Genomic DNA, 224794 nt, shown 5'->3' with positions numbered 1-224794 from the left:
TTTTCCACACTCGACATCTCGAGACCACTCGCACATGTCTTAGAGTCGTGGTTTAGAAGCAGAGCAGTCATCCAGGTAATACTGACTTCACAGAGGAATGACATTGGATTCTAGCTTCAAAAAGTTCAGTTCAGTACACAGCACAGGTCTCAGCAGTGCTTTTACATGTGATGTATAAATGCAACTGAAGGAAAAAGAGGGAGAGACCTGTTTCATGTTGGGTGCATGTATAGTGCAGCTTTCATGGCCTTTAAACAGAGCTGCTGGTCTGACCTTTCATGAGAAGTGACTACTCTTGCTGTAATATACTGTGCTCTTCCTCCTTCAACAGTTCTCTTTTTTCATTCTATTCTATTCTATTTCCCCCTCCGCCCCTCCAGTTCTGGATCAGTTACCCTTCATGATGATGTCACATCCTCTGATTCCTGCCAGCCTGGCGCCGGCCTCCGTTTCCATGGCAATGGGCCAGATGAACCGACTGAGCACGCTGGCCCACATGGCCAACGTGGCGCAGCTCCACGCCAAGCCCCCCGCCAGGACTCCCACCTCCGTCATTAAGGTGAACTCTGAGGGCCATCAGGGCGGTGGATCCGACCACCCGCCAGAGCCCATGTGACACTCCGGATCGGATGACACGAGTCGCTTCTAGATTACACCACAAAGCACGAAACTAAATTATTGCTTTCAACAAACACAGACATATTTTATGTCCCCGAGAAGTCAAGATATTTTTGATTACATGCAGAACTTAGAATCAATTCTATGGTTGTGTCTTATTCTGGATCACCACCATTATGTAATCCGCTGTTCTTTTGATTAAAGCCAATCCCATATCTGTTTCCATATTTGAGATGACAAACAGAGAGTCAGTCAGGAAGTACCGGTTGTAATTTTAACGGTGCATTGTTCAACCACTGGGCTAAGTCCCGCAAATGGTTTAAGAGGCTTATTGAAATGAGCACCAAATACTAACCCTAAAGAATACCAATGTATGTTACCAAGCTTTTACAAGAATATAGTTTTGTTTTGACTATTGGTGATTTGTGGATAACGTAATTCTGCCCAAACACAGCAGCTACATTTAGTTGTAATTAGCACCAGACATGTTTTAAGACTGTTTTAACATCTGTGGGCTTTAGAACCCGGCGTCGCACAACAAGTCAGCAGAAGCAAGAGTACTGTATCAAGTTAAAGCTAGCGTTAGCTCAAACTAAATGGACTTAGTGTCATTGGAAAATACCCGTTTCGGTGGTGAAGTCAGTCGCTCAGTTTGTTAACCATAAGACAGCAGCTATATTTAGTCATGTAGAAGAAGAAAAACAGAGCAGAGTAGCACTAACGTCAGTGTTTGCTTTTGACTTTTTTTCATTTTTTGGCAAATTAGTTATCTTCAAACAACATTAAATGGAAGCATAAAAGCAATTCATTCCTTTTTGTATGATTACTTTACAAGCCGATACTTCTTGTTGTTTGGTAGGAGCGTGTGTTCGACAGCCCGTCCCCGTCTCCCTCATTGGAGGAAGCGCAGATGTCATCCAATCACAGCAGCAGTGTGTCCAGTTCACCGTCCCACACAGAGCGCTCCGCGGAAACCACACGTACGTGCTTACCTGTGGTAAAGCGAAAAATGCAATAGCTTTGATAACACCGGAGAAGTATTTCTGAGTTGTGACCTTTTTTGACTTTTTATGTTTTCGTTTTCAGACCCACATGATGACGGCCTGTCATCAAGTCACAATGTGTTGGGGCATGTGCCCAGAGAGACAGATAGGACCTCAATGGAGTACAGCAAAGAGAACAAGAGGAGCCACACTGACAGAGGTAAGATTCGCTGTTGTGTTTGTATAGCTTGGGTGCGCATTGGATCTGGTTTAGCAGAACTTTGCTTTTTTTAAAAACACATTTACCGTATGTATATGTCTGTAGTCTCATTTTAAAACTTACACGAATTGTTTCTTTTACATCTAAAAAAATGAAAAGAGTCTCTATTTGTATGTCTGGCATCCAATTTTCTTGTCAACCTTTTATACAATCGACTTCACGCTTGATGTTTGTATCGCTGAGGAATCAAGGAAGTGCAGTGTTAATCATGAGCTCTTGTGATCTTCAGGACATATTTATTAGTATTGCATTATTAAACACTGTTCAGTGTATTGAGAGGGAACCCCTATTAACTGTTACGCCACCAAAGGGCATGCTGGGTACAACTTGCACTGCGTAAATGCCACGGCTGTATGATAAGGACTCGATATGGAGCCCCACCTCGGCCTCGCGTTCCCATTTTGGCCAGTGGTCACTGACAGTATTGCAGCAATCTATCCCTAAAGCGTTTTCCTCGTAAACTCTGCGTGTTGCTCGGGGTTGCAACTACGTCATGGCAGGTGTATTGCTCGCGGCCCAAGGAAGCGCATTGTCGAGTGTGAAGTTGTCTGCATGGGCACTGCACGAGTTACTCAAATATGTTGAAAAACAATGTCAGCTTCCACTTCAAAGGTCAAGTTCTTGCTGTTTACTGAGAATTTTGGGTTACATTCATACATCATTTAGTGATTATTAACGAGCAATGATTATTTCTCTGCCAAATCAATTGCTGTTAAACAAAGTCTGTCAATACGGTCTCCATCCTATCCATTGTTCAGGCTTGTTTAAACACTTGCGGCACAATGGGGATAGTTTATTTAACACTATTTATTTTAAAAGAGAAAGGGTTGTCCAACAGTTCAACAAGAAAGGAATATCTCAGTAACAGGTCAACAAGGATTCACTGTCTCCCATCTTCTTTCCTCCTCCCCTCCTCGTCTCCTCCTCCTCTCCTCGCTGTCGGTGGGCCCCCTGGCTTCCCGCGGAGAGCAAAGACAAATAATTCTGCAAAACAGGGCTCCATTAGACCGGGAAGCAGAGTTACATTAGCCAGCCATTTGCCGGGCCGCGGCCTAACGAGCCAGGCGGCCTCCCGTGCTCTCAGCTGGACCTCATCTGCATAACGACCGCCTCCCTGTCGTTAGGGCCCGCGTTGCCACGGCGCTGCAACGTCAGTTGTTTGGTTCTCTCTGTCAGGGAGGTTTGCATTAGCTTAATGAGGACTGCTCAAGGACAAACAGTCAGCAGAAATCTACAGCGAGAGAGGGAGAGGGAGAGAAACTGAGAGTTTGTATGTGTGTGCACGCGCCTGTGTAAATGTATTCTAATACTGAATCACATTATTCAGTAATCGAATCTAAAAATCACAAAGGCCTCCCAGGTAAGGTTTCAGATGCTGTCAGGTATCCGTGAACATATTGACAAAGCAGTGATGGCACCAGCAACGTGAATGCCATGCGTCACACGTTGCATTTATGCAATTGGTTTTTAATTGATTTTGCTTCATGCAAATGAAACACATGTACATTTGCCGGATTGCAGGCTTTTGTGTTCGACCTACAACATCACAAGATAGGTTTATCGTGGATTGAACAGAGTTTCAAAGAGCACTTCAGCGCTGTCATTCTGTCAATCCATTGTATGATAATCTCTGAGTGTGTGTGTATGGGAGTCAGTTTTGGCTGTGTGTGCTGTTTCAGTAGTCTTTGAACAACGTATCCATGCAGCAAAGATCAGAGGCCATCCCTGACACCTCACTCCCATTAACCAAACATCAGCAGAATTTTATTCTCTGTCTGTCTCTCTCCTTCTCTCCCTCCCTCCCTCCCTCCCGTTCTCTTCCGCTGACTGGCAGTCTTCACGTGGTGAAGTTCATTAGCCCAGGGGACGGGTGGGAGAGGAATAAGAGAGGGGGGGAAAAGAGAGATGAAGTTGGGAGAAAAGAGAAAAACAGACAGTGACCTTGGTTAGGGAGATGGGTAAATGATCAAACGAGCTGGCAGCCGTGTGTATGTGTGTGTGTATTTATGCCAAACGTGTGTGTGTGTGTGTGTGTGAGTGTGAGTGCGAGGTAAAGTAGGCGTAAAACAGTAACTCAATAAAGGATCAGTCACATCCAAGGAGCCTGGGGAGCCCACGCTGCTGACTGCGCACTTCAGCGGCCACGAATGTGTGTGTGTGTGTGTGTGTCTGTATGTGAGCCACGGGAGTGTAGTTGGATGCCCTCCGCTGAGCTCGCCAGCACCTGCTAATTACCTTTCTCTACAGAGCAATGCTTTTAGCAAGAAAGAGGGAGAAAGAGGAGGAAGGGGAGGGTGGGGGGGTATTGCTTCTCATCTGTGAAACACCTTGAATGTGACAGTTGCCAAGACGTGAGGCCGAGGCGGCGGAGGGGAGGTGGGTGGATTTGGAGCAGAAGATGCTGTGGTCAGCTAAGTGGAGAAAACACTGTCATTTGTCACAGACAGAGAAAAGTGCCAGATATCACATTGCACGTTCACACTCGTCTCTGCTCCAGTAAGCGCCGGACTCCCAGGACGTCTTCGTCCTCAGTGGCTCGGATGACAGTGAATGCAGAAAGTGAGCAACTGCCTGATGTGGGGGAGAAAGAAAAAAAAAAAATGCAAAAAATGGCTAATCTTCATCTCCCCTACCGTCAGGAATCAGGAACACGCAGTTCTCAGGTTTACAAACAGATGGTCATCCATAATGCAGCTTCTTAGCTGTTTTTATGGGAGATGTCAAGCTGTGATGCATTATCAATAGGCAGAGTGCCATCTAATAAAGGATAGCCACATTTTGAAAAACTCCAAAGCAGGACTTCTGTGTATGTGTACATGCTCACAGTAATTAGTGTAAACACCTATTTACTGTGGGACTTGACGGGTTTACAAGACACTCTATGTATGTATTTATAGAAATTGGCATTCACCCTTGATTGCATATTGTTGCTGGAATGATGATCCTTTTGTAGGTTTGAGACAAACAGTAAAATAGTACTTTACAGGAGTAAAGAAAAAGATCAATCTTGCTGAAGTTGACTGCATTGATCGTATGTCGCTTTGGACAAAAGCAACTGTCAGATGAATGTTATGTAATAGAAAGTTTGGACAGTGAAAATGTGAAAACCTCAAAATATTAAGCTGTAAGTGCAATACAACGACAAATAAAACAGGTGACTTTTTTGTTTGTACTAATGTTATATTTGTACTTCTGCGTTCCATTCAAAATGTACAGTTTGACATCATTTTACTTTCCATGATTGTTTTTACAGAATTCCCAGCTGCCTCGACATTAATCCAGTTTTAGTACTTAAACAATAAAATGTACTGGTCCAATACATGTTTAAATACAATAAGGTGTAAAAACAGGTGATTTAAAAAAATATATATTTTCATATATATAAAAGAAAATGTTCATTTCAAAAGTTATTTCAGAAAAGAAAGTAAAGTGATGTGAGTCACTGCTTAACAGATAAGACAGGTGGTATTCTATATATTTATTATTGTCAGAAAAACCCAAGAAAGCCCAAACTAAAAAATCTGCTAGTCCACCTCCCAATACTTTCTGACTTCCTGACCGTCGTGCTCATCCCATCTGCTCTTCTTCAAGTCATACATCTTCAAAAACAGCTCACAAAAATATACTTTCATTTTTTTTTAAACTGGCACGTTTATTCAAACAGCTGGGCACTGTTGTTTTTAGCAGACCTCAAAGAGAAGTAAACATTTGTGAGGAACTATTTTCAGTCGCAGATTTGGTGAAGTGTTTACAGCAGCAGAAACGTGTACGTAGGAACGACTCGTAACAAAATGGACGCCCATGTTGGATGTAATGAAGGAACATGTTACACGGTGCAACAGTTTTGGACAGCTACATACAAATAAATGTTAATGGGATCAATTCATTGTTGGTTTTGCTCTTTTCATGCCAAGAAACATGTAGAATGTGACTGCAAAAATCAACTGTAACCCTTTTTCGTGTAACGCTAACGCGACATCAAAATGTCTCTCTGCCCTCCAGATAACAGCTCCATGGCCACTCAGACAACCAGGGAGAGCTGTGATAGACAAGTCTACCAGAAACCCCCATCAGGCTGCGAGAGGGTATCTTACCCCGCAGGACAGAAGCGCCCAGCAGGTTTCCACCACACTCCCTTCATCTTCCCGGAAGGCTTGTCCTCCATAGAGACCCTGCTCACGAACATCCAGGTGAGGCTCTGCTGGGGCTTTATTATTATTATACTCTGAGATGAATAGGAAGGGAGATGAGCCACTCTTTGGGATTTCCTGAAATGGTAAATAGCAGATGAGGCAGACATTTAAGATGTGCAATAATTGGGATGGGCGTGTGCTGACCTGCTTCTCATATTTTACATGTCTTTGTTATGGAAGAGTCACAATGAAAGCTCTCCCTGGCTGGGTTTTCACAGGAAGAAGGGGGGGTGGACATGTTTTTACCTCATCTGACCTGATAGGATGTGGTTAAAAGATCACTGTTAACTGTCATGCAGTTAAAATCAAATGTTTTTTATTTTTCTCTTTTCCTGCCTGAGTAAATCCAGGAATTTTTCACCAGCGCAAATCATTAAGCCGCAACATTGCCCGAGGTAGAGGCAAATTATTTGTGATGTTCTTTCTTTTACAGTGAGGTGGTTCAAATGATCTTGTCTATATTTACTGCAGCTCAGTTTCAATTATTTTCATGTTGAAAGTTTAAAAAACACACTTTGCCTTTGTCGAAGTGGTACAAAAACCAAAGTATTTACTGAGGATTAGGTGAAGTAAGACGTTGTCTCTGTGAAGTGTTTCAAGAAGACAGACGCCTCTCCGGGCTCCTGATCAGTGTGTAACCTGTTGATGTGTGGCTGTGTGTCTCCAAGCAGGGTCTGCTGAGGGTTGCCATAGAAAACGCCCGGGCGCAGGAGAAGCAGGACCAGATGGAGAGGACCGAGCTGAAGATGGAGCTGGTCCGGGAGAGGGAGCTGAGAGAGACCCTGGAGAGACAGCTTAGCATGGAGCAGAAAAACAGAGGTAGGCCGCACCACATCAAGCACCACATGCAGTATCTTAGGGAGACTTTGCAGAAACAGTGAATTCTGCTGTCACAGAGCCGCCAAACGTCCTCTGTGAACGCATCCATTTTGATTTCATGCACAGTATTCTGTACTTGAAGCATTAAACCATGAGCCAGGAGCATATTGGGACTGTTGCTCTAATGTTTTAATATTCCTGAAACCACAATGAGCTCACAATACCTTCAAAGTCCCTCACATCTCTAGATGTAAAGGTTTAAGGATGTTCAGGAAGCCGAAATATAATAAACACATTCCTGCATGAAAGTGACAAATAAAGTCAAGTTAAAAGATATTTGAAGCATCTGAATAACTTCATATGAAAAACACATTTACTTGAGATCCTCTGTCATTTCTTCTTCTCCCTTTTCCTTTTTCCTCTTCCTTTTCCTCCTCCCCTTCTTCTTTATTCAGTTCTGATCCAGAAGCGCCTGAAGAAGGAAAAGAGGAGTAAGAGGAGACTACAGGAGGCCTTGGAGGAGGAAGTCAAACTGCGTGATCAGGCAGAGCACACCCTGCTGCACACTGCCAGCACACACACAGGTACGGGCACACACACTGTTTCGGAAGATATCATGAATTCCTTATGGGATTATTTTTTTTATTTTTTTTTCATGAGCCTTTAATGTTCTCGCAACCAACGTGAGTCTCATTTTCATATTAAATGTCACCAAGCCTTCTATGCAACATAGCCTCGACTGCCTCCAATTAAGTGTCTTTATTAATGAATGACCAAATTACAGGCCATCAATCATCAGCAGCCCCTCCTCACACGGAGTCTGTGACCCAGGACGTGGACGGGAGCAATCACGATGACAACAGGCTGGACACCAAGACAACAGTACAAGGTACAGGTGTCCAGAAAACAAACACTGCTTCCCCGCTGTGTCAAATTCCCATCAGTAAAAAAATGTTGGAGTCGTGCAATTATTAGAAGAATAAAAGCTGCTGTCACTGCTAAAACGTGCTGTCACCAAATGAAAACCTGAAGGAAATAACGTAATTATAGAGTTTTTAAATTGCTGTACATGAAGTGTGTCATACTGGCTTGTGTGATCTTTTAAGTGCGAGTCTAGTTCCTTAAAAAAAAAGTATAAATTAATTTACTTGAAAGCGAAGGTGAGTGTATCAACACGGAGGCACCGCACCAAGATTGTGGCGCCTGAATGATAAATAAAACTGACTTTTCAATGTCAGAATTGTGAAAAAAAACTGCGATATACCTGCTGCTGGGGATTTATTTAGCTCCTGTCAACTGAGCTGGGACGGCAGATTTCATTATTACTCACTGATGCTTAACTGGCCAGTCTACTGGAAGGGTTTTGAAAGATTTCACAGGGAGAGACCGCTCCTGAGAAGTTGAACAAAATTAAATGAAGCGTGAGGCAGTTCACTGGGGCTACCATTTTAATGGAGATGGGCGTTTAATATATTTATTTTGCCAACATTATTGTCTTCCCAGGGATACATTAATGAAACAATCTCACTTGTACCGTCTTAAATAGACAGAAAAAGAAATGGCCGTGATCTCTCATCAAAGGGGTGCATGGTTGCAGCCCACCTCTGCTCCGTGCCGTGCCAGGACCGCCGTACGAGACGGCGTGCTTGTTCAAAGCCAATTTTTAATTGAATGTCAGTGAAGCAAGAAGAGAACTGGCCACTAATTAACGGCTGTCTTAATTGTCCTCGTGACGAGTTTGTTTGGACATCATTTGCATAATTAACACCCAGTAATAAATCATTTAAAGGGGAATTGTCTGTCAGACAGCAGGGCAGGATGTGGTTCCTTTGTGCCAGGAAGTTTTATCGCCAAAAACGGGGATCAGGGGCCGAAAAAAGACTTTCAACTGAGCCTTCCTTAATAATTATCTTTCATTAATGATCTTAGGGCAAGGTTATAGGGGACAATGTTTTTTTTTTCTTCCTGTTTCACTGTGATTTAACCTCAAGAATCTGTCTGCGTTCATTTTAACTGAAAGAATTGTGATTGTGTTTTATTAGACTGGATTTCTTTCTGGATTTCAGAGGGCAGAGTGTTCCTGCAGACCACCGGGCTGTACTGAAGACGAGGCGGAAGCATGGATGGATACATGAATGGAAGAAAAGAGTGATTAAGATTCCTCATTTATGAGAGATACAATCGACAGGCATGCTCGGCCGCGCAGTGGCATCCGAGATGCACATCTCCGCCTCCCCGAGAGGACTCCCCTACATTTCAAGGGTGACATTTGAACTTTTCCATTGTTCTCTTGTTTAATTTATTGCATTTATCACCGAATCTCGGCCGTAGTGGGAACAGTACTTTATTCTGATGATGTGTGTTTGACTGGTTTCTTTCAATCGAGGTTTTTAGATCTTAGATGAAGATGACCATATTTGTTTTTTTTGTCCGTGCTGTTTATCTGGACACAAGTGGCAAATATAACTTGTAACAGAGTTGTGTACATATACAATATATAGTCATCATTTTTGTTATTATTATTATTATTATCACAAAAACATATTGGCATGTTGTACAGTCAGTAAATGACTTGTATTGTGTATGTTATGCAGTAGTGCAGTTTGACAATACAAACAATACAAATCCTTTTTATTAAATTGTGTCAGTGTTTCTTTCTTTATTTCACAAGGACAGTTTCTGAATGCATATTTCGTTTAGCTGTATTTAATATTGTAGTTTCGTTGTTTTTGTGAAATAACAAACTCTGTTTTCTGTTTGTGGAGGAGGGGGAGGTCCATGTGCTCGCATGTCTGTACATATGTGAGGGAGTGTGGTGTGATGTGACATTGACTATTGCACCATCTTTAAAATTATACACGTAAATATCGACAGACAGACAGGAAGGTGGTGAGCAGGGTCGCATGTGAGCTGCCCTTTAGTGAAGCGTGATGACGATGCAGACTCTCTCGCTGTCTCTCTCTAACTCTCTCAGTCTCTCTCTCTCAGTCTCTGTTTCTCTCTCTCACTCTCTCTCTCTCTCTCTCTCACTCTCTGTCTGTGGCTGCATTCTTTTTTTTTTTATCGTGTTTCTTTCTCAGGATCAAGAAGGGTGAGGAACTTTAAAAGCTATTTTTGAGCCAACACATTTTTAAATAAATTCATAGAAAGAGAAGACGAGAAATAGATTTAAAAAAAGAGAAGAACATGCTTTTTTCCTGTAGATTTTTTTTGGAGCTATTTCATCATCTTTACAGGCCAAATATTTGCATTGCAGGAAATGGAGCCATATCTGATTAAACTTATGAATAATATTAGAGTTATTTTGGATTGCAGCACTAAAAAGGTCTGGCAACATATATAAAATGTAGCTCAAATATGTATGTGTGTGTATATATATATATATATATATATATATAGAGAGAGAGAGAGAGAGAGAGAGAGAGAGAGAGAGAGAGAGAGAGAGAGAGAGAGAGAGAGAGAGAGAGAGAGAGAGAGAGAGAGAGAGAGAGAGAGTATAGTAAAGTGTTTCTGCATCCATATTAGAGATATTTCAAAGCAAAGTGTGTACGGCCTGAGACACGCAAAACTACACCAAGTGTTCCTCCACTGATTCAGACAGCGGATGAGTGAATATGTGATAAATTATGTAAAGGGTCGAGGATCACAAATGCTGTTGAACATTGATTGTTTTTTTAAATGTTTGAAGCAGACAAATTCCTCTTCGCACACACACACACACAGTACACACTCAGGATTTCCTCAAGCTTACTAAAGTAATATTTCACTTTACTCTGAAGCCATTTGTTGTGTCAAAAAACTCCGTGAAGTAGACCAGATTTTGCTCGTGCAACCTTGTGTAAGTGTGCAGCGTGCCGTTTCCTGGGCACCGGCAGATAAGCTGGTATCCAGGACTAAAACAATACCTCAGTTACAAGCAATTCTTCATGAATACAGAGTGGCTGACAAGTGAATAGCAATGATTCACATAAATGAATGTATGAATGAGTCATCAGCATTTCAGATGACCACCTTACAGGCTGTCTTCACTAAAAAAAGGTCTGTGACTTCATTCAGCCCCGCTCGACTCATTCAGGCTCCCTTGTATCTCTCACACGCACACACACGCACACAGACACACACCTCCACGCACACACCTCCATGCACACACATGCACACCGCCACACGCACACACATCCACACACGCATCCCTCACAATTCAACAATTCACCGAGTAGCATTGTCCTGCCGAGAGATGTGTAATGGAAAAGATAAATGGAGGATAAAGCTAAGGTGACAGGGCCAAGCATGCATGTGTGTATGTGTATTTGCACGGGCGCGTGCTTCTGCGTGTGTGTGCTCGCATGTGTGTACTGCACAACAGACCAGCAAACCATCTGCTCATCTCCTCTTAATGAACAAAGCAAACAGCAGGAGTCAAGGCTGTCTCCAAATCTGGACTCTCTTTATTGGTAAGCACACACACACACACACACTCACATACACACATTCGCACATCTCTGCGCTGTTTAATCTGATTATCTTTGATTGAGAACAGGGGCAAAGCAACCTTTTTAGACCTCACTCCTACATCAGTGACAGAGAAGGTCTGAAACACAATTAGCAAGCTGTTCCTGAGCTCTGCTTTGCAGTCACATCTGACCACAAGCAGCCAAATAGACCTAATGGGTGGGAACTAACCAATGGGAGCTAACATGCATACTGCATCTGTGGATGATGGGGAAAGGCAACACTATTAGACAGCTGTTCGCCGTATCTTTTCAAATGCACTTGGATGTAACATAAGCATTCAATCAATTGGCTCAGGAGCAATCACAGCTCACCATGAAGGTATACACACGGTTTGACGTGAAGAAAAACTGGCAGGCTGTAGTGTAAGACAAAGCAATAAAAGGAAGTCTGGACCTTGACGAGATATGACACTGTGCATAAGGCCAAGAGGACCATAAGAAGAATCCATTAATACACATCCTGCTCAAGGCCCCAAGGATAATTAACACTGTTACCTCTCTGTCAGAAAGCTGACCACATGGCTTCAAGACATGAAACACTCCCTGTCTGCTGCTTCTCTGCATACCCAACCCATAAACACATATTACACACTGAGCAAATGGTCATCGATGGCAAATATGAGACCAGTGCTTCAGGGTGTTGGAATACCCTGTCTGAGATGGGTCAGATAACAGCAGGGTGGCATTGTGGGTAAGGTGACTGCCCTTCACAAGAGGATCATCTGGCTACAGCATCCCTGCTGAAATGCCTGTGAGCGAGACACAGGGTGCTGCAGTTGTCAGATCTCGTTGTGGTCACAAAGTCTACAGATGGAGATAGCCCTGCATTCAGTGCTCTGGGTGCACCGGGGCCGTGATATGTCATTAAAAAAAGACAGTTTACATTTAGTTTGCTTCAAATAATTAAATCTGCTTGTTTGTTTTGTTCTCTGCTTTGCTTTGAAAAGATCTTTAGAATTATTACTGACATCGTAGTAATAGTAGTAGAAGTACACTTATTTAGAAAACACTTTTATCCAAAGTGACTTCATTGATATTACATTATCATCATTATTATCATAAACATTAGCAATATAGTACTGAAGGCCATGTTAATGTTAATTTACTCTATTTTTATAATTTATTTCTAACAATTAATTAGAAAAATTAAGTGGACATAGTTGTAATATTTAGTTGCCTTGCTTCAGCAAGGAATTGCTCCTTCCTTGAAATGTGTTGTTTAGATTAGAATATATATATATATATATATATATATATATATATATATATATATATATATATATATATATATATATATATATATATATTATGGGGAGCTTCGTCTTATCTTCAATACGGAGCAACAGCGCCCTCAATGGGACAGTTTTAGTTACACATCAGCGGACTGCTGCGAAGTAACACTTTTTGGGCTTCTCGAGCTTCTGTAGCAGATTCCCCCCGTCTCTTTCTCCTCAGTCACAGCATGGATCCGTTCTCCAACTTTATGTCGGTGTTTTAGTGTTCGTTTTTTTTGTGGCCTTGTTATATAAACGGTCATCGTCTGGATTCTGTTGACTCGTCTGGACACCATGTTCACTACCACCGGGTCTCGGGGCCTGTGTAAGTATCCCGGAACCAGCTACTACGGTTACACAGCGAACATTAGCTAGCCAACCGACGTCAGCATTGCGCTGTCATTCATTTACCCGAGGCGGTATCTATCGGCTAAACATACGCTGCGTTTAAGTAATTAACAGCCAAATGTTTGGGTTTTTATATTTCACGTAAACTGGTTGCTTCAGTTAAAGTGTCATTGTTAAAAAATCATCGACATTTGTGGAAAAGGGGCACCTTCTGAATCGCTAAATAGCCAGATACCTTCATAGTAACGTCACTGTGTCTGCCCTGCCCACCCCGTATAATACATATTAGCAATAACGTTAGCTACTTCTCTCTTCCATGAACACAACGTTTGCCTAATAAACCGTAATACATGCAAAGCTGCTCCCTGAAGAAGGCTACTGTGTGTGTGTGTGTGTGTGTGTGTGTGTGTGTGTGTGTGTGTGTGTGTGTGTGTTGCACAGACAAGGCTCCCCTGTCCAAAGGCCTCCTGCTGGTTCTCAGCGGGCTGACCGTGATGCTCACCCTGCTGCCACAGTACCAAGAGCTGTTTGTGTACAACCTGCAGGCTGTCGCACAGCAGCACCAGGTATGTGTCTCCAGTGTCTGTCTGTCTGTCAGTGAGTGAGACACAGTGGGGAGGGAGTAAAGACCATCACCCAGTGTCTCCAGATTACTCTTGTTTTAGACACACATTGTTTTTCCCAAGAGAGAATAGCACACAACCAGCCAAGACACCATCAAGACTCACTTTGGTGCAGACTTGGTTCAATAAGAAGCATAATATTTCAGAAAATAAAAATGGTTTTAAAACAGAGATACTCACAGAACTTAGATCCCAGGGTTCCTGGAAAACAAAATCTGTGAATTATTGTTGTTGGAGTTCACACAAAAGCAACAACATCAGTGAGACTGCAATGACCCAAGACAGGAGACGGAGGCAACACAAGAAATCAGACAACATCAGCTGTTTGTGATTGCCTCACTCACTGGTCACAGCATCGATGAGGAAGGGGTTAGAAGTCATGGATCGGAAGAGAGTGTATGGCTGGAGAATAAGCCCATTCCCATCTGCTGCCGAAACGCATCTTTGAACAGGAATAGGGATTGCACTCTCACCCTCCAGATACAACCAACTTCTCTCACATGGTTGAAGTTACATTTTTTGGTCACATGATGCAGTTGAATGCTCTGAAAAAAAAGCTACCAAGTCTACATTAACTTAGATTCAACATAATTTTCTTGGTGGGTCTGATATTGTGAGATTAATTCACTGTGGTTTTTTGAAAAGGCATCATTACACCAAGTCATAATGTATATGTATGTGTGTATAACTTTGCTCTACCTTGTTCTGTAGGTGTGGAGTTTGCTGTGTGGCAGGCTGATCTGTCTCGACGTGAAGGACGCCTTCTGTAGCAGCCTGCTCATTTACAACTTCCGAATCTTTGAACGGAGGTTTGGCACCAGGAAGTTTGCCGTAAGTACCAAAAACCATTGCAAGATGAATACCTATATTGATACAAATATAATACACTTGCAGATGTTTTTAGTTTAACTTGATTCTTACCAAATCTAAAATGGATGAGTTTAATCTAAAGAATTGCCATTTAACACTCCAGTTTCTTTAATGAACAAAATCAAACTGTAAGATCTTTTGTAACAGGATTATACACATCATCATCATCATCATCATCATCAATCAGAATCAATATGAGCTTTTTCTGTGTAGCAACTTCATATTCTCATCTGGCACAGAACAATTCTCATTTGACAGTGATTTTGTTTTTGTTGTGTGTTGTTCTAATCACCATATTTGGTGCTCATCTTAATTCTAGTCGTTCTTGTTGGGCACTTGGTGTCTCTCTGCGCTGATGGACTTCCTGCTGGCTCAGGCTTTCCAGTTCCTGTTTGACTATGAGGTGGAGGAACTGCCTGCAGGACTGTGAGTAGCTTGGTCACTTCGGTACCCACAGTTCATGCTAAATTTCAGCAATGCAGGTGCTGAATTTGTGAAAAGAGATCAGCTTTTTGTCACTTTCATGGGTGCAGAGGATCCTCCAATTAAAATATGAATAGCCTAGCAATTAGTTCATGATGTTGAAACCATATATCACTTTAGTAGAACATGTTTCACTGCCATATAACTAATGTAAGCATTGGGTAGTATCCATTTTTTATTTCTTAATCCCCTGCCTGCATTATATTGCAGTGTACAGTGTTTAAATTGTAGTGGACTGTGACAGCAGCATTTAAACCAACTCAAAACAAGCACATACTTGACAAACAAAAAGATAGTAAAGTAAATTGTTCCAAAGTCTAACATTGTCTTTCCCAGATTGCCTAAAATAATGTATCTTTTCCTGCCATCCTTATCCTTTTAACTTTCCCGTTCTCCTCTGACAGGCTCGCTCCAGTCTTCTCTCTGTTTGTGCCTTTCTACCGGTTGATCCCCAGCGTGCCAGTTACCCAGGTCATGGGCCAAATCAACATCACCAACAAGTCTCTGGTCTACGTAGTAGGCCTGCAGGTAAGCCCTTGTGGGAATGTTTATCTATTTTGCTTTCTCTTTTATTCACTTTCCAACTAGTCTGATCCGGATTGTTTCTGTGTCCCTCTCTCCTTCTGTGGTGCAGCTATTGACTTCCAGTCCTTTCATGTGGCTCCTCGCACTTAGTGGGCTGGTGAGTGAGCAAATTATTCTTGTTAGTTACTGTGTATTTAGGAAGTGTTGTGGTATTTAGAACTGCAATGTGTGATTTATGGCCAGTATGTACATGAGTTGTGTGTTGAAGTTGCACTCAGCTCAGATGTGGGCCAGAAAATCAAAACAATGATCTTGATGGGGTTAAAGGTGCTGCAAAGATGCAAAGATTGGTGTTAATTTTCTGTCCGTTGTAAAGTATCTGTTCACATAAGTAATTTAATGAATTGTAATATTTCTTAACACAGGTTTGGCGAGTGACTTTCATACTTTTTTCTTTTCTTTCAGATCTCAGGTGGACTGTACCACTCCAATGTTCTCTGGTTACAGAAGCTCCTCTTTGTACCTGCCTGGGTGTCTTTTATCGGACGCTATATTCTAGAGCCAATCTTCAAAAGTGAGTCCATCCGTTCGTAATCACGTGCAAATTTTGTGCAAAGCCTTTGCACAGTGACCAGTGTTGCAGAGCCTGACATGGAGTTGTGGTCCATCTCTGTCGAATTGAGGAATAATGGTATTTGTACAGTTTCGAATTTTGAAAAGTTCTTTGAAAAATACATTAACACATGCTAAATTGTTAAATTGATGCTATTCATTATTCTTCATTTGAAGAAAGGTAAAAACCGGTTTACTATAGTTTACCATTAGGCAAAAGTAAGACTCATGTTCCTAATTTTGATAGATGCCATTTATTAGCAAAAAGGATATTACTTGACAATTGCAAGAATTAACAACCCTGCTTGTCATTGCTGTGTCCAAAATATTTGACATCCTTGTGAAGTAAAACATCATTGATGCTATTCAAGAGCTTATTATCATGTTGTTAACATCTGTGATCCTGTAGGCTCCCAACCGAGCAGTGAGACGCCGCTGGGTATGGGTGCCACTCTGGACATCCAGAGGCAACAAAGGATGGACATACTCGACCAGCAGCTTCTGCTGGCCCAATACAACGAGTCCACGAGGATCAACCGACAACAACCACAGGTAGCTGGATACATGTTGCACAGATATGTATGCATGCATGTATGTATGTATGTATGTATGTATGTATGTATGCATGTATGCATGTATGCATGTATGCATGCCACGTTCAAAGTCTCTTAAATCTCTTTTATTCTGATGCTTTGAACTTCAGCAAGTCGTCTTCACCACGTCTGGATGTCTAAATGCATCGTGTTGCTGTCATGTGCTATCAGTGGCGGGCTGTGGGTTATGTCACTAAGCCTGCTGTGCTGTTTAACAGCTGATTGAGTCTCACTAATATTTCTTGTGAATTTATGTTATGCAGCTTTTTAATTAGTGAGCCGTACTTTGATGAAAGTATTTCTCTGAATGCTTCTTAATATCTCCGCCACACGGCACCACCAGGAGCATGGAGGGAGGAGTGGTGGTGGCGGCTAACAGCAAGAGTCTCTCAAGCAGGTGCAAGTGTCTCTCAAGCAGTCCACAGGGAAAAGCACCAGAGTGTGTGTGCAGGGTTTATTGCGCTCTTTGTGAGGACAGTGCCAGCCCGCTGGCCTTCACTGTGGAACCGGTGGAGAGATATAAGAGAGAGATAAGAGAGAGAGACATACAGAGAGAAAGAGGTGAGATCTGATTGGATAAAGAGCGTTAAAGCAGCTGCTGAACAGCCAGCAGACAGCGAGCCATGAGGAACAGACAGGAGACAAGAGCTGCTCAATATTAAAAAAAACAACTAATAGGGAAAAATTATTATAATACATCTAGTGTATTTGTGAAAAACAATTATATTATAAAGTAGATATAACTTGTATTTTATTACTAGTACTTTTATTACTTTGTTATGTATATGTAGTACTTATTTCTGCCTTTCTGTGTGTGTCTGTGTAGTCTGGGTTGTTACAGTGGGCCAGGTTTTTCCCCTCCTTGAGACAAAGGGGACCGAACCGCCCCCCAGTGCAGCCCCGTCCCCAGGCTGCAACGCAGCCGTCCACAGACTCCCCTCTATTGGACAACTCTCCTGTCGTAGAGGAGCAAGTGAGTGTTCGCTTGTGTGTTTTTGGCTACATTTATTTTATTATTATTTACTGTTGCAAAAAATCTATATATATTGGTATTATTTCTGGATATTCTTTTACATATTTTGTGACCTGCATTAAAAATCTTCTCAGATAGACAGACTGCTATTCCCTTCTTCTATTCCATGCTGTGTGCACTAATAATGCTGCTGTCTTAGCTGATGCTTTTTTCCTCCCCCTCAGGTTGCTCTGTTAGTGGAAATGGGCTTTTCCAGGACTGATGCCCTTGAGGCCCTTAGAGCTTCAAACAATGACATCAACATGGCAACCAACTTCCTCTTGCAGCACTGATGAAGACAGAGAGAGAGAAAGAGCTCAGAAAAAAAACAGAAACGAATGTGGACCGAGAGAGAAAACAGGAAGAGATGCCACCAAAGCAGAGGAGCACAAAACAAAACGGAAGAGAATGAAAGACCGTGAATGATGGACAATTTTGTACAGATAATCTGAAGTCTGTGTCCCTGCTCGCTGAAGCAGTTGTCAGGCTGACTCAACCTGAACCGAGCTCGGTAGCGGGCTGATTATTGAGGAGGTGTGAAGCACAAAGTAGAAGACATTTGCGTCATAGCTTTCTAATGGCCGTCGTGGTGTGAAACATGCGCCATTGCTCAAGGCAGATGAGTTAGACCTCTAACTCTGGGGTGGGGCGGACGGGCTTCCCGATGAAAAATATGCAGAAAGCAAACAGGAGTCTTTAGTGCAGTGGAGGGAATATAAAGAGGGTTATTTATTTCAGTCAGCTGAGATCCAACCCACCCTCTCCACAGAGAAACCGACTTCCAGTCCTCGCTCTTCATAAGCCACTGTCGCGTACTGCCGCTCTGCTTCCTGCGTCCACCGTGTGACCAGCATCTTATACCGTGATGACTGGTAAGAGGTGATGGGTACGACATGGGAAAACACATACAGAGCAAAGTGCACAAGGTTTTTGTGACGATGGATCAGAGAACATTTGTTTTCATCCTATTCGGATGAAGTAAACAACGTTTCATTTAGGATTTCAGGCCATCCGCTCTTAATGCAGCACCTGTTTGAAGTTTTGTTTTAACCCCACGAGGAGGATTACAGCTTCAGAATTCATGAATAAAGAACCCATGAACAATATCACCTACTTTACCATGATTTGATCACACGCTCATTTCTCTTTGTTGGCAGTGCTGTGTGGCAGTTTGCCTGCTTGTAAGCAGTACGAGTACATCGTTGGTGACAGACGGCTATCTCAGGATCTATGAGGCGACGTCTTCTGTAAATGACATAATCACATTTACAGACGTGAGTGCCCGCACACACATGCACAGTATCCCTTCGAGGAGGAGGTCGTGTTTCACAGCCCCGACTGTCATCTTTTCGTGCACTCGCTCCTCGAGGGTTTTATTTATTCTGTCTGAACCGAGTGCGAGTCTTTCTCTCTGCCAACACACGTCCGATTCATAGCAAGTCTTAAAAGACAAATGATATTTAATATGCAATATCATGACAAAGAGAAAATGTATGGAGACTATGCACATGCATAGGATCTACTTTGTGTATATAAACATCCAAAAATGTTGCGCAAGAGAAGTAACATTGCAGCCACTATGTATTGATGTCAAAGACAGATGCTAGTTTTATATTTTGTGCATAATTATATTGATAATATATGACCACTCAGATGAGTCAGTCATGCGTGTGTATTTTTTTTTTTCCGAGTGGTTTAACAGTAGATGGGTGTGATGATGAGGGAGTTGTTGCATGGACGACTTTCTGATGAACTGTAATGAATCATATTTTATCTGTGGAATATATTACCTCGCAGACTGAATTTTCTTTGGCGCATAAAAGGTTTGCATCATGACGATGACATGTTCGTAAATAACAAGCAGTCTACCGTGTTTTCTGCATTGCCAATAGCACGCAAATGCTGAGTATTACTTTCATCTAGGACCACCATTTGCCATTTTTTTTTAGCCAAGTGGAGAATGTAGAGAATCTGGTGGGTTTGAAGAGTTTTCGCTTCACCTTTCCCATGCAGCCAAAGCCAAATATAATAATCCACAGATTGACTTTTGGACATTACAAATATACAGTAACATTCTCTTATAGTTTCAATATGATTACCTATCATACCTTTCTGTTGTGGTTCTAGTTTTCAACACACGATGGCACTCTTGTGGTAAGAGACGGATTAATTTGTATCGAGAGAAAATGTTTCATCACAGCACATGTGAGCAATGTGTTGGGGAAAAAAAAGCGAGACAATCATTCAGACTGGCTTTTTAAAATGTAAAATGAATGTAATGGCTTGTTAAAATGCCCTGTGTCAACTAAGAAACAAAAGAGACACTTTATTGTTTGTACATCCTCAGGATCAGATACATTTTGACAATAAATCACATTCATTAATAACATACACATTTAATAGCAGTTGAAACTGCTCACATAGAGACATACAGTGTGTCCCCTCCGACGAGCGGTCACAAATAGACTCTGCTTCATTTTAAATGATCTCAATCCTAAAAAAGTCTTCAAGCAACTCTAACTACAAAGCAGCTGCCACTCTTTTCAGAAGGTAATATTTCACTTTCTTCTTTCTGAGTGTTCTTTTGTCTTCAAGTCCGCCTGAGATCCGTCAGATTTTGCTTCTGCTTTAATTGTTATTCAGATTTTTCTGATGAATTCTTGTTGCTTTTTTAATATTTACAGGTTGTTGTTTTTTTTTTTACAAGAAAACCTTTCTGTATACATATCTTTATATAATCTCCAGAAAGATGCTCATTATTTAAGTAAAAACTAAAATAAATAAAACATATTTGTGACATAAGCCCTCCAAAACCTATGCATACATTGTGATATTTAGTAGTACTGTGGATATTTCAAGTCAAATGTAGTAGATATTATAGATAAAATACTATTAGGTATTTAAAGGGTTGCGAAGTCCAATTTTTTTTTCTCGAAAGTCCAACATGTTATACAACATTTAAGAAATATTTCTTGAATCTAAATGACCATGAATTTGCCCTGTTATTGCAGAAAATAGTATTCCCCATGTTGGCCACTAGATGGAGACATTGAGTGGGGTAAGTCTTGGCGTTGTTGTTGCCACACCCACCCGCTGCCATTATTCCAGTGAGCAGACAGCTCCAGCAGACAGTCTCGCTCCAGGGTGGCTGAATATCAATGTAGAGAAATTATGCACATCTTCAAGTCAAAGACTTCCAAACGCATATGGTTTCCCAAATATTCCCCGAAACACTGAGCACAAAATTATACTTTGAGCAACCCTTGAAATCTCATCTGACCTCACACAGACACTCAGGAAACATGTTTTTTTTTAAAAAATTTTTACAAAAGGGTCTCCTGAGTTCACAGTGACACAGTTCCATTCAGCCTCAGTTGATGTTGAACCCAGTCAAGCGGTGCAACTTTTAATGGCTGGTGAAATGGAAAGCAGCTTAAACCAGAGTGATTAATATCTGTGTGTCTCTTTGTGGTTCGGTGTTTAATTAAAGGCACTGATGAAAGAAAAAATACTTCACTGACAACCAACCTCATTAGGGAGATTCTATTGTGAAATGCCAACTTAATGTGCGGCTTTAATTATGTCTCGTTGAGGGGTAATGAATTTGATTTTCTTTTGAGCTTTGGGAGGTCGCCTTAATATTTGTTTTACTTTAAAATGGTGTTAATTTATGTATCTTGATGGGTGTCCATAAGTGAGTTCATTTTGTGAGCAAACCCATCTTCATACTCAAACCGCCGAGTGAAAATCTTGTTGCATATTATCTCTGTGTTAAACCAGGAGCTCCAGCAACAGTACCAGCGTGATGATGATGATGATGATGATGATGTATGTTCTGGGGGTTTCTCCTTGTCTAGCTGGGAAACCATTATCGTTTACAGTACAGCCGGCTGTGGCCTTGAAGCATCAGCAGTTGTGTTGAGCTATTTGTCATCTCAGGTAAGCCGTCTGTGACTCTATTAACCAAGAGGCCTGCTGTACGGGTGGTGGCGCACCATAGGGACGCTTGTGTGTGCTTCTGCTCCTGCTCTTTTATCACGGAGAGACACGTTTAAGTTTTTATTCACGTATAACAGCTTCTGGGCAAAGGTTGAATATTTTGCTAAATACGCTTGATGCCTTTTTGGCGAGATAGTTCAGCACATGACTCTCTGTGATTTTGAACACACAAGATATGATGCTGCAGGCTGAGAATGTTATCGATCTTCTCGTCTAACTCTCAGCCAGAAAGTGATTCGTCCTGTCACAGAATATAAAACTAGTGCTCGATTCATTAGCTTGACGTGGGCTTAATAAGACCTTCAAGCGACACTGACATCCTTTCACGAGCACAGTTGTAACGTGTTACCTGACAGTAGTTTTTATCACACATACATGTGTCATGGAGACGCATTATTTTCCATTGGAGCTTTGGACACACAAATGCAAGTCCAATATTTCAATATTCACTCGCCCTTTAGCTCTGACCCACCTAAAATGGCCGCGTTTCCCAGATTCAATCATTCTTAAGGACTTAAGGCTGGAAGGGTTTGACTAAGATAGGGGTGTTTCCCAGATGCGTCCTTAACTGTCTTCTGCTGTTAAGTGTGGGTCAGGCTGATCTTACATTTCCTTCTTAGTGAAAGATCTTCTTAAGCTGAGAACGACTCTGGGAAACACGTCCTTCTTTCACAGCGCTCTTAAGAGCGCTCCTAAGAAGCTCTCAGCGCTTAAGAGCTTCTTAACAAATCTGGGAAATGCAGCCAACATCTGTCTCTTTAGCTGCTAAATGCTCCACCGTGTTTGCAAGCTAGTTGCTATTTTTGTCCATCAATCTTTTTTCTTTTTTTTTTTTAAAGAATCCCAGTTCATGAGCGCCGCGAGAGTGGACAAAAACAATAAATAAAAACCCAAATAATGAGCTAAAAGATCCGTCGTGAACATACAAACGATTAACCTTTTGCTTTAAAGGTCGAGTCTAAAACACTTGTGTGACGTCGGCGCCGCTAACTATCCACAGAAGTAACGTGTTAGCGTTTAGGTTTCAGTGTGAGTGAGCTACTTGCTGATGCTGTGCTGCTGGCATGCGTGTATCACTTCAAACAGCCAGAGGCCCGAACCGGCTCCGACCCCATCTCCGCTATATTCCCTCGCCGGCCCTGTTGCCATGGTGAGTGCATGCCGTTTTGTGTTGTTGCCATGGGGACCTGCGTATTACAGCCTTCATCCGGCTCCCATCATGTATCATGATCATTTGTATGCCTCCTGTATGCTAATACGAAAAGAAGAGGAAAAAAAAACCCAGCAGCAGCAGCGACAGGGGGAGTGCCCTCTGGGATTGCCTTCTGAGAGATGACAGAAATACCAAACCAGCTGAATGACTTTCTCACCGTGACATAGCGTGTTTGACATGTGGAAATGTCGCACGTATGCGTAGAATTCAGAACAACACCGTCTCTATTTTCTTGTGAGTCCAAAACTATGAAAAGAGAGAATGCCTAAAGCCTCCCACTGGTATGCTAATTCTATTCAAGCCAGTGTGCGTTGAGATAATGACATCATTTGTTTGCTTGATTCCTTCCTAACAATTACAGCCTGTCCATGCATCTTTGTGTCAGACCGTATGTGTGTGTGTTTGTGTGCATGCATGTCTGCCCACATGTGTCCACTTGTGTGAATGTTTGCATTCCGCTCTCAGGGCAGAGAGCGGAGCGGCAAAAGGCCACTGATGTTTTTCCCTGAGTCATTTTCAAAGGAACTTCATCGTTAATGGGGCACAACAATGTACCTGCCCCGAGGCCGTTCAGGAGTTTGGCATTTCACTGCCATTGTGCGCCGGCTCCTGTGCGCCACTTGCGGTCTGTTTAGTCTGTGCTTGCTTCGGTTACGTCAAAAGGAGCCGTAATCTTCTGTAATCATTAGGGCTTGGCTGGGTTTACTTTCGTGATTTGTGGGTTTGTTCAACCTGTTTTATAGCCTTCAACAATGATGACAGCTCGTGGATGGAGAACTCGTTTTTCTTTTTCTTTTTTTTCCTTCCCCTTTCCTTTTGTTTGTCGACATCTCTCGTTAGATCTGTGCCTGGACCTGCCCGAGCCCAATTATACGAAACCCACAAACCCACGAGATGCTTATTTGGAAAGCAATTATTTGCAAACCTCTCATTACTGTGAGAGAAGCAGCCATCACTCTTGACCATCACCTTGCACTGACCGCGAGCAGATGCCCATCTTTGTGTCCACAAATTAAGCTCCTTTGGAAACAGTTGTCCTTCATCGGGATCACTTAATGGCTATTGTTGCAAAGATGGGATTAGCACCTTTTGGTTGTGCTTTTGAGGTGGCGCCAATAAGCAACTGCAGGTAGGGATCATCATTATGTGAGATTAAAAGACTACAGCAGAACAAAATTATTGGTTTTGGAGGAGGGTTCATCTGAAAAAAACTCACCAGTCTAGCAAAGTGTCATCTTAAAAACGATGAGCTAATGTGGCCTTTACGCTCTCTTGACATCCCTCCTTTTCACTCCATTTCCTCCTCCGATCCTCTGAAACAGCACAGACACTCACAGTACGAATGTACAGAATGTATCCAGGAGTGGAAGCAGCCTTATTTGCTCTCTCCCTCCTCAATAAACTATACGTTGCTCTTTCTGTGCCCCCGTAGAGCCCTCTGTACACGCCCAAGAATCTGTGTCCTCTGACCTTTAATAAGGGCCAACTTCCGCTGTAACTGTACACACACGGTATGGCATGAACGCATGCTTTGCGCGCAGCCTTTTTTTTATTTTTATTTTTATGCACGCTCCCGTGCGTGTGTCTAGAAAGGCGATGAACACAGAGGGCCCATTCAGGCTCGTGGTGAAGGTGAAGGCGTTAAGCCGATGGAAGCTTTCTCTTCCGTTGTGAACTTTACTCACGCTCCAGCAGATCCATTACATCCGGTCTAAAACCGACTTCACTAAACACTTCCGACGTTGTCCTGACTGTGGACGCGTCCAGCTGTTAGTGCATTTCTCATCGAGGCACGGGGCTGACTCTGGTCGCCTGTCTACTCCGCTGACACACAGCAGAAGGACGTTTCCTTGACTGGGAGAGAGGCTTTTTTTCTTCTTTTCTCCTTTTCTACAGTCTCGACCTTAACCCCACACCTGTTTTTGTGGTTTCATCAGTCTTTCTAAGTGGTGCTAATTGGGCATCCTGTTTCTAAAATTCACAGACTCACCATCCTCTTCCAGTCATTGCAGCCTCTGAGCACATCAGATACTTCAGCAGTCAGCAAGTCTACACGTGTTTTATTATTTTTAATGCAGTGGATGTAGTAAAAATGATGATTCTACTACATTCACTGCTGCTATTATTACTGGTAGTCGTAACCTTTTCAATCATGCCTACTACTCTCATTATATGAATCATTTATGTCATATGCACTGAATGTGTGGTAACTGTTATGTTGATAATTATGTACACATCTATCACACTGCTTTCCGTCCACCGGGGAGAGGGATCCTCCTCTTTTGTTGCTCTCCTGAAGGTTTCTTCTTCTTTTTTTCTTTTTTTTCCTCTGAAAGGTTTTTCCTGTTCCGATGTGAGGTCGAGGACAGAGGACGCACAGGTTGTAAAGCCCTCTGAGGCAAATTTGTGATTTTCGTGCTACAAAAAATAAATTGATTCATTCATTCATTTTTTTTTCTTCTTCTTGGAATACTATTGAAATGTTTGTTTTAATATGTTATGGGGAGTAAAGGGAGTAAGAGCTGAATGCTACAGGTAAAAGACAGCCATAAGGTCTAAAGTCAGCTCAAGCTCGTGGAATAGATTAGTATTTGAATGTTTGCGGCGTTGATATTTCTTGTCTATTCTCAGACCTCGTCGCTCCCCACATGAGCTAAACTCACCATGAACTGGGATGCGGGAGTGATGATGATAATATATTACCACCAATAACGATAATAATGGTGAACATAGACTCAGACCCTACAGGTGGATGCCAGGTGGAGGTGAGTATTATGAAATGTTTCAGTCAGTCAGACAGCATTCCTGGAGCCATGTTATGTTGCGTGGCTAAAAAAAAGGCAATGATATTATACTTCACGCTCTGCTGTCTTTAACGGGATGTCCAAAGTCTTCCCAGCCCTTTCTCCCGTGGTGAAGGCAAGTCATACATGCAAGCAAGTGATTAACTCTAAACGCAGGTAAAATAGGTCAAATGCAAATATGCTGCACCAAAGGTCAACTACGCCAATAACACAACTCCCTTTGCTTTCCCACTCCCCTCTCTGCATTTCTGACGCTTTCTCGTCTGTTTAAGTGAATGAGACGAAGGAGAAATTATATTTAATGTGCCTGAAATGAACAACCGATGACGTCCGGTAAAACTGAGTGAATGAAGGGTGCCGTGTCAACTGAAGAAGAGGTTGAATTATTCAATGCGCTACATGTGAAACACACGGATGACAACACAAAACCCCAAATGACGACGTCTCTCTCAGAATATTCACGCTTTCTTTTTCGCACGAATGAACGGACAGCTTGATCACCTCGGCATTGGGACGACGATGACGCCGAAGCTCACAGTGTTCTTTTAGTCATGTTGAAACACAAAGAGACCCCTCCTCCCCGTCCCCCCTTTTTTTTTTTAGTCTGTGCTGATTCACAACGGTCTGGAAGCAGCCAGCTCTGGAAGCTTGTCTCCATGGAGACAAGGGTGGGAAGGAGAGCGACGATGTTGCCGGCAGAACAGCAGTCCTGAATCAACCATGTTGTCTGTGTGAATGTGTGTCTGTGTGGGTATACAGAAGACAAACGGAGTGAGAGAAAGAGAGAGGGGGAGAGGAAGAGAGAGAGAGGAAGATGATATTCTCCATCTCCAAAAGAGGGGTAATTTGGTTGTCTTGCATTGCAGGCGACACGGCTTTTATCCAGTCAGCGGGCGACTACGTGACCCGTCCGATCCGAGGAGAAAAGCGAGCAGCTTGTATTGATAAGTTACGCCAATGCTCAGCATCCATTGATTGATGGTGCGGGTCGTGTCAAAGCAGAGAGTGTGAGCCATTTCTCACATATTTAGATTGCAGATAGCGGCGCGGGGAAAAAAACAAGCAAACATTTGGCAGCTCGAGCTGAAATGTCAATACGGAGGCTTGGCCCCATTTTTCACCTCCTTTTGGATGCTCAGTTTTAATGGGGTGCATCGGTAGAAGTGGGCAAGCTGAGGCGTTCCACAGGGCTTCAGAGGAACTTAACAACTAAACCCTTTGGCAACATTGTCAAATATATTGTTTGAGGTTTAATAGTAGTGTTGGTATGAGCGACTTAAATACTACATCCAGGCAGATTACATGGCTACAGAACTGGAATATCAGGAAGCAGTTATGAGGAAGATGCACTGGATCAGATTCGCACCTGGCACCTGGTCCCAGTCATTTTCTAAACACAATTTGAAACCACTAATTACGGTAAATGCCACAAATTTGCAGTTGAAGTACCGAGTCAACAGCGGTGATGACGACGACGACGATGATGATGATGATGATGATGATGGTGGTTCAATGCGTGTGTTGAGTCAAAAAAAGGACAACTTTTGTATTCTGCCTCTTTGTTTTGTTGACCGTCTGTGACCCACCTCACTAAAATGAAACTGAAAGCGGTGGATGCCATGGTGATGGAGAGGTGTTAATAACAGTTTCAGAGGCGGTGGAGGTGGAAATGGGAGCGAGGATCGGTTGCTTAGTCAGCGTTGAGCATGAGGTGTGTGTGTGTGTGTGTGTGTTTATGAGACATGAATGATGGGTTGTTGGCACGATGTTGTGGCAAAATACTGGTTTCCTATGCAGAATCCGTTGTTTAAATCTTTCGCATCACGTCTGCTTTAGCTTGAAGGCGATGCTATTTCCTACGGAGACGAACACATGGTACGAGACGCTGAGGTTGGTCTGTGTAACGTAAGGCTAAGGGAATTATCATTAGTCATTAGTCATTATCTTTTATTCTATTTATGGGTATTTCCCAATGTGGCCACACGGTCAAAATTCAAGAAAGACTCAACTAGATTAACACATATTAGCACTGTTTAAAACAGTTTTTAAGTTTCAGGTTAAAGGGCAGAATGCTTGGGCTCGCTATACCTCATCAATATTAATGGTTCCTTCCTAATGTGTATATATTTAATTTTTAGTTTTGACAAGTGTCCTTATCGGTCTCCAATGGAGGTATCTCAACCTAAATTGGAGCGGGTAAGTCGGAGTGACTGTTTCTAAAGGAGTTGGTCGAGGCCATCGGGGTAAACAGTTATGTCCCAATCTGCTGTCAACAAGGTCGACAGCAACGAAAAGAGGACAACAGACTGACCAATGTGTGCAATTTACGAGCTGACAGTGTTAGCCTGTCAACGGGCAACTTTGGACCGCAGTTTGATGTTTGCTGCCAGCAAAGGGAAACATGTTGTTGACGGACAACAACCAGACAACAAAAGCAGCGTACCAGTTTTATTCAGCCTGAGGTCTCTCCTCCACTTTGTTTTGGCTCCTGCGAATCTGCCGTCGAGCCAAAGGCCCGTTGCGCGCCGTTTTTTCGGCTGTCAGGTAGCGCTAATTCCGAACAAGTTTGCGGAAAGTGTGTCAAAGGTTGTCAGAGATACTAAGAAATGCCGCATGTACAGTGTGAGAAGTAGCAGATATTTGGACGTGTCGCAGCTTGAAAGCCCGGGTGTGATGACGCGTCTCATTAATGCCACGTCTCATGCACATGCGTGCCAGGCTTTGACAGGTCAAAATGTGAAGTATTTCAAAGTATGTGCATAGCCATTAGAGGAGCGATTGAAAGCTGTGAAACATTAAAAGAATTAGCTAAAGGATGATGGTGAGGCAGCTCTAGGAAACATGAATCTGTCTCTCGCCTTTGCAGTTCAGGGTGCATCCGAAGACTTTGAACTTTGCATTGATCATCACGCTCTCATGGAGAGGGCTTTTTTCAAAACTTCCTTTTAAAAAGGAAAATCATGTTTAACACAATTTAAAAAGAAATGTAGGCTACAGCGGATACCGCAAGTGATTTGTTCCTACAGAAGCGATGGCTTTGATTGTGTCGTGCCAGAGTGAGCACGTGCACAGGGCTTCGCACAGCAAAACACTCCTTTGCCAAAGGGCTGCGAGGGAGATAAGATAGCAGAATACATTATGATGATATTAGCCAAGACAAGTAGGACTGAGGTTTGCTGCTGCAGGGGAAACAGACTACAAGCATAATCATATTTTTCAACATGAGGACATAGTGTTGAAGTTGCAGTGCCTCCGGGGGAAAACAGATGACACTCAAATGAATGTAATAAGACATGTCTAATATTTACAATATCAAAACAGAGGAATATAGGTTCATAATTGTATTTCCATGAAAAGCAACATGCTGGTTATCCTTTGCAATCAAAACAAAGTGAACATATTGAATCTTTTATTTGTCCTTATATTTAATCACTCTGTCTTCTGCCAATGACGGGCCCACCTCGCCGGTGTCCTCTCAACACCTTACCCACGAGTGCTGCCTTTGGTTTCACTCTCTCTGCCCTCTTTAGAAAAAGGAAGAGCTCCCTCGTGCCAGTCCTCCATCTTCTGGGAATCCCATCTTGACATTAATGGCCCATTTAAGCAGGTAAATGTAATTTAATGCTGTTTCAAACAAAGTTATGTCACGCTGTAATGGTGGGTAATGGTGCTGTGTGCTGACTCACTGGAATTAAGTTATCATCAAATTCCCAGGATGGAGCGAGATCCAGATGCCGTCGCGTTCATCATGCCATGACTCGACAGGAACAAACAAAAATCACAAAACAGCATTGTTTACAACCAGCGTGTTGAGTATTCTGTGATTTTTAATGTTCCCTTTCTGCTACAACATGACACTCGAGCTGTTACACACCACAGAGCACTTTAGGTTAACAATAATACACCTAATACATGTAATTGTGTTAGAGAAAACTTGCAGTGTTCTATTATGTGTTTAAGTATCACACTTGTCGATGTTGTATATTGTGACACCTCTCGTGTCTGCTGAATCTTAATATGATTTGTAATGGGTCATGTGCAATATTTAATCTGATCAAAGTTCTTCAAATGAACAAATTAGCTTTTTTCTGTGAATAATTGTGTTATGAGATGTGTTATATTATGAGTTTCGCATTACATGGAATCCTTTGATGTTTAAATTAGGGATTACCAGCCTCTCATACCATTAATAGCATGCAGTCTGCACCTAAACCTATTATTTTTGACAATTTTGTGTGTATTTCTGGCTTACCTGCTGGAGCTGTAAAGCTAGACGAGATGACATCCAGTTTGAGTTCGAGCTCGATTTTAAAAAACCTGCTCCTGTACCAACCTTGGTTATCACCTAAAGTGAGCAATTACATGAACACGCAGCCGTGTAAATCTACACTGTAAGATCAAAATGAAGCTGAAGCCTCAGTACATTTTTGACTGAAGCCGTCAATCATTAAGGATCACAGGCCGATCATAACTTGTTTCTTGTTAAAGCCCTCCAGTAGAATAATCTTTGGCGGGTTTTGAGGTGAATCCTGATGTGGTGTGAAAGCTGGTAAAAACCTGAGCGAGCAAGCTGAAATCACAGGAGTGTGTTTATGTCAAAATATATATATTTCTGGTAGATTCTATCGTTCTTTTTTCACACCTTCTCTCCATTTGAAATGAAAGGCACGGACCCTCACCTGCGTACACTCTCTGTTTACTCTAAATTTGAGGATAAATATAGGTTTCTATGTCCCATCTCATCATCATCATCATCATCACCACCTCATTACCTCGCTTTGGGAGTGGCCACTTCATGGTAAAAGCAGTTATTTCGTGGAACAAAGGTAATTAGAAAGGACAGTTTTCTGGTGCCCCGTCCTCATGTACGTCCTCATCTACGTTCTCGTCTACGTCCTCGTCTACGTCCTCGTCCTCGTCCACGTCCACATCCTCGTCTACGTTCTCGTCTACGTCCTCGTCTACGTTCTCGTCCACGTCCTCGTCCTCGTGTACGTTCTCGTCCTCGTCTACGTCCTCCTGTACGTCCTCATCTACGTCCTCGTCCACATCCTCGTCCACGTTCTCGTCCTCGTCTACGTCCTCGTCCACGTCCTCGTCTACGTTCTCGTCCTCGTCTACGTCCTCATGTAAGTCCTCGTCCACGTCCTCGTCTACGTTCTCGTCCTCGTCTACGTCCTCATGTATGTCCTCGTCTACGTTCTCGTCCTCGTCCACATCCTCGTCCTCGTCTCCTCCTCGTCCTCGTCCTCGTCTCCTCCTCGTCTATGTCCTCATCCACGTCCTCTTCCACATCCTCGTCCACGTCCTCGTCCACGTTCTCGTCCTCGTCTACGTCCTCGTCTACGTCCTCATCCACGTCCTCGTCTATGTCCTCGTCCACGTCCTCGTCCACGTTCTCGTCCTCGTCTACGTCCTCGTCTACGTCCTCATCCTCGTCTACGTCCTCGTCCACGTCCTCGTCCACGTTCTCGTCCTCGTCTACGTCCTCGTCCACGTCCACGTCCTCGTCCTCGTCCACGTCCACGTCCTCGTCCACGTTCTCATCCTCGTCTACGTCCTCGTCCACGTCCTCGTCTACGTCCTCGTCCACGTCCTCGTCCACGCCCTCGTCTACGTCCTTGTCTACGTTCTCGTCTACGTCCTCGTCTACGTCCTCGTCTACTTTCTCGTCTACGTCCTCGTCTACGTCCTCGTCCACGTCCTCGTCTACGTTCTCGTCTACGTTCTCGTCCTCGTCTACGTCCTTGTCTACGTCCTCGTCTACGTTCTCGTCTACGTCCTCGTCTACGTCCTCGTCTACGTCCTCGTCTACGTCCTCGTCCACGTCCTCGTCCACGTCCTCGTCCACGTTCTCGTCCTCGTCTACGTCCTCGTCTACGTCCTCGTCCACGTCCACGTCCTCGTCCACGTCCACGTCCTCGTCCACGTTCTCATCCTCGTCTACGTCCTCGTCCACGTCCTCGTCTACGTCCTCGTCCACGTCCTCGTCCACGCCCTCGTCTACGTCCTTGTCTACGTTCTCGTCTACGTCCTCGTCTACGTTCTTGTCCTCGTCCACGTCCTCGTCTACGTCCTCGTCCACGTCCTTGTCTACGTCCTCGTCCTCGTCCACGTCCTCGTCCTCGTCTACGTCCTCGTCCTCGTCCACGTCCTCGTCCTCGTCTACGTCCTCGTGTACGTTCTCGTCTACGTCCTCGTCTACGTTCTTGTCCTCGTCCACGTCCTCGTCTACGTTCTTGTCCTCGTCCACGTCCTCGTCTACGTCCTCGTCCACGTCCTTGTCTACGTCCTCGTCCTCGTCCTCGTCTACGTCCTCGTCCACGTCCACGTCTACGTCCTCGTGTACATCCTCGTCCACGTCTGCTGTCTGCCTGGTCTTGAGCTTAAAGTGAACTCTCTTCCCTGTGCTTCCCCTGTCAGCTCCAGCACGGTGGGACTGGATTGTCTGGAGAGATCAGGCAGCCTCTGGACATTGCAGTGTCAGCAGCGGCAAGGCAAGCGCAAGACTTTCAGCACAATTCACACTGAGCTCACTAGATACCGGCATATATTAAGAACAACACACATCTGTCTCGCACTGACACACACACACACACAAACTGTACATGTATGCAGAAGACGTGTGTAAAGGCTCTGCATCAGCGCCTCAGTCATAGAACTGCAAGACGCCTCAGGAGGGAAATCAAAATACAAAAAATCAATAGTCTGCTCTTTGTCGTGTTTGCGTAGAACGCTGCATTCATTCTCACAATAAGCAGTAGCGATGGGAGTGCCTGGTACCAGGAACAGAACACTGAATAATACAATGCAACACTATCGATTTTTCAAAGCACTGCACGCTCAAAAGCAGATTGCGCCTCTGCCAATTAAAAGACGCCGGGTTCATTTGCTCTCGGACGATATGTTTGGACGGGCTTTGCAATATTTGCGCAGTGGATTAACCTCCCGCGAGGGAGCCATTCAATGCTATGCATTTACTTCGATGAGGAAACCAGCAAACGTTTTAGAAGCTAAATATTAATGTTGACGAATAAAAATGGGTGGTTATTGTTATAACCATGACAATAAAGGTCCCCTAACCCGAATGAAGAGGTCCCTTTTTAACCAAAATCCTTTTGGAAGTAAAAAGACAAATGATGCCGTACGCTTGTTGGTTTTCAGTGCCAGGATGTAAATACAGAAGATTCATTGTGCAGCATAAAGTATTATATTCTTCATATTTGTACAAGGTTTGCAGGTCGAAGGAAGACAAAAAAGAGGTTTCCCGCATTCTGGTTTGATTTGTCTTTTAGAAAGTGTAGTTTCGATTTATATCATGTCTTTTAAAAAGAAACCTGACTAGCATTTGGGTTTCCTCTCCTCTCCTTTCCTTTCCTCTCCTCTCCTTTCCTCTCCTCTCCTCTCCGTAATACAAATGACTCCCCAAACGTTAGAATAAAACCGTTAGAATAAAAATTGGTGCCCTCCATCCTCACAACTCTTTATCAGTCAGAGAGCACCTGTCCGGACCTGACCTGATTACGGAGGAAAGTAGGTCTGAATTTTAACCCTCATTGTTGTCACACATGAAAGGAGACAGCTGAAAATGAGCCACTCACTCTTTAGACCTGGAGCAGTCAAAAAGGACGGCCATGTGTATGTATGTGGTCCTGTACGTTCTCTCTTTTAGAGATTTGGCATGTGTGCAATTGAGGATTTTATTGGCCATTTTGATCCGTGCTCAGTTCTCTGCTGGGCCCTTTCTGGCTCAGGACCTGGCTGGAGCTAGAGTCGGGTCCTCATGAGGATTGAAGTACAAGGAGCATGTGCCTTTTGAGTGAATAAGCTTTTCCCAAGTACTGTAGTCGATCCTTCTTGAATCATCTATGCATCCATTCCCATATGACCAACATATTGATCTTTAATCGACCCTTTTACAGTTTTACACATTTGCTTGGTGCTGTGTTAAAAATTTCCTGGCAGAGCTTGGACTTGCGAGCGAGGAATCCATCGATGATTGCAATAAAACAAGAGCTGCTGCCGTACACAGACTGAATGGGGTAATAACGACCTCGCTCGCGATCATTGATTACAGTCAAGTTGACGTTTGAGTCGATTTCAAAATGTGAATTGAAATGAGGCAGAAGTTGCATCCACTGTTACCCTGTGCACTAAGGCCGCCATCGAATTGATACTTTGCTTCGCGTGATTCACTGGAGGGTTGTTTTCACGACGGCGGCAGCATTCATCTTATGTGATGATGGATTTCTAGTGAAAGGAGGCGCTTGATTTGTATGGAGCGCCTCTCATCGTGAGCCTGGGGTGGGAACCCCCTGCAGAGCTCGTCTGTCAGGCCCGATCTGGCCTCTGCATACAGTACATTGATCAGAGACGTTCGATCCCAAACGTGATGGATGTGAGAAGACATTTCTCGGCTGAGGGTTGCAGGGTGGCTTTACTCGCAGTCTGGGGAGCTGACATGTCTGAGTAACAGTTGTGACAGGAAATCTTTCCCACGTTTGAACATGAGCACATGACACGAGAAGCCAATTCAGTGGAGGTTTTCCATTCGCGTGTCTTCTTGGATTAATGTAGACCAGTGAAATCTGCACAATTAATGTATCATGCCAGTGGCCTGCATCTATGAATTCACAAACTTGAAATATCTCAACAACTTTTGGAAAGATCTCTGTGAACGTTTCAACAGACATCCATGATTCCTGGATGATGGGCTGCGTCCTTGTGATGTTGGTGATCTCCTGACTTTACCTCTGCAGGGATTGAAATTAGCACCTGTCAAAATGCAAGGACCCATGATGGCTGTCATTTCGTGGCAGATAGGTTTGTTCTTCTACTCAGAAATATTACTTTAAAAAACAATTGCTGAACTAAAAATAGTGCATGATCTATTCCATATTTATGTCTGGTACCACTGACTGAATTCTAAATTGTTGAAGAAAGAAATTAAGTGGGCAGTAGAAATGTGACCTGCCACAGTGGCGGTGGAGGAAAATACTTTATTTCAGATCATCCTTTAGTGCCAAAAGCCGGCTGATATTTTGTGATTTAGATTTGAAGTCATGAATGGAGGCCACATTTACATGCAGTTACAACGATCAGACGTTATTAAATTGATTTTTCGTATGGCCGCCACATTATTTCCCCAAGTCTATCCTCAACTCTGACAACTTCCATCTCCGGTCTTGGAGATCTGAAGGCAGTGTGATGAGCTCGGATGGTTAACTAATGGAAAATGCAAACTGCAGCCAACAGATCACAGCCTGATCCCATGATATTGACTGGTCCTGACCACAAGGACAATATATATATATATATCACATATTAATGAGCTGCAGGCTGTAAAGTTGCTTCATGTCTACCTCCGTCCTTATTGTCAGAACCATAGTCATTGAATGGCCACATCCTGTATGAATATCTCATAAGTTATACCACATTTTTTAAATGATTATTATGATAATCAGTCCGTATATTCTGCACTATCCTAAATAATATTGGTATGATTAGCCGTACTATTATATATATATATAGTATATGTTGAGTTTACAACGGCACCTCTGAGTAATTAAACATGTCATGGTAATTGTAACCCTTTTAATATGGATTGGTAATCATGGATGCCCACAGTGACTGATAGCCTTACAAATAACAGATAACTACACTTAAGATCCCTCTGAGTGTCTCCTTACAGTGATAAACTACCCCAGGACACACAGTACACACTGAACTACTCAGCATCTGCATTGGGTATATACTCCTATGAATCGGTGGATATGGAGCTTGTTTTATAGCGAGACAGTTTCCATTGAGTTTGTTTAAAAATGCAATAACACTGTGGGCTAAATTAAAAAATGGTTCAGTGGAGTGTTTGGTGAGTATCTCAACAAGAGCAGAAATCGTGCAGAGGGAGGAAAAGATGACATCATTTGACTCGCCCTCTCCATCTCTTTCATTCTGTTCTGGCAGTCAGATTACTATCCATATCTCTGCCTCTCTTTCCTCATGCTCTATTATCCGGGATGTAACGGATGATTTGGGGAAGCTACGCCCTGCTTCTTTAGCGGATTACTGCAACTAGAGAAATACCTTTTGATATGGAAATGCAACATCCCCACCAAAAAAAGACTCTCCCTCAAAAGAATGTAGCAGGAATAGTGTGTGCACATGTTTAGAAGTGAGGTCAGCAGCTGTAGTCGCCATGTAAGCCAGGCCAAGTGTAAATGTAGTGGTGCTATTTAGTGGCTGAAGCAGCTTTCAGACTCTTAAGAATAAGTAATAACTGACATTTTGCAAAGATTAAAGCAACGGATTGAATAAGCAAAGAAATGAAACTACTCCAACAGGCGATGTACTTCAGTCTCCTGAACATGCCCACTCTACATTGTTATCATACGTCCATTGCAACAGATTTAGATATTTAGATGGAAATGTTTCCATTTGGATACAGCCTCTGAAGCTGGTGCAGCCATTGTTTGTATTCTGAGCACATTTTTCTCGAAATAGTGAATTTTTTCTTCGTACAGCCTAACAAGGTGCTGTCTGGTCATGACATATTTGGTTTCACCATCTTTTTCTGTTATAATGACAAACACACACTCTTTACGGACAATATCTCCAAAATTAAGTAACTCTCACAAAATCAATCCAGATTGATAAATAGCTCCACAGGTGAGAGGGGAAAAAAGTATTTTGGGATTTTGGAGTAAACTATCCTTTTAAATTGAGTTTGACTTTGCGGTGTTTCCTAATATTAGGTGTGAGGTTTATAAATCAAAATAAGCGACTGGCTGATGACTGTCTCCTGGCACAAACAATGATAACTGCTGCTGGCACCAAGCCAGATAAACCACACCCTGAAACACACACACACACACACACACACACACACAAAGTATACATCAGCTGCAAGCGCCCACGAAATCAAACGTACACACATCCTCATCAGCTGTAAATGCACATTAACTGTCACAAAATGGAGTGAAGCTGCAGATTAACGTGTGAAGCCGCGTGTAATCCTTCTCTCCTCTCACTCTCGGTGTTGCAGATGGGGGAAGGTGGAGTCAGGAGAAGATGACAGAGTGGAGCATGATGGTCCCGACTGGAGGACATCATGTCACCGGTGTTCCAGCTGGCAATCTGTCGCGAGCGTTCACTTATGTGGAGCACAGCATGGGGGTGAGGAAAACCTTCATTGAAGGTAAATCCTGGAGTCAAGTAGATTGAACGCTTTGGCAATTTTGGTAGAATATTTTTCTGCGTATGTGAAAAACATAAAGGAGTTTGTGAATCAACTAAATCTAAGTTTCTTTTCAATCCAGAGACTGTATATACGATTTGGACGTAGTCACCATGACGTCACCCATCGGTTTGTGGACAGCCTTGAGTTTGACATTTGGTCCGTCACCATTTAGTTTTTTGTCCGTTGCTATGTTGTTGTTGTTGTTGTGGTTGTTGTTGGAGCCACAAATAAGGTAAGAGGGTGGAGCTAAGTCCAACCGAATGCTAAAGAAGACGGCTTTAAGCGACACTTCCCTTAAACAAACTGTAAGTAATTTGTGTCTGGGTTTAAGTAGTAAGACGAAAACAGGGATAACTCCCAGATCGCACAACGCCGTGGCAGAATGTGGGTGTTTGGTTTATGGCGACCTTGTAATTGACAGGTCACAACCACAGTTTCCCCAAATTGTATGACATACAACTTACGTCGGTCATCTGGTATTTCCTTTTCTGTACAGTAATGAACTTAATGAACATACTATATATGATTTCTGAAAGTTAACCGCACTTATGAATTCATCGAGGAGCCGTATGACGGATAGACTGAAGTGGATCCAACTCTAAACGCGCTTCAGGAATATGGCGGATGTTCAGTAGTGATTTTCACTTCTTCATTGGGGGTTTCATTCAGGTGTGCTCCTGTTGCAAAAACCTGGCGCACAACTGAATGGTTGAAAACATTATGAAACCAATCTCATTTGAATTGTTTGTTGTAATGTAATTCATTTTGCGTAACAAAAACTTACATCACTTATGTTCATTTGTAATGAATAAAAATATAGTTCGCTGGATAAAATCAAGTGACAGTCACAGGAGGTGTTTTTCATGATGTCAGCAGGTGATACAGTCATTTATATCCACATTCTGTGATTCAAATGAAGATTAAAATGAGTTTTGAAAAGCCCTTTAACCATCTCAAGCTCCTAAACTAGTTGGACTGGTGACATGTTGTAATATCTGAGCCTTTGGTTCATTTAGTGAAGTCTGGTTCATCCACACTGATGCTTCCACTTGTTGCTTCCTCCGGCCTCTCATCGGGACTGTGGAGATGTAGCTCTGTCCAAACCCTCTGACTCTCCTGTGTTGTAAAGGTATAATAAACATATTTATCATTCATAATATTTCTATTATTTATACGTTGTTCTCTTTTCTAAATAAGCTGCTTCCAGTCTTTCCTGTAGCATCGATGTCTCCTCACTGAGAGAGGTCCGAGTGCATCTCGCGGCATCTTTATTAAATAGAGTCATTTACAGACCATCGTCTTATCCCATATCTTTGTTTAAAGAACATTTAGGGAAATTTAATTGGCTCGATCGGTTAAGTGACACACTTGCTGTCATGGGAGATTTCAGCGATGTCATTATTAAATGTGCCTTTCTCTGCTGTGGGTTTGTTCAACTTTGGACACGCTTGGCCTGGCTTGCATGGCAAGAAAATACACTATTTGGTCATGTGTGTATGAAAACAACACGGTATGAAGTAGAAGCAATAGTATTTAGTAGTATACAAATGTGTAGCATTAAATAAAGGCCAATAATGCATCAATATAAATGCTCATGTTTTTGCTAATGCAGAGTTTGCTTTACCTTCATGTCGCCTAAAAAGAGCAAAAGACACTGGTGATGGTACTGCTGGTTTCCTGGGATGGGGTTCGATTCCCTGCAGTGTCCTGCACATTTTTTGCATTGACATGAAACTATTTCTAACTATCTATCAATTCTCTGTAGCGGTTAATCAGAAACTTAACATGTTTGCATTCAGGACTATATATAAATATGTAACTGTCTTTACACTGTAATTCATTTAGAAATCTTTCCGTCCTTCAGTCTCTGCAGCTTGTCTGCTATCAATTGACTTTGACATAAAGCATACCCTCTTGTATCATCTATTTTACTCTAAATGGGAACATAACTAACACAATTAACATAATTCTGTATTGAGGAAGACTTGAAACTAGCGATTGAGATCATAAACACGTGTTTGCAATGTTTACTGAGGGCATAAATCAAGTGAGAATAAACTTCTCATAGACTTCCATACAATCGTCCCTCTGTGCTAGAAAGAATTCAAGTTTAAGGACTTCCACACTATGGCTTCACTTTTCAGACCCGCTGGTTGATGCCTGGTACAATCACATATACTCTCATAATTCTATTATAATCAAATTTAGCCAGCACCCCTATATGGTGACTGTCATATAAATGCCTGATTGTCTTAATTAACTGCATTAAGCTTATAATAATCATACACAAAACCTCAATAGCACCAGTTTAACAACGTTGATTCATGCGTTAGTTTGATTGATTTATGATGTAATCGTTCTGTCGGTTTTCATTCAGTTATTTATGTGCCAGAAAGATTGCCGACTTACTGAAGCAGAACAGTGTTTCTGCACACAAGCAGCAGAAAAGCCAGTGGTGATGTGAAAGTAAACTAAATTGAAGTGAATTCACCCCCCCGTCCCTCCATCTTCCTTCTCCAATGAGATGTTTCCTGTTTGCTACAAGCTGACAAACATTTACCCGCCATCGCATGGAAATAGTCCCATTATCACAGCTGTTGTTTCTAGTTGTGTCTCTCGGCCAGGGGTTTTTGTTGAAAAATCAATAAATATCTCAGTGGACATAACTTATTTACGAAGGAATGGATTGATACATATTTCATCAAGTAAATAGTTTTGCTGTGTCATGATGAAGAGGTGTGGCACCGTACACATACTGCATCTAATTTGATTTCATCCTGTAGTATTTATGGAGTCTGGAGGCGATATGTCACTGAAAGTCCCCGTTAGTGAATAATATGTTTAATACCTTTGCAAACGAGGCTTTAATGTGACCCTCTGCCTCCTGCACGATGTCATCACACACAAGGGCTCGCTGCTGGAAAACATTTAACAGGGACTCTGTCTCTAAATCAAACATATTCTTGGCAATTTTAGACGGAAGTTTCTTGCTATTTGTATACAATACGCTGATATCGGCAGTAAATCGTTCTAGCTCTTGTTATCATTGTTCAAGTCAGGAAGTGAAGCAAATACTCTTTTGGTGTTATTGGATGGGATGCAGACGCTTTCTGTAGCTATCAATAGTTACCAACTGTGTGTGTGCGTGTGCATATGTGTATGTGTGTGTGTGTGTGTGTGTGTGTGTGTGTGTGTGTGTGTGTGTGTGTGTGTGTGTGATACAGCTCAGCACTTATCTGGAGTTTTTGTTCTGTTGTTTTGTTTGTTTAAGGCACTGATTTTGCTAAAAGGTTCTCTATATGACATGCAGAGCATTCATAGTAAATTAAAAGCAAACAATGTGTTCCCATATTAACATATAGTGGAGTAAAGTCTTCCTGAGCAGAGAATAAAGTTGCTCTCATAGTGTCTCTGTTTCTTCCTCATCCGTCGCAGCATTGACATCAACGTGGACGCCTTACATACGCTCTGAATGTTGGATTTTTAGTTCGAACATTTTCAAGTTGACGCATCTTTGCATCTGTTTGTGTCCACAATATACTGTCCTTTGTCTTTCTGTTTCGAGGCCGAGGCCTAATTGACACCAAACCGCATTGGGGGGGGGATGGCACACAGCCGGTCAGGAGCTGGAGGGAGGGAGGGATGGTTAACCCCCCAGAATAAAGAACCTGTTGTTTAGAGGGAGATCACAACCAGCTCTACCACTCTCTGCCTCTGTCTGCTCCTCACTTGTTATTTCATCCTCTCCATGCCTCCCTGGTTTGTCTATTTCACTGATATCACATTGTCGACTTCACTCCTCCCCATCTCCTGCTGTCATTTTCTCTCTCCTGTCTTGTTTTTCAACCCCTCCTCTCCGATCTCTCCCCCTGTGTCACCCGGGGCTTTTTGTTCCCATTTTCTCCCCTTTTCGCCCTCATCCACTCGCTCTCCTCATGGCTCATTAGCGAGACGCTTCATTGGTGGAGAGCTACAGCTGGTTGAATCGGGGAATCTGTCTTTTTTTGGAGTCTCTCTCTCTGTCTGTTGATTGGATATTGTTTGGATATTACCAAGCTGTGTGTGCGCGTCTCCTTTTCTTCTACACCCATCCGTCTGCCGGTCACGCAGACACATTTTTACACACACACACACACACTTAAACAGACACACAGACACCTCAATCCACCAGCCAGTCAGTGCCGGGTGCAGTTCTGTTCCAGTTTCCAGTAAGCTGATCTTGCTGGCAGAGACTAGTGGGGAGACTTCCTTTTCTGGAAGGACCTGATGCATCGTGTTCATGATCCTCTCTCTCTCTCTCTCTCTCTCTCTCTCTCTCTCTCTCTCTCTCTCTCTCTCTCTCTCTCTCTCTCTCTCTGCTCTACTGGAAAGTCTCATTTCATATCACAACGTCTGAGCAGGGAGCAACAGCAGAAATGGTCCAGCCAGTGAAGAGACCGTGTCGATCACGCCCCCCCTCGTCTGTCTCAGCCTAACGCTGTTCTCTCTCTCACTAACACCAGTCACACCATTTCACACTCTTTCCCCTCATTTTTTTTCTTTCTTTCCGTCCTTTCTCACTCTGCCTCTTTTTGTGTGTCTCTCCTCCCATTTTTGTGTCTTTCATCTTCTTCTGGAAGAGTGTCTCCAGTCTTCACGCTCAGGTAGGCAGCACAACATCCAGGAAGACGTTCTCTCTCTTCCTTCCTCTCTTCATCGCACACATCAACACCCTCCACCTCTCCATCCTCTGTCTCCCCACTCGCTCCCTGCCTCCACACCCTGCCCCTGAGTGCGCTGGAGAGAGTCGCCAATTGTGCACGGCAAAGGCAGCAAGTGGGAGTGGACCTCGACGGGCGTGCTTGCAAGTGTGTTTGCGAGTGTGTTTGCGAGTGTGTGTGTGTGTGTCTGTGAACGTGGAGAGGAAGAGGAGAGGAGGAAGAGGAGGAGGCAGAGAGCATCAGCACAGTCCTCCCAGTCTCTCCTCTCTTCACGCACACTCCCACTCTGCATGGAACAATCCTTCCTTCACTGCTTCTAGATGGACATTTCTGTGGCAACGTTTCACCAGTGAAGACAGCAGCCGCTCGCCGCTCCACTCCTCGAGCTCCTAAATGCTGGATTAAAAAAAAAACTAAACAAAAAAAAAAGTGAGGAGAGGAGAGGAACGGGGGGGGAAATCTCTGAACATGAGTGAGGAAGCTAAGGAGAAAGCAGGCGGTGGGAAAGCAACACATCGCAAGAAGAAAGGCAAAAAGGTATGAGAGAGGACGAGCTCTCTTTGTCTCGTGTGCTTCCTTTCGCTCCATGTGTGTTGTGTTTGTGTGGAAAGTACGAGCTTGATGGGTGAGGTGAGAGTAATGGGTGAGGTTGCTGAACCCATTGTAAAGTGACTGAAGGCGTGTTGGACCATGTTGCTACTGGTTTTTAACATTTTTTTTTCTTTTTGTGGCTTGAGCATTCGACATAATCAAGTCTTGGTTCATCAGCACGTTTCAGATGTGTGAGATCGAGGCTTCTTCGTATTATTCAAGAGACGATTCATTCAAAGTACAGCCTGTACACCCCCTGTGAATTTTACCGACAAGTGTGTGTGTGTGTGTGTGTGTGTGTTTTTTAAACATTTTTCTGTGCATGTGGCTTAAACACCAGAAGGAAATGTTTGTCAAGCCTCACCTGGAATTCCACCGACGAGTCTGTCAGCCGACTGTTATTATAATAATTCTGACACAGCGACCGGTCGGTCTGGTTGTTGGTTTGCTGTGTGTGTGTGTGTGTAAAGTGGAAAGAGAACATAATGGAAGGCAAGGGGATGTCCTCGGGGTTAAGGTGGGGGGAATGCACGCGTCACACAGGTATCCGTGTGTGTGTGTGTGTGTATCGGAGACACACCCACTGTATGCATAGCTGTCTTGTTTTCCCGAGCAGTTGTTATTATGGCTTCTGGAGGTGTTTTGAAGCCACAGAAACATGTTTTGACTTCTGGACTGGAATGTGTGTGCGTGTGCTTGTGCTCACACGTGTGTCCTTATAGGTTGCGGTTCACCGTTCGAAAAGCTTTCAGCTTTGGAAGCACAACGAAAGCACGTCTGCTCCTGCGCCTCTCGTGATGCCGTGTCAGCGTGACTACGGCTTTTGATGAATTTGTTCATACTGATCGTACACGGTGTCACAGTGTCACACGCGTTTACACGCACGCTGCGAATTTTCCAGAACGTTTGAGGGCGGAGAGGGTTAAAGCTGCATGTGAGGTGGCCCTTGAGAAGAGGGGTTTGCTGGACAGGGAAAGACCAAAGCAGAGCGGAGAAGCCCAGTGCCAGCAGATCGCCACTGTACGTTTAACAACGCTAAGTGCATCTGTTACTGAGGAGTAGAAATATTCAGTGTTTCCCATTAAATAATTTACTGCTGCTGTGGTATGTGCCACCGTGACGCTGTCGGCCTGGTTCATGCTGACGGCAAGAGACGTGATTACATGTTGACTTCAGTGCTGAAAGGTTGACTTAGAGGACTGTCACACAGTTGGTGCAAAGACTCTATTGGAATGTGTCATTTTATTGAGTTTTGTTCTTGCTCTCCATGTGCATACACAGAAATAAACAAACTGCTAAAACGAGAACGACAAAGCTGGGAAATGTTAAATATTAACATTGAACTACAATGCACAGATATGAATATACATTAAAAGAAAGTACAATATCAATTGTAGACAGTCTGTCAATAGTGCGATGGTGCAAAGAGTGTTTGTATGAATATGATATGATTTATGTAACGGACTGCTTTATATACACAAAGTAGGTGGATATAAAGTATAAACAGTACCGTGCTTATGTTTGTATTTGCCACTGATTTACATGTAGATGTTAAACCGTGTATTTAAACAATGATATAGAATCCCACACGTATAAACTCTTTCGTGTGGATATCTGCATCAGCCTCAGGAAGCTGGTATTGATCACGCTGCTCTTCATTAAAACGGGGACGAAGGAGGATAAATTAGGTTTTGAGGCAGAACGATAAATATCAGATTGGAGCGTCGTAAAATTATGAATACTAAATTCTTCTCAACACCAACTCCATTTCAAATAATGGAGGTTGGGTTGATTTCACTAATGGGATTATCACACGGACCAAAAGTTCCTCTATTTTCTCCAACACGTCTCTCTCTCTCTCTCTCTCTCTCTCTCTCTCTCTCTCTCTCTCTCTCTCTCTCTCTCTCTCTCTCTCTCTCTCTCTCTCTCTGACACGGAGAACAATGCAGCCAAACGATGCGTATTGATGCCTCTTTACATATGTGTGTTGTTTGTTTGTGTGTACATGCGCAAACGTGCGTCCATGTGTGTCTGCGCGTCACTCAGAGCGCATGTGCGCGCCACATAACTATGCCAGATGTGTTAATGATTGTAGCCATGGCAACTAGTTTCTGCTCTGAGCGAAAGATGTCGAGAGAGAGAGAGAGAGACAGAGAGAGAGAGAGAGAGAGAGAGAGAGAGAGAGAGAGAGAGAGAGAGAGAGAGAAGAGGGGGTGGACTGGTGAACTTGGTGGCCAGAACAGAAATATATTTTTCATGAGGCAGCTGCTGTGATGGAGGAAGCTCAAGGATACAATCCAACATCTTTTGACTGGAGGTCCCAGACTTATCGTGATTATGACGCGGGTCGTAAATCATCCCCAAACACCAAACTTTGTCTGCCTTTTAGTGGGTGTTTGTGCTCATCAGTGTGTGTGTGTGTGTGTGTGTGTGTTTAAGTTTAGCGCGTGTGCATTTGTGAGTGGTTGATAGTGAGTTGGTGGAGCACTTTGATGTTTCTCTAAATGCTCTATGATCTCAAAGAGGCTTAATGATAAGAATTTGATGTAATGATAGAGATAATGAGGATTGCATAACACACACACACACACACACACACACACACACACACACACACACAGTATTCATAGGAATTTGGTTGCATATATTCCCACCACACACAAGCTTCTGTTGGGTCAAGCACAACCCTTTTATCGAGTATTTGTATGTGTGTGTTTGTTTGTTGGTGCATGAAGTACACACTATTGTCTCTGGACATCTGTTAGTTGTGCTCTGTTGGGTTTTAGTGGAGTTAATGTGGACATGGAACCGTTTTCTCTGCACAAAAGAAGAAAGAAATAAGGGAAAGAGAAATGTGGCAGCAAGACAAATGAGCCCTGGGGACTTTATATAGAAGTAACTGACTTCCAGAATCCTAATAACGATAACTAAGCTCAATGAAAGTCAACTGCATGACTCACAGAAGAGACAACATGCTTGTATTATCAGAAACTTGCACATTTGCCCCATATGGTTATATACATGATATCCAATGAAGAGCAGGCAAACTAAGGAAGATATGGTTGTTTGTTATTGTGCATCTGGTGTGAGTTTGTGAATTAAATTGAAATGAAAACTTCGATGACGGACAGAGGAAGTAGAGCTCAGAATAACTGTACAGTTTGCCCACATCAATGCCTTCTCCGAATAAATCTCCTCAGCAAAGTAAACACATTGTTATATAAGAGTTGCTTCCACACCAACCAGTGCTTTAAAAACAGCATCGTTTTACCAGGTTTCTATCTCCCAAAAATAAGCTTCCCTCAACTGCAAAATGTGCTGTACGTTTGACTGTTTTTGTGTTTTTGTCAAACGTACGGAGGGAGACAGTCGAGACATGTGGTATCACTGAAACATTGACATTCTGTCACAAACAAGCCACTGCTGTGAATATGTTGCTGCCACTCTTCACCGTATACTTACAGCTCAAAGTGACACGGAGAGGTCATTGACTTGTTGCTCTCTATTGGCTGCAAGTGACATAGGAGCGCTTTTCACCAACTGACCGTGTATTGGTGAATGTTTCGTGGCACTACAGATAGAGCAGCAAAAACACAAACACAACAGGACGGATGATTCAGCTCATTTCCCTCATCCTCGCACTTTTCATTGGACTGAATACATGAGTCTCTTGTGTTGCCTCTGTTGTCTTGTTCCTAATGAGACAGCCAGGCAGCCAGACTCGGCAGCTCTGCTCTTTGTCTTGGATGGAAAAACCCTGCCAGAGACAGAGAGTCCCGCGTCTGGAGGACTGGTGAAATAAGCCGTTCTGTGACAGTGCCTTCAAAGAGAAATGGCCCATCACATCCCCCAGATAACAGCAGGGCACTGGTGAACGTGCTGATGGAAGACGTGTGTGTGCATGTGTGTGTGTGTGTGTGTGTGGAGAGAGAGAGAGAGAGACAGAGCAAACTAAGTGCTGCTTTTGTTTTTCCAGATTAGGCTAATGGACTTGGCACAGATCAAATCCTTAAGAGGGGTAAAAAGGTAATACTTCACGGGCCGTTTGGGCAGAGAGTACGTGGAGAAGATGTGTGTGCTTTAGGGGGAAATACAGTAAACACAGTGTTCTGCTAACGGGAGCTGAAACAATGAATCGATTAGCTGATCAACCGAAAAAAGAACCCACAAATATTTTTGATGTTCATTTGTCATCTTCAAGCAAAAATCCCAAACATTCCCCAGCTTCAGCTTCAACATTGTGATGTTCGGCTGCTTTCCTCCGTTTCATATAACTGAAGTATCTTTTTTTGTACTTTTGCTGGGACCAAATAAGATCTTTTAAGATGTCTCGTTGGACTCGGGGAAGCATTATATTCCTCTACTGATTAGGCAAGAGAATATTTGGCAGATTAATGAGGAAATAAGGATTAGCTGCAGAACTAGCGCTTCACGTAGACGCAATGTGTTTGTTAATACCGGCCACGAAAGTGTCGAATTTTGTCAAAAGCGTGATGGTCAAATTTTTAAATTACCCCTGAAAAATGCTTTTCGAATGTGAAATGATATTTAACTTGTTTGGGTGTATCATGCCAAGCTCATTCCATAACTTTTTTTTTTTTTTTTACAGTAGCCCACACACACAAAACCCCAGAACATTCTATTAAACTTGAATATTGATGACAGTATCACGCCAAAAAAAAAACCACCCTGCACCTTGTGATTCCTCCTCACATCACCTCCTTGACATTCTTCGTTTCTGCAGCGTCTCCTGGTCGCAGCATAGAAATGTGATGCCTTATATAAAGTTGCACGCACACATGCACACGTGCTGCATCAGAGTGTGGAGGTGTGAGGAAGTGCACATGTGTGCTCCCTCGGAACCTCTATAAATGTATGCATGCGTGTGTGTAGGTGGCTGTATTCCTGCCGTTTCTGTGTGGACGCGTGTTCGGGTGGGGGTGGGGGGTGGGTAGGCGTCGCGGAGCCCGGGCACAGCTGCACGCCCTGGGGAGAGGGCAGAGGGATCAGCCTGTCAGAGCTCCATCGCGCTCAGATTAACTGTCTCCGCTCCTCCCTTTCCACCGAGGGAGGGAGAAAGGGATGAGGTGGAAAAAAGAAGACGCGGCGCCAAGGGAGAGGAATATGGACGGCAGGGGGAAGGAGGTGAAATGGAGACGGCTGAGAGGGCCGAAGTGCGAGCGAGGTGTGAGCTCGAGAGCGACAGAGGAGGAGATTGAAAGGAGGAGGAGGAGGAGGAGGAGGAGAGGGAAGTGGGAAGGAGGGGTGTTTCTTTCACCCTCATTCTTGAAACTCTCCCCGCCCCACGCGGCTGTAGGGGAGGAGCGTGGGGGCCAGTGTGCTTCATCGGGGGGGGGCTGCTCCGATTGGTCAGATAACTCCGGAAACCCCCCCAATACTTCTAATTTCCTGAAATCAAAATCTGAAATGAATTGATGCATCGGTTGGTCAGGTGTGTGGAGGTGAGAACGGTAAAAAAAAAAAGGGCTGAGAAACGTCTCACACCAATGTCCTGACACTTTTTGTGTGTACCAACACAATTCAGTCATATCTTTGAGGAGAGACTGGGAACGTGCATCGTTATCTTCATATTCAAATTCATGGCGTTTCCGCCCTCTCTCTCTCTCTCCGACCGCCAGCTTTTTACTCCACCTTGGAGCGTGGCCGCATCGCCTTCTGATGCGGTCGGACGACACGTTGGACAAACTTTTCAAGCATAATCCGCCCTTCATAAATCCCGCATGGACGGCTGGTCACCTTGTTTACTGACCAGTGAATTGAGTGATTTAACTAATTGCCCGATGGCTTAAATACAAGTCAGCTTCCTGGAAACAAACCCTAAGCAGCTTTTGTTGAGGGACAAAGACATGCGTTTCTCTACTCGAGCTGGCGTCAGCATGAATACAATCACACAGTACACACAAACAGAAAAATAGAAATAGAGAAGCCGTGGCCTACTAACGCGGCTGTCGAACAAGACCTAATCGACAAAAAGACAGAAGAAGGGCTCGCCACTCGTGGCTCCATCTCTCCACACTCAACCCCTTGCGTCAACAAAAGCGAGCAATTGGAAGAAATGCCTCAGTGAGGATTTTTTTTTTATGTTCTGTCGCCGAGGATGAATCAATACCAGTGAGAGTTCAACGCAATTTAAATTGAGTTTCTCTTCCTGGAAGATACAGCCAGAGCCAGTGTTGGGCGGTTATCTGGTACACAAATACTTCTGTCTGTTAAACAAATGTCAAAACCTCTTTTATAATGAAGACACGGTCAGGCCTCAGTCTGAGAAATAGTGATGTCGTATTCGGGCCATTGTAGACAAAAATACATATATATATATATATATATATATATATATAGACAAACTAATGGAGAGAAGGGTAAAACTCCCTTACGAACAATCCTAATTTATAATTAAGAATAAATGTATGACTTTAATCTTGGAAAATTCAACGTTTTTTTCTCGGAATTGAATACTTTATTGTCATTGTTGTCAAGAAACACAACGAAAAACTGTTTTAGCAGCTCCCGTGGCAAAGACAAACATGATATTTGTTACATTATGTAACCCCACTCCTTCAGCTCCAAACTTTATTCTTTTTTATCTCTCCTTTTTTCAACTCCTACATCAGTGGTTCACAACCTTCAGTCAGTGATGTACCCCCAATGAAATATTGAAATACGCCCTCACCAGTGCAAATCAGTGTCTGATTTAATAGAGAATACATAAAATGATGTTCATGGGTTATTTTTGAAATGCCTTTTCTCCATTTCCGTTTTGCTGAATAATATTTTGTCTGTTCTTCTAATCAAAATACAGAACAAAAAAAAAGAAAGGAAGAAAATCGTTGATTCACCCCAGAATGTAATGCAAAAAAAGGCCCAAGATTTGAAACCCGGGCTGCTTTGTGACATCTGCAGAGTAATAATGTTTGCCTTCATCCACACTTGTGGTGTTTTTCTCTGCTGCCTGAGCCTCCTCCGTTTCCCCAGCGCTGCGTCCGGGAGGCTCTTTACATCTCGCTCTGTTGTGCTCTTTCCATTCCTCTTCCTCTCTTGTTTTCCAGCTCTTCTTCAAAAGACTCCGTAGAGCGAGTCAGTGATGGAAAAACAAGCGAGGGAAAAAAAAAGAAGAAAAGAAATAGAGAGTCCCACTGTCGGATGAAGAAACCTCTTTTATCGAGTTCGGGATCCTCCTTAAGCCTCTCCTGGCTCCGTGTCGCCATGGCAACTGTTAAACGCAACAGAGCAGGATATCAAAAGCTTTTGTTCTGGACCAAAAGCAATAACGCTGGTTTGTGCGCTCTCTCGTGTTGTCTGCCGACCTTGTTGTGACCGCAGCGTCGTCTCACCTGATTCTCTAATCAGTGGTTTTACTACGGCTTAAATTCAAGGATGAAAACGGACAAAAACGCCGCACGCAAACAGTTAAAGATCGCCGGTTTATTTTTAGTCCGTACTAAATTAACATGAGTCACAGATGCACTGGCTGTTAATTGTTCTCCCTGCAAAATTAGTACCGCATAAAATGGATGTACGAGGCGCTAATAAGGCTCAGGTCATAACCATAACACTATAGCTATTGTGTGAGGAATGACAAAGATCACAGTATTCCCACACTAATTCCCACAGTGAAGCATCAGGCAAAAAACATCTTGTCACGTGGTGTAAATTCCTGTTTGTTGTGTGTGTGTGTGTGTGTGCGTGTATTCACAATACTTGCATGCAGCAAGCTGTATCGTGGGTGAAACAGTCTAGATTTCAGTTTCAGATTTCAAAGCAGCGGCTCCATCAGGGCCCGGATGGTGCCAGGAAACCCAACGTCGTTTGTAATTAAAAGAACTTAAATTACAGTTGAATTAATTGAAAAGGACGGAAAGGGTGGGGGAGGGTGTCTGCATCCGTCACGGCCCCTTTTGTTCTACGGTGCTGTTTATATGATTCAGGTGATGTATCGTGAGATCGGGGACACGTCCACAGTGGAGCCAAGCCAGATGGCTGACCCCTGCTTCCTCCACGGAAGGAAGAATGAAAGCTTGCTGGTGAAGAAAATAGGTAAACTAAATGAAAGATGAACTGTGTAATCACAGGCAGAGGAGGGAGCTGCAGTCTCTCCCCAAAAAGGCCATATGTTGTTAGACCCTTCTGCTGGCTCTCAGCTTGACGATGTGCACTTAACAGCAGGATCTGGCTTCCTCTGAAATTCAAATTGTCTGATAGATCGCCACAGAGCTGCGGCTGTGTTTAGAGAAGATTGCCAATTCAGCACTATTTCTGCTAAACTGTTGCCGGAAAAACCAGGTGAGGGAGACATCCTGAAGACGTGCTCCACGAGGAAATATTTTATCATTTGTTATCACCATATTATGTAATGCGTTGATGATTTACAGGATCTAGATTCAGTGTCTGGGGCTTAAGTTTACGTTACATTTCATTTAGCTGATGCTTTTATGAAAAGCAACTTCAAATAAGTGCATTCAAACATTCAAACTCAGAAGAACAAGAATCAAGAAAGTGCAATTCCTTCAAGAAAGCCAAAGAGTGCTTTAAGTAAGTGCTATTTAAGTGCTACTAAAGTCTAACTTTCTTTACACACCACAAATTTGTTTTACCGCTTACATTTTGATAAACATTTTCACACGTGCTACATCTCTTAACTTCATATAAGCCAAACGCTAGTGGTCCGGATGGATAGTGGGTTAAATAAACCAGGGGAGACGGGGTTCACATCCCGGGTCCTGCGTTTGAGTTTAGGTCAAACAAAGGACAGGTCTTGATTCTGTCTGATCAATCATGTGTCCCGTGTTATAAGTCACTGCCTTTTTCAATATTAATTAAAGCAACAACATGGTCCTTACCTAAGCTGAAGTGCTGTGAATACCTGAATATATCAACAATATATTAATACAATATACGAGCCAATATGGCAAAAGTGGAAATCTGATTAAGCTGATAATTGTACTTCAGAATTCAAAATCAACTTTATGCATTTCGTCATTAAGTGGACAAGATTGAACTTTCAGCTGGGGTTCCACAACATTTCACTACCCTTATTCATGGTTTTTATGCTTTTTCCCAGGCGGTCTGGAGGCTTTCTACAAGGCCCAACCCCATCAGCGGGGCTCTTTAAACAGCACAGAGGAGTAGTGCGGGGGTGGAGGGCGCTTTGCCGACTGGGAGGACCATGTTAAAAGCTCCCCTTTTTAGACTTCAGTTCAGGTTTGACAGCAGCGTAATGCGAGCCCCGAGGCAACATCACCTGAGCCAGATGGTACAGTAGCGTTGGGGAAGGGGGTTGAAAGGAATGAGGAGGCAAGGCAGAGACGATGATGATGTATGAGAGATAGACTGGAAGAATCACATTTTTACAAGAGAGCAACGTGAAGAAATTCAAGACAGGTGAAACCACAGGGGGTTTTGAGATGTTAAGCATTGCAAAAAAAAAAGTGGGTGGAGACGACTCGAAAGAGAGGTGGATGAGTGTAAGAACAGATGCAAGTGAATGCTCACATGTGTACAAACCTAAAATAAACCCATGAGATCCACATTCCCAGGGGCTTCAGTGACAGCGATGGAACTAGTACAGTTTCCACTATCACATATTACATAACTCAAGAAATCATCTCCTCGCTGCTGTCGTGAAACTGTGACATTTGTCAGGTTTCTGTGGAAGAACAAAAATGTTCACCTTATCTCTTCTGTAACACTCTCTGCCTTTATTCCTCCTTCTACTCTCCCAGCTCCAGAGCAGAGGAGCCAGACTGATGGGATTTGCTTGATATTGATAACTCAATTTCTGTTGCAGACAGACCAATGTGGGTTTGATTTAATGATATGTCATGCTCCCTCCGTCTGCTTGCTATTTATCTGGCCGGAGACAGTTTGGACTTTTTCTGTGCTAGTTATACAAGCAAGCTTGAAATATTCTTGATCAGAACATTTCCTTCTTTGTTACCATGTTGAAAACCTTCAGAGCAGCTCTTACCTCATCCTCTCCTCTCTCCAACACACCATCCATTCCCCACACCATTGACTTTAATGGGCATTGGTTAGGTGTGCTCCATCAGCTGCTTCGCTCAGCAACACCCATCGCAAGATGTTATTGCTGGACGTCCAAGGTCCACTGTCCAAACAACACTCATGTAATGGCCCATTTAATGAAAACGCTGCACGCCTTTGGGCCAGCTTTCACTCGTGTGTTTCAGGTTCCCGAGGACAGTTGGGGATGCTATTATGTTGCCCCCAGCCATCAATTATGCGTGTCTCAATAAGGCCGGACATGGAATAAAGATGTTGTCTTTGTTATATTTGTGTTGTTTTGGTCGGGCGACTGCATGAGCATTAGATAGTTATTAGATTGAAGGTGATAAATGCTTCCTGCTGACCAACAAGCAGCAATTCCTGAGTAGCTGTGTTGAGAACCGTGACAGGAAGTTGGCTTCACATCACAGCTGCTGCGTGGGAGTGCTCAACTTTGTCTGTGAAGGTTGACAATCATATCAGCATTTCAGCTTCTCCATTAAAACTACATGACTGGGACTTGTTTTTATTTAAAAACGTTGTTTTCTGCATTGAAAGTACCTCTTCAGTACTGGGTTGGTTACCTGAAATAGGAATTATGGATTTTTTTATTTTATCATTGATTATGGCCCCTGTGCAGAATGCCTTCTGGCCACAGTTGCCACCATTGTACACACACACACACACACACACACACACACACACACACACACACACACACACACACACACACACACACACACACACACACACACACACACCTACACACCTACACACTCACACACTCACACTGTGTCTGAACAGTGTTTACTGAGCTTGCAATAAGCTGAAGTGTGAAAGTAGCAATGCCCGAGGCTTGGCTAAGGCATGTGGGAGTTGTGTAGGGACAGCATGGTGATTTTCACATGGTGATTTTCACAATAATATATATTTAATCTGATCACTGTAGATGACAGAGGGCCCAAAGAAAAGCAGTAACCAAACATATTTAGAGCCCAAATGCAAAGCACTGCTATGGTTCAATAATGATCTGCTTTTGTGTACTGAAAAACAAATTCAGTATTCAATGGTATTTGGTAGGAAATTCAGGGATAACAGTACTACCCTGCTATGTAACATTTTGACAAAATGTAAGTTTTAATAATTTAATTCTTCTTTTGGGGCCAAAAGTAGTGCAAAACTAAATAATACATTTGGTGTCTGAATGTTGCTGAAAATTTCACGATTAAAGTAAATAAGATAAAAAGATATGAATACAACAACTTTTGAACAGCAGTGTGTAACATTTACTATGTGTGAAGTTTTGCATGTGTTCTTGTTGTGTATCTGCAGAAGGCTGGTGTGTCTTTACAGTCACAGGGTTTCTCCTGCCATGTGGTCGCTGACAGTACACACACGATGTGACAACCTCCAGCTGTGAGGGTGTGAGTCTGCTAATAAGATACCCTCTGGTGTGTGTGTGTTAATTTTATTAGAAAAACCTGGACACTTCACAAGAGGTGATACAGAGGCCATTCTGTCATCAGCTGCCATACCAAACATCATGCTAGTAATTCGATTGAACAGGGCTTTGCTACATATTTTATTGCATAAGTTGAAGAAATAGTTTAATCTTTTGGGAAATAGACTTGTTCTTTTTTGCTGGGAATTCAATGAGAAGATTGAGACCACTATAATGTACCTTAGATATTTTGCTAGCTGATCTTAAATACTGTAAATAGGAGCAAAGTGGCTTGATTGCTCAAAGGTAAAACTAAATTGAACAACAGCGAGGACTGCAGGAAGTTATTGTTCCCGCTTGTTGGCATATTGTATCACCCGTGTGCAGAGCCAGGCGAGCTGTTTTCCCCGGTTTCTAGTGTTAACGCTAAGCTAAGTTAGCCGACTGCGGGCGGTAGCGTCATACGTACAGCGTAGAGAGACGTGTTCCTGTTATCTGCTCGTCTAACTCGCAAGCATGAACTCTTTCACGGTTGGAGCATTGAGCATGACATTGCGCCTTAGAAATCCAGTTTTCAATTCATGAATTGAAATACATCTACTTTAAAAAAAATCCAACATTACCTCATCATGCAGTTAAAATGTCTATTCATACACCTTCAGTACATGCAGGGGGAGTGAAAATGAATTACTCTGGGTGATCTGATGTGATTAATATGAGTAGGTAGAAAATGAAGACAAGGGAGGGGGCATGTGGGCAGTGTGGTGGGATGGAGCAGCGAGGAGGAGAGGATAATGTGATGGTGTCTGGGAGGTAGCTGGGGAAAAGGGGGCGCTGAGGGAGGAGAGAGAAAGGCTGAATCTTCACCCACATGTGTCATGAATAAATCACGGCCGAGATCTCCTTGCTGTCAAGCCCAGCATGGACCAGTATGCTTTCATAGTTAGAGCTCATCCCAGATGGCCTAGTTTACCCTCAGAGAATAAGCAAAGTCGAAATTTACCAGCTGGGGACTCTTTATGATTGCTTCATCCATCATCAATTACCCAGCACAGCTGAAGTTAACCACTTATAAACTACATGGGGGGTGATTTAACAATGTGGACATCCCCGGTGCTGAATATAACCTGTATGAAGTACAGAAAAGAAGGAATACCCAATGTACTGCGTGTATGCAGAGCTCCTGGGGACTGTATTACAGAACATGCACCTGAATCCTCTAATATTCAACATAAAATGCCTGTCTAAAAATGTTGCCCGCTGCCCTCTTCGATACAGTCGCAGAGGAGGGTGTTATATAAAAGCGAGTGGGAAGATGAACTCGGTGCCAAAAAACAAAAATTGAGTCAAAATTACTAAATGATATAGTCTTTTCAGCTCAGTACAGTACTGCACACCCGTAGAGACAGTAATGGAGTTGTAAGGGAACAAAGAGAAATCTTTTCCTTCCTCAGTGTCATTAAACAATGGAGACATCCTCCTCGCTGGCCAAGACAGAGAGGGATTGAGTGAGTCTCTGGAAAGACCTATGTTTCACTGTGACTGTGATTGATAATGTTGTTCGTCATGGTTTGCCTGTAACTCTCTGCAAGCTACTCTGAGGCATGTAAAACAACAGCAGGGACAGAAAGTACAATAGGACAAAGAACTATTGAAGACCGGAGATGGATATGTTTTCCTCTGCATCGGTCACTAATAGACTGACAGCATCCCGGAGTCAGAATATAATGGAAACATGTAACCCACGATGCCTCACTAAAGCCTCAAACCTCTTGAGTCCTTTTGAACATATTATAGTCTATTGATCAGGGTTCAGTGATTAAAGCTCAACAATCTAATTGTGTCTTCTGTAAAGTTAACACAAGTAGAGTTTTTCAAGCCCAAAACAGTGTATTAGCAAAGACACACATCTCTCTAACATCTCTCATACTACTACTGCTCAGATGTAAATGTCTATGGTGTGTCTTTCCCAGCCGTCTTAGTCCCAATATCCTAGTTAGGGTCACTACAATTTCCACATAATGTGCAGTAGATATTGTTATTTGGTACTTGATACAAGTCAGACACATTAAGCAGGCCTTCTGTATCCTTCCAACATATTATATTCAATGAATATATGTTGCAGTTTTGTGCTTGCAGATTATTGTTTGCAGGCAGGCTTCATAGAATAGACGCATAGAATATTTAATGTGCCATTTGGGCTGATAAATAAAGGTTTTGGTGGGATTTCCTGTGATTTAGTCAGCCAGATGGCAGGCATGTGCAGCAAGCTCACATAGATTTAGAAGATCACCTTTTGTTTGCAAGTAAATCTCCACCAACACTGTCTCTAAAATAACTGAATTAAATAGAACTGTGCACTTTCGAGAGGACTCTTGGTCTTAACATGAATGACACAAATTGATTACATGTCTCTGCTTGTTTCTGCATTCCATTTTCCACATAGGGAAATAATTCAATTGGCATTAATTGCACCAGCTGACGTGTCTCAAATTCAGTATCGTACAGTCTGACATAGATTGCACCCAACACTTTGAGAGCCATCTCACAGAGAACCTGTGGGATTGTTGTCATAACGGCCGTCATTTCTGAATGTAAGACATGAAGTTTGAAGCATCTCGTTGAGCAACTGGCTACTGAAGCGTCTCCAGAGTTCCCCTTGTGCCCTACTTCAGTTGCCCAGATGGTAGAAAAATTTAAAAATGTATTGCATACCCGAAAAAGCATGGCCAGAAAGACATTTCAAGCGGCATGTTTTAATTACACACATCATCCAATCAGGTGATCCTTGAGAAATGTCATCCTCCACATTACCATCTGCTAAGGCTGCACTGCTGGAATGTAACTCAATGTTGGTCTTTGATTATTTAATTTAATAACACCAACACCCAGATAGTTTTCTAAATTCGGGTAATTGTAAGAACAGCCCTCTGTGTGTGCTTAAACTTCTGATACATTTTCAGAGAAAATATTATTTCCTAACCGAAACTGTCAGCTAATTGTCTGCTTTACCAGCACAGTCACAGTTTGAATTGGATAACGACAGCATTAGTATTGACCCTACATAGGCCTGAGACGGAGTAATGCTCTGAGAGCTGGAGGGATGTGGCTGGCGGTGTGGTAGACAGAGGCAAATTAAGTTAACGTGACTTCTGCTCCACTTTAGAAATCAGCACCTAAACGGGTTTATACTGAGTTTAACGGTTTGACAAATCATCGCGAACAAGGGAGCAAAACAAAGGCGGAGGCATTTGAGGCAGAAGCAAGGACTTGCTCTCTTGCAATGAAAAACTCAACTTTGTAGTTGTAGCCTACTGGGGAGAGGGTCGGCAAGGGATGCATGTGAAGGGATGTTCCATCTATGGTGTCAACGGAGGTGAGCTTGGAGGGGAGGATACATCTACGTTCCACAGTGGGGCTTTACCTTATTATTCTTTCTATAATACCACCTAATTGGAGCTGTCAGGCGGCTGATAATCTGCATTGGAGTGCGCCATTCAAAAAGGCACCGCACAACCTCAACGTTTCTAAGAGAGATGATTAGAGAGTGAGTGTGTGTGTGTGAGCGCTAGAGGAAGAAAGAATGAAAATAAATCATGCAGCCAGTGAGTGAAAAGGCCGAACCAGACACGGGTTTGTCTGACAGAAAATGTAATGAAATAGATTGGTAATTCAAGAATTCTCGTCTGCTTTTTTCTTCTGTCTTTGAACACTTTTGAGAGCTACAGTTTCTCTGCGCAAGGAGCAGACTCAGGATGACAGTCTGTTGCACCAAGGCCCCAACAGCAGCATACCCTTGTGATGATGTTGATGTGTCTTTGAGTAGGAGACGCTTAAAAGGATCTATTTTAGACAACAAAAACCTTCAATTCAACTGTACGTCATGATACAGCACAGCATTTTTTCAACTGGTTTATCCATTCATCCATCCGTCCATCCATCCATCCATGTTCCTCTGCCGTCTCAAACCATAGTGAAACCTTCCACCTACAGGGATTCACACTTTCTCAATACAATAAAGTATTATCCCCTATCTGACCTCCTTTTCTCCTTGCTGCCTCCCTCTGCACGACTCTACTTCTTTTTCTCTCGCTGTCTTCATTTCTTCTTTCTTCCCCCTTCAGTTTCCTCCTTCAGTGTCAGCGTCCTCGCTTTCTTGCAGCTGCCTCCGAGTGACGGAAAGGAACTGTGAAAACCTGAAGGAGGGTAGAGCTTCTTTTTTTTTACTAAGAAGCCTAGTAACACAGACGCGCTTTCTCGACATCAAAGCTCCCGTCACTCTCTGGCTGCAGACAAAAAAGATCACTGGGCAGCCTGAGAGAGAGAGAGAGAGAGAGAGAGGAGAGAGAGAGAGAGAGAGAGAGGAGAGAGAGAGAGAGGAGAGAGGAGAGAGAGAGAGAGAGAGAGAGAGAGAGAGAGAGAGAAGAGAGAGAGAGGAGAGAGAGAGAGAGAGAGAGGAGAGAGAGAGAGAGAGAGAGAGAGAGAGAGAGAGAGAGAGAGAGAGAGAGAGAGAGAGAGAGAGAGAGAGAGAGAGTAAGAGGTTGGAGAAGGAATGTAAAACAGACCGATCACCATTGACATGCTCTTTGTTTGTCTGGGCATCACTATGTGCTTCACGGTTCAGTCCTGGAAGTATGTGTAAGTCTTATGTCTATTTCCTCTTTTGGCTCAGCCAGCAGCCACTCAGCCCAGCATGTGGCATCTGGAACCTGCCTGCGAGCACACTCTAACGAGGCCCCCAGAGTGTGTGTGTGTGTGTGTGTGTGTGTGTGTGTGTGTGTGTGTGTGTTTGTGTGGTGAAGAAAATGTCTGTCCATTTGCAAATGTGCATTTCTACCATTTTTACTGTTGCATTGCATTTCGTTGGTTCAGTGCAGCAGATGGCATGAGAAGTGATACAGGTCAGGCTGAGGCGCTGGTGTTTCCTGATGTTGACGAGGATAGACTTCCCTCTCTCTGTTCGTCCCCGTCTCAGATGCTCACCTCCTCTGTCTGTGTCAGCCAGTGGCACTTTATCATCTGCTCCCTTCCAAAACATTCATCCGCGTATTTGTCTGCATCTGCATCAACAAACGTCTGCATGAAACAGAGTGAACTGAACAAACGAGCTGTGTTTGCACAAGATACTTTGTCAGTAAGGTCAATTATTGACTTACAGATCAAAAACTGAATTTCAAACATTGAATTCTAATGTGTTGTCATTTAAACCAGGGTTGGAGCACTTGGTTGTTGCAGAGCAGCCACTGTTTGCATGAGCTTGACAGCAAAAGCCCTTTCCCACTTTTGTGCCTGCTAAGTTTAACAAATAATGTCTTAGTGTGTTTATACCAGTTTACAGATGTTCTCTGCAGAAGCATAACAGTTTATTTATGGGGACTTTAATAGTTATAAGGACAGCCCTCACCAGACTGTGTTTGTATCCTGTTTTGGAACTGAAGATAAAAAAAAAAAAATGTATTTAATTTCCTCAGCCATGTCAAAATGTGCTTAGACAGGCAGTAATATGAACCCTTTGAAAAGGGATCTGAGTTGGTTTACAGTGGATTAAAATGATTGGCAGCACAGCTCGAAAGTAGTTAAATATGCCAGACACAGTTGTGTCTGACATATTTTTTATCCGGCTGTATGGTCGTATAGAAAACAAAGTGGAAGCCAGGCGGGCACTGAGATGGCCTTCGCTGAATAAGAAACATATAAACAACTCTTTGATTCTGGAGTCTGTGAAGTGCCAGTAGCAGCACGCATGTTTTTCTCTTCCCCTGTGATGATCTATTTGTGGTTCCCGTGTGCGTGAATGTACGTGTCTTTGTTTCCATGGAGACCAAAAGAGGTGTGGCAATTGGTGAAACCTCACTGAGGTCACTGGCTTCATCCGACATGCTGCCAGTCACCACTCATTTACCTTTTGATAGCCCTTCAGAGCTGGGCGCTTTGCAAAGGTACAATTTCTTGACATTGACAATTAGAAAGAACAGGTCCTCGTCGTCGATCCAGATCACATCCTGTGCCATGACTCACACTTTTTCATCCAAAATGTCAAATATCCTGCTTTATAACTCACAGGAATAAACACAGCCACAATTTGTCACTTTCAGACGAACGTGTCGCTGTGAGACATGAAGTCACCACAGCAATTAGTCCAACAAAATTTATTCCAGTAGAAAGTCCCACCAGCAGGCTCAGCTTAGTGCTGTTGCTGCACAATCGACCCTCATTTTTATCTGAATTATTCCAATAGCACTCCTTTTCCATCCCTACCGTTGTTCTCGTACACAATGGCACTGACCTGCTCTATTGTTTGTGTAGTTGTGTCCTCCTTTTCAGCTCGGGGAGGCACATTTGTTGATCTCCTAATTAGATTACCGCTTGTCTGATTAACTGCCTGTAACTCCTGCTGCCACTTGGAGCGGACTGGGTTGGGCTGGGCTTCATGCACACCCTCACTGTTCCAGCTTTAGTCGGTTCATGGCCTTCGATCCCCTTTCCCTTTTTGCACTTGGTGAACTTGCAGACAATGTCAGAAACAGTAAGGATTAGCTGAAGATGCAAGGAGTTGACAGGGTGAGTTTAAAAGCACACTCACGTGGACTTGAATGTTTTGTTTTTTTCTTCTTGTTACATGTCAGTGATTCTGTTTGAAGACCTACTTACAGTCCAACTGCCCACACAGTTGCTAACGCTAGGCTAACAGGGCTGTGGTACAACCACACTGGTAACCTATTTATCTGTTAGTTGGATCAGCAGATAAAGGAGGTGAGGTCATGTTAGGAACCATGTGGCACTTCTGTCAATACCTTACAGAATGATGAGGGCAAACACTATTACATTCTCTGATTGTTTCACTTACAATTTTAACCATTCTTGCAACATAGCTATACAGATTGCACCGTCTATCCACCAGTTCAGACAACACTGAAATATATCAACAGTGGATTGCCATGACATTTTCTACAGCCATTTATGCTCGCCTGAAAATGAATCCCGCTGACTTTGGTGAATTGTCACAACACCTATTGAATGGAGTGACAGAAATCTTGGTCTAAGTTTGACAGAATGACTTGTAATCATTTTGGTGATCATCTGATTTTTCAGCCAGCACCGTCATCAGGTCCAAATTTTCGTTTGTTTATAAATAAATATTTATAAAACTGATGACATTACCATCAGCCTCAGATGTAATTTGTATTTAGTGTGAATTGGCAAACATTAGCATGCTCATACGCTGAAGTATGATGATGGGCACGGTGTCCGCTAAACACCAACATCTTAGCATTCCCTTTGTGAGCATGCCAGCATGCTGAAGTTAGCTTAAACTCAAAGCACACAGAGCCACTATCACTGCAAATAATTACTTAACCATACTTCATCATGAGCATTTATAAGTGGTTATTCTTATTGAATTCCATTTTTACCAATGTTATATCACATTAACCATTGAAGCATAGACTTCCTGTTTCTCCTCTGACCCCTCACCTTTTCATTCCGGCCCCTGGCTAAGTTACCACGACAGGTTGAACTCTAAGGACGAGAAGGTGAGGACATAATATGAAGGGGTTGAGGAAGGCGAGGCACAGTGGGGTTTTGAGACAGAAAGATGCGCATGGCCGGACTAATTTGGCCTCTAAGAGCTGAAGTTAGGGTGACAGCCATCGTGTGGGGACTGGGGACAATGGGCTGAGGGAGAATTGTCTGCATGTCTGTATGGCCTTTGCAGCAATACTCCCCACGCTATACAATCACTCAGGCCGTCTACTGGAGTGACATTTCAGGAAATTTCCACTGATGTGGGACCAGGGCCCCAGCTGTCACGACGGAGCAGCAGGGACGGGTTGGGCGGGGTGAAATGAGTAGCAGGGAAAGAAAGAGAGGAGCGTTAGATGTTGCTTATCAGACTTGGCAAGATCTGGCAGCTTTATGGCTTATAGTGGAGAACATTGATAAGTTCTCTCTCTTCCTTTCTTTGTCCGTCTTTGTGCGTTATTGCTTTCAGTGATAGAGCGAATGATAGCCTCTGTGTGATGTTGGCAGACTTATAAGGCTTATCTCGCACAATGACATTGGTTTTGTTTTCTGAGCTACCTAAGATGAGATAAACGATGCTCTCAGTTCCACATTTATGAAAACGCATCAGTGCATTGAATATAGATGGGTTTCAGGTCAGAAGAGTCTTTGTGTTTTTTTCCCCCAGCATTTCAATGATTGTTTATTGTTTAACCCTTCCTGAACTGATTCACTGACGTACTTCAAGCGATTTCAAGCGATTGTATGTATTATTTTATTGATGTATAAACACTAAATTTGCCTTTTTTATCATACATTTTGGGGAAAAACAATTGCTTATTTTTTACATGTATAGAACTGTAGAGGGCATGGGATGGAAATGTTGGGCGACAGTCTTCAACTTTGTGATGTGGTGAGTGAGAGGACTTGACATTTACACCACCTCTATCTTTCCCAACCCCGTGCCTTGGATCCAAACCACCCAATTTGTGTGTGTATGTGTGTGTGTGTGCATGGTTATCATTGCCAAGGTGTGAGTAAGATGAGGTTATTGGATGCACATGACCCAGACTTTGTTAGTATGTGCAGTATGTCTGCTTGCACATGTAGTTTGCAGAGTTTTCAGCTCAGCTCTTGCTGTGCAAACACAATTAGCTGATTTGCATCCAATTAAAACTTAAATAAACTCCATCTGTAACCTTTCCATGCACTCTAATGTCCAGATAGCGTATCAGACGGCATCTCGACCTTGTGGCAACACTAATACGAGAAATGGGATGGGCTAAGGGTAGTAGTGCTACATTTCCAACACCACAAGTTGGTCGCACACACCGGCTGTCTAGATGACTAGCACTTCTGGCCGACATTCGGCCTCTTCTTTCCAGCGATTGAAAATGAAGCCTGCATGTGAGGAAACATGCTTGCTGTAACTGTTACTAGGCGAGAGGTTACTACTAGAAAACTCCTGTTGGTTGGCTTTTTTTTTCCATTCTGCAACATACATGTGTATATTTTGACAGGAAACGTGTCCCGGAAGTATCTCTGGTCGCAGACAGCCTTTGGAAATGGAAATGTTTGAAAACACAATTTTGGCGAAATGGAATTTGTCTACATTGAACTTGGTGGCAGACGTGTCGCATTAAATTCTGTCTGCTGGACTATTCCCAAAGAGCACCAGAGCAACGTAATTAATAGCACTGAGAAGCTGATAGTACTGAGTATTTATAAGTCACCTTGCTTTGAGGATACTGCTAAAAATAGATTAAGTTGCATTCATATTATAATTGCTTATTTGGAGTATTTCTTTTACATGCATGCATGAAACCTTATATTTATTGCAACTTGATGACTATATAACATGTTCACATCACAGTGTCTTGTTCAAATCAATTGCACAGTACATTGGCCAATAAGCCTTAGGTCTGTTGGCACAACATGTAGCAGCATAGATATAATTGCATATACAACTCATAATATTGAGTGATAGGTATGGAAATTCTTGTTGTGCACACTGTGATATGAAACTCGGAGGAGGGGAAATATCTCCAGGCTTAAAAAGAAAAAAAAATGACAGACTGTATATTTCCAGGTGGCAGTTGACCTTTCTTCTGTGAAGAAAAGCAATAGCTTGTGTGAGTGTGCACAAATGTATTTGTCTTTGTGTGCACTCACACAGTAACACAATAATTTGTGGTTCTCTGGGTTCGGCAGTACTTTCCAGGTGGTTGCTTTGTGTGTTTGTGCATGTGTGACGATACTTTGATATGGGGCTGGCGTACCGTGTGAGAATGAGCGAGGCTCCCTGGGCGAAGCGCTTTCTTGGCACATCTCTATGATCCCATCATGACGGGGGAAACACGACACTGGGGAGGATATTCCACTGCCCAGCAGCTAAGGGAGAGAAACAGAGCTGCACAAACACACTGCTCCTGCAACTCCAGTCACAAGGTCTAGTGAGGTTACGTCCGCACAAACACATGGAGCTTCTCTATACACACTGCTGCCGTTTGTCACTTAAACCCAAACTGCTGCACAGTACAGACTTGTAAAGTATGCGTAACTACAGACAATAACTTCAACAAACAAACATACGTGACTATATATACATGTATACTTACCCCTCACCCCAGGACTACACTAATGATCACTGTTGCTGTGAGTTGATTGGCATAGGGAAAGCATGACACCAGCACATTCAGGCATATGGCATGTGGACCCACTGATGGGCGCACACATATGGTGCTGGTGGCTTTTGCTGCTTTGCATGGGAGGACGGCACTGTGCGTGCCTTTGATCAGACTCCAAATCACTGAGCACAGCACACAAAGTACAGCCTTAAAATCTCTAACTGTTTGGGTTGCATCATTTTGTCTCATTATTCCACAAACACATTTAAATGCAGTGCCTTTTGCATCTCTGTTCAGTTTTTGCGATGACAGGGTTTATTTAAAGTACTGCAGGTTTAGTCACAATTCAGTACAATACACAATTTGATTAAATATTTAAGAGGTTCTTTATTTGTAGCTGTTTTGTACAAATGCAGTTTTTTAATGGAAAAGGGAGTCAGTTTGTTGCAAACTATTTTAATTTGTGTTTCAAGGTTGTCCACACACAAACAAACAGTTTTCTGTAGGTTGTTCCTTCATTTTTCATGAACATGGAACAATGCAACATGGACATTAAATGAGACTATTTGATACTCATTGTTGACTGTAACAACAATAGCCTCACTTAATTCACATACATGTATTTGCTACCAAAATCAAACACACTTTTTTTTAGCCATTATTTGCATGCATTGATGAAAACATTGTGTGTTTTAGTTTCATGATTGTCGAGAGAGCTGTCGCAGCGCTCCGCCTTTCAACACCCTTTTCCAATTCCCACGTCAGCAAAATCAACCTCCGGGTAACCATGGAAACTTTTGTTTTCTTGATGTGTCCTGTGACTATCCCGCCAACTCGCCCACCAGAGAGTTGCCGAGGACTCGTTACTGTTCAGGGACAGCATTGTGATGGAAACCAGTCACCGTGGTGACAAGGTATATCCCAGAAGACCACAGGCTCGACCTGTGATTGGCTGGAGCGACAAGGTCACGACCTGTGAGGCCTCCGTCCGTGACGTCTTTATTCAGCCATTAGCAAGTTGCAATATCACCTGTCTCTCTTTCTCTGTGTTGTTTCTCGTCATCAGTGCAAATACATTTTGTCACACTTCCATTTTCCCTGTTGTGTTTTGTTCCCTTCATCTTCTATGGCCCTACCATTAGATTCTCCCATTGTTTTCAATTAAAAACCACTTAGGCCTGCTCATAATGGTTACCATCAGGAAATTGTGTTTTATTAATGCCCAAATGGAAGTTTCTATAACCACAAATATAAAAATTCTGACCATTTCCTGGACAACATTACATAATTGGACTTACTGTATCACCAGCAATGTACTGAGAGTTAAGATACTTCAAATAGAGAAGTGCATAGTATACCCAAAGCACATTTTTGCGAGAAAAATAATGTAAACTTTGCATCACTTTTAAATAATTGCCTCGCCGATAGAGATTACAATTACGTTTCTCGCTCTTTAGAACATATTGCCTACTTTTTTAAAGCCGCTCCACTGAATTGTGCCTGGTGAAATGACTTATTGCAGTACGGTATGCTGATACAAAGCAGCGTGTGAATAATAGGAGGAAACTGGGTGTGATTGTGCAACGCCGTGTATAACTGTTCCCAACAGACCGTGAAATTGTTTATTCTTCTGCTGCCATTTCTGTGTAAAACAGAAAAGGAATCGCTTCCCCCTCTGCACAGTCGCCGCCGTCAGACCGCCACTGGTTTCCGCCAAAAAATTAACTCCCCATTGATTAACGGAAATTCTTAATCAACAGGCAACTGTGTTGGTTCTTGTTGTTATTTGGATCGCTCAATGAAGTCATTGAAATAGCCTGGAGATATTGCCGTAGGAAATTAAAATCCTTGATTATATTTTTTTGCTTCTCTTCAGAGTGACTTTGTTCCACAACACTGGCTTCGTGGAGAATTGGCCAGTGACGCAACATGAATGTGACCAGTTTTCTAGCCTTTTCACATTATTGTCAGGACAAATTAACCTTTTCTTGGGTAGTTAAAAAGGAAATGTGTTGCAGTTTTTGCTTGTGAGTGCTTTATTGTAAAAAAAACCAAAAAAAAACACTTGTACCAAACCACATAGTAGTTTTAAATTGCTTTAAACGTGGCTATTGTTTGTCAATTAAAAACCTGGACACCTCTTTCCCTGATGTCATAGAACATAAATCTAATGTATTTTTGTTTCATGTGCACATTGCACCAGTGGTTTATCCTGGGGTAACCTGTAACGTATAGCAGGGGATAGCAGTCTGCTCCACTGTCAACGCTGCATGCCTCATCGTTTTTTAAAAGCATGCTTTGATGTGTAAATTGACATCAATTCGAGCTGAGTTCATTATGCACAGTTACAAGAGGGCTTGCTTTTAGTCTCATAGATCATCCTACACTCAGTGGCATCCCTCTTTGAATTGTCACCACATTATCGGAAACAGAAAGTAATTTTCTCTTGATCAATTCATACATTTAATAACGACCAATATTATATCTTTTTGGGATGGTAAAAAAAACATGCTACACTGTTATCTCTCTCTTTCATTTAATTTGCAGTGACAGACAATGCTAACAATTCTCCTCACCAAATTCATTGAAGAAAAAGTGTTAAAGACCCCACCTTAAAGTGTCCAGACTGTGTGTGTCTGTTGTGTTAGTGTGCTTATTCCCTCCACTGTGAATGTCTGTCTGCCCCTCAGTGGGGAAGACATGGAAGGACATTTTGGTCTGGTTTGAAGCGGGCCGCTTGGTCGTGACACACATTTAGGTAGGTTACTTGTAGCTATTAGCTAACTGGGTTAAAGCGCGCATCTCATGGCGCGTTTTGTTTATCCGGAGGGGAGACGAGAGTAATTTAGATTATTTAGGAGCGAGGGGGGATACGGAAGAATAGGTGTGGGAGAACGAGTGTGTGTGTGTGTTTGAATGAGTGTGTGTGTTTGGCCGAGAGACAAGAACCTCACCAAAACAACTGCCGTAATTTGTCTTCTTCTGTGACCTTAATGTCCAGGCTGCAGACATCACTCACACACTGTCTGATTGTGCTCTCACCCCTCTTCTCTGTTTTCTTTTCTTTGCAAAAACTGATTTGGTATATCCAACCCCCACCCCTCACCACATTCCCCCGTGTTGATGTATTTGCCTTCAGGCCAAGTGTAGGTGCTGTAGAAGGGACGTGGGGTGGGATGGACTCTGTGTGGGTGCGTCTATTTCCCATCAGTCTAAAACCTCTTGCCATTTGACCTGGCACCTTTTGTACTCTCCATTCTCTGCTTGTTTTTATTCTTCCTGGAGGCGTTCCTAGTCGAGTATGAGCAGACAAATACGTCTCCACAGTTTAGACCCGCCAGAGGGAGGAAAGGAGGAGATATATAGATTGTATAGTAAGATCTGAATCTGGGTAGAGATGTTTCATTTTTTTCCAGGTTTGAGAGGCTTTTGCAGAGGAGAAACTAAACAATTTAAATCTTGAAAATAGATTCTTTCTTGCGTGAAGACATGGACATGATGGACAGATGACGTGTGTTGATATATTAAAACTTTTAGGATATGTTACTTGAATGCAACCCTTATAGTGCACAGTTTAGGTTGACATCTTTTGTGTTGATTGTAATTCTAACAGCTGTTGTATGAATGTATGCAGTGTGTCAGACCAAACGTGCTCTCTCGGGACAATGTTTGGTCTGTTGATGCTGTTGAGCACTAGAGGGCAGCAAACTACAAATAATAAGTGTAGCCCACCTGGACCACAGAGGACGCCCTGCTCATTATTTTTCCTACATTACAACCTCAAAACAGATATTATAAATAACAACACATACATGGTTCTTGCAGCATGAAGACTGTCTAAATGGCTACTCTGTAAATTAATACGATACAATGAACACAGGGAAGACATATTAATTTCATCCCATACAACCGCTCAATTAAAGGAGTCAGTGTAACTTCTTGTGTGATGGTTATTCTGTAACCTCACAGTGACCTGTCCTGCTCAAACCCACCAGATGTTGTATTTGCTTTGCCTGTTTTTGTGAGTGCGTTATGGGACAGGCTGTTGCGGCTGCGGAGGTCAAAGAGGCCAATGAGATTGATGCTGTGATTGGTCTTGTAGCACCCGTGGGAGATGCACCAGTGAGATACACAAACTCACCACAGATGAGAGGCTGACCCAGGCAACATGACCTCAGAGGCGTCTGAAGACATATGAGGAAGTAGAAAGTTGGCTTTGTTTGTATATTCAATGTTCATAATCTCCTAATTAGTTGGATACCTTAATTTAAACAATTTTTTAATTTCTGATCAGATTCCTGAATGAGTGATGATGAATTTCATATCCGCAACAATATTACATAATGATTGTCATATTCATCAACAACTCACTATTATTTCTCATCCGTGATAATCTATAAAATGTCAGAAAAATCTCATTGTCAAAATTGTTGCCAATTGATTTTTCAGTCGATCATCTTGAGTGATCATTATAGCTCAAATTATTAGCCAGTCCTGATACTAAATGAAAATTGCCATCACCAAAACTAAATATTCAGAATTTTGTGTGTGATTCATCATCCTGGTTGTGGTAGTATTATTCTGGCTGTATGTGTATGGCTTAGTGCCTGGAAAACGGTGGAAAATATCCAATAAACGTCCACTTCTAGAGTTCACCGGCCACCAGCCAACTGTGCTCTATTGTACTACACATGCTTTTTCTTTTCCTGCTAAATGCTGGGGTTTGAAATATAGGACACCTTGGCAGTGGCTTTTACTACAAGTAAGGCTATTGGCTATGGGTGGCTGGGGAAGGGGGTTATTATCTTCTTTTGAGTGGAGTTTTTATCCATTGTGTGAGGATTGTGATTTAGGTTTCACTCATCGTGATTCCTCTTTGCATGTCTCTCTTCGGACAAAGGCTCGGGTTTTATTTTAAAAATAGTGGCTTGTTTATAATGTGCACACACATGCCCTGTTGTCTCCTCCATGCATCTCCATACACTTGCACACATGCACCCAGCCCCCTACTGCCTCCCTTCCCCAATCCCTCCTCTTACCTCTTCACGCTCCTTATCCATCCATCCTGTCCTCCCTGAAGCCACCCTATTGGCCCTCGCCTAGCAACCGCATGATAATTTGGCATAATGTGACACCCCCTGATGCATGATGGGGGCTGTAAGTCACCCCCCCCCTCCTCCCACACACTGGTGGCTGGTCTTTGGGGCTGAAAAGAAAGAAAAATGACTGGGAGGGTGAATATATTTGAGGAAGAGAAAAGGGAATTTCACACTCACATCATTACATGACTGGTGTCCACCGGCTAAACCTGTCATCTGTCCCCTGGAGGGTTCTTCTCCTCTGTTTCTCGCAGCAGTGACCGATCATCTGCTCTCGTTCGCATCTTTTCTCCGTATGGCTCCCATGCAGTCCATATGTACAGTTTAGAGGCACAGGAGATTGTGTGGAAAGCAGACAGGCATGTGATGAGGCAGCCGTATGTATTGACAGGACCCAGCCAGGCTCATAGATGCCTCTGACACGCAGGCACGCGGGGGAGAGAAACATAAAGATGGCTGCTGCGTGCTCCGTCTGTCTCCGTGCTGCCACGTCTGACGTGAGCACGGCCGCTGTGAAGGACATCCTAAATATGACGTCTCGTCTTTTTTCTTTTCTCCGCTCTTCAGGCACAGAACATCAAACGGGGTCTTTTGTTGTCTCTCCCTCTCTGTGTGTAGATCTTCTCTCCGGTCTCTCTCTGCTCCTTCTCCTCCTCTTCCTCCTGATCCTCCTCTGTCCCTCTGTTTTCAACAAAGGCACGAGTGATTTAGGGTGAAACAAAAGCTCCCCTGGTCCCGTTTGACCTCTCCATCACGAGGTCAATGAACCCAGATGGTGAGATGACCGCACTGACTTTAGAGGAGCGCAGGACGGACGTTCAGTCACTGAGAAATTCCGTCAAATAGGCATTTTTTGTTCTAATTTTAATGTTTGATGTATAATAAATCACTTGATCATTTGTTACCTGGTCGGTTCTTTCACTTGGATGATTTTTTTGGTTTGGTTTGCCATTGAGTTACACATTCATTAAATATCCTCATCTCGTGTCTCCTCCCTGTGTCCCTCTCTCCCTCTTCACCTTCATCCATGTCCTTCGCATGTTCTCCCCATTACCGTGCCGTCATTTGGCCACCTCCAGCTGGTAGTGTGTTTGTGTGTGTGTATGATAGTTGATAGGTGCGGGTTATAGAAACACATACACACAGATGGAAACACACACACACTCATTCTGCTGTTGCTCCTTGCCACCATTTCCTTTTGCTATTCTAACCGATGCCTTTGCTTCATTCATACACTCACACCCTCTCTCTCTCTCTCACACACACGTCTGCATGGTAGAGAACCAGCGAGGTACAGCAGCAGGGACCAGAGCAGAGTGGAAGAGGAAGAGAGAGAGAAACATTTAAGAGGACGGACTGAAACAGAGCGTGGTTGCCGTAGTAACCGTTCCCCTCCCTCCCTTCTTCCCTCCACCTCCATCCTCTCTCTCTCTTTCTCTCTCCTCCCTCCCTCCACCTCTGTGCTGGTGATGCTCGTGTCTCTTTTCTTTCCATCCGGTTTGTCCTCACCTCTCCTGGACGCGCTCCTCTCACACTGCCAGTGGACGAGGAGGAGGAGGAGGAGGAGGAGGAGAAAGAGGAGATGAGGAGAAGCTGCTGTCTCTTCTCTCCCGTCTTTCTATCACTTTTTGAAAAAAAAGAAAAAAAAGAGAGGGAGCAGACCAGAGCAACAACCAAAAGAAAGGACACAGGATATACATACAAAGTGAAAGATACCCTACTCTTCTCCATTCTCCTTTTCAAGGAGGGCATTTTTCTTCCCTTTCCCCCCCTTTCCTTTTCTACCCCAATATTTTTCCTCTGAGATCCCGGTTTTGTCAATTATAGTCCCTGAACTTCTCTGGGATTTCAGGTGAGGCACGCGTGTGTAGTGTGTGGTGCTTCTACATTTTTTTATTGCCTATCATGGCTCACGCGGCCTCTCAATTGAAGAAGAATCGGGGGGAAGTGGATGTGAATGCGATAGAGGACGAGAAGGAGAAGCGGAGGAAGAGCAGGAGAGCAGCGTCCCGGGAACAAAAGAGAAAGGTAACAGACGAGGGCTGGCTGGCTGGCTGGTGGCTTCATCTGCTCCACTCAGCTAGCATCATTGGAGCGTGACTCTGTGTGTATGTGTGTGTGTGTGCGTGTGTGTGTGCGCGCGCTACATCTCCCTCAGCTTGACTACCTAGATCAACTGGGCTTGGAGGTTGCCTCATCATAAAGACATTCATGTACATGTTCAGATCTGCACATAATTCAAGATGCACGTGTCTTCTGACAATAGTCCAATTTAAAGAGCATCTTTGACCTTGTGTACTTAATGTGTGTGTGTGTGTGATGGTGTTCCCCTATTTCTTCATGTGGGAGTCTGTTGGGAAGCATGTGAGGTGTTTGCATAATGTTTGTGCCTGTATCTTTATATACACGATGGCTCAAAGTCAAAAATGATTTCACCTGTTTGTACACGATGATCTGAAAGCTTCGCGTCTCCAGATGAGGCGATCGCTGTTGGGACACATGGAGCGCTTTGTTTTGCTGCCTCGGACTCTGTGAACGCTTTCTAATATTGTCCGACCGTTTAGTAAAACTACGTCACACAAAGGGCTTCTGGAATATTTGCACATCTTTTACTTGTTTTGAAGAGAATGAAGGTGGTCAGTTGTTCTACTCACCCTGCGCAGAGTACGATTTGTTAATCATTGCTTCATCGGCGTAATTAAACCTTGTTGTGGGCTTCATACCAAAAGAGATGAATGCTGGCAGGTGCAAAGAGTGTAAGGTCAAACTCCTCTCCTTTTTTTTTCTTCTCCCCCACTTGATTATGGGTTTTGGAAATGTGTGTGTGCTTTATTACATTTTTTGGGGGGGGTTCTAGCTTGTGTGTGTGTGTGTGTGTCTGTGTTAGTGAGCGTGTGTGCTTGGATGCACAGACGGCCATGTATAATGCATACAGGAGTGATTTATTGATGACAAAGCTTTTCATATGATGGAGGGGGAACTGAAATGCACGTGGGTATCCCTCCTCTTCCTACTCTCTTGCATGTCAGCTCGCGGAGAACCCTGTTTCAGTGTCTGCTCTTTCCTCTGGTCAGACCAGCCGGAGAATTTCATTAGATTATGGCAAACTATCAACTACTACTGATAGAAAAAGGTTAACTTGTCGTCTGCCAACAGTTATGTATCATGATAAACTCCTCGCTATCTGGTCTATTCTGGTGTTTAGAGAAAAGCATGGATTGCATTCAGCGTATTGAATGTGGGAAGATTTGACCGTGAGAGATCTGTTCAATAACAGTGCCATTTACTGAACTTTGCGCCCATGGGTGCCTGGTTTTGAATTATGCTGCTGGCAATGTTATTTGACCTCAGCATGAACAAGAGGCGAGCCATCACGGCCTAATCTTTTCTGAACCCCCCGAAAAAAGATTCATAAGGTCAAGTGACTTCATGGATCTGTACGCTTGCTCATACGTCCACATTACGTTCTCCTCTCGGCGATGTTTGTGTGCATGTATGTGCGAAAATGATACGTGTCTGAAATGCTGATCTGCACAGGAGGTTTGTATTCCTTATGAAGGGTCATGTTTCATAGAAGAGAACTGGAGACAGAGATGATGAGGGGAGAAGAGTTGTATTGATTGGATTGTTCACGGCACCATCCATGAGAATGATGAACTTTCCCTTCTCACCTCAGCCCGCATGCCCTGCATCCTTGCGTCTGCCCTCTCATATATCTACTCTTCTCTGCCTCATTCCCTTCCATGTCTTAGTCCCATCACCTACTGGTCCTCTCTGTGTCTTCTTTCATTATTATTAGCGCATTTGTTTGGCTCATGCTGCTACATTTTTAATGATGTCACAAAACAAAGTCAAACACTAAAGTTAATTTGTTTGTCAGTGGTTTACTTGAGGGATGTGCACGAGGTCATCGCCGTCGGTCACTCTCTCTCTCTCTCTCCAGCACACATACAGATCCGCAGTAGTGGTTTCATTCCTTGGCTGCCCTTGCTCGTGCGCTGTTTACCCAGCTGGTGGCCTTCCAACTCTCACGGTGTCCGCTATACAGTAAGAATAGACTGACTGAGAGGAGTCAGAGTCTATAGAGACACATGACGAAAGAGTCACATGTGCAGAACGACTATACAAGAGATGAAAGGGCATCACAGTCACAGGTTACATTGTCAGTTTCCCTCCATTACTCAGCCTCAAACCTTTTATGTTTGTCTTGTAGCTAAACTGATGTCTTCTTGGTACACATTGCGCAACAAACTGCTTTGACTCACTCCTTTCACAGCTCTACAAACGCTATATTTAGATGGTGGAGCAGGTACAGGGAACACTTGTTAATGCAGAGTGGTGTGTCTTCTCAATCGTAGTCACTAAGGTGAATTCATAGTTTATTTAAGTTGTATACGTATCTAAAATGCCTTTCAGTAATGTGACTTAACTTGAAAAAACACTCATTTTGTATGCTTACGCCATGGCCATTGGTTTCATGTATTACAAAGTCTGTTTGGGAGTGATAGTTATAAGGTGTTTATGTCGCTTGTTTGGGTTAACACTGTTTTTGCTTCATTGTGGTAATATTGTGAGAGAAATATGTGAATAAATTTCAAATTCAGACCATCAAATACAATGGTGGACGGTTACGCAGAGTGCAGGAAGTAAGTTGTGGACAAAGCCTTTGTAACAACTATCAAAATGCAAAAATAGATCAACAAAGTGCATGTGATAGTTAGACATGAGGCCTGCTGCTTTTATCTGACAGCGCTCAGTTTAGTGTAGGCCTAATGGAGTCCAGAGTGTCAGGGGAGAGATTCCTGCGACAGATGGTTAACAACTTGGTGTAGTGTGTCTCCGTATGTACAGTGTGTATTGTTAGGAAAGCAGCACAGAGGGAGATAGTCCCCACCATGAGCACCCTGGGAATAGTGGGGACTTTAACCAGAGATAGAGAGAGAAAGAGAGAGTGCAGACTTCTATGTATCTAGGAGTGTGTGTCTGTATGAATGCTAGAGTTCATTTTCATATGCTGTATGAGCGTTTCTGAGAGAGAGTCAGTGAAAACCCAATAGCAGCAGTGGTCATCCGAACGGGAAACCCCCATTACATTAATTCTCCAAGCTGCTTTACTTCTAATGACATTATCTAGAGCCAGGAGCCCACATTGGATTCAGAGAGAGAGAGAGAGAGAGAGAGAGAGAGAGAGAGAGAGAGAGAGAGAGAGAGAGAGAGAGAGAGAGAGAGAGAGAGAGAGAGAGAGAGAGAGAGAGAGAGATGTAAAGCAAAGGTTTCCTACCGCCAGATCCCAGTTTCACACACTGTTCCGGTACACAGCGCGTGCGTCGGTACTACCTATTGTTTCTCTCATAGGGCTTATTTGGGTCATGTGCTAGCTTTTTCTCCACAGGCTCATTCTGCAGTCAAATCAGCGGTTCATCTTCCAAGGAGATTCTATGATTCTATTAATATTGTGCCTTTTTTTTATTGGATGCTTGAAAAAAAAAGAAAAAAAAGGTCAATCTTTATTGTACATTCCAAAGAGCTCCTCAGTGGTTCCATTTACCGTCATCATCACTGTTCATTAGAGGTCTGAATCCGGATCACAGCACAGTGCCTCTAAAGCAAGACTTTGAAATGACTGCTGGAAGGCGAATGGCAGTGTTGAAATTGGATGTCAGCCCTGTGCTGCCTTCAGAGCCCATGGCAACAGCGGGAAGGCAAAAGTCTGCTTGGCCCTAAGAGGGAAAGTAAACCGTGAGGGAAAAGAGCCATCAAGCTGTAGGCAGGCGGCGAGAGAGGAAACATAATATCAATACATATTTTAATGGATGCCCGTGCTACATTTTGTTTCTTTCCGTCTCATTTCATTCCCGGATTTCTCTCCACTCACTTTCTGGTTTGGCTGAAACAGAGCCGGCACGCGTGTTGCTTCGCTCCTCCATCCCCACACCCACTCCTTCACCTCCTCCCCTCCCCACCAGCCCATAAAAGATGGAGGTTAATGAATTTGGTGCTCATGCATGCCTCAGCTAATTGCATTGGCAACGGGAACGCCTCCCACTATTACAAAATGTTTTCACCATCAAGATGGCCACCGGCTGGACGACGCAAGCGTGACTTTGAGGAGGCAGTTTATGGAAATAATGACAATTAATGGCTATTGTGGTAGATTTACTCAGTTGGAATGTGGTGTATGCCATTTAGTTAGTTAGATGTTTTAACTAGGAAGCTATTGTCTAGTTTGTATTACGGCTTTGACAAAGATAGAGATTTAAAAGTCACAAATGCTTTCTGCTGCCTCTTCTGAATGAGACTTTTATCTGAAGTTACACTAATTTAATGCTTCAGCAGGCTGACTAAGTCAAATCAAGTTTTTATCTCCAATTTTACTACAGAATTTACTTTTTTGTTCCCATTATTCCACTGCAGCTCAGCACGGAAATGCTGTATGTGGAAGCACAATGAGTGCTTTTTTTTTTTTTTTACCAAATAAGCTGTAACTTTGGAAGATGTATCTGATAAGATAATAAAATTTTTGCACTAAATGAAGACTGTGAAATGTGTTACTCATCACTTACATTGGTAGAAAGGGATCTGGGGCTAGGATGGACAGGAGGAATGGCTACTCAAGTCAATTTCATTTACACTTGTTTGCACTTGCTGAAATTTCACACAAAAAAAATCTAAAACATATTGACAGAATGCAAAATACCTTACACCTCTTGCAAAAGCAAACACTTCATTCAAAACGTTTTTGCATCACTCACATAAATAGCTGTGAACATAGACGCAATTAAGAGAAAAAACAAACAAATGTGAATAACAAAATCAGACATTTCACTAAAGATGACACATACAGTATATTTCAATTAGTCATCTAAAGTTTCTCCAACATTAGTTTCCATTGGTCTTCACACCAAAGAGCAAATGTGTTCAAGCTCTGATTTCTAAGTGATATAATCAGTGACAGATGCTTTCACAGGTGCATTCTGGGTGCAGGTGATCGATAATTGAGTGAGGTATTTCAATGATAGTGTTGGTAACGCAAACAGGATTTTAGTTTGAAATAATGTGTCTAATGGAGATAACTGTGTGTAGTTACTTGCAAGAGGTGTGTTTTAGAATAAAAAAGCGTATCGTAAAGCAGACAATGTGCTTTTGGTTTACTGATTCTCAAAGTGGGGTCTGTGGCACTCCGTCAGGAGGATTTGCTACACATTATAATATTGTTCTGCGTCATTAAAAAGTGCATAATACAGGTGGGGAGCAATAAAACAAGCATATGTGTCATTACTCCCATCGGCTGTGGGCCGATTAGAAATTTAAATTTAAATATGACAGCAATATGTTTAATATGTTTAGGATAAAGCACTTACTGAGAGTTGGTTTGAATTTATTGGTTTACATGGTTGTTGTCAAATTACCTCTCCTGTAAAGGCTCCCTGGCAAAATGGCCTCAAAAAAAGATAAATAATCCTAACCTTTTGTGTGAAATTAAACTCCTTTTCTGATAATGTTTGGTTTGCATTGTTTCTTATGTCACCATTCAGTGTTTTTTTCCTACAATAATGACGTCTCTATACACAGTTTATGTTGCTGGTAATGGTGGAGTTCAACACGCTCGCACTGGATGCCTAAGTGAAGGGAATTCACAGGTCCTTTTTTCTTGCACCTTGTCACCAAGCGTTAGTCCTGACTGTGACTGGATGTCGACAATGTATCCACAAACACGACACTGGTACTTATTTTGTGTCACCAAATCCCCTAAGGTCCACCGAACAGATGTTTTCTGATACACTGACAAAGCGTAAACTTGACAATTCATGTTATGTGGCTGTATCATATTACCCATGCATTCACATATAAACACTATATAACAAGTATACTAACAACATCAGTTCATTTCAGTCCCCACGCTCGTATGAAACACGGCCTGAAACGTGCAGGATCCTCCGATGGCGGTGCGTCACGGCGTCCTCACGCTACTTTGCACCGCTGCTATTGTTCTACTTTAGCTTCCGTCTCTAAGGGGAAATGAGAGCGTGTAATAAGGATTGTTCTAATTATTGATCCACCACTTCAAGGGTCCTTAATCAGAGTTACTGCTGGGGGATGTTGTGTGTGTGTGTGTGTGTGTGTGTGTGTGTGTGTGTGTGTGTGTGTGTATATATATGTGTGATGGGATTTCTTAGGGAGCCTTCGTAACTGGAAACCTGTGTATGTGGGGATTTGTTTGTCCTAATGCTCTGGGAGGGGGGGGGGAATCCATGTTGTTTAGTTGTGGTTCCTGGTCTGGTTCATCTGACAGTCCTTCACCTTTTTTTTTGTGCATCAGGTGATTTTACATTTGTTCAGCACGACATACAGAGCACCCTTTATCACTCACGTGAGCGCTGGAAGTCGGCTTTAGAGCGTCGGAGAAAGAAAAGCAGTGAGAGGAAGATGGAGATGTAAGGAAAGAGGGAGCGAGGACTATAAGATGGAGAGAGAGTGAGCATGTGTGTGAAAGAGAGGAATGAGAGAGCGATAAGAAGAAAAGGAGAGAATTACTGTATCGAGGCAGGGAGAGAGAGCCAGAGCATGGTCGTAAGCCTAGAGGTTATTTGAAGGTGAGTGGCGTCTTTCTTGGCGCTCATCAAATCCATGTGCACCCTCCCTCCTCTTCATCCCCCTCGTTCACGCCAATGTGGTGTCCTGTGTGCATGTGATTTCACATTTCACATAATAACATAATAAGGAGAATTATCTTAACCTATAAAGAAGCATTTCATCCTTCAGTATATCTGAGATACACTGAACAGAAACATGTATGTATATAAACATACATATGAGGATTGTTGACAGAATCACTGCTTACATCCAAAACGATTAGTCAATTAGTCGTAATGCAAAAATATGCTCATTAAATTACATATTTGATAAAGAAATTCAATAAAATTTAAAACTTTCCCTTTTTCTGCATCTCAATTTTGAGGATGTGCTGCTCTTCTCCTTATGTGACAGGCAAAAAACATTATACTTTAGCTTGTGACTATTGGAACAGAGAATAGAAAATGCATGTAAATACATAAACCAGTTCTTGCTGTGTAATTCTACTATTCATTCAGTCTTTTGGCATCAGAGGCTCAATTCTCAAATATTTCTGAATGACAGCGGGATACGGGACGGAGTTGTTGCAGTTTGGCTCGCTGGAAAAATGAACTGGTCCTGAAAGGATGCAGGATTACAGAACCACAATGTCACGGCCAAATGAAAGGCCAGTCAGGAGCTGATGTTAGAGAGAAGTATCTCCCAAGCTGCTGCCGTCCAAGTGAAGCAGCGCTAGTTTACACCAAACTGTTGGACCTTCCTCTCTGAACAGGTACACCGTGGACTCATGACTCCATCATTCATCTCATTTAAATAGGCCCAACTCACCTCTGGTGCTCAAGGGTGAGACAGAAAAGGAGTTCAGTAAGTGCAGCTCGCCGTGAGATTATTCACAGATGCAGTAATGTTGCTTAATGATGTGATTACAGAGCTGAATGGTATGTAAGAGGGGGGTGGAGGAGAGGAGGGAGGCCAAAGACGGAGGAGTTGGAAAGAGGAGGCGATAAGAGAGCAGAGGCTTGATGAGGCAAGGACAGAGTGAGTGAAAGAGAGGCCAAGAGGGGAGCAGGTGTGGAGGAGATACAGAAAGGAGAGAGGGGAAAAGGTGACTTTGTGAAAACAAGAAATAAGAGAAAAGAGACAGGAATAGAAAACTGAGCATCAGGCGATGACGGAATTGGTGTTTGCAAGACGTCTACGATTCACTCAAAAATGGGCACATTATCTATTTCACCTGCAGTTGATAAAACGCCTAATTATAATTTAAAAGCATACTGTGACCCACTAAGGCTGCAACTAACGGTTATGTCAATCCATTTTTATCAATTAATCTGCCAATTATTCACTAGGTTAATTGATATATCGTTTTTAATCTCTTAGAATGTCATCAAATAGGGAAAAATTAGCCTATAAATGACTTTTTTTTTATCCGTTCGAAAACCAAAGATATTCAGTTTAATAAGAAAAACTGAAAGTGCGACAACAGCTTTTTTCAGTTAATTTGTATGAAAAATGTATCAAAGGTGATAATTTATTTTACCGTTTATTTCTTTCTTCCTCTCCATTTGGTGCACAAGTCTGTCTCGGGGTCATTCACTATTCACTGTTCACTGAAGCAGCAGCAGCAGCAGTGTGTGTGCGTGCGTGTGTGTGTATGTGTATGCGCGCGCGTGTGTGTGTGAGAGACAACGCCCCCGCCCCTACATCACACTCATTAATCCCCTACTGTGCATCAATGCCAGACCTCTTCCATCAGGCTCTTAAACGCACCAAATGGTGTGACACTTGCGCATGCGTGTGTGTATTTATGCATATATGGCAGGTGCTTCTCATACACTCACAGATAAAGCTTATCCTATTCTCTCTCTCTCTCTCTCACCCACACACACACACACACACACTACTCTGTTGACCCTTGGGACTCACGCCTGTACGGCTTGATAATTACTTTCTTTTGCTCGCCTCCTCTCCCCCCGCCCCCCTCATCTTCACCCCTAGCACAACGCCGTCTCCCTGTTCTCCACTTAACCACCTGCCACTCCACCGTCACAAGCAGCGATAACAAGAATCACGTGGTCATCAAATTTGTTGACCCGCTGGACTTTGTTCAAGACCTCAGCAATAAAAAATAAAAAAAACGCAAAATTCTTCAACAGGATCCCCCTATTATAAGTCAATGTATTTGTGTGATACCACGCCAAGCGATGTATAGTTACTGTTTCCCTAAGCAGCTCTGGATCCTTCACCAAGTCTCCCCAACATTTTCACCCCCCCAAAAAAGCCTCTGTCCCTGGGCAAGGGCAGTGCTGTGTGGTCCTGGTCTTGTGGCTGGAGCTTCGTGGCTCTGAGAAAATGGGCTGCGTTTGGACAGATCGATGGTAATCACACCTCTTCACAGTTAGCTCCCTCGCATGGGGGGAGGGAGAGGAAAGGACGGAGAGGATGAGAGCAAAAGAGGGGGGGGGGGTGTGAGGGAAGGAGAAGGAGGAGGTGGCAGCCTGGAGGGAGGGGGGGGGGGGTATTTGCAGGACTCCCTTGGGAACAGAAAAACGCCTAGATTCATGATTAGAGAAAAAAAATATTACCCCACCCCCGCCCCCTCAAACCATCCACCCAACTCCCTAAACATGGATGCACCCTTCTGTCTGAACAAGCTCCAACCTGATTCTGTTGGGTGTTTCAGCAAAAGTATGTGCAGACTTCATCCACCGATACCCCTGTCATTTTGCTTTTTTTTTCATTATCAAAGATGAACTGCATCTTTTCTGAAATCTGTATTATTACCCTCTGAAGCAGAGTAAACCTCCTGCATTGTCTAGTTAATAGACTGAGCTACAACACTGGCTCTTAGCATCTCTTTGTCACAACACAATCGGTAGTTTTGCTTTTAGCCCCGAGGGAAAGACTCCATTGCACCTTAAAGGAGGTAATTTAGTGTGAAAAGGTCGCAGTCTTTATTGTGATGTAATCTGAGCAAGGAAATTCTGTATTGTCACAGTGTGTGTGTTTGTGTAGCCTTGGGTGTACTGTGCATTACAGTGGGAGGTAAAACACTGAGAGGAATGATCGTTTTTTTAGTCATCTGCTGGCTAGTAGTGTACGTCTTTAAACCTGAACGCAGTAACCCAGCGTACTGCCGGCTGATGGGGAAAGGTTGATTGTAGCTCCAAGGTGGGATTGGTATTCTTTAACTCAGCTTGTTGTGTGTCAGAATACTGGAAAAATAGACCTTTAGACAGTAGAACATTACACACACACACATACGCACACACAAGAGAGATCTTTGGCTGCATTCCTTGTGTTTCTGCTCACAGTCGTGTGGACAGCATTCTGTCTACTTAACGTTTGAGACTGAATTATTCACCAGCAGCTTTGCCCAAACAGGTTTGGATTCTGTTACCAGTGAACACTCACAGATTATTGTGGGATGGAAGTGTATTCCATCGTACCCATGAGGACTGTCCTCACTGAAAGATGACCTTAAGCACAACCTGGTTTATCATAAACTTGCTGTGTGGTGGATTTAGAAAGGCCAGCAAGGATTCCTATCATATTGTGTCTGAAAGTCAAGGATGAGACTGGGAACAGAGCAAAGTGGTGATTTATATCGTTCCAAGTGCCCGTCTCTTGTGACTGTTGATGTGTCATATTGGAGGTTATGGTGCAGCACAACAAATGTACATTTTAAGGGCAGTAAACAGTGTGGTTTTACATTCAAGTCGGACTTGAACATTAGCTACATTACTAGAAGCGACCCACTATTCATGACATATTTTCATCTTTGTTAGATAATTTTCTGCAGATTCTTTGTATTTAATGTGTGATTAAACTGGGTTTAGATATGTGTATGAAGGTCTGAATGTCATTTAATGGCAGTAAAGGATCAGAGCGAGAGGGGCATTGTCTGTACATGTTGGGATTCAAGTTTACCCTCAAGGCAGAACAGGTATCAGGATGATGCTGTGCTCCGGCTCTTGTTGCCCTCGGAGCCTTCTGCTCCTGCAGGAATCCATCACTCACACTGAACAGCAGAAACACACACGGGAGGAGAGGGAAACCGTCAACAACTAGTCAAGTAAAAGTTAAATAGTTAAGTTAAGCTCCAGGCAGGATGTGGTGGGTAAAAAGGGGAAAGCAGGACTTAGAAAGCTCAACAGGGAGGATTAGTTGATGGAATAGTCGATCAGCAGAAAAATGACCAGCAGCTATCTACAATTAGTAATGGTTTCATTTTTCAATTGTGTGGATTTGTGGTTCAATATCTTCATAAACTGAATCACTTTGGCTTTTGGATGTCAGAATGGACATCATAAAACTGTATTGGGCATTTAATAGTTGTTTTAATATAATGCTTGCTTCACAAAAGGTAAATATTTGCTGGTTGTGGTATTCCCCCAAAAACGTGTTTTGGACTATTGGTCGAACAAAACAAGTAATCTCAGTTTGGGCTTTTAGACATTTTCTATACTATTTGATTACAACGTTTTCTATATATAATGATTAGCTGTAACGAATAATCAGATACTTGTCAACTATTAAATTATTCGGCAAATATGTTCATGATCTATTAGTCAGTTTGAGTACATTTTTAAAGAAAAGTAGTCAAATTATCTGATGTAATGTTTTCTGATTTTCTTCATGACAAATTTATCAAGAAAATGATCGACAGGTTATTCCCCAATGAAAATAATCAGTAGTTCCTGGCCTAATAACAATCGATCGATTAGTTTCATGAATGATGCAAATAATGTCTGATAGGGAAATGTGTCTTGTATATTTCCTGTAAGTGTAATAAAGCGTTATCTATCACCACTGAAACGCTGCTATTGTTAAACATAAAACAGCGATGATGACTGTTTACCGATGATGACTGTTTACTGATGATGTCGCTGAAACTTAATCTCTGCTGTGTCAGCTTTAACCTCCCAGTAGTGTCATTACCAACACACCAGCCTGCTCTCCCAGAAATAACTTACAAGTCATGTCTATTTCTCTCATTCCAATACGTGATTTATAATTCTTCTCCGTTTAACAGACAGCTAGCATATTATCTCAAGTATCTCCATCCTCTTGTGGTGGTTCTTTCACCTCTGTTTGGTTACTGCCGCTTTCACGAACACCCATCATGTTGGAAATAGAAAAAGCCCTCCAGCTGCTTCTAGCTGGCTCCCTGTGTATCGCCTTGTTGACAAACCCTGGATATTTTAGTTCAGCTGAACTCAGAGACACCCCTACTTCTATCTGTGATCCGTCTCATCTATGTTTCATGCTGAATCTATAGTAGTAGTATGATCCTACCCGGACGTTTTCCCACCTGGAGGGAAGTGAGCAATAACACCGAGATCTGCAACATAGCTGACAGTCTGTTTGTTGTCACTTTGTCACTCTTTTAGAACAGAAACGGATTTGGAAGTTTTAAGGTTAAACCAAAGGAAACTTTATTCACATACTTTAACTCTCTGTCTCTACTCTACTCATGTATTAATGAGTCCTTTGGTAGAAAGTCATTTATTTATCAGAAATGCCAAACATCTGCTGGTTCCAGCTTCTCAAATGTGAGGAGTTGCTGCTTTATGTAAATGTGTAAATTCTGGTTTTGGACAAGATGCAGATCTTATTCTTCCTGCTCAAAGATCAAAGACATAAATTAGCTTCATAGCAAATGGTTTAACGGTTATGTATGGACCCTGTTTAAAAACCTGAACTTATTAGACAGATCCACATTAAATACAGTTTTTTTTCAATGTCATGATTCTCTGTTTTTGCAATAAGTCCTATTGCCGTTTTTTGGTGCCACAGCTATCCCTGATGAATAATATTGTCTTAGTTAGTTTTACCAATTTTTAATGAGGAGCAAAGAAAGTAATACAATCAGATTGGTATTCAGTTTGCTGTCTTGAAGCTTCTGATTTGATTTTTGGGAGAGAGTCAGGGTATCCCTTAGTTGGGCTCTGAAGACGTCCTTGATGAGCATTTTCACTATTTTCTTTTTTATAAACTAAACAATTACAAAATTAAATGACAGAATAATCTACAATGAAAGTTATCATTAGTTTAGTTTTCCGTAATAAATGGCATAGTGCATTATTAAAAAGTGGACACTACCTTGTCCTCTTTGTCTCTGTGACGTTCTGTCTAATAGCGCTCTTCTTCTATCTGTCAGCATGCGGGCTTGATCTGATGCACCGAGACGCAGCAATATGAGTCAGGTTGTTGTTAGTGTTGCTGCTGACTAAGTTGCTGTCACCGTGTGTGAGGGGCACGTGTGTGTGTGTGTGTGTGTTGCTGACGGGGATTCTGTCAGCTGTCTCAGTATTAGCCATCTTGACACCCTCAGTGCACTTCTAAGTTTTCTGGGACCTTCCCGCCTGACAGCCAAATAGTCGCTCAACCCGTTCATCAGACACACACACACACACACACGCACACACACAAGTTGCTGAAGTGACCAATTAGAGGCGTGTGGAAACAAAGCAGAAACGACACAGTAGACAACAACATTTGTGCTTGGTATTCTCCTCTCAGGGTCAGCATGACTTCTGTATCATTTAGGTTTAAATTATATTCATACCTCTGATGTAATGTATTGATTTACACTTAAATTCCTATCAGATGTTGTTGATTAGTCTGTTTGGTGGCAGTCAACTGAGTAAAATGATAATAATGTGAATTCAATGTCACCATTAATGTTTTTATAGTCACAGGCTGTTTTTCAACTGGTATAGCAAGTGGCTGTAGTTCAATAGCTGATTGAATGTGTGAAGTGTAGCGATGTGTGTGTATTTCTGCTATTTCGTACTTGTATATTTTGTGTGTAAATATACAATACATGGTTGTCAAAATGTCAGAATGCATGTGTCAGGGCTTGAATCGGTGCCGCTATACCGTGCGTTCATGTGTAGCTTACACACACGTTACACGTAGAGACACTTAAAGGTGAGTGTGGGGTGGAGACTGAACCAAAGTGACTTAGTCATTTGAGCCTCACAGTGTCCTCATGGGAACACAAACCATTGTTAACGTGGTAAAGCGTCATTGCTACTAAACCGTATGCATCTCCTTCCTGTGCTGAGGGAACATATATATTTCCATGTCACGAGAAATTTCCCCACAAAGTAACCAACTTGTAAGACACAAACATCACCCAATATTTCAATAACTTTGTTAACAGAACATCCTTTGTATTTTCATTATTATTTGATCAAACAGGTTTTCTGAGGAAGTCTCTGCTGGCCATGAAGAAAAACAGAAACATTAAATACAAAGACAGAGATAGGACGAGAATTCTAAAAAAAGATGAGCTGAAATTTAAAAGTTTGGCGGATCAAAATCCACCTCAGTGAAGATTGCAGACACAGAGCTGAGCTGCAGAGAGCAGAGCAGTGTGTGTGTGTGTGTGTGTGTGTGTGTGTGTGTGTGCTGCTCTTTTGGCTGCTATACACAAGCTATCTGACTGTACCCATCAGTCAAGGTTGGGTCTTATTATAGGTCATTAGTCTCTCTGCTCAGCTGTGACCTTGACACTACCTGCTGAAGCATGTATATGTATCATAGTTGGCAAAATGAGTTTGTGTGTGTGTGTGTGTGTGTGTGTGTGCGTGTGTGTGTGTCTGTGTGTGTGCACTTAGGCTGCATTGTACACTAAGTGTATTACACTGCACACACTATGTGTTTAAGACTGCCTACTGTATGTGTTGTGTTGTTTTGTGTGTGTGTGTGTGTGTGGCCTTGATGAGCAGTCAGCTCTGGCTGTGTGTGATGGATGGACGGACACCGGGGGGTCAGGGAGGGTCAGCCAACACGCTCTCCTACAGAGGGGGCGGGGACGTTTTACTAGGATGTCAGTCACAGATTTGAGTGCTACAGGAATAAGGCTGGTCTGAAGTAAAAGTGCTGCCACCCACAATATAAAATGTCTGCTGTGCAGGACAATAGGCCCACCTGCCACTGGTCGTTTACCGGTGGTTGCCCTTCACCCACTCTGACAGTTACACAGTAATATGCCAACTGCTGTTTATCATCAAATTCTCACCCAGATATTGAACTTATTGTGCATGTGATGCATTAAAGGAATAGTTTGATGACGAGTCTCCACTGGTAACTTGCGCTCAGCCAAAGAATATCATGAGCCCACCTAAGCACACAACCCTCAGTAAAAAAACACATGATGTTAATGTTCATTTGTGAGCCTTCTTGGTGGTGATAGGTGGATATTGTTACCTGTGGACAGATTCCCCCTGCTGCCAGTCTTTGTGGTAGGCGAAGCTAACCAGCTACAGCGGTGTCACTCTTCTAATCTAACTCAAATAAATAAATAAGCATACCTCCTAAAACGTTACAATATTCCTATTATACCTACTTACAGCAATTTGGATTTTCAAGAGTAGAAAAGTGTACTAGATTCTCATTGTATTGGGTCAAAGCAGTTTTTTTAAATTTTTGTCTGATATAATTCACCAATATTACGATAGTTTTTGAAGAGGTGTGCGTGGTAATGATGAGGATACACATAGCTTCAGTGGGGAATTGTTTTTGTCTGATTATTATTAGTGTATGAAGGAAATTCTGCATACTTAATAATTGTGGTTTGAGCTTTGTGAACTGTACAGCATCCAACTGGTAAAAACTGATCGGAGCAACCATGAGCTGCAACTTCAGCCAGTTCTGTTTGACAGCTTGCGTCCGGTAAATAAACTGCTGTGTTTACGCCCACAATAAAAGCTCCTGGAACCACCAAATGTTGACTTGCATGATGCTCAAGCTGTTTTGCTAAATATCCTCCATGTGCTGTGTGATGTAAGTGAGCTGACTCGCATCTTTCACCCCAAGTTTAGGTGACTGTTTTACTGTATACCAGTGGAGCCGATTAACATTGGAGTGTTTTAGACGATAGAAAACAACCACCCAAAAGTAACCCAGAGAGGAGAAGAAGGACATTCTTGATCATCCTGTCTCCCTCAATCGATTTCCTTGTCTCGTGTCCTGCCAATTGGTAGAGAAACACTCCTCATACTGTAAGCATCTGCGTTAAAAAGAGAGACAGCAACAGAATTCTTTTTAATGATTATTTTTGTATAAAGTCACATGATATGATTTTCTGTGTAAGAATGTTGATAACAGTCATAATACATGTTGTACTTTACAACAGAAAAATACAAACAGAATCCAATAAAATGCCAATGCAGAAAATGTGTATTGGAAAAACACAGCAAGAGATGACTTAGGTAAAAGCAGATTGTAAAAGGTGTGTTTTTAAAAGGAGATGTAAAAGAGGACAAATATGTGTCTTGCCTAATCTTGTCCGGCAAATCATTCCAGACGGGCCCCTAGTTTACGCTCTAGTGTTGGGACTAGGATTGTTGCACTGACATCTGCTGGTGTTATTAATCTAAATTAGTCTCCAAGAAGACAGACTGAATGCCCATTCCACTGCTCTGTCCCATTAAATATATTAAAATCCTTCTGCAGGCCAAGCTTAACCCGGTTGACCCCTTGAACTGTTGTGACCTTGTGGATTTATGTTGCTGATGGTTTGCTCATGCCATCATGTATGTGAGTTGTTGCCTTCCAACAGCTGACTGAATGGCTGAATAGGATTTTGCAGTTGTAGTGCTTTCTCTTTTGGAATATTGACCATTTCATCGCGACAAAACCAAGAATCATTTCTTTACTCTCAACACCCACAATTGCCTGTCTTGTTGGCACGTTTGGGGAGTGCTGCTACCACGGATTTGGGCCTCCCCATTCAACAACCTATTACTTTGTGTTGCCTGAGGGGCAGCTGGCTGTTGCAGCATCTAATAGCCTTCTGTTTGCCGAGCAGAAACGCCAGGATCTGAACGGCCATTACTGCCGTATGGGAGGTTGTAATATGTAATAACCTCTGTGTTTGTGGACGAAGGTACACAGATTTAGTATAAATGAACGATCGGCAGTTGTATTGGTGAATGTAAACCTCCTTTGCCACTCTACACTCCTTCTTCCTCCCCTTTTATGTTCCTCTCCTCCTCTCTCTTTGTCAGGGTGGAGCATTTGTTTTGTTTGGCCTCGTGTCAAAGTGTGATCATGGTAGATTAGAATATTGTCCCCCAATTTTGTTTAGTTTAGGTCCTTTTGTGCACATTTGTGTGTGTGTGTGTGTGTGTGCGTGTGTGTGCGGGGAGACTGAGGGGGTTCAGGGGGGACAGATGGCTCGTGGTCTGCTCTCGTCTGGAGCTCGCTGCCTGCCAGAGATCAGGCGAAAACAGTTACAGCACTCTCAGCTTCATTCAGCCCCGTGTGGCAGGCCGAAATAACAGACCTCTTTCGGTTTTACGGATCGCTTTATGAGCTATCAAAATGTTATGGTGAAAGCTACAGAAGATGACATTTACAGCAGATTTTGTTTTGTTTGTCCGACAGACTTTATTTGACAATGAGAGCCTGCTTTTGATTTTTGGCTCTTTGCTGTGGGAAATTTGTAGTTGGAAGATTACAACATAATTGTTGACGGTTGGGGAGGAATGTGTTTAACTTCCAAACTGCATGCCTTTACTTCAGTAATATATCAGGGGCATTTCTGCAACTGCTTTGTCTGGTTTTCTCAGTTTAAAAGGCATCATGGCACTCGCTCGCACGCACGCAGACACACACTGATACAGTAGGTGTTCTGCTGGATGTGAGAGCACTGAGCACAACTACCTTGGTAGTTTTGTGAGAAGTGATAATGTGGACAAGAAGCTTTTAGACTTGGCTTGTTCCTTCTTATAAAAGACTGGAGAAGAGGCTCTCTATCTGCTGTAGGAGAATCAGAAGAGACAAACACACACACACACACACACACACACACACAATGTTCACGGTCACAAACACTCACACACCTACTCTAGATACGGTGCAGTGTGTCTGACATAAGTTGAAAACAATCAGGGCATTGGGAAGGGAAACGAACAAGCAGAGAGCACAAGAAAACTTCTTCATATTTCATTATAGTCTGCTCGTCATCTCGACTTCAATTTAACTAAGCCCTGTTCAATTGTTGAGCCAGATGGATATTCAGTCTCTCACTTGTTCCAAAGTGTTTTCACTTACTGTAGCCGAGCTGTGGCGCTGACCCAGTGGAACAGATAGGACGTGTCCAAGGCTAAAAATAAGCTAAAGTAACTTTATTGATGTCAGGTGGTTTAGAATGACATAGCACAGTCTAATGCAGTCTGTTGGACACTTGTAGACCCACATAAGGCAAGTTTATTTGTAAAGCACATTTTCACAAGAGTTTAAGGGGTCGATGTTTGTAAGGCAAATCAAAATTGCTGCAGATAAATCCATTAAAAGCATCAAAACATAATGCAGAAGAAAACATTCAACGAGCAAAAAATAGAATTAAAAAAGTTGCAGTGCAGTTGAAGAAATAAGATGCAAGAGTGAGATGCAGAAAATGATATTGTGAATAAATTGTTCAACAGCAAACATCAAAAATCTGTTGTGTGAAACCAGTAAGATAAAAAGCAAGCTTATTTTAACTCAAACCACAATCTTTTCCTTCGCCTAACCAAATAGTTTTGTTGCATAAACCTGAGCTAAAAAGCAAGTAAACCTACCTCAGAAGTTTATTTTGAAAAGGTACTATTCGGAAACTGACACTCATGACGTTTAAAACTGAGAGGGCACTAGAGGGGAACCTACCTAGAACCCTACTGACCAAGTGTCGGTATATTTGAAAAGTTGGAAGGGAGAATACTGAAGAATGTCAGAGATATTGAACATTGAAGGCTGTGAATGAGAAAGACAAAAAGAAGGAAATGAGACACACTGACCTGCAGTATGGATGGAAGGACAGTGGAAAGATGGATGAAAGGGAGAAGAGACAGGGAAATTGGTAAAGATTTGAATGCAAGGGAGAGAGAGGGAGATATAAGGAAAAGGGGAGTGAAAGGAGTGAGAGTAGAAGGGAAAGACACGGATGCTGAAAGCTTTTTCACGTCCGTGCTTTCATCGCTTCCATGTCTTTTCCACCAGAAATAATTTGACCAAGTTGATGAAGAGGTTTAATCATGCACCTGTTTTTGAAAGAGACACAGAGAGACATTTTCAAGAAATACAGTACTTTCTGGGAGCAAACTGTGTCTCCTCTTACTGCTTCCTATTGTGGAACAGTGGATCTAAAGTCCTGGTAACAGATACCCTGCGGCTCAATCGGGCTCAGTCCTCTAACAAACTGACTCGGAGGAAAAAAAGTCAATCTTGTGATTAGATTAATCATGTCATATCCGAGGCTGCTCGTTCATACGACACTGGGAGAAACTGAAGGATATAATTGATCCTTGTTCTCTCTGTGGCCTGTGGATTTGTCTGTGTGTGTGTGTGCGTTAAGTGTAAAGTTTGCGTGTCTGTACCCGCCCTTTTATATTGTATCTCCATTACAGCATCAATCCATGCATGCTGTGCAACCAGGGGAGCATGTGGCTGCAATGTTGAGTCAATGAGACTAACACACTAACACACATCCATCAAACGGGAAGAGGAGGGAACTAGTGAGTGAGGTTCGTGATGAGCAAACCTGGAGATTTCAACATTTGCACTGTAACCCGTTGTCTTTCTCATGATGACTTTTTAATTGACTGACCACTCTTTTTGTCCCATTTTCTCACACTCTGGTATTAATGCGTCACATGCTCTTCTCTCTCTCTTCCACACACACTATTTTATAGCCTACAACTCATCTCAATTTCAGCTCCCGCAGTTCGCGCATACTACCCACTGTTCACACAAGATTGACTCTTATTATTGGGTATAGTCATTTCCGTCCATCTACTGGCTGGTCATTTGCATTTTTATGTCCCATTACTGAATCGCAAAGAGAGGAAAGTCACTCATAAGAGAATGTCTGTGTTGAGAACTGCCTTTTTTTGACACAAAATGTGTTTTAAGATGGTTTATGGACTTCTCTTTAGTCATTTCCTCGGGATGGCTTCACTTCTCAGCAATATGAACTATGGATTATTTAAATTAAAGGCTAAGTGTAGGAACTAGAGGTGTGTTTGGTAAAAGACACAATTTGTGTTTGTGAACTTGTACGTTTATTCATTCATTCAAACTGCAGACAGACACAGTTGGGGAATAGCTGGTGAATATAGTGGAGCATTTGGCAGCTAAAGAGATATTTCACAAAACAGATAGAGAATTATTGGATATACATACATTCATCAGGTGAACGGAACGACAACACCAAATGAATGATAGTGTGTTTTGTGTATCTGGTGAGTATGAACATAGGAATATGTTTCCAAAGTTTGTACGTCAACTTAAATTCATCAGTGATAAGATATTAATGGTGTTCACAGCTTGTTTCTCCTGCTTTTTGTACTTCTTTCTTCGCAACAACATACGTTAGCACAATATGTATGTTTGTATGATTTTTCTTTTTTGTATCACATAATGGGAAATGCATCTTCTTTAATTAAGTCATACAACCTTTATTTAGACAGAATCTTCCAAGTAGAGCGGTTTACTCACTTTTGTACACACGACAATACAAGACAAAACATTTAGACACGCATTACAACTTAAAATAAAAGAAGGATAAAGAAGCAGGCATCTATTAAAGACTCAATCATTGTAAAATTGTAAGATCAGCCTAATATTCAAAGTGAGCTAACTACATGTCCTGTTGCGGTTTATTGCATTTGAGTGCAGGAAAACATCTTCAAGGACTATTTACCATATTTCCCGACACCAGCCGTGGACACTTAAAGAGAATCTCACGGCGAGACCTACGATGTTTCAAACTATTGTCATGCAGGAGACCAGCACGTCCACCAGAGTCCAGTGTTTGACTGTTGAACACAGTCTGCTGCAGGTCAAACGGAGGCTATAGGAGGAGGAGCAGAGGAGGAGGGGAGAGGAGGAGGGCAGAAGAGGAGAGGGGAGATGATAGAGGAGTTTGACTTTGTTTGATTTAACTAAACGTTGGTATGTTGTTTACTCTCCTGTAGTCTCACAGTTTGGCCATGAGCCATCCTTCTGTTTTCTAACTCATGTCTCTGTCGCCATATGTGTGTCTTCCTCTCCGACGTCTCTATAACCTTCATATTGCTTTACTCACACTCTCCTTTCTTTCTGACTTTCTCTCCTCTCAACCATGCCTGTCTTAGGGTGACTTTTTTGGCGGGACAGCTATTGATCAAGCGCAATGCTCTAGTGTGTATATTTCACCTAAACAGCTGACGAGTCAGTTGGATGAAATCCAACACGACATTCAAGTTCTCCTCACGTCAGGGTCAGCATCATCGTCCTCAACAGCAGAGAGACATGCGGCTTCATGTGTGCAGCAGTAGTAGAACTGCAGTGCCACATACAGTATGGTGATACGGTGGGAAATAATTACATTTTGACGGGAAGCACAAATCATTTTAAAATATATCTCATTTTCAATGATGTAATCAATAGACATTTTTACTTAGATGCTTTTTCTAATAAAGTAATAAACTTGATAATAAATCTAAACATATATTAGAGCTGCGTGAGGATTAATTTGCTCTAGTTGAATGGTTCACATATTTTTCTTTTCAAGATTGCTCCCTCCTCTTTCTTTCCTTTACCCTCTCTCTCAGCTCCCTCCCTATCTTTCTCCCTCCTCCCTCTCCCGACGGTTTCATGTCCCGGGTGACAGAGGGGAGCTGTGCCCTTGAGTGAGCTCCATGCAGCAGGAGCAGTAAATATCTGCTGTCTATCGATAAATATTGAGGATACTCCCCAGAATGAGCATGGTGTGGTATTTTACGGTTCCTCTGAGATGGCAGAGCGCGTTTGGGAAACCAGGGAAGGCAAGTCAGCCGGGAGACAACTGGATTTGCCCAGAGCCATTTCTATTTCCTTTGAATTCATAAGCATATTTTTAGGGTTGGATGCCATGAGCATAAAACAGTTCTGGAGCAAAGCGCTACTTTCAAGAAATATAAAGATTTATTTATAATGAAATATTTGATTCACATTGAACCTGTTCTGAGGCTTATATTGTTTACTTCTTGGTAATAATAACTCAAATATTCAACTGCGGGGCCGTGTGTTTGTGTGAGCATAACTGTGTCAAAAGAGATGATTTTCCATAAGTATTCTTGACTCCCTCTTCTGTTGTAACCCTCCCCCGGTCACCATGGTAACCCTGACGTTTTTCCAAGGAAGCCTGCTCACTGCGGTGTGAGCGTGTGATCCACCAATCACATGTCCAACATCGCCTCTTCTGGTCCAGAGCATCTGTCACCCACTCGCTCAGCGCTCACGTACAGCGCTCTCTGTCGCTCCCTCCTTCTCCCTTTATCTTTATCGCTCGCCTGAAAGTTGATAGCACTGGAAAATACCCACAATGCAGTGGTGCCAATTCCTCCGGAATAGCGACAGTGTAAAAGCAATGGCCGAAGGAGGAACGGCTGCATGTGTGTCCTCTACGTTTGTGTGTGTGTGTGATGTTATTACAGGCGGAGCTGCCAGACCAACAGCATTATAAATAGCACTTTTGGGTGTGATACTGATGATCAGTTATTATCAAAATACCGGGCAGAAGGACAGAGTGTCCACATAGCCGTGTGTCCCAGGGATTTTCCATGTGCTGGAATCACATCATTGGTTCACACATCCATTGAGAGCAGCTATTCCTCTGACAACAAAAGCATCTCTTTCACCGAGTAGGAATCATGTTGTTATCGAACAATTCATGCCAGCAACCAAAAGTTTGCATCCTCTCACAGATCAGAAATCTGTGTTTTCAAAAAACAAACATTACTATGATCATTTTTTGATATCCCTCTTATGTCTGTGTGGTAAATACATCGCGACATCAGCCAGCAGCCGGTTAGCTTAGCTTAGCATAAAGACTGGAAACAGAGGGAAAATAGCGAGCCTGGTAATGAAATCCCCTTTCATCAATAAAGCTCGCAACCAGATGGCTGATTATGTGCCGGATTGTAAGGTGCAATGATTGCGAGTTGAAAATTCCACAACCTCGTGCTTATATTAATGTTTTTGTATGGCTGTCAGTCAATTATGATATCTTCTAACTCTCAGCAAGAAAGGGATGAAGTTGTTGAACTGACCCCCAATGCTCTTATCAACATTCAGTCTAGTAATAGGGGTTGATCTAAACCGTTTGGCTTCCCTCAAGAAAAAACAGGTTAGAGATACAGCAATGGGTGGTTTCGTAAGATAAGATAATCGGATCACTTACCACCCCCACAGGTGTAATAACCCAATATCAAACATATAACACGGACACGGTAGTTATGCTGCATCTTTCGAACTGTCCTAGATCACAGATAGCAATCAGATTCAAGCTCTTTGTGTACATTTTCCAGGAGAGTGGTGAGTCTACTGCTATCATCCTGTGTTGGAGCAGGATTTGTGAGGAGAAATCAGTGGGGGTGATCTTTTTCATCCCCAGCTCTCACTCAGCTGACTGCAGTGGGGCGTGTCTGCTGAGGGGTGAGAGGACAGAGGGTGTCGCTAATACCAGAGGAAAAGCCCCTAATCCTCTGTTAAAGTGTCCCCATTGACTATTCGGGGGCGCCCCCCACCGGCTCAAAATAGCGTCTGGTGTTGTTGTTATTGTTGAATTCGCAGACACACACATAGAACCACTGAGATCCCTGTGGTGGATGCCATGCAACCAGGTAGAACAAACCCAGCCTGGACACACACATACACACACAAACTCAGTCATGACAGTCTTTGTTAGGGGGGGGAAAAGCTGATAAGCAGGATGACTATAAAGAGCCGTTGGTAGAGAAGGAGGAAGGGAGAGTGAACCAGAGAAAATGAGTGGGAGGGAAAGAGGGAGAGTGGGTGGGATAACAAGGGAGGGAGAGTGTGTGTGTATGTGTGGGGGGGGGGATTGCGTGTTTGACATATCACAGCCGAGTCATTTTCTCTAAAGTATTTGTTTCGCCTCCACAACCTTGAATAGCAAGATCACAGTGACACCCCGTTCAGAGTAGATGAAGGTGAGGAAGAAAAGGAAGGAGGCAGAGAGGGAGGGAGAAGCCTCAGCTACTATGGTAAGTCAGGGTGCTCCTCCTGCACCCTCCCCTCTCAGAGGTGCTTTGTAGGGCAGGGGCCAGCTTCTGCGTCGCTGTGGGGATTTACCCTTGTTGACATATTTAACCAACAAAAAAAAAGAGGATAGAGATAGGGAGGATAGGGAGGACAGGGAGGCAGCAGATGGGATTTGTGGTGTGTCCTTTCTACAGCGTGAAAGACACCGAGACACTCAGCGCTTTGTTTAGTCACCACTGAGGACTTAGATAGACCCCCCTCTCCTCCTTTGCTCTCTGCCCGGCACGCTCTTAGCCCCCCTCCACCTCTACTCACTTATTTCCTCCCACCGCCCCTCTTCATCATGTGCAGGGCATCGATCAGTCAGCGGAAGGAGCCGCTGTGTCCTCTACTTCCAGCGCTCACGTTTGTTGGTGCGCTTTGATTTTCTTTACCTGAGCCAATGGCACCTTGCTCTTTACTCTGAGCGGGATGGATCCCCATGAGGTGAAGATACGGACAGCGCTAACTGACTGACTGAATAGATGACTGGTTGGCTGCTTTGCCACTCTTAGCTCAGGTTTCACTCCTCTTCATACAGAGGAGAGACAGAAAGGTGGGAAAGAAAGGGAACATGGCTGTTGAAGAAGGTGTTGTCTTCCTAACACAAGTGAGTAAAGCTAACATTTGGATTTAAATGTTACATTATATTTTTTTAAACCGATAGCTTAGCGGTTGTGATTTGGTATTGTCTTGAAAACAATGTGACAGAGGTCACTGACGTCTCAGAGGTTGATGTTGTGATTTCAGCGGTGCAGCAAGTCCTGTGTTGTTCATTCTGACCGGTTGGGTTTTGGTGTGTGTATGGTCTCTGAAAAGTAATCTGCTGCTGTCAGATGTCCAGTGTAATAGGTTTGTCTGCAGGGTATTTACATGCAGGAGGTTTTTCTCAGCCCACATCAGGGAGTCTTCAAAGTGAATTGCCTGATGTCATGTGGTTTATAGAGGTCAGTGTAAATTATTTGGATACTTTTTCCTTTTTCAGGACATTTTGAAGAATGCGTTTATGTGCTTTCTCAGACATTGAACAAACAAGATGAGCTTGAATGTGTTGATTTGTGAGTATTTCTTTAAATTACATATGACTTTTAGACAGAGAAAAGTGAACTATTTTCCCCTGTTTACAGTCTTCATGCTAAAATAAGACAACAGTCTCCTGGGTCCAGCTTCATATTCAACCAACAAACACTGGTATCAAGCTTCTCATGCAACTCTCTGCAAGACAGCAAAACAATGTATTTCCCAAATACATTTTTTAGCGATGGAATAAAAGCATACGTGTTGGATGTAAGGTTTGTTTGTGGTGCTTTCAGGAATTACCTCAGCTTACTCTGTTTCTCAAAATCATTTCTCCTAGTGGCCATTAGCGGTTAGGACAAATTAGCCCACGTGTTTCCTCTTTGTGAAGCTCCTGAAATGTGTTGTGCTTTCCATAAGCCGCATCACTACAATAAAGGGATGTCTTAGAGTGACAGCATGTGATATTTACAGTCATAAGAGGTGTGCGGCAGCTGTTAATGCTCTGTACATAGAACATTGTGTACATTTTGAATCAGAGGAGGCTGTAAAATCTTCGCTTATAAATTAGCATTAATTGTGCCTGCTTTGCATTCACACCTCTTAAAGCTTCACTAATGAATTAATCAATAGCGTTACTATATTTTGCCTTGAGAGGAACAGAGAAATCCGGATGAGGTGCTAGGCAGGAAAGGGGACAGTTTAGAGATCAGAGAAATAGATGTGGAGGTTGGTGGGGTGATGTCCCTTGGCACTGTTGGGTGTTGTGGCTTGCCACTGGATGCCCCTGGCTTTGTGCGAGAGCTGTGAAGCTGTGTGTTTTGTGTTGTCAGGAGAGAAGGGGATATGGTGAAACAATGCAGCCGCTGCTCGTCTGTCTCTCCGCCTGTAAGCTCGCTCAGTTCACCCACAGCCTGCAGCGATGACATCAACATTCCCCGTGTTGTCGGTGTTTGTGTGTGTACATATGTTTTCTTGCATGTGTTTTTTCGTGGACACTGTTCTTAAGTGTGTGCAGACTCAAATGTGTCGATGTATTCCTTCTTCGACTTGTGTTCAGTGTGAAATGCAGCACAGGTTTCTGTTTTGTTACACGCTCGAGTGCCAGACAGACATCATTGCAGTCTAGCAACCCGAGCATATCAGCCTTTCAACATCTAAATATCCTCCATTCATCTCGACAATCACTGTTTTGATGTCACGAGGGGAGGAAGTACATAGTACAGATTCAGCAGAAATAAATACAAATGCTGTGCAGCTCCAGAAACTCTACGCCTAAAAAGATGGAACAATGTGAACCACCCAAAAATAGTCCATCTTCTATTCCATCATGACAGATACTGTGATGTAATTCCATACTATATACTACTTCAACGTTGTACATCAAACTGTCACTTTGGAAAGCTACTGCCAATCAACCTTCAAAATAGAGAGAACAAATTAATCAAATTTACTTGTATTTTTGTATCTTTACTCTAATGTTTTCTAGCTGCAAGTAGCTCCTTTTTTATTTGTTTTATTTTTATATTTTTGATACAACTTGAGGATTACCCCAAGCTAGAAAAAAATATTTCTCCTTAATTGACCACCATTGATATGACAGATCTTAACGGCATATTATTTGTACAACATTTGTGTTACAACACTGGAAGACGACTTGCAGCGCTCGGGCCGTTAATAAAGAAAAATGGTTTCATCATTAAAATCGGCTAGGCCAATATTGGCCATTATTATCGGAGATATATCACTATCAGTGTACTATGTCGGACAATAATTAACACGATATTGCAGTCCAGAGGTCCTCATGTGCAGTGTCAAGTTTACCAAAGTGCATGACAATTGTTTCATCCCCAAATGTTCCAAATAGTAAACATCATCGTAACAATTATTTAGAAATAATGTAGGTATCCTTTAGGGGATATTTTCACAATTTTAGTTACAGATGTTGGTCTCTGCCTCACACATATAGGTCGGGCTGTATTACAGGCTTTGCCGATTGAGCTTTAATGGGTTTTTCAGCTTTAAGGATTTTGATGGAAAAGACTGACTTAATAATGAATAGATGTGTAGTAATCTGATCACACTAACATATTATGGCCCTTCAACAGTCAATGCGAAGACGTCACTGTAATGTAGGGTTTCCTCTTCCTGTTAAGGAGAATGTGCAGACACCAGTCAGTGACCAGAGGTCGTTTTTAATTAGAACTGAGTTGGTTAATTGTCATTTTTACAGCAACTCACACAGAAATTAGCTGCATTTTTGACGCTGTAAGACTGTAATTGGGACTGCACAATTCTCGGCTTTTCCAGTCACTTGTGTGTCAGATTCCTCTCTTTCTGTTTCTCTCTCGCTCTCATATCCTCTTCCTTCCATCTAACATTAGATTAATGCTTTCCTTCAGGCTTAACCTAGTCTTTAATAGCCCCATTTTCTTTGAACCTCTGATCTGTGGAGGCTTAATGATATTTCTTTTACTAATCTCTTGCCCCGTCCTGCGTAATGCTTCATTCACAAAGACTTCAAGATCCCTCATTTTGGACCTTTCTGGGATATGCATGGAGGGTTGGACATGTTGGTCGCTGGTTTTCACTGCGGGCATTAAGGGATAAACTGACGAGTGCAATGAATAGTGACTTATGGATGAAGACTACTTAATCTGTTGGCACTTAAGCTTGGGCAGAAGGAGAAGGAGAAGTAGAGAACTGTGCTATTTGAAAGACTAACCTATACAAAAAGAATGTACAATTTAAAACTGCTTTTAGACTTACATACTTTTACAGATGTATTGTATCTATTTCTAAAGTGAGCGTGTTTGTTTTGAGTCTGGTCTCAGTTTATGGCCTTCTATAAGATATCTGCAATGAAATAAGAGTACAATACTTCAGTATTACATGACATGTTTGAGTTACACAATGTTTGATTGTGTAAATCACGGAGTGTTGTCGCGCAACAAAGTCTGAGAGTTGGAGGTCACAGGCGTTCTGTTAACAGAAATATTAGTTCTGCTGAGTCTTGTACATCTTATAAGTACCATGAAAATACATGTGAGATTAAATAAAGCAATTAAATGATTGATCTTGTTTAAAAATATTTCGATTTTATGAAGGAAAAAAAGTAACATCTCAAAAAATATATACAGTACATTCAAAAAGAAAATCTGGTCTGGAAAATAGTGTTTTTTTAAACACTAGGAGGAGGAGAAAAAAGAGAAAGTGGGAGTGAATGAAGTTTCTTTTCAGGAAATGATCACCTTGATCCCACTTTATAAATCCAAGTTTATTTTCCCGTCTTTCTAGCATATGTTCTCATCACAAATACGGTGTTTTCATTCCTGCAGTGCAACACTGGTAACCAATAGTCACTGGGAATCATGTCATTATCATAAATATGTCGACATCAGGTAGAGTTATCGAGTTTAATTCAGTGAGAGTGTTGAGGTGGCCCGCTGGCTGCGTTTGGACTGGAGAGGACCAAACATGTTTTTAACAAGGTCATCATGAAGGTTACTGGTTCTTGGAGTCCATGACTGACTAATCATGTTTAGATGAGTTGCAAACTGGTTTGCTGTTTATCGCTGTGAAAATGTTGGTCTTTTCTTATGGTCGACATCCAGAATAACAGAAACACAATCTAGTGGTCATGATGGTTCAGGCCAGAAGAACAGAACGAAAGAACAGAAAGATCCTAAGTGGTTTAGTGCTGTCAAACAGTTCTCTCGGGGGTTGGGAAAAGGAAGAAGACATTTCTCGATGTGGGCTTTAGCTTAATGGTTTCTTGTAATCAGGAAATGCCTTTCACTTTAACGCTGCTTTATCTGCTATTATTTTGTTTGTGCATGAGCACACATAGACACAAATATTTTCCTCTCGCCGTTTTATATCGCTTATCAGTGGAACAATCTGATGCTGGATGCCTTGTTCACTCACACTTTGGGTCAGATCCCTTTATGTTTGCCAGAGTTATTTCTGGAAAAGCACGGCGGAAGGAGAGGGAGTACAATGTTGGATAACCGCTCATACCGCTTGTCCCGACTGAGTTTATCCTAAGTGTCACCGGACGCAAGGCTAAATTTAGCAGGTCTGGGGCTTTTGATAATTCAGGGGACTTTGGTTTTTGAGCCTCTATCATGAAGCAGCGTGTCACAGCTTCTCTCCCTCGTTCTCCCACAAGCTCGAGTGCTGAGTTTTACAAAATGCTCTTTGCGAGGCTGTTGTGAAGAAGGAAGACAAAATGTGCAGAGTTTGCTCTGTGTCACTTAGTGTCAAACCAAATGTCCTCAGAGCTAACATGAATACAGCAGAGAAACGCAACCTCTCTCTTCTTCGTCTTCTCTCTTTTTCGCTTTCTCCATCTCCTTCTCTACTCTTATCCTCCCTTTCTCGCTCCCTCCCTTTCTCTTCTCACACACACACACACACCCACACACACACACACCATTTGTTATGGGGGCAAAAACATGCTTGCCTCATCATTTTTTGTTGGTGTGCACAGCTCTATTTCTGTAGTGAAATAAAGGAGAGTCAAGCAGAATAGAGAAGGATCTGCTCCTGGTAGCACAGCGACATACACATACAACCACTTTACTGGTGGATTCGGAGAGAGATCTCTGTTGAATAGAGGTCTCTGAGGCAGCTGGAGGGACCACCCGGTCGCTGAACTTCCTACCTTTGGGAATCGGAGACATTTGGATTTAACAAAGCTGAAATAACAGCTTGGTGGGATCTGATGGATGACGCTGGATACAGTGAATTGTTGGGATGATGTGCGGTCGCTCTGTTTGCTTTTTCATTGGATTTACTTTTTGAGATGTTTTGCCGTTGTCTTAATTTGACACACCAATGGACTTTATTTCTATTGGTTTTAATGTGACAATGGATCGTCAGTGTGTATGGATATTGGATCTGTTTTTTCCCCTTTTAAGATGTTTAGTGGATGCCTGAGAAATTATGACAGAGTTCTACCTGGTAGAGTACATTTTTTACATTTGTATGTGCTTTTGTTCTCTTGTATGCCTAATAGGTAACAGTTTGATGCAGATAAGTGTTTGGCTAAAGTCTGACTTTACATACTCTTATCCTTCTCCTCTCTCTTTGCTTTCTTCTCTCCAGTCTGACAGCAATGCCAGTTACCTGCGAGCTGCCCGGGCAGGAAATCTAGAAAAGGTCCTTGACTACCTCAAGTCTGGGGTTGAGATTAACATTTGCAATCAGGTATGTTCTATAGACCCTTTTTAAGAAACTTAAAAGTTCTTGTGAGTGTCTGTCCTCCTTGGATTTAAGAACAACTTTAAGTTGTTCTTTTCCACACATATGTAACACCCGTCCCATATAGCTATATGATATTATCTGAATCGACTTGGTGTAGGAGTACTATGGGCGGGGTCCTGGGTACAGTTTTAAATATGATGGCGCTAATACCCGTGTTATAAATTAATAGTTTGATTTCTACAACCGTCACTTTCTAATTATGAAAACTGAATTACTGTGGGTGCCTCCAATAGAATTTAACGTAGCAACAATAAAAAGGTTTGTGCCTCTCATATTGTCCTTTTATCTGGTTTTGTAATTATAGTATAAACAGTTCTCATAACACACCCCAAAAATACATCAACTGTCTTAACACACAGTGTGGTATTTAAACCCCTGTTACAGGCCTGAGTCGTTGCTTGGGCGCGTAGAGGCCTAAAACGTAATGGCCGCTTCACTTGTCCACACAAACTTAAATATAAAAAGGGCACGTGCACGTTTTGTTATTACTCACAAATCCAAGAAGTATTAGGAGGGGGGGCGTGAGAAAAACGGGATGATGGTTGGATTCAAAACGCAGAAGAAACAGCAACAACAGTCCACAGCAGCACACGCGGGAAACAGTTCTCGATAGCGGTCCAACAAGAGCTTTCCCGAGCCTTCCTCTCAGTCACAAGGGTCCGTCTCCTGAATCACATAAATCAGCTAAACACCCAGTCCATATGCTGATTCATGGTAGCAACAGCTTTTCTTAACAGGTTCGACATACAGAGCTAACGTTAACAGTATGAAAGCAAATATATTATTATTATATTATGCTAATCGCTAATGCTAATCGCAATTAGCAACATAACATTGTTTTACAATTTAACAGTTAGTCAAAGTATAGAAAAAACAACAAACAACTTTAATTTACCTTGCGTGGATCACATAAGTGCAAACCAAAGGGCAAATGGTCGTCAGCCATTAAGTTCTGAACATTATTGTTCTCATAGAAGAATCCCAGGTTCACTCAACGGTGGTCTTTAGCTTCTGCTGTTCACCATAACACAATACCGCGAAATCTCTTTAAGTCCCGCTCCTTTACCTGAGATGTAAATTGGATTGGCTGTTAGTCTCAGGACAACCCAATTAACACACAGGAAACAATGATTGACAGATTACTCTACTAAAACAAGTTGGGTTGAATCATATACACACCATGCAAACTACGCCCAATGAAAGAAACTCTAACTTTTGAACCATAAGTTGACTCACAACTTATTTCATTTCTTATGGTGGCTTTTAACTTAATGTTTTAGAAATCTATTTACATTCTGATGCCTAAATGATATTTGTAGACCGGGCTACACATATACCATGCTATCACCATACATCTGCATCGGCAGAATTTAAAATTCATGGCTCAAGGGCTCAACTGAACAAGCAGTATCACCCTCCAGGTGAAATATTGTATCATTTTTAACACATCCTTTTCGTACAATTTAACATGATCCCTTAAGTATGTTTTTGTGCAAGAGCTACACAGACTGCACTAATTGTGTTTCCTTCTCAGAATGGTCTGAACGCTCTTCATCTAGCCTCGAAGGAGGGGCATGTGGAGGTTGTTGCTGAGTTGCTGAAGCTGGAAGCAGATGTGGATTCAGCCACAAAGGTAAGGCTCACCCCATCACCTGTGTCAGCTGATGTTACGGAGGGCTATATTTGAATCCAGAACAAAACATGGCTGCACTTTGCGACAGTGCTACTACGGTGATACTGCAGTCCATTGTAAATCGGAAGTCAATATTTCCGGGTAGGTATTACCCACTTATACTCTAAAAACATCCCAGTGCATCTGTTTCAGAAAACATGGACGCCTGCAGCAAACCGATGTTTCAAGTCTGCAAGCTTAACAAGCATCTGCAGTGCGCCTACATCAATTATCACAACACCATTAACCTTATGGCATCAAGCCCTGTTTTTTTCCAAAAATCCGAATGGTTGATATACCCATACTAAATTCTGATTATCTCCTTAACCGCAAGGCCTATTTGAATAATTTAAGGTATAATATACAGAAAATCCTTGGGAACATCGATAATAACTTCATATATGTGTTACTGGTATATTGGTCTAACTAAAACTAGAGAATCCTTTTAAGAAATGCTTCTGAAAATCTCATTTAAGACACTTTAAGGATCCACGGGAACCCTGCCATAAGGGACAAGATGATAAAACTATACTGCATGCTCGCAAAGAAGCATAAATCAACCGAATGGAAATCGAAATTACAACGTTGTTACAGCACACATTTCACAACACACACACTCCATAAAACACCACACAAAGTAAACAGTGAAGAAAAAAGGTAATTTAATGTGTGCGATGCCCTTTTGAATTCCGACCTGCACTTTCTCATGTCGTAGGTCGACAATGGATTGCAAGTGTGCAGCTTTCGTTTGGAGTTAAATTTTGGATCAATATTTAATGGTCCCTGTGGGGATTGCTGCAAGAAAAAGTAAAAGTAAGAAATATCTCCAAATGAAAAATTGTGAGATCCGTATAATTTAATGTATTAAATATATGTAAAATAGAACAAGGTCGTCAAATGTAGCAGAAGTGCTGTATTTTATGGACTGTAATACAGTATTATTAATCAGGAGAGGGTCTCTTCCTTTGAAGCATCTTTACTCCAAAGATAGAGAACCACTGAAAACATTATTCAGATGTGAGCCCAGAAGGCTTTCGCTCCGTTCAGCCGTCTGGTTCAGCCTCTCTGCCACAGGCCACATGCCTCGTGCTGACATAAACAGAGGACACAATGAAATATTCAAGATCAAGGAGAAAATCTCCCCAATTAAAGCCTCTCTGTGTTGTGACCCTGAGGATGCTGAGGGATTAGTTTGAGATCTTGGGAATCCACCGCCTGCACCCTAACGCCTATCAGTTTCTCTTGTGTACGGCCGATGGAGACAATTAGGGAGGCAGTGCTATCTAGGATACCTAGACTTTGTAACACCAAGTGTTTTAGCATTTAGGCTGTGTGGGTGTTTAATGCTATAGTTAATTGTATATCCGCCCCTCTTGTGTTGTGCTGCTCTTGTTGCGGGATAGTTAAACAAGAGGCCGTGTCCTCGGTTCATTAGCCCCTTGGCAGCTCCATAGCAAAGAGAAGCGTACGATGTTGAGACTGTCAGGGAGATGCTGATTTCACTTTATTTACTATTACTGGGGCTGTAGATTGTGTGTTCTACTAGACTGAAAATCGTATAAATGTCTGTCACTTAATAAGGCAGCGTCAGTTGGGGCTGAATACTACAAGTTCGAGTCAGAAAGAAGTGATCTAACCAGACCTCTGTAGCGTGCTCCTCCTCTCTGCTTAAGTCTAACGGCTCAAGGCTAACATTAGCCACTACACACCTGAATTTCTGACCAAACTGTCTCTGGCCAGGTTGCATTGTGGGTAATGTCCTCTTTTACTGAACATACAACAACTTAAATTATGCTTTCGTTGGTGTGAGCACATTTTGGATTTCAAGCTCAGAAATTGGGAAGAGGGCGTTGAAAGTTCAATCAATCTCAACAAAAGCTGAAGCACGCAGGCTTCTCATAGATAGTATTCTCTATATTGCATATTTATTGCATTAGATTGCATTCTTTTACACTTAGGATGATGACATTGTGTCCAACATGTAGAGGCATTTACATTATATAATCAGTTGCCATAAAAAGCTTAAAAAGACAAAGAAAAATACAATTTTCCAAAGAATATACACTCTAGTAAAGATGCTGTGGGAACAAATCTATATCAAACATCTATACTAAAACATAATCAGTGACGATGAGATAATGAAACACAATTTCAATGTATAATTCATATCATAAACCAATAGAATAATTGCTTTTTCTGCTTTAAAGAAAAGTCTTTAGACTCAGTAGATCATACACGTGCTTGTCTTCAGCTATACCAACCAGCCTCTTTGTCTCTCTCTTTATTAATTTGCGCTGCTATCCGATTTCCTTGCTCCAGTATTCAGTACATGTGACAGATGATTACTATTGTGTAACAGCACTTGTCCAATACCAGAGCCCAGTATCACGCGGCCAGGAGAAAAGCTGGAGGTCGAATCTGCCTTCACAAGGACCCGTACCGGTTCATAAAACGCCTCCTGTAGTTTTATTTACGGCCGGGGCTCAAGGGGAGTTCGTTTATGTGCCATGCGAAGCATCGGAAGTGACACATTGTTGGCAGAGCAGGCAGGGGGATGCCAGAGCTGGAATGCCAGCAGTACAAAAGTGTGGTGGCCGTGAGGGGATTCACTGGTGCACGCGGAGACTGACATGAATATGTACGGACTACAGTGACAAACAGACACACACACACACAGGCAGTATGATTGGACAGGTGGGGCAGAGCTTAACGCACATTCCTTTGGCTGTTCATGTTATCCAGAAAGGAAACACTGCTCTGCACATAGCCTCGCTGGCTGGCCAAACGGAAGTCGTCAAAGAGCTAGTCACAAATGGAGCCAACGTCAACTCACAATCACAGGTGGGACACACACTCAACGCGCACGCACGCACACACTCACACACTCAACAATGTCAAAATGTCAGTGAGGTCCCGTTGGTCTACTTTTAGGACCTGGAGCAACTTAAATGTAATTACAGTTCACACATTTGTTTGTGAGATATTGTGTCGTGAAGTCACTGACGCAGAGGGGAATCACTCAGTGGAAACAGCCTCGCTGACACAAACTGGCAACACGCCAACTAGGCCTCTCCGGGAAACTGATGCCCTTGCATTTTAAATTAAACTGAAAATCAGATCAAGGTGAGAAGAGAGATTACACACACGTTCTTTCTCTCTGCTCTGAGCAAACCCTGAAACAGCCAATAGAGATGAAGCAGTCTCACAGAAATATTTCAGACTTTACCTGAACATTTTATTTTGGGGCTGGATATCACATTTTTAATTACCTTTATAGAATTTGGTAGTGCAAGTGTCATCATCTAAGGCCTATTGGGACATCTTACATTGCATTCAGTGTAATGTGACAAGAAAAAGATCAACCATAAGAGACCAAAACAAGAAAACGTCTATCTCTTTGACTGGCAGCAAAGATCTAAGCCTGTATGTAAATGTGCGTGTGTGTGTTTTGGTTCATGTTGTGTGCAGAATGGCTTCACTCCTCTTTACATGGCCTCCCAGGAGAATCACCTGGAGGTGGTACGTTTCCTTTTGGAGCACAGCGCCAGCCAGAGTATGGCCACTGAGGTACTGTACGCGTGTGTGTGTTCATGTGTGTGTTTGTCATGGTGTATGTTAGCAAGTCCTGTGTGGACTTCTCTATACCGTTACAGTATGTCTCCATGCATTTTCTCTGCCTCGGTCATGTATGGTCCTTACATCTGTTGTACTAACCGCCTTCATCTCCTCTCCTCTCTTTCCTCCCTTTCCTCCTTGTATGATCCCGACCCCACTCACTCTGCATCTGCCTGTGTCTCTTTCCACTTTCCTTTGTCTCGGTGTCCTTTCTGTCTCACATTCCTACTCTGTCTACCGCACTGTCTTTCCACCATCCTCCTCTGCCTGCCCCTTCTCCTCTTCCCCTACTCCCTCCCTCCTCATCTCCTCATGAGGGACTAGGCAGAGCGTCATTGATTGGTAGTGTACGGTGGTGGAGGCAGAGTGACCTTGAGTGGGTCACAGATGAGGTCCGCTTCGCTCGCTGCCTCTCCTCCACGGCTGCTGCTGCTGCTGTTACTGCTCTGATTTACGTTGCTCAGCCTGTGGAACCTGTACACACGCACACTTACCAGTCCCCACACGTACACACACACACGCACACACACACACACACACACACACACACGCACAAGCACATGCAGAGATAAATAGCTGATGGAGCTGATGGAATACCCAAGCTCACTAGCACAGTCCACTAGCTTACATCTACGGGCTCCGTGGTTGAACACGGGATGCCCTTCAGGACATGCATGTAGAATGTGTTTGCACATGTGCAAACTCACTAACCTGCACACATAAACATGATTTATAAATGTAGGCCCATATGCACATACACTGACTACACACACACACACACTCATTGAAGTATGCAGCAACACAGTGATGTAGCCTCTAGCTGAATTATGCATCATGAGAGTAATGTGTGTAAGAGATAGATTTGAGCCTTTTTTCACCCCATCATCTCATTATGTAACTTGCATTAGTGTCCTATATGGCGAGGAGGCTTGAGAATACACTGGAACTGTACATTAATCTCTACATCTGTTTGACACACGGTGTATTATGTTATGATTTACGATGCTGCCCAGGCAGATCAGACCCTCAAAAGGTTAAACTTTTAAAGATGAAAAAAAATGTGACCTTCAGGTGACATCCTAAAGTAATCTCTGGATTGTTTCTGAATTAAATGATCACACGGAACAAAATGTTCGCAGTTTTTTGCACAAAACGAAGACAATCCAGTTCTATACAGTTCTCAGACTAACGTACCATTTGTACATTGTGTAGAATTATGGTGTTTATCTTCTAAAAACAAAAGGAAACCATTGTTAACCTTTTAAATTTCCATAGGACTCAGGGGTCTTGCTTTGCTGTCCTCACTGCCTGCCGCAAAATGATAAACTATCCAGTCACACCAAATATCTCATATCAGCCGCATCCCCGGCCGTGCATTACGACGCCCCTCCAGCCCAAGTGACTCCTCTCTCTCTCTCCCCACACGCAGGATGGCTTCACTCCTCTGGCGGTGGCCCTCCAGCAGGGCCATGACCAGGTGGTCTCCTTGCTGCTGGAGAACGATACAAAGGGCAAGGTTCGCCTACCTGCCCTGCACATCGCTGCCCGCAAGGATGACACCAAGGCCGCGGCCCTGCTCCTGCAGAACGACCACAATGCAGATGTTGAGTCCAAGGTGAGTGATGCAGCCAAGTGGTGGATCTTCAGTTGGTTCTTTCTTTTTCTGCTTTTGTTTTATCTCTGATTATTTGATTGTTTAATTGTTTCTTCGATTTACGAAGTCAGTTCTTTTCTTGCTGCCTTTTTTTTTTCCTCTTCTTCGTTCTTGGTTAAATTTACTTTTGGTGATCTTTTTTGGCAGAAAGGGGAGAGATGCAGAAGTACATTTTCTGGTTGTGTTTATTAAATCACATTATTGATGAGAATAACTGTAGAGAGGAAGGTTCAGCTGACAGACACAGGAATTTGTGAATATACTTCATGATAAAAAGCATTCTGGTTTGACAATGTCTTTCTCAAATTTAAAATCATAGCTAACAGCGTACCTTTTTTTTTGTTGCAAAAATTGTTTTGTGCTGATCTGCTTCTCCCGTCTCTCTGCTCCTCCACTTCATGTCAGTGGAGGCCCTTTTCTGTTTTTTGCTCGCTAACTGCCCATTCTCTCCTCTCTTGGCTGACTTTGTAGATGATGGTGAATAGAACGACAGAGGTACACCTCTACTCTGTACATTATGTAGTCTCTCCATCGCAGCTCATAAAAAACTCTGAAGAACCAAACAAACAAACACTTCAGTGCCCCTGACTTGATGCAGTTGTGTTTCTGCAGCCCCTTGTCACCTCCCTCAGTCTCATCTTCCAATCCATCTCTTCATTCATGTAATGGATACCTCTAGCCATAGAGAAAGCCAGACTGAAAGCGCATGTTTCACTAATACTGGTTTAGTCAACCCTGACGCTGGAGGCTTGGGTATTGAGCTGATTCTAATGGTTTCATGGTGTCCAAAGCTTCGGCTGTTATTCCTCCTAAATTCATAGTGATTGTTGACAAAATGTTGTCCTAATGTTTCCTGAAACAGTTCGTCCATGAAACCGATTAACATGATAACCAATGTTAGCATGAAAAGTGGTTATCATTCATTGAAAAGCAGCGGTTTGTACATAACCTGCATGGCAACCCAAATCCCCATTAAGCTGTAAAGGAACCCAGCCTTCGAGCAACAGCCAGCTAATCTAATTAGTTTACTACGCTCTATTGATTTTAGCTCGTCTAACCTAATCTCCTACCCCTTGCATCTAAAGCATTTTGCATGGGACCAAAGCAACAAGCTACCTCAACACTGCTTCTATGGGATCAAGGCCCCTTCGTCATATCAAAAGTCAGATGGCCACCTTCTGTGTGAGCCAGTTTTGGTTGGCATGGTGTCTGGCTTTGGCAAACTGGACACTTATCTGATGTGATTCATTCAGAAAATGGCTTTGTGATCTGAGGCTACTGCATCACGGTGAAAATATTGACATAGTACTCGGATGGAAGACAGTCATTGACTGACTATAAGAAGATGGATTTTTGTGCTTCATTTGAATTTTTGGTTAATTTACAGATTTCATTTTGAGTGTATGAAAATATTCTTAGATTATTTAAAGTCGTGGTGTTAGTGGTTGGGGTTTCTGAGACATTAGATATCAGCCCAGTGGATACACCGGCTCTCCTCTGGATTATTGGTTATTTGAAGTTGGGATGCCTATGATTAGATAGTATAATGTGAGATTCATTTTCTTATTGGACAGATTGTTTCCAGTGTCCTTCTGTTGCTTTCACAGCTGCTGCTCTCTAAGCCAGGGGGTTTGCCAGAAAATTACCTCAATTTAAGATGGTAACGAATGGACGTCAGGTTCATTTGCAGGACACATTTCTAACACCTTGAAAGTATCAGGATGTTGTAAAGGAGATGATCTAGATTAAAGAGATGAATTAGTAAATAACATCTGTGAAAAATTGAGTTAGAAGCCTTCATAGTTTCACTTTACTTTGCCCAGTGTGATCAGGAAAGCACATAGAAGCCCATACGGTATACTGACTCTAAAACCCCTCTCGTTGTCAGCATGCCACTGGCCCCATGTTTGATTTTTTTAAGAAGAAAAAAAAGGACTTTCTCTGCCACTGTGGGAAAAGTCAGGTGTCAGTGGAACAGTGTGTAGTAGCTAGTGTCCTTGTCTGTACGTCAACCGTAGGCCTGTGTAGGCTGCTGTACAGCTCCAGGTCTGTACTGCACATGTGTGGTGGTTTCATAGTTTGTAATGTAATGTGTTTGCTTGTCTGTTTGCACGTGTGTGTTGTTCGCCTTTCTCCCAATCCTCAGAGTGGTTTCACCCCCCTCCACATCGCGGCTCACTATGGAAACATTAACGTGGCCACGCTTCTGCTCAACAGAGGAGCTGCAGTGGACTTCATGGCTCGGGTGAGTTTATTCTGCCCTCTGCTGTTTGGGAGGGGTACATAGTGTTAGTACATAGTACATTTGCTGAGTGAGTGAGTGATGAGTCAGTGATCGTACAGATGTGAAACCGTGGTTTAGCCGACGTGACTTATTATCCAGTCCCTCAATCCTCAGAAGTGTATAGGCCAGTTGCATCACATTGCAGAGAAATTGAGGCTTTAAAGGATGAGGCAGAATATTCTGGATTCAATTTGGATTCTGGAAATTTTGTTAAAGGATGGTATTGTCAAATTCAACTCAGATTTACTTAAATTACTACAGTTCGTTCGAGATATTCAGAAATGTAAAGACGTGGAAGTGATTTGAATATGATGTGATGCTGAAAAATAAGGTTCAGAATTAGATAAATGGATATGATGGTAGGGCTGTTTTGTTTTTTGGCTGTATTTAATATCTATGGTGATCCACACGATTGAGGAATAGAGTGTAGATAACTGTCAGACAGCACCCTGAGTTGTGGTGAATAAGACGTGACAGAATGTGCAAAGGGTTTTAAGTTTGATAGACTTGAAGCTCTCTCAAGTCGGTTTGCACCTCAGTGTGTGTACACACCGTAAACAATGCCAACTTATAAAAGCCATCATTATCATATATGTTAAGTGGGCACAGGATTATGAAACATTTCCCATATTGTGTACTTTAAATAAAGTCCACAGCAGAATAAAGTGTTACATTAAACAATGTGCATTTTGGTGTTCATAATATGCGTTCACTCTTGCTTGAAGAAAGTTTGTTTTATAATAAACTGAGTGGGAATGCTTTTTTATTTACTGTGAGCAAAGAACGGCTGACATAAAGAATGTGTTTGTTTCCACGTTATTAGACATTAGCTAACCAGAGTCAACAGGGCTGTAATTATATCAGCTCGTGTGTGAAGGAGTGTTTGTGTTTGTGCTGCTTTTTGACTCTGATTACAGGTTCAGGTCTAAAGAGTTAAACGAGTGCTACAGCAGAGGAGATAGATTAAACACAGACTATGTACCCGAATAAGCAGAGCTTACTACTTAAATAAAAGATTACATGGAATATATCTAATGGATGCATTCTGTTTAATTGTACACTTTTGAATGCCGGTGCATGATTCTGTGTAGATAATATACCATTACATGTAATTTTGCGGCTGAACCCTAACAGCTGTTCCTTCTTTGTGCTTCAGAACGACATTACACCGCTTCATGTGGCTTCAAAAAGGGGCAACAGCAACATGGTCAAGTTGTTGCTGGACAGAGGGTCCAAAATTGATGCAAAGACCAAGGTGAGACCAATTCTCCTCAGAAAGACATTCAGAAGCACATGAGGCTGAATTATATCGTTTGTTTTTCAATTCTCCATCTTTGTTACATTGGATTTGGTCAACAAAAAAGTTTATCAGACAGACTTTTCTGTCTTACACACACAAACACACATGACAATGATTCCTTTTCCTCGTTATTCATACAGTAGATGTTTTGATCAGTAGAATATTATATGACACTGTTGCGTCCTTGCCTGGATTTGACCTTTTTATCTTTTCAGTGTGGAGTTTATCTGTCTTAATTTTGTTTGTGTTAAAAATGATTCTTTGAATTTTGTGACCTACCCGTTTTGGAACCAAACTTATTTTCCAGTGTTGAACAAGTCGATCCGTATCAGTTGTACGTGCATATTCGTAACTAATTTTCTTTAAACTTACCTAACCATATGCAGTTTCAAACATTTGTAGAAAAGCATGGATGACATTTTTTCCCCCCCTCCCCATCTTCTGTGACACGCTCGTTGTCTTCCTTCTTTTGTTTCAGGACGGTCTGACGCCTCTTCACTGTGGAGCGAGGAGCGGGCACGAGCAAGTGGTAGAAATCCTACTAGACCGAGGAGCTCCTTTCCTGTCTAAGACCAAGGTAGCTACAGGGACGATCCATCCAGGAGCCGCTGCTTAGCTCAGCGTAGGAAAGGGAACACATTAATGTCACATGTTGCCGTTTCTTACAAAACAGATATAACTCACATGCCCCTTCAAACACACATGGCTAACAACTATGTCCCCCAGATGTTTGTCTGAACTCGCTCTCCTCAGCACACAGAGCTCTTTGACGTCTGTTGTTGTTGCCGTAGTGTTGTCGCATTGTCTCCATAACGTCTGTGCGACCTCTCCAGAGCAGCCTGTCTCCGCTGCGTAGCCCCACAGTTTGACCGCGCAGGACGACCAGTGTAACACTAGACGTTGTTGTAATGGCCTCGTTATAACAATGCTCCTGTAACCTTCTCAACAACTTCCTTCAAAGTCTGTCTGTGCCGCGCGTGGCCAAGCGCTAACTTACTGTGCCTGTCTGTCCATTTGTCTATGTGTCCGTCTGCGTGTGTTTGTCTCTCTCTCTCTCTCTCTCTCTCTCTTTTCTCTCCCACTCTCTCTGCCTTTACCTCTCTCCCCCCCACACACTATAGAACGGGCTGTCGCCGCTCCACATGGCCACTCAGGGGGACCACCTGAACTGCGTCCAGCTGCTGCTCCAGCACGACGTGCCGGTGGACGACGTCACCAACGACTACCTGACGGCGCTGCACGTCGCTGCCCACTGCGGTCACTACAAGGTGGCCAAGCTCATCGTGGACAAGAAAGCCAACCCAAACGCCAAGGCTCTGGTAGGAAGGAAGATGCAAACTATACCTTGAATAAGAAAAAAGCAGCACTTTAGTGGCACTTCATTGGCATAGAAGTAAGTTATAGCACTTTGTGGTTTGGCGCCCGATTTTAGGGAATTATAATAATAATAGCAGTAATGTAATATATAATAGAAATATGACTAATTATGATAATAGCAGCAGTGTATATAATATAATAATTATACTCATTTAAATATGACTGATTTTGATCATTTTCTCTGGAGTAAACAATTTATTCCAAAAAAAATCTATTTCAACTATTGAACATTCCTAGAAAAAAAGGGAATAGTCTTTTCATGAAGAATGTAATGAATAAAATGAATGGGGGAAATGCGCAAAGGAAATATTTGAATGCTATTTTGGAATGATCACCTCTTGTGTGAGTGTGAGCTTCACAGCAATCTTTCCTTTCTGTCTTTCGGTGTGCAGAACGGTTTCACTCCGCTTCACATCGCCTGCAAGAAGAACAGAGTGAAAGTGATGGAGCTGTTGCTAAAACATGGAGCGTCGATCCAGGCTGTCACTGAGGTTCTCAGCGCTATTTTCTACTTGACTCTCTATCTGTTAGCGATTGGCACCAGAAGCGTGTTGACTTTTAACTATTCTGAGCTGCACTGTTTTATACATTGTGACTTTAATAGCGCTTGTCTTTGTTTGGACTTGTTGTGTCTCCAGTCTGGCCTCACGCCCATCCACGTGGCAGCCTTCATGGGCCATGAGAACATTGTCCATGCACTGACAAACCACGGAGCCTCACCTAACACGACCAACGTAGTGAGTGGATCAGTTGTTCGAAGTACATGTTTCTGTTAAGCGTTAAGCCCTGATGAATCCCACTTCATCACACATGAAAAGCTCCCACTGAAAACCGTTTCTGCGCTCCTTCCAGCGAGGAGAGACGTCTCTCCACATGGCAGCCAGGGCAGGTCAGGCGGACGTGGTGCGATACCTGCTCAAGAACGGAGCCAAGGTGGAGACCAAGTCCAAGGTCTGAACACTGAGCCTCGCCATTAATCACGATGTCGGGGAGAAAACAAAACAATGATGGAATACTGGGCTAAAAATCCCTCTTCCCACTTTGCGCAGGACGACCAGACAGCGTTGCACATCTCCAGTCGGCTGGGGAAAGTCGACATTGTCCAGCAGCTGCTGCAGTGCGGCGCCTCTGCCAATGCCGCCACCACCTCAGGCTACACCCCCCTTCACCTAGCTGCCCGCGAAGGACACCAAGATGTTGCTGTGATGCTGCTGGAGAACGGAGCCTCGCTCTCCTCCTCGACAAAGGTGGGTCCGCTGGAGAGTCGTCATGATGTCACGGAGTTGGATGTCTTGATTTCTTACACACACACACACACACATGAAGACACTCAAACACAAACACACACATCTGAAGAACCAAGTGTCACAGAACAGAGCGGCTTCATTATGTCAGTGCCGTATATCTCCACTAGTGGGCACCAGTTTCCAAAAGTCTCCAGGATGCTTGTCTTATTATCTTCATCAACCAGTTCATCAGAGTTTGTTGCAGCTGAAATCTTCTGTCACAGCAAAAGCATTCATAGGGGCCGATAACCAGCGTATGCAACGCTCAAACATGTGAAGTTCTGTCACATAAAGGTGTCACAAGAATTTTAGTGCTCACATTTAGGTCAGTGGCAGTATTAGTGTATTGGCCCAGTAATGTAAGACAGCACTTAAGTGCTTAAGTGCATAGGTGCAGCCCAACATGGACGGATGATGTCAGTTTTTGGTGTTGCTGGTTTGTCATGTGACTAATTGCACGGATCAAGGTCAAAAAGAGATTTAGAGCAGACTTCATGGAATTGGTTTCTGCGTGTGTGTGTGTGTGTGTGTGTGTGTGTGTGTGTGTGTGTGTGTGTGTGTGTGTGTGTGTGTGTGTGTGTGTGTGTGTGTGATTGTATGTTGCTGTGGGCTGTCTTTCAAGGTGACTTCTGTCAGTGGAACAGATTAATGAGTGGTAAACCCCATGGTGCCAACTCTCTCTCTCTCTCTCTCTCTCTCTCTCTCTCTCTCTCTCTCTCTCTCTCTCTCTCTCTCTCTCTCTCTTTCTCTCACACACACACATCTTTTGGGACTTCACTTGAGTCAGCTGTTCGACAAAACGACAAACGAATCTGGTGTGAGATTGAAACCATGAATTGACCCATTTGTGATGTTTAAAAAAACACATTTAAAAACATTTAAAACTAGTCTTCTTTAAAATGAACCTTCACTGATTAAGCTGCAAGAATACGAAAGCAATCAAAACTAATGAGGTCAAGTGTTTCAGAGCGTGGATTGGGAATCTGTGGGAGTCACATTCCTCAGGAAAATATGACCTAATGTCTTGAAATATCTTCACGCACACACAGAATCACATTATACAACATTTATAGATCTGGAACACACATGGGTATGAGGGCCTTTGCTTCCGTTTCTCAAGGTATCACATTTCTTGTTGTCATTCACAGATGCACTCATTAATATAGTTAAATAAGTTCATTTATAATAGTTAAAAATCTATTTGAACATAATGTTTAATCGGACAAATATGCAGGTTGACATTGCTTTTGAAAAATAATGTCACAGGTCTAATGTCATCCAAAGAAAGAACCTTCAAAAACATTGCAGCTAACATACGTTTTCCTTTTTTTGATTGAAACAGTGTGTTTTGAAACAATACTTTTTCAGTTTGAGAATAAACTAATTAACTGTTGCAGTAAATTCACGCTTCAGTCGTGCTGCTGCAGACATGTTTCAGGTACAAATCCTTTATTTTCTAAGTCAAAGTGGACAGTGAACTTAACCATCCAGAGGAACTATTACCAGCAATGTGAGAAACTATGTTGTTATGAAGAAGAGCTTGACCCAGGCCAGCAAAGGCTGGCCCAAAACAAAGTAAACATTCACTTCTCCACTCCTCCTCTCTATCCTCTCATTTTGTTGATGTATTTCATTCTGTGTTCAACAGAAAGGGTTCAGTCCCCTCCATGTGGCAGCAAAGTACGGCAAGATGGAGGTGGCCAGTCTCCTCCTACAGAAGAGAGCCCCGCCGGATGCTGCTGGAAAGGTGAGATGTCTTTTAAAAAAGAGTAAAGGTTGAGTGCATACCAATGTATTTCAGCCGGAAAACATGAGCTGTCTGAAAAGAGAGATACCTGACACAGAAAATACTCCACATATTAGGCAGGAGATGGAATAAAACTCCCACGCAGAGCGAAAAATGAACAGTACAAACAGAGAGAAAAATGAACGGTACAAACTCAATATTCTATATCGTTGTTTCAACCAAGGTGTGTCACGATCAGAGCCATAGTTTTCAAATCACCCTGAAAGAATCCAGTCGACATAAAAGATGAAAGTGGTAGGAGAACATCCATTTGGATTATTAGAAGCTGCACGTAAAAGAGAACATCAAGAATTAAGTATCCGCACGCTGCTGTTGAGTTATCCTGTAGCTTTGTCATGATTTAAAGGATTAAACAGTCAACTTTTCTGGCGAACAAATCAAGAAGGATCAGGAAGTCATTCAGATACTCTGACTTATTATCATCCTGCAAGTCTTTCTGTCGCCTGCCTTTATCCAGCCCGTCTCTCAGAGAATAAGCAGAACCCTTTTTGAGTTGTATTTTCCAAGCTCCACGGGCTGGGCGGTGGTGGGGGAAGTTGTGTGGAGGAGTGGCGGGTTTAGGACAACACAACCAACAGATGCTTGTCCCGTAGCGAAAACCTTCTGGGTAGATTTGCTTTTATTCCCCAGATGATGCACTCATTCCACCTCAACAGGCACCCTTGTGGAAACACATTTGTATACACATGCGCTCACACATATTGACGCATTTACTTAGCGCAGGCCTACTGGCACTGATTGTAGTGTTAGTGTGTGTGTGTGTGTGTGTGTCTCTGTGCCACCATCTGAGAGCGTTTAACATAATGGCAGTCAGGTATGATAATGAAGCTCCCACAATGCCTCTTGGTGGAGTCGTGCTAAAATCAGCCCCATTGAAACACTGAGTCCAAACACGAGAGCCAAATTAGGCCTTCATTGTAGTTGGAATTGCACACATTTTCTTTAGAGATGAGAAGAACGACAGTTACTGAATAGGTTTCCTCACATTTTGACTCAAAATGTCAAACAACTGTCTCGTGTCTCCGACAGCAGCTCGTGAGATTATCAGGATATATACGGCGTACATTTGAGTGTTTGTTAATTATGTGGGATGTTTCAGTGATTCAGTATAGAAGCATCCTGAGAAAAAGTCAATTTTTGTGTGGATGCCAGACTTTGAAGGTGTGGCTCAGAGTGCACATACTCATGTATTGTATTTTAGTGTCTTCAAACGTGTCATGAGGAGATCTTTCAACTAAAACAATAACAACAACACACTGCCGCTGCTGTTGCTGCTGCTTGCACTGCTGCTATTCCCAGTGGCCTACTGCTAAAATATGAATAATTCATTATTGCGTCATCGCTGACTAATGGAAATCATCTATCTCCGATTTAGATTTAAGCCTTTAAGCCTTTTGAGACTCTGGAAGGTGATAAGTTGACTGAATCGATGTCACTTGAGTCAGCGTCGTTTGGGTCTGAAGACTACAATTTGAAAAATTCAAACAAATCTGGTTATGTGGAGTTAGAAAGAAGTGAGCTGAGCAGACTTCTGGAGAGCCGCTCCTCATCTCTGCTTGAAGATGGAGGCTTGTGGCTACATCGGCCATATATTGTATCTCTAACAGCTGTTAAGTTGCATTGTGGGTAATGTGAATGTCAAATGTCTCACAAAGAAGAACTGGACTGGGATATAAAAGATAATATCTCTGGTTCTGCTGCGTCAGCTGTGACGAGTATAATGCTCTGAGGTATTCCTTCATGTGTTGAGAAAATGATCCTACTGAAGCTAAATAAATGTAATAAAAAAAGATATTGGAGCAAAGGTGCTGCATTGGACATACATTACATAACCGAGTGAAGACATGCTCCCCCTAACTGCTGCTTCCAGATTACAGCATGACATTTTTGCTCTAAACTTCCTCCTGCACTAACTATCTCATCACTTTATTGTGCATCTCTCTTCACATCTTTACATTCTGTTGGTTTGGTGCTTTCAGTTTACTTATCGGCGTGTGCTTGTGTGTGTTTAGCCAGCTTCTAACCTGGTGATGTGTTGCATGCGTGTGCGTGCGTGTGTGTATGTGTGTGTGTGTGTGTGTGTTTTAGAGTGGGCTAACTCCACTGCATGTAGCCGCTCACTACGATAATCAGAGAGTGGCACTGCTTCTGCTGGATCAGGGAGCTTCCCCACACGCTGCCGCCAAGGTATCCACACAAACACACGTCAACACACATACGACAATGAATTCATCTGGCGTGTGCCCTCAGCTCCATCTCAGACCATGACAATGTTCTGTATGCAATGTATGAACATCTAATGCTCACCCATCTTCTCCCATCCCATCTTGACTGGTCTTTGACGTTGTGCGTGGTTGTGCAGCTTTTTATCTGAGCTCAGCAAAGTCTTTGAAATCACTCAGCGAGTCAGCGTTTTGGGCTTGGTGGTTTACTGGATGCTTCATTTTCATACTTGTCGTTAAACAAAAGTGGAGAGCACATGTGAACCGGACTGTTGATGTGTTATACATGGCTGTAAATGAATCCTGTCTTCAGACTTCAAAGCACTCTTTTGTGAAGTCGGTTCCAGGGCTTACCAACGAAAAAGCGAAAAAAGAGAAAAGTTGCTGCTCTTGTTGAAATGTCTGACAGACACAAACACACATGGTCGGTGACATGTGGTGAAGTCGTGGCTCGTCTCCGCCGAGGCTTTGGCAGTCTGTCCAAACCACATAACGAGTATGAGCAGAATGACAGAACTGCCAACCGAAATATGGCAGGAAATGCCTGATTTTAGACGGACTGTCAACTGCAAGAGGGGACAAAAGCTTGTAAAGCTAATTAACCCTCGCTTTCTGTCTTCCCTTTTTGTCACTGTCTCCTGCTAGTTCTCTCTTAATCTGTAGCTGTCTCCTTTTATTCCTTCCTCCCACCCACACTCTCTCGGTCATTACTTTCTCCCTCGATAAATTGTGTTTAATTCGGCTTTGCGCTAGAGTTGGTGTGCTTGGCCTCGTTTGAGGGCTTTCGGAAAGCGATCAATCCTTTGTTCACTGAAATGCGAGGAGTGCACGATCACAGACGTGGAGCAGAATCCCGGTGCATGCGTCGTATCGCTGTGTTAAAGACAGGATGAGCTGACATCGTGAAATTGACTCTTGAAATAAGTCTCAGAAATGAGGACAGTCGACAGCGACGACCTTAGAGATATATGTGACGCACCTCGGCCTTTTACTTAAAACATTGGACCTCAAGGCTGCCCAGAGAGTTGAATAAAGCTCACCTGCAGCTCACACTACCACCAGTGAAGTTCCCAAAGCAGGGAAATCTATTTAAACACCCTCTTTCGTTTGATGCAGTCTCGCAGTTCCTCTCCATGGTGGCCAAAGTGAGTCAGAACAGCTGTGTGTTCATCTCGGGATTGTGTCTGAGGTCTAAGATGTTTACTCACGAGCTCTTCAAAGAGTGGTACATCGCCCACTCATTTTACATCTACAATGAAATGAGCCCATTATTTATTTCAATGTTTTCCAAATCAATCGACAGCTGAGGCCATTATGTTGAATCTTATCACATAACCGTAGATTTGGTGTCACGACTAAATGCATGTGTTGAGATTGATGCCGCTTTATTAATTATGTGGTTTTGATTCAGACTTGTGTTCCTCCGATGCTGTTGGTTCTCTGTCCCGTGATTATTTCAAATGTTTTCTTCTCATGGAAATGACTCACCATCGTGGTCTTTGTCTATACTGCAGTCTATAATGAATAAACTTAATTCAATTTTGATTCAGAATTAAATCCATCATAGAGGAAAACTGACAGAAATCATCCCTGTTTTAAGCAGCACTGAGCATAGCATGCCACCATACCATACTATATCATCAATCAAATCCATTATTAAAGTAAAAGAAGAGTTCAACCCAGCCTCTTGACTCCTGCATCTCTTTGACCTCGCCTCAGAATGGCTACACGCCGCTGCACATCGCTGCCAAAAAGAACCAAATGGACATTGGGACCACACTGCTGGAGTACGGCGCCGACACCAACGCCGTAACGCGGCAAGGCATCAGCCCTATTCACCTGGCAGCACAGGAGGGCAGCGTGGACCTGGTGTCGCTGCTGCTCACCAAGAACGCTAACGTCAACGTGTGCAACAAGGTGACGTCAGTGACGGAGCTACAGCATGTAACCAGCTAACATTCCTCCCTGGACAACCCTCGCTGTCATCGCCTTCATTTTAGGATGTGGACCATTGGTTCCCAGCATCTGGCAGACAGAGAGAGATAGCACGTTTCTGTCTCATGTGCTCCCACCAGAACACATTTATTTGTGTGCTCACACGTGTTTCTGTCCTCATACGCAGAGCGGACTTACACCACTCCACTTAGCGGCACAGGAAGACAAGGTCAACGTGGCAGAAGTCCTTCTCAACCACGGCGCTGATGTCGACCCACAAACAAAGGTAGAGCTTTCTCAGCCCGTACGTTATAAATACACACACACCGATACGGGTCGTCAAATCACTTTTTACAGTTGGGGTATGATGCATAACCTTTTTTGATTTCCACACAGCGTTGACTACATGACTGTCCTTGTGTTTTTCTCTCTATTCAAAGTGGATTTCCCTGTTTAGTTTGAGTCTAGCCATGGCATCAGAAAAATACTCGAGCACCCAGACAGACACACACACACACACACTTGTCCGCAATCATCTCAGGTGATAGATGAATAAAGGATTGATACCTGAGAGGAGGGTGTTCATGTCTTTATGAGGGCGCACACTGCAGCACAAACGCATGCACATGGGCACGTACATGCACTTATATTCAGTCACACTCTATCAGTTTCATTCACTTACACACCTACACACACACACACACACATACACACAGACCCCATAACTGGCTGCTCACGTGCACTGAGGCAAACCTGCAGCAGTTAAAGGTTAGACTTACACAAGGTTATGTGTGTGTGTGTGTGTGTGTGTGTGTGTGTGTGTGTGTGTGTGTGTGTGCGTGTGCGTGTGCGTGCACATGTGTGTTTTTGTGCTGACAGGACACTTGTTTACGGCAAACAGGTTATTCACTCACTGATCTCATCCATTAGTATTATGCACTTTACTCATAATTCAACATGAAATATGCAGTTTTAAGGTTGAATCTACCTCCCCTTTTCATCTTTTCGCCCTTTAACGTCCGTGTCTCTTCCTCATACAGATGGGTTACACTCCGCTGCACGTGGCTTGTCACTATGGCAACGCAAAGATGGCAAACTTCCTGCTGCAGAACCAAGCCAGAGCCAATAGCAAAACCAAGGTGGAAAAACACACGTTTGCCCAGCTCCACACACACACACACACACACACACACACACACACACACACTATTATGTTACTGTTTTTGTGTAGCTCTTCTTTGACGTTCACATTTCATACAATTTGAGTATTTCTCCTCTTTCTTTCCCTGACTGTGTTTGTGTGTCTCTTTCTAGAACGGGTACACTCCTCTACACCAAGCGGCTCAGCAGGGCCACACCCACATCATTAACCTGCTGCTTCAGCGAGGGGCCCTGGCCAACGAGCTCACCGTGGTCAGCGCACAAACACACAGACACGTACACACAAGCACACTGCACCAGAGCTGAAGCGCGAGGAGACGCTGAATGCTCCTTTGTGTTTTCTGTGCTCCTCGTGTGAATAACTTCCTGTTGCTCTCTCATTGGTCAGAATGGGAACACTGCCCTGTCAGTCGCCCGTCGCCTGGGATACATCTCTGTGGTGGACACTCTGCGGCCCGTGACAGATGAAAACCTGACCACCATGGTGAGAAACTTGTCTCTCAGCCTTCTGACATGATTCAATGCACACAAGCTCTACCTCAACACCAATAAAGTGTTTTTCTATAACTTGAAAACAAAAGACAGCCAAATACAACACACTCATGTGACACTAATTAGTGTTAATTAGCAATTTAGTACCCAGGAAAAACAAGACATTTAAGACATAAAAGTGAGAAGCATTCTCAGTTATGCATCTTTTAGCAAATTGAGAAGTACTATACTTTGCATACATTTACCTAAATGAAACACATTAAAGTAGTAGACATTTTTTATTTATTTGCTACTTTTCAGGCAGCAATCAGGATTTGTATTCCTTCCTAAACTTAACTGTATTCTATTGAACTTAAAACTATCATTGAAAAAGTTGTCAATCTCAGCAACCACCAAAAAGCATTTTAATGAGGAGTTGCAATGCAAAAAAAAAAAAAAAGATAAATAGTACAATTCTGTATGTTTGTTGCTGAAACCTTCTGCTATGCTTTAGAAAATGCTCTTGAAAATGTGGAGCTGTTGGACTAAAACAACCAGAAAGAACGTCACGCTATGTCACATGTGTGAAGTTGTCCTGATTAAGAGAGAAAGGGCTTAGATCGGAGCTTAAGGTTTCTCCTCAAATAGCACAGGTCACTCACAGCGATCCGACCCACACACACGTGTCTGGGAGAAAGAGGGGGAGGGAGAAAGTGGTTCGGGGGAGTGAAGAGACGGACAAAGAGGTCAATGAGGATCCTGCACAATCAGCTGCAAAGTGTATGAGTCATAAGTGTCACTGTGCACAGTGAAATAACTTGAAGATCAAGGTCGATTCCCGACACCTTTGTGGGATGAATCTATTATTCACTGTGCAGCGGCCTCTGCTGTTGTTTTATGTCTCTGTCCAGCCTACTTCTGCTCAGTTGGGTGGAGTAAATTGGCCTTCAAACAAACGGTATTATTATTTTTGCCTGTGACAGAGGCCACGGCTAAGATTTAGTTTAATGTCCAGATTAGGAAACATACGTGAAGGTCACACTGTAGTTGGAATGTGCATGCTGAACTTGTCACTAAGTACAGTTTTGTCCAAAATATGTTAAGTTTCAGGTGATAAAACGGTCTAAAAATGATTAAAACTATAAATAGGGAACTCAAATGATCACATGGCATATTATATTCTTTTAAAAATGTTCTCCATCAGTCTCACTCAAACTTTTTTTTTGTCTGGATCATTTTAGAAAAAAATAATGTTATTTTAGCAAAAAATGAATTGTTCAGTTCTCCATCTTTTCTTTCAGAGTGCATCAGAAAAACACAAAATTAATGTCCCCGAAACCATGAATGAGTTCCTCGACATGTCCGACGATGAAGGTATGTGAAGAATGCTCAAACTACTGCTTCATTCTGCCACATGTCACACATTCAGTCCTAAAATAACATTACTTGATACTTGCAAACCATTGCTTTGACTTCAACATTTGATTACAAATAAAGTAATATCAACACACTGCATGATTTCCATACACGTGTGACTGTGTGCTATGTGATGCCATTTCCATTAACGCGTGCATGTTCCACTGTCTGTGTATTCAAATCACACAGTCCGGGCCAATGTGCCAGACATTCTCAGTGAGGCGTCTTTTACAGATGTTGATGAAGGTATTTGTCACCAGTTTGCCTCCACCGTTCTGTTGTTTGTTGGTTTCGCTTCAGCATAACACAATGCAGCCGAACTCACCTGTCGCTTTGAAACAGCTGACCGTCGAGCCTCTGCTGTGCACGCTTCAGCTTTGCTGTTCATTTTCAATAGAAAGTCTCCAGGCAAAATCTGAATAAACTCAAACAACAGCGAGAGCACACATGCACTGTCACTAAAGGCTCTGGTCTTGTGTTTGAGTTATTATGCAGTTTATAAATACGGATGTAAACAATAAATAGAGCCAATGGGAGGGTTAGATAGCAAATATTCTACTTATTTTGATTTATTTTCCCGTCAGCCAGCCATCATCAGACATAATGCAGTCTCAACAGTTTCTAACTATCAACAAGCATCAACATTTCTGAATTGTTTTAGCCCTGAATCTGGTGCTGGGTTTCTGGCTTATTTAGTGTCCTGTTTCTTTTCAGACACGGACAATGTTATTTTCACTGGCAACTTAAAAAGAACACAAAGAAAACGTTATTTTATAACTTCTCGCACAGCCTCAGTCTTGTACTGCGTGATTGTCCTCATCAGAGATACTTTGTGAAGTGTCGTTCGCTTGCAATCTCTTTCAAGGAGTTGCTGTGAAATAATGAAAACAAGGTCAACGTGACTCACTTCATGTTTTTTATTCGGCTGACAGATTATGAAAAGGCCGGCATGCATTCAATGGAACAATCGTGTCTCGCTGCGCGTAAACCTCAATAAATTAGATACAAATAATGACATCCTGACAGAATAGCTACAGGACCAAGTACCACCCCCAGTTTACAGAATGAGCCCCATTGTTTAGGGCTGCCCACTTCAGTTGCCTGCCCTTTGTTTTGGAACCACAGAGCCAACAGGCCTGTAAAATTGATGAGCTTGTTCATGTGCTGTTGCTTAGGGGACAGTATGAGGGGGGGGGGGCAGGAGGGGGGGGGGAGGGGTGGAGTTTCTATGTCAGGTGACACCGGCTAGAATCAACAGGTTACGTGCGCAGACATATCAGGTGGACGAGGATGAGTTTGCGCTGTCACTGCATGATGAAGGTCCTCGTTGGCAAATCTACGAGTCGACGTGTTATCACTACCACGCAATATAAATAAGAGTGTCCGCGGCCTCCTGAGCTGTTTATACTGTGTGCATAATAGAGAGCAGCACCAGACTGGCGTCAATAGATGTTGCTTTCAGGCCTGCACTCCTTCATCTGCACGTGTGTGTGTGTGTGTGTGTGTGAGTGGATGTGTGTGAGAGAAAGTGTGTGAGAGGGAGTTAGGAAGTAAAGAGTGTCCACATTTCTGTTTAATCCTAAAGCCAATCCTATTAAGATGTAGTTGTGGGCGACACTCCTGGTGTGTGTGTGTGTGTGTGTGTGTGTGTGTGTGTGTGTGTGTGTGTGTGTGAGTGGGTAATCACGTGCTCATGTCGTGCTTTCTATAGACTACTACCTTGGCCACTAATTGTTCCATCTTTAGAGAGCAACTTAACTCCTTGTTGTGCTCTTGTCAGTCATATGAGTCCTTCTCCCTCACTGGTCTTCTACTGCCAAACACCTCTTGCATAAATGTTGTAACTATTCTTGTGCAAGTTTTAGCCATTGTGTGCAACATGTGGAAGGAAGAGAATTGTTGCTTGAATTGCACATCGACGGTGGTTATTTCTTCATTATTTAAGCGCCACTTCTATTTTGACGCGCAGCCAGATTTCCACCACAGAGGAAGAAAAGACAGGAGGGGTGTCCAATGAGAGAGTCCTCTTCTTCTCTCCGTCACTGTCTCCTCTGCGGAGGTTCCCAAGCCTTTGCTCAAACGACCTGTCAGCTGATCTGCCCTCCACAGAGCGGTAAACACGCTCTGTTGACTCTTCAGCCGGAGTTTGTTGTGGATGCTGGTGAGCCAAAGGGCGCAGCGAGACGTCCTCTCTTTAAATCCCATGAGATGAGCTTTGTGAGCCGCCAGAAGGAGATTTAACCCCGGTGTGGCCGCCGATGGGAGATTGCTTTTGACTTCTACTCTCCCTGTCCAGCAATGTGCACTTTTCTGAACTTTAAATAACTTGAGTTGTATTTATTTGCGGAGAAAGAGCGACAGAGATGTGCGCACCGCGGCGGCCAACGCGCAACTTGGTCTGAGTGGAGTTAAGTGCGTGGGGTGAAGAGAGGGCAACGTTTTCCATCAGCGCCAGAAGCACTGAATGGACTACTTGATAGTCCTCGCCTCTCACTGGATTTTTACTTTTCATGCCGGGGACGTTTAACGGAGCTTTAGGCGAATAGAAATAACGCAGCAGATATCTGAAGAGTTGTGATCAATAATGGCTGCATTGAACAAAGGTAAGTCGTTAGAGCATTAGAGGAAGTTTAAATGGCCATGTTTAGCGGTTTGAAGGATGCGATGTAGAAGGAAAGAAAGAAGAAACACACAGAGAGAGAGAGAGAGAGAGAGAGAGAGAGAGAGAGAGAGAGAGAGAGAGAGAGAGAGAGAGAGAGAGAGAGAGAGAGAGGATCGACCGAGAGACAGAAAGTGGAGTTTTATTGACAAACGATGTGAAATGAGTCATTATTATTTGTGTTATGTTTTTGAATGGTGAAGGTTGATAGCAATTCACTCAGCCTTTTTATTTTTTACGGATATTTATTTTGTTGTTGTTTTACTGCTTAGTGAGAGTGAGGTTTGATGCGGGGACTTTGGTACACAGATGATAGTCAACAATAGGAATTATGTGCGCGCGCGAGCGTCTGTGTGTGTACGTGTGTCTGTGTATGTGTGTCTGTGTGTGTGTGTGTGTGTGTGTGTGTGTGTGTGTGTGTGTGTGTGTGTGTGTGTGTGTGTGTGTGTGTGTCTGTGTGTGTGTGTGGACGTGGGTGTGTGTGTGTGTGGTGGGGTAACTGAGCTTGAATGGGACGGTGATACATTACAGCAGCGGGAAGCCAATTGTTTTCCAGTTCTGTGAAGTCAGACAGAAACAGCTAGAAAAACACCGGAAGTGAGGTGATCACCCAACTATCAGAATAAAAGCGTAACATAAGCACTAATAATGAGAGCTATGCAGCCTATGTCTTTAATTCTAAATACGTAATATTAAATGTTTGCTTTTTGCTTCCTTCTTAAATTGATATTAGAGGTTTCGCATGATACGTAACACCTGGTGTTAGAATAAAGATGCATGTAAAGCTCTAGACTTTCGTTTTGCGCAGACGTCCCACAATGTTAGTCGGAGGGGGGAAATACTTAATTTGCAGATAACAATGCCGCTTTTTACTTCACTGTAAACATGTTTCAGTCTGTCTTTACTCTCATGCATAGTGATTGATACAGTACTGTCTACTTGAGGGTAATTCTGGGATTAGGGCATTAAGAAGATAAAGTGTACAGAGAGGCAGAGGCCCTTCTGCACTTTTTGATAAAAAATAACTCTTGAATGCATTGAACATAATGATATTGATTCAATTTCAGATTTATTTCAAAGCATTTGGCCAAACAGAGCAAGTGTCTGTTACTTGTCTATTAGTTTATATTAATATTGTAGACAGTAGAGTTTGTCGTTTGTGTAATAAAACCCAACTGAAGCACAGTGAGGAACCACTTCAACGTTTAATATTGTCTTAGCATTTTAGGCAGTTCATTTGGTCACGTGCGTCCGAAAGTTGAATAGCAGGTGTTACTTTCGATATTTCAGACGATGGCTCACGACCTAAAAAATATTTTTCCCCCTCGCGGTTTTATTTTGAAACTCGACACCGGAAACGCCTACTATTGTTGTCATCCAGCTTGCCACTGGTGCTGGTGTCTGATCGGAGTGCGGCAGTATCGAAGGCAGGGGGAGGGGCTGCGGTGAAGGAGCGCAGCGTTGCAGGCAGGACAGAGCCGGACATGAGGGAGAAGGGGAAACACAGTAGCCGCTCCGCCGGCTTCGTTGACCGGCGTGTCATCGTCCACCGGTCCGCCGATCGAGGTGCGGTGCGGTTCTGCACTCTTGTGCTTATTCTCTGTTGATTGTGCGCATGCTTTGAGTCGCTGTTAAACCCGCTGCGCCCCATCGTCTGAGTGCTGCGAAAGGAGCTGCGTTTGGTTTTACAGGAGAGCTCCACATATGCCGCAAAGTGGCTTTTTGCACCCTGCTTTCTGATGGCATTTTTCTCTAAAAAAAGATTACTGTCTAACCTCTAAAAAACAGTCAAGCATCAGCGATGCTCAGTCTTCCAGCTTCATGTTGCTGTTGGTCGTGTCACTGTCAAATGTATAGGTAAAGTTGCAGTGGGCTATGCAGTTGCAGTGAGGTGTGTTGGGTTAAACAACAGAGTCCTTTAGACACATGATCCAAGGCCTCCTTTATGTACTATCATCAAATAAGGGAGAGACAGCGATGGCTTGTTTTTCTTCCTGAGGTGCCGCATCATCTCTCTTTGCCTGGATTGTTTTTTTTTTTAAACTTAACAAGGGGATTTCATGATATCATCCCCCATACCAGGTGAGGATGCATTGACCGGGGACACGGACAAATACCTGCGGCCTCAGGACCTCAAAGAGCTGGGGGATGACTCTCTCCCCCAGGAGGGGTACATGGGTTTCAGCATAGGAGCCCGCTCAGCCAGGTAAGCACCTGTTTTTTATATTATGAATATCCCTGATGTTCTCTGGCGCAGTGCCGATACTTCCACCATGTCCTAAGACTATCGTGGCCAGGTTTATACATACATATATTTATATATATTTGCTACCGGTGGTGTGGTTGCTCACCCTACGCATCAGATATGGTGAAACAAAGCATGTGATCTACAGCCCCCCCCCCAACACACACACACACACACAAAGTCGGGCCCACTCGCACACACACATTACATTACATTTAGCTGTCGCTTTTATCCGAAGCGACTTACAATAAGTGCATTCAACCATGCGTACACACTCAGAATAATGGAAATCGCCAGAGAAAGCAGTTGGAAAGTTGCCATCCAATGATTCAACTCGACAAAATGATTCAGCGTTTTATCTGGCCTCATTCAAACCCAGGCAAAGATTACAAATGGCCCATAGTGTCACACAAGTGCTGTAACCTGTATCTTTGAACTGTGAGGCCTTTGATACTCTCCCTGAACAGCTGCTCATCCAGATACGACACAGGCCTAACTACAGTTTCAGATAGTGAACAAAGTACGGAGTGGAAAACTGTCAGGCTCCAGTGAAAACACATCAGCAGCACACAGGACGAGTGTTGTGTGGCGCCGGAGTGTATATTGTAGCCACACGGACAGATGGCAGATGGACTGTGATGCTTAGATTGATAAAAACAACGACACCAACTGTGACAGGAAGCTGCTTACATCAGCGAGTCACAAGAAAACATGGGAAACAGTGAATTCAATATAGAGATATTCCATAAATAAACATGTTGGACAAGCCCAATGGGTCGTTTCCTGGAAAAATATTACAATTGAACTGAATGGTTGTTAAGAGTTCAGCATATTATGGGAGTTAAAACAGGTTTACGACGATATTTAAGAGTTAGAAGTTTCCGTTATTAGCTCAAACTCAAGTTGTTGCCACTATTGTTAACAGTTTATTGGTATTTAAGGGTCCTACAGAGTATATTTGTAAAATATAATATCTCCATCTGCTACAAATTAGAACTGCACACACATACCCTGTTCATTTACGCTGGTGCTTTTGTTTAATTGCATATGAAGTAGAAACCGTAAGCTGAAATTAAAAAAAAATTATATATATACATTTCTTGATTAACAAATGTATGATGCCGAGCGAGTTCTTTCCTCCTTACTTTCTGTTTATGACATCGACATTGCATGGTTTGCTTTTTGACTGGGCTGTACACACTCAAACTGGGCTGTACACACACAAACACACAAACACACACACACACACACACACACACTCAAGAATGAACAAATCATAGCATACCATGCAAAAGCTCAGCATCAATGTCGTATGGAGAAAAAAAAAAATGAAAGCCACATCATGCTTGAATGTCTTCAAAATGCTTCGCTTTTCACTCTTCTATTTTGTTCTTTTCCTTGTTTTCCTGCACCGTGTACCCCATTCTAGCCCTAGACTCAGGTAAGAACAGAGTAGTAGTCGTAGAAGTAGTAAGCATCATTAGTTGTGAATGGTGTTCCACCCCCCGTTCCCCTGTGACCCTACACCCATTAAAACCACTAACTCAACCAATGAGCCATCCACTGTGCACTGGCATCATCCAGTGTTGTTGTCTCTCTGTTTGTGGTAACAGATTTCTCACTTTCTTGCCGTCACGTGTTGTATTTTTGAGATCGTCGCTCCATTTTAGCTGATCGCCATTCACCATCTGTCTTAAAAAAAAGAAAATGTTTTCATGCAGGAGTGGAAAAGAAGCAATCTTTCTGGAAATGGGAGCATACAGGCTACATGTGTGTTGTTGTTTTTTGCAGACTTTTATTGAGTTTGATTTGTGTGGAATAATTCTACAACATTTTTAGGTGGCTTGTTGTTAAGTGGCACTTTATAATTGTGTAGTGCCACCGAGTGTAACTTCCAGGGATCAAACACATCCGTTTCTAAATAATCCACCCCTCTATTTACATCTAAGTCAGTGAAGATGTATTCAGGATTAACATGGATCTTAAATTATGGTTCGCAGAGATGGAAACTTAACGCGCATGAGAGCAGAGGGTGGTGCCGGGGTAGCGTGGTGCTGCCATGCCAGCGAGTCCATTCAGGCCGCACGGAGTTGCTTGGTAACTTCGATGGCGGGGCAAGCAGGCAGTGCTGAATACAGGGCTTCTCTCTGTGCTGAATAGTGTGCCCACTCAAACATGCTGAGCTCTGCATTTTTTCGCGCACCCCCCCCCCCTCCTCCTCCCCGCCCTCCCACCCTCTCCTCCTCGCTCGCCCGTTCTCCCCCTCCACACAGGACACATCAATACACACGTACAGGATTCAAAACACGGCTCAGAGTTGTACCAAAGGGCACAAACGCATCCAAAAACACACTCATCACATATGCTGTTTGTATGCCCAGACAAGTGCGCAGACTGTAACCGTCTGTGTCGTGATTGTGCGTCGGCTCTTTCTGCTCTGATCAAAAAGCTTGTGGCCAAAAGAGCAGAGGACACACACACACACACACACAAAAACAACCACAACAACGCTGAAAGGAATCTACAGCGCCGCATTGAGCCAGAGAGGCTGCAGAAACAGGCACACGTCACCGCACACACAGCCATAAAGCAGACTGCAGCAGGACAGATAGAAAAGACCAGCTTCCCTTTTGTGTCTCCCGCTGCTCAGAAACAGGTCTAGGTCAGCTGCTAATCTTAGAATAAAGCAGTGTCAGTCTTTGAGCGCGAGTCAGATTTAACCATTTTTGAGCCGCCCCAGTTTCTTTGTACTGTCAGTGTAAGAAACGTGTCAGCGAGTTGCACCAGCACACTCTCCCCAAATTTCATCACGTAGACACAGTTAGCGACACCAGTGTTCCTGACGCACAGCCGTGTGTGTTCTCCCTCTCTTCCTCTTCCTCTCTATCTCTCAATGCAAACAAACTGACCTCCCTCACATTTCCATCTCTGAATAACCGGCTGTAGTTTCTTATCTTTGTCAAACTGCGGGCTCCACAGCCTCTCTCTCTCTCTCTCTGCCTGCCTCTATTTTCCACTTATAACTTTTGGACTCTCTCCGTCCAGTTATAATTAAAAAAAAAAAAAAAGCTGGTTCCCTGGAGGTCGCATGTAGTAACGGATTCCTTGCTTTTTGTTTTATGTCGTGTTCCCCTGCCCGTCACTTGTTGTTGCCCACGGCGCCGGGTTGCGTGGTAACATGTAGCCTCCGCTCCTTCAGTTCGGATAGGTCCAACACACTCAACCGGAGCTCCTATGCGCGGGACAGTATGATGATCGAAGAGATTCTGGCGCCCACGAAGGACACGGTAAGATACATTTTCTCCTTCTAACGGGTAGATGTTCACTGTTTCCGTCCTTTGTATCTTTAGCCGTCTTGTTCATCGAGCTTTTGTCTCTTCTTCATCAAATTCCCTGGTGGTCTTTCTGTCAGGGGCCTGGTGAGAAAAATCCCGCCTGGGCAGCTTTACTTATCTTGCACAAAGGTCATAACCGAAACAGCGTTGACGCACTGCTTTCTTTTTGCCGAAGTGCTGAGGGAGAGTGTATCGCACCTTGACGAAGAGTTTATTCCCACCTCAGGGCTTTGGAAGGCCCCTCTTTGCTTCCTTGTCGAAAAAAAACAAACCGCAGTGCTCTGCAGAGCTCGTATCACCTGTCCAACGCTGGTTGGAGCAAAAACAGAAACTGTAACCTCTTTCTCATAAACAATATTAGCGATATAACCAACAAGTTCAATGACATCATGACCCAAAGATCTCTAACTAGACATGACCAAAATATGCACTTCCCTCAACTCTCTCCTGTAACAAAATAAGCAAATGTTTTGGACTTCCAAAGAGCTTCCCACATTACATCGGTATCAGATCAAATGGAAAATAAACATGAGGTCAAATGATTGTTTTCCTCCATGGTGGTCCGTTCATCGTGGAATAATCTGCTTCGCAGGCTGGATCAAGTTTCAGGTATTTAGGAATTGTTTGACGAAATTTGTGGAGCCATCTAATCGTCACAAAGATGGTATCATGTTTGTTTTAGTGGAAATTGAATCCTTCAGTGAAGCAAAGCTCCATGAACTCGTCTGTCTGGACCTCGCTGTGTCCTCAGTGTGACCTCTGAACTGTCTCTCTTCTCCCCTTAGCTTCAGAGCGTCTGTAAAGACATTTCCTACTTGGTTGACCCACTCAATAAGGTATAAAGAGTTCACGGATGTCCGACTCATTCCTCAGTGTTGTTTATTTGTTCGGTCACTGTGGTTCAGCTTCCATTGCTCTTGAGTTGTGTACATGTGTTTGTTTTGGATCCATGTCGTTCTCCTCTCATTCATTAGTGCCGGTCAGTATTTTGGTCATTCCCATGTTACTTCCATCCTACGGGAGTTCTCATAATTCGATGTTCACATATATCATGTATTAATGCTGGTTTCTAGTTTCTTCGAGGCCGTCACAGTTGCTGCACATAACCTTTTTTAAGTTTCAGTGCAGCATCTATTTATTGTGTTATTTATTGTGTCATTTTGCCCCGATCGTGACCAATTGAGTGCGGGCGCCGTGAATGTCATAAGCTCATCGCGCCAAATCATGCATGACTCGAGGGTTGTAAAAAAAAAAAACTAAAAAAAAAGGAAGGGCGGGGTATGTCTGTCAACTGTTACATCGTGCAATGATTCATCTTTAGCTCTTTTTTGTGTTCTTGAAAGGCCTATTTCCTTCCATTTACATTTTTATTTCCGTCCTTTTTTCCTCCTGCTTCCACCTCGTATCTATCTGCCACTCTCAATCCTCCTCTTCCTCTTGACGTATCTCTTCTTCCTCGTCTCTTCCCCTCTGTCCTTGGATCCTCCTCCCTCAGCACCTGGCTGTGACCAGAGACTACAGCTCTGAGTGTATGCGGCGCTACAGCTGGACTCCGGACACCATGGACCACAGCCACAGTCACAACACTGTGTCCAGTCCCATTCACTCCGGGTAAGACCAGCTGCACTGTCTCATCCGATCTGTTTACCAGACTGCACACACACACACATACACCACATTCAAAAGCTGACACATCCACAGCATGCACATTCACACAACTACCGTATAAAAAGATACATATTCTATGCTTACTGCACACAACTGGTGTATTGTGTTTTGTTTCCCCCCCTAAGAGTAAATATTCAGCAAACCCTGCAGCAGTGATGCAGACATGATGCAGGGCTGTGGGTTTTCCGCAGCGCTGCTATTGTACACATCACATTACAGCAACAAAAGACAGAGTCTATCCTCTGAAAGCTTTTATGTCATACCACACGTCTAAAGACACGGTCCAGATATCGCCCTCTTGTCCACTGACATCAGTTCTATTTCCGTCATCACAGAAACAAAGAACAGAGTCTGCGTGAGCTCATGTCACAGCGGCTCGTGTGTTGCATTTGGATAACATATTGCTCTCATCCGCGTACTTTGAATATATGACATCGTAAAATGTTGCTCTGGACGGATGACGCTGTCTTTGTGCAGAACTTACTGCACCATTTGCTCAGAAAGGAAATACTTGGATCTGTCCAGTTTCATCATTAGTGTGTTTGTCTGTCTATGTATTTATTGTTTTGTTTATTGTAATTTTGTCCTCAGTGTGTCCTGTGTTTTCTCTTGATTTTCCACCAGTTTTTAATCACTCCTCCATCTTCATTAGATACTACAGATCCCAACAGTGATTGTGAAACCTTGATACTAAAACTAGGTTCTGGGGGTTTGCCTCCTGCATTGCCTCCATTGTGTTTATTTTGCAGCCTCTCCTCCCCGCTCCCTCAGTATGACTCCAGGTGATGACTGAGTTCGCTGCTCTCACCCACGATGCTGCAGTGATGCCACTCTCCCTCCTCCACCTCTGTCTCCCTCTCACCTCGACACTCTCTCTCCCCCTCTTGGCCTTCTCTCCTCCGCTCTGTGCTCGTCTCATCCGTGTGGTCTGGTGTTTCATTTGCACTGCCTGGATATTAGAAGTGTGTGCTCAACGTTTGGGAGTCGTTTTCATCCATGTGCCATCTCTCTTCCTCTCACAGCGCACATTGAAAATAAATCTTCCTCAAAACTTTACAGGGATTCTGCTATTTCCAGCATACAGTGTAGAAAAAGCAACCACACGGTGCATAACAACACTGGTAGTGAACATAAAGAATACATCCTACTCCATCCTTACTTGTGTCAATGATTATATGGGATGCTAAAACATGCTCTTTATTTGAAGGCACATCACATATGAACACATTAGCCCGATCTTGGTGAAACATCTGTGCAGGTGTTTTAATATTTGTTGCTTTAAAGGAGCTGAAATGTGGCAACAGTCTCACCTTCAGCCTCAGGAGTGGAAACTAAACTTTCTGCAACTTCATTAGCACCCTGTTTAGTTTCAAACTGTGTTTAATGCTATAAATTGAGGCACATGAAGGTGAGATCCGCCAACGTTCAGAACCCAAAGCATCTTTTTTTTCTCCTTCTTCCTATCGTTCTATCTCTTGCTTTGTCTCTATTTGAGTTCTTTTCTCTCTTTTCCTTACTTTGTTTGGGTGTACGGTGATCACAGCATGGGACTCGTCCTCCTCACTTGTGTCCGTGGTAAAGCTTCCTTCTATCTTTCTGTCTGTCTGCGTCTTTTCCTCCTCTAACGTTGCTCTTTCGACACCTTGCAGGTTCTTGGTCAGCTTCATGGTGGATGCCCGCGGCGGCTCCATGAGAGGCAGCCGGCACAATGGCATGCGCATCATCATCCCTCCTCGGAAGTGCACGGCGCCCACACGCATCACCTGTCGCCTGGCCAAAAGGCACAAGCTGGCCTACCCCCCACCCATGGTGGAGGGGGAGGGCCTGGTCAGCCGGCTGGTGGAGGTCGGACCAGCTGGTGCTCAGTTCCTCGGGTAGGACGCTTGGAATTTTCTTTTTTTCGTTGTGTTTATGAGTCTTCAACAGGCCAGGGGGGAAATCTGAGATATTTCCTGATACCAACTTATATAATGACTGGATTGCCAGTGCAGCTAGTTAACTAGAATTATCATTAAAACCTCAAAGATGCCCTTAAGTTTGGGGCTTCTTTTACTTATTTAAGGTCTATTATTATCCTCTTTCAGTCCGGTGATTGTGGAGATCCCTCATTTTGGGTCCATGCGGGGGAAAGAGAGGGAGCTGATTGTGTTGAGGAGTGACAATGGTGACACGTGGAAGGAGCACCAGTCTGACGCCCGATCCGAAGACCTCTTCGAGCTGCTTACGGGAATGGACGAAGGTAAAGGAAAGGTTATTCTGCGTGCTTTAACATTCATCAACCATAGTTTGTACAAAGGCCGTTTTTGTGTCCGCAGTGAATGGATGAAGGTGAACTGAACCCCTTAGGAAAACCTACACTACTTAACCCAGGGCTATATGTCAGCTGGTGACCTAGAAAAAGCTAACTTTCATTCTGTTTAGCCTATTTATTGTCCTGTTTTGTAGTGACACTGACCAAAATGTCGTACCTAAATAGTACCTAACATTAAAACATACGTGTATACTATTTACTGACTATTTAGGGAAGAGACAGCCACCAGTAAACGTGGCTTGAAATCACATATATGAGGGTAACATTTTCTGTCACAGAGTTGGACAGTCCTATCGAATTGGAGAAGAAGCGCATTTGCCGCATCGTCACCAGCGACTTCCCTCAGTATTTTGCCGTGGTGTCGCGGATCAAGCAGGAGTCTAACCACATGGGTCCTGACGGAGGCATGCTGTCCAGCAGCACCGTGCCCATGGTCCAGGCCTCGTTCCCACAGGGGGCGCTCACCAAGAAGATCCGTGTTGGCCTGCAGGTACGGCAGATCTGCATCTTGCAACTGTTTCATGACTCAGCCTTTTCCTCGCATTATTTATTTATACACCTGACCTATTTGTGTTTGAATATTTGATGCCGCCTCACCTGTCCGGACGCTTCTATTTCATAGAAAGTTCAGGGAAAAGTTTGGCCGAACATTTCTCCCACAAACCCTTTCCTCTCTCGTCCTCCTGCGTGTCTGCGTAGGCTCAGCCTGTGCCCGACGACATGGCGAGGGCGATCCTTGGCAACAGAGCCACCTTCAGCCCCATCGTCACTGTCGAGCCCAGGAGGAGAAAGTTCCACAAGCCGATCACGATGACGATCCCCGTTCCGCCTCGATCGGCAGAAGGCCATCCCAGCGGCCACCGAGGCGACGCTGCGCCCTGCCTGCGTCTGCTCTGCAGCATCACAGGCAAGTGGACCTGAAGATCACTCGAGCATGACATCACTGCAGCAGCAGTGCCTCCCTCCAAAAATGCTTCTGCGGGCCGAGCATTGGGTTATTTAACACACATACTTTGACAGTCACTCTATCCTGAGATGCTAATAAATGCATTTAGTGATACCAGCCATAGTTGCTCATTCATTTATTTGACATGAAACAGGGTTATGGACTCTGAGTCACTGTGACTTGACTCGCTGTGGGCACATAAGGGTCTACTTTTGATGTCAAAAGTCACTGGTCGATAGAGAGAAGATCAAGAGCTAAGAAGATAAAAAAGATGAGGATTACAAAAGCTCAAGCTCTGGCAAGGTTGGAAAGGCAGTGAGCTCATCTTTTGGCGCTGGTTTCACGCAGGAGGGACGTCCCCGGCCCAGTGGGAGGACATCACAGGGACCACACCGCTGTCCTTCGTCACCGACTGCGTCTCCTTCACCACAAATGTGTCGGCCAGGTGAGACTCATACTGAACACATACTGCGAGATGTTTTATGTTGTGCCATGTCATGATCACTATGAAAATATTACAACATCTTTTCTGAAGCTGAGTAATTAGTTCTTGTGAAATATATAGAATATATACTTTTATCATTTGGATAAACAAAGCACTTCATTGATCTATCACCGTAGTGTCCTGTAAGGATGTCATGAAGTTACTTTTCTTGGAGGACTTAAGTACATGTTGGTCCTGTTGGGGATCTAGAGATACGACGATTAGGCGTTCAAAAGAAAAATGAATCTGCCACTAATTTGATAAAGAAGTGAATTTTCAAGCGAAATCTGACAGAAATGGAATGACTGCAAACTTTAAGGGTCACTGTTTCCTGAAGTTATAATAGTCTAAATGATTCATCGAGAAAATGATTGACAGATTATTCGATGATGAAAATAATAATTAGTTGCAGCCTTCGTCCTACCCCTCTGGAATATACAAGTCCATCCAAGGATTGTTTTAAATCTCTGCCAGAAGACATCTCAGTAGTGATAGTGCAGTGCCGGGAAGCAATGAAAAGTTGGCAGTGAATCACAAACTGTATCACGACAAAAACTCACGTTACTGTCAGTTGTCAAAATTCAACTCTGGGCAGCTGTTTTTAATTTTTCTTGACGATAGCATCTTGTTTTTTTTATTACTTATTTCTTTATTGGCTGACTTTAAATGTAATTATTTAAGTGATTTAATTTTAAGTTTGTTGTCCTCCCGGAGCTCTCTTCACTTTTCTCTGTGGCCCTGCACGCTAACAAGGTTACACTTACTTACGCCTTTGCCTAAAATTGTACAAAGTCACGTTACCCATTCATTAATGAGGCCTGCCCCTAAACTGAAGTTCAGTTGCTGCTGGTTATGGTACACAAAGTCATGAACTCTCATCCTAACTAGACTGGGATCATGTGGCAAGTGTGCAGCCTGATGTTAACTGATCACTACACAGCTGCCATGTGTTTGTGTTCGTCCTTCAGAGAATTAACCCAGCTCGTTTGATTCGTTGTAGAATCAGTGTGATGCAAAAATAGTTCAAAACTTTAATCTGTTTGAAATCATTCTCATATTAAGCAAATTGTTCCTTCTAGATTTGTCATTATTTTTTGTCTCCTTTCCTCTCCTATTCCCTCCGATCTCTCCTCTTTCCTCCGATCACTCCTCTTTCTTCCGATCTCTCCTCTTCCCTTCGATCTCTCCTTTCCTCTCCTCTTCCCTCCGATCTCTCCTTTCCTCTCCTCTCCCTTCCGATCTCACCTCTCCTCTTTCCTCCGATCTCTCCTCTCCTCCACAGGTTCTGGCTCGCAGACTGTCACCAGATTCCTGAGACGGTGAGTCTAGCGTCTCAGTTATACCGGGAGCTGATCTGCGTGCCGTACCTGGCCAAGTTTGTGGTGTTCGCCAAGATGAACGACGCCATTGAGGCTCGACTGCGCTGCTTTTGCATGACGGACGACAAAGTGGACAAGACCCTGGAGCAGCAGGAGAACTTTGAGGAAGTGGCCCGGAGCAAAGATATCGAGGTGGGGTCGTGTGCTCGTGTGGAGGACAAACAAATCGAGGAAGGAAAAACAAATCATGACATGTTTGTGAAATGCAATGCATCAAAACCGCATGTTGGTCTTCAAACTTCTATAGGTTCTGGAGGGCAAGCCCATCCATGTGGACTGCTATGGCAACCTGTCGCCTCTCACCAAAAGTGGGCAACAGCTGGTTTTTAACTTCTTCTCCTTCAAGGAAAACAGGCTTCCTTTCAACGTGAAGGTATAAAATGTATCCCTCTATGTTCCTCTCTCTCTCTGCTAGCTTACGGTCTCTGTTTTTCAGTCTGCTCTCCTTTTGCAAATGTGCCTTGCTGATTCAATTATGTCAGAAATGTCCGATCCTCCTCTAGTAATCAGCTGACCATTTATAGCAATAGTGATTTTCTTTGGCAGTATATGTTAAGAGCTACACATTAACTCAACTGTTGTCCTAGCCTTCTTTACATGGAAGGCGATAAATGTCTAAATTAAATGCATGCTGCTTAAATCTAGAAACTGTGAGACAATTTCCAAATGGAGAAATGTTCAGTAGGTCCAGGTAAAAAAAAAAATATATATTCTGCTCCTTGAGAAAGAAAGAGATGCTTTTAAAAAAAACACATTTTCTACTTTGCATGGTCGTTCTTTAAAAAATGTTTTGTCGCGGTCAACTTATGATGCAATCCTTTTGCTGTCCTCTGCAGATCAGAGATATGGGCCAGGAGCCATGTGGCCGCCTCTCCTTCCTGAGAGAGCCAAAATCCATTAAAGGCCTTCCACAGGCTGCCATATGCAATTTGAATATCACACTGCCAACCCACAAGAAGGTAGGGTCACCATGTGTGATAGCTCATCCTTGCAGGCCATATCATACCATCTACATGTAAATGAAAATACAGAAAGCGTTGTGCTCCTGACATCAAGAGGAGCCACTGGAGTTCATTTGATCTAGAAATGAGTGCCTGCTGCTTGTGTCTTTTATTAGTGTTAAAGCCTGTGCCAGTCATAAGACCCCACAACGTACACATGCAGCCGCACATGCACATCGTGCTTTGTTCTATTGCCTGGCTCACTGTGGGTACATAAGAACTATTTGTTTGTTGTGGTATCGATTGATCACAAGATTGATCACAAGAAACTGAACTTATTTTGCTTCTGCTTTTGTTACGTTGCTGTTTATTTTGTATTAATCCCATAGATTTTTTCTGATGCCTTTTGTTGTTTTTGCTGCTCCATTTTCATCCCCTGATTTTGATTTCCACCTCCCCGCTCATTATAACGTCCCTGCTCTCCATTGTGTCATCTCTCTCCTCTCCTGCAATGCATCTTGGAATACCACAGGATATGGAGTCTGATCCTGATGATGAGGTAAAACAGATTCTTCATCATCACATGGAACTGCTTCTTCTTTGTCGTCCTTTCTGTTGGCTTTACTGCAGATGCTGTAGTAAATATGCGTGTCGCAGATATTTTGTCCCCGTACAGTACCTTGGTGTAAAAGATGCTTCGGACTGCATGTTTTTTTTTACACAGCTACGTGATTTCTGAAGTGACCCCCATGTAGTGCATGAGTGGAAACGGCAGTTGTTTTAATCAGCAAGGATTTATTTGTTGTTGTCTTCATCCCAAAGTGCAGTGGAGCCAATTTGCTGTGCCGCACCTCAGCTTGTTTTCCATCTCTATCTTCCTTTCCATACATGTCCAACAGGAAATCACCATGTCTCCATTCGTACTATTAACTCATAGGAAGTTTCACACAGGACTATGGTACCTTTTGTCAGCTTCAGATGAAACCCTGACTCTTAGTCATTGTTTTGTTGTTTTTGGGGGTTCCCTTCTTCACCTTTGTCCTTGGCTCGTTTGCGACAGAGAAAACTAACTTAGCTGGACGTCAACTCTTTTATACGAGACTTTAACCAAAGGGGAGATAAGTCTATTTTTATGTTTGAATACTTACATTATAGTGACCATGTGTATGATGTCACTCCTACATAAATATATTGACCCTCACGCCAGACAGAATGTTGAATTTGGACAATTCAGAAGGTTACTAAACCTTTTTTAACAACAACCCTCTTGTGCATCCCTTTTTTAAAAAGTAGCTCTGAAATCTTCAGAGGACAAAGATGTCCTTGTTAAAAAAACTGCCATGAAGTAATATATTGATATTGTTTTCTACTTTATTGTTTCTAACATTAGCCCTGATTATAACAACCAATTATGAATTGATTTTTAGAATTTTAACCCTTTTCAATCCCCATTTCAGTTTGTTTACACAATGCCACTGTTTCTTTTTGTTAGGGATATGTCAAAAATTAGCAACAACATTGATTTCGATAAATTACATCAAACACTGCAGTGCTCCGTAATACAGCAGCAATAACCTGAGTAGAAACCAGGAAAATAGCATGTATTTTACCCATAGGCCAAATACATGTAATTTTAAAGCCATTGCTCTAGTTTGAAAGCATGTTATTGTATGATAATTGATTTTAATGTGGAGTGGTCGTGCAATCAAAACAATTTATTTTAAAGTGGACATTTTTATCATTAAGGGTCTGAGTGTCTGTATTTCAGTCTTGTTTCTGAGTTTTACTTATTTTTTTGTACTTAATTATGTTAAGATTTGTAAAAAAGTAATAGTTTCAATGTCACATTGATTGTGAGAGAGGTGGATGAAATAAAGACACACGTTTATCGCTCCTCCTCACTTTTCACCTTGTTACATAAAGGCCACACTATTAATTGGTCTGGCATTGAATGATACTGTAAATTCCATAATCCATAATTGTCCAATATATGCGTAATTTTCGGAGACCAGGCTAAATTTGTATCACTGTCCTAATATTAGAATAAATATTAGTTTAATTTTAGGAAGATATACTGTGCAACTACGTTTGATGAGCTGATGAATGCATTTTCATAAAAGGAGAACATTCGTTTCACACACCCTAACTCCGTGTTTCTCAACCTCTTAGAGGTAGTAAGACTACATCAACAAAACAAATGTAGAAATCATAGAAGCAAAGAATATAAACAATATCCTATGAAATACTTTTTCAGCCAAGTACCCCCTAACCAGCACAAAACATTTTTGGTTGGAAAAAATATGTAATACACAGCGCTGTGCCATCAGGGTCTGATGTAATATAGAATATATACAATTCAGTTTATGGACTTACACTTTTATTTTATCGAATATTTATAAAATTCCAATTTTTTTTAATGAATTTCTAAATGGATGCTAATTTTAAATAGATTTTTTTTTTTTTTAATCTCACGTACCCCTTGAAATGCCTCCACAAACCCCCAGGGGTACATGTACCCCCATTTGAGAACCACTGCCCTAACTAACTAGAAGTTGGATTACGCCCATGCTGACCACTTACTGGAGTAGGCCATACAGACGAGCACATTTTGTCTGAAGCTATGACATTGAGAAATGCAGTGAGTGAAGAGATGTATTACTCTCCAGAGGAGGCACTACAGTACACCTGCAGTGTCTCCTTGTGCCAGTACTAACAGTGCTGATCCACTAAAAATAGGACAATTTCCGTACACTGAGATATCTAAGTTAACAAATTAACATTAACATATTAGACCTAATTCTCATAGCTCAGAATCACATTTCACCATATTTTTTATGTTAAAGCATCTTTTGTTCTTTTTTGTTTGTTTCAGACTGAAAAGCCAGAACGACGTCATACCTTTGCCTCCTTAGCTTTGCGTAAGCGCTACAGCTATTTGACCGACCCAGCAGCGAGTGAGTTTCCCATTTTTACTTGCATAAAAGTTTTGATTGATTTCAGATGTTAATGTGATTTTAATTAGTTTTAGTGTCTAAAGGTCCCTCTATACAGTGTACATATTTTCTTTCATATAGCCATAGTATAGAAAGAGATCTACCTGACAAAACTTGTTCATCATTCATTTATTTTATTCACCTGACACATACTCTTTGAACATCTGTCGTTCATCAAACATTTGCATGGTTTACTGTGTGTTACGCTTCGCTTACCCACTCCATGTTGACAAAACGTCTCCCTGTTTCAATTGTTCTGTTATTTCACATTTGTGGAAACACTGTGAATCAATGTCTGTCTGTTCATTTATCATTTCAACACAAATGTTTTGATTCATGTTGAATAAAAATATTCTTTTGAATAGTCATTTTTTTAGTGACCATTTCACTCTTATTGGCTTTATGATTGTGTGCGGCTGTGTATATTGATGTGGTAACAGGTTGCACTTTACATTAACTTGAGTTCCCTTCATTGAGACTGCTAAGCAGCATTTGTATGAGCAGTTTTTTTTAATGCATACTATAACACAGAAGTTTGACAATTCTTTTGTTACTGTCTGTGTTTTGTATTCCAGCTTTGTCCTTCCAAATCTTTTCTTAAAGAAAGATGTTGAGATTTATAATATATTCATAAATATAACTTGAGAAACGTTAACTAAACAGAAAAAAAGAGACAATTCAAATATGACTTGAATTGTAAGGCATTACTGTAACATTTTTGTAAGGTGCAACCTCATATTTATTTATTTTAAGTCATGACCAAACAAGTAAAGTGATTTTATTTATTAATGGTATACATTTGTGGGGTCATCTCTGGCATTGAAAATGAACCAAATGAACACATGTCAATCAAACATGTATAGTAAAAGGCACTGTTGCAAGTAGGCAAATAGATTAAGCACATCAAAAGTCAATGGAATTGTGAGTTTTGGTTATCATGTCATTTTTTGTCAAGTCTTCCACATGTCAAGCATTTTGTTCCAATACATGCTCTGTTCTTTATCGGATGTATTTTTTCAATGATTTTAGACCATCATTTGCCATATCATCCAGGGTTTAGGATACTTTGTTACAATTCCTTTGTAAAACTTTGTCTTGCTGCTGTGAATATGCTGTTTCTGACTGACTCAAATTTCTCTTTCTGGTTTTTATGTTTTATTTCAACTTATTTTTCGTTACATTTTATTTTGACTTTTTTTATTGCTTTTTATTTAAATTATTGTTGAAGAAACAACTGATCGAAGCTCGCCGAGAACACAGCCTTCTAGCTACCCTCACAAACCTGTCTTTTCAACGAGATCTTATCAGGCGTGGTCGCCTGTTCCTGTCGCCGTCCCTTGCCAAGCCAAGTCTGGGTTTGGCTCCCTCTCCAGTTCGTCATCCAACACGCCCTCTGCCTCTCCATTAAAGTCTGTCTGGTCCATCAACTCTGCCTCCCCCATCAAGACCAACATCCCGGGATCACCTGCCTTATCTGTAAAGTCAGTTAGTGACATGGCCTCTCCCATCCGATCTTACAGAACCATCTCCTCACCTATAAAAACTGTAGCCCAGCAAGGCCAGTACCCAGTGCAGGTCAGCCCCAGTCACCTGGCCTCACCAGGTAGAAGCGCCCCAGATACGATATCCATGAAAGGACTGGCAGCATTGTCTGCTAGGACCTCCCCTATAACAGTCTCTGGAGGAGGAAGCCCTCTTCTTGAGAGAACGTCAATAAGCATGACCCCTCCAACCTCTCCCAAATCTTCCCTGAGTATGTTCAGTTCACCCCTGCCATACAAGACCGTAATGGGGGGCTCTTGTGGCACAGGATCTTCCTCCTCACCCATAAAAACAGTCCCTGGTCTCTCCTCTGTGCGTTCCTTTGCCTCAGATGTCACTGGCCCTGCAAGAAACCTGTTCTCCTCACTTTCGTCACCACATAAATCCAACACCCCACCAAGTGCTGCAGCTCTGATCAATGGAACTGTGTCACCTACACAGTACCGCTCTTCCTCTCCAACATCTCTCCTCGCAAGCAGTCTTCAAGAGAGAATACAAGCAACTACCAATGCTGCGACTACAAGTGTCAATGCTGCCTTTGATGAGGTTGAAAAAACATTTAATTCTTGTTCTGCGGGCTATGGCACCTTGAAGTCCTTGTCCTCTTCAGCATCCTCCTCATATCAGTCCATTAGATCAACTTCGAATTCCCTTTACCCCTCTCTGAGATCACCTCCCAACACCACCAGTACTGTAACATCCAGTACAATGACTGTTCCAGTGTACTCTGTTATTAATGTGCTGCCTGAACCCCAATTTAAAAAGTTACCTGAGGTGTCCAAGTCATCTGCAGCCCTTCTCTCCCCGCGGAAGGCAGTGCCTGTTGAGGTAAATGCTCAGATGCAATCTTCCTTTGCCAGAACTCTCTCCCCAATCAAAGCACCTCATTTTTCTACTGGCCTCAAATCAAATACTGCATCGCCACTTTCATCCAGCCAAGAGATTCTGAAAGATGTAGCAGAAATGAAAGAGGACTTGATACGAATGTCAGCCATTTTGCAAACAGACCCAAATTCCACAGCCAATAAAGGATTTCAGTCTGATTCTTCAAAAGAGGCTCGTATTGAGGATGAGGAGCCATATAGAATTGTGGAGAAAGTAAAACAAGATTTGGTAAAAGTGAGCGAAATCCTTACCAAAGACGGTGTGAAGGATGGTAGGGTTTCAAGAGGTTCTTTGGATGACATACACTTCTCAAAAGTACAAGTTGAACAACCACCAAGCAACTGGAGCTATCCACCAAGATATGAGACTGTGGTTCCTCAAGCAAAATCAAAAACAATACCAGATAGAGATTTCAATCTCTCTAAAGTGGTTGACTACCTGACCAATGATGTTGGGAGCAGCTCTTTCTCCAAAATGCATGACACAAAACATAAAGCAGATGAGGGAAAGAGAGAAGGAGAGGGCAAGGAGAAGCAGAAACGTGTCCTTAAACCCACTATAGCAGTTCAGGAGCATAAGCTCAAAATGCCTCCAACAAACATGCGCTCATCAGCTTCAGACAGAGAGATCAGTAAAGTAGCAGGTGCGCTTTTTGGTGCAGATACTGTGCTAGACTCCCCTGATGATATCTCACATGAACAGGATAAAAGTCCCCTCTCAGACAGTGGCTTTGAGACCCGGAGTGAAAGGACACCCTCTGCTCCTCAGAGTGCTGAGGGCTTGGGCCCCAAGGCCCTCTTTCAGGATATCCCAGTTCCTCCAGTAATCACTGAAACTAGAACTGAAGTTGTTCATGTCATCAGGAGCTATGAGACCCCAGAGGATAACAAACAACCTGCAATGGAGGATGCACATCCTGTCAGATATATTGATTCAGATTCTCAAGGTCACCAAGCTACATCAACTCCAGATCAGAATAAATGCTATTCAATAAAAGTCAGCCCTGATGACGATCCAATGGGAAAAGGGATGAGGGTAAAGGAGGAGACTCACATCACTACCACTACCAGGATGGTGTACCACAAACCGCCTGGCAAAGAAGCAGCATCGGAGAGGTGTGAGGAAACTATGTCTGTGCATGATATAATGAAGGCTTTTCAGTCAGGCAAAGACCCCTCTAGAGAGCTGGCTGGACTGTTTGAACACAAGTCTGGCAATGAGGAAACATCCCAAAGAGTAATTGAGGACATCAACTCCAAACCCAAGGTTGAAAGAATAATTGAGGTTCACATTGAAAAAGGCAATAAAACAGAACCAACAGAGGTCATTATCAGAGAGACAAAAAACCATGCAGAGAAGGAAATGTATTACTACCCAGGAAATAGACAGGAAGAGGAGGAGCCAGAGGAATCCCTTCCAGTGTACCTTGACTCCCCCAGAGTAAACACACCCATGTCACAAGAGGAAGACAGTCGCCCTAGTTCTGCCCAGCTCATGGCAGATGACTCTTACAAAACACTGAAGCTACTTAGCCAACAATCTGTAGAGTACAATGAGGATGAAGCATCAGAGCTTAGGGGAGAATCTTATAATTTTGCAGAGAAAATGCTACTCTCGGAGAAATTTGATCAGTCTCATTCTGACACAGAGGAATATCTGAGAGATAGGTCTCGCTTCCACTCACCAGACAGAAGTAGTCACAGTGAGGGTAGATCAGTTGGACCAAGGACAGAGTATGTCTTTCGGTCATCGAGAAATGTATATGATAAATCTGGAAGAGTGGCCAATGTTGATGATAACTTTGACAAACTGACACTTTTGCAGTATTCGTCTGAGCCTGGTAGCCCAAAACAATCAGTTTGGATGCGTGTGTCAGATGACACACAGAGTAAGGAGAGAGAGCAGCTTATGTATGAGGACAGAGTGGACAGGACTGTAAAGGAGGCAGAGGAAAAACTCAGTGAGGTATCTCAATTCTTTCGTGAGAAAACAGAACAGCTCAATGATGAGCTATCATCTCCAGAAAAGAAATCTCGAAGACCCGACTTCAGAGAATCACGATCCGGGCCCAGTTCTACACACAGCAGTCCAGAAAGGGCATCTTATAGGAATGGAGGTAGTGGGGAAGAGTGGAGTAGAGAAAGGCTTAGAGACCGGTTCAGCGCCAGTGACAGAAAATGTGCCAGTTTGCCCAGCAGTCCAGAGAGAAGAGTATTGGTGCAGTACAGCGAATCAGACCCAACAAAACAAGGAGATACTAAATCACAGGGTAGCACAGGTGAAAGCCCGAAACCTTTTCAGATGTCTTCCTCCAAAGTCAGTGCAGTGAGGCTAAAGTTTGAACAAGAGGCTCAAAGGCAAGATCGGAGTACTCAGGGTGGCCAAAATTCAAATCCTCCGATTAGGAAACTCCAGGAAAGTAAGCTCCCTGTGTATCAGGTGTTCGCTGGTCCAAACATTCCAAAAACACCAAACAGTCCGGGAAACCCGAGAAGACGTCTAGATAGTGACTCAAACAAGTTATCACCCAAGCATGAGACCAGTGGAAAAGATCAGGATGAGAAAAAGTTATTCAAAACATGGGAGACCCAAGACCACGGGACCTATAAACCCCAATCTCCCAAATTATCTCAGTCTTTAATTCACGATTCAATCAAAGATGGCAATAACAGTGATTCACAAAGACAAGAAAGCTCCAAGAAAATAATTTACACAGAATTCGTTGTCCGAGAAAGTCCAAATAGCAATGATAGTCTAAAAAAAAACTCGGAATCACAAATTCCTATAAGAAAGCCATCTAATTTCTCAGAAAATCACAAATCCACCACTTTAAAATTAGATGCCTCTATTGAACCCCATGAGAGGACAGGGTCACATATACCTACTTTATCTAGAAATCAGTTACACAGTAGCTCTGAATCCAACAAGTCTACTCGTGGATCATCACTAGGAAAATCCACAGACTCATCAGACGGTAGCCTGTCGAATGTTGTGTGTAACGGTGTTGATAGTGACCAAGTAGAGTATTTGGAGGAATTCAGTCCTGTAGTTGTCACAGAGGGTTTTAAAGATATTAAACCCTTACCTGTGTATGTTAGCATCCAAGTAGGAAAGCAGTATGAAAAAGAAACGGCTTCGGGGCAGCTGGGAACGTACAAAAAGATAGTAAGCCATGAGAGTAGAACAGTGCATGAGACTAGGGGTGCATTTTACACTGTCAAGCAAAAACAGTCTCCATCTCCTCAAGGAAGTCCAAAAGATACTCTAGAACAAGTGACTTTCATGGACAGCTCTGGGAAAAGTTCTGTTACCCCTGAGACTCCCAGCACGGAGGACGTGAGTCTGGCTTCAAGAACACCAGACTCTGTGATAGGCTTCATGCCTAGCATGCAAAGCCCTATCACAGAGGAGTCTGAGGAGGAAGATGGGAAGACCTTCATTTACAAGGGGCCCTTGAAGGAAAAGTCAAAGCCAACTTCCTCAGAAAATCACAGTAGAAAACAAGAAACAGAGAGACAAAAGTCAAGGGGTAAACGAGTGGCTTACATAGAGTTTCCACCTCCTCCTCCTTTAGAAGCAGAGCAGTCCGACCCTGAGAAAAGGGGCTCTTGTGCTTCTTCAGAGGCAGAGACAGAGATGATTGAGGTGAACCTCCAAGAGGAGCACGATAGGCACCTCTTAGCCGAGCCTATTATCAGGGTCCAGCCTCCATCCCCTATTCCTCCTGGAGCTGATAACAGTGACTCCAGTGATGATGAGTCAGTCTTCCATCCCATCCCTGTCAAAAAGTACACTTTCAAAATGAAAGAAGATAGAGAGAAACAGCCGAATAAACCTGAGAAAAACAGAAATAATGCATCTGAGATCAATGGCGTCGAAAAGGAGGAAGATGCCGACTCTGACCAAAATGGCAATGATCAGTCAGTCACTGACTGCTCCATGGCCACCACAGCTGAGTTCTCTCATGACACCGATGCTACAGAAATTGACTCTTTAGATGGGTATGACCTTCAGGATGAGGATGATGGATTGACCGAGGACCCTAAAACATCTAGTCTGTCCAATGACGGGAAAATAACCGACCGCTCATTTAGTCAGTCCAAGCTTGAAGTGATAGAGGAAGAGAAATGTGAGGAAGATAATGGAAAGACTAAAACCAATACATCCTCAGCCAGTGGAGATGAGAAAGATTATACTCTTGAAGGAAGACATCCAGAAAGACAGAGCTTGGCAGAAAACTACTTTGGCTACCAACTTGAAGAGGAGCTAAATTCAACTTTTAAAACTGTTGCCACCAAAGGCCTGGACTTTGACCCCTGGTCAACCAAAGGGGGTGATAATGATGGAGTTTTTGAGTCCAAAGCAAAAGATGAGGACCCCAAGCCCTTTGGTTTATCGGTGGAGGACCAATCACAGGCTACAACACCTGACACAACTCCTGCTCGAACCCCGACTGATGAGAGCACACCGACTAGTGAGCCTAACCCCTTCCCTTTCCATGAAGGCAAGATGTTTGAGATGACCCGCAGTGGTGCTATTGACATGAGCAAGCGGGACTTTGTTGAAGAGAGGCTTCAGTTTTTCCAGATTGGTGAGCATTCCTCTGACCCTAAAACAGGGGAAAAGGGGAGAGGGGGCAAGATCCTGGGGGTAATTTCCTCTCAGTCAGGGGAGAGGGCCACAGTAGATGAGATGGTGAATGTTATAGATACTACCACAGACAGCAGCACAACACCACCAACACCAGCAACAACAACAGCAAAATGCAGCACTGCACAGCCTGGCAGTGACGCTGGCTATACCGGTACTGATGCCCCCGCCTGTGAAGCCATAGCTGAGACCGCCTCCTCATGCACAATCACAGCCTCTAAGGTTGATCCCAAATTACGCACTCCTATTAAGATGGGCATAGCTGCCTCTATAACTGTGAAAAAAGACTCAGGGGATCTCACCGATTGTAAAGCTGAGATGTCAGAGGGTCAGATGGTGCCGGAATACATCAGTATAGAGGGTCAGTGTACAGAGAGCCAGTCTAGCAGACACACTGACCCCCAGTTAGAGAGAAGAGATTTCCCTTCTGAAAACTGCAACAACAACAATAACCTTGAGTCCTCCAGTGTTCAGGCCAACTACATTCAATGTGGTAGTGTAGTGTTTAATTTGCAGTCCTCCTCTGAGCCCACACTTCAAAAAGCTAGCAGGATAGAAACACTATGCTGTAGGGATGTAGAAGAGAGAGTGGAAGTACACAGCAGCAGTGAAGTGCAGGAGCAAAAAAGTGAAACTGTCAAAGAAAGTGAAGTGAAGCAGCCCAAGTCAAGGCTTCCAGTTAAAGCATCAGGTTGGTCATTCCACACGCAGGGAACAGCCATCGGCAAACAGAAGCCCAAACAAGCAGTGAAGGTTGAGGTCAGGAAGAGACGAGAGCCAGCCATAGCCAAAGTAGAACCCAGGTCTAGAATACCAATCAAGGATGTTAAAAAGAGCAGCCCTGCTGCTGCAGCGAGTTCACTTGTTTCAGTTCGGGTTACCTCACAGCCAACGAGGGCATTGGACACAGGGAGAGCCGCCATACAGTTGCCCACAAGGCTCCCATTGAAGGACAGACATCAGGTCAGCAATGTAAAAGTTGAGGGAGCATGTAGAAAGGACAGACAGGAGAACCCTAGTGAGGTTTGTAAGCGCACGATCGAATACTTTAAAGGCATTAGCGGGGAGACGCTAAAGTTGGTGGACCGCCTGTCAGACGAGGAGAAAAAGACGCAGACAGAGCAGTCGGAGGAAGACAGCACCTCCCGGAGCACCTCTCTGTCGGACGCCTCCCAGCCTTCCCAGCCCTCCCAGCCCTCCCGCTCATCCAGGTCTGGTAGAGGTTCGAGGGCTGAGGCCGGGGCCGCGTCCGTAAGGGCAAAGGTGGCGACGACGGACAGGGCCTCCGGCAGTGAGAGGAGCAGGAGGAGTAGGCGGACTGGTGGGAAGGAGGGCAGTCAGGGACTCACAGGGTCTCGAACGCCTCCCATCGCGGAGATCAAGCCTAGTTTGTAAAACTTTCACACTATGTTTAAAATACATCTATATATTTATATATTTCACTTTTAGTTGCATGACATCGTTGTGATCGTTTTAATGGATTGACTGGAATGCCTGTGGCGTGTTTACATATTCTCTTCAGAACAGTAGCTGTCATTTAAATTTATTTTTTGTCATTGATGTACTGTGTACTGTATTGTCCTTGTTGCAAGATTCTCTTTTCTCTGTTCCCCTCTTTCAATTCTTTTAAATCTCCGTATAGTAGATTAAGCATGCCAGTAGTAGTGACTGGTCCACTGGCACAACCAGTCCTTTTTTGACTCCCTGGTCTGTCTGTCTGTCTGTCTGTGCGGGGTGGCAACCAAGTTATTGTTGTAGTTTGTCCTTACAGAATTTCTCATGCTATCAATTGTCATCTAAGCTGACTAGTGTTGGCAAATAACACAAAAGCGTCTTCGCATGTTGACATTTTAGATTCTAACATAGATCTTTCCACCCTAGATTCGTAGAGCAATGAGTCTGTTTTTGAGAGTCATGTTATGCTTTGTTTTGTGTGATTCTCATGACAGTTACTGCCTGCTTAGAGGATACATACCACAAACAGTCACAGAGCACCACTTACTCTATGAACATATTTCAGTTGCCCATAATGTCTCTAGTGTGAAATATCCTTTTCTTGCCATCCTGGGAAATAATTTAACCCATATTACAACCATATAACACTAATATGCTAATCATTGTAGTATAATTATTTTGAACACAACCTTAATTAATATATTTGATTCTGATGAACAAGTGGCCAGAAAAGGAACATTATGTACATGTTTATTTCTCTCTAAAATAAGTGTATAGGGAGAGAAGAATGTGAATCTTATTGATGAGTCATTCTCCTCTATCTTGTCAGGTCCCCAGAGTCCCTGTGAACGAACAGACCTGCGAATGGCTATCGTGGCAGATCACCTGGGGCTCAGTTGGACAGGTGACAAACATTCTGCATTGCATCTTTTTCTCTCTTAATTAACCCAACCTAACTTTCTTTCTTTTGGTCTCGAACCCTGTTATTTACTGCCATCTTCAGGCTGACAGAGTAACTTACAAAGAATGTATGTTGGCTATCTAAGCTACCCACTGCTGTGTGTTTGGAATATAAATAACAAGTACATTAAAGTTTAAATATTTCTGAGTTGCTGTCTTTGTCTCGTCACAGAGTTGGCTCGGGAGATGAACTTCACAGTGGATGAGATCAATCATGTTAGGCTTGAGAACCCCAACTCTCTGACAGCCCAGAGTTTCATGCTACTTAAGAAATGGGTCAGTCGGGAAGGAAAAAACGCCACAAGTAAGTATGTTTTTTACATCTGATAAATGTATGTCTCTTTCTTGCTCTCTTGAGTTGTTCTTCTCTTGATTTATGGCTAAAAAGTGAACCACCTTGAGAAGACAAACTTCTTATGCTAGTTTACTAAAACAAAAGTTTTTTCTCAGTGTCTGTGTAGTCCGTCTTCGTCACCTTCACTCTCGGTCTATACTCTCTTTCTGTCCGTATTTTTCATCTCTCTAACCTGTTAACTGTTCAGAAGTCCTTAAACATCAAACCGGGCAACATGCCTACATATAGGCTTATTGCTCCATTGACGTTTTGCTCATAATTACAAACCTTATTATATTGTTTTTTAAGGGGTGACTCAATAAATTACTTTTGTCTTCTTTTTTTTCTGCAGCGGATGCCTTAACTTCAGTGCTGACCAAAGTCAATCGGATGGATATTGTGACTTTACTGGAGGGCCCAATATTTGACTATGGTAACATTTCAGGCACGAGATGTTTTACCGATGATAACGCTGTTTTCCGGGATCAGGCTGATGGTAAAGTTTAGCTCTGTCTAGCTGACCTCTTACCTCTCCCTGCTACCTTTTTTTGTTCTGCCAATGCATGAATGACATATTTATAGACCTAGTTCAAATCTCAAGAGAAACTGATTAATAGTCAGCTTTGGATTTTGTTCAGACAACTGGCTCCTATTGCATTCCTGATTTCCATGTTTTACAGTTAAAATGATAATGGTATTCAACTTTAAATATAAATGCCTTGCTCTTCAATTCATTCAATTATAGCCATGCTTTTAATAGCACTTTAACACTTGCATCGATTTTAATTGGCTTCTGTTGAATTAATCAGCATTAGGTCTTGCTCAGGGCAAATAATCACAATTGTGTTTCCAGTTGTCACCAATGAGCAATATTCACTATTAAAATATAATTCTAAGTGCATGCTGCATACTACGTACTTCTTTAAACGTTTTTTCCCATTACTCCTGACTTAAGTAGAAATGATATAACCCTGTAGAGTTTGCTTTTCTCTGTTGACTTAGTTTAGTTCTGCTAGTTCTCCTCCAATTCCTCTGAGCCTTCCTTGGATAAATGAGAGAATCTCTCCAGACTGCCTCCTCTTTCTCCTGCCTCCCGTCGCCTCCCAACAGCAGCATCTACTGCTGATAACAGCACATAACAGCTCTTAACAAATAAGAGTCATGTGTTGCCCTGTCTTTATCCATCTTTCATTTGCCTCCTCCTCCACACCCCCGTGCATTACATCATCCATTGTCTTCTTGTGCAAGCATGTTTCACATTTAACAAATTTTTATTTTTTTCTTCTTCCCTCTTCCTCCAATTGACTTTTTGTCTCTTTGTATCTCTTCTGCATACATCCTGCCATATTCCTTTCCTAAAGTATGCATGGTTATCCCCTTAACCCCCAGAAGCACTCAAGCTGCCTTCATCCTGCGGACACCCATCCTCTTCTGTCCATCAACCCGAACCCCCCCACCCACTCCCCTTACACCCATAGCAGCACTTCACAGCCGCCCCTTGTCCCTGCGCCGCTCTCCAAGTTACGAGTCCTCCATTTCACTCAAAGACTTGGCACCTCCAGCGCTATTTAAACGAGCACATACCAACTCCCTCTCCCCTCGTCATCTACGCCTCATCCCTCAGTGCCCCGCTGCTGACCCTCATCAGTCCCCTGCCTCCCCTGTCTCGGCCCACCCGTCCTCCCCGATACCCCTCATCACCTCACCTTTACCTCCCTCACCTGCTGCTGACTCACACATTCCTTCTTCAGTTCCGTGCTCTCCCACATCTGTCCCAGCCTCCCCCTCACTCTTCACACCGACTCTAAACCCAAACACCTCCTCTCTCACATTATCCGGATCTAGTTCTGACCCGTCCTGTCCTACTACTGCACCCTCTATACCGGCAGCAACCATACCTACCATCCTTACCCACGTACCTTCTTCTATTGCCCCGACACCATCTGAAATCCTTATCACACCTGATCCTCCCATCTCCGCCTCACCCTCATGCATGGACTCACCTTCTGTCACTGTGTCTCCAAGAAAAGAGTCTCTCGTGACCGAGCTGGCCTCCTCTAGTCCTGTCTCCCCTCTCTCCTTGTCTAGTCTCCTTCCCGCCTCGGCCTCTGGGTCACGTTGTCCAAGCCCCACTCCTTCCTCCCATCCTCTCCGCTCCCTGTCTCCCTGTCCTGCTTGCCAGTTTACTTTTGCACCATCCATCTCACCACCTTCACCTCATACTCCCATTGACCCTTCAACAATGGAAATATTGATTTAGCATGCTCTTTCCTTTACTTAGTTTCTTCTTTTCCACTCTTCCTTCTTGCATATCTCATCTGTCAACTGTGTCATGTGAGCATGTAACCAAACACCCTGGCAAATATTAATATCTTTCACTCAATTACATTCCACACTACATGATTAATATGGCCTTATGTCACTAATGTGTCCCACTTTCAATGTCTTACCTCACCTAAAAATCAAATATTGATGGACACAACATTGCTTTTATGATTACAATTGTTTTATATATCTTTTATTTTCTTAAATATTTGCATTTTCAAACATATACTTCAAAATGTATTGTACATATTTATTCCATTCGACTTGGTATGTTTGATAATAGTTTGTCATACTGCCATAGCTTGTGACACATCACCATCTCAGCCAGTGGTTGTCTGGATACATGTTTTACACTTCAGCCTCTGTGCCATTGTCCACGTCATACAGTGTTTGTGTCAGGGTGCGTGTGTGTGTTTTTGTGTGTGTGTTATGTTTCCTTTGTGGTATGTTTAGGTGTGTGTATGTCTCTACATTTGTCATCCTGTCACCAACAGATTATCAGAGCATTCTAGCGGAGCTGCAGTCCCCCGCCACACTGCACTCTGACCCCAACTTCTTGGAGCCCGAACTCCCCGTGACCCCCAACCCTTCCCTTGCCCACCACCACCAGCGCTACCATTACCCAGAGCCAGACACCCCTTTGCTGGCTGACTCCCACCATCAACCCCTACCGTGGAGCCCGGAGATAGAGCCAGGTAGCAGAGAGCCAGACAGCCCGCCTAGGAGCCCACCCAGACCCTGTGAGCTGGCCCTTTCTGCCCCGGTCTTTGTACTCCCTGTTCCTGTTCCTCCCAAGGTCATAAAGCCCCACATCGCTCTGAACGACCAGCTGCTCTTGAGCGAGGAGGAGGACAGGTCTTGTCAAGAAATGGAGTTCAGCCACAAGCACAAGTCACACTCCCTCCCTGCGATGTGTGAGTTAGACATCGACATGGCTTACTCCACATCTTCCCCTTCACTCTCATCAGTATCATCAATAACCCCTTCATCGCCCGACAGACCTCAAATGAGAGATGGAGGAGTGCATATGGGTTCCCCCGATGTAACACAGGAGGATTTATTTTTTAAAGGAAGTGAAAAGGAAGTGACAGTGGACGTAGAGAAGGTTGTTGAGATGGTTGCAGCAGAGTTAGCCGAGGGAAATGAATTTGTGGAAAAGTGGATCGAACAGGACTTGATTAAAAATGTGGAAAGAAAATGTGAGATGATAACACAAGATAGGTCTAGAGTGGAAAATATCATTTCAAAGGAACAGAAAGAGGGGTTTGCAGAGGAGGAGAAAGATGAGATAAGTCATGGGAACAAGGAGGTGCAAAATCTGTCAGAGGAGCAGCCTAATCTTATAGAACCTGGGCATGAGGTGGAAAAAGGTTGTACCGCAATAGAGGCCGAGGTCATAGAGGGTATAAATGAAACGGCTGAGGTTCAAAACGTTGATGGAGGCAGTGAGGAAAGGGTCTACCTGGTTGACACAGATGGACAACTGCAGTTTAAAGATGAAGAAGGGTTGTGTGGCAATGAAAGAGATATTTGTGGGACAACAGAAGGGGACCAGGCAGCCGAGGAGCGAACCGTTGCTCCGGTCTCCCCTCAGGCCTGGGTTGAGGCGCTTGGGGAACGTCAGCCCAGTGAGTCTGAATCCAACGAGGAAGAAGAGGAGGGAAACAGAGAAACAGAAGAGGCATCTCTGTTGGAGGAGGTGGAGAAGGAAGAAGGCTCAGAGGAGAAAGAGGAGGACAGAGAGATGACCGAGGCCAGTGTTCAGGAGACTCTTGATCAGGTTGAACAAGCAGAAAAAGAAGTGTGTTCACTTTCAGGTTGGCACAGTGATTCATCCAGCGTCAATGTGGAACCACCGACGCCAGGCCGCAGTGTCAGCTCAGACCTGCTCGACAGGCGGGAAAGGTAAAAGTATTGAACAACTATACTACTTTTTCCTTGTGCATCTTTTACATCAATATTTTCAGAGACAAAAGAACCTTTTTTTTAAAAATGTTTTTCTTTGGTGAATAAATTGTCTTGCATGTGAATAGAATATTTCATACTATCCTGCTACAATCCTATAACTCTACTTCTTCGCCACCAGCCAAGAGAACTCCAGTGACTCCATCACTTCCTCGTCTCGGGCCGAATCAGGGAGGTCCCGACAGAACGGCAAAAATTCAAAGCACTCACCTCAGGACCGCTCGTCGGAATCATCGAATGGCAGAAAGGAAGAGGGAGCACTAGTGTCGGAGAAAAAAGTCCAGGTAATAAGAATTAACCAATTTAAAATTCCCTTAACAGCGTAATATAATCATAATTGTCTGTAGCTAGAAAAGAACTATATATTTTATTGCAGGAGACACATCTAAACCTATGGTATAATGTGCGCTGAAGAAACATAAACTTCAGGCTTTTTTTTTCCAGGTTTCTCTTTTTTTTATACAGCCAACCGTGGAGTTGAAGTGCATAAAAGACATCAACAAAAATGTCTGAACTAACACATTTTCCTGCTGCTTTCTCCCCATGACATGTCTCTGTGTAATGATCTTGTAAAAACCTTCCTGGACAGCGGTTTAGTGTAGATTCCGGTTCAGAGGATGAACAGACTGTAACCACCAGAATCTTCAGACGCCGTCTCATTTTAAAGGTACCTTCGAAAGCCTTGAAGAGAAGCTGAGCTGAGCTTTGGTGTGGTTTGGTTTGGACCGCTCAGTCTGGTGTGCATTGCAGTGGTATCGCTTGGGATACTGATAGTTTATAGCTGCTGTGATAGCCATGTTTATGTACCTGACTGTACAACGTGTCGCGGCTCATGGTGTTTAGATTGGCTGGTTGAAAACTAAGGTAGCACTCAGCCTCTTTCTGACGTGGCGGTTTTCTGTAGAGGCGATGTTTCGGTGTGGTGATGGTGAAGGATTGTTTTTTTTTTTATCACATTTCACATTAGAATCAGCCCTTGCTGAGCTTTTATTCATGTGATAACCACAAATACTTGCAGGGAGAACAAGCAAAGAATATCCCAGGCGAGACTGTGACCGAGGAACACTATATGGACACCGATGGTAACCTCGTCAGTAGAAAAGTAATGTATAACTCCTATAACTAATCGCTTTTCTCATTCAGCTCTGAAAGAAACTATCACAGGGAGCAGACGCCATCAGTTTTTTTTTCTTCTTTTTGTTGACATTCTTCTTGCACGGGCAGGTGATCAGGAAGGTTATTCGGAGGGTTTCTACTCCCACACCTGAAAACCAAGGAGGTGACCGGTGGCACCGGGACCTTCAGCACAGTCCCCCTCTGCAGGAAGACGGGTCAGAGGTTGGCATGAACTGTGTTCCTGGGTTCAAGGTCTAATCTGGATGGGATGGCTGGATCAGGAGTTAGGAGAACAATACAAAAGTTAGGCTTAAAGCTTCAGTGAGCAAGACTAAATGTTAAAAAAAAAAAGACTGTTTTAACAGACTAAACCACAAACTGGGGCTGTACCACAAAAGAACAATTAGACATATGTAATGAATCAGACATTGATATGAGAAACTTTTTTTATATTTCACTGTGCTGGAAGAAGCAGATACAGAATAAATACTCTGTGCAGTTGGCATGCATGTGAATGAAATTAAAACTTCTTTGGGAGGCTTGTCAAGAGGGAAATTGGAGTTAAAGAAGTCGAGAATGAAAATCTGTCTCTAAAAAAGCCCAGTTTGTTACCAAATGTGATTTTCAGGCACCTTATTTGTACATCTCACTGCTGTTTGAGTGCAGCTTTAAGACAAACAATGAAGTCAAACAGAGGATCAGTTAGATGTGATCCTGTTTTCCTCCAGCGGTGCAGGTCAATGTTTGATTAACACTGGATTAACTGGTTCAGGATAACTCATGATCTCTCTTCTGCGCAAAAAACTAAAACCGTAAATGCAGCCATTTGAAGTGCATTGGTGCATGCTGTGGTTCGACACTGTGTGGTATCTATTGTGTTTGCATAACAAAGCGGATGCTGACTCTGCTCCTGACTGTGTGGTTTTAATGGTCTTTTAAAGTATTGAGCCGATTAGTCAACAATATGACTAATTAGTGCCTTGACTCTGCAGTGAAAATACCATCTGCCTCCTTTGTTTCTAACTCTTTCCGTAATAATATAAGCGGACTTCCTCCAGGTCTTGTTGCTGTGTGGTTTGGGTCCTAATACAATTCCTAACAATTAAGCTACTACTAACGTGCAGTTTCTGATTGCTTTTCCTACAGTGTGGGGAGTTTTGTTTTCTCCTGTGTCTCAGTTGGGTTTTTCCCGGTTTGTGTGTTGGGTTGTTTTCCTATCGGAAGATAAGAATGCCACGTCTCAACTATGTTTCTGTGTGTGTTTGTGTTTTCTAGCAAGGAGGGTCGAGAAACAGCAGGCGAAAGGATGACAGACGATCAGGGGATAAAAAGCTACACTCATAGGGATAATTGTGCTCTACCAGGTACAGTGCCATCACACAATCAGCGTCGTATGTGTCTAGAGTATGAATGAATCTGTGTGCCGTATGTATCTGTACATTATTCTTTCCATATGATTACATCCATGACTGCTCCAATTTTGGGCAATTTCCTAAGTCCTCCTCTTGAAAACATTCAGCTCTATTTTATTCTGGTACCATTTAGTTGTCCTGTCCTTAAACTTTCCTCACTTCAGTGCACACTCACTCTCGATACTTCCCTTGAAATGAACGTTTTGGCAATTATGCTTATTGGCTTTCTTTCCTCTTCTTTGCTTGAATCTCTCGAAATCCGCCTACCGTCACTGCTAATTGCGTCTCGCACACAAACAGCGATGTAATAACTGTTTTGTGGTTTGAGGGGGAGTTGCGTGCTATAACTGCTTCTTGATTAACAGCAGCCGTGCGTAGTCACTTCCAGGAGACGTGACATCACACACAGAGTTGCCAGGCAACCCATGGATATGCTGCACAGACGTGCCCGGAAGGTCGGACACACTGCGGTTTGCCAAAACATTGTTGCAGCACGAAACTCCACCGAAAACTGTGAAAAGTAATTTTCACCTGTATGTGTGTATAAACTAAAGACTCACAAGAGGAACTGGATATGCAGCCAGGAAGGAGTTTCCGGTTCCCATATCTCAAAGTCAATGTTTTTTTTGAATGGATTTTTGGTTAGATGCCTAAAATAAGGTCTTTAGTTAACACAAGCTGAAGAGATTTTAACGTTTTAACATCGTATGCGTCAGAACATAACGTCTTGTGAAGTTTTAAGCTTTTTATGTGTCTTAAAAAAGTGGTTAAATTAGACTGCAAAGCGGCATCTCATCGACGAGTCCCCCTTCACAGCCTTGTTATATTTATACTTGCGCTCATGGAAGCACTGTGTAGTTACTTCTGCTGATTGCAGTCATGCTTCAAAAATCATGAAGGTAGTGTTTATTTGTGCAGCTTATCTTGCTGAATACTACATGTTAATATCATGAAATTCTATAGACATCCAAAATCCAGTCGAAAAATCCTGTCTTATTTTTTTACTAGGGAACTAGTGCGATGCAAACTTTAGGGGTTGGCCTTTAAAATGGCGTCATCCTTGCAGCACGCTATTGAAAAAGAGACGTCTGTCAATCTATTGACAGGACACGTCGAACTGCAAACAAGGTCAATTATGGTTCTTTCTTATGAAGATTTTATCCATTTGTTTAACCTTCCTCAAGCCCAGAAAAGCAATTTAAACATCTGTGACGTCGTTACAATGCAACACAGCAGCGGTTTGCGGGCGGGGCCTGGCAGGTGAAACACTAGTGAGTGTATTCAGTGGATCGCACTCCCCTGTGAGGAAACCTGGAAGCGAGAAAATGTGTACGCCACATGCACCAGCAAGCATTTGCTGGGAGGTGTATTTTTTGCGGGACTTAGGACAGAGCCAAGCTGGCTGTTTCCCTTCAGCTCCAGTCTTTATGCAATCACCTTGGTTACATTAATAACTTCAATCACTTTGGTCATTTTAATTACCGGTGCAATATAAATACTTTTTAAATCCATTTTAAAACACATTTTCTGTCTCTATATATTCTTTACTGTTTTACTGTTGTTTTTTTAAAATTTCATTTTACTATGCGTCTCTCGCTGCTGTAATTCTGCAATTTCCCCACTGCGGGACTAATAAAGAATTATCTTATTTTATCTGATCTCATCACCTCCTGGCAGCAGCGCTGTACCTGGCCACAGACATGAGAGTGGCATTGATCTCAAGAAGGCAAAATGTCAAACGATCCCTTTAGTTTACCCCTCCCCAGATAGTGGGTCAGTCTCGCTGTCTGACAGACTCAAAAAGAGGAAAAGGCTGACTGATGTCTGAGCCTGGTTATCCCTCTGGCAACATTTCTGCCCTCCGTGTTCCCTCCGTGTGTGTGAACAGGGAGCAGGGCTGATGGCGGTACACACCTCAGCATTATACTGACTCACTGATACCCTCCATGCCTGTTTTTGTCCACTAAATCCCCAACTCACAACAGCATTGGAGCATCCAAAAAGAATGTGTTATCCCACTGGCCAGACTGTTAATCCCTGCTGCTGTTCGCCCGCGTGTTGTGTTTGCAATGAATCATTCCATCTGCACAAAAGTGACTCTGAGAAAAAAATATGGTTCTACTGTGAAGCTTTGTAAAGAGTTTCTATGGTGACTGCGGTCACTATAACAGCCCACAGACCATCAGGTCGTGTTAACGTGTTGTCATTCTGTCATTCAGAGGATTGAAAGATCGTGATTGTTCTTTTTGGGCTTTCACATAAAGGTATTACAATAGTGTGCTCCAATATGTGATGTACTGTTTTGTGTGTTCCAGATGTCCAGGAACAAGGTTAGAGGTTTCCTGGGAGGACGAGTTCAGAGGGCTAGAGAGCGACATGGGGACGTCTTCAGGGTCCGGTCTGCAACTATCTGCTTCAAACAAACGGTTTTCACGTGAGCGGAGTCGACCCTTCTGACTTACGCATGAGCATGAAAAACTCACCTCCCGTCGATGAAAGGACCCGGAGGTTTTGGCCTTCTGACTGCGGTGGACCCGTGGACAATGATTCTGCTTCCTGTTTTGTGTGAAACGATACGTGCCATCGGTCCACCGGTGTTGCGTGAGAGCTTTGTTTGAGGAGCACCATTTGTTGCGAAAACGATAAAGACTCCGTTACCGACGACCACACGCGTGCAACTGTGACCAAAGATGGCACAAGAGCTCAATCCACAAGGTGGGTGGAAAGAATGAAGTAGACACAATAACACAAAAAACTAAATCTAATGGAACACTTCTGATCCAACTTCAACACTCGCCTTATAGTTTTTTCTTGAAACCATTGTTGTCAGGATGTAAATTGTTTGGGGATTTTTTTTTTCTTCCTTTTTAAAACTTATACTAACACAAAAGCTGTTTTCTGTATATAAAATTACAATGTGTAAAATTCTTAATAAAGCGTACGCTAGAGGTTGAGAACGCACTGAGGAGACTAACCTTTTCAAGTGCTTTCAAAACGTATTGAAACGGTTCCACTTTTAAAGATTTGAGTGTAAACTTCACAGGTTCTTGTATACTTGACTAGTAGAGCAGGTACAATGTTTGTACATGAAAACAAAAAAAAGCTGGTTTGATTTTAACAGAGGACATTTCCAGAAAATCAAATTCCAATAATTCCCAAAGTGGGAATGGATCTAATCCAACAAAATGCAGCCTTTCAGAGTACTCATATTTTCATGCATGCTGTTCACATTATTTTAAGTACAACTTTTACAAGTTTGCTAACACTGTATTCAAATGACAAATAAATCCCTTTATCTGTGCACACATATAGCCCAAACATTTGTCACCGATTTTATACTTTAAAGTGAAAAACAATACCATTAAGACATTGGTCATGTTGGGATGAGGATGAAAAAGAGTTCGATAGCTTCTTGAGGGTGTGATGTCTTGTCTGTCTATGTAAAACCGGAGGACAGCTTCTGCTACAAGAACGAAATAATCTGAATGTACTGCTAGTAGGCTGGCTCGCTGTAAAATTATAACTGTATTGTGCGTATTGGCTATAAGGTGTAGGAGTCTCTGTACACTGTTAGACTGTTTGTAATCATTTTTAGCAGTGTGTCAATTTGGTTTTCTAACGGCTGCTGTGGCATTAAAGGAAAACTGGGGCATTTCATTTTTGATTTTTTTTTTTTGGTGAAGTATTTCCTGAATTTAAAACCTACTCACTTTAAGGACACATAAAGACATTATTTGATTGTAGCTCTGAATAGCATATTGTATGACAAAAACACTGGATGGTCAAAAACAATTATTTAAGCATTAAATAAATTCTGTTTAACTCTGAAACCGTGTGATCTTTCTAGGCTTGAGAGTCTGTATATGCAGTGTCGAAAATTTTATTTTACATTAGGAATTATCTTTGTATTGGTTTTCATTAGATGCCCATGTAGTTCAAGTGTGGTGTTCTACTGGCACAATGGCTCAGTATGCTGATGTCTATGCTGTGGACAATAAAATTATGTGACTTTTCAGGGGGGTGGGGGGTTGTAAAGGAAGTCAGGTAGGGTGCTGTACCACATCCCCTTATACTACTGTGTCAATCAGGGGGTAGAGGATCCTTTGATATGGTTGAACTGTCAATTTTGTTTGATATGTGTTTTCACCTGAGCAGATTTTTTGATGTACAATTCTTACTAACAGAGTGAAGCCATTGAAGTGTAACTATTCTAGCACTTTGGTTATTCAAGGTCTTTTAGAGGCTATAGCAGCAATGATGCCACCACAAATGTTTCAGACGTCTTTAAAAAAAAAATCTACCTAAAAATAAAAAAATAAAAATGCATTGATTTCGCAATACAACTGTTTCTTGTCTTGTCTTTGTGTCCTTGAACACTGTTCTGTTATGTAACCAATGCAAGTGATGTCATGGGAGACTTATGCGCTGCCCACCAACGTGTCCTTGAGCAAAGCTCTCCAGTGCTGCTTGTTTCTATGTTCGCACCACCTTGTGTGGCCAAGAAAAAAACAGTCCCCCATGAGGAAATTGCTAATTTATATTGAATAAGTAATTAATGTACTGCATTTACAAAGCCAGAGGCCACTTTGTCATGTGGACAGAAGGAGTCTGGGATTGAACCACCAACCCAGATTAGAGGATAACCCATCTAACTCCTGGGCCACAGCTGCCCTACAATACATGATCAAATGTAAACAATAATTCATAGCAGTTCCACCAAGTTTTGCCTCTCACATGTATGATTTATGAACATGTCCTATCCCACTTTAAATGTCTGCGTTATGCAGATTATGACTAATGATTTATTAACAATTCCCATCCCTCTTTAAATTGATGTTTTATGGAGATGACTAATTTATTGTAACTAAAGGACTGCTTACTAAGAACATATGTACACTTGTGGATCTGTACAGTGTACACTCTCTCAAAGTGTGTTCTTTGAGAAATGTCCTTCTACCTACTGATTATGTATTATGCATGTATAATACTTAATCAGTAGGTAGAAGAGTATGTATGTATAGCGAATCTTCCCACAGCTAGATTGTCCCTCTTGTGAGCCCATGTACCCTCCTCTCTCTTTGAGCTGCTTTGAATAAACACAAATGCATTCAGGAATATCCACCACACAGGGCACAGCAATTGTGCTTCAGGGTCAAGCTGCCCACTCTGCTCGATTGCCAATCACATGCAAACTCCACCTGGAGGGGTGGGAAACAGAAAGTATGAAAGGTCCCAGTTTCCTGTGTCATGGACGCTATGTGTGCGGTACTGGAGGCATCCTGATGGCGGCGCTATGCCGGCGCGCGTCAGCAAGGTCACACGGTGTACCATTCTGCTGCCTGCGCTCCTCAAACGCTGCAGCTGCCGTCGTCTTCTCCCACACACACACACACACTCCCTCACTGTCGCACAGCCATGGCCGACAGCGCGAGCGAGAGCGACACGGACGGAGCGGGCAGCAGCTCGGCCACCCCGATGTCGTCCTCCGCATCCAATTCCGGGAAACCGAGCATAGTCATATCACAGTTTCGTTTGGAGGAGCTGACGAACCGCTTGGCCTCTCTGCAGCAAGAGAACAAAGTTCTTAAAATTGAACTGGAGACATTCAAACTCAAGTGCAAAGCCCTGCAGGAGGAGAATCGGGACCTCCGCAAAGCCAGCGTCACCATTGTGAGTAACGTTAGCATTGCTAGCTAGCTAGATGCTATGCACTTCTTATATTGCATTTGTCAGCACGTTGGCTGTGGCTAACGTTGGTTTACTGGCGACTACTTTGCGTTTACACACCGGAACGCTTACTCTACGTGGGCATGTTATCTGTATTTGAACGCAACACTCTGGTGTTATGCTTCACTAACACGCGCTAACGCTAGTTTGGTGTGTTGCTAACTTAGCCAGCGGGCTAACGTGGTGGCTGGACAGCTACAGCCAGTTGGCTTTGTTTTGTTTTGCTCATCTTTGCTCACGTCAGCTCAACGTTGAGTTAAACTGCGGTAAAACACAAGGTGGGCACCTCACGATGCAAGTTACTGACTGGTGTTAGCTGGTCTGGTGAGCGAGACGTTGTCTTCACGTTGTGCCCGACGAGGACACGCGAACCGGGGGAATAAATAGCCGCGTTGGCGTCATGTCTTCGTGCTCGGTTTATCATCCCCAGCTTTTTATATGTAACCGATCTGTCGGATAGATGAGGAAGTATGTAGGCCAAACTTAGCGAGCTAGCTAAATGCCAAGCTTATATGTTGGCAAGTCAGCTCCAGTGCAGCCTGTCTCGTCAACGTAAGGCTTTAATGCCTGCTTTTCTTGTCTATTGTCCCCTTATTGTTCTTAAACAACTGCCACCTTCTACCAGCTTGCAAAACAAGTGTTTAGCTTTGAGGTCAGCGAAGAACAAGGAGGATGGAGAATGCGAGACGGGTGCTAACAAGGACAGACGTATCATCACACTGTAATGCTAGCTGGTGTAGCTGTCCCACACGTTTCCCGAGAAGCCTCTGTTTCACGCTTCCCCTTCACTGTCAGCACTGCAACACCCATTGAGTCATTAGGGAAAATATCGCTTCCTCTTTGGCTGGGAGATTTCACTGCAGTAGTTTGTTTGATTGCTGCGTATGTTTGCAGTACGCCTATGTATGCACAGCTTGTGGTCAATTTAATCAGGATGTGATGTGCAAGATCTCAGAGTATTTTACTGATGTTGCGCCACTGTCTCTCTTTTGTTTGTCTCCTGCAGCAAGCAAGAGCAGAGCAGGAAGAAGAGTTTATCAGCAACACCTTGTTCAAGAAGATCCAGGCCCTCCAGAAGGAGAAGGAGACTTTGGCGGTCAACTATGAGAAGGAGGAGGAATTTCTCACCAATGAACTGTCAAGGAAACTCATGAATGTAAGTGATGCCTGGTGAGAGTTGTTTGCACCAGACATCCCGATGAATACCCTAACATCGGTTTAAAACGTTCACCCTGGTTGATGGCAAGATGATTCAAATTATGTAATGTTTTTGGCTGCAGTATTGTAGTCGTGTACCAAGCTTGCAGGGTGGGTGTCTATGCACCCAATCCCAGTGAACAGCAGCTATTGCATTTTTATCAACAGTATTGGTACTTGCCTGAAGCCTGGAAAGGCTCAAAGATGACTTCACTGTGGCTGCTAGCTACTCCAAATGACTCAAATTACCCTACTCCCTTCTGCCGGTTATTCGGTTGTCTGTTTTCCACATCTTATTTTCCCAACTGCAGAGCGCACAGCACATACACACAAGCTCTCACACTTTCAATGGCTATCTGTAGGCTGACTAATGGTTTGTTGATGTATAAAGAAGTGGGAGTCTGGAAGGGACACATGCAAATGCCTCAGCAGCCCCTGTTGAAGGTCATACAGATGGACTTGTTTGGGCTTTTGTTGTCTTCCTTCTCACTCAACACGAAACAGACCCGTGTCTGTTTCTGACCGTAGACTTATTGCTGACAAATGGCCCACAGTGTGTGTCTGTATATGTATACTAAATGTTATATTATTGTGATGACTGAGGGAGTGGCCTTAGTTTATATGCCGTGTAAATGCTCCTGTGCAGAAGTGCTTTTGGAAAAAAGAAATTCTAAAGTTTTCCCCATGATTACTTTTGATGATATACTTTTGTTGTCTCAACAAGAGTCGCCACATGATACAAGCCCATTGGCAGATAGTTGAACCCAAGTAGGAAAAGATACCTCTGCATGGTGTCCATAGGCTAAAACTAAAAGACCTGGGCATGGTTGCAACTCACCGCACAGTAGAGTGGGGCGGAAGCCTTTTACGGCTGGTCGTTGTTTTGGTTGAAAGGAGACATATTATCAAAACAATACCTAAAATTGTTAGTGTGTTAATTTGAAGAAAAAGGGCTATATAGGGTGTGGCAAGACTTGGTGGCTTGTTCTTTCAGACAGGACTCTGCAGAGCACTCGACATAATGAATGCAATCATTGAAAGTTCAAATCAACTACCTTGCTTTGAGGTGTTCTAGTTGTTTCTGTTAGTAGCATGATGGAAATGATTATTTTTGCCCTATCCAGTCTTTTCCTATGAATGAATTTACATCTCTTCCCTGTAATGACTAATCGCTTATATAATTCATCACACAGCCATTTCATTTTGGATCGGTACAGAGCCGCACCCTGTCTTTGTATTGGTGAACTGCCAACGTTGGTTACTTTCTATTGCCAAATCATTATTTTATGCCGTTTACTCCTCTGGGAAGTCTACCCATGAATCTGGTACATTTGTATCATGGGCTTTCTGTTTTGTTAAACTCTGAATGTGTAAGCTACATGTGATGACCTGAAAACAGTGTGTTTGTTCACTGTGGTCATTGCATAGTTTTTATGTGACTCACCATGTGCCTCTTGTGCTCTTTCCCCTCTCCCTCCTTTCTCATCTCTCTCGTTTCATGCACATCCTCCTCTTTTCCTCTTTTAATCCACTGTCTTCCCCCTTTTTCCATCCTAGCTCCAGCATGAGAAGGCAGAGTTGGAGCAACACTTGGAGCAGGAGCAAGAGTTCCAGGTTAACAAGCTCATGAAAAAGATCAAAAAGATGGAGAATGAAACTATCTCAAAGCAGCTAACCCTCGAACAGGTATGCTAATCATGCCAGAGCCAGAACGTTTCATTCTATTCCTGAACTTGTCCGTCCAGTTTTGGTGTTGTGAGATGCCAAAATTTTACCATCTTTAATTCGCCCCACTTACTTTTTTAGCTGGAAAGAACATTTTGGTCTGTGGCTGAGTCAAACCTGTGTCTGCTGAAACCAATACATGTGTTTCCATGTTCTGATGACAGGATTTTTCTGTGCACTCATTAATGTATACGTCAGAGTGATGCTTAATGCCACTGTGCATTTAGCACAGACACAGGAGTTAAATTCATGTTAAACCTCACCACATAAACACTCACCACTTCAGGATCATTTCCTGGCAATTTCGACATCTGTATAGACCATTTACCATTTTTCTATCACAAGCCACCTTAGAGACTGTCAGTCTGTAAAAAAGAAGTTTATCTGGACGGAGACGTTTGGTTTTTGTGTGTGCAATCTCGTTAATTCTTTCAAACGTCAAGGTTTTTCTTTGTCTGAACGTCTCTCTCTACTCTTTCTTGTATTTTCCAGTTGAGGCGGGAGAAGATCGATCTCGAGAACACATTAGAGCAGGAACAAGAAGCTCTGGTCAACAGACTGTGGAAACGGATGGACAAACTGGAGGCGGAGAAAAGGTGGGGAATAATCATTTTGTATGTGCACCTCGATGGACATTTAATAATCTGCTTAGATTTAAACCTTGTTTTCAGCAACATTTTGTAGATCATCTGTTGGTCAACTAATCTATACATTCGGAACAGAATTTGAGCATTAACTATAAGTATGACACCGGATGGGTTGGTTGTGACATGAATGTGTAAAATTACTTATATTACACCTTAATTACTAAACCTTTTAAATGTGCCATCACTGCACATTTAACATGTTTTAATATAGTAGTTGGTGTGTATATCTTTATTTTTTTTAGATAGTAGTTCATTAATATGGCTTTGTTTTTTAACATGGTGAAACACACAACCTTACTTTTTGTCCATTTTCTGTCATGACAATGCACGCACAAGCACAGGCACACAAAATAACGGTCTGTCATGAAAAACAACGGGTCTTAGCTTCACTTAGGAAGTGGAATAAAACTATAAATGATTGATTAACTTTAGGCTGAAAAGTTACCTCCTGAAGGGCCTGATTTTTCTTTGTAATGTTGTTAGTTAAGAATTCAGTAAATTGTCGTAAATTCAGCCAATAGGCTTTCATCCAGTATTATGTAAAAGCCAGGGGACCTCAAATAGATTACAACAATAAAAAAAGACTTCTTTGAAGCTTGTCGTCATGCCCATCGTTTGTCGATTCATTATAAAAACTGTGTTCTTCCTTTTGTTTTCTAAACTAGAATCCTTCAAGAGAAGTTGGACCAGCCCGTATCAGCTCCTCCCTCCCCAAGAGACGTTTCCATGGAGATAGACTCGCCAGAGAACATGATGCGGCATATCCGTTTCCTCAAGAATGAGGTGGAAAGGCTTAAGAAAAGCTTGCGCACCACTGAGCTGCAACGTAAGTGGCCTCTCAACTTGTCCGATGATCCAAGGACAAGTTGGGCTCTGACGGGTCAGGTGCCCATCAAGAGTTGATTAGGGATGTGATTAGTAAAACGGACCCTCTGATGAGCTACAGTAGGACAGCCTACACCCGGGCATGGGTTGATTTTCATAGACCAGAAAGAACCTGATACTTTTGGGCGTTGTCTGACTGTCTGCTTTACATCTTTGTTACCTACTTGTTATTCACTGGTTACAATACACCTGGTGGTACTTAGGGTATGCAAGGAGGTGGAAATGCACAGTCAACAACAAGCATCTACGAAAGTCAATGTTGGTCATAAACTACTACTACTCCCCCCATCTCCCCCTCCTCCTTTCTTGCGCTAAAAGCCCATGTATTAATTATACAACGTGAGGACAGACTGTTACTAACATAGCAAGCTAGGACATGTATATATATATATGTATATGTGTATATATATATGTATATATATATATATGTGTGTGTGTATATATATATATATGTGTGTGTGTGTGTATATATATATATATATATATATATATATATATATATATATATATATATATATATATATATATATATATATATATATATATATATATATATATATATACGCACGCGCAACATTAACATGTCGTGGCAATGCGAGCACGTGCCATTTATGAAATCCTTGGTGAATTCATAAGCACCTAAATATCTGAAGACTTTTATATGAGCTACCTTTTTTAAAAGTCATGAAGCAACTATATTCATAATGGCTGTATCGTGACATTTTGCATACTCTATGACGGTGGGAAAAAAATGCACTAGTAACGAGTTTTCAGAACAGTCACAGCTGTAATTTATCTTGCTGACTCACACTGTGATGGATCTTATAGAGGATTCAAGACTTACAGTAGATTTCCATACCTTTTTTAAAATGGGGGGGGGGGGTCTTCCGGCCACTCAAAGTGCTTTAACTCTACATGTCACGATTCACCCATTTATACACTGATGACAAGAGCTACCACGCAAGGTGCCACCTGCCCATAAGGAGTCTAACTCACCTTTGCACGCATTCACACAATGCAGGCACTGTATCCATGAGCAATTTGGGTATCTTGCCCAAGGACACATGGACTAGGAGATTATGGCCACTGCATTATCAACTGTTTGCGGATATATATATTTTTGGGTTCTTCTCCAGCTGATGGGCCGTGAACAAATAGCCGAAGCAGCTCGCAGTACAACCGCACTACAGCGAAGCTATTGTGTCAAAGTTACTAACACTTGTTCGTTGCTCAGACAATCCGAAGTGTTGATTCAGCGCAATTATGTCGCAGAGAAATTGCTTAATTAACAAATAAACGTGATCACATCCCTGGGAGTGGCTCTCAGCGTTATTACGTCTATGCTTTATTTTTGCCACTAGAGGGCGCTTTCAGTCCACCATCTGAGTCAACGGCCACCATTGCTGGTGGGAAATATGATGTTGCTCGCCTTATCGAAAATTGCAATCTGCATTGACCCACTGAAAAACAAACTTGGTTTAAGATAGATCTTTGAAGGGGATTTAATGATATCTGCACTATTTAGACAACATCCTTTTTATGTGAGTTACTGTGCAACAAGTCTGACATGATAGGCATTAATACTGTTGTCCTTCATGTTGATATTTAGTGGCACAGATGTGATCCTGTCGATATCTCAACTGATGTAATTTGTCCCGTCTGTCCCCTCCCAGACACAGAGAAACGAGCCCAGTACATAGAGGAGGAGCGACACATGAGGGAGGAGAACATCCGGCTGCAGAGAAAGCTTCAGAGAGAAATGGAGCGCAGGGAGGCCCTGTGCAGACAACTGTCAGAGAGTGAATCCAGTCTGGAGATGGACGATGAGAGGTAGAGGATCCAGATTATAAAAAATGTCACAATACCTTAATGCAGGGGTGCAAAATCGCATGCGTCATCCAATCAAGTGAGGTTGTTGAGAGAGACTTGATGGTTGTACATGGTGTGGTTTGCGTACTGGACAGGCATTTGGCACCATTGGCCACTTGCTAAGTTCTGCCACACAGTTTTGATTCAGGACACCGCTGCCAAGATTGCTTAAGACGCCAATATTGACACAGGGAGACGTCAACATTATTAGCGGGAGCCTAGTTTCATTTAGCCAGATCTGCGTTGGCTTAATGTAATTGAAAAAGAGCCAAACTATCGGGATCATTTAAGCCAAAGACTGCCTTCTTTCTATTGGCGAACAGAATACGTGGTCTCTTTCGTGTGATCTCTTTTCCTATTGGCAGCCATTACCCGAGAAGTTCAGGCACCCCCAACGATACCCAGATGGTTCCCCAGTTTGTTATGAACTTGACTGAGTATTTCGCGGCGGCTCTAGTGCTTCACATAGTCGCAAAACCACCCGCACGGCTCCATCTCAGATATGAGGTCGTCTCATTGTTATCTTTTTTTATTGGCTATTGCACTGACGTTATTGCCTTTTATGTCAGTGTTCATTTTATTTGGCATCTGTTTTTTTAAGTACTGTGTCATTTTGTAGCTAAAATGTACAGTAATGTATAAAACATTCCTACTTGCTTAGGTGCCAAAACAAAGAAGGTGGTTGTGTGGAACAATACACATGTTTTTTTTTTTCTTCCATAAAAGATCAAATCAACTAGCAAACTTTTTCAAGCAGTGCCAAGAGAGCATAAAAAAAACAGTATTGTACTTGAATTAAAAAAGCTTATATTTCGAAAAAGAACCGAACCTTTCATCACGCGCCACAAAAATAAATCTTCTTTAGAGACTTTTGAACATGTTTGTCTCGCATACCAGTTGGGCTGAATTGAGTACTTTCTTTCCACCAATTTTAAGTACCCATGATGGAGCTTTGCATGCTAAGAGGTTATCGTTAATAAGTATCCTCAGTGGTGTTTCACATTTGAAATCTACTTTATTTCACTGACTGATCATGTCATCCTCAGGTACTTCAACGAGATGTCTGCGCAGGGCTTGCGAGCGCGGACTGTGTCGAGCCCCATCCCCTACACCCCGTCCCCCAGCTCCAGCCGGCCCATATCTCCTGGTGAGTACGTCTGAGATGGAAGGAAATCCAGCAGTCAACAAGTTGTAATGCATCAGAGACTTGTTTCCTGGAAAACAACCTTCATCTTTGTTACGAAGATTAACAATAATATCCTTCATTAATAGTGTCGCACCTGGAACAAACAATCATTGATGAGTTGAAGTCTTTTAAAGGTCAATGAAACCATAAATACATCCTCACTACAGGCGGCTGTAAAATAGAAATGTTGGCACCTTGTTCTCCGTCCAGTTAAATTAACTGCTTGCACTCTTCCATATTGTTGACTGTATCCACACCTGTTGTTTTCTGTGGAAATCAGTAGTATCACAAGTCCTCATGCTTGCATAACAAATGCTTTACAACCAAATATTGTTTTTGTAATTAAGATTTAAAGAAGGTTGTGTATTTATTTATTTATTTTTTTAAAAGAAGAAAAAAAATTCCCTGAGTCAGCTGGTGAATCATTGAACACAAAACCAAATAAACAGAACAAAGCTATTTTTTAATTGATTAAATATTTAAGATATTACTTGAACAGGCCTTCAGGAGAAGTGATTGTACACTAGGCGACTCATTCTGTTAATCAGTGGTTTAAAATGAGCAAAAAGTAATTTAGCGGGATATCCCTTTACAGACTAAACATTTGCACAATGATAAAACTGAGTGCAGGTGTGTTCCTGTTCTACCAGGCAGGCGCAAATGTAATGCAGCTATTGTTCCCGATACCTGGTGTAAAGTAGAGGAATAGCTGTACTTCCGGCTAAACCACCAGAGTTTAATTACTAGTTCAATACAAAGACTTGGAACAAAAGACTGTACAGTACAGTAGGTGCACCGTTCCCCTCATGTCTGTCTTCCTGTCTGTGTCACAGGTCTCTCGTATGGCAGCCACACAGTTGGCTTCACTCCTCCAGCTACGCTGTCCAGAGCTGCCATCTCCCACTACAACACCCCCGCCCTGCACGTCCACGGAAGCTCCTCTCATTCCGTAGCTGTAAGTAACATCCACCCACGCCTCCTAAACCAGATGTCGAGCAAATAGGGAGTGCTTCTCAGGAGCTCATGGGTGTTTTTGACAATATTTTGACAAGTATTGGTTGTACTTGTCTGGAGTTTGCGACCCAAAGCCCAAACATTTAGTTCAGAAAGTTAAGACATCCAATCAAATCTTTGTGCCACTGGTTTCTATTTTACATCAAACAAATGTATTGTTTGCACTCGCAGTTATAAGTGAAACTGGGATTGGTCTTTCTTTTTTTATCGATAAGCCATAAAAAAAAAGGTTACAAGCCGACACTGTTCATCCACAATGGGTGTGAACATCTGCAGATCTTTAACTGGCTTGGCTATCGCATCGATATTGTTGCTATGGCATAAAAAATAGAACATTTAGCTCCATAAATGTCCCAAGGTCCAGTCGGCCTGGCATTTATATCTCCAATAACGCAGCGATAACTGAATATACGTCTGATCTCATATGAGTCACACACTTATTCATCGACTTATCTTTTATTTGTTGTTATGGTTTTATACCGGGGCTTTTTTTTCATTACAGCCTTTATTCTTAGCCTTCCAATGTATCTTTAGTTTTCAGTTAAGAGTTATACGCTCACGTCAACTGTGTCCTTTCAGGTCTGCATGACTTGAAGTAGGTGTCTTAATAGTAATATTTCTAAAAATATTGCTGTTAGTTTAGATGGTTTTAAGAAAGATTTCAACTCAGAATCTTATGAAGATTAATTCATTAATCCACTTGTGGCCCCTTCTGGCCAGAGACCAGTTGAGAAGAGATTTTAAAAATGTATTTTGGGAAATTGTGAACCACCGCAGACGCCAGAGGTCGTTGAGCAGGCAGCCATAACTGGCCACCCAAAGTTGAGTGCAGGATTAGCTGTGGACAGATGCCACTAATGGCATGATCCTCCGAGTGGAGATCATGAAATTCAGCCACCCTGTTTGTTAAGAAGTGATATTCCACTCCCAGAAATCGTCACGCTCAGGATGCACACCGGTCTTCATTACAACTTTATGAATGGCTGAAGCCAAACATTGTCTGCAGTTGATGTACTAGTTATATTTGGTTGACATACAAAGTACTTCCTCAGTTGTAAACATGACTTTATGGTCTCAATCGCTAGTTTCAAGTCTTCTTTAATACAGCATGATGTTCATTTAGTAAGTGATTGTCTGATTAAATGCAATAAAGCAGGGTATGCAGCGTTCCAAGAGTTCAAAACAGGATGATATATTATTGTATCGGCAGAATAATGTATTGAATAGTTCTGCTTTGAGTCCTTCCATTGCATCCTATTCCTTCCCTAAGTAAGCCTTTCTTCCCACTGTTCTGTTGCATACCCCCATCCCTTGTGTTCTCCCTCTGTGGTATTTGACATCCATTAATTTTCTCTTGATCTGTGTGGAAGTACAGACCACATCTCTCCCATCACCAGTCAGACCACCCAGGAGTTAAACAAGGACGTGACTTGATCTGGGTGATCAGAACCTCGGGCAGATTAATTTTTCTCTAATCCCCCCCCCCCTTTTTTTTATCTTTCCAGTCCTCTGACTAGAATTGCAGTCCTCGGGTCATATCCGTTAGCTTAGAAGGGAAACCGTGACTAAGACGAGCAGCCTCGACACTCACAAACCTCTTTTCCTTTTGTAGCGTGTTTAAAAAAAAAGCTTTTTTTACACTCTGTTATCCAACAGTAGCTTCTTATTGTGACTGCCTAAAACTAAATAAAAAAAGTTTTTGCTCATTTTTATTATTATAAGTATTTTTTGGACTGACATTCCCAAAACACTTCAGTTTGCCTCGAACTGCCTATTAGTGTTCAATATCATCGACAATGTTACACTCAATATGATGATTCGTGTTCAATATTACTCAAATTGTTTGTTTTTTTAATCTAATGTTGGGAAGTACTTTTTCTATTTTAGTTATATTTACTCTGTTTACCTCAATTGTATTGCTGTTATACTAATAATTACTCAGTTTGTCATATATGTTTATATTTGTAATCCTCATTTCATATTTGATCAAACTCTGGCACATTTCCTTCGTGGTTAATAAGGTTCTTAAATCTTAAATTGTGCTGTGTAGTTGCGTAACACAAGATGAGGCATGTTTGTTTTATTTTTTCTCTCTTTCTCAAAACAGAGGCCCTCGCCAAGAAGAAGCAACAGCCCCGACAAATTCAAACGTCCAACGCCCCCGCCTTCCCCCAACACGCACTCGGGGGCCCAGCAGGCTCAGCCTCCGCTTCACCCGCCCGCCCAGCCCATGGTCCAGTCCATGTCCTCCCCGGCTGCAATGTCGCAGCATGCAGCACAGCAGCCTCCCTCCCAGCCTTAACGCATCACGCCGTCTCTGTCTTTTGCGCGTGAGCGCGCCCGCTGAATGCCACGACGCTACCGCAACAGCAGCTTCCATCATTACCAGCTCTGGAAGTCAAGTTTCTTACTCTTTACCAACTCCACAAAAAGAAGCAGCTTCAAATGTCTTAGAGGGGAAAGGAACGAGGCGGTGGCTCACCCTCGGTGAAGCCAGCCGTCTGCCAAATCCACACGTGGCGTTACTTAACTACTCTTAAACGGAATGGATGGACTGAAAAATAATCACTTCTGGGATTTTTAGGCCAATTATCTGTTCCACATTCTGTCTTGTACATGATGTTTTTTTTGTTTTTTTTTTCTTTGCCTGGGACTTTTAGCTGGTTGAAATTTGATGTTGTGGCGCTTCTGAGATAGCACAAACAGCACATGTATGTTTCATGGTGGTGTTTTCCGATAGGTTGGATGTTTGGATCAATGGATGAACTGATAGATGGATGTGGTTGATTCTTTTCATGCCTATAATGTGACACTCGATTGCAGTAATGTGCTCCACTCCAGCTCACCCCGCCCCCCTTCGTCTCTGCAACGATGTCAACGAGCCACCCGACCCCAAGCTTAACGCAGCTTTGACTAGGTTCACATGAGGTGGCGTAGAAACCTTGCTTGGACCTTCTCCATTATAGGGCATTGATCAAACCGAGCTTGTGCCACCGTTATTTAGTTTCTGAAAGAATTTAAGGCTCTGCTGCTCTTCAGTTATAATGAAAAGGAAAAAAAAGCATCCAGGAGGATGGACACTGGTACATAAACCACAGATAAATGTCGCCTTTTGAGGTGTTTTAAAAATGTAGTCTGAGGTGTTGCAACATAGTCATGTACTCAGTCTCTCGGCTCTTCTCTCTCTATCTCTCTCTGGTGTATTTCTGACAGCTTCTATCATCCTTGTGGATATTCCTCATCAGAAAAAGGAAAAAAAAGATGCTCTTTACACTAAATATACATACTGCTAAAACATTCTAAATGAATGGTACTGTTGAACTAAATTTCTATGTATGATTAAAGCTCTTGAGAAGACAACCTCTGTTTTTAACTGTCAGTTATATGGGTAACATTGTCTACCTATTTGTAGTAACAATGATAAGCGAGCTTTGTCGACCTCGAAATTGCTCCGAATATCAGTCTGTTCTGTTATTTATTTCCCTGACAGGACGCTGCGATTCGATGCGCTCACTAAAATTTGGCAGATCTTAACGGGTGCGTCGATCCTGAATTGTATTAATCATTTTGTGAATTTCACTTTACTGGCATGATTTCATGTTTTATTGTCGTCTTGCTACCATAGTTCATGAGCTTGCAATTTTGGACTGAAATAATTGATTGCCATAATCCCTATTACATAAGTAATCTTTTGATGTTTGTGCCACCCTGAGGTGGACATTGACACCTTTTGGGTATTATAAAAAAAAAAATGGTTGAGATATTCATCATCCCCACAGGCTAAATTTGATCCCCTGACCTTTTATGTTTTGCACCGTCATCCGGTTCAATTCTCTTCCTGTCCAATACTTTATACAATGACTCGGCAAACTAATGACGTTCCCATCAGTCTCGCGACGAGCTCAAAGCTGCAGCCAGAGTTTGGGACTGACAAGTATATTTTTGTTAGGTCACAAATCTAGAAAAATAACATAATACTCAAATGACAAAATATATCCATTTTCTTCAAGCGCAAAATAAAATCATGTGAAACTCCCAACTACTCAAGGCGAGGTTGTGATGTGTAGTGCAAGAAAAGACAACTGATAAGACTTTTATAGAAACCTGGATATTCTTGTTTTGTAGGGAAGAAGCGTATCAGCTTCTACATATTTTTAATGCGTGTGTACACTTGGTACCGATCAAGAAAAGGACATGTTTCGTATTTCTAAATGACTAACACATGCAGAAAGTGTATTTTACTAGGACTGCATGTCCTATTTCAGGCCTGTGTGAGTGAGATGTGCCCATCACAACTTAACGCTAAAATGTCATTCTAAAGCACTGGGCTTGCTGTATGTTACGCAAGTCACTCTAATATTTGTTATTTCCGTCTAGCAGACGGCCGAACCCATATCAATGATGATCTGTATGTCACAAAACGGCGTGTGATACTCCTCTTCCACACAGACTCTTGATTCTGTGTCTGTGCGTAACTTTCAATTTCCTAGTCGACATGGTTTTAGCCGGTTCTAACTGGCTGAAAACCAAAGCAGTGTTTTCCATATCAATCACTCCAGGATCATTTAACACGGTAGACCTTTTCTAATGCGGGTGCAATAACCTGTGGTGGGAGGAGAACGGGGCAAAGATGACACATTAGGCTTCCATGAGGTAACTGTAGCTCATTCACACACACGCGGTCGGTTCAAACTCACCAGAGTGAAAACACAGCCCATCATAACAGTGAAATGAGGATATCTTTGTCCAAAGACTTGCTGAGCGTTCTGATACAACTGAAGTGTAGCTCGTGTTTTTCTACTGTGTTGTTGTGCTCTCTCTTGTGGCTGAAGCCAGCAACATGAACTAATCCAAGCAGGAATCTGCACTGGAGGCTCGGGGTGGCCTTGCTGGGTGCTCGGGTGGCCTTTGACCTCTGCAGCTTTATGGAGCTGGGCGGCCGAAATCAAGAGACATTTATCCAGACGGCAGGGTGGCTCTGTGTGGTTACACCTGCCGAGCCTCTTGCGGAAAAGAACAGCAGGCCGCTGCTTCTAAGGTGTCAAAGTGCTGGAGAAAAGATAATACAAAATGTCAAAATACCAGGTTAGTTTAGATGAGTAATGTGAGCTCTGCAGCGAGGGGCGAAGTAACGTTTTTAATGAGATTTTTCACATTCGCTCGTTGATTTATCAGATTGACAATACTGTAGCTATATTCATTGATTTCACTGTTTTAATGTCAGTATTCACAGGAAAAAAAAACCCAAACATGTGACAGAATATCTTATTGAAGACATTTAATGTCCACCTCACTGATAATTAAAACTAAACTAGCACTAATTAACAATTAAAGATGTTTTGAACAGGCATATCACAAAAAATCATTTGCATTTTGAAACACAAAATTTAACTACTCGGTCCAGCTCTATACAATATTGGAAATGTGGCCCTTCGAAACCATACATTTTCATATGGCACATTGTACTATAAACATAACCAAGACTTTGGTCCAGCTGCTGGTGCGTGCTTTTATGCAAAGTTTGAAGTTTCACCATAGGTTTGTAAAAGGTCAATAAATCATTGGGTTAGTATTTGATTAGACAAGAGCAGTACAAGGCGTTTAGCTTATTTTGTTTTTTTGGGCTTAATCAGGTCTACCATCTACCATCTCAAAGACTCTAGTGAGCTCTTTCTTTCATGGCAGGCCATGGAAACCGCTTCACTGCCAAGAATTTGACATGCACTGGAGCCACATGCCCCTGTCCAACCACGGTAAGTCACAGTTGCACAAGCAAACTCACACTTTGCTAGATTTACTGTGAACTTTGCGTCTGCCAACTGGTCAAACAGCGCTCTAATCTGCTGCCTGTGGGAAAACCAAGAATTAATGTAGACCACTGAATCATCGGGCCGGGCTAGCCGCTGCACGATTCATGAGCCGTATAAAAGTGGCTGGTGCATTTATTAACCAGACTGGCGTCACTTCATAGAAATACAGCTCTGATGGAGTGATAAAAGCAGCCACTTCACCTGGCAGTAACCCTTCAGCAGATCACATTTTCTGACATACTTTGCAGCACCCACCTGTTCTATACAGTCAATACGAGGCCATGGAAAATAATTTGGCTTTGTCACCTTGTTGATCTTTCCAAAATCTGATCAGAACCTGGGTGTCTTGTCACTTTCAGGCACCAACAAACATAGAGAAGCCCAGCTTGATGTATGAACCGCAATGTCAACCATGTACTTTACCTCAGCATCTAATCATTTACCCTTCTCAGTAAAGACTAAGAAAATGCTGACAGCTCGGCTGCACATCACCTTCATCAATGCCGTGCTCTCAACCTAGTTAGTTTGGGACGGCACGTCCCCAAACAAATCTGGATACTTTAATAATCAGATCAGTCTGTGCTTCTTGCAAATGGCCAAACAAACCTTTTAACCTCTTGAGAGTTCCTAAGTGTTTCAGCCAACCAGGTAACAACCCCTCTTCAGGCTCAATAAAAACTGCATCCAGTGCATCAGCCACAGGACTCTCAGCCATTGGTTCCGGCTGGAAGGCACTAGCTCCGCCAGCAGAGCGAGCATATTAAGGTTCAAAACTCAGACATCTCAGCCCGGCAATCACACCTCTTCTTCATTTTATCCCTTGACGCAGGCAACATTTCTTTTGCCAACTCCCCTGCAGAATAAAGTCGATGCATAAAGCCATTCACATAATCAAGCGGTCGGATCCGACTCCTTCCACCCCTAAAGACTGAGGACCCCTGTGCAGCAAAAACCAACCACCGTAGCCCATCTTCCCAATCCCCTTCTCGCTCAGTACAATACGGGAACAAAAGAGACTTCAGTGTTTGGGGAAACCGCTCCAAAGCGCCTCGACTGTGTGTTAAAACCCACAAAAAAAGAAAGATTTGATCATTGGTCCCTTTGTATGACACTGAAGGGCGATATACAGTCTTGCAACTACAACTGCATCTGGCCACGCAGTTGCATCGACGGACTCGTTTTGGTTGATAGTTCCTGTGCCTCTTCCATACGCCAGAACAGTAGGTGGCGCAACGACCACTCAGAGTCGACCAGCACACCGACGTTCACCGATATCTCCCTCCAGGAATTTACCGCCATCTGCGTGTCCTTATACTATTATTTATACTATTTTATACTTATACTATTTGCGGACGTCTTAAGCCAAACGTTCTTCAACGGGATTCATTGTTCGTGTTTCTGCTATTGCTTTTAAAAATAGTGGTATTATGCTATGAAACCGGAAATGCGAGACTCAGAAAGGATGTGCTTAGCAGACCAATCACTGCGAGCGGCTTGCGTTGCTTTGTCGGATAGTCCGAAATTTTGGGCGACGCACGCAAGAGGGCTGGAATTGCATCAGGGCCTTAACAACAGATCTCGCTTATCCACCAATTTTTCAATCTCAATCCTTTGCCTCACAGTTTCAATTTTTGTTTATTTCTCTCATGAGATAACTAAAAGCAATCATGGTTGCTGCTCAAAGATAGAGATCCTGATGCAACTGAAAGTGCCTTTGCTGCTTTTAACTGACGCAGTCCCTCTTGCTGAGCAACCAGCACCCCTTTTTCAACCAACTGCAGTTCAACCACAGCCATTACATTTTACTGAAGCGGTTTGTCACCAAAACCACTTAGATCAATAGCATAGTTTTCTGCAATTTTCAAGAGCTAATCTTTAGTGCAAAGATCCAGAAACCCCTCACGTGAAGCAGCAACAAAGTCCTCTACCGCTGCTGTAATTGACAAGGTCAAAGGCCACAACTAAATCAGTGTTGCCGAGATCAACTAGTGCAACGATAGAGACCGATATGTCCCTCAAACTAATGTGGAAGTCCCTTTAGCTAGAGTGCCTATCCCAAAATAATCTACCTCTAAACACTTAAACCCTAAACCTGGTTAGGCCCCCCAGCGAGCTGGTTACCCACCTGACAGCTTTGGACGGGTACCCGAAACTAATGCTCCCACCACACACCACACAAAACTAAACCACAAAAAAAACAAAAACATGTATCACGTTGCGATACCGACCCGGACAAAACGGGCACACAATGTGTACCAAATATCAAACCTCCCCAAAAGATTTGCATTTCGACAGACGACACTAAACTGGGCTGCACGACCATGACAAAAGAGGGAGATGCACACAACCAAGCAAATTACATTATTTTTCATTTTAATTGTATTATATTTAATTATTATTATTATATGTATATTTGAAAATGTGTGTATATGTACATTATATATATATATATACATATATATATATATATGTACAATATGTGTATATGTATTTATGTGTATATACATATATACACATAAATACATGTATATACGTGTATGTGTGTTTGTACGTACTGAATACCTTATGCAAGCAAGTGAAATTCAACACCAACACTGATTGTGTTCGTAGTGCACCGTAGCCGCGTTGTAATCCACTCCCCACCCTCCCTCAGACTCTTTCACACTGTCCCCTACATGCACTACATCTGGTTGAAACTGGTCTGAGGCAACATGTCAATGTAATGCCAGAGTAGAGTACAATTAACTGTGCCTCCCTTGTTCTTTTTTCACATAATTTTTCAGGCAGAAAGGGGATTATAGAGCCTAAATCTTTTCTTCCAGGCAGCAGACCTCAGTTATGGGAAAATAAAGCATCAAAGTTCCTGAAGAATTTTAGTTGCATTCAGTGTGAAAAACCAGTCTGACCTCTGGTCTGTTCTCTTCATCCCTTCTCTGTTCGTACTCTGCCCCTTGTTCTTTCATCTTCCGTGTGTCTTCTTTGAATTCTTCTTTCCCGTCCGTTTTCTCCACTCCTGTTCTCTGCTTTTTCTTCTGACTTAGTTTCACTGTGTTGCTGACCTGAGGTTATGAGAATTTATGCAATCACATGATGATATAACTTTATGATGCTGCTGCAATGTGACCAAAGTGAGGGAAGAATATGTGTCAGCAACCAACATTGGGCCTGGGTTCATTTAAATGTAATAAACAACACGTCTAGCCGGCTACATGGGTGTTTCTCTTTCTAGAGTCAGGATTGTTTTTAAGTTGCAGCTAAATAAACTTTATATATATATATATATATATATATATATATATATATATATATATATATATATATATATATATATATATATATATCTCCTATTTAATTTTACCAGTCCGTGTTAATGTGTGTTAATGTGTGTTTTCATTGGCAGCTCATCCCCCATACCTGCACATATTTGTGTGGGGTTCCTCAGGGTTCGGTTTTAGGTCCATTCCTCTTTTGTCTTCACATGCATCCTAATAGGAAGAATCATCCAATCTCACATCTATTTTCACATACAGACATGATCTTATCTGTGACTCTCCTTTATCAATAGTTGGCAGATTTAACTCAATTACAAAACTATCTCCAAGACATTAAAGGCTAATCATTCCCTTCAGCTAAATGAGGACATTGTTTTACCCCTCACACCATACCAATTATGTTGTTTAGAAACTGAGTCACCGCCTATGTCAGACCACATCTAAAGAAAGTGGGTGCTATACTTGATGGTTATCAAAGTTTTAGGAGGCAGGTAAATTCCTCAGAAAACATTTACAAAATTAGGCTTGTCCTATCACCATCTCGACTGGAGCCATTCGTGTCAATACTATCCAGGCTAAAATTTCTCTGGCGAACATTTCATGTCGAAGTTGAACTTTAAAGGACCCTGCAATGTTACGATAGTCGTGCATGAACTGTAAAAATGTTTTCCTCCTTTTAGATTCCATTCGGTTAATTATTAACCCATAGTGCTGCCTATGTTTCTGCCTATTCATGCATGACTCTTATTTCCCTTAAGCTTCAATCAACTTTTAGTTTTGTTATCGTGACGGCCAGGCCGATTAAGACTGTTGTATGTTGCGCATGCAGCCTACTGCTTTAATCAATGCTCACCATGGAGAGGACTCCAAGCGGTGCACCCTGCTGGTGCAGTGTGGCGCTATTATTATGACCATCCATCAACCGGTTCAGACTGGACGAATGGCGAGATGTTTATAGAGGGAAGTAGCCTGCACTCATACCCCATCGTCAGCACATTAAGTTTCAGCGAGACCAAGCAGAAGTATATTTCAATCAGTTAATTTAATTGTGTCCATGTTTTTTGTCATTCGTATTTCAACTTTTTAATTGCTCTCTAAGGGGCTGTATGAAACATAACATACAGGTAAAATAGTCATGTGTTCGTGCATGTGTGCCGCCTCCTTATTGACTTTTCAATGACTTGAGAAAAACAAGTACGTAATGGCCACAGCCGCCACATCGCCGTGTGAGCGGAAGGACTCCGCGAGCAGAGCACGCTTCTGATTGCGGCGCGCTCCAGGCGCGCAAGAGGAAGCAGCGCTTTTCCTCCTGTAGCTGCGTTCAAGCGGCTGCTGGACCAGCAAAAACAGCTTTGAACCGGTTTTGTCGCCGGCTAGAAAGCGGTATAAACGGATGCATAATGCGCATTGTTGGAGCAGAGCGCTATATTGACACACGAGTGACAGAGATCGCAGCACGGCAGGCATCCGCGTACGGCGCTTTGTTGTTTGTGTCATTTGTGGTGATTTAGTAATACGGGATTTTTGAATACGCAAACCATCCTACATGGAAAGTTCCCGGAGAGCGCGCAGCTCTGCAGGGTCCTGCTGCTGTTTTTATAGATGCTGAGGTGAGTGTCGCATGTGTTCCTAACAAAAATAACAAGCACAATGTGGCGCGTGTTTGTATTGAATGCATTAGATACCATGAGGAAATACGGTTATGCTTGTTGCTGAATAAAGAAGATCATTTAAAATAGACCGTATTTTTCTTCAGGATATTATTGTCTTTTAATTTGAAAAAAAAGTAGACTATTTACTGTCAACATGCTGTAAGCTTGCTTAATACAAAAACATATCTGAAATGTGAACCAACCGTGCACCAACTCCCCCTATAAGCCGCATTGTAAACAACGCTCGAGCTCAGGGAGTAAGGCTGCCGCAGTGATGTATAAAGTTGCTCTGGGCTACAAATTATTTATGAAAGAGGTCTGAAAAACTTAAGTCAGCATAGGAGACTAGGCCTCTCCCATATGTTTAACCACCAGAGCTGAATCCTAGAGGAGGGGGGCACAAAGCAGTGCAGCTTTCTTTACTTTCCCCACCTCCGAGGTGTGGTTAAATAGAGACGGAACAAAAAGGGCAGTTGCTTATGGGCGAGTTACAGTCAGCCTGTGAGCAGGACCTCACACAGGTGGCCTGCCTGTTTGTCCAGGCGCTGCAGCAGCCTTCCCTGCATCAATGCTTTAAGTAAGAGTATATTTTGAAAGCTATCATAGGTCCTGTTTTAAAAAAAAAAAAAAATACTGTTGTATAACTAACATGTCTTGCACTGATCATTCAATTGTTTTTGCTGTCATACTTACGACTACATGTTTTGTCATTCCCAGGTAACCCTTCTCGGTCAAAGCTGTACAGATCCTGGAGGGCAGCAGTAGCATCAGCACCATGGCTCCATCTACAGAGGTGCTGGATGGAGGCTGGGGATGGGTGATTGTTGTGGCCTGCTTCATGGCCCAGCTCCTGGCCTATGGATCACCCCAGTCAGTGGGCGTGCTGTACCCTGAGTGGCTGGACGCCTTCCAGGAGAGCAAAGGCATGACGGCCTGGGTGGGCTCCCTCGTGGCTGGAGTGGGACTGATAGCCAGTGAGTAGCACACACTGTTATAATGTAATAAACCTCAAGATGGGCCTATGTAGGGGTTATAACAAAATAAATGGTGTTTTAATTAGTTCAGGGTGGGCGCTGATATTGCGGTGAAGTTTCAGAGTCATGTTAGAACGTCTTTTTAGAGTTCATCGAAAAGTTATATGCTAGTAGTAAATTGGTATGTTTGCATTGCATGTCATTACGGGCAATATATCAGCTGACGCGTGTTTTAGGGGAGATACTATCTGAATGGTGCCGAAAGTATTGCACTAAACACTCACCTTTACACCTATCTTCCTGACATTTTTTTATTTCAGTCATTGTACCACATGGTGCCACGCCACTGATAACAGAGCAAACACATTGCTTGTTCAGCGTCTGGACAATACATGCATGCCATGTAAAGAGGAAATACAACCCATCATAAGGAATATGTTTACTACAGCTGCAGGTGTTAAAGAGTTCCCCTTACTGTGATCTTTCAATCGGACGGAGAGAAACGGCAATGCCGTGACAGAAATGGGCACTTTGTGGCTCCCTGAGCAGAGTTGCTGCTATTGATTTTCTAGAAGAGCAAAGCAAGTGCAAGTCATCCATGCTATGAATGTAGGAGGATCACTTAGACCGTAATCTGACCAAAAGGGATGAAAAATAAAGACAGATTGAGGAACAGACGGGGAAGAAACACAGAGACTTAACAAATACTGTATTTTTTCGGGCAAGGTTGCGAGTGTATATGCCTACTTGATACATAAAAGAAAAGAAAAATAGAAAATGTGAACAAACAAACATTTCAGGAATGTCTGGAAAGTATTATATAGTTATGCTCCAAGGCTGTATTGAGCAAACAGGATCAGTGATAAATAGTCTTGGTTGACATTTCCTTCTAGGACAGAGCTCACTCGCCTGGTTTCTTGCTGTCGCAAATAGGTAAAAATCATGACTGGCCTGATCTGGCCTCAGGCCCAGACAAGTCCACAACACGTGTCCCAGCTGTCAGACAGCTGCAGCGCTGCAGGTTCTGTTGCACTTCGCCTGGTTACAGGGATGGAAATGTTAGATGTCACACAGAAACTGTTTGTTATCCAGAATACAAGAAACACATACAATCATCACTATCCCTTGTGCCCTGATTATTTTTGTTCCTCCATCACTCACTTTTTCTATCTATACTCTTTTCTCTCAGGTCCTGTCTGCAGTGCCTGCGTGGACAACTTTGGGGCTCGTCCCGTGACCATCTTCAGTGGCGTAATGGTGGCGGGCGGCCTGATGCTCAGTGCCTTTGCTCCGAATGTCCAGTTCCTCATCTTTTCCTATGGGATTGTGGTTGGTAAGGAAAAACTTGATGATAACCTTGGGATATTTTATTATATATTATATTTTATTATATATAGATATATATTATATATAGATATAGATATATATGTAGTATTATATTAGAATATTTTAACAAAGACATGACTGCAACGTTAATGCTAACAGCCCCGTCATAAGAGGCTTGGGTCTTGTCCGTTTGAGAAAGAGCAAGTGTTCAATGTCTCTCTGATCATGCTGAGCTTCTTATCTCTCAAAAATCTAGTATCTTGTAACAAATTGTTTAATGATTTTAAAGAAGCAGCCTGCGCTGTTGCAAATATGCGACAGCAGAGGCTGACTTTATCCTACATTACCAATTGAATGAATACCATTTCCACTGAAAGTATGTAGAATCACACTGAAATAACCCGTTTAAGTATTGCTGTTTGTATGTTTTAGGGATGGGTGACAGATAAAAAAAAAAAAAGGACATTCTGGCTTAGCCTGATACCCATGTGACCCTTTATTGCCCCTACAGACTCACCAGTGTGCGTGCACGGGCCCAACACCACCTGTTACCGTGCATTAAGTGACAGCTCAGCCGTGCTTAATCCTGGCGAACCCCTCACAGTCAGCACTGCCTTTCTCACAGGCATTGCTGGAGAGGGGATGCCATGCATATTTGAAGACAGTTATTTATATTTAGAGATGCCCTTAGATGATGGCAGTGGCCATCCACATGCAGCTTGTTTACTGCTCACCGTGTTTCTTTTATGTTTTGCTTTTTGCATGGTGCAAGAAACCCTTTGCACGGTCACTGTGAATTTACAGAATTGTGTGCATTGTAAAATATATTTTTATGCACTGAGATACACAATGAACAATCTTGTTATGAAAAGTAGTGAACTAATAGGCATACATCTAGAATTTGGAAGAAATGCAAATAGCCTTCGCACAACATGCACAGTGCTATTGAATGTTGTGTTTTTGTTGTGAAAGTAAAAAGATGTTGTACCTTGCAGCTCAGTTAATATAAATCCTTCTTCCTCTGTCCTTTTCCTCTCTCCACCATAGGCCTGGGTTGTGGTCTGGTCTACGCAGCCACGTTGACAATCACCTGTCAGTATTTTGACAAGAGACGTGGCCTTGCCCTCGGCATTGTCACCACAGGTACTGCCGCACTGCCCCTCTGCCCTGCGCTCACGCTTCATGCTGACTGCTTTCATGTATGAGCTGTTTGGAGCCTTGGGATGCTGAGGTAAACATCTGTAGTGTAGCAAAGGCAGAGTTTTCTCTTAGGTAGGTAAGTCGACTGGTGACCAGTGACTAGAATTAGTTGCACCCAAAGTTTATCTGTAAAGTCCATTATTAAATCCCAAATACTGAGATATTGCGAGGTCTGGATATTCGTAAGTTAACATCCTCCGATAATATTGTTCCTGCTAACCTCCAATAGTTTAACCTTGCTGTAGTGATGTAGTAGTGTACTCAAAGGTGTGTCAGCACACTCTGACATCATTGTTGGGATGGTCAGAGGTGAAACAGACTTGAAACTTTCAACCAGATGTTTGATTTCCATCCTGGTGTTAAGTTACTCATTGTTACTTAATTTACTTTTAAAAGGATTCAAGCTACCATGTACAATCTAAACATTTCTGGCTTTAATTTTCATTATTCGATTTGTCCTTCTCTTCCACAAACACTGAATTTCTGTCTACCTCTGTTCACCCAGGCACAAGTGTCGGAGCGTTCATCTATGCCTCAGCTCAGAACGAGCTGATCGTGCTGTACGGCCTGGACGGCTGCCTGCTCATCATCGGAGCACTAGCACTGAACCTCATGGGCTGTGCGGGCTTCATGAGGCCCCTTAACATGCCAGGGTACTACCTCAAACAGAAGGCCGCACTGGAACGCAACACAGACGTGCAGCTTTTCGAGAAGCCTCCGTTGGATGACCTGAAGATCACAGCGGGTTCCACCTCAACCACTACAGAGAAACCTCTGACGGTGAAGGAGTTGTTCATCAACATTGATGCCAAAGACATGACCGCTCAGACAGAGAAGAAGAAAGGGGGCCTCCTTGCTGGGTTGACCATCATGAAAGTCATCAAGAGTAAGCAGCAGGCTTACTGCAAATACATGCACTCCATGCGCGAGATCATGCAGGACCAAGTCATGGTGGCCTTCTGTATTGCTGTCTTCCTGTTCAGCTTGGGGGCGTTCCCTCCCGTGCTCTTCATAGAGGATGTGGCGCAGAGTGAAGGACTCATTGAAGAAGTTAGTGTCGTTCCTCTGGTATCAATCGGGGCCATTGCCAGTTGTGTGGGTAAACTAGCGCTGGGTATGCTGGTGGACATCAAGTGGATTAATGGCATCTATCTGTATGCCTTCACAATGTTTGCTGGAGGTGTCGCACTGCTCCTCATCCCGAGCACCAAAACCTACCTGGGACTGCAGATCCTGTCTGCCATACTGGGTTTCTTCTCTGGAAACTGGTCTCTCACCTCCTACATCACCACTTCGATTGTTGGCTTGGACAGACTGACACAAGCCCACGGCATCCTCATGTTCTTCGGGGGATTTGGGATCATGCTTGGACCCCCTATTGTCGGTACGAGAGCTTTTCTTTGTTTTGCTACACCAGTAATTATTGATGAGATACAAGTGGAACATGAATGTATATTTTGCCACTGGGAGAAAGGCCATGCTTTCAGAGAAATTTCCAAAATCAAAACGTCGACTTTAATAAGGAAACAGCCTGTCACCATTTTGCTGACTGTTGTATATGCCAGAGATTCCTGCTGACTGTGCTCACATTGTTTTTCTCATCTGTTTCCAGGGTGGTTCTTTGACTGGACGCAGTCATATGAATTGGCGTTCTACTTTAGTGGGTGCTGTGTGGAGTTGGGAGCATTCATTCTCTTTCTGCTCAACCTTCCCTGCTGGAACAAGAAGCACTCGGAGAGCGACAGACCAGATGTCCACTACACCAGCAACTGTGACAAAGTTGCCTCTGTAGCCTGAATATAAGCAACTTTCAGAAGGACTCAAATCGTTTCCCTACTTCCCAGCAACTTTCCTCTTATAGAATACACGCAAAAACCTTCTGGGAGGAATTTTCTTTCTTTGACTTTACAGGAATTTTCTCCTTACTTCTGCTGCCAGGTTCTAATATACCAAAATACTTGCCAGAGGTTTTGAAATACAGGCCTTTCCTCTGTACTTTGCCTGCATTTCTCAGGTTCAAACCATACACTGCAGATCTTTTTAAAGGTTTGACTCTTATGCCTGTGTTGATTTTTATTTTTTATTATTGCCTCATTTTACGAGGTCAACGGAACAATATTGTTCAACTCCCAAATTCAATATTGTGTTTATGTAAACACAGGTTTTCACTTTACTGTAGCTCTGAAAATGAGGCATGGTTCCGTCCATTTTACCTGGGAGAAAAACAAGTGTTATTTTAACATAATAACATTAGAAACCACTCTGCAAATGCACAAAAATCTCCCAGGAATCTTACTGGAACAGAGAATACAGGGATTGGAATGAGGGAGGGAGAACTTTTTGATAACTGTTATTATAGCAACACATTTCTATTTGGTATTTTGGTTTTGATGTATATCTTAATTACACTATCATGTATCTTTCCAAAGCATCAATGATAGTCATTGCCTGTCAACACATAATGCCTGTTGGAACAATACAAAAGCCTTGCTTTATAGATCATTTTTCAGTTCCATATACCTCCTGTTTCTATATCTGACAGACTTTTTGAAGAAGTTATGCTGATTTAAAATATGTTAAAAACACTGAAGAGATCCTACTGTATTTTTAACCTTAACAGCATGTTGATTCTCTTCGTGGCATGATCTCTGCTGGATTTGGACTTTTCCATTATAGTTGTGTGGTATATATATTTATGTTTACGTTGTGTGTGTATGTGTCTGCACACGCATGTTTGCATACCCGCACAGGTTTGTGTGTGTGCATTGTTTGATAAACTTTTGTGTTAGCACTAGTTTGTAAAGTCCTATGTGCTAGTGAGTTTTATACGCACAAAACCGGCCATGGAGCTATATAAACTGTTTTTGTTTAAGTTGGAAGTTGATTATTGTGAGCATAATTGGCTTTTAGAATCACTTGAATATTGTTAAACACACCACGACAAATGTATTTTTGATAGTTTCAGGCATCAGGGTAAATTTGGGACAATAGTGTGTGCTTATTGTGTTAGTAGAAGGTATTCACATGGTGCAGATGAGGTACATCTAGTACTGACCTAGAAGAGACAGTATTGGCTGTCACCTCTTATTTTGTATGCCAGTATTACAATGTGTATGTATGTTATTGATTTACTATAACAGTTTATTTAAAAAGTGCCAATAAAAGATATTTGGAATTATGACAACGAGTGTCAAGGTGTGCCACGTATTCATCATGAAAAGATGGACTTTTAAAAAAATTATTATTATTGTTGTAATTTTTTATAAGACAATAGGTCATACATACACTTAACACCAAGAGGACAAAACTCTCATGGAAGACCGCAACACATTATATAGTCAGGGTATGGGATAGATGGAAGTTAACGGTAAATATGTTGACAATGCTCCCATTAAAACATAACAAAAAGAAACATCTCGACCCGATATGTTATCTTCCACTTTAGCTCCTTTAACAAAAAAGCTGTCAAACTGCTCAACAACGTCTGCTGCTGCGTGTTCCTTTTCCTGGCAACTTCCGCTCCGCACGAGCCACCAAGGTTACGCGTGTGTCACGTGACTAGCAACGTAAACAAACCAACGGTTGGAAGCTCGCCCTCCTCCGTACCGAGAGCCCAAACGGTGGGATGTGAGGGCGATGGCGGGTGTTATTCGTCGCGCGTCGGAGACTTCCCGAGAGTGGTTCATTGTGCCGAGGAGGGAAATATATTTCCACAGTTGAAAAAAAGAAATACTGGAGAGTTTTGTGAGCTAAAAAATGGGAGCAAGCGCTTCACTGTCGCTCTGTGTAAGTTGACCTGCGGGCTGTTATGTTGTGTTGATACGTTCTTCTGGGTTTGTGTGAGCCGGTTCACGTTTGGTATGAGAGTCAGAGCATCGTTTTTTTTTGTTTTTTTTATAGTTTACTTAAAGTTTACTCATCAAGAAACTCAACACAATAAGGACCCGCAGCATCTGTGGCTGTTCTCCACATGTTGTTGCCCGGACTGGCGAGTGGAATGTATTTTTTTTAATAGGTTTTTGCCATTATTTCCTCGCTTATTGCTAATCAACTTTACCTCAAAACATGGATCAAGTCATAAAGTAGACACTTCTAAATGTTCTTAAAATGGAGGAGGGGGTTTGGGATGAATTACTTTTCTAAAACTGTAATCCAGGAATGTGACTCTAGTAGGTTAATGATGGGGCAATATGATTTCTCTTCTTTCCATGCAGAGAGACCCATCCTCAGTGAGAATCCTGAGGCCAGGAGGTGCTAAGGTCAGTCCAGAACCAATTGTTCCCGCCCTGGTTTCAAAGCCTGAACTGTCCACCAGGTGTGTGTTTGGTGTTCCTGTTGAAACACTGAGAGAGCAAGGACAGATGGTTCGAGGAATACCTTTCGTGCTCAGAGACATGGTGGACTTCCTCGATAGGAATGGTGATTGAAGTACACCCTGCTCTTCTTTCATTTATTTTTCATCACATCACTTTCTTCCCGCTTGTTCTCTCAATGCAAAAACAATACTCAAACATGACGTGCGTGTATACTGACCGATTCTTCTGGTTTCTTACGACAGGAATGCACCACAGAGGTCTGTTCCGCCTGTGTGGGTCGGTGGTGCAGACCAGAAAGCTGAGGCAGAGATGGGACCATGGAGAACGGCTGGACTTGGAGCTCGAGGGAGATGTCTCCACTGTGGCCTCGCTCCTCAAACTCTTCCTTCGGGAAATGCCCGTCCCCGTAGTTCCCGAACCCCAGCGCAAACAGCTGGTTCTGAACCTCACAGGTACTAGGAAACTGTGTTTGACTGGCATTTTTAGGTTTATTCAAGCATTCAAAAAGCACATTCAGCTTGATCTGTTATGCCACAATGGGACCAGGTCCCTGTAAAGATATGTACACAATTAACGGTCTCTGATCTTCCATTACGAGGTTAATTGTAGTCGTGATTGTATTTATACTGTTATTGATATTTAGATTTGAGCAAGGCATTGCTCAGCTCAGTCCAAATGTCACCGTGCCTCTGGACCCCCAGAGCTACAGTCCAAGTATTAAACTGCCAATACAGGAAAGTGGTAGAGAAAGAAAGGCCTGTTGTTGACTGAATCGTTTAAAGATGCACCATCAATCGTACAGTGTAGTACTACGACTGTGAGCACCAGACCTGGCTGCTACTCTGTGCCTGTGCTTTGCTAAGAGTTTGTTTGCCTAAATGCCAATGCTAACAGAACTAACCAGTGCACACATTAATGTACCTCGCTGCCACTCAGCCGATGCTCAGAGGGTAAACAGCTTGCTGAGTTTACCGCTGTGTTTTGACACAATTATTTGAAGTGTATTCAAGCTCACTGCTCACGTAACACTACATCGACATTTGTTTTGAAATGTTAGTTAAAGTCTATTTGAGGTCTGGTTGACTGGTTGTAGTAGTCCTTGCAGACACACCTGTAGGCGATCATTGAAATGAATCCATAATTATGAAGTTGTAGACACCAAAACTAATTTTCTGGAGTCAGACATATTCTATTGTTATTTACTTTATGGTCGAAGATGTTCTAGACTTTAATAGCTCTCAGCTATGACTCAGGTCAAATGATTGAAACCAGTTCGGGAAGTTGTGGGATGAATGATATTCTTGTAACTGTGGCAGAGGCTGTATTTCCTTCTCTCACTTCATCCTGTAAAATATGGAGTGGAAAAAGTGGGAGTGAAGCAGAAGTGTGAACACACAAAGTTAAAGTTCTACTCTACAGCATATTATACATCCTTGAGAATAAATGCATCTCAATCTGTGCTAATGTTTTCTTCTCTAAGTAAACAATAGACAACATCAGGGCTTCAACCATTACTTAATGTTATGATTATGCTCTGAGTAGGCAATTCATTATTTATTCTGTTAATTTCAAATTAAAGGTTTAAGTTCATAGAGTATTGTTTACTTTATGCTTGTATAATAACTGTTCATACTTAAACTTAATCTTATACTTTATTACATTTGTCCTACTACATATTTTTACATCTCAGTGGTCGCTGCATTTTACCCATTCGTAGCAATTTAGGAGCAGTGGTCTGCTGTGTGGGGGGTCCTATTGTATTAGGCTGCTTATATTCTTCAATTACATGCACTGTTTAAGGCATAAATGAGTGTGTTAAAGTTCTGTGTAATATTAATCTAAGGCTGGTTATATATGGTGTATTCATAGATACCAAAGACTAGTGATTTAAAGTGCATTTTAGTAAATGCTGTTTTAATGTTTTTGCTCATTTTTAGGATATGCAGATGAGGCAGAGATGAACCAGTCCCTGAGAGAAAACCTTTGCCATCTCCCTGATGGAAACCTCATTATTTTGTCTTTCCTCATCCACTTCCTATCCAGAGTGGCTGCTCACAGCCAATCAAATCACATGCCTGTGAAAAGTCTGGCAACCATCTTTGGGCCTTGCATATTTCAGTAAGTTGCTGTTGTTAATGCCACATTTAAATCCACTCCAGACTTGTAAAGGGACACCAGATTACCGCCATCAAATCTGCACAGCCTGGATCGTCTTAACTCACATGGAGCTCCAGCAGACAGTTGGTTTACTTTTTCAAAATTAGTGAGTTTTAAAAACATATAGCTGGATTCCTCACAAGTGTTCAATTTACAATAACTCAATGACTGGTTATAGGCTTACAGATGTTGGAAAAAAAAAGTTTTTTTCTGCTTCAGTGGCACATTTTTCCACAGCTTTGCCACTAAATTGGGGTGGAGTCAGATTTGTCCAGGAAATGGGTGTAGATTGAGGCTGATAACACAGAGGATGGCACATGAAAAGACAGACCGACATAACTAGAGGTCGTCAAGATACAGTCGGTTGCTCCTCCCCTCCTGTTTACAGTACACAGCTATCACTGTAAACAAACACAATCCCCTGGCAGTCACACTTGTAATTATACTTGTATTGTTTCAGTTATTCCCACAGAGGATGGATGTATTCTGTTCAATCAACAACCTTTCAGCTTTTCCCCCATCCCTTGATCTTCCCAGTCTCATCTACGCCATCCTTGTTTTCTCCGACAGTTAATGACATGCCAGTGGAATGTTGTGTTAGTCACGCTGTCAGATGATCATAGCTAGGGGAGGACGACTTGGTGAGGGGGGGTGTTTTTTTTGTTACAGCAGATGCTTGGCATAAATTGGAGGTGGTTTTAGGTTGCTATAGTTGCAGAGAGTTGGAGAATGTACTGTACTTTCTTTCTGGTTATCAAGGCTGGAGAACAATACAAAGCAGTACAAAGCAACTATTTTGCCCAAAATAGATTTACAGCTGCATTGTTTGTCTGTTTTTTCCTCTTCTAATATTTTAATAATATTGCTGTCAATGTAAAATACAAGTACTTAGTATCAGACATTGTAGCACATGTTCTTTCCATGCAGCATGTGTGGTGTTTTTTTTTTTGGCCCCCGTCCGATAACTCATACATATCCGTCATCCGAGTCCCAACAGCTTGTTGTCCTTGTACGAATGTGTTATGTAATCCACGTGGCAGGCTTCTCCTTTTCTGTTATTCCAGTTAACTTGCCCGTAAAGGAAACATTTTTAATACTCACATTTTTCACTTTCTGGTCCCTGGGGGTATGCTATGTTGAGCTTTACCGACCATGTCTACATGGTAGCCTTACAAAACACCTCAGTGGACAAGATGGTATATTTAAAACAAACAGCTGCTGGAAGGTGAACATATGATAACTATTTTGGTCCGACGTGGTGCTTACCTCCATACTGTGAAAGTAAAATGTAACAGAAACTGCTCAGATTTCACAGTCTGGCTGTTTATTTTTGCCAGTGGAGCATCATTTTTTTCTTGAGTGTAGATTTTGATTTACTGAAAGCAGTCTTCAAGGTTGAAGGTTTTTTATTTGCCATTTGTGCATAGACCAACAGTCCAGACACATTGGAATTTGTGTGCAGGGCTCTCTCAGAATCAGCAGTTTAGAAAATAAAAACACATTATAATAAGAAAGAAAAAATATAAAAACACTATACATAGGGTGGTAATAATACAAGAAAGGTGGTGATATGACACTTTTAGGTACAGTTTTAAAAACAAGTTCTCACAAGATGAGAGGGTTAAATAACAGTACTAAATAGATTAGTCCTGAGTGATGTTCCTGGATTGTGAAAAGTGGGGAAATATTATATTACTATCTGGGAATATTGCACATTTTGAGAGGTGGAAGAAAGTAAAGTTCATCTCCGTTCACGTCTGTGTATGCACCCTTCCACTAGATGGAACCCTTTTCCATTGTATTGACGCTTAATAGAGTACCATTTTGAACATTGCGAAATGTGACGGTGTAGTATTGTTCTCCCCTCTCCTCGTGGTGCAGTGTTCCCTCAGGACCCCGCATGCTGGAGGAGCAGTATGTGAGTAATGCCCTGTTGCTCCATCTTCTGACGCATCAGAAGATCCTCTTTCCAAACCACGGCGATGACACAGTGGCCTCCTCAATCACCTCCTCACCCCTTCCTCCTACTCTATCTGCTCTTTCACACTTTCAGGTAATCCCTGTTTTGTTTTTTTCTCTCCTCCCTTTCATGATTGTTCCATCAGTGATTGCTTTTCCTGGTCTGTGTTTTGTTAATGAAAACATTGGAATACTATCGGAATTCTATTCTGTCTTGAATATTTTTTCTTGCCTGTCTGTAACAGCAACATTATTTCAAAATATTTTTTGTGTGTGGTTGCGGGGTGTCGGGAGATTACACACCTGTAAACTAGAAGTGTGCTTGCTGCATTGGTGAACTGTGCAAGGCAGTAGATGTTTAATCCTCTTTTGTAGAGAGTGAGTCATCACCATCAGACCTGTAGCAAAATCCTGGTGCCACTGCTAGCAACAGTAGCTACAGATGAAGCTTATCCACTTATCTGGTGAATGATCGCGTTAAGTGATTACATTATTTGGCACTGGCTTTATATTCAGCTTCTCTTAATAAATAGTCAAAGGCCTTATTGTCCCGGTATCACCACGAAAACAACAATAAATTGCATTTTCTTAAAAAGCCCCTAAGGAGTCAGAAACTTAATTTGCAGAATTAAGAAACCCTGTATATAGTAAATGTATGAAGATAAAGCAAAAAAAAGCTTTGAGGTTTTGTTATGGTGTGTGTTTACTCTTTCTATCCTTGGTAGGTTCGATCCAGCAGCTGTCACTCGGAGGCGAGCAGTGTGGCAATGTCGGAGGGAAAGACCACATCCAGCTCAGCGACCAGTGCTTTGAACCAAACAATACGGATCCAGTGTCAACTCAACAGGTATCTGCAACCTTGTAACTGCACTCTACAGACATCTCTAAATAGTCATTTGGTATGAATTTACACAAACCCTTATAAATATTGTCCTCTGGGAAAATTTGGAGCTGCATTTCAGTTTGTGTATTTAGCTTTTTATTTTGTGTCATTTGTCAGGTTGATGATTGTATAATTGTTGATAAGGCTGAGATGCTAATCAAGGCCACCCTGCTAAAGTCCTTGTCACCCATGTTCAGAAAATATGTCAAACTCTGTTGCAAATAATCTCCCCGCAGAAACCATGACACTATCTTAAGTCAACATGACGCATGACTGTTGCTTGTTCAGCTTATTCCTAATTGCAAATAAAACAAATCACACCACAGTCTTGCTGCTTGAAGGGACAGAGAAATGGGACATTTTTAATTTAGTCCCCCAGACAGAATCAACATAGTCACTGCCATCTGCTTGTGGGGAACTTTTCCCAATCATAACTTGGAGGCTACTCTGCTCTTTCCTATTTTTACATTGTGAATGTGGGTTGCCACAAGGTTGCATCCATCAAAGTACATTTATATATATTTGGGTCCGCCCCTAGTCAGCATGCGACACGGCGCTCACATGCAATTGCTTATTAATTCCGTGGCTGTTGCCCATTTGACAGCATGTCAGTAGAGTTATGTGTCTGGTATCTTCATTTGTGTTTGTGTGTGGATGAGAGTTTGGCTTGATGTGAACTTCTTCCTCTGGTCATTATAGGCAGACGTGCGTTGTGGTTCTGTTTACTTTATGATCAAACAGATCTGTCCTCTTGGGAATTTAGTTCAATGAGAATGTTATTCCAAAAACGGCATGAGGTAGTACTAATGAATATCATTGTGAACTGCTGGTAACATTTGATATGAAGGTCATAGAAATATGCAAAGGTAGGAGCATGACTGCTAGATTTCAGACTGTAATTAAACTACTCACACATGTCACACAGTTTAAAGAGGTGTCATCAGTAGATGTAGCTGTAAAAAGGTCCACCAGGTGGCATGACGTGTGTGTCTGTGTGTGTGTGTGTGTGTGTGTGTGTGTGTGTGTGTGTGTGTCTGTCTGTCTCTCTGTCTCTCTGTTTGTCTGTCTGTTATGGTAGACGGGGTAAAGGCTTGGTGGCTGTCTCAAGTCTTTGCTTTGCAGACCCGACCATCTATTTTTTTTTAAATATTTCCTCAGCTCACGTTGAAGCACCAAACCCAGCTGCCCACCTGCAAAATGACCCTGAACCTAACCCTGTTTTAACAACACCAGACACTTCGACAGTGTCTCCATGTCGTCCAGATTCTGAATCTTTAAAATCAGTCGCACCTGCTGAGTGCCAAGCTTCAACTAGAAGCTCTCCCTGGCTTGTTTTTTGTGTTCTCACCACGTGCGTTTTGTTTTTTTAGCACTCGCAGGGCAAACAAATTCCCACAGCTTCCCACTCTCATCTGTCTTAGCAGGCATAATAATCTGCATCATCAACTGTCTATCTTTCTAGTTCTGATATGTTGTCTGAAATCTAAGGCACACCACTTTTCGTCTTCTCCAAATTGAATACCTGCAGTATATACATGTGCTTATTTACTTATTCTTCATGACAAGTGCAGCAGCACAGGATTCAGACAAAGCTAACACATTTGTCACGGTTCCTTTTCTTAAAAAAGGCTGCTCTTATGTCACAGTTGGCATTCAAATAAATAGAAATGAGGCCTATTTTTTGTGGTTATTTTCTTTAATAGATGTCAGACTGGGATTTGTTATTTGGGTGTTGGTCTTTCTCCAAAAATGAAAGCACTTGCATGCTGTTCCGTCTGGTTATGTCTGGACCTCTATGCTTCCCACTAACGTCACAATCCATATTGATTCTAGTCTAATTATACCTGCAAAGGGTTTGATTTCCAAAGTGTCTGTTTAATTCTCAGAAAAAGGACAGAGGCTTTTCTTGCAATGTCTCTTCCATGTAAGCAATGCAATTTATTCCTAAAATTCTAACATTTTCAGGTGAAGCCTGGATATGAAGGTCAAAATTTATAATGGGTTTGTTGGTCGATACTCATGAAGAATCTTCCCTATGTTGCCTGGTTATTGTTTAAACTGCCGTGTTTGACTGTGAGTGTGTCTGTAATGCACTTATTTATACATGTGTGTGCTGTCTTGTCTTAGGCTCTCTGGCCCGCTTTGACCTATGTTATAGTGCTAGAACTGGCATTGTGGATCCCATAAATGTGCAGCTCTTAGGGAGTTTATATCTGGGTCTATGAGCGTGTGCGCTTGTGCGTGCGCCAGCGATTGAAGGGGCTGGGTGAGCTCTCTGCCTCCGGGTGTCACTCGTGCTTTTGACCATCAAGTACTCCTCCTCTGTGCTCTGTTCTCTTTATCTCTTTGGCTTTTTCTGTCTCTCTGAAGTAGCAGGCTGTTCACTCTCGTATGTAAATCCATGCGCTGAACAACTGCTTTGAGTGGAGACTTTTTATGTCAGTTTCAGGATGTTTTCTTGTCTCATCTGCTTAATCGGTGGCTACGGCCATACCTCCACAGTCCTCCTCAAGTGAGTGAAATAATGCAAAAGAGACATGTAGTTGCTTTAGAGCCATCGAAAATGCCAAAAACCTTTCTTAGCATGGTGTTATTGACACATGCAGAAATGTGTGGTTTGTGGCTTGGCTTATTCTTTGACAACGTTAGTTTCTTGCTGTTGCTGCTGCTGCACTGACCCTCCTGCTGTAGATCATTTTAAGCAAGTACATGACCATTGGGCTGTGTTCACATGGGGGCATCATGAGGCATGTTATAGTGTAGCATTAGCATGACCTGCTTGACGCTATCTGGTGTGGAGGCCAGCAGTTTTCCAGACTTTAGTCTTGTGATCAGCAGATTGATGCGCTTAAAATGTGTTGTTAGATTTCACATTCATTGTATTCCTGCGAACATAACATTGATAGAGCTGAGTTTTATTTAAATGCCATTCATTTGGTCACTGATTTGGTTGGAACTTGTGTTCTTTCTTCAGAGCGCTTTCATTTCCTTCTCTCCTCGCCTCCTCCTGCGTGTGCTCTCCTCCATCTATCTCACTCTGTCTCTTTCTGTGTCTCTCCCTAGCCCTGACACACTGGTGCGGGGTTGTGAGTCCACCACTGACGTCAACGCTGACATTCAGAAGCGGATTCCAGACCAAGGGGCTCTGGAGGGGAGAAGTGACAGTACAGAGGCAGGTTGTGTGCTCCGCAGCGCCACTGACCCAGGGCCAGAGCAACGTTCACTCCAGAGCATCCCATCCCAAAGCCCCTGGGGAGAGCCACCGGAGTTGAAGTGTACCACACGAGGGTGAGCGCTTCTTCCGGCTGTCGCTTCTTTTGTACCCCTCGGGTGATGAATCATTTCACAAGGTGACAGCTGTTCACATAGTTTTGTGAACATAAGACGCTTGTGCCCCTTTACGTCCTTCTCAAGACTCAAATGTGCAATACATTTTTAGTTATACAACAATTAGGAGTGATGTAACTCCTGTACATTTCATTGACTGTTTATTTATTAACAGGAGTTTTTCGCAGTATAAGATGTCACCTTTAACCTCCCCATCAATGGACACTGAGGAGGAAGAGGGAGACAGCAGAAGGACACATTCCTCACCCATTGAACCCAACTGTTCAACGGTGTGCTGATTGCTGATTTTCTCATCTTTTCTTTTGTCTTCTTCTTTTGGCTCCCTTTCCCGGGCCCATTAAACTAGCTCCATCTTTTCACACACTACATGTGAAATGAATAGCCGTGAATATCATTGAGTGACGTCTGTTTCTTTTACACGTTTATATTTAGACTAGATCTCTCAAGATGTGGTAAATGAAATAAGTAAAACAGTACAGTCACCTGCTGCCCTTGCACGTGCTGCAAAATATATTCTGTGGAGTGTTGAATTATGAAACAAAGCGCAATAATGTTTAAAGTGGAAAATCGTTCAGCTCAGCATGTGATTGGAACTGAATTGTTCTTCAGGCTTCTGCAGATGCTGGACAGAAATCATCGGTTTCAGACTACTGCATAATGAATGAATCACAGAACAACAACCAAACACAGACTCGGCACACAGAGAGGTGAGAGGAACATTCCTGCACAATGACATTTATTTGCAGTAATGTTTCCCTTCTTTTGTTTCTGCTGTGGACTGGTTTTATAGCAGCAACCATTTGCTCATTGGTCTTAACAGATAACAGCTATTTGACTTTCAAACAAATATTTTGAGTCAAAGAGAAGAACCACCAACAAAAGGGGCTGTGTCTGTCATTTTGGAGCAGTTCAAATGTATCAGAATTAATTTGATCTAATTCCTTTGGATGTGGTTCATCTCAGTCCAGCTCGCCTCTCAGCGCGGTCAGATGAGAAGTAGGTTATCGCGGCTCTGCTCCGCTCACAGTCCTGGTTTTGAAAAGGTTCCAGTTCAACTAACACTGACTTGCCACAGTGGCTTATGTGGAGCCAGCCAACTAGCTGGATGAGGTCGACCCCAGCATGGCGACACGCTGAGTTTTTGTTTGCGCCGCCTCTACAGAGCCACAGGGCAGGTCTTCTCAATTATGCCTCATTAGTGTCAGACATGAATACGCCATAACTTTAATGACTGCGTGGCCTCAAAGCGACAGAAAGCGCCAGGAAGTCCTGCCTTTGGTAGCAGGTTTGATGCAGTATTGACTATGAATACAGACGGAGCACAATGGTTGTTAAAGTCCCATGGATTGTGAACCCCCGGGAGAAACAAGGCTCTTATTTTAATGCAATTTGTTTTTCAGCAAACACTACAAGACAGAAGCCACGACCGCAGCATCTGAGAAGGTAAACAGACCTCTGTCGAGCGTTGGCTGCCGTCCCCAAATCATTTCCACTGGCCTCCATCTACATTCATTCTCTGAAAGCCAGGTCTATGAGTTTGTAGCCATCGGCTTGTGAGCTAGCAAAGTGGAACGCACTAATGCACACAAAGAGCACACTGAAAGAGCCTTTGAGTCTAGTCAGTTCCTCTCGGGTTTCAGATTAAAAGAAAAGTTTAAAGTTGTGATGAATACTTGGATAGATTTACAGCACAGACAGAGGAGAAGCGTCTGATGTTAAACTGTTGTGTTGCTGCTTTTCATTGACGCCATGACCAGAATAAATCATAATATAATACAAATGTATTTCGCGGTATCTTAAAAAATACACTCAGGATTTCCTTTTTAGCTTTTAGCGTCACACAGCTGTATAAAAATAACAGAAATTGCTATTTAACTTGAACCAATGATGATCCTTAAAATGAGTCACACTTAAAAATATATTGGTCTTGTCTATTATAGTAAGGGAAACTCTTTTTAACTCATGATGAAGCAATAACTTGACCTGCCAAACAAAATGAGGAAAGGATGTGTCTCTCTATGTGTCATTGTAACCTCCATCTCTGTGTGTACGTGGGGGTGTGTGTGCCCACGCTGGCCTGTAAGTGGGCTTCAGGAATGAGACTTCATCTGTTCCTTTAGTGGAGAAGAGGAGACGGAGGAGGATGCACAGGTTCTCCTGACAGACGCCGTGATTGCAGAGGCGGGAACAATAGCCATGACGTACGTTCTCCTTCCCCGCAGTCTTTTTAGGTACACACATTAACACTTTATTTAGGTTGAGGGTATCTATGACAACAGGACAGTTAATATCTCCAGTAATGGGTGTATGTACGTGTGTGTGTGTGTGTGTGTGTGTGTGTGTGTGTGTTTATGTGCACACCTGTGTGAGCTTACTTGCCCGTGGGTGTTTAGGTTCAGTAACAGCCTCACTGCTTCCCTTCCCCTCCCTTCCATCCTTCCACCTTCTCTACGTGACGCACAAAGCAGTGCTTTATTTTTTCACTTCTTTTTTTTTTTTTGTGAATGAACACCCAAAGAGGGTGGGAAAGGAGAAGCTGCTGCTGCTGCTGCTGCTGATGATGCAGAGAATGACGTCAGAGCACCTAAATGAATAACACAAAAGCCTGACATGAAATCTGCGTTATAATCCATCCCTCCAAGTGTTTTTTGGTGCAGTCGTATGTTTCACGGTGTGTGCATCAGAATTCATTGCATCTACACCCAGTATCACACACACACACACACACACACACATGCAGAGGCGAGCAGCAACGTGACTCCCTGCAGCTCCGTCAAATAGACCTCCTCAGCTCAGTCTGACAACGTTGCCATGGAAACGCCTCGTCATGTACAGTGCCTCTCTCCTCCCTTGCGCACACACCCACACCACACGCACCGACCGTCACGAGCGGCATTCCCGCCCCTCCGCCCCCCTTCCATCCTCCCCCTTTCTCCCGTGCATGTTGAATAATCCATGTGGAGGCTGTTCAGCAGCAGAAGTGCCGGGAATGCCCGTCAGAAGGAAAGCCATGTGGATTTCAGGGTTCTCTTTGCGGAGCAACGGCAGAGGACAGTCCGTCTACTGAAACAGCTCACCGCCTCACATGTGCTGCTCGCAATGCCGGTGTCTATATGCTTTTGTTCCTGACTCGGATGATCAAAGATTCGCTTCTCGACCACTGTGTTCCTTGTACCAGCTCCCTTCATGGTACTCTGACTCATTTATCTCTCAGGAGTTCGAGGCGACCGCTCACCTCACCTCGTCTTGCAACTCTCTGCCGAACCCCGCTCCAGCGGCAGAGTTTATATTTTCATCGGGAGAGAGTAGAATGCTCCTCGAGGACTTCTCAAGATTCCCGAGCTGCCCGTGAAACGTTGAAGAATCCCTCCGCACAAACGACGACGTCCTTCTTGGCTTCTCCTGTCGCTGCCCGCCTGCATCCCTGAAGGCATGTTCTGCTTCTGTTTCCAGAGCCCCTTCCTCAAGCTACAAGCCCTGGAGGCGGACTCGGGACCCCTGGACTCACCGGTAGAGCCGCAAGTTCAGGATAACCTACCTGTCCAGCAACAGCCTCTTTACACTGAAGAGCAGAACCTGTATTTGACCCACAAGATGCTTCTCCGCTCGCCCGAGTCGCCGCCGGCGGACTCGTCACAATCTGGTAGGACAATGACAGCGGAGTGATGATATTCTGAGTTAAATATCTTTTGGGGGTTTTAAAAGCCAATTCATTTAATTCATCTACTTCTGTAATCAAGTTATGAAGACCAATGATGCCCAAAGCATGTCACAGGACAGTGATATTGAGATTGGATGGTCTCGTTGGGAACCAAACCCGTAACCCTAAATTGTAAACTAGATACATAAGATAGAATCTAATTCATCATCTGTTTTCATTCAGAGCATCTTCCTGGCTGCTGTAACGTTAAATAAAGGCCAAGAAGTCTTGACAGCGAGCGATAAGCTTCATCATTTCCCAGAGCTGGGTGTGTCTTTTAGTTGATACATTGAGTAACGGCGCTCCAAGGCACGATGCTGTCACGGTTGCAGCACTGCCCAGTCCACCTATGACACATTTCATCGGTACATATATTCAATCATATATATCATAATGTAGATTTTATTTACACTTTTGTTTCCCCATGTCTTTGTTTCCGGTTAAACTTTTGCTAAAAAAATGTTTCGGTGTTCTTTTCTAAGAAAAGATGTGTTTGGAGCTTGAATAGCAAAGAGCTAATTGTCCTTCTTTTATTGTCCTCTTTGTCTCTCCTCCCTCTCTTTCTCTTCCTTAATTACCTCCACCTCCTTTCTGCCTCTTATTGTGTCTCAATATAAAAAAAAAGACTGATCGCATGAATTAATGCTCAAATGAGAAATAGTAAAAACTATTCCGGATGTCAGTTGATATTTCCTCCTTTGTGTCTGTTCCAGTACACGTGGAATCTCCTCATTCCTCAGAGTCCAGTCCAGTCCTGTCCACTACAATTATTTCCGAGTGGACTTCAGGAAATGACCTGCAGAGCCCACCGGGCCCTAAAACCAGCCCACTCCTCTCTCTTTTTGCGATGACTGACTGCCCCATTCCTTCGCCTCGCTGCCCCAACCTCAGTCACAGCCTGCGCTACAACCTGGACCCCGATACGGCCCCTTCTCCACCCGGCTCACAGCACATACAAATGTAAGACCATTGTTTTCTCACCAACTTTGTTTAGGAAGAGTGACTCACAGATGGGATAAGTGTTTAAAAAAGATCTCAGTGCTTATTCTGATGCAGCGTGGGGGATTTCTGCGTGGCTGCCATGTTGGGTGATGGTTGAATGCACATTACCGCTCCTCCTAACATCACATACCTGTTTGTGTTTCTGTCTTCAGGGCCCGCAGCAGCATCCAAACAGAGTCGCAAATGTCAATCCTAGTGCTCAGCAGACACATTCACGCCCTGAAGAAGAGGATCAGGCGTTTTGAGGAGTGCTTTGAACAGGAGAAACACTATAAGGTGAGGGACGACATCACAGATGCTTCGTCAGCTGGATTCTGCTGTGTCTAAAATTAAGCGGTGGATGCTTACCACAAACATCATACTAGAGAGAGAGAGTTACTCCCTCTGCTGGTACATTGGGAAATTACAGTTTGTTAAACCATATACATCCTTGTTCAACTGGTTGAGGGCTGCTGCTGAACAAAATGATGTTAAACTTCAAACTCACCTGGACCAGGGGACAAAGTACTGAGTAAAGTTACAGGTACTTAAGGAAAGAGAACAAGTTCTTTCAGTGATGAGAGTTTGTGGGTTTTTGACAGCCGGCACATAACGACAAGACGGCTCATCCAGAGGTGGCGAGACTGATGAAGGAGCTCATCAAGAGTCGCAAGCAGCTTAAAGGTCAGCTTCCAAACCATGAATATACACTCAGACACAGACATTGAGGATTGTAATGGTGGAAGACGTATTTAGATTGCTTGAGAAAAAGTGTTTGTAAAAGTATATTCAGCTAAGTAAAAGTATATTCAGCTCAGTGTACTTATAGTATCAAAAGTAAAAAGTCAGAAAAATGTCCGAGTATGTCATGAAAAATACAAATATAACATAAAAATGTAATTATGCCATTAAAGATTTCACCAAAATGTCTTTAAAAAAAATGACATTGTATAGTGTACCAAAACATGTTTCCAAAAAGTCATTATAATGCCATAGTATGACATGCCATAAACAGATTTCACTATCATGTCATAGTGTAGTAAAATACATAAACATGTTTCATACTATATTCATCTTTTTCAGAGCTGAAGCTGAGACAATCAGAAGACGGGGCCCTGAGAGGGCGGGGACACTTAAACCCGTCATCTGAAACCTGCAGTACCAGCGCCGTCCGGAGAGAAGCAGCACTTGCAGGGACGCAGTTGCAACAACTGAACGACAGCAACACCAAGACAAACGTGGAGGAAACCGTCAACATGATAACCAACCGACTGAAGGAAAGGCGACGAGAGCTGGGCCTTCCCGACAGTGTTAAGGTGGGTTTTGCAGGAATGCTTCCGCTTCACACACTAATATTGTCATGTAGATTTGATGGTGTTATTCTGGGTGGATTAGCTGTGAACAGTTTTCACTGTGCATGTATAGGAGATGTCCCACTTCCAGACGACGATGGAGAAGGCCAGTCTGCAGAAGTGTTTGCTTTACTTTGAGAGTTTGCACGGACGACCGGTAAGACGGGTCTGGACGACCCTCTGCTATACGTTCTTTTATTTGGTGGCTCCATTTCAACGTTTTAGTTCTCATCTCCTTGTCCTGTTTGGTTTCTGTGGTCAGAGTACCCGGCAGGAGCGGACTCTGATGAAACCTCTCTATGATCGGTACCGTCTTGTCAAGCAGCTGCTGCCTTCCTCTGCTGCTCCGGCAGTCATTACCACCATCGTAAGTAAAACATCCAATACTGAATTTCATCTCGAAGAATGATGGAATCTGTAGAACTACACAAACCCTCCATGTTTCACGCGTGCGGATAAAACGAGCCATCGCATTTCAAAGAGTGTCACTCTGTTGCTCTCTAGTGGCCAGACATGGGAGCTACACATGACGAGCATTGCCGTCCCTCTGTGTGTTTGTGTCTCCATAGGAGGAAGAGGAGGGCTCTGATGAAGAGCATCCTAAACAGCAAAGCTCCAGACCGCATCCAGTCCAACTGAAGTCCTCCAGGTGTGAGTCTTCGGACGAGCTGCTGCTTCTGCCTTCCCATGAAATGTCCGAAACTCCTCTGGTGTCCCCGCTGGACGAGGCGAAGGCTTTCCAGCCACAGATTATCAGCATGGCAACGCTACACGAAGCTTCCAGGTACCGTGTATGTTTCGGGTTGTTACATCATCGGCTCTATGGCGGGATTTTTAATGTAGTTTACCACTCAGTTAGTTTTTGGGATCAAATAGATGAAGTGATTCAGAATCATGTGACGTTTCTTTTTTTATTTAAGCCTTTTTGTGGTGGGAGTTGTGGCTCATTTAAAAGCACACATTTACAGAGAAATATTATTTATTTCTTTGATTCTTTCTTTACAGACCAGAATTACTGAATCACCTCCGGGCGGCACGACTAGAGAAGCGGAGGGTTCACCTGGCGCTCCGAGAGTTTGAGGACCATTTCTACATGAAGACCGGCAGGTAAAGGTTTCACACACACACAAACTACTTGTCTTTTACATTTTATTTTGTCTTTTAATAAACTTGGAACATTTGGTTTCCAACAATGCTTTGTGAAAAACAAAGAAAAAAGATCCACAAAAGAAATTCCATCGTGATGGTACGTTAACGTTAATACAGCACACAGAGCTCAGGAAAGAGACGAAGAGAAAGACGTTTGCTCTGAACTCGACACATCCGTTGTCCTGTACATGTTAGTCCTCCAAAGTAAACAATACATTAAGTTTTTGATTACAATACACACTGTACAAAGCTGTCTGAGTAAGGCAACATAGGGACTATCAACCAGTGATGGAAGCTGCTGCAGGTTGTTTGAAACTACTGAAGTTTTGCCTTGTTTGCATCTTTTGTCTCTCTTTGTCGGGAACAGGGCTTGTCAGAAGGAGGAGCGCGGACCGATGGCCGAGGAGTACCGTCAGTACAAGAACCTCAAAGCGAAGCTCCGCCTCCTCGAGGCCCTGCTCAGTAAACACAACTCAACCAAGACTAGTTGAGTCAACTCACAGTGGGACTTTAATACTTAACCAGATTTATCGAAAATAATAAAGTCCTGTTGATTCATGCCATGCTCGTGATGTTGATGCACTTTACATGAAAAACGCTGATGGAACGTCTTAAAGAAATGCTAAGCAACTGCTGTTGTTTGTCCCAAAAACACATCCTTTGTCATTATAACACAAACTGGATTTTCTGAAGCACTTATTTATGTCACGGATGATGAGCTGTAACAACTTGTTAATTACATATTAGTAATTTACGATTACTAAACGTATGTTATGGCACTCTGTTACTTGTTTGTTTTTTTTCCCTTGCCATAACACTATTTTTGGACAGCTCTGTCCATAGTTAATGTGGAAACTGCTTTTTTTTTTGTGCCTTCTTGGCAAAAAAAGAAGGTGAAAGTTTAAATGCAGTCAAAGAAATAATTGTGTTTGTGCACGTCCGTTTTTTCGTCCTACATTGTGCTATGATATGCATTAAGAATTTAAGAGTTGATCTTAATTCAATGAACATGTTCACCTTGGAAAATATGAGAACGTTGCCGTTCCAGTGCAAGTTCTATACGCTGTCAAATTAGTGTTTATCCCCCAATTTGCCTGTGCGAACATAATTCCCTCGAAATGCAGTTGTTGATAATGGTCAGAGCTTTTGACATTGTGCACTTCTGGTTTATATAATTTTCTATATAGAGAGAGATAATATATATATATATGAATGTATCAATAAAAATAAATATTTTTTCACATTTATTCTGCTAAACACAGTTTATGGTTCTACTTTCTTTCTTTCTTTCCTTCCACAGACTACGGTAAAACAAGAGCGACTGTTGCAGAAAAGGTAGCTGTGGTCGAGGTACTAACAGCTTTCATACTCATGCTGCACAGAGCTGCATCATGCTTCTTTTTTTTTTTTTTTTTTTAAAAAAGGTTAACAAGTAGTTCACACTTGGTCACCAAAGACTTAGTTCTAATGCAACAGCATCTCAAACGTGTACTCACTGTTAAGATTCTACAGAGGTCTCATGTCTGGTTTTGTAATACCTTTGGTATGACCATCGACACTGCAGCCCTAGAACATTGTAGTACCGGTCCACGCCACTAGTAGGAGGGGAAAAATGTCTACTGTGGAATGAGAAGAAAACATTTCTGATAAAACAGTCAAAGTAATTGGAAACAACTAAATGCGTGTCCACACAAACCGTGGACACTCAATCATCAGCATATCAATAATAACAAGGCAAAGGTCATTAACAAAATATGGGACAAGTGTTTAAAGATATCAACAGGAAATTGAATAGAAGCAGCCCAAGTTTGTTAATAAAGTTAAAGGGTTTCATCAGTGCGCCAGGGTCGACTTGCGGGATGGATGGGTCCGTGTTGTTTCTTGTCCCTTACGTGGGATATCTTTAGGTGTGTTTTTTTTCTCTTTTTTTTTTAACATTGAGGGGTGACCCTTATCAGGCGAGGAGACGAAGGTGCAGGTGTCCGTATGTTCCCTCCTCTTCTTTGGGAATGACGATCTCTTCAGAGTACAGAGATGTGTTGGTGTGCATGTCTGGGAGCCTACTAAATCTGCTGCTTCATGCATGTTTCGGTCTGCTTCATCAGTACATGTGGACTTACTGTGTGTGTTTAGAGGTCAGTCACCACTCGTCCCCCCCCTCCCCTCTCCTCTCTCCCCTAAAATCGACCTTTTCTTAGCGTCCCACACTGATGTTGCAGGTCTTGCAGCTGGGGTCCTTCTTGGCGTTTACCGTGGACATGCTCATCAGCTGGTGCCCGCTGATCTCGGCCACCGTGCCCACCGCCAGGTCTACGGGCTCCGTGTAAATCACCTCCAGGATGACGTCCTGGGCGTGGTGAAACACCAGACCGCCGTCGCCCCCTTCCTCCTGCTTGCAGGTAAGGAAACTGTTGCTGGTGATGTCCAGCGCGGGAAGCCTCTGCTTACAGAACTCGTCCCCGGCGGAGCCCTTGGGCGCCAGCACCAGGATGACGTAGTGGTAGGCCGTGTACATGCAGTAGAAGTCTCCAAAGTAAAGGTTGCTGTCGGGGTTGAAGAGGGCGTCAGCCCGCACCTCGAAGCGGTGGCGGCCGTAGGGGGAGTCCTGCGGAGGCTTGCCCGTGTTGAACTCGGTGTTGCAGGAGAAGTAAATGCCCTCCAGCTTGCCGCTGATGGGCGACCCGTGGCTGCCGCTGTTGTCTTTCACCAACTGCAGCATCCGGTTCTCCTGCATCTCCCTGGAGTTTAGACAAGAAGGACGAGATTGGCCGTGAACAAATAGCACACCATCGGTAACTAATCTGTACAGTGTGTGTGTCGATCAAAGTCCTGTTGGAGATGCCAGAGAGCGGGGGCATCCCTTGGGAAAATAATATTCTGCGTATGAGAAGGTAAGACGCAGCCAGAGCCTGATGTAATCAACAGGAGGCAACTGAATGGATGACATATCTACTTTCAATGTTTCTAGAACAGTAATTACATTAGCTTCATCCAATTTGTCTTCCAGGAACCTCGTGAGAGAACATTGCTTAACTGGAAAACGAAACTAACTAAAACAATTCTCCATCAGGATGACAAACTGCTCGGAAACAAAAGCAGCTCTCTGAAAACAAATGAATAGATGAGCATTCAAAGCGATGACTGATTCCGTGGCAGCTGCATATTTTTTTTTCTCCCGCAGAGTAAATCTGAGCTTCAAAGCGCCAATTATGAATTGTAATTGGAGCTGCTTCCCTCCAGAGGTTGTTATTACAACCTTAATTGATGCTTTGTTTTGGGCATTATGGAATTAGTCAGTTCCCAACCCGGGTCACTGGAGCAGAGGCCTTGTTCAGTGGTGGTGTCAGTACCGTTATTCTCCACATGATGGTGCAGTTTAACGGAAGCACTCTTGTTACGTTACAGCAGATGCAACTCAGCCAAAGAGAGAAGTCTATCCAGATGATGTCATGTCATAAAGCTCCAGCAAGAGGGCTCACAAGCTGTGGCTTTAGTACAGAAACAATGTGCTTTGTCAGGCGTAGAGCATGAGAGGGGATAAGAAGAGAGAAGACAAAAACTGTTCCAGGAGTAGCACACTTACATCAAACTAGACAAAGATATATATAGTAGAACTGTCACACTCTTCTGTGTTCTCTAGTGTGTCGTTAACAATATTCACCGCCCAGACCTTCTCTCTGAACATTGATGGCTCCACCGTCACCACGGAAATCCTCTTCCCTGCTCTCATAACATCCAGACTCGACTACTGCAACAGCATCCTCTACGGCTCAACCAACAAAATCCTCATTAAACCTCAATAAGTCCAAAACTCTGCCACCCGACTGCTCGAACACATCACCCCGGTCCTCCACAACCTCCACTGGCTCCCGCTCAAGTACAGGATGGACTTCAAACTACTACTCAAAGCCCTAAACAACCCAGCTCCTCCCTACCTTAGAACCTCCGTCATGAAAACTGTCACATTATAGTACCCACAAAAACTCATAGTCACAGTAGAGTATGTGATAAAATGTCTAAATAATGTCTAAAATAGAATCATGAATAAAGTCAGATTATAATGTGGCATAAAACATTTATAGTATCGTATAATATGTCATAGAAAATGTCATAATATACTTTGCTATCATTTTTCACAAGGCTGAAGAAAGAAATGATGGATTTTTTTTTGTACTTTGTGTGCATTTTTAGGACGTTATTGCAGAATCAAATCATGATTCTCTGGATTATTATCAGGTAGCTGGCTGCTGCACCACTTCCTCTCACGTGTACGGATTAGAGGAATTAGTCGCTGCTTTGTGCAGCTGCCCCCTTCAACTGAACCTCGGTTTTTTCCTGGATTGCTCTTGATGGAAATCCATTAGCATAAAATGACATGCTCGTCATGTTGTTTGCGGAATCATTTTTATGCTATTGTGACGACCTCGGAGGCCCAAGAGCCAGGTATGACAACTATCATTATCACAGACTCTTTACAACAGTAGATTAACAGTAAATGTTGTGCAACCTGCGCTAAAAGGTCATATTAATGTCATATAGCATCACAAGGCTTTAAGGTAAGTGAATGCACCAGATGCTGACATCTGGATTTAACGTGGTGTTCAAGAAAATAAGTATTTTTGTCTGAAATGAAAATTCTTTGTGAGCTACTGTTTATTTATGTAAAAAAAAAATCATAGCTAGTATTTTTGGACATTTACAATACGAATAAATATTAATTCTACAGGTGAAAAATAATGAGCTGGCCACAGGGGCAATGTGTGAACTGAAATTGAAATCAGCAAAACAGTCATAGTCAGTAGTGTTTGAAAAAGCAACGCAATCAGAGGCAGATGAGTTGAGGGAAGCAATGCAGACGCATATCCGAACGCAGCCGAAAGAGGATCAAAATGAAACCAGAGCAAACATACTCGTCCGTACTAAGTGTGGGACGCCTACCTGGCATGGTCAAAGTACTCTTTATTCTGGTTCCTGTAGAAGACGGAGAAACGCAGCATCCGGCCGGCGATGACCTCCGCCTTCTGCATCAGCTGGTTGAGATGCACTGTGGAATAATCTGGAAAACAGACGCAGCTTTCATCAGGAAGGTCAGAAACTAGCGTACAGATGTCATGAGTAGAAATGAAATTCTTTAATTACAACGAACAGAAGTGAGTCAGGGTCCTGGAATATGAACTCGACGACCCTTCTTCCTATTTAGCAACGTCTCTTTTTACTCACCGCAATGTAAGCAGGACTGACAAAAGGATGTGGATATACTCCAAAGAATATGATATAGTTTAAAAAATGACAGAAGACTTAAGGAGATTATAGTGTTTTTTTCAACTTTTAGTCTATTTTTTTTAGTCAAGCCTTGTTACGTTGGCAGTGAGACATAATTGAATATTTGCTAGTTCAACAATTCAACTGAGACTCGTACAGGAATAGAAGGTCAACAGCATCTTTAGCCTGCTTGAGATGCAGAGGATCAACAGCATCTTTAAGCATCCTCCATCAATTTCTCACTACACACTCTTCCCCTGATGGTTCTCCTTCCTCCCATCTCAACCGGCGCTCCTCTTCCCTCTCCCCTCCCCCACTCTAAGCCACTCGCCAGCGATGTTGAACTCGGTGACCTCTGCATCAGAACGCATACAGCACAGCTCCCCTCCTTCCTTTAATCCCTCTTTTCCCCTCCTCCATCCCTCCATCCATCCTCCCCTTCGCTGCCTCACATTGGCCTCTATCCTGATTACCTCTCTTGCGCAACACAAATATATGCAAAAATAAATAAATCCGAGGCAGCTCCGATGTCACGACCCCAAAAGAAGAAAAGAAAGCCTGATAGTACTGTCAGATTAACTCACCCGCAGTGCAGAACTCGATGATCTCGCTCCACTCGGAGATGGTGTAGTCCCCGTCCGGCTGTTTTGAGGCCGTCTGGACCGCCACGGTGTACTCTGTGCGTGGGCTCAGGAACCAGTGACCTCGAACCGTCATGGGCAGCGGCACGGCCTTGGCTACCAGTTTGGTAGGAACATCCTTGATGGAGGGAGGATGAGATGGAAAAAGGAGGCGAAGGAAGACAGGACATTGATCAGGGTGAGATACTCAATTCATGTATTTCTGGCTGCCACAAGCAGGGATTTGCGTTTACAGCTTGTAAACATATACATGTACACACTTGTGCGCAGAGTGTCCGGTAGCTGTCTTTTTCTTTATGCATGTGCACTATTTACCCCCTCCCCACTTCCCCCACGGTCCTCAGTGGGCCTGAGCAGCTCATTGATTGGACCAGGAGCCCCTGCCTAGCAACAGACTCAATCCATTCAGTCACCAACACTGTTGCTGCACACCAAAATCAAAATACTCGTATGGGGTCACTGGCTAGGAAGAGGAGAAACACTCAGAACACAGACTGCAGGAGGAAGAAGGACGTGGTTGATGAGGTCTGTGAGCTTGTCTGAGTCTGAACAACGGCTCGCTGTGGAGTCTTTGACAAAAGAGAAAGAAAAAAAGCCTCAAGCGGGAGAAGAAAGTTCATGTTGAAGCAAATCATGCTGCACCTTTTGTTAAGTGTTTCAGCTTCAAAGCAATCGTTTGAGGTTTCACAAGGCAAGGATCATCATACCTCCGGATGCTTCGAGCGCCGCAACCGCTAATATGTAATTACAGTTATAGCTACGAAGGGACAAATGTCATTTACTGCCAGTCCACTAAGTAGACACTGCGACGTACAGGAGAAATAACATAAGTGGAGATTGTGTGCCAAGAACATGAAATTGAACCCAGAACGACAGCTTTACTTTGAAAAAGAAACCTGGTTTCATTTTCATGTTCATTAGTATACTGTCGAGTACATCTGAAAAAACAAATCTGTCTGTGAATAAATAAAATGAGTTTTTTATACACATATGAATGTGTGTGGAGATTAATAGAGTCTTCATGCAGGTTTCAAAAAACAATCTCCAGGAAAACTGTACAGTTGGACTCACACTGTATCAGATAACTTCTGTTCTAGGTTTGTCTACTCATGCCATTTTCGAGCAAAACATCCGATCCTTCACACGTGTCTTCTGTATTCATGCAACGCGGCATATTCTACGCAGTGACACGACGACGAGAGTCCTCTTGTCGACTCATCTCTCGAGCGTTGCCGTTAAAAGATGTCTATCCGCGCTCATTCCTCCATTACCTTGTGTTTGAACTTGTTTGAGTTTTTGTTCTCCTTCTTGTTGAGGTCAATGAAGTAGTGTGTGATGCGCTCCTTGCTGCGCGGCTCCATGTCCCAGCAGATCTTGAAGGAGTCACAGGTGATGTTGCTGATCTTGATGTTCTGTGGAACGGGGAGCTCCTCCAGCTCGGAGATAGTGCCGTCCTGGGATTTACTAGCTGTGTGAGTAAAGAAAGTAAAAAAAAACAAACATTGAGCAATGTTGATTCAACCATAGTCAATGTGACGATGTATACCACAATAAAATCATGTGGTTTATATTTTGCTGTTCACGCCTGTATATATTATGTACATTTGATACAAGACCAGTTCTGAATCCTTGCTCGTGAGAACTCGAGTGCAGTGAGACATTTATGAATGATTGACAATCACATTTCTATCATCTAACTAGAGGCCGGATTAAAACAGCAATGCATATATTGAATATTATATCCTGGCCCGGCTTCATACAGCTCTCAGAAAATATGACGGCTTCCCCTTTGTCTAACTCCATTCTGCTGCGGTTTCTCAGTAATGACTCCAGACAGCACCAACAGTAGTAGCACACAAACACGCACATTACTGACTACTATATATGTTGCCATGGAAACACATCAGCCTGCCATGGAAACGCATCATCCCCACCACACACACACACACACACACACACACACTCTTTCGAGAACATACGTGGCCTTAAATATTTCAAACGCTGTAGATTAAATCTCCTCTCAGAGGAAATGGGTGCGTTTATAAATCAGCAGGACTGCAGGTAAAACACATGAGCCGCCCGCTAAACCATTTAAAATGCTGCATTTAATTAAGGTGGATCATTTATTCATTTTTTTTGCCTACTGCAACACCGTTTTCATGAAATAAGTTGGTGAGTCTGAACATTTATCTGAGCTATAGGAAGACCTCATGAAGCCGAAGCCTCCAAAGTGCACACTGAGGCCAGTGAACACGTCCAAACCGGGTTGAATGAGAGCTTTGTAGCATTAGGATGAATATAGACTTTGCGACACTCGGGGACGCCCACTTGGCACGGCAACAGGAGGTTTTCTGTGTGTACTCTGGGGTGAAAACACGAGAGCGAGTAAAATACAAGCATTTGGGAGTAGTGCACAACGCGGCCGGACTCTCTGGTGAGGAAACAATGGCCGCGCGTGGATCATCCATCTCCGCTCATCAGCTGGGAGAAGGCGGCGTTAAAAGAGTTAGCCCGAAATTGTGCTGTGTGGACTCTCCTGTTTCGCCTACACAAAACACAAACACACGTTTACACACACAACACTCCAACAGCGGAGCATTCGTCGGTTGATTGCTTTCAGGAAACCAGAAGGTAATTCCTCCACAGACAGTGTGTATACGTGTTCAAATGACAAAGTGACGAAAGAAGCAACATCCAAAAGAGATAAATGCCCGTTCTTTCCCACCAGATCAGACAATACCCCACGCTTACTTTTGTCCTTATCTGTTCCTTATTACTGCAAACGGATTACCAAAAATAATACTCAACATAGCAACTGAAAGAAAGACTTCCAACATGCTTGCATCACACCAGAGCCGTATATATCTGCAGTTTCAGTGTTGAACAGACACATCTTTTGGATTTCTTTTTATTGAAATATTCAAACTACAGTAATTCCTTGTATGTAATTAAACAGCAGACTTCCTGTACATGACATAAACGACTTGAGTCACTGGCGGTCGGGGAGTCCCGTGTGTGTAAACTGTAAAGAGGCCAACAGTTACATCCTCTGCTTGGCTCTCACACCTAATGCGGGCATTCCTAAACCTCTGTGCTTTATTTCCTGGTGAAAACATCTCGTCCACATTTAAAGCCCATCTCATGCTACTTTCACCCCACTGAGCAGATAAGTTTGTCTCAGACGGAGAGCAGACCTCTGTCAGCTCTCTGGACCAGACGCTGATGTCAGCGGTGTGAAGTCCCACCTGAGACTTTCTGCTGCTGACCTTTCACAAAAAAAAAAATTAAACATTGATGTCATTCATCTGCGTCAAGAAAAGGCTAAATATATACAAAGAAGTGATGTATTTCCATGGATTTATTTAGCAAGTTTTAAATGTAGAAGAAGAGTTATTACACAAATGATGAGTGTCAGAGCATGCACATGTTGACAATAATGCAGAGGTGTTTGTCTGATTCCTCCAGTTTGAAAACACATTAAACAGCTGTTTTGAGTTATCATGAGCATTTATCATTGATCATATGCAGCAATCCAACTTTTTCAATCCCGATATCCGACCTTTGAATAGCGTCCGATACAGAATATACGATACCAGTGTTCAATTAATAAGCTGAATGCTGCATCATGCTAGATTCAAACCATTTCTAAAACTAAATGTAACAAATAAATATAGATATAAATGTACTAAATTACTAATCATGCACTAGTAACTTGGCAAAAAAATAAAATAATTACAATTCAAGCATCCTTTTTTTTTTAATGCAGCAACAAACAAACCAAAACATGAACATTTTAAGTATTTAACATATACAGTGAACAATTTAATGGAAGAGATCAGCCTCACACCCAATACCCAATCCAGCTATTTGAGTCAGTCATGCACAGTCAGGCACAATATTCAATATTGGTGCATCCATCGCAAACGTAAAAGATGAAAAACCTGCTAACTCAGTTGGTGCACTGTGCCTGAAGAGCTTTCTTGCCCTTCATATGTTTTTTATGTCAACAACAACACGGATCTTTCCCTGATGAGCTCCGAGAGCAGACCCCGTGCAGGCCGTTGGCCTCGTGCCTCTTGTGGCCACAGAGTGCTGATTTAGCGCCTGTTCTCTCTAACGCTCTCCTCATTAACCTGCAAATGGAGGCGTTGCACCGACACAGCAGAGCTTTTACGAATGCAGTCCGATATTGCTTACGTAATACTCTCGAGGCGACGCAGTCGAGGCTAAAAGTGACGTTATCAGGGAAAACGGGCTCTGAAAGCTTTGCGGTTTACTGGGAACAGAAAGCCAAGGAAACGCTCATGAGATGGACTGAAATCTGCAGCCAGCACTGCTCATTGTTCTGAATGTGTTTTTAAAAAGAGGCAAAGAAATACAAAACATGAAACCCCTAACAAACTACATAAGACATACAAAACAATGTATATATAGATTGACCTAAAACTCTAAATGTGACTCTGAAACGCTTACATACCAGATAGCGATGCCTAGCACAGTGCTAAGCTGCTCTCTGAATCCTCTGGAGCTCAGGACGCAAGATGGAAGAGGGGGAAACGAAGCAGGATGAAGGTCAGGCGGTAAAGGAAAGTCAAACCCTTTACACTCCCGCATGGGAGACCTAAACCCGCCGCCTGACTTAGATTTATGGGCTAGTATTGTAGCCCATAGTATTCAGCTCTCGCTACTTGCACCAGGGTCTTGCTACTCTTGCTAATATTCATTTTGTTGAATCATACCTTTATCATTGAAGCCATTATACCTCATCATGATCAAGCACAATGAGCGGCCTTACTGCGGAGCTTAGGAGCAGTGATGACACACTCTGATCACACATGTGCATACATACTTCTGAGAGCCCCAAAATGCAGGACACGGAAATATCTGCCCTTTGGCAAAATAATTACATTTGAAAAGATGAAGAGGAATCTGCTAAGCGCTATAAAATGCCTCTCATTGGGTATTGGCCTCTGCGTGCAGTCGAATATCACGAGGCGGAATAGCAAAAGATGCAGAAGGATCAATACAAATCTTGTTAACATGCGAACGCAGAGCCATCCTAATGGCTCTCCGTGGTTGGATTTGTTCCAGTCACACCTGGCTTGATACCATGAATCACCTGAGAGCATTTTTCACCAGTGAGGGGAGAGCGATGTGATCTGATTTCCATTCAGGCCGCCTGCATAATGTAAATGAACTCTCTCTCCGTGGCGGTTGCTGATACAAAGCGTCCACCGTGTGAGACTCTGGCGCTCCATTTGAAGGTCTGCGCTCTTTTGGTCAAGCTAAATGTTGAGCATTAGTTGTGCAGAGTATTGTTGGTGGATTATGACACAGCTGTTTTTTTTCTGAAGGCAGTTGAGCCTCCTACTTTTTAAGTTGCGGCGACACATTTAACTGTAGACATGAGCAGTGCAACAGACGCTCACTAGACATCGATGTTCGCAGACCTCTGAAAATCAGGCCTTTGTCCTTTTCAATGGACAGGCTAGACTGAGACGGAGGCTAAACAATGCTGGCGTACACTCACAGTGGTCTACCGTTTACACATCAATAAGCCCTTGAACAGTAGAGAGAGAAAAACAGCAAAGACACTTTAATAACACAACCTTTCGAGATAAATTGGGCTCTCGGGCACAGAATCGACCCATCCCTATTCTTACAAATTAATTAAATAGAGAAGACCTTTAGGGAGGACAGATCCCTTCTTTCTAAACCTTTCCAAAACCAGAATGAGTCATCGTTTTTTCATTTGCATAGAATTTGAATTCCAGGAGTCAACAGGCCGATGTAAATTCCTTCAATAAGATGTTTGTTTTTTGCCAGTAAGAAGCTTGAAAAGAATCTTGTACAAGAGGATTTCATATAACCCCCATTGAAAAAAAAAAATAGCATGAATGTTTGAAGTGGATATCGAGCAATCAATCTCAAACAGTGTTCAGAACTATGTAGCGCAGTTGCAAGTGAATATATTATGTAGCCGATAAGTGGCTGCGTAATACAACTCTTGCCAGCACAGTCATGGTACACAACTGCTCCTACTGAACATTGTCCAAACCAAAAGGCCAACTTACTCAGTCGATCGTGTACGTCACAAGGCCAAGCTGCTGCCGTAGCGTGTTGGAATGACTCGAGTCGACACAAGTTGGAGTTATTATTCTATACAGGACTAGAGTCTACTACCAAGCTCGCAGCTCTGGGAGACTGTACGTGGGCACAGAGGTGCTTTGAGTTCATTTACAAACGTTGAAAAAGGAAGAAGAAACCATTCACCTGATGATGGCACGAGATAAAAATGGATTGGTTGAGATATTTCAGTCGGGACCAAAGTGCTGGACTGAACGAAGCACCAACATTGCCATCTAAAGAGCAGTATCGCTCTGGCTCATAAAAAACACTTTTTCATAATGTATTTAATCATTTTTCTATTACGTGATAGTCTGAAATGCAGCACATTAGGCTTCTTCACAGTAATGCCTGGTACATCGTGCAACATTTCCTCTCGAGGTGTTAAAAAGTAAATCCTTTTGTTCAAGTGTGTTGGCACCGCATTCAAGGAAACAATGCCATTGTCGAGTAATTGCCAGGCTGGACACAAGGGGAGCTTTTCTTCAACTTGACACAGTGACTGGTAAAGATAAAGTACATTGAGGAGATGGCTTCCCGACCCTGTGCCACGGGGACACACACTTCCAGCTGGAGCGGCAGTCTCTCAGGCGGAGACATTTCCGGCCGTGCAGACACAGTACTTGGTTGCGAGAATGGCAGCCATCCATCATGACAAGTTCATTATGTCAGCGGGCACGGCACTAGGGCCCTTCAAGACGTGCACTGTGTACCTCATAGTACACTACACTGTGAGTACGCATTCACTGTGGATATCAAATCAAAATGGTCGCCAGAGTCCACTTTGCAGAGGTTGGTGGCAAATTTGTAACCACTACAACGTCACGGAGGCTCTCCAGTGCGTCCCCAGACCTCTGCACACAAGCAGGAGAGACTTCTGTAAGTGTACCACGACTCATCACTCTTAGCAAAACATTCACTACCTCGCACGTATTCGCCTCATAACCCCATCACCGAACCGAGCCATTAAAGGCCGCAACGCCCGTTTCCAGCACACAAAGACAACTTGTATCCCACCATTTCTATTGTCCATTGAAAAGCTCAAACAGTCCTCAGTGTGTGCGAGTGAGTGTGAGAGCGCTCTCTCCGACAGACAGTAGGCCCAGTGAAGCTGCACGCAGTTCCATTTGCGAGGTCAGCATAGGAGCATAAGCCTCTCATGCTGACAATTAAATATTAATGGATTTAGGAGATATATTTAGAAAGCTACGAGGTGAAACTGAAACGAACACCGTCCTTGGGAAAACATACGCATTGACCAGATGATAAAATATGGAGGGTATTTCCAAGAAAGCTAAAAATGGACTATGCAGTCAGCGACACGGGGCGTGGCAGCGGAAATGTAAACTAGACATACATCTGGAGGTCATTTTAAAAGAGTGCGACATGAAAACTCAGGGCTCGGTCAGAATAATGGAGACACAAACACAATCCAAACAACACACAACAGAATTCAACGTCAAAATTATAGAAACTAATCTGCTACACAACAACCATCAATTGTCCGGCATGATGTGCACAGAAGGTGTGTTTTGGAACAATGTTGCCGTATAAACAGAGCTCATGTGGGTGTCTCAAGGACACAGGCACACTATTTACACTGGGCAGCCCAGTTGATAAATAGGAAAGTGGCTGTTGTGCTGCAAATACCAGTCAACCTGCAGCAGAGGATGCACACAGCTGCCAGGGGATCCATTGGAGAAGTCCAGCCCCAGCCTACATATCATTATTAAAATTACAGCTTTAGAATCGGGCCAACAAAGCACTAAGAGGATATAAACAGCATCCTGCTGTATTACATTACGAGCAGCAGATCTGGCAGATGAGAAACTGAGGCGGCGTGGTACAATGACTGCACTGTGTTCAGATGCTGGGGGCACCTTTGGGGAGGCTCGATGGAGACACACCAGTGACTCCACCAGTGCACCAACTGGCCAATCCAAATACAGATTGGAGAGGGGAAAAAAGGTAATCTTGTAGAGGAAAATGATAATTAAGTTCATTCAGCTGTGAAAAGGTGTGATTTCATTTGATTGCTATATGACTTAATCTCCAATCTTAATTAAAAGGGGATCTCCGTAACCATGCATCAGATGTGTAATCAGTTGTGTGTAATTGCACTGATGGGTGTGCAGGGCTGTGCCGCCTGTGCACACGTGGGTGCAGCCATGTTTGAGCCCCTCATTCTCTCCTGATGATGACTTGCTTTTTTTTTTCTTTTTTTTTTGTGCTCCCCACCATTAAATTCACGTCAGGGTTCAGCCTACTCGTGTCAAAACTGCTCACCATGAATTTATGTTTCAGAGATTGTCTTGTATACGAGTTACAAATCAAGATACAAATCAACTATTTGTTTGATGGTGTTTTCCCCCAAAATACTTTTGAATTCAGAGAAGTCAACCTGACAATCCAGCATGGATGCAGCTGGACGACTTGAATTATAAATGTAAACGCAGGGGAGAGTTTTACACTAGTTCAGGATGGGATGTATATGCATATATGTATGTATCGATATAGATGTGTTTATATATATATACACTATTAAAAATTAAATATTTAGTTAAAAATGTAGAGAATGTGATGCAATGTGTGCAGACTAATCTAATATGGTAACTCCCTGAGATAAAGACAAGAAGCAGCAGTTGAAGGCGGGGTGGATCTCTGTCCACATATGTGGTGCTGAAATAAAGACACTCATCACTTGACATCGTTTCCTCGCCTGTGCATGTTCACTTTGCATTCTTTTTTTTTTCCTTCCCAGCAGTCCTTTCTCATATGAATGAACAAAACCTTGTTGCCACTGTAAAGACACTCAGTCATTCCACACACGCAGAGGCGCACCATCCCTCCATCCAGTGAACTGGTGGAGCAACCGGCCCCTACAGACCACTCCTTCCCAACACATAATACGGGTACAGCGTGCAACTGAAACCAATGACAAAACACACTGTCTGCATTCCAGCGGCTCACAAATCAACAAAAGGGCCCAAATGCACGGACAGTATGCCCAAACAACCCAAGAAAAGCGCAGATGAACGTCTCCTTACCATCCCGCTCGCATAACTGTAAGGCGTCCAAGCTCAGGTCCTTGATCATCCCCTCGCAGGGACTTAACGGACTGGTGATGCTGTGCGCCAAGCCTGGTACCTCCATCTCTACAGTAGAGCTCGGGTGATGCTGCCGGGCGGAGGGGAGGGGGGGAAATGTGGCGTTCAATGTCGTGCACGGGACTCGCACAACAGCAGGCTTCTCCGTTTCCGCGGCTGTCAAGGAAGGAGAAAAGAAACAACCGGCTTCCAGTCAGTCCCTCGCTCGTTCCGTGGCTCACTACTCTGCGCTCCCGTCTCCTCCTGGGCGGTGCGGCTAGTGACGCGTCAGTGCAAGCGTCACCAGCACGAGCCGCCAGTTCGGTCCTGCAACGTGGAGCATGGCAGCTGCTGCAGAGAAACGTTTACATGCGTGAAGCTCCACAGATACACGTCTGCGCGCTTATCTTTTCCTTCCTTTTTTTTTTTTTTCCGTATACGCCCCGCGAGCGTGCAAGCGCGGCTGTGCCTTCAGAGCCACAAGTGTGCGCGCGAGAGTGTGTCTGTGTGTGTCTCTGTGTGTGCGTGTGTGTGTGTGTGTGTGTTACTCCGCTGCGGGACAGCTGAACATGAATACTTCAGCGGATTAGTGCAGAGACGTTCCGCAAATGTAATGGCTTCTTATGTAACCAGATTAGCGGTGCCCCCCCCCCCCCCCCGGTTCAGGGCTCCATCTAAACCTCCACTTCTTTCCGATTTCCTCATCCCAACAATGGTCTCTCACATGCCCTTATTTGGTGAGGCGCCCCTCTCTCGCAGGAGCGCAGGTGCAAATGGACCAGACAATAATGAGCTGGGGGACTCTGACATATTGCGCGCCATAATGAATGACTAACCTCTGCTTCTCCATCCTTTGCATTGTAATGACACACAGCACAATGCAAGCCCCCTGCCCCCTGCCAGATCATAGCCATGAAAAATCATGCTTCATGCTTGGCTGCCGGGTGTGTGTTTGTTTATAATTGTCTGCCCTAGACCTTCTCTTTATCAGTGGCTCCCAGGAGCCGCATTGCCAGGACATAAAAAGGTCAAATGCAAGGGCGCCTTGCTGCTAAAGGAAGAAATGACGGCTGCAGTCGTCTCTTACAGCGCCGTCCAGCCATGCTGGAATCACTCCCCTCAGCACGGCGCCGTGTGCATTCTTCTATATCCTACAGCGGCACGGTTCCCCCTCTACTCAGGGGCGCATCAATGAAGCAATGTCACCCTCTGTTTGTTTGTGTGTCTCTCTCCGTGCTACACACTGCGCCCTGAGGCGACAGAGTGCTTATCTATTCAACGGACGGCCGATTCTGCAGCCGCGCCTCTCTGGGACCCCCTGAGTCATGCTCCTCAAAGCGACTGCACTGTAGGCTCCACTGCGAACAGGAGGGAAGCCATCCAAACCCGTCTCAGTTTGAGGCACACTGACACAGCGGCGTCACCGTCGTCTCTGGAGTCACACAGGCGAGGATGAAGAGGGAGCGTTACACAACCGCGTGGAGCAACGTGACCATTTTTTTTTTATACTCCAAATTTCTCCCCTTTAGATAGCATTCTCATGCACATTGGAGGATTTACGGAATGGGGTTAAAGCGGGCAGGCAGGCAAATTAAAATCTTGGTAAGCTCATAATCACTGTGGCAGTGAGATTCAGTCGGAGACACACCACTGAAGCGCTTGCATTTATTCCACACTCATATTTAAGGGAACCGTTTGCATCTGGCTTCGATTTCCTGCCTGCGAAATACTCATTAGAAGTGAAGGTCAGCATGCAGATCCCTGCCATCTGCGTCGGAGGGGAAGATGCTGCTAGATTCAGTATCAACATATGCAATGATCTATAATTTCGAAAGCCGTTATTTCTGTAGCAAATGCACACATAACACTGCACTTTTCATGTTTACTATGTGAACGTCTTACCAACTGCCTCCCTGCTGTCTAAGATGGCTTGATGAGCCTCCTAAAGAGCTTTGGGCCGATATCCACAGATTAACACGGCATCTGCTTAATTGACCGTTCCACTATAATTACATAAGGCTGTGAGTATGTTCATCAAAGGTCTATGGGCAGACATACAAAACAAGCTCCCGCTCGGCTAATGGTACACCAGAAAAGGGAAGAAGCTCATTGTCATGTACGGCATCATCCGTTCCTCTTGGTCTCTTCCGGCTCCGCGTGCTGTGCTCATCTGGCACGGGAGACGAGGAGGTGGAGGCCGACCAATTCTGGAGGGTTCCTTCTCATCCAACCTCCACCCATCCATCTTCGTCGCCATCCCTCCCTCCACCCAGCCGGATCCCCCTCCAGCGAGAGTCATCGCGCGTTAGCGTCAGTGTTTCCAGTGGAGCTGCAGGAGAGCGACACTGTAGTGTGTACCATGCAAAACACAGATAGACATGTCCCCCCCTCCCCTTTTTCCCCCTCTTCCTATTCACTTCTCATTCATAACATCTTATCTCTTCCTCTATCTGTCAGTTTTCCTACCATTGCTCTGCGGTCACTCGAGCTGGCCTCATTAAGTGAACATCACTCGGTGCATTTGTGTGTTTGAGTACACTGTACGCCACAGCGTGCCCTGTATTGGCAGTCCACACTGATTTACTCGCTCTGCTGTGCTTAAAGCTCAGATGCCACATGGACACACAGTGACAGATGGGGAAATA

General features: G+C 43.0%; 8 protein-coding genes and 1 long non-coding RNA gene across 39 annotated transcripts in view; 6 read left to right on the top strand and 3 right to left on the bottom strand.

Moving 5' to 3' along the window:
* dachc (dachshund c) overlaps positions 1-9495 on the top strand; it is a 23758-nt gene extending 14263 nt beyond the window's left edge. Inside the window, exons 4-11 of one of the 3 annotated variants that reach the window (XM_068568527.1) lie at positions 381-559; positions 1478-1598; positions 1705-1821; positions 5884-6071; positions 6746-6893; positions 7349-7477; positions 7678-7782; positions 8936-9495. In XM_068568527.1, the coding sequence (XP_068424628.1) occupies positions 381-559; positions 1478-1598; positions 1705-1821; positions 5884-6071; positions 6746-6893; positions 7349-7477; positions 7678-7782; positions 8936-8997 (1049 nt within the window). In that variant the 3' untranslated portion in view covers positions 8998-9495. Of the gene's footprint in view, positions 1-380; positions 560-1477; positions 1599-1704; positions 1822-5883; positions 6072-6742; positions 6894-7348; positions 7478-7677; positions 7783-8935 lie in introns of all 3 variants that reach the window. The other 2 variants (XM_068568528.1, XM_068568526.1) reach the window with 2 other exon arrangements.
* A 3351-nt stretch (positions 9496-12846) lies between these two features.
* Positions 12847-20476, top strand: ubac2 (UBA domain containing 2). Its single transcript, XM_068567147.1, has 10 exons — positions 12847-13003; positions 13468-13592; positions 14361-14480; positions 14839-14945; positions 15407-15530; positions 15637-15684; positions 15993-16101; positions 16549-16691; positions 17559-17705; positions 17930-20476. Exons 1-10 carry the CDS (start codon positions 12973-12975, stop codon positions 18035-18037), a joined length of 1062 nt encoding a protein of 353 aa, XP_068423248.1. The 5' UTR covers positions 12847-12972; the 3' UTR covers positions 18038-20476.
* A 10114-nt stretch (positions 20477-30590) lies between these two features.
* LOC137779786 (glutamic acid-rich protein-like) lies at positions 30591-32310 on the bottom strand. The gene is made up of 3 exons (XM_068567975.1): positions 32305-32310; positions 32026-32208; positions 30591-31025 (listed from the first exon to the last, which is right to left on the bottom strand). Exons 1-3 carry the CDS (start codon positions 32308-32310, stop codon positions 30591-30593), a joined length of 624 nt encoding a protein of 207 aa, XP_068424076.1.
* A 9077-nt stretch (positions 32311-41387) lies between these two features.
* On the top strand, positions 41388-163036 carry LOC137780192 (ankyrin-3-like). 27 transcript variants are annotated; one of them, XM_068568595.1, is made up of 49 exons: positions 41388-41642; positions 42020-42236; positions 100742-100843; positions 102435-102533; positions 105315-105413; positions 106041-106139; positions 107617-107802; positions 108313-108336; positions 109988-110086; positions 111282-111380; positions 111904-112002; positions 112547-112744; positions 113195-113293; positions 113441-113539; positions 113655-113753; positions 113852-114049; positions 115737-115835; positions 117984-118082; positions 119837-120034; positions 120240-120338; positions 121093-121191; positions 121367-121465; positions 121602-121697; positions 122986-123058; positions 123290-123346; positions 127842-127965; positions 129434-129445; positions 131204-131291; positions 132125-132175; positions 132835-132950; positions 133757-133789; positions 134657-134881; positions 135092-135246; positions 135597-135808; positions 136018-136225; positions 136613-136709; positions 138031-138259; positions 138375-138500; positions 138964-139086; positions 139601-139627; positions 141941-142022; positions 143290-150525; positions 151423-151497; positions 151726-151857; positions 152240-152383; positions 154707-156117; positions 156299-156461; positions 158569-158657; positions 161021-163036. In XM_068568595.1, the coding sequence occupies exons 2-48, from the start codon at positions 42168-42170 to the stop codon at positions 158635-158637; spliced, it is 13725 nt and encodes a 4574-aa protein (XP_068424696.1). In that variant the 5' UTR covers positions 41388-41642; positions 42020-42167; the 3' UTR covers positions 158638-158657; positions 161021-163036. The 27 variants fall into 27 exon arrangements, with proteins under 27 accessions (XP_068424696.1, XP_068424714.1, XP_068424717.1 ...); XM_068568608.1 differs by lacking the exons at positions 41388-41642; positions 42020-42236 and adding an exon at positions 69754-71005 and having other exon boundaries at positions 143290-149079; XM_068568597.1 differs by lacking the exons at positions 41388-41642; positions 42020-42236 and adding an exon at positions 69755-71005 and having other exon boundaries at positions 152240-152320.
* Positions 163037-164052: 1016 nt separating this feature from the next.
* On the top strand, positions 164053-176305 carry LOC137780289 (coiled-coil domain-containing protein 6-like). Its single transcript, XM_068568773.1, has 9 exons — positions 164053-164375; positions 165439-165588; positions 167187-167315; positions 167847-167950; positions 168667-168827; positions 170560-170716; positions 171802-171902; positions 172775-172896; positions 175063-176305. Exons 1-9 carry the CDS (start codon positions 164121-164123, stop codon positions 175255-175257), a joined length of 1374 nt encoding a protein of 457 aa, XP_068424874.1. The 5' UTR covers positions 164053-164120; the 3' UTR covers positions 175258-176305.
* A 5256-nt stretch (positions 176306-181561) lies between these two features.
* On the bottom strand, positions 181562-184528 carry LOC137779436 (uncharacterized). The gene is made up of 3 exons (XR_011077055.1): positions 184383-184528; positions 182180-182250; positions 181562-181824 (listed from the first exon to the last, which is right to left on the bottom strand). It is a non-coding gene; the product is annotated as an uncharacterized lncRNA (long non-coding RNA).
* Positions 183358-190363, top strand: LOC137779435 (monocarboxylate transporter 9-like). 2 transcript variants are annotated; one of them, XM_068567149.1, is made up of 6 exons: positions 183358-183647; positions 184407-184663; positions 185853-185996; positions 187037-187132; positions 187695-188573; positions 188802-190363. In XM_068567149.1, the coding sequence occupies exons 2-6, from the start codon at positions 184465-184467 to the stop codon at positions 188984-188986; spliced, it is 1503 nt and encodes a 500-aa protein (XP_068423250.1). In that variant the 5' UTR covers positions 183358-183647; positions 184407-184464; the 3' UTR covers positions 188987-190363. The 2 variants fall into 2 exon arrangements, with proteins under 2 accessions (XP_068423250.1, XP_068423251.1); XM_068567150.1 differs by lacking the exon at positions 183358-183647 and adding an exon at positions 184191-184266.
* A 405-nt stretch (positions 190364-190768) lies between these two features.
* LOC137779558 (protein FAM13C-like) lies at positions 190769-208295 on the top strand. Of its 2 annotated transcripts, XM_068567471.1 has the most exons (21): positions 190769-190975; positions 191404-191608; positions 191748-191957; positions 193443-193623; positions 195544-195715; positions 196347-196468; positions 199568-199792; positions 200007-200121; positions 200462-200559; positions 201253-201295; positions 201973-202053; positions 203306-203495; positions 204266-204512; positions 204707-204830; positions 205136-205217; positions 205617-205849; positions 205959-206042; positions 206148-206252; positions 206455-206669; positions 206891-206992; positions 207402-208295. In XM_068567471.1, the coding sequence occupies exons 1-21, from the start codon at positions 190946-190948 to the stop codon at positions 207523-207525; spliced, it is 2988 nt and encodes a 995-aa protein (XP_068423572.1). In that variant the 5' UTR covers positions 190769-190945; the 3' UTR covers positions 207526-208295. The 2 variants fall into 2 exon arrangements, with proteins under 2 accessions (XP_068423572.1, XP_068423573.1); XM_068567472.1 differs by lacking the exon at positions 201973-202053.
* Positions 206996-222622, bottom strand: LOC137779559 (phytanoyl-CoA hydroxylase-interacting protein-like). Its single transcript, XM_068567473.1, has 5 exons — positions 222111-222622; positions 214209-214405; positions 212881-213055; positions 211973-212090; positions 206996-209772 (listed from the first exon to the last, which is right to left on the bottom strand). The coding sequence occupies exons 1-5, from the start codon at positions 222214-222216 to the stop codon at positions 209229-209231; spliced, it is 1140 nt and encodes a 379-aa protein (XP_068423574.1). The 5' UTR covers positions 222217-222622; the 3' UTR covers positions 206996-209228.
* Between the last annotated feature and the right edge of the window lie 2172 nt (positions 222623-224794).

Source organism: Clinocottus analis, unplaced genomic scaffold (assembly GCF_023055335.1).
Source record: "Clinocottus analis isolate CAN_PGR_092001 unplaced genomic scaffold, fCliAna1.0.p SCAF_8, whole genome shotgun sequence".
Lineage (NCBI taxonomy): Eukaryota > Metazoa > Chordata > Actinopteri > Perciformes > Cottidae > Clinocottus > Clinocottus analis.
The sequence above is the reverse complement of the archived record's forward strand: the minus strand, read 5'-3'. Positions and strand labels throughout refer to the sequence as shown.

Excerpts from the sequence above, each read along its gene's own strand:
- ubac2 (XM_068567147.1), top strand. The coding sequence starts at position 12,973 with ATGTTCACTACCACCGGGTCTCGGGGCCTGT. Across the intron at positions 14,481-14,838 it reads TTGGCACCAGGAAGTTTGCC|TCGTTCTTGTTGGGCACTTG; the intron begins GTAAGTACCAAA and ends TCTTAATTCTAG. Across the intron at positions 16,692-17,558 it reads TCAACCGACAACAACCACAG|TCTGGGTTGTTACAGTGGGC; the intron begins GTAGCTGGATAC and ends GTGTCTGTGTAG.
- LOC137779786 (XM_068567975.1), bottom strand. Across the intron at positions 31,026-32,025 it reads ACAAGGACGTGGACGAGGAC|ACGAGGAGGAGACGAGGACG; the intron begins GTAGACGAGGAC and ends ATGAGGACATAG.
- LOC137780192 (XM_068568589.1), top strand. The coding sequence starts at position 70,883 with ATGGCTCACGCGGCCTCTCAATTGAAGAAGAATCGGGGGGAAGTGGAT. Across the intron at positions 135,809-136,017 it reads AGATCCGTGTTGGCCTGCAG|GCTCAGCCTGTGCCCGACGA; the intron begins GTACGGCAGATC and ends GTGTCTGCGTAG. Across the intron at positions 142,023-143,289 it reads TTTGACCGACCCAGCAGCGA|AAACAACTGATCGAAGCTCG; the intron begins GTGAGTTTCCCA and ends TTATTGTTGAAG.
- LOC137780289 (XM_068568773.1), top strand. The coding sequence starts at position 164,121 with ATGGCCGACAGCGCGAGCGAGAGCGACACGGACGGAGCGGGCAGCAGC. Across the intron at positions 164,376-165,438 it reads GCAAAGCCAGCGTCACCATT|CAAGCAAGAGCAGAGCAGGA; the intron begins GTGAGTAACGTT and ends TGTCTCCTGCAG. Across the intron at positions 170,717-171,801 it reads CTGGAGATGGACGATGAGAG|GTACTTCAACGAGATGTCTG; the intron begins GTAGAGGATCCA and ends TGTCATCCTCAG.
- LOC137779435 (XM_068567149.1), top strand. The coding sequence starts at position 184,465 with ATGGCTCCATCTACAGAGGTGCTGGATGGAGGCTGGGGATGGGTGATT. Across the intron at positions 184,664-185,852 it reads TGGAGTGGGACTGATAGCCA|GTCCTGTCTGCAGTGCCTGC; the intron begins GTGAGTAGCACA and ends CTTTTCTCTCAG. Across the intron at positions 188,574-188,801 it reads GCTTGGACCCCCTATTGTCG|GGTGGTTCTTTGACTGGACG; the intron begins GTACGAGAGCTT and ends ATCTGTTTCCAG.
- LOC137779558 (XM_068567471.1), top strand. The coding sequence starts at position 190,946 with ATGGGAGCAAGCGCTTCACTGTCGCTCTGT. Across the intron at positions 191,958-193,442 it reads GCTGGTTCTGAACCTCACAG|GATATGCAGATGAGGCAGAG; the intron begins GTACTAGGAAAC and ends GCTCATTTTTAG. Across the intron at positions 203,496-204,265 it reads GGCGGACTCGTCACAATCTG|TACACGTGGAATCTCCTCAT; the intron begins GTAGGACAATGA and ends TGTCTGTTCCAG.
- LOC137779559 (XM_068567473.1), bottom strand. The coding sequence starts at position 222,216 with ATGGAGGTACCAGGCTTGGCGCACAGCATCACCAGTCCGTTAAGTCCC. Across the intron at positions 214,406-222,110 it reads ACAGTTATGCGAGCGGGATG|CTAGTAAATCCCAGGACGGC; the intron begins GTAAGGAGACGT and ends TTACTCACACAG. Across the intron at positions 209,773-211,972 it reads GAGTACTTTGACCATGCCAG|GGAGATGCAGGAGAACCGGA; the intron begins GTAGGCGTCCCA and ends TCTAAACTCCAG.